General features: G+C 46.6%; 1 long non-coding RNA gene across 1 annotated transcript; it reads left to right on the top strand.

Annotated features, from left to right (window-relative positions):
• Positions 1 to 52,016: 52,016 nt before the first annotated feature.
• LOC146856260 (uncharacterized) lies at positions 52,017 to 246,988 on the top strand. Its single transcript, XR_014980918.1, has 4 exons — positions 52,017 to 52,145; positions 98,382 to 98,457; positions 221,291 to 221,396; positions 245,340 to 246,988. It is a non-coding gene; the product is annotated as an uncharacterized LOC146856260 (long non-coding RNA).
• The last annotated feature ends 679 nt before the right edge of the window (positions 246,989 to 247,667 follow it).

Genomic DNA, 247,667 nt, shown 5'->3' with positions numbered 1-247,667 from the left:
TGCACTCACGACACGAGCATAGGTGTATCCGCCGACGCTGACTACAGGGACCACAGTTCTTTGGGGTAACACACAGGTAGGTCAGCAGTGTGCGACCATTTGGATTTATTAATTTAGTGGCTCCTTGAGCCGGGAGAGCCGACGGGCTCTAGGTTACGCACCTGCGTTGCTACGAGAGGTACATACCTGATAATGATTTTAGCAGCCTACACAGCAACCCTGCACTCTTTCCTACTCCCTGCTGACGAGAGGCAACAACCTCGAAACACGTGTCCAGGGATGGCTAACGCTATTCACACTCTCACTCACGACACGAGCATAGGTGTATCCGCCGACGCGGACTACAGGGACCACAGTTCTTTGGGGTAACACGCAGGTAGGTCAGCAGTGTGCGACCATTTGGATTTATTAAGATAATCAAAGGTGCCAACTCTATCTAGGGGGGTTCCACCAAGTAAAGGGCTGCCTCTGTGGGACTTTGTGGGGGTTAGAGGCCATAACATTTGTTTTTGCAGTGTTAATTACCAGCCCCCTGGTTTCGCAGAAGACTTGGAACCTGTTCAAAAGCCGGTGCAACCCCATTGGGGTCTTAGACACCAACAGGGTATCATCTGCAAACAAGAGGGTCGGTATCTTTACGCCCCTCCAAGCTTGGTGCGTCTGCTGGATCTTCTTGCAGGAAACTAACCACTCCATTCATATAAGGAGAGAATAGAGTGGGAGCAAGAACACAACCCTGATGGACTCCCCTACTGACCGGAATGCGTTCGGTCAGCTGTCCTTGCGACCCCCACCTTATCTGTGCAAACGTCCCTTCGTGCAGCCCAACTACAAGGTTAAGAATAAACAAAGGGATGCCCATGTCTTTAAGTGTCAGCCATAATTTACTTCTAGGGACTAAATCAAAGGTACTCTGTAAATCAATAAATGCTAAGTATATGCTGCCTCTGCCGATCAACCCCTCTTTCCAGTAAATGAGCTGAAGCCAAAATGCCTGAACGATAGTGCCTGTCCTGGCCCTAAAACCAGCCTGAAACTGTGATAGAATGGCATTTTCATCTGCCCACAGCTGGATCCTCTGCAGCAATACTCTGCTGAAGACCTTCTGCAGGGTATCGATCAGGCTTATAGGCCTGTAATTTGAGGGGTCATCTTTGGCTCCCTTTTTGTAAGTTGGGACTACTTCTGCTCCTTTCCAGGACCCAGGGACTGGGGCACCATTAGCTATTGCGTTTGACAGGAGGAGAATATAGCGGGCCCAATTAGGGATATCAGAAAGAAATAGATCACCCGGTATGCCGTCTGGTCCTGCAGCCTTAGACGGCACTATTCTGCTTATTGCAGCCTCTATTTCACCCAAGGAAAAAAGCTCATCTTCCAGGGGGTGCCTGACAAACTCGTCTATCTCCATCGTAGGCGTGTCCTCTGAGGATGAGTAGAGCTTCCAGAAATGTTCATACCATTCCTGACCAGTAATGTAATTAGGAGGCAGGGTGCTCCTGACTTGTTGTCCAGGATGACTAAAGACTAGAATTAAGTGGTGTCTTTTGCTACGCTTGCTTCTTTGAGCTCCTGCCAGCGAGATTCGTCCCATGCTAATTTTGCCGAATGTGGGGTGGCCTTGTAGCACTTCCTTGCAGTTCTAATCAGAGGGAATTCTTATCCCTGATTGCTAAAGCCAGGAGTGTTCGCTCAAGTCTACAATCCTTAGTGTACCATGAATGAGCTCCTCTTTGCGACCTGTTGGGCTTACGGTGCGATCTAAGAACTAAAAAATGTAGATTAATTTGATCAAAGGTACGGGAGTGCACCATGGTTGCATCTGCCAAACTACTTTCGCTGGTAATCACGGCCTGGAGCTCTAACGTACCCTCTGCCAGGTCTTTCTGTATATCTAGGATCTTGTTTTCTTGCAAAGCCACCTTCGACCACTTTAGTGATCTGTTATTATTTGAGGAAGGAATTTCCCTGGTAAGTATCAGAGATTGATTACTCTTGGGATAATATGGGGCTGCCCACAGAGGCTTCATGCTTAAACAAAGGGGATTGTGGTCGCTATCTATAGTTGTACCCACATTCATATCAACTAGATCTCTTCAAACCCTCAAATCGAGAAGAATATAATCGATGCAAGATGGGTAACTCGTTTTGTTGTATGTATTAGCGCCCTGTTTGTCCGAGGTTGTTCTACCATTTACTGCCCTTAAACCAAACTCGACATTAAGGCGTTAAAGTGGAGTGCTGTCTGTGTCAATTTTTTGACTAGGGGGGAAATTTAAGGAGGGGACAGACCATTTGATGTCATCATCCTCGGTGCCTAAGAAGTCTTCATTGTCAAGTGGTTCGGAGGTACTGTTAAAATTACCCGCTACTATCACTCTGGAACAAGCTAAGCATCTAGATAAGCTTTCTTCCAACAGAGTGATAGTGGGTGATGATCTACCCCCTCTAGTCCCTCTCACATAGACATTGAACAAATCAATATTGGCTCCCCCCAGGTCCCCTAATTCCTACCCCCAAAATATCTGGTCTTGAACCAGGATGGAGGGTAATCCGACATCCTAGGGCGATGCTTACCCAACTAATCAGGCCCCCTGCTGGGCGCCCTCTCCCTATTGTTGTTGCTGGTGAGCAAAAGCATACAAAACCGGATTTAAATAGGGGAACTAAGCTCTAAATCTCTTGAAAAATGCAGATGTCATAGCTCTCAACTAGGTCTTTCCAAAGGGGAAGTGACATTTTTCTATTTAACCCAGCCACATTCCATTATAACACCCTGAGCTGTAGACGGGGATCTAGACTAAGAGGCGATGCAACATTTGAACTAGAGGGCCAATGGCTAGTCGCAGCCTGGGAAAAAACCTGTAGGCTATGACTAGAGCAATGGTCCACATCCACCGGCCCGCTAGTGTTGGTGAGGGCGTGGCGCAGGATTCTGCTAGAGGTCTTACTTTCCTTGAGCATGGCACCTTCTGGTGATTCTCTGTTTTTAGGCAGCTGTCTGCATAAGTAGACGAGATAGCACAAGGCCCAGGAAAAAAGTGGTCTTCTACCAAGAGTCAATCATTGGCTTCTAAGCTAGCGCCACCAACCATTTGTCCAGATGGTTGAGGTGCAAGTAACTTGCTATGATACAAGGATATAAAACGCTTAAACTGGATTGAAGAAGAGTCAGGGGAACAAGTCCGGTATTTCAGGGCAAGTAGGTTTTCAGTCAAGTCTGCTCCTTTGAAGGTAAGTTCAATACAATCAAATGGCTGAGTAGGCGAATTACATCTCTGCACCCTGATAATGTTGTTGCGAATCACCGAGCGGCAGCTTCTGACGAGGCAAATCCAGTGGATTACTTTATTGGTCAGGGAGTCTTCCCCCTCGTGCCTTTTCCTTTTATTGTGTTTCGGAACATTAACGATATACATTTTCTGAGTGACTGGGGAAAGTGAGATAGTTTATTGAGTCCGGGTGTTACGTGACATTGGGTGACCCAGGGATGTAAATGTATTTCTGGTCCCAAGGCGACTCGGGGACCCATGCACGACCGCCAAGTTAGAGGAATAAGTGGCTCGATTGGCAGTAAGTTTTGATGATGCTTGGGTGTAGGGGACGGAAATCGAGTTGGACTGAAGTAGCCCATGGGACATAGGATCCTTTAGACCGGTGTCTGCCGGCTGGGGTATACATTTGTTACCCGAAGATAGTGTTAAAACCTCTGTCACAGACATCACAGATATGGCATGTAATTGAGGGGATAGGCCATTCTGAGACAACAATAAATTAACAAGCGTTGTGAGGCCCTCAATCATGCATCACATTGTCCCTATTTCTGCTCTAAGCGTATTAATAAGGTGGTGTGTGTTCTGGGATTCAGGGTGTGGTGCTGGAGAGGTCTAATCAGATACGTCTAAGGACTGTCGGGGTTGCTTTCTTCAGGATCAGTGGCCAAGTCCAAGAGGGGGGTAAAACTGTTTACACAAGGAATGATGGTTTCTGGCTGTACCATAATACTGCTATGAGCACCTATAAGATTCGTGAGGGCAGAGTGGACCCTTGCGATGTGGAATGGATCCTCTAGGATACATTGTGGTGTCCCATTTGGAAGTGGCTTTTTGAACATCGCTGGAATGGCAGGGGGGCGGCTAGGACTAATAGTACTTAAGGGGAGTCGGTCAGAGGAGTGCATGAGGAAATAACTGGATCGACTTCTAAAATTCCTTCGCACTCGCTAATCAGAATATCAATTTGATCTGTATGCTCTAGGACACAATTGCTTCCTGGGTTTTTCACAGATTTTCTGATTTTTTTCCTTTCCCCATATGCCCTCCACCCGATCCCTCCATAGTTTTTCTCTTTCTCATCTTTCAACTGCCTCGGTCACACAGGCTGCTATAGCCAGTCGAGCTAAGCCCTATCCCCTTACCAACAATAGATGTCAAGGTGTTGCAGCAAAAAAATAAACTGGGATTCAGTCTCCAAACTGCAGCAAGCAACAAAGGAAAAAAGAAAAAAAGATAAACACTTGCAAACACTTCCCCCTATTGGAATGAGAAAAGGGAGACAGGAACTAACTAGAGAGGACTTTTATTTTCACAAGGAGGACAACAGGCTCCCACAGTTAATAAGGGAAATGAAAAACAAGCAATCAGCATTGGCAGTCTATGACAATGTCCTTTGGCGAGTTAGCAGACAGTCCCGGTCTTGCTTGTGATCAGGGAGGTACAGGACCAAATCTTGGACACCACCAACAAATAGGAAGAGAAGATGAAAAGGGTGGAAGAACACAGTAACTTAGCTATCCAGATTAAACCCACAGGGAGCTGTGAAATCACTAGATGAAAGGGACGTGGCCCTACCCTGCCTCTTCCTGGCAATGACGGGCCTGCCCGTGGCCCGGGCTTTGACCGGACACGGGTCTCGGTGGGTGCTTAAGTGCGCATTTTCAGCCCCTCCCTCAGGAAGCAAGTACTTCTGGGACAGGTAATCCCTGATGTGGCAGCAGACAGCAGGAAAGTGGCAAAAAAAGTATTCCCCAATTCTATGGGAAAGTCGCGGTTGCAATTTTATGGTTTAAGGACCCTTCTAGGAGGACTTGAAGGAAACCCTTTGGAACTTAAGAGGTTGGAGAGCCAACCCACCCGTTGATACCGTGGTACCAGAGTTACCTATCCCAGAGGAGCCGGTGCATAGGTCTGGAGTAGCGTCGGAAACCGCCGTCGGTCTCAATGGAGGGCTTCGAAGAAGTACTGCTGCCGTGAAGGTGAAAAGGGTCCTGTGGAATCCCAGCCGGGATTCTGGAAAAATGGAACCTGATAATAGAGGGGACAGATTCTGGGTCACTTCAGAGTGACCAGGTGCTCGGGAGACGAATGCCTACAGATGTCGGGTGCTTCAGGTGCAAAGAAGGAATGCTTGACTCTGCAGCCACGAGGACCCGGAGACGTCATCGACGACCAGGAGCCAGATGCGAGCTGTCCCACAAAGGATGTCGAGTGCTGAGGGGTCGTATCCGGCTGGAGCACCAACAAGCCTTGGCAAAAGCAACCCACGCAGGAAGGTCAAGCAGGTTACTGTGTGGACCAACAATAACAATTGGACCTGATCACAAAGGGGCACCCAGTTCTTTTATCTTTCTGAGTGGGAGTGGGAATTCATTTTCTACCCAAACAAACAATCCTTCATATTTCTAAGGTATTGTCCCTACTCATACTGGCCCAGTATTTTCATTTATCAAAGCAAACCTTCAAATTAACAGTCACTGTGTTCCAGAAAGATACCCTCCACTCCAACAAGTATATATAAAACACAAATTTGTGAACAGAATTGTGAAAAAATTGTGAGAAAACAAGATAGCACCTCACGTGCGCAACACCACAGGAGCTTACTGGTTAATAATCACCAGTTGTGCCCACGTTTTTCATCATCGGTCGCTATCTCGAAAAACAATATATATACATTAGTGTCCAGAAAACCAGTGAAAAATAAGTGTGTCTAATGACCACACCAACTAGACCCGTGAAGTTAAAATTGAGATAGACATCACAGTCATCTAGCAACCACTTTATTCTCGACTCATGGGCCTATTAACCTCTTCAGTGCCCATGACGAGATAGTCTCGTCATGGAGCACGGTTGCGCTGTGCCCATGACGAGACTATCTCGTCATGAACCCCACCCACTAATGTAACGCCCGGCATAGGAGGGGGAAAGGGCGTGGCACATAAGGGGTTAAAAAATAAAACCAAACTGCATGTTTGCAGACCATTTACTGATGGGCTGACATGTTTCATTGCCTGTGTATCGTAGAGGCAATTTCTTCAGGGCATGGGTCTAAATCCACCTTTCTGGACCCGTGTTCCGTACACACAGTGACAGGTAGTAGCCACAGCTCCTCGTACCAGCTATCCACCTCGTCACCCAGGAACTCAATACTATTGTGAGCCCTGGTTCGTTAGAAGGACACTTATGTTGTCCCAATTCGTGTCTACCGCCGGACGAGCATTTTCTCGTTCCAGTGTGGGAAGGTCAAGCAGGTTACGGTAAGGACCAGCAAGGTCCAGGAGACTCACTAAGCAATGGGGAGCCAGGTCACGTCTGGATCAACCAGGAAAGCCCAACAGAATTCAAGACGGCCCTCGGGAGGACCCACAGGCCGAATAACCAGGAGTCGCGAGGGGACTTCGAGCAAGATCACAAAGTACCAGCACACGGAGCACTCGAAGCGCGGAGGCCGGATTTCTTTGGTGGAAATACTGCTCATGGTAAGGACTACACAGAGTCCAGTGCACAAGCTCGGGAATCGCCAACAAGCATATGCACTTGCAACTAGACACAGTGCACAGGGGTTCGGGTTATGCAGTCCCCACGAGGGATACTGGCCTCAAACTTGCTGCGAAGGCAGATCAACCTCAGGGACCTTCAAAACCCAACTCCTGTGTTGCTGGAGTCTTCAGAGTCCGAAGGAGTTTGGAAGCAGCAGACCAGCCAGCTGCGTTGAGGTGCCTGCGAATGCAGGGGAGTGACTCCACCCCAGGGGAGATTCTCCAGTTGTACTTAGTGCACCACAGGTCCTGCATGGAGCCTGTATGGAGCAAGGGCACAGACAAAGCTTTGGATGGAGAGGGAGACGAGGTCCAGCAAAGTCCTGAGTGTCCATACTGTCGAAGGTCAGTGGTTTCTTCTTGTAGAATCTTGTCCACGTAAAATCTAAAGAGCTACAGTCAGTTAAGCCCTTTTGTACCCATGGGAGAGGGTTGGACAGATTCGGGGGACCCTCCTAGGGGAGGGTCAGCAGGGCTCGAAAAATCAGAAAAATGGTACTAGTCCTGCAGGTCTAGTACCTTGAAAACTCTCCTCGACCTAACAGTAACCTACTTGACCTCCGTCTCTGAAAGCGGAGCAAATGTGACAAGATAACAAGATTTAAAGGCATCTTTATTGCTCATTTGCTTTGTGAGCAATAAAAAGGCCTTTAAATCTTGTTATCTTGTCACATTTGCTTCGTTTTCAAAGACAGTGGACAAAAGTTAGTATGTTTTCCTACTCGCCAGAATGGGCGAGTAGGACCTAAAAATAGCTCAACCTCATTAAATTTACCTCGCAAATGCGAGCGGTCGAGTGGATTTGTCGAGCCCTGGTCAGGACAGAGGGGAGGTTACTCCCATGTCCTTTGTCAAGTTTTGCACCAGAGCAGGAGCCAATGGCTCCCAGAACTGGTTTTAGCTGGACTATGCACAGGGACACCAAATGTGCCCCAGTTGCAGACTTTCAGGCACTCTCAGAGTGCACCCACCCAGCCCCGAAACACTAAATTCTGTCTGGGAGGTGGCCTCACCTCCCTGTGACAGGATGCCTATTGTGCTGCCTTCCTCTGCTCAAGCCTGGCTCAGCAGCAGGAGGGCATAAATGTATCTCTGGTCGGCAGCATTCATTTTGTGCTGACCTGGTTGAGAAGGCTGGTACCGGATAGACCAGCGACCCCACGAAGCTCACTTCAGAAGGGTGGAATCATACCTCCCACACCGGTTACCGATGTGGAGGTATGATTCCAAGGTGTTTGATACTAAACACAATATATTTCTATGCAGCAGTTTGAGATGGCATTTACCGCGAGGTTATAATGCACCTCTACCTATATGTCCGGCTGAGTAACAGACAACCCGGGAGAATGGTCTCCCAAGGCTGCAGAGGGGCTCTGCTCATGCAGGGCCACCCTCTCATGTAAAACCCAGCACCCTGCCTTCAGGAATGTTAAGGCCTGCTATAGGGGTGACTTATAAGTTTTAAGTGTAGTGGCCTATAGATATAGTAAACCTATATCTAACGTAAGTGGTGCAAGCACCAGCTCACACTGGTTGCAGTAGCAGACCTGTAGTTCCATTGTGCATGGCCTCTCATGGGTGGCATAATACATGCTTCAGGCCAGGAGAGGCCTCGGGGGTACCTATGCCCTGGGTACATGTGTACCATATACTAGGGACTGATAAGGGTACCCCAGTATCCAATCTGGAGTGTACCAAAGTACGTGTATGACAGTTTAAAGGATAAAGCAGATAGACTGGGATCCTGATTAGTAGGATCCCAGTCAGACTAGTCAAAAACAGTGTAACATCAAGCAAAAAGTGGGGGTAACCATAAGAAGCAGATCTTCCTTTCCTACACCCCCCCAAACGAAAGCAGATGAGACTAACCTTGACCAGTTGAGCCTTCATTTTCTAAGTGGAAATATCTGGAGAGTTCATCTGCATTGGCATGGTTACTCCCAGGTCTATGTTCCACTGTATGGTCCATCCCCTGTAGGGAAATGGACCACCTCAAAAGTTTGGAGTTTTCACCCTTCATCTGTTTTAGCCATAAGAGGGGCTTATGGTCTGTCTGAACAATGAAGTGAGTACCAAACAAGTATGGCCTCAGCTTCTTCAGAGCCCAAACCACAGTAAAGGCTTCTCTCTCAATGGCTGACCAACGTTTCTCTCTGGGGGTCAGCCTTCTGCTTATAAAAGCTACTGGCTGATCCTGACCCTCTTCATTCAGTTGTGATGACATAGCCCCTACCCCAACTTAGATGCATGAGTTTGAACAATGAATTGTTTGGAATAGTCAGGACTTTGCAGAATGGGAGCAGTGCACATGGCCTGCTCGAGGTGATCAAATGCCTTCTGACAGCTAACTGTCTGCTGAACTTTCCTAGGCATTTTTGTAGAGGTCAGATCATTTAAAGGGGGTCACTATGGATCCATATCCCTTAACAAACCTCCTGTAATACCCAGTTAGACCCAATAAAGCTCTGACCTGAGTTTGGGCAGTTGGAGCAACCATGTCCATGATGGTCTAGATTTTGCTCTGCAATGGTTGAACCTGGCCTCCACCCACAAGGTGGCCTAAGTACACAACCTTACTCTGCCCTATCTGGCACCTAGTGGCTTTGATAGTGGGGCCTGCCTTCCGCAGGGCCTCTAGAACATTTATTAGGTGGACCAGGTGATCCTCCCAGGTGGAACTAAAGACAACAATATCATTAAGATAAGCTGAACTGTAGTTTTCCAGGCCAGTGAGAACTTTATTCACCAACCTGTGAAATGTGGCAGGTGCATTTTTTAAGCCAAAGGGCATCACAATAAATTGATAATGCCCGCTAGGGATTGAAAATGCGGTTTTGGGTTTGGCATCCTCAGCTAATCTGATTTGCCAATATCCAGCAGTGAGGTCAAATGTGCTTAAGAACTTGGCTGAGGGGAGCGCTAGGTGGCGCCGGACCAGCATGGCCGCTCGGCGGTGAGGCTCCAGGCGCCTGACCCCGCAAATCCTTTCCCGATCCGCACCGAGCTGCCCTGGCCGACTCCTTTTGGGCGCATCGGGGCGCGGACCGGTCCCGCGACCGAGGTTCAAATTTGGTGAGATTCTGCCCTCCCCAAGCACAGCCTGACGACTTGGAGGCAGGCCGGAGGGACGAGACAGCGATCCCGGTGCGGAGATCCGGGCGGGCTGCCACTCGAGTCCGCGGCGCCCTCGAGGTGTTCGGGCCCGGGGATGCCTGCGGCCTGGAAGAGGCACTTCAGCTGCCGTCGCACAACCCCCCCCCGCGAGAAGCAGGGTGTTCCCGCTTTGTGACTGCCGGCGGAGCTTGTGGGGGGGGGGGGGGCCTGGAAGTGGTAGGGGGACCCCACCCCTTCGGGCCGGGTGTCGACGGTCGGGGGCTGGCTCCCCCCCCCCCGCCTGCGCTGTTGTTTCTGGATCTGGCTCCTCACGGCCTACTGGGGGCTTTTGAGTGGCGCGGGGCCGCCTTTGATGATCGGGCCGCGGGCCGGCGGTCAATGTGTGCGGCTTCCTTTCCCTCCCCCCCCCTACTTGGCTACGGGACTTACTTTGTCGTAGGTGAAGACATCAAGATCCCTGGGGGAGGGGGATCTGAACTGAACTTGGCGCCCACGGGCCGAGCGCAGGCATTGATGGCGGGGGACCCACCGGGAGGTGTCTGCAACGGGGGCGAACGCGCCCGCCTGTGTCCCGGGGGCCATCTCGAAGTGCGTGGACATCTGTATGGGGTGATCGGGCCCTGAGGCTTCACTGAGGGCAGCGAAGATTTGGCCTTGGCTGTGTTCTACGGCGGGAGGCGGCGCACCGCCCTGGGTACCGGCGGGCTGCTGATCGGTGGCGGACCCTGAGGGCTATTCGGCTGCCATATCGGGCAGCGCGCAGGGATGTGATCTGCGGTGCTTGCGACAACTGGCCTTCCAGACGGGCAGGGTGCCCCGACCGTGCGTCCTCCCTCCTGCCGTCCGCCTCCCCGGCCCTGGTGGGGTCACCGGAGGTTGCCTGCGCAGAGGGAGAGGTGGTTGTCACGCGCTCCATGGGACGGCCGCGCCGGGCGTCTTGGGCTTCGTCTGCCTCTTTGGCTGCGCCTGCAAGTCCCGTTGCTGCTGGACGACATGCTGAGTCCCCCCTATGGGTGGGCTCTGCAGCCCAGCCAGTCGCACAAATGGACCTCTCGGACCTTTCCCGCAGTCCAGTTATTTGATTTCCCGTTACTGTATGTGGTTTTGTCGGGGGGGGGGGGGTTGGGATTTGCTTACCAGGCTGACAAGGCTAGAGACTGGGCTTCAGTGTTCCACTATACTCGCAGCTCTCGGCCAGGGCAGGTGAATTAGTCTTGATCCGATCTACTGAGGGGTCCACTATGTGCTCAAGCCCGAGCGTTTTAGCTTGGTTGTTGTTACACATTGTTAGGGCGACAGATGCTTCTGCTTTTGAAGTATAGGGGGGGGGGGGGGGGGGTCAGGGTTGGTTTGGGGTTGTTTCTTCCTCCTAGGGGGGATTTTGTTGGTGGAGGGTAAACTCCTCACTGTTGTTGTTTTAAGGCATCATGACACTCTTGACCTGATCTCCTGTCCGCTTTCCCGTTGTCTCTCCTTCTGGCGAGACCTTGCGCCTGCACCGCCCTCAGCTCTGGTGTGAGGGCCGTGCCCAACGGGCGGCCCCTTTCTGCGTGCTCCCTCTTGGCGACCGACTCCGGGGTCACCCGCTCCTCACAAGGGATGTGTCTCTTACAATGGCGCCTGCTTCCACTGCGTGCCGGGGTGCCGTCGTATTTTGCTCCCCGCTCCAGGCTCACCCCCCTTAGCTTATGGAGTTCCCTGCGGACTGACGCGGTCCCACCACTCTGGAAGGCGAGAATTCTTGTTCGGCGTGCCCCTGACTAGAACTATGGCTGACACACCCATTCCTAGGGCCGCACACTGTCCTGGAATTTAAATGGTCTTTTGGATCGTTTCAAACGCATGGCAGTCCTCAAATATGCACAGATCGACGTGCTTCTCCTTCAGGAGACCCACCTTCTTGGCAATAAATGTACCTTTCTCGCCCGCTACGGGTACGATAGGGTGTGGCACTCAGGCTTTGCTAGGGGCTCCCGGGGGGTGGCTATCCTGATCAGACGGTCCTTTCCCTTTGCTCTGGCCCAGGTGCATTTCGACTCCCAAGGTATGGCTGTTGCAGTTTGTGGCACTCTTGAGGGGCGACCACTCACCCTCCTGTCCCTGTACGCGGCGCCGTCCCGGTTGCAGGCTGCCCTTTCCTACACCGCAGATTTACTTCCAGCACTTCCGGCGGGCTCACTCGTTTTAGGGGGGACTTTAATGCTGTCTACACGCCCCGTATGGTCTCGACGGGCCCGATCTCCCTCGCCAGAGCCACTCGCGCGAAGCAGCAGTCGAGTTGGGCAGAGGCCCAGGGCCTGTGCGACGTCTGGAGGGTTTGGCACCCACATGCTCGTCAGTATACCCACACCTCGGCGGCGCACCATTCACACGCCCGGATTGACCTAATCTTCGTCCCGTCTACCGAATGTGCGGGTGTTCAGGACGCCTGCATTCTTCCGAGGGGCCTTTTGGACCACTCGCCACTGCTTCTGGCTCTTAGCCCGCCTCCCTTTTCTGCCCGCCCGATGTGGCGCCTGAACGCCTGGTTCCATCAGGACAAAGACTTTCGGAAATCGGTGGGAGAGGAGATTAGTAACTATTACCTCCATAATGTAGGTTCTGTCTCTTCCTCGGCCGTCCTTTGGGAGGCCGGCAAGGCGACTATTAGGGGGGCTGCCAGGGGGCACGTGCAACAACAGCGTCGAAGACAACTCCAGCAGCTCACGGCTTGCGAGGCACAGGCCTTGGAGCTTGAACGGGACCAGGAGGCGTTGAGTGATGCCACGCGGGCGCGGCGGTTGCCCTTTTTGCGGGACGAGATACGCATGCACTCCATGGAGGCGGCAAAGACTCTTTGGCGCTCCTCGGTGGCCCGGATGTACGGATGGGTGGACAAGAACGGTACGCTTCTCCACCGGCTGGCTACTTACCCCCGGGCAAACCGGATTATTCCTGCCATTGTGGACTCCACCGGCGAGACTCACGTAGTCTCCGTAGCAGTGGCACAGTCCTTTGCAGATTATTACTCCTAACTATACCGGGCTCGGGCGCCTGGGATCTCCCTTGCGGAGATGATGGGGACAAGCGGGGCGGACCTGGAGCACTTGGGACGGGAAGCTGGTGAGACCCTTGACTTGCCCATCACGCTGCAAGAAATTGATGAAGCGATCAGTCACCTGGCATCCGGGAAGACCCCGGGACCGGACGGCTTCCCACAGGAATATTATGTCCACTACCGTGAAACCCTTGCCCCGAGGCTTCTGGACCTCTACGCTGAGGTAGTGGAGAAGGGTTCGTTCCCACCGGAAACGGACACGGCCACGGCCACGATAGTCGTCCTTCCCAAGACACAGCCCCCGTCACAGTCCTGCTCGGATTATCGGCCGATATCTCTCATCAATACCGAGCTTAAGATATACGCTACCATCCTTGCGCAACGGCTGCGCCCGCATCTTGTTTCACTGGTCCACCCGGACCAATGTGGATTTATGCCGAACTGAGGGACTAGGCACTGCTTGCGGCGCCTGCATCTTGCCCTGGCCCACCGGGAGCGCCTATCTCCTTATCTGGCCCTTCTGCTGGTCGACTTTGAAAAGGCCTTTGACTCGGTGGGGTGGGTCTATCTCGGAGAGATCCTGGAGCAAATGGGTTTCGGCCCCCAGTTTTGCGCCATGGTCCGTGTCCTGTACGCGGCTCCACGAGCCCGAGTGTTGGTGAATGGAGCTCTATCCCGCACGTTTTCCATTGGGCGGGGGACGCGGCAGGGTTGCCCGCTCTCGCCCCTCCTCTTCGCCCTGGCAATGGAGCCCCTGGCCGCTCTGATCCGATCGGACCCTACTCTCCGTGGGTGGGACTGGCCGGGTATGGTCCCTGATAAGATTGCTCTGTACGGGGATGACATCCTTCTCTATCTCTCAGACCCGGCTGTTTCGGGTCCTCGTGTTCGCCAGATTCTTTGCCGGTTCGGTCAGGCGTCTGGTCTCCACCTAAACCCCAAAAAATCAGTCCTGGTTCCGTTGCACCCGTCTAGGGAATGTTTCGACTGGCAGTCTGATATTCCCCTCCGGAGACTCTCCTTTAAATATTTGGGGATCTGGATCACCCTTCTTCCGGAGCTCTGCTGGGCTCTCAATGTGGCCCCCGTGGTCAATAAGACCAGATCAGACATGGTAAAGTGGTAGTCGCTCCCATGGAACCCATTGGGGAGGATTGCAATCTATAAGATTATGATCCTCCCCAAGTTCCTCTACATGCTACAGAACACGCCCTGCTCCTTCTCCCGCTCCTGGTTCCGGGATATGGACAAGATTGCGACTAAGTTTCTCTGGGGGGGGGGGGGGGGGTGAGCGGTAGACCCCGTCTAGCCCTGGACCGTTGTCGGATTCCTTCATATGACGGAGGCCTGAGCATGACTAACCTTTACTTGTGTTATCTTGCAACTCGGCTTCTGGGGGTTCATGATCGGTTCTCGGGCGGGTGGGACGATCCGACCTATAGGCTAGAGGTGCAGCTCACGGGGGTTCTCTTCCATTCAAAACATGCTCTACGGGGCAGTGGTCCCTCTGTCGCTCCCGGACGTTATGCGGGCCCCCTTCTTGGCATGGCGTGCCGCCTTACGGCATACCCGCTGGTCGAGGACACTGACCCTAGTTACACCGCTTTGGCACGGCACTTGGCTGCGGGAGGTAGCGGGGTTAGAAGGGTTTCGAGCATGGGATCTTCTGGGGATCTCTCGTTTGGGTGACTTGTGGCGGGGGGAGCCGCATGTGTTCCTTCCAGGAGCTCCAGAACCGGTTTTCTTTGCACCCTTCGCAATTCTATAAATACCTCCAGCTGCGCCATGCGATCCAGTCTCACGCCCCTCTAGACTCACGGATTCCCTACCATAACCCACCTGAGGCTCAGGTGATGCTGGGGTCTCTTGGGAGGGGAGGAATCTCCCGTATTTATCGGTCCATGGTCAATAACACCGCGGTGGATTGGGACGGACTGAGGCAGTGGTGGGAGACTTGGGTGGGACCATTGGACGAAGCTGATTAGAGGGACGCCCTTATGGCACCCAGGACGATTACCACATCGGCTAGGTTGCGGCTCATCCAGGTTTATTACCTGCATGCCGCCTACCTGACCCCGGAGCGCCTCTACCGTGTGGGCCTTTCTCCGGATGCTTCATGCGCCCGCTGTGGGGTAGACCTGGCGGACTTCTTCCATATGGTCTGGACTTGCCCGCGCCTGGGGAACTACTGGGGCTAGATTGAACTTGAATTAACTGAGGCCCTGGGGTGGGAGGTCCCCCATGACCCCAAACTGGCTTTGCTGGGGATAACGGATGGTTTGGACGGATCCCGCAACGAAAAATATTTTCTAACTACTGCTCTGGTAGTGGCTAAAAGAGATATCGCAGCCGCCTGGAACAGATCGACCCACCCAAATGTGCTAAATGGAGAAGGGGGGTGGGCTGGTGCGCAGCACAAGAACAGACGTTGTATATGGCTCGGGGTTGCCCCAAAAGGTTTCGCAGAGTATGGGGGAAATGGCTACGGCGCCTGTTCTAGGGGGGGGGGAGTGCGGGTGATGGGAGCGGGAGGTCGGGGGAGGGGGTGGGGGGTTTTGCTACTGATTGTCACTGATTCCGTGATATGTCATTTTGATGCCAGTTCAATCGGACTGTTGTTTGTGCCTTTTGAGTTTGTTCTTTCACAAGAAAATAAAAATTTGCTTATCAAAAAAAAAGAACTTGGCTGAGGCCAAAGTATCAATGCGCTTATCTGCCCTAGGAATAGGGTGAGCATCAGTCCTAGTGACTGCATTGAGCCCCCTGTAGTCCACACAAAACCTGATTTCTCTCTTACCACCCTGGGTATGAGGTTTGGGTACCAGGACCACTGGACTAGCCCAAGGGCTATCTGAGCGTTCAATCACACCCAGTTCCAGCATCATTTGGACCTCAGTCCTGATGCAGTTCCTGATATGGTCAGGTTGCCTGTAAATCTTATTTTTACCAGGCAGACTTTCACCTGTGTCCACTTCATGGGTACACCAAGAGCTCTGACTAGGAGTCAGGGAAAACATATGTCTGTACTGATGGAGGACCTTCCTGCAATCAGTCTGCTGTTGCTCCGTGAGGCTGTCTGTAAAGGTTACACCATCAACTGAGCCATCATCAGGGTTCTGTGAGAGGAGGTCAGGGAATGGGTCACTCTTTTCATCCTGTCCCTCATTCGTAGCCATAAGCAAGCCCATGTCTGCCCTGTCCACATATGGCTTGAGCCTGTTCACATGGAGCACCCTGTGGGGGCTCCTGGGAGTTCCAAGGTCCACCAGGTAGGTGACATCTCCCTTTTGCTCAAGAATTGTATGGGGTGTACTCCACTTGTCCTGGAGAGCTGCTGGGGCTACGGGCTCCAACACCCATACTTTCTGTCCTGGCTGATATACAGTCAGTACAACCTTTTGGTCATGCTAAGCTCTCTGTAATTCTAGGCTAGCCTCAAGGTTTTAACTTGCCTTCTTCATATACTCAGCCATCCTGGAGCGGAGACCAAGTACATAGTCCACAACGTCATGCTTAGGTGTTTTGCGAGGTAACTCCCATCCCTCCTTCACTAAACACCCCTAACTGAATGCCTCAAAAGGGCTGCAGCCAACCCCCTTCTGAGTGACCTCTCTGTAGGCAGAGAGAAGGCAGGGCAACGGGACATCCCATTATCGCCTAAGCATTTCTGGGAGGCCCATGATCATGCCCTTGAGGGTTTTATTGAAAAAATTCCCAGGAGGGCCCTGGCTACCACAGGAGCTGTGGTGGTTCAAAGGGGTATTGCTTCTGGATACCTGGTGGCATGGTCCACCACCACTAGAATATAACTGTGCCCAGATGCAGTTGGAGGGTCATGGGACCGATTATGTCAATCCCAGCCCTCTCATAGGAAACCCCCACCACAGGTAGTGGTATTAGGGGGGCTTTTGTGGTACCACCTGACTTACCACTGGCTTGACAGGTGGTACAGGAGCGACAAAACTCCTTGGTATACTCGGACATGTAAGGCCAGTGAAAGTGAGGGACAAGCCTGTCCCAAATCTTGCTTTGGCCTAGGTGTCCTGCTAAAGGGATATCATGTGCCAGTGTTAGTAGGAAGCCCCTAAACTTCAGTGGTATGACAAACATCCTGGTGGCACCAGGCTTTGGGTCTCTACCCTCTGAGTAAAGGAGTCCTTCATCCCAGTAGATCATGTGGGACCCACTGGCACTCCCAGCAGCCTCAGCAGCAGATTCAAGAGAGGGGCAGGTTTGCTGCTCCCGACTCAGATCTGCCCTGGAAGGGCTCCCTGTCCCTAAGAAGAACTCAACCTGATGAGTTCCAAGTTCATCTGAGACAGTTCCTTCACAGCGACTGGGATCATCCCCCTCAGGAGACTGATCCCCACCCTGAGTCTGGGGGGGAAGACACTCCCTTACCCCTCCTACTTTCGGAAGGCACTTGGTCCATCGTTTCAGGATCTAGGGCCTGTCCAGTGAAAAACAGTTTGGACTGTGACCTAGTCACAGCAAACACATCTGCAGAGATGCCCAACATTGCTGCATGTGTCCTGAGTTCCACTTCAGCCCAGGTTGAAGTTTCCAAATCATTTCCCAACAAGCATTCCACAGGGACGTCTTAGCTAACCACAACCTTCTTAGGGCCAATTACCCCTCCCCAGCTGAAATTAACAACTGCCAAGGAATGGTCTGTCCTGACATTGTTAGCATTGGTCACTTGGTACATCTCACCAACTATGATCTGGTCAGGGTGCACAAGATCTTTTGCCACCATAGTGACACTTGCTCCTGTGTTCCTATATGCCATGGCCTCCTTACCAGTAAACAAAGGCTGCTGTCTGTATTTGCCCAGATTACTGGAGCATGCAAATAAGGATGCAACATCCATGCCTCCATCACAGATAAGTACAGCTTGAGCAGGAGTTCTGACTAGGCCAGAACCCATTTCAGATCCCAAGGTCAACCCTACTATACCCTTGTTCCCTGTACCACCACTGGAAGCTGAACTAGGGGAACAGTGGCCTTAGAGGCAGTGGTGGTAGGACGTGCATCCTTGACCTTTGGAGAAGTGGCATCTCTTGTCCAATGGGGTTTTTCCTTACACAAAAAGCACCAAGGTTTCTTTTTGCCTTTTCCTTTGTTAGACTGTGACTCTCCCACAGATGGTTTAGCATCTTGCTTCTTCTGGTCACCACCTGTGTTCTGGTTTTCCTGCTTCACCCTGGTTCTGACCCACCTATCTGCATTTTTTCCCAATTCTTGGGGAGAAGTCAGATCAGAGTCAACCAGGTATTGATACAACAACTGATTTTGGTAATTATTAAGGATCTGCTCCTTCATAATCAAATTGCACAATCCCTTGAAATCATTCACTTTGCTGCCAAGTAATTAGCCTTCCAGAGCCTTAGTGGCACAATCTACTAAGTCTACCCAGTCCTGAGTCTGTGTCTTCTGGGTGTCTCTGAACTTAATCCTGTACTGTTTAGTGGTTAAGTCAAACCCAGCAATGAGAGCACTCTTCAGGACTGAATAGTTGTCACCATCCTCTTCTTTTACAGTGAGGAGCTTATCTCTTCATTTGTCAGCAAAGCAGTGCCACAAAATAGCTGCCCACTGCTCTTGAGGGACCCTCTGTACTATATAGGCCCTCTCCAAAGCAGTCATCCATTTGTGGATGTCATCCCCACCATGGTAGGGAGGGACTATCTATCTTGCTCAGGTTCCTATTGTCAAAGATGAATGTTCCTTAACTCTAAGGATACTATTGCTGCCACCATGGGACTCTAGTCCCAATCTTTTCCTAGCCTTCTGGACATCTAGGGACTCTTTATCTAAGGCCAATTGCTCTTGCCTGAGTCTAAGCTTAGCTTTCTCAAGCTCCAGAACCTGGCACTGTCTGTCATAAGAGTTGTCCCTCTTATGAGATATGGAGGTCCCTACAGAGTGGACTGAATGGTTAGATTCTGCAGAGGGAGATCTAGATCTCCTAGGTAAACGCTGCACTCTTCCAGGAGGAGTGAAGAGAGGGACATTAGGGCCTTCTCCACCTTTTTCCTGAAGATCTGACTTATCCAAGTGGGAATCATCTTGATCCTCCTGGCCAGGGTTTGAGTCTAGGTCATAAAAGGTTTCACCTCCTGACCTGTCCTCATTCCCTGCCCCACCCACTCTTTCTACCTCATCTGACCCAGGGATCTTTCTAAGGTAAGGTCATCCAAGAGTGACACCTGAAGGAGACATTGGGTGTTGCCATTTTTCCCTGTTGTCAGCTTTCTAGAGACACACATGCCTTTCAATTCCTGAAATGTAAATTCATTGTACCTAGAAGGCAGAGAGCCACTGGCTTCTCCTGTAGAAGACATAACTAAGTGTGGTGTGGTGTATGCACCTACCTAACCTAGTGGGAACTAAATTCTCTTAGGTTGGAGAAAGGGTGTGCTAGACCCTTGACTTACCCAAACCTAAGTTCAGTAGAACTTACTTATTCTAAACTTAAGTAATATATGTGCCTAATGCTTTAGTAGTTTTCAGTTAATCAATCCAAAGAGAAGTATCTGGTAAAACAATGCAGGCGTGAATCCCAACCGCTGCACACCAATACACAAAATCCTGTCTGGGAGGTGGTCACACCTCCCTGTGACAGGATACCTATTGTGCTGCCTTCCTCTGCTCGAGCTTGGCTCAGCAGCAGAAGGGCAGAACTGTGTCTCTGGTCGCCAGCATCCATTTTGTGCTGACCGGGTCGAGAAGGCTGGTACCGGATAGACCAGTGACCCCACGAAGCTCAATTCAGAAGGGTGGAATCATACCTCTCACACCGGTTACCGGCGTGAAGGTTTGATTCCAAGGTGTTTGATACCAACACAATATGTTTCTATGGAGCCGTTTTTAAAAAAGAATTTGCCGCAAGGTTATAATGTACCTCTACCTATATGTCCGGCTGAGTCACAGACAACCCGGGAGAATGGTCTCCGAAGGCAGCAGAGGGGCTCTGCTCATGCAGGGGTACCCTCTCACGTAAAACCCGGCACCCTGCCTTCAGGATTGTTAAGGCCTGCTTTAGGGGTAACTTATACGTTTTAAGTGTAGTGTCCTATAGATATAGTGAATATATATCTAACATAAGTGGTGCAAGCACCAGCTGACACAGGTTACAGTAGCAGACCTGTAGTTCCATTTTGCATGGCCACTCATGGGTGGCATAATACATGCTTCAGCCCAGGGGAGTCCTCTGGGGTACCTATGCCCTGGGTACATGTGTACCATATACTAGGGACTGATAAGGGTACCCCAGTATCCAATCTGGAGTGTACCAAAGTACATGTATGACAGTTTAAAGGAGAAATCAGATAGACTGGTGTGAGAAGTTGACCTGGCATATGCTGGTCACTAGTTATAGTGGCCACCTTGCACCAGTCCGATTCGACTCTTATGGTAGATAGGTTTAAGACAACCTTTTAAAGAAAGCTACCTAGTGGTAGCTGTGGAGAGCAGCCTTCAGGCTAAGTCTCAGAGGAATGTAAAGCAGCTTGTTTTACCTTATAATCTCTTGAATTACCAAATGAAAGGACACCACACAGGTATAGATATCAAATATATATGTATTTATTACTAGACACACTCTACTAATCTCTTTATGAGATTAGAAGCCAGATACACATTCAAATGTCAACGATTCACAATAAATTAAGTACAAATATGGCTGGAGCCCTAGGGGCGTACCAGACCATATACTAAAAAAATGGTATAACAATGTCGACTTGGCATGACAAGGCCTAGGGCCTGGGGAATCGCTGGGGCTTCACTATTGCAGTGTTAGCAGGTAAGTAACAGGCCCACGGGAGACGCGTGCAGTGTGTGAACACAGCCGCGGGTTCCCTATTGATTATAATGGTGCAAGTCGCGGTTTGATTTTTAAAGTTTTAGGGCACTTCGAGGAAGTCTACAAGCAAGCCACTTACAAGGTAGGTACTTCGAGGGCCAACACACACTAGGGCACCGGAGTGCACGAGTTACCTCACCCAGGGAGGCCGGGTGCATAGGTGTCTTTTGGTGTAGGGTCGCGTCGCTGTTTTCTATGGAGACCAAAGAAGACTTGCTGCCTGCGTCGACTGAAGAAGTGTCCGGTGGAATCCCAGGGTGGATTCAAGATGAAGGCGACCTGAAAATTGAGGGGACGGTGTTCAAAGTCACTTGTTAGTGACCGGTGGCCAGGAAGATGGATGACCACCGATGTCGGGTGATTTCAGGTCGTCGATGGTGTTTTGACTCTTCGCTCACGAGGTCCAGGAGAGTTCGACGATGACCAGCAGCTGGATTCGGAGTGTGCCACGACGTCTGCAGCTGATGGCGGTGTCTGCAACCGGATTGGAGCCAACAAGCCATGGCAATTGCAAGTCTCGTGTAGACTGAAGAAAGTCGATGGTGCAGACCAGCAAGGTCTGAGGGACTCACCCCGCGAGGGTAAGTGAGGGCAGGCCTGGAGCAACCAGGGGAGCCCTTTTAGTCGATAAGAAAGTCTTCGGGGGACCCACTAGCCAACGGGCAAGTGATCGCGAAGACGCCTCTTCAGGAAATGCTTCACAGGAGCCCACGGTCACTCGGGACGGGGTAGGCCTCGGATTTTCGCTGCAAAACCTGCTGGAGGCTTGGGACACAAATGGTCCAATGCACAAGTCCGTAGGACGTCGTGAAGGGTTTGCACTCGACAATAGTGCACGGTCCCCGGGTATTGCTGTGCCTCGTCACTCGTGGGGTCCACTCGCCACAGCTTTGCTGGGGACTCACAATGGCCGTCGAGAAGTCAGGAACTCCACTTCCGTGGCAGCAGGGACTTTGAACTTTGGCGGGAGCGGGAAAGTTTGCAACCGTTGATTAAGGTTTTTGGTGCCTGCCAAGCAGGGGAGTCACTCCTTGACTCCAAGGGAGATTCTTCTGTCTTCCAAAGGTAGTGGAACGTCGAAGGGCCGGGATTCTTCTTTGTAGAGCGTCGTCCAGGGTCATCTGATTTGCAATGGCAAAGTTTGCTATCTTATAGTGAGGATAGGGGAGGGACTAGCTCTATGACCACTCCTCTAGGAGGGTCAGGGGAGGGGGTGGTTACACCCACTTCCCTTTGTCCAGTTTTGCGCCAGAGCAGGGACAGGTAGCCCCTGAACCGGTTTGAGCTGGCATATGCACAAAGGAGCCTACTGCTCCCCCAGTGCAGGACTGAAGCACTCTAGGAGTGCACCCACCCAGCCCCAAAACACTAAATCCTGTCTGGAAGGTGGTGACACCTCTCTGTGACAGGATGCCTTTTGTTGGGCTTCCTCCACTGCGAGTTTCAAACAGCAACAGGAGGACAGCCCAGTGTCTGTGCTGGTGGCATCCATTTTGTGATGCCAGGGCCCTATAGGATTTCTATCGTTTTACATGCCGTCCCCTCAAGAAGGGTGGGCTCATGCTCCCACATCATGGACTGATGTGGGGGTATGATTCCAAGTTGTTTGACACCTAACACGACATGTTTTGATGCAGTCATTCCAAATTTAGCATTTTAATGCACTTAAGAGTATATGGTTTAACCGCATCCACAAACAGCCATAGAGAATAGACTCTGGTAGCTGCAGAGGGGCCCTGCTCAGGCAGAGGCACCCCCTCACATTGTAAAGCAAGCACCCTGCCCTCAGGATAGGGCCTGCCATAGGGGTGGCTGATAGGTTTATGTGTGTGTGTATGGTGAGATATATAAACCTATATCTCAGTGAGGAGTGCTAACACTACCTCACACAGGCTGCAGTAGCAGGCCTGTGGTGTCAGATTGTGAATGCTTCCCAGGGGTGGCATAATACATGCTGCAGCCCCTGGTAGGCCTGTGAAGTACCAATGCCCTAGGTACCTAAGGTACCATATACTAGGGGCTCATAAGGTACCACAGTATCCAATCACTAGTACATCTAATATGCACACCAAGTCGTTTAGAGAGAACAGAGAGACTGGGGCCCTGATTAGCAGGGATCCAGCCAGACAATAGCCAGAAACCAGTGTATACATCAGAAAAAAAGTGGGGGCAACATAAGTGCAGATCCTACTCTCCTACACAACCCCCCCAAACGCAGGGACATTAAACTAACCTTGACCAGTTGAGTCTTAATGTTCTAAGTGGAAATACCTTGAGAGTCCATCTGCATTGGCATGTTGGTTCCCAGGTCTATGTTCCACTGTATAGTCCATCCCCTGTAGGGAAATGGACCACATGAGTAATTTAGGATTTTCAACTTTCATCTGTTTGAGCCATAGGAGGGGCTTGTGGTCAGTCTGAACTATGAAGTGAGTGCCAAACAAGTATGGCCTCAGCTTCTTCAGGGCCCACACCACAGCAAAGGCCTCCCTCTCTATAGCTGACCAACGTTTCTCTCTAGGGGTCAGCCTTCTGCTTATGAAAGCTACTGGCTGATCTTGACCTTCATCATTAAGTTGAGACCGTACAGCTCCCACACCCAGCTCTGAAGCATCTGTTTGAACAATGAACTTCTTTTTGTAATCTGGACTCTGCACGATGGGGGCAGTGCACATTGCCTGCTTGAGGTCATCAAATGCCGTTTGACAGCTAGCTGTCCACTGAACCTTCTTTGGCATTTTCTTAGAGGTCAGATCATTTAAGGGGGTCACTATAAATCCATAACCCTTAACAAACCTCCTATAGTACCCAGTCAGGCCTACAAAGGCTCTAACCTGTGTCTGGGTTGTTGGAGCTACCCATTCCATTATGGTTTGGATTTTGCTCTGCAATGATTGAACCTGGCCTCCGCCTACAAGGTGGCCCAGGTACACAACCTGACTCTGCCCTATCTGGCACTTAGTGGCCTTGATAGTGAGGCCTGCTTTTTGCAGGGCCTCCAAAACATTCCTGAGGTGGACCAGGTGATCCTGCCAGGTGGAACTAAAGACAGCAATATCATCAAGATAAGCTGAGCAATACGTTTCCATACCAGTCAGAACTTTATTCACCAACCTCTGAAAAGTGGCAGGTGCATTCTTCAAGCCGAAGGGCATTACCACAAAGTGATAGTGCCCACCAGGGGTTGAAAATGCTGTTTTGGCCTTGGCATCATCAGCTAACTTGATTTGCCAGTAGCCAGCTGTTAGGTCAAATGTGCAAAGATAATTGGCTGAGGCCAATGTGTCTATAAGTTCATCTGCCATGGGAATTGGATAGGCATCAGTCCTGGTGACTGCATTGAGGCCTCTGTAGTCAACACAAAACCTCATTTCTTTCTTACCACCCTGGGTATGAGGTTTAGGTACAAGGACTACTGGGCTAGCCCAAAGCCTATCTGAAGGCTCAATAACACCTAGTTCCAACATTTTCTGGACTTCAGTCCTGATACAATCCTTGACATGGAAAGGTTGCCTGTAGATTTTACTCTTGACAGGCAGACTGTCTCCAGTGTCCACCTCATGGGTGCACCAGGAAGTCTGACTTGGGGTCAGGCTAAACATGTGTCTGAACTGTTGCAGAACTTGTCTGCATTCAGTTTGCTGATGCTCAGTGAGGCTGCTTGCCAAAGCAACACCATCAACTGACCCATCATCAGGGTTTTGTGAGAGCAGGTCAGGGAGAGGGTCACTCTCCTCCTCCTGGTCCTCGTCAGTTGCCATGAGCAAGCCCATGTCAGCCCTGTCCACATATGGCTTTAATCTGTTGACATGGAGCACCCTAAGAGGGCTCCTGGGAGTTCCCAAATCCACCAAGTAGGTGACTTCTCCCTTTTTCTCAACAATTGTATGGGGGCCACTCCATTTGTCCTGGAGAGCTGCTGGGGCCACAGGCTCCAACACCCACACTTTCTGGCCTGGCTGATAAACAGTCAGGACAGCCTTTTGGTCATGCCAAGCTTTTTGTAGTTCTTGGCTAGCCTCAAGGTTTTTAGTTGCCTTCTTCATGTACTCTGCCATCCGGGAGCGGAGACCAAGTACATAGTCCATCACATCCTGTTTTGGAGGTTTGAGAGGTAACTCCCATCCCTCCTTCACCAGACATAAGGGTCCTCTGACAGGGTGCACAAACAGAAGTTCAAAAGGGCTGTAGCCAACCCCCTTTTGTGGAACCTCCCTGTATGCAAACAGAAGGCAGGGAAGTAAAAGGTCCAATTTTCGCCTAAGCTTTTCTGGGAGGCCTTAAATCATTCCCTTTAGGGTTTTGTTGAATCTCTCAACTATCCCATTGCATTGTGGGTCATAGGGAGTAGTGAATTTGTAATTGACACCACACTCCTTCCACATTGCTTTTAGATATCCTGACATAAAGTTTGTACCTCTGTCAGATATGACCTCCTTAGGGAAACCCACTCTGGAGAAAACTCCAATGAGGGCTCTTGCTACCACAGGGACTGTGGTAGTCCTGGGGGGTATAGCATCTGGATACCTGGTGGCATGATCCACTACCATCAGTATAAACCTGTGCCCAGATGCAGTTGGAGGGTCAAGGGGACCAACAATGTCAATCCCTACCCTTTCAAAGGGAACCCCCACCACAGGTAGTGGTATCAGGGGGGCCTTTGTTGTGACACCTGACTTGCCACTGGCTTGTCAAGTGACAAAGGAGCGACAAAACAGCTTGGTGTCCTCAGACATGTGTGGCCAATGAAAATGAGGGACAAGCCTGTCCCAGGTCTTGTTTTGGCCCAAGTGTCCTGCCAATGGGATGTCATGTGCTAGGGTCAAGAGGAACCCCCTAAACTTCTGAGGTATTACCAACCTCCTGGTGGCTCCAGGGGTACGATCTCTAGCCTCAGAATGTAGGAGCCCCTCATCCCAATAAACTTTATGGGACCCACTAGCACTCCCAGCAGCCTCAGCAGCAGCTTGCTGTCTGAGGGGTTCAAGAGAGGGGCAGCACTGTTGCTCCTTACTCAGATCTTCCCTGGAAGGTCCCCCTGCCCCCAAGAACTCAACCTGATCAGGCTCAAGTCCCTCTGGGGCAGTTCCTTCTTCAGGATCTGCTTCTCCTCCCTCAGGAGGGGAATCTGAGATCTGAGACAGAGGGGAAGGCACAGCCTTTACCCTACTGCTCCTCCTCTTGGGTAGTATCTGGTCCATAGCTTCAGGATCCAAAGCTGGTTCAGCTTTATGCATTTTGGCCTGTGACCTGGTCACAGCAAACACCTCTGCAGGTATGCCCAACATCTCAGCATGAGTCCATAATTCTACTTCAGACCAGGCTGAAGTCTCCAGATCATTGCCCAACAAACATTTGACAGGGAGGTCTGCACTGACTACTACCTTTTTGAGGCCAGTTACCCCTCCCCAGGAGAAGTTCACAACTGCCAGGCTATGGTTGGTCCTGACATTGCTTGCATTGGTCACCTGGTACATTTCACCCAGGATGATCTGTGCAGGGTCCACTAGATCCTCTGCCACCATGGTGACACTAGCACCTGTGTCCCTGAATGCCAAAGCCTGTTTGCCATTAATGATAGGCTGCTGTTTGTACTTGCTCAGATTACTGGGGCTCACTAGGAAGGACATATCAAGGTCTCCCTCACAAACTAGCAATTCCTGTGTTGTTACTCTGACTAGGCCAGAGTCCACATCAGAACCAAGGGTCAACCCTACTACACCCTTATTCTGGTTGCCACCTCCACCAATGACTGCATTAGGGGGAACAGCTGCCTTAGGGGCTGGAGTGGTGGTGGTTTGGTCTTTGGACTTGGTACAATCAGAAGTCCAGTGCCCTTTCTGTTTACAGAATTTGCACCAGGGCTTCTTTTGGCCTTTTCCCTTTGTAGACTGTGAATCCCCACCAGATGCAGATTTGTGGGGTCCTTGTGAAGACTTCTGGTCTTTTGCCTAATCCCCACCTTTATCTGAGCCTTTAGGATCCTGCTTTTTAGTGTCACCCCCTTGGTTCTGGGTTTTCTGCCCCACCCTGGTTCTGACCCATTTGTCTGCCTTCTTTCCCAACTCTTGGGGAGAGGTCAGATCAGAGTCCACCAGGTACTGATGCAACAACTGGTTTGGGCAATTATTAAGGATCTGTTATCTCATGATAAGATTATATAATCCCTTAAAATCAGTAACTCTACTACCAACCAGCCAACCTTATAGAGCCTTGGTTGCACAATCAACAAAGTCAGTCCAATCCTGAGTCTCTGCTTCCTGGGTATCACTGAACTTCAACCTGTACTGTTCAGTGGTTAAGCCAAACCCATCTATTAATGCACTCTTCAGGGCTTCATAGTCATTAGCATCCTCTTCTCTAACAGTGAGGAGCTTGTCTCTACCTTTATCAGAAAAGGAGAGCCACAAGATTGCTGCCCACTGTTTCTGGGGGACCTGTTGAACTTTACAGGCCCTCTCCATAGTAGTTATCTATTTGTGGATATCATCCCCACTCTGGTAGGGAGGAACAACCTTGGACAGGTTCCTATGGTATGGAATGGAATCTCTGCCTCTAGGGACACTGTTGCTGCCACCAGGGGTATCTAACCCCTCTTTTCTGGAAGCTCTCTGGAGCTCAAAGGCTTCTCTATCTAAGGCCAATTGCTTGGTTCTGAGGGCAAGCCTAGCTACCTCATACTGGAGCATCTTGTGCCTTCTTTCAGAGGCGGTCTCTCTATGTAAGTATGAGTTCCTCTGATGGACAGAATCCTTGTCAGAGTGATATGAGTGGTTAGATTCCCTTGAAGGGGACCTAGGCCTCTCTTCCACTCTGCCAACTCTCTTAGGGAGAATTGCTCTGTCCTGTTCAGATCCTTGTGGATCTGGCCCTTCAATCACATCTTGATTTTCATCATCAGACCCAGAGACTATGGCTGACCCACCCCCTGATCCAGATCCACCAGCTTCTAGAGCCAGTCTAAGATCATCTGCTACAAGGTGTTGTGTGGAGGGACTCTGTCCTAACCCCAGGTGTCTTGCAACACACATGGCCTTCAAGTCAAAGAAGGTCATGTCCTTATACTGAGGTTGAGTGGACTCACTGGCTCCACCCCTTAAGGACATTCTAGTGTTATGCAGTGTTGCACTAGCTACACTAGCTTGTGGCCTACTGAACCTAGCTTGAGCTGTAGCAAGGGTGTGCTATCCCTTCAAAAACAGCTCTAAGTTCAGTAGAACTTATTGATACTAAGCTTGACTTTATATGTATCTTGAGTACCTTTAGTGGTTTTCAGCTAGTAATTCAAATAGAGATTTTCTGGTAAAACAATAGCAAGCTGGAATCCCACACGCTGCCCACCAATGTGAGAAGTAGGTCTGGCATATGCTGGTCACTAGTTATAGTGGCCACCTTGCACCATTCCAATTCGACTCTTATGGTAGATAGGTTTAAGACAACCTTTTAAAGAAAGCTATCCTAGTGGTAGCTGTGGAGAGCAGCCTTCAGGCTCAATCTCAGAGGAATGTAAAGCAGCTTGTTTTACCTTATAATCTCATGAATTACCAAATGAAAGGACACCACACAGGTATAGATATCAAATATATATGTATTTATTACTAGACACACTCTACTAATCTCTTTATGAGATTAGAAGCCAGATACACATTCAAATGTCAACGTTTCACAATAAATTAAGCACAAATATGGCTGAAGCCCTAGGGGCGTACCAGACCATATACTAAAAAAAATGGTATAACAATGTTGACTTGTAAAATGACAAGGCCTAGTGCCTGGGGAATCGCTGGGGCTTCACTACTGCAGTGTTAGCAGGTAAATAACAGGCCCACGGGAGACGCGTGCAGTGTGTGAACACAGCCGCGGGGTTCCCTATTGATTATAATGGTGCAAGTCGCGGGTTGATTTTTAAAGTTTTAGGGCACTTCGAGGAAGTCTACAAGCAAGCCACTTACAAGGTAAGTACTTCGAGGGCCAACACACACTAGGGCACCGGAGTGCACGAGTTACCTCACTCAGGGAAGCGGGGTGCATAGGTGTCTTTTGGTGTCGGGTCGCGTCGCTGTTTTCTATGGAGACCAAAGAAGACTTGCTGCTTGCATCGACTGAAGAAGTGTCCGTTGGCATCCAAGGGTGGATTCAAGATGGAGGCGACCTGAAAATTGAGGGGACAGTGTTCAAAGTCACTTGCCAGTGACCGGTCGCCAGGAAGATGGATGACCACGGATGTCGGGTGATTTCAGGTCGTCAATGGTGTTTTGACTCTTCGCTCACGAGGTCCAGGAGAGTTCGACGATGACGAGCAGCTGGATTCGGAGTGTCCCACAACGTCTGCAGCTGATGGCGGTGTCTGCAACCGGATTGGAGCCAACAAGCCTTGGCAACTGCAAGTCTCGTGTAGACGGAAGAAAGTCGATGGTGCAGACCAGCAAGGTCTGTGGGACTCACCCAGTGAGGGTGAGTGAGGGCAGGCCTAGAGCAACCAGGGGAGCCCTTTTAGTCGATAAGAAAGTCTTCGGGGGACCCACTGGCCAACGGGCAAGTGATCGCGAAGACGCCTCTTCAGGAAATGCTTCACAGGAGCCAGCGGTCACTCGGGACGGGGTAGGCCTCTGATTTTCGCTGCAAAACCTGCTGGAGGCTTGGGACACAAATGGTCCAATGCACAAGTCCATAGGACGTCGTGAAGGGTTTGCACTCGACAATAGTGCACGGTCTACGGGTATTGCTGTTCCTCGTCACTCGTGGGGTCCACTCGCCACAGCTTTGCTGGGGACTCACAATGGCCGTCGAGAAGTCAGGAAATCGACTTCCGGGGCAGCAGGGACTTCGAACTCCGGCGGGAGCGGGAAAGTTTGCAACCGTTGATTAAGGTTTTTGGTGCCTGCCAGGGAGATTCTTCTGTCTTCCAAAGGTAGTGGAACGTCGAAGGGCTGGGATTCTTCTTTGTAGAGCGTCGTCCAGGGTCATCTGATTTGCAATGGCAAAGTTTGCTATCTTATAATGAGGATAGGGGAGGGACTAGCTCTATGACCACTCCTCTAGGAGGGTCAGGGTCAGGGGTGGTTACACCCACTTCCCTTTGTCCAGTTTTGCGCCAGAGCAGGGACAGGTAGCCCCTGAACCGGTTTGAGCTGGCATATGCACAGAAGAGCCTACTGCTCCCCCAGTGCAGGACTGAAGCACTCTAGGAGTGCACCCACCCAGCCCCAATACACTAAATCCGGTCTGGAAGGTGGTGACACCTCCCTGTGACAGGATGCCTTTTGTTGGGCTTCCTCCACTGCGAGTTTCAGTCAGCAACAGGAGGGCAGCCCAGTGTCTGTGCTGGTGGCATCCAGTTGTGATGCCAGGGCTCTATAGGATTTCTATCGTTTTACATGCCGTCCCCTCTAGAAGGGTGGGCTCATGCTCCCACATCATGGACTGATGTGGGGTATGATTCCAAGTTGTTTGACACCTAACACGACATGTTTTGATGCAGTCATTCCAAAGTTAGAATTTTAATGCACTTAAGAGTATATGGTTTAACCGCATCCACAAACAGCCATAGAGAATAGACTCTGGTAGCTGCAGAGGGGCCCTGCTCAGGCAGAGGCACCCCCTCACATTGTAAACCAAGCACCCTGCCCTCAGGATTGATAGGGCCTGTCATAGGGGTGGCTGATAGGTTTATGTGTGTGTGTATGGTGAGATATAGAAACCTATATCTCAGTGAGGAGTGCTAACACTACCTCACACAGGCTGCAGTAGCAGGCCTGTGGTGTCAGATTGTGAATGCTTCCCAGGGGTGGCATAATACATGCTGCAACCCCTGGTAGGCCTGCGAAGTACCAATGCCCTAGGTACCTAAGGTACCATATACAAGGGGCTCATAAGGTACCACACTATCCAATCACTAGTGCATCTAATATGCACACCAAGAGAGAACAGAGAGACTGGGGCCCTAATTAGCAGGGACCCAGCCAGACTATAGCCAGAAACCAGTGTATACATCAGAAAAAAAGTGGGGGCAACATAAGTGCAGATCCTACTCTCCTACAACTGGGGTCCTGATTAGCAGGATCCCAGTCAGACTAGTCAAAAACAGTGTAACATCAAGCAAAAAGTGGGGGTAACCATGAGAAGCAGATCCTACTTTCCTACAGCCATTAGAAAAAAACAATATTCTTAATTTTTATAACTATGATTGGCTTTTAGTCACTTCTCTCTTTGGGCTTCAAATCTAGCACAATCTTACTAAAAGTAGGAAGAAAGCTAAAAAAATAAACTAGACTGCGTATGTAAGGTTTTAAAATTACTACATGAACAACTGAAAGACACATTTATGGTCACATCATTATGTAAACCAATAAACAAATACATATTAAATGCAATATACTAAAAAAATCAATAAAATCTGATTCCCACTATAGTTAGTGTTCCCAAAGATAGGAATACCTCGGATATTAGCTCCCCAACAACTTTCCACCCGTCTGACGAATCACCACAAAACTTTCCAGACCTATAGCATTTTCTACATTTTGAGATGATTACATTTTTTGTGGTGAATTGTTAAGGTGGTACAATGATAAAAGGGGGTCCTGAAACACTTTTTTCCACCAATACATTTTCCATAGACTATTGTATTTGACTTAGCGCAAAAACAGCAGATTGGATTTACGTGAAATTTGTTAGGATTATCCATTAAGGTGCAGAGATGATGCTTTTTGGGTACTGCAGTTAAGTAGGGTAAGAATTTTTAAGTTATAAGGCATTTAAACTTAGTGATATCTGTCCCTGCTGTAGTTAATTTCACACAATTTTGTTAATTACCGTGGTACATGGGTGTAAACTTATTTAAAAATATAAATACATGTCCTTACCTATTAAAACTTTAGTAATTAGTGGCAATAGGTAGGGACATACTACTTACCTATATCTAAGGCTCTAACACTGAACACAGCCAAAGTGTAGTAAAACAATATGGCTGTCTTTTCATTCTCTAAAAACAGCCATTACCCAATAATATACTGGGTTGTCATCACCATGTACCACGGTATACTGAAAACATATCACGGTATACCATGGCCCAAAATAAAACTGGAATGGCGTGGTGAGCAAATAAATGATGGATTTATGTCCAAATATGTGACTCAGGAGTGAGTGTTTGAGATTGCTCAGCATTCCGTCCATCAACTTTTCGTTTTGCAATTGGCACCCCAAGTGGGACAGGTATGCCCAGACGCAGGTCCTGTGCTCGCCTTGCCACTGGATTCAGGTTATTCTGGCTGATGAGGCGTGATACCCTGAAACTAGTCCTAGCATGCTTATTTCAGGTCCAGGGAGGACCTGGCCTGGCAGATCAGGCAGGACTATTCCCATGGGGAGCAGGATCAAGGCTTTTGCATATGGTTAGGCAGTGGCGGCTGGTGACATCTGAAAGTGGTGAATCTTAAAATTTGCAATGGAATGCACAGCCGCGAGCGAGCGTAGAGAGCGAGACTGAAGATCCTAAGAGGGGCTCATGGGTGAGGTTCTCCCCCAGAGAATTTTTTTTTAAAGAGCAGGCAAATGGTGCACTTTCAAGCAAATATGAGAAAGTAAGAAGGTTAATATAGCAATTCAACTGTTCGTCTGCATTAGGAGCCACAAAGCTGTAAAAGTTTACTTATTTTACAAAAGTATTTATTCTGCTTTTTTCAAAAGCACTAGATAGAATAAAGAGCACATTAACATGAACACATAATTATACACAACAAACTCTAATGTGCTTAAGGACCCGGGGCTCGAGAGGCAGGTGGGAGCATGCTGCACGTGGGGCCTGTGTTACTATCAGTTAACTTGGTTATATGGCACAACCTCTAAGGGGCAGTGACCTCTTTTAAGACATTCTGCAAATCTGTTTTGTAGGATGTTAGAGTCACAGATTCAATGTCAATTAAAATAAAAAGTCAAAGCTTGTTTAGGAGATGTACAAAGTTTGTGCAGGGGTCTTTGTTCAATAAAATGAAACGAGTACAGCCTTCAACAGCCACTTTGCTGTACTTTCTTTTCTTGAATGAATGGCATAGCAATCCTGCCCCGTTCCCAATTCAGTCATCCCCGCACCCCGCTACCTCCGGCTCGGAACAGGCTCTCCATGCATTTCCTCTGGCTATGTTACATTTACAATAGTTCCAAATGTACTGCTACTGATGGCAGCTGCATTCAGTTCCCATGGATGGCAGTTGCATTCAGTTGCCATGGATGGCAGCTGCATTCAGTTGCCATGCTTTCCGCGGATAAAGGCATCTGATCTCTAAGATAATTATGTCTTGACATTTATGGTTACTTTTACATGGTCCTGAGATACTCCTGGGTATCTACTGCCTTGAGGGAGATATTTGCTGACTTTAGTTTCATCGCAAGGGAGCTCGCTCACCTTTTTCGAGATCATTGGCATACACGGAGTCCATTAGATCTATGCAAATGCACCTTTAATCATAACACTACCACATTTCGCAAATCCCACAGCATCCTATCTTTCAGGCATATTATGGCTCTGATGAATATAGAGCAATATAACCCATCCAAGAGTACGTCTGCGCGTTTAGTTATAGCGGCTGCGTCTTAATTTTCCACCACTTCTTGAGAAAATAGCTCATCACGCTGGTCTTTAATACCCACTTACTCCAATACTGGACGGATACAGTTATGGCACAGAGATAAATCGCAAGCACAAATATACACCGAAACTCACAGTCCCACAAATACACTTGTACACAAACAAAATGCTAACCACAGTATCATGAGTGTAATCACACTCATTTGCTGAGTGATACACACACAGGCAACCATAATCAGCAACAAAAAATTATACAAAGACAAGGATTATTCATTTTTTAAGAAAGCCGGAGAATCAGACTTCCAATTAGATAAATGAAGAAAGTAACCTAAAGGTAACCACGATGGGTTACAATACGAGTTGCACCGAGTGCTTTAAAAGGACAAACTTGAGTGTAAACAGTAGAGGAATATCTTTTGATTTTTACCCTGATTCAGTAAACACCAAAGGTGACATTAAGGCGTGACATTAAGGCTATCTGGAGTTCGTGTTCCAATGACTTCTGGAATTTCGGATCACTCAAATACAGCCAAAAATAAAAAAATGGAAGTGTACCTCACGGGGTAAAAGTAAAAAATGGCGGCACTGGGCAGGTGGAGCAAATAATTGCAGACGGTCTACGTTAAGCTCACTCATGGCCTGCCAATCACACTGTCAAGAGTTTTTTTGAGAGTTTGGCCATTTCACATCAAAGAGGAACCCTGGTGACAAAATACGGGAGGCGGCTGACCAGACGGAAAAGCAGGGACTGCTCGAGGGGAGGAGGAGTGTACTTAGTCTGACTAATTCTCTCTGCTTTGTGCATTTATATCTTATTAGGTTCCCAGGGCTTCTTATACGAACAGTACTGGGTGCTGGCAAATACAGCGACTCTTCAAAAGAGTTCATTTCAGACTGTGAACGCTGCTTAGTTAAATAGAAGCCCATCATTATTTAAGAGAAACCTACAGATTTTGGACAAAGAATTTCATCAAGAAAACGGTGGCTTCTGTGCATCAGAAGACGAGCAATACACTCCTTTCCCGTTTCCATGGCCAGATTTATGATGTATATGATCAGGATCACGGAAACGGGGCAGGAGTGCATTCCTCGTCCTCGGGGGCAAAGCACCCCGCCACGTAATCCGTTTCACCAGACAGTACTGAAAGAAATTAAATTTCCTTGGTAAAATCGGGGGGTGGGAGCGGGACGGTAATTATTTTTCAATTTTAGACTTCCCCCGGGTCACGCGCCGCAGCCTCAGCTCCTGCTGCTCCTGGCCAGGTCCCATGTCCGGAAGCAGGCTTCCTCCCTCCCCTCCCCAAGCCACGCACAAAGCTGCAATGGCAGCGTTGTTATTGGTGCGGATGGCGCCCAGCCGGGTGCCTGAGGGGAGGCCATTTTCTCTATGTAGGCTGCATGTAGCCTACATAGAGAATAAAGGAGAGTGCGCATGACTGGTCTGGCCAGACCCAGAGGGCCGACCAAACAGTCATTGCCCACAACAGTAGGCAAGCCACTACCCGCTGTCCTCGAGCAGGACCTCCCACCCCCAACCAGGCATTTCTGCTTTCTCGCAGTGCGAGAAGCAGAAACATAAAATGGTAGTTTTACCATTTTATGTTTCTGCTTCTCCCACTGCGAGAAAGCAGTGCGGACACGCCCCTCCGGCCCAATGGAGGAGCCGCCCATGCAGTTAGGTCCAACTGGAATGGTATGGTGAGCAAAAAAAAACAATGGATTTAGGCCCGGATCTCTGACTAGGGGTGAGTGTTTGACATTGTTCAGCATTCCATCCATTAATTGTTCTTTTCACATTTGTCACTCCGAGAGGGACGCGTATGCCCAGACGTGGGTCTTGTGCTCGCCATGCCTCTGAATTCAGGCTATTTTGGCTGATGAAGGGTGATGCCTTGAAACCAGTCCTAGGATGCTTATTTCCAGTCCAGGATGGAACTGGCCTTGCAAATCGGGAAAAACTGCTCCCATTGGAGAGCAGGGTGAAGACTGATTTGCATATGGCTTTGTCCAAGCGGGAATGGTGTGGTGAGCAAACAAATCAATAGTTTTAGGCCCAGATGTCTGACTGGGGTGAGTGTTTGAAATTGTTCAGCATTCCATCCATCAATTGTTGATTTTGTATTTGTCACCCGAGCCGGAAGGGTATGCCCAAACGTGAGTTCTGTGCTCGCCATGCCACTGGATCCAGGCTATCCTGACTGAGGAGGGGTGATACCCCGAAACAGGTCCAAGAAAGCTTCTTTCCAGTCCAGGAAGGGCCTGGCAGTTCTGCTGGACTGTTCCCATGAGGAGCAGGGTGAAGACTGATTTGCATCTGGCTGTGTCCAAGCTGGAATGGTAGGTGAGCAAAACAATAATGGATTTAGGCCCAGATCTCTGACTGGGGGCGAGTGTTGGACATTGTTCAGCATTCTGTCCATCAATTGTTGTTTTTGCATTTATGACTCCGAGTGGGAAGCGTATGCCCAGATGTGGGTCCCGTGCTTGCTGTGCCCCTGGATTCGGCTATCCTGGCTGATACCCTGGATTCAGTCCTAGGAGGTTTGTTACCGGCCCAGGGATGACCTGTCCTGGCAGTTTGAGCACAACTGTTCCCATGGGGAGCATGGTGAAGCCAGATTTGCATACACCTGTGTCCAAGCCGGAATGGCAAGAGTGAGCAAAAAAACGATAGATTTAGGCCCATTTCTCTGACTGGGGGTGAGTGTTTGATATTGTTCAGCATCCGTCTATCAATTGTTGTTTTTACATTTGTCAACCCGAGTGGGATGGGTATGCCCAAACGGGAGTCCCGTGCTTGCCATGCCACTGGATTCAGGCTATCCTAGCTGATATGGGGGATACCCCGAAACCAGTCCTAGGAAGCTTGTTTCCAGTCCAGGGAAGGCCTGGCAGTTCAGGAACGACTGTTCCCATGGGGAGCAGGGTGAAGACTGTTTTTCAAACAGCTGCATCTAAACTTAAATGATGTGGTAAGCAGAAAAAGTATGGATTTAGGCCCAGATCTCTGACTAGGGGTGAATGTTTGACATTGTTCAGCATTCCGTCCATCAATTGTACTTTTTGAAAAATAAAACTATGGCCGAGCTGTATAATGGGATTTCCGTACCGTTGCGTCAATCATGGTGTCGCATGTGAAATGCAATACTTAAATCAGATTTACAAAGGAATGCAAGGCCGCCATGCATGGCCCTACTTTGGTAAATCTGGGCAAACACAAGGCAACACAATTTGCTGTTTTGTGTTACTTTGTACACCATAATTTACATTGCTGCTAAATTTCACATAATACATATGTGACACCACTTTAGCCACTCCACTATATACTATTTCCCTCTATGCCTCTCCAATGTACAAGAATCCACTCTACACCACTCCACTCTACGCTATTACACTGTATGCAAGGCCACTGTACGGCACTCCAGTGTACGTCACTCCACTAGATGCTACTCCACTATATACTATTCCACTCTATGTCATTTGACTGTACGCCACTTCACTCTACTCTATTCCACTGTATGCCACTCCACTGTATGCTAGTCCACCGTATGCAACTTCACTGTATATTACTTCACTCTACACCACTTCACTGTGTGGCACTCCACTCTATACCTCTTCATTCTAGGCTATTCTATTGGACCCTACTCCATTGTATGCCACTTCACTGTATGCTCTAGCACTCTATCCCACTCCACTGTACACCATCTCAGTCTACACCACTCCTTTATATGCCACTCTACTGTACTGTACTACACTATAGACTATTACACTCTATGCCACTTTACTGTATGCCACTCTGCTATATGCTACTCCATTATATGCTTTTCTACTCTATGCCATTGTACTGAATGCCACTCCAGTCTATGCTCTTCCATTGTATGCCACTCCACACTGCGCCCCTCCAAGGTATGGCACTCCACTCTACGCCACTTCATTTTATGCTATTCGATTGGACCCCACTCCAATGTATGCCACTCCACTTTATGCTGTGATACTCAACCTCAAGCCACTGTACGCTACTCCAGTATACAACACTCCATTATATGCCATTCCACTATACGCCACTCCACTATATACTATTACACTCTATTGTACAACACTCGGCTCTACACCACTCTACGTTATTATACTGTACACAACTTCACTCTACGCCAGTCCACTCTATGCTATTACAACGTATGCAACTCCACTCTATGCTTCTTCAGTGTATACCGCTCCACTGTATACCACCCTGCTATATGCTACTCCAGTATATGATGTTCCACTGTACGCAGTTCTATTTTAAACCACTCCACTCTACTCTATTCCACTGTATGCTACTCCACTCTACGTCACTTCAGCATATGCCACTCCAATCTACCCAACTTCATTCTACACTATTCCATTGGATGCCACTCTACTGTATGCTATTACACTGTACCCCATCTCAGTGCACGCCACTCCAGTCTACACCACTTCACTGTACGCTACTCCACTATACGATATTACACTTCACACAACTCCACTGTATGCTACTACACCATACGCTATTACACTGTATGCCACTCCAGTCTACGCAAATCCACTCTACACTATTCCACTTTATGTCACTTGTCTGTGCGCTCAATGCCACTCGTGTACTCTCCTCCACTCTAAAGCTCTCTACTACACTCAGTGCCACTCTATTAAACTCTACTCCACTCTATCCCCATACACTCCACTGTCCAAATTTGCACTCGGCTCTATGCCCGTACACTCTATTGTACAACACTCAACTCCACTCTACGACAGTTTCTGACACTATAATCACAGAACTCCACTTTACTGTATGGGACACCACTCCAATTTATAAAAGTTTTGCTCAACTCTACACTATACCACTTCTATGTCAATGTATCAACCCACACGACTGCTGAGATCCAGCAGCCGTAATCTGCTCTGTGTACGGAGAATCAGGAAGGCTAGGATGGGTGGTCGGGCATTTTTGTACCTAGCCCTCACTCATTGGAATACCTTGCCGGATGAGATCCGCGCTTGTACCAATTTCCGCCATTTTAAAAAGCTTCTTAAGACCTGGCTATTCTAATAATTCCTCTGCAATAGTGTGCTCCTCTCTCAGGCGCCAAGAGATCCCCCTGGGGATGATTCGCTGCGCCCTACAAATGAGTAAATAAATCAAATGTATGCCACCTCACTCTACGCTAATCCACTATACCCTACTCCATTCTATGCCACCCCACTGTACAACACTCCACTCTAGGCTATTCCCCTCTTCTACACTCCACTGTATAGTATTCCACTATAGGCCACTCAACTATATGCAACTCTACGGTAATCCATTCTACGTCACTACAGTGTATGCCACTCCACTATCTGCTGCTCCATTTTATGACACTCTCCTCCACTCTATATAACTACACTCTATAAACGTATTTCAGACTTCATGGCACTCTACAACATTCTACTCCACTCTAGGCCCGTACACTCCACTGTCCACTGGCCGACTCTATACTCCACTCTATGCCCGTACACTCCAATGAACAACACTTTTCTATACGACACAGCACTCTACTCTGCTATAAATTTGAGTGGGGTCTCGTATAGTAGTTTACTACCTACGTTACGTTAGTACACTTCACGCCACTCTACGACACACCAATACAATACACTCTATTCTATTTTACTCAACACTACGTTACACCACTAAACTCTACTCCACTGTACAACACTTTACCTCACTCTACACTACTATACAACAATCCACTCTACTCTATGCTGCGCCACTGTTTCACACAGTACTGTACTGTATGCAGCTCCACTCTACAACACTCTACTACACGGAATGCCACCCTCTGACACTTTACTCCTGTCTATACCCCTTCATTCCACTGTACAACACTGTGTTATACTGTTTGCACTGCACAGCAGTGTACTCCACTCTACAATACTCTAGTCCATTATACAACACTGTATAAAACTCTTTGTAGGCCACTGCAACCCACTTTACTCCAATCTAATCTGACACAGTAGTCCACTCTAATCCACTACTCCACTCTATGCCACTCAATGCCATTATACTCTATAACACTGTATGCCAATCCACTGTACCACACTTTACAACCCTGTACTGTACACCACTCCATTCTACAAAAATCAACTAGACTGTATGCCACCCCCCACTACTGTAGTCTACATTACTTTCCATATATTTTTTATTTTTATTTTTTAATTAAACCAGTAAACCATTACAAGGAAAAAGACAAGGCAAAAAAAAAAGAAACACACGGTATGTTAAACACGACAGGAAATGAAGACATATAAAAACCAAAAAAAGCAGTGCGGGAGAGATGTACATAAGGCTCTATATAACATCATAAAACAAAATACTACTGGATATCAATCAATCAACCAAGGTACTTGTAAAACGCGCTACACACACGTCTCAAGGCGCTATGGGGGGGGGGGGGGGGGGGGAGAGGGGGTGCCGCTTCTGCTCGAAGAGCCAGGTCTTGAGGAGCCTTCTGAAGGTGAGTAAGTCTTCGGTCTGCCGTAGGTGGGTCGGCATGGTGTTCCAGGTCTTGGCGGCGAGGTAGGAGAAGGATCTGCCGCCGGAGGTCTTTCGTTGGATGCGGGGGACCATGGCGAGGGCGAAGTTCGCGGAGTTGGCGGATGGGGGTGTAGAAGTTGAGTCTGCTGTTCAGGTAGGCTGGTCCGGCGTTGTGGAGTGCTTTGTGTGCGTGGGTGAGGAGCTTGAAGGTGATCCTCTTGTCAACGGGGAGCCAGTGCAGGTCTCTCAGGTGGGGGGTGATGTGGCTGCGGCGGGGCAAGTTGAGGATCAGTCGGGCGGAGGCGTTTTGGATGCGTTGTAGTCGGCACATGTGTTTGGCTGGGATTCCTGCGTAGAGTGCGTTGCCGTAGTCTAGCCTGCTGTGTCACCGTTCTTCTTGTTTCGGTCGGGATCCACTTGTAGACCCTGCGGAGCATGCGGAGTGTGTTGTAGCAGAAGGAGGAGACGGCGTTGGCCTGCTTCGTCATGGAGAGGGAGGAGTCGAGGACGAATATCTATATCTGTCTGTTTGATGTCCCCTCCGGGAGGCCCAACCTCCAGTGCATTATTTACATCCAGATTCCATCTACACATACTAACTATCCGGCACACTTACCATAGGGCTACAAAAACGGCTATTTACGGATTAGAAAAAGAGGATAGGATCTTTCCCGGCCGGACAGGGCTTAACTAAGATCTTATGTTACCGGTGACAGAAATTCCGTTAGAGCCCCCCAGATCTCCCCACCAAGTTTACGTTTACATGGATTTTTAATGGGGTATAAACTAGTCTTGAGTTTACAGATAGCAAACAGCCTGCCTCTCCACATCTCAAATGTAGGGGGCTCTTTCTGGCGCCACAATGAGGCTATACACAGCCTTGCTACTGCGACTGCAATATATATTAAGTATCTGTATATATACATTCCATGTGTGGGTGTTTTATCCTCTATAACCCCCAACAACATAACTAATGGGGTTATCTCAATATGTGCCTCTGTAACTTCAGTTAGAAATGCCTGCATCCTATCTATCAACGATTTCAAATCTGGACATGTAGCAAACATGTGAACTATATCTGCCTGTTCCCCCCCACATCGAGTGCATTTATCCTCATTTACACCACCCCAACGTGCAATTTTAGCCGGTGTATGGTATAAATTGAACATGGTTTTGTATTGTTGCGTTTTCAAATTTGAGGATATTAAAAGTTTTTCGGCTAGGTAGATAGATTCTTGTAAAATATTCCCTTCTGCCAACACTCTCATATTCCATTTATCATTCTGTGCCTCAACATCATCTTTTTGTAAATCGATAAGTGCCTGATATATATTCCCAATTTTGCCCCGAGCCATCACAATTTCTAAAAGATTGTTTTTCTCAGCTAAACATAAGATGTCCCTCCTTCTGCACAAAAAGTCCCGGATCTGCAGGTATCTGAAAAAATCCGATTTGAGAAGATCATATTTAATCATCAATGAAGCATATGTTTTAACACCACTACTGTCTACCAGCAGTCCCAAGGTTGTAATACCTTTGCTTCTCCATCTATTCATGATACCATCTAAAAAATAGGTGGAAGTAATGCTGCTGCATCCGTGGGTGTGTAGTAGTTTATCTTACCAATATTTAGCTGTCTCTTTATTTGGCGCCAGGCCTTATAAGCGGCCTGGAGCCCCTTGAAACGAGTCTTCTTATAATAGCTTGGCTCTAGAATTTTAAAAAAGGTTCTTTCTGTCCTTGCACCTAATATATATGAGGCACATCCCCTAGGCTTTCGCCATTAGTTCCCACCAATAAAATTCCAATGTGCTGCAATAAACAAGCCCAATAATAAAATTGGAAGTTTGGTACTGCCCATCCCCCTCTATCCCATGGCAGGGTCATAAAATTCAGTGCTCGCCGGGGCTTCCCCTGTGCCCATAGAAAACTATTGCAGATAGATTGTAGTCTTTGCATTTGTTTTCTAGTAATTTCAAGTGGTACTGCACTAATAAAATAGAGGACCTTTGGGAGCACATTCATTTTGAGGACATTGCATCTTCCCAGCAGCGACAAGTGTAGATTTTCCATCCTATCCAAATCTCTTTTAATCTTGCTGAGAAGAGGTTCCCAATTGATTTTAACCATCGTATCTAGGCAAGCATTCAAGCGTATTCCCAAATATAAGGCCTCCTTTAGAACTCTCTGGTCCCTAAATTGTGTTTGTTCAGTACAGATTACCTGTGTCTTGGCTAAATTTAATTTATAACCCGCACTCCTCCCAAATGTTGCTGCCAATTGGTCCGTCTGCTCCAGTGTAATTGCAGGGTCCGGTGTAACTATTGCAATATCATCTGCATAAGCAAATATATCAACCCGCTCCAAACTAGGGCCTAATAGTTGTTCGATTAATCTATGCTCTAATAGGTTTAGAACCGGGTTGATACATATCGCAAATAACAGGGGGGAGCAGGGGCATCCTTGGGGGGTGCCTCTTGATATAGTTAACGGATTTGATTCTAACCCTAATGTACATATTCGTGCCTTTGGGGATCTGTACATTGTCCTAATTGCCCGAATAAACCCTGCACCAACACCATGCCACCTAAGTGTAGCCCATAAAAATTCCCATGAGACACGGTCAAACGCCTTTTCCGCATCTAATAATATCACCCCGAATGGCATCTTACGTGTATTTGCAATATCTAGCAATGTTGTTACTCTGCTTATATGGTTGACTGTGTCTCTACCTGGTATAAACCCGTGCTGGTGAACTGAAACCAGGGCCTTGATAACCTGCGATCGACGTGTCGCTAAAATTTTTGCATAGATTTTACAATCGCAGTTTATTAGGGATATTGGTCTAAATGATCCTGGAAGTGTAGGAGATTTTTCTTTTTTTTAAAACACAATAATGCTTGCCTCATCCCAGGATAACGAAGCAGCCCCTTTTTGTGCCTCCCGACACACCGCAAGCATATCTGCCTGAATTTCTGATAGCAATAGCTTATATATTTCTAGTGGAAGTCTATTAGGCCCTGCAGCTTTTCACATAGCCAATGAGCCCACAGCATCTATCAGTTCCTGCACTGATATTGGCTCCTCTAATGCCCTCTTATCTTCTTCATCCAGGATTATCCTGTGAGGGTCCTTATATAGCTCCTCCTGACCATCTATACTATGATCATCCTCGGAATACAACTTCTCGTAAAATGTTCTAAACAAATCTAGGATACCCGCTGATGTTTCTATTGTATTCCCTGTCAAATCCTCAATCGCCACTATAGTGTTCTTAACCTCCTTGCATCTGCTCTTTTTTGCTAGGCATCTGCCTGTTGTTTCCCCAAACTCATAGCAGTCTTTCCTAAAAAGATGATATTTTTTGGCAATATCTTTAGCCCATTCCTCGTTAATCTTAGACTTGCCCCAAGCCACCTCTGTTTGTGCCTGTGCAATGTCTGCCTTATCACATACTGCCTCGATTAGTCTACATTCTGAACGACGTAACTCCTCATATAATTGCATCTGATGTTGTCTGAGTTGTTTCTGTATGCGTAGGCCAAAACCCAGTATCTCCCCCCCTGAGTCCTGCTTTCATTGCATCCCAGCCCGTACCTAATTTAGTAGAGCCGCGATTAATAGCCAAATATTCTGTCATCCATTTGCTAATATGAGCAACAAACTCCTCAGTTAATATTAGTTTTTTTGTCAAAAGAAAATGTACTTCTAGGTCGCGTTAAACCAGACATTGCAAGTTTCAGTATGACTGGATTATGATCCGACATTATACGAGGATAAATCGATATTTGTGCATCTTTTAGGAGCGTTTTAGCTATAAAAAAGTAATCTAATCTGGTGAGCTTTTGGTGGGGGCACGAGTAATGCGTATACCCTGGTTCGGGGTGATTTAGCCTAGGCCATACATCAACTAGACCATGTTCATGGAGAAGCTGTTGTAGAGCTTTATAAACTTTGGGTTTCTTACCCACATATTTATCTCCTCCGGGCCCTTTAATGATATCTTCAAGTTGAATATTAAAATCGCCAGTCAAAATCACTGGAGTTGCCCAATTAGCTAATTCCATATTGAGATATTCAATAACTTGCTCCTCATCATGATTGGAACCGTAGACAGAGCATATAGTGCAATTCTTATTAGCCACAATGCATTCCATCATGGCCCATCGCCCATATTTATCTACAGCTGTTTTAGTAGTTTTTAAAAGACCCTTTTTGGACAGTATAGCGACCCCACGAGTAGTGGTCCCTTGTGTGGTGCACACCTGCATTTCCAAACCAAGCTCTCTCAAATAGTTGTGTTTGTTCCAAGGGACATGTGTCTCTTGGATACAAACTATATCGGGTGACATGTTCCTTATTTCGTAGGCTACTCTTTGCCGCCTCCCCCTATCGTTGAGGCCCCGCACATTAAAGGAACTGAGAGAGCGTATGAGCAGGTGATTTGCCTTTTGGCGATTGTTTGATGCAGCTTTCATTCGGCACAAGTGTTTCATGCAAAGTCAAGGCAGGCTATATTAGTGGAACTATCTTTGCGTGTAATCACAGGGCTGGTAGGGCTGTCCCCCAACCCCTATTTATACGCCTTTGCACAGTGATTTATTGCTATACATGTCAACTTTTTGGTGCAAAAATCTTTGCATAGGAAAGCTAATCAAAGCTGCTATATGCACGCTTTGCGGATGTTACTGTTCTTCGCTTCACTGGAGCGCCAGAGGAAAAGAAAAGAACAGTAAATCTTGACCATTGTGCTGCAACTGATGATCTTAAGTATGTATCACCAAAATAGACTAGCAGATGCTTGACGTTCTTTGCTATTTGGCGCCATCTTACGTTATGCAAGTGCTACATCTACCTCACATTTTCAAAGTGTTTGTCATCTGCAATGCTTAGTGGGCAGAACGGAACTCCACGGTATTTCAAAGATTTTTTATGTAACTCAACGGAATTCTGCGGTGTTCAGGGAGTTCCATCCACCCCTAGTAGTTATAACTTTCATTTGCAATTTATCTACCACCTTCAAATTATTATAAGTAGGGGACCCGCCTGACCCCATGATGGCGCGTGGAGGCTCCAACGGACAACGGTGAGTGCAGAGGGCCAGAATTGGGCGGCAGGCACTCACCCGGGAGGAGCGCAGATCTTCTATGTAGCCAGGACATGCACCAGCACCTATGGGGGCCGCAATTAAGGGAAATAACTAATGTAGACACGCAATGCCTGACCTCATCATGGCGGCCATGGCCAGATGTTAAAGCCTGATCTTAGAACCAAGTCAAGGGCATCTCAATATACCACAATTGGAGAGCGGCCCCATTATCCCTTTGGACTAGGGATGGCTGCACAGGTCACTTCTGAGATCCCACCTTTTTGCTAACTGTGGAAGGGGCAGCGGACTTCCATATGCCGCCAAAGAAACAACAGCAAAACAGAGTCTCTAACTACTTTGGCGCTACAAACGTGGGGAGCAGCAGCCAGACAGCAAAAGGAGAAGACACAATGGCCCTCACAAAGGAGGATCTCTTAACCTCAGTACGCGAATTTAAGAAAGAACTGCGCGAAGAACTCAAAACGTTCATGTTCAAGGCTCTGGAGACTCTTAAAAAGCGTACCAAAACAAAAGACATTGTGGTTTAGCAACAAGACATAGATTCGGTGGGGAGCAGAGTGATAGACTTAAGAGACAAAAACGACGGAACTCGAAGAACACACCGAGCAGCTGAAGGCCACAACACAAGTCCTCCAGACGCAACTCCAGACAGTCATACTCAAGAACGAAGACATGGAAAACAGATCTCGAAGGGAAAACATTTGTGTCCGAGACCTGGAGGAAGACGCGGAAGGCCCGGACCTGGAGGCCTTCATCATGGGACTCTTTAATGAAACACTGGGGCCCAATGTAGGCAACAGCAAAATTGATTGAGTACACAGAATGGGCAAACACCCAGCAGGAGAAAGCCAAAGGCCACACGAAATATTAGCCCAGCTCCATTCTTTCAAAGTAAAAGAGGTCATTCTTCGGGCAGCAAGAAAAATCGACATGGTAGTTTTTCAAGGATACACGTGCACTCTATTCCAAGACATCGCACCAGCAACACTGGCACACGGCCAACAGTTTTGACCCGTCACGGACAAGGTGCGTAAGGACAGTATTAGATATTGTTGGACATACTCCTTTGGGTTAGCATTCGAATACCATAATAGAGTACATCAACTCACAGTGGCAGAGGAAGCCGTGACAATCCCCTGCCTAGGAAGATGAGTAGAGGAGAGGTCAACTGACAGCCCTGAAACAACGAGAGTGAGATCGGGGAGAGTGGGGGCGGTTCGCCAAGGCTCTCCCAGCGTCCTTTGAGACAGGCAAAGGGAACGCCAAAATGTTGACTAATACATTTCCCATCACTGGGCCCAGAAAACTGAAAGGCATGTGAGTGAATTAAAAAGGACTAGATGAACAGCCACAAAGCCAAAGCAATCCCATATAAAAAGAACGTGCAGTAAGCGCAGAGGTGGACACCTATTTGTCGCAGTCACGTTGAAATTGGCCGGTAGGGAGGAAACCTTTGGCAGCGAGGACGAGCAAACATAAAATCTACACCTTGCATCCTCAACAATACCTTAGCCAAGGCAGAAACGAGGGACTGACGTGCCCTAAAGGATCTTAACGAAGAACTATACAAGATCATAGTTGGGACCTGTTGTCCCAAAACGTTTAGTTGTTTTAAAAAAATGTTTTATTTCCAAGTACTCCTCGAACAAAAGGACACGGAGAGTCATGTAGAATAACCCCAGAAAATATGTTGTCAAAGAGATGTAGGAGGGGGGGGAAGGGGAGCAGCGTTGTGGTTCAGAAGGAGTACATCGATCGGATATCAAGTAAGCGTGCTCTGGGGGGCATACTCCGTAAATAGGGATAGTGGTCACAGCCTTAACATGGAATGTGAGAGGGCTTAATGTCCCAGCCAAGCGCCATAAGATATGGAAATACCTATTGGACGACCATTAATACATCATCGCACTGCAGGAAACTCATCTTAAACGATCCGAGGAGCACAGGCATTAAGCATAAACTTTACCCCTTAATATACAAATCGTCCACTCTCACCAAACATAACGGGGTAGCACTGTTGTTCCACGCTGCATTAGAATTCCAACCCGAGAGCTTTAAGACGGATAAGGAAGGGAGGGTGAGCATGGTAAAGGGCTGCATACGAGGGAAATTGTGCACTAAAGTGGCGATTTATGCCCCGAATACAAATCAGACAGCTTTTCTCAGCAAAACACTTGAAACTACTGGGAAACCTCGCAGAGGGTGAGTTCCTTTTCATGGGTGACTTCAACCTCACTTGGCATTCAGGCACAGACAGAACACATCCACAGAGGTCTCACATAGGCAGCTTCTCAAAAGCGGTAAAACAGGAACTACAGGACTTGAGCCTGGTTGATGCATGGAGAGAGGCTCATCCAACAGATAGAGACTACAGCTTCTTTTCGCATATACACAGTTCCTACTCGAGATTAGATTACGTGTTCATGAGCTGTATTCTGATAGGGGAGGTGTGCAAGGTTGAAATTCACCCAATAATTTTTTTTTTTTTAAACTTTATGTTCCAGATTTTTCCCATAATTATCATGATACTTAAATGGTTGCTCATTGTCATATAAAAATACAATATCCACCGTTTACTCAATCATATATTGTAGCATTTTAAAGGCAGCGTTTCCATAGTTATTAAAGTCTCTGCTTCTGTACATTGTTGCTATTGTGGTTCCCATTGCTTCCCCGGCATCCCCCCGATGTACAGCTGATGTTTGCATCCTCGTCTGGTCTTCAGAGAACAAAAATTGACAAGGCCGAACAGAACATAGGACCAATTGCCATATGAGGGAGCATCACAGGTATGCAATATACAATCTAAAGGATAATAGCTATCACCCCACACCTTCCGTCACTATGCCACGTTCTAGTTGTGAATTTGAATTTTGCCGTAGTGCTTCCACATATGTCCGATAGGGGCCCCATATGTCTTTAGGGCGAGACGAGCTTGGCATAATGATGGCATTAACCTCGCTGTTGATATTGCAGTATGCCAAACTTCGGAGTCAGCCCTGTAGGGTTGGAGCTGCCCTGCGGCCCCACAGTAGGGCTATTTCTCTTTTAGCCAGTAGCAGTCCAAGGGCTGTAAATCTTCTAACTTTTTTCAGTAAATTAACAGTATAACCCATCAGCGCCACTTTTGGTGTGGGAATAAGCGACTGGTTTATCATGCCTCCCAGTGTGTTGTGTATTTGCTCCCAGTATGTCTGCAGTTTGGGACAGATCCATGTGAGATGTGCAAAGTCTACGTGTGGGGCAGCACATTTCGGACAATTATGTGGTCTGGACGGGTCTAATCTGTGTGCTTTGGCAGGAGTATGATAAATGCGGTGCAAGAATTTGAAATGGAGGAGTTTGTGCCTACTGTTTAGTGAGACCTCCCTCGTTACCGCATAGCGCTTTGCCCACTGTTCATCCGTAATGTCCCGACCAAGGTCCCTTTCCCATTCATTTCGAACTTTGTCATCGTTTACCGGCCGCATGCTTTGTATAGATTAGCTATGAGGTGGGCACCTATTTCCCCATCAATGATCAATGTTAATAGCGCAAAAGAGTCGGGTTCGACAGGGTAAGTGGGCAGAGCAGAACTAATTCGTCCCAGGATGAAGTTGTCCATAAAAGAGACATCTTGATAGCGGGGGTCCTCCGCCACCGAGAAGATATGCCCTCCTGGGAACAAATCTCCCATTTTGGCAATGTCAAATTTGGCTAAGGTGCGCTGTACCAGCTTTTCCATGAGGGATTAGGGAGGGGCATGGCAGACTGAAAGCAGACTTAAAGAGATGGGCTCCGATGTATCTGTTGTGGCTCAGGAGGATCCACGCAGTTAAGATGGTGGTACTGCCCAGATTCCTCCACCTGTTTCAGAGCCTCAAAAGGACGCTTAACGCATTTATCTGCAAAACTAAAAGGGCCCACCTCCCCTTTAGATTACTCCGAAGGCCCAGAGCAGAGTGAGGGTTAGGGTTTCCAGAGCTTAATCTTCATCATAAAGCCGCTCAACTCAAAGTCATCGTTGAATGGTGCCAGAGGGAGTCAGACAAGCACTGGCTCCACACGGACAAGGGTAATTTGGGACTTATTGTGGAAACCGAAAAAACATCGCCCTCGCTAATGCATATCTTAGCACCCCTACAGGGACTACACTATGAGTATGGGACGAGCTCCTCTGGAAGACCGCTTGGATGACGTTTCCCTCCCCTTTTACCCTGATTCATTATAACCCGGCATTCTGTCCCAGCCACACACCCAGGAGAATTTGACGCATGGAAAGAGGGGCGATGCCTAACACTATCACACCTCTCTCAAAAACACAGACATACTTATCTTTGAGCATTGCAAGAAGGATTTTAATCTTACAGAGGAAGAGCGATTCCGCTATCGACAATTACACAATTAGGCAATACAGCAAGATATGCGGGCAGCAGCTACAAGGGAGCTTACACAGCTGGAGAACTTTGTGAAAAAGACCAAGGGTACTAAGGGTATCATAGCCATTTTATACAATCTTTTCCTCTGCTCAACACACTTACAGCCACCCCACCACACTGCTTTTTGGGAACGAACCCTGGGTCACAAAATCTCAGGAAAGTGGCAGGCGGTATGGAGGGACATCCACAAGCATAACCATTCCTTAGGCCTCTGAGAAGCACATTACAAATCCTATTATCATTGGTATTTCTACTCGACCAAATTGAAGAAATGCTTCCCAAGCACGTCTGTCAGGTGCTGGAGGGGATGCAGCCTCCTCAGCAATTTTTGCCACATGTTGTGGGACTGTCCGACGATTCAACCCTCATGGTCCGAAATTTTGGCACAGATCAATGACATTTTGGGGTATCCAATACCAGACACTCCGACTTTTGCATTACTGGGGCTAAGATCTGACTCACTAAAATACCTAACAAACGCAGACAAAAGTATCCTTTGGCTATACTAGGGGTGGCAAAGACAGCAGTAGCAGCCGCGTGGAAGAAACCCGAATCCCCAACCCTGACCCAATGGCATGCCTGACTCAGGCAAGCAGTAACAATGGAACGGTTAAGTGACATCTTCAGAGATGATTTTTTAAATTGTGGATATACGTGGGGTCCCTTAATTACTTACCTCTCAAAGCGCCTCCCGCTTTTAACCTGGCCTTCATGGATGCGAGCATTACTCCTCTTCCAAGTCTAAACGCCTCCTAGTAGAATATCTGCATAAGTCATGGAGACACAGTAAACCGAAGATTCATGTCAACTCCCGACCTAAGTCTGGAGACTCTACTATAGACAACCCTCTCACCTGAGTACTTCGTTTCACCTTAATTATTTATACAAGTTAACTTTTGGGTTTCGATTAAGGAGGGAGGGAGACAAACTTGTTAAGACAAATGTGTGGGGAAAAGACAGAAAGAGGCTACCTAAACTGCAATAAAAACTGTTTATAAAAATAGCGATGCAAATTATATGATGGTCCTCATGTTACGAATGTATTGCAAGCCATATTGACAAATCTTACAATAAAAAAAGTTTGACAAAAAAACATTATCATACAATGAAAAAACAAAGGTTAAGGTTAATTTAAGGTTAGAAATACCTTATGTATTCTTTCTATACAACCCAACTTAAAATACTCAAAATTTTAAATGGCAAAGTTAAAATTATCATTTCAAATTATAATTTACGCACCACCTTCAAATTACTATAAATTGCGCACCTCGGAACGCAGTCTTGTCACCTCATTTGCCACACTGCATTACTATACCTCGTGCTTTTTCCATACAGTTTATATCCTTGCATACTACATCACTTATCCTCCAGACAATTCAGTAGTATTACCCTAGCTTCAAACCTATATAATCTACCAAAAAATTTCCTTTCTCCAGTTACCTTACTCTCTTAAACGTCTGAGCTCATTGGAGAATCAATAGACTCCTGAGTATGAGTGTCTCCATCTCCCACTGAGGGCACTGTTGGGGAGAAAGATAAGAGATTCATAACTTTTGAGGAAAAAAGGGGAGCCAAATGAACTTTTATAACCAGGTGAATGTTTTAGCATGTCACAGCAAGAACTAGCTTTTTTAATAAATGCAAAACTAAAATCCAAGCCTTATGTAGCAATTCATGTCGTTCCTAAGTGTTGTAAATATCGTGTTAATATCGCCCAATTTAATAGTGCTTGAGATCTTTGAATATTACGATTATATTAAACTGCAGCACCGTTCTAAAGTGGCCGATTGCAATTCACTTTTACCATCGAGTCTCAGTGAGGTATCACACTGCTTGAAAATTAGATTTGACGGCCTAATGTCTTAAAATCTTTACATTTGGAATTTGATGACATTTTCAAAACATGGCATTTACAGTACTTTGCCATACGGGAAGGCTCTCGCATTCTTGGCAGTTAGTTCCTCCTTATGCCAATAAAACAGTAAATTATACAAAAAACATTTTCGTCTCATATCAACAGTGTAACATAACGAATCACGAACCTTAATTTAACTAAAATATACTGCACGTGGATTCGACTATGGGAAGCAATCTTGGGAGGAGAATGCTGGAATCGGAGATAGCGTATGAGTCATAACTGATGTGCATTAAATGACAGGTCTGAAGGGTTTCACTCAGTGGGGTCTATCGGTCGTCGCCTCCTCAAACGAGGGCGGTGCCACGCCTCAGAGCAGTATTTGCTCCCTGCTGCGGGGGAAGCACTGGTTCGTACTGCACGCTTCCCTTCCTTCAAAGGCGCGCGCACTTGTTTCCGCCTTCGCAGATTCTTCTCCAGGTCCAGGTTCTACTCAGGCTCGAGTGGAAGATTGGGCCTGTGCAGATAAGTGCACGTGATGCGCCACGTCACGTGCACCGCCGATTTTATTTACCTTAGTTGTGTCCCCACAAGACAGTGCAAGCTCTGATTGGTTCAGAGTAGAAGCGCAACTATTGGTTAGTGCTAAACATCGTTTCAAAAACGCGCCACTTCAATAATTCACTCAACGATTTTGGGGTTGCGCTCCTGATTCCTAGCTCTGTCCTGTTCAAACCAAGTCGTCTCGTCTGAGGAACCAGATCGTAGATAATTATCCACGATTTGTCTTTTGCTGGGTTTCACTGCTGGGCAGGAAGATTCAGGTAAGTGAGATAAAAGCAGGGGCGCAAATAAACTCGACTTTGGGGTGGGGAGAGGCTGGTCTAATTCTCCAGTCACTGGGGTGGGACAAGCATTTCAATTAGTGTAGTCCACAATATCTTTATAGCCGATATGAGGAAAAGAAGTGCCAAACTGCAATTTAAACAATTAGACAAACACTTTCCTTTTATGATTCACAGACTGGGGTCTGGCTTTATCCTTAGATTCCTCCTCACTTAATTTTAGGCAAGCCTATTTGCAGAGGCCATTTAGTTGATGGGCGGTGTTTGATCCATTAACTGCATATGGAAATTTCAATTTGTGACGTGTTTATTTTGCTGTAGTATGATATGCTCCATTATTTGACTCTGAAATATTGTCCGATTGAGTATGAGTCAAAGTTAGATGAGTTTTCATACATGAGTATGATTTATTTTCTGTTTAATCGTAACACTTGAAATTGAAGGAGCAGATTGGGTGCAATATAGAGGTACGGTAAATGTTAAAGAGGGAGTAAAGATGTTTGGTACATTAGTTGTGAATTAATGGAGCTGACATGAAGGGAGCAGTGAGATGATAATCTGTTTTGCTTTAAAATAATCACATGTGAAAATCAGTGCTGCTTCTGTCCACAGCCATACTAGAATCTGTTTTGTAAATCTGAACACCGATTATTTTCTTTGAATGTCAGTATATGTTTTGAGGCAGATTTTCCCATTGTTCTGTCTTTTTGACTATAAACAGTCTGAAATTGGCCAGTGGTTAGAAGGATCTCTTGGCTCAAAGGCTATTTTATTTAGGGAGAATTTTATGTAAGGCATTTAGATTTCCTTTGGGAAAATACCTATATTCAATGAGTTCAATGTTCTGAATGCGTTGGCTGCAGAGCTAGTCATGACTTGGGTATGTAGGCAATTCTGCTGGCCCACAGGCATGTGCAACATTGATGAAGGATTAATGAAGCCTTGATGAGATTAAAGGTAATTAACTGTAGATGTTTTTCTGTTTTGTTATGTGGTAAACTGTATTGAGCTTCTGGAATTGTGGTTCAGCAGGGAAAGGGATGTTAGAGAGTGAAATTGGTGGGTGAGACATAATGCAGCTTTGTTCTCCAAATAGCAAGGGGCAGTGGTGAGAAGGAATCTGGATGTTCTAAGGAACTCCCACTTCAGGTATTATGGCTGGCAAACAAACCCCTTTTCCTCCGAAATCTTCTAGCAAAGCTTTTGTTTGTGATCTTGAGGCCCCTCATTGCGTCTGAAGGCCCCTCAACAGCTCTCTATATTCAAATCTTCTGCCCCATGTTGAGGGCTCGTGGCTACTCCCAGTTCTGCAGGCTGTAGGTAAGCTCTCCAGGACAAGAAGGAATATCCACATTACTGCCTCCAGTCAACTTTCCTTGCTACCAACTCATGTTTTTGTGAAGAAAAGAAAACATCCAAGCTACTCACCATTTAGAGGGCGAGGAGTGACTGTTCCTGCATATGTGCACGGTGTAAAGATGGACAATGATCATCAATAACATCTATGATTATACATTGAGACAACAATATGCACTTGTTTGGTATCCACAAAATAGCATATTTTATAGGAGTGAAGTAAACATATCTGTAGTGAAAGAACCATAAGATAAGTCATATTAATTTAGGACATACTTAATATTGTCTGTTGGACTGAGAATGGTCCCTGTAGGGTGTGCAGTCATGTTGTCATGTTCTGAGTAAATGACTGTGACTCACTTATATCTCAGTTTTTGATTTTGGCTCTAGAGTATTGCTGTCATTCCTGAAAATGGAGGGAGGCGACAAGGCTCCTATACAATTCACATCTGCTGAGTGGAGCTACTGATTAGTTTTCTTGTATTACTGTCATTTGGTAGGTGTTTGGGGTGGGACTCTAATCCTAGTTGTTCATGGTGAGAGAGATCTTTTAGATGAAGCCAGCCTTTTGTCTTCATCCGGATCACTGTTCAGTGTGGCTAATGAAAAGCCAGTTGCAGAAACTTCACTCCTCTTTGGGCCTCTGTTGTGAGAACTTCAGGTTGGAGACTACCTTGCTGTGAAAAGCTTCACTCTATTAAACAAAGGCTCTGTCTGGAATATAGCCTAGAGTGGTGTTCCCTCATCTAACAGGGCTATCCCATTAAAACGCTAATGTAGCAATGTGCAAGAAGACCCTCCGGAATGATGTGATAGTATTGGCTACAAATATTTCTCTGTGAGCAAGCAGCAATATAACTGGTAGAAGTATTGGTGAATAGAGCTTATCAACAAGGTATATCCACCCATCCAAAATGGCTGTTGTGTCCAGTGTGATGACGCAGCGGTGTCTGAGCCTGTTTGCTTTTCCTCCCCATTTGCAGTAGTGACATTTAAAACAAAAAAAGTTTGTTTTGAATGACCCTCTTTGAACTCCAGACGTTCTGCTCACTGCAGCATTAGCCTGTGGTCCTGCGTTGCCACAGCCTCATCCCAGTCACTCGTCTTACACCAACGTACAACCTCACTTCACTCTCCTCAACTTCACTTGCTCCTCTACAGACTGCTACCATCTGTAGCCTCGGCATGCTCTTCCCTTAGATACCAACTCCTGAAGAGCGCTATTGCTATGCAGGCAACCAGGGCCCAGATGTTGGTCTACATCATGGCTTCAGAAGCAGCAAAAACAGCATGTCTGGCAACAGGTGAAGCCCTATTATTTACAGTGGCTGTTATGAAGGCCAATGGGGCTGGGTGCAGGGTCAGTAAGTAAGTACCTCTTGAGCGGTACATCCTTCCCTCACCTGCACCACACACTTAGCCTGCAATACCAGTCAACTCCGACACCAGATCAAAGCCACAGTTGCAGTGCGGCTTCTCCCCGTCCTGCTGCCTTTGCCTGCTTTCACCACTCTATCTTGGCTGATCCCCACAGCCCCAGCTGAATCTCCTTGCCCATACCATCACACGATCTTAGTACACTCTTCTCCACTTGCATTGCACCTGTAGTTACAGATGGAACTGAATAATCATCTAATATTGTGTGAAGGACAGATATTCTGTGACTGCATTTGTAGACGTGTGCCTGTTCACAAATGTTTGTTAGTTTAATGTGTGCTGTGTTAGAGGTGTGGACTGGAAGTACTGAGTGACGGTGAGTGGTGTGAGTGCCGGGTAAGTAGTGCGAAAGGAATGCATGTGTAAGGTAAGTGCAGGGTGAAAGGTGTGAGGGCAGGGTGAGTAGTGTGCCCATGTGAGAACTCAGTGACCGGTGTGCTCTTGTGAGTGGATGGGGAAAGTAAAAAGTGAGCAGAGGATGACTAGCAAATATATTTGTGTGTACTGTGAGCTGTGTGAATGCAGGATGATGTATCCCTACACACTCTTAAGTAATTCACCTTATCCTTGGCAGTTGGCAAGTGGGGCTTCAGGTGTAATTTGAACTATGTTTATCAAAGCTAATCCTGTAACAAAAAGTAGGTATTTCGAACATGCCAAAAGCTTTTCTTCTAGATGTGGAAGAGTCCTTGAAGGCCTGAGTCAGATGCTGAACCCTAGCTCAGGAAAATGTCCTTATGGAACTCTGAGATACGACGTCTTGTGGATTCTGCCAACCACGCCCTTATATCAGTCACCAAGCCCCTTCCCCTTCATCTAGTGGCTAATTTGTGCACCAGAAAACCAGGAAATCTGGTTTTAAACACGGTTTACCTGCTAGGCAAAATCTGTTTTACCAAGGCAATTACCTTATTTCACTGCATCTCCATGTCTTCTATTGCTCATTTGAAAAGTACCAGAAAAAAACATCAATTTGGAAAGTGTCTTCTGCAAAAACTTAAATTTTATGTTTTAATAAACTTTGATGTTCGCATGGAAGGCAACGTATTCCTTGGTTCACTACTAGCCAGGGACAGTGGAATTACGTGGCAGAGGAGCACCATATTGTGCAGCCGTGTTTACTAAATGATGCGCCAGGAAAAGGCAAATTATGCAGCTTAATGCAGCACATTTTGTGATAGTAGTACCTCATTCTTTGTCATTTTTAGGTCTCGCCTTGCTATCGCGTAAGCGATCGCAAAGCGAGACTATAGGGGCTTTTAAAAGTGCTCCCAAAAAGCGGATTGCATTGCTAGCACGCGCACAATCACGCGCTTGGTGCCGCCATGCACTCCGCCTTTTGGGAGCACTTCAAAGGGTCCGCTCCCCCGCCCCCAAGCGCACGCGCCACGCTCCGCCGGGCTTGTTTCTGAAATGGCTTCCGGGCTTGTTTCTGAAATGCACTGTCTTTCTTTCACCGTCTTTTACTTTGCAGGGCACTGGTCCCCAGCTAGTGTATGCCTTCCTTTGTGTACTGCAAAACGTACATGCTTTAAGAGTGGTTTAACGACAATAATCCAATCAAAATGTCATAAATACACTTGAGGGGATTAACACGGAACAGCTGTGCCCAACACAGGAAGGGAGCACTTCAAAGGATCCGCTCCCCCGCCCCCAAGCGCGCGCGCGCCACGCTCCGCCGGGCTTGTTTCTGAAATGCACTGTCTTCCGGGCTTGTTTTTTTATTCCCATTATGGCGGTAAGCTCTCCCTGTTTGCAGTCGACCGTTTGCAAGTGTGACCTTTGCGTGTGTTGGGAAGCGCCACGCAGGGGGTGAGAAGACGGGGTCTGCTTGTTTTTTTATTCCCATTATGGCGGTATGCTCTCCCCGTTTGCAGTCGACCGTTTGCAAGTGTGACCTTTGCGTGTGTTGGGAAGCGCCACGCAGGGAGTGAGAAGACGGGGTCTGCTTCCAGCGGGCAGTGCTTGTTTGCTGAAAGGTGCAGGCAGGTTGGCTCATCCGCTACCGCTCTTGCCTGCGACAGTATAATAAAAATTATCTTCTCATTGCCTGTGCCGCTCCGTGCTTGAGGCCGTCCCCTGTGGCGCCACGATGCTCCCGTTAGGTTTCTGCATAGCAGGCTGGGTTAGTTGCTCGACACTGCCGTGTCTAATGAATGAAGTCTAATGTGTCTTACATAGTGTTTTTACAAATATGCAATGCAAAGTTTCCCATCATAACTGACAAATATATGCCAAACACTGCCCCCCCCCCCCCCCCCCCCGTCGCTGCTAGCCCACCCCCTCCATCTCTTCCGCCTCGCTGCTGGGCCACCCCCATCTCTCCTGCGTCGCTGCTGGGACCTACCGCCCATCCCACCCGCGTCGCTGCTGGGACCATCACCCCAATCCCTCTGTGTCGCTGCTGGGACTACCCCCCCATCCGTCCCGCGTCGCTGTTGGGACCACTCCTCACCCCCCCCCCCCCCCCATCTCTCCCGCGTCGAAGTCTAATGTGTCTTACATAGTGTTTTTAGTACATGCAATGCAAAGTTTCCCATCATATCGGTGAAACACAAATATATGCTAAACACTGCCCCCCTCCCCCGTCGCTGCTTGCCCACCCCCTCCATCTCTCCCCCGTCGCTGCTGGCCCACCCCCTCCATCCCTCCCACGTCGCTGCTGGGCCACTCCCATCCCTCCTGCGTCGCTGATGGGACCACCACCCCCCTTCCCTCTGTGTCACTGCTGGGACCACAACCCCCCCCCCCCCCATCTCTACTGGGACCACCACCCCCATCCCTCCTGGTTCGCTGCTGGGACACCCCCCCCCCCATCCCCCATCCCTCCCGCGTCTTTGCTGAGACCACCACCCGACCTCTAGAAATCCCTTCGTCTCAATTTGTGATCCCAATCGATCAACAATTTCTTCTGGAAACTAATCTTTTCAGGCCCATTTTCACATTAACCATTTTGCCATTTCCAGCAGTGTTTCGCAAATACAAATTTTTCAATGTGCAGTTTCAGAATGTTGCAATTTAGCCTTATTACAGCTCAATTTAAAGTGTCTCAAGGCCTGTGAGGTGCAGTTGTGCTACAGAAAAATGTAGAAAACAAATCTGAGGTTTCTGAATAGGAAAATGGCTACATACGATAGGATGGTAAATCTATCAGGAGGACGGGGGCTGACAGGTCGGTGTTTTCAAATTGGAATGACTTCTTATTTTTATAACACTCAGGATAGGAGTCAGATTTGCCTTTTTTCCAAACATTTTGGGAAATAGTACAAAGGCTAGCTAGGGGCAAAGAGTGTGAGCAATGTTACTAACCATGCACTGACCCTTTTACCCCTCTAATATTGGAGGACGAGGCCCCTAACCGGAGTAGTGTTTCTAGGAGCTGTAATGTGCCCCTTCACCTAACTAAGGTGGGCATTGCCTTAGCGGGCTGGAGCTTCTTGAAAGGGCTGCGTGAATGCTTTTAGATGTGTAGCCTGTATGCAGAGTGTAACCTACTATTTTACTGTTGTAGTGTGTGCAGAGGGGCCGTGACTCACGAAAGGCAAGCCTCGAGTGAACCATGATGCCCCTCCTCTCCTCAACATGGGGAATACAAATGCATACTCTGCGCATCTGCATAAATGCTTTGCCGTAGTGTTCCTTCATGTGTAATCATTTCAACAGTAGGTATTTAACTGAAACCACAATGCAAGGTAGTAACATTGTGCACTACAGTAAAATCACTTTGAAGAAAACTTGGGGTTTAAGGGAAGTTGTTTCCCTGTGTCACGTACTTGTTACATGCACTCTTTGAGGAAATAATGTTTTGTAAGTGCCAATGTTGCTGTATTGTGGGAATAGGCTCCAGTTTAACTCCGACACTTTAATAAGTATCGGACTGTGCGTTTTGGTAAAGTTGTTCTGGGTAAAATCTATTTTTTTCAGTGTGTGTGTATCATTATCCTGTATGTTTATTGTGCTTCCTCCCCACTTGCCTCCGTGATGTGCTCACCCATGTGTACTCCTCCACACTTCCCTCCGTGATGTGCTCACCCATGTGTACTCCTCCCCACTTCCCTCCATGATGTGCTCACACATGTGTACTCCTCCCCACTTCCCTCCATGATGTGCTCACACATGTGTACTCCTCCCCACTTCCCTCCATGATGTGCTCACCCTTCTGTGCTTCCTCCCCACTTTCCTCCACACTTCCCTCCGTGATGTGCTCACCCATGTGTACTCCTCCCCACTTCCCTCCATGATGTGCTCACACGTGTACTCCTCCCCACTTCCCTCCATGATGTGCTCACACATGTGTACTCCTCCCCACTTCCCTCCATGATGTGCTCACCCTTCTGTGCTTCCTCCCCACTTTCCTCCGTGATGTGCTCACCCTGTGTGCTTCCACCCCACTTCCCTCCGTGATGTGCTCACCCATGTGTACTCCTCCCCAATTCCCTCCGTGATGTGCTCACACATGTGTACTCCTCCCCACTTCCCTCCTTGATGTGCTCACCCTTGTTTGCTTCCTCCCCACTTCCCTCCCTGATGTGCTCACCCTGTGTGTTTCCTTCCCACTTTCCTCCGTGATGTGCTCACCCTGTGTGCTTCCTCCCCACTTCTCTCCGTGATGTGCTCACCCTTGTGCTTCCTCCCCACTTCTCTCCGTGATGTGCTCACCCTTGTGCTTCCTCCCCACTTCCCTCCGTGATGTGCTCACCCTTGTTTGCTTCCTCCCCACTTCCCTCCATGATGTGCTCACCCTTGTTTGCTTCCTCCCCACTTCCCTCCATGATGTGCTCACCCTTGTTTGCTTCCTCCCCACTTCCCTCCCTGTGTGCTTCCTCCCTACTTCCCTCCATGATGTGCTCACCCTTGTTTGCTTCCTCCCCACTACCCTCCCTGATGTGCTCACCCATGTGTGCTTCCTCCCCACTTCCCTCCGTGATGTGCTCACCCATGTGTGCTTCCTCCCCACTTCCCTCCGTAAACTGCTCACCCTTGTGTGCTTCCTCCCCACTTCCCTCCGTGATGTGCTCACCCTTGTTTGCTTCCTCCCCACTTCCCTCCATGATGTGCTCACCCTTGTTTGCTTCCTCCCCACTTCCCTCCATGATGTGCTCACCCTTGTTTGCTTCCTCCCCACTTCCCTCCCTGTGTGCTTCCTCCCTACTTCCCTCCATGATGTGCTCACCCTTGTTTGCTTCCTCCCCACTACCCTCCCTGATGTGCTCACCCATGTGTGCTTCCTCCCCACTTCCCTCCGTGATGTGCTCACCCATGTGTGCTTCCTCCCCACTTCCCTCCGTAAACTGCTCACCCTTGTGTGCTTCCTCACCAATTCCCTCCGTGAAGTGCTCACCCTGTGTGCTTCCTCCCACTTTCCTCCATGATGTGCTCACCCATGTGTGCTTTCTCCCCACTTCCCTCCGTCATGTGCTCACCCTGTGTGCTTCCTCCCTACTTCCTTCCGTGGTGTGCTCACCCTTGTTTGCTTCCTACCCACTTACCTCCGTGATGTGCTCACCCTGTGTGCTTCCTCCCACTTTCCTCTGTCATGTGCTCACCCATGTGTGCTTCCTCCCCACTTTCCTCTGTCATGTGCTCACACTGTGTGTTTCCTCCCCACTTCCCTCCGTGATGGCTCACCCTTGTTTGCTTCCTCCCCACTGTCCCTCCTCGCCCTTCATCCTGCACCTCCAAGTCCAACCCCCCTCTCTAGCATCTCCTCTCCTGTACCAGGGCACAGTTTTACACCTCACATCCTCTCCTCCCAATAGCTTCATTTACCACAAAAATGGATTTGCTTCAAGTAAATAAAAGGCATTGTCATTTACAATGCCAATACCTCAAACTCTAGTAAATGCGAGACCTATTGCATTGCAAATGCTTGTTACACATGGTAACTGTCTCTGAAAGATTTCACTTCATTAATACCAATTTAACATCCACATACAGCGTTTAACAAATGACAAATGACCAATCAACCTCTACCTGGGGTCTTCAGGAGCGCAGGACCACTTATTGCCATGTTTTTAGTAAATTTTGAACCATTTGAGCTAGACAAGAATTGTATGGCAAGTACAGAAAATCCTATATTATTTGAAAAATGCTCGAATCGCATAATTCCAGTGACCTTACTTATAGCATCCTCATCGAAGGCATGAATGTTACAAAGTTTACCTTTAGAAACTGATTTCTGATAAATGTCAGTCAATGCAGACATTCATTTTAGTGTACCTAAGTGAAATGCTTCATTGGCACATTTTAAAAGAATCAATTATATACCATGTAGAGGGCTGCCTGTGCACCCCACAGCCGGCCTTCGACAGATGATGGGGGGGCTCAGCCTAATGGGTGTTGATTGCCTGGATAAAAGTAAGCATTAAAGCATAAAAAGGAAAATAAAGATATCAAAAGATAGTAGAATATGTGTGTAAAAGGAATATGGTACATATAAACTTGAGGGAAAGAGAATAACGGTAAAGGAAAATGATAGAGGTAGTTTAAGAACAAATTGGTACAAACTAGGAATACAAAGAGAATGGGACATAAAGAATAAACGGAGTGATAATAAGAGAAGATGGAAGGTAAACAAGAAGCAAGACATGAATTTAGGGAGAACTAGAGGTGCAGAAAACCTAATCTAATTATGAGATATAAAGAAGGTGGCGGTGGCAAGAAGAAACAGAAAGTGAGAAAGTGTGCATCGGCAAAGTCTATCATCTTGGCTTACCCATAGTGAAAATGTTTACTGAACTGTTTATTTTGTGTTCAAATAATTTTATTGAGATCTTAGAAATTAGAAAAAACACAAATTATAATGGTATGATGCGTTACAAAACATTTCTTTATTGTATGCATGATCCTCATACTAAGACAAGTAACGTACATCATCCACCCACTAGAGTTTTAACAGCTATTGACAAAAAAATAAAACAATATATTATCTTTTAGACTAAGAAATAACAAATTTGATAAAATCCTATAGTAATTCTGTGAGGGGAAGATAACATGAAACAGCAAGAAATATGTTTATTCAGTCGCCGTAGACTTCCAGAATGAAAACAAAGCGAGTTACATGGAACTGAAGGAACTGGCGATAAAGAATTAAGCAAATATGTATAGGTGATTAGTAATAATACCTTTTACTTTAGGTCAGGCCTGTCTGACTGCATGAGGAGCCGCCATCCCTTATCGAGATATAAAAGATGAGAATGATTCTCAAGGAGGTTTTATATTCTACCGATAGCGATCTCTTTGATGATGTCTGAGTGTCTCGAAGCAATGTTGTCTGCATTTTATGTAAAACTGCCAGGCCCACCATGTGTCATTAGATATTTTACAGTATGGTTTTCAGATAGTGAAAATTGTTTTAACTCTGTGTAAGAAACAAATCAATACATTTGAGGTGCGAAAGACTTAAATGTTGTATGACTTTCTGCTTATGCCTAGACACACTCTCACCGGATTTAATTTTAACTTGACTCTAAGAATATCTTCACTGTCCATATTGATGTGCTGCTACATAAGGTTTAAATTCAAACATCAAGTTGGCCAAAATAGTCGATCATGCTTCCTTTAATTGCAGCATTCATTTTCAAGCCTCTAGCCATAATATGCTGCGTCTTATTGACCAGAGCTTTAAAGTGGGCGGGGTCCCTCCATGTCTCAGACCTGGCAGTAATTAAAAATTAACATTGAAACAATGGGTCCCTATTGGCCCCTATATTCATGTCCTTAAATTGACTGGCAAAAACACAGCTTTATTTCTGAACAGTGAATTAGAACATTGTTAAGGAAATGCATGTCTGCGCTTTAGTTCTTGTTTATATTTTACACGTGTTAATTAATTCCCTAGAGTGTTAGGTATTTCTAGGATGTTGTGTTTCTGTATTTTGTTGTGTAACATATACACTTGTGTAATGTGTACAATGCAGACTTTGAATTGATTCACCTCCAGATGTTTTAATGTGCCATGATTGAGACCTCTGAAGTTGAGACTGAAGGTGCCTCGAGTTTCTCACAGAGCCTCTGCAGAGTACACAGAGCAGTGGTCATGTAAGCCAGTTGCAATTGTGATTCCATGCAAATGTGTGTGAAGAAGGTACACAGCTGTCAAAATCTTGACAAGGTGAAGTTAAATAAAATGCATTGCGTACAAGTGAGTTGTGTGTTTGGGGGCTAGTGAAGTGAACGAGATGCGAGGAATTGCTTTCAGGAGAGTGAAAAATGGGTGCTTAAGAGGAAAAGAGATGAGATGTAAGATATGCAGATGTACGAGATGTGGAGAGAATAAGGGCGTACATGTCTAACAGAGTGAACTTAACGGGACAGATTAGGACACTCTAAAGTCCACTAACCTGTCCCCAGGCCTAAGTACTGATTAATGTGGTCTCCCAATTTTAGGATTGAAACATTTTTAATATTAATTATTTACAACAACATAATTGTTACTCATTTCTCCTAAAAAGTCAGAAACCATTGATAAATTCAATAGACCTGGCTGATTTTTGGTGTATGTCAGTTGTTGTGTTATATATCTGGATGCTATAACAGAAAGCTCAGAGAGGAACTAAAATATGGGTTGGGTGTCACACTATGGAAATCACAGAAATTAGTTGATATATTTAAGCCACATCTTTAGTCACGTAGACCCCCCCCCCCTTTCAGACACCTTCCCATTTTTTTCATCCCACTTAATGCCATGGTACTTGTGTTATGCATCCGATTTCATTAGGACTAAAGGCAAACAGAACACAAGTCTTTCCTCAAATGCCAATTAATCAATCCCCAAATCTAACAATGTAGAGATATACACAAGAATATGTTTTGTTTATAAATGTGAATTTCGAATCATTGTTTTTTTTTTTTTTTGAAAAACCTTTATTGACGTTTCAATCACTTACACGTATGGGCCTACAACCCCCCGGGGCCGGCCGCTAAGCAATCAGAACAATAAAAGCACATGTAAACACAGGCGGCACCTCGGAGAGCAAAGTCTACAATACAGTATAGTCCGGCCAATGAGCCGCTCAGGTAGGACACCAGGAGAGAAAGGGTTTTTCATTTTATAATAAAACAAAACAGTAGGATCAGGTGCCAAACAGTTTCCCAACAGCGATAAGGGGCAAGGATAAGAGACGCAAGCAGCAAGCAGCAATACATTGAATCAATGGCGCAGACACGGGAAAGTACGGATGGGGAGAAATATCAAAGATAGTTGCGCCTACAGGTCCCCGTACCTAAAGCCCAGCGAACCCCCCGGAAACTGTGGCACACATTAAGAGCAAGCGATTCACAATAAGAGAGGTGTACCGCGCTGATCCCAGAAAAACAAGCAAAAAGAAACGGAGAAGAAAAAGGAGGCCATGGAAAAAGAGATAAAGACTAAAGAGTCCCCTCCCCCATCCCCCCACCCTGCACCTCTGCGAATGAGTATGGCCCCACCCCCCAGCAGTGTGCCTGTCGCCCTGGAACTAGACCCGAAATATAGAAGAGACAGGGAAAAAGGAGTAAGAAAGAGCCCCCCCAGACGGGGGGGCGGAGGGAATGTAATAAACTGGAGGAGGGCCTTCAAAACATACCCCCGGCTTCTCCCTCCCGCACGGTGAAGTCTCCCCACAGCAAACAATTAGCAGCACCAGGTTGATCATATCAAAAAAGGAGGGGGGGAGTGGGGAGCATTATGCACCAACTATGCGAATAACCATGAGAGCACGCAACCATGAGTCCGCCTGTCTACTAGGTGACCACTCCCGAAGGATCAGCCTCAGCCTTGACCGCTCTTTGCGATTCTGCCCATGCCTGCCCCTCGACCCAGCACCATGTCCGATGTCCCAAGGTACAGGAGTGTCCAAAAACAGTCGGGAAGCGACGCACACAGGTGGGGTGGAAGTCTCTGAGCATCAGCACGGACCGCTTCATGGGGGGGCGTCTTTTCCAGTGCCGCCCCAGGATCTGCACTGCACACAAGGACCAGACAGGCTGAAGCAGTCAAATGAGACACACGTTGCTGGAATCGTCCCTGGGCCGCCGGAGATTGCGCACGGGACAAGGCCACCATCTTCCGCTCAGGTCCAATACCTCCGGAGCAGATCAAGCCCACAGTTAGCCGACCACACGGTAGTATACTGTCCGGAGTGTCCGGCTGTACACTAATCGCGGGGGGGGGGCCGCAACATCTTCCTCCTGTGTGCAGTGTGGAAAGCCACTGTGTACTTGTGGACCAGCATGCCGCCACTGTCCCAACGCTGATACCACACCATCTAGCTTCATCCCCAGGACCCCGGCGCCATGAGCCAAGGAGTAATGAAGGGCACCAAGGGCCTCCAGGAGGTCGCCGTACCCCAGAGCAGCTCTCTCCGATCGCTCTGCCACACTCCCGACCGTCACACACCCCCAGTCCCGCTGCGTCCCAGCGGACAGGATGGTAGGCTGCATAGTGACAAAATGGCCGCTGGGAAGGCCCGACTCGTATTGGGGCCAGGACCCCGGGACCAACGCCTCAAGGTCCACGTCGCTGAAGACAGGGATCCTGGGGGAGGAACAGATTCAACCGTTGCGCGGTCACGGGCAATAGTCGTCTCCGCCACGGACCAGCTCCCGCAAAAAGCCGGGAGCAGCCCGCAAGGATCAGGCCGAACCAGGGACGGCGTCCGGGCAGCTCACCGTCAAAGGCAGGGGCAAACACCACAAAATCCGAGAATTGCACACCCGGGCATGTCCTCGGTCCGCAGCGCTCAGCAGGGGGGGAGCGACCACAGCAAAATGCAGGCCGAAGGGAGCACCACTCCGGCGGACCGACTCCACCCAGTCACCACAGGCCGCTGTTGTTAAACTGCCGCCCGGCCAAGGCGTCCACCCGAGGTCCCGGCTTCGGGACCGCACGGGCCGCAAAGTTCAATCGCTGATTTCTCCGGCGGTACTGCAGTCAGAAACCTCAGGGTCACACGATCGGTTGCCACTTTAGTTTACGAACACGATCTCGTAGCGCAGAATAAGGATCTCGTGCAGGATATCCGTGCGGGATACGGAGGTTCACGGAGCCGGGAATCTACGCTGCCGTCCCGGTCGCCATCTTGGCTCCTCTTCGAATCATTGTTATGTGGGAACCCAAATATACTAGGGGAAATCAATTGTTACCCTAATGTATCATCATAAGAATATATTAAATAATACAAATATTGGATTGATCACATTTATTATTTGTGAAGATTTCTGGATGACAGTTTTATGATATGGACAGTGATGAAACCGAACTGATCACTTTTAAAAAATATCTTAAGTGATTATAATAAGGCTTTTATATTTCAGAATTGTTGTGAACATATTGTTTTTTTGGATGAAGAACTGTATATTAAGGATAATAAGAATCACAGCAGACTGTCTAGAAAAAAAACATTGTTTATTACATGCAACCAGCTGGCATCTGAAATGTCAAATAAATTCAGCACCGTATGGTGAAATGGTCAGAGCTAGGAGACATTGTTGCGAGGATAGTGAATTTATGAAATCCTTATAGAATATGGAGCAAAGATTTGTAATGAGAGGTTATGATGAAAACATAATTAGTTCAGCTAGCACTAAGGTTAAGCGACTGGATCACAACTTAATTTTAAGTACTACTAATATTAAGACTAAACATAAAGCTGATAAAGTAAGAATACTTTCAAGTTCTAACTCTGATGCTAATAAAATGTGGACAAATTTACAGCAACATTGTCATTTGCTTATCTCTGATAAAATACTAAAACAGTTTATATTGTCACAACCAAGCACTACACATCGGAAAGAGATAACTCCTAAGTATTATTAGTCCTAGTAACCCTAGTTCAACTGGACAGAGCTCATAGTTGACCTCCCTATCGAGGATTTTACAGATGCGGACAATGTAGCATGTGTAGATGGGCCGAGGACACCAGTAATATTTGATCAACACAAGCATAAATTGCGGTATGAAATTTGTGGGTTATGTACTTGTATGTAAGTGCAATACAGATTTCTATAGAGAGTACTATAAGACCGGTATGGGAGAGAATTGGTGAACATTTTAGGGCTCTGAAACAGGGTGATGTGAAATATCCAATGCTAGTACATGCAATGGAATGCAGAGCTCAGGATCAACATTTGAGTTTTTTATTAATTGCTATTGATCATGTTACAAATGAACCTTGGGGGTCAGCTGTGAATTGAAACTTAGACGTCGTGAGGCAATGTTGATTATGAACCTAAATGCAGAGGAAACCGGTCTAAATATGGATCATGAATAGCAATATGTTTAGGGTGACAAATGTATTATGGGCTGGGGCATATTTCGCAATTGCTTCACTGTTTTGGTAATGTTAAGAACAATTGTTGATGTTCATTGATACTTTCGGGCTCCCCATTTTACCAATTGCTAGATTCGTTTTACAGAGCAGGTTTTTGAATCAATGTTTACTTTGTGATTTTTATGCAACGTATTACACTATCTGATAGAGACTTCTAGCTGCAGATTCCTTACCTTTGAATTTCCCAGGTGTCAGGCTGGATCCTGAAATTTTTGCTGCGCAATACCCCTTGCACGTGGCATCGGGTGGCTCCATTTGGCTCCGCGTGTCGTTGTCTGCAGAATTGGTTATGACATCGATGTACCTATATAGTCGCCAACCAGGTGCGGGGACATCAGTTCTTTTCTTTCTACGCCAGTTAAGCCGATCTAGGAAGAGTACCCCTCTGGCACTTTTTGACAGGCTTTTTCTTGACTTTCGTCGAAATGTTTGGAATCCGACTTCGTATGCGAGGGATGTCTTTGAGATGGACAGGTTTCAAACCATGCAGGACTTATTCCTGCATGATGTCGGTTACCGATCCCCACCGCGTATGTCTTTGGTGTGTCAAGTGCGACCGCAATACGAAGTGGTGTTCGGACTATCAGGCGATGGCTCCGAAGACCTTGAGGGAGTGAGCGATGAAGTCCTTGCGGCCTGGTAGTCGACACAGTCAATCGAGTCTCTGAGGAGGTCACTGTCCCATTTGAAGAAGAGGTCACGGGTCCACTCCTGGAGCCCTAAGTCCTCTTCCTCTGATTTGAGGTCCTCGGGACGCTCAAGGAAGAGGAACAAGGAGAAGAAGAAATCCAAACAGACGTCATCCTCACCTCAACTGGCGTCTGTCGTTGAGAGAGGTAAGGAGCACCGATGATATAGGCACGGTTCTGCGGAGACAGAGTCAACTTCACGCCTCCCCCCCCCCCATCTTTCCGGGAGCCGGAGCTACTCCTGCTCAAATAAAAGAGTTTTACGAGGCCATGTGCCATGTTTTTTAGCAGAAAGACCCTGCTGGCGAGCCTTCGAACCCCGCGGGGTTAGAAGAGGCCCCATTAGATTTGACGCGGTAGTCTCCGGCCATGATGCCGGCGGGGCCTCAGGGATACGGTCCCAGATCCGGTTCGACACCGGTCGTGCCAACGCGACCTTCTGCAGCGCGAAACCCAAAGTCGGTATTTGGAACGTGGCTGATACCTGTCAGTGGCGCAAGCCCCATCCTTATCCGTGAGGGCACAGAGCCAGAACGGCGTCGATCAACAAATTGCTCACTGAAACAAAAAATACCTTTTTTGGGGAACAGATTAGAGGTGCTGGCTCTTCTTCGAAAGAGCTATTTAAAACCGTCTATTTACTAACCTCCGCAACTAAGCCACAGATGGAAAGTAATATAGAATTATGCGAATCTCTGGCTGCCTTCTTTTTGCAAAAGGTCGAAAATATTTTTTCTTCTTTTACATTTATGTCTATGGCAATCAATGAGGCAGTGTTAACCGAGGGCCTAGAGTCCACTGGCCCCTCTTTTTTATTAGATCATTTTATACCTTTAGAGCAGCCTAGAGTCACCATGCTTCTCTCTGAGATTCGCTCTGGCTCCCCGTTAGGCCGTGTCCAGCCTCAGTATTGAAATTGGTCCCAGATATCATTGGGGAAGCCCTCACCCCATTGTTCCGCTCCATCTTTAAGTCTGGCCATTTTCCAGTTCTTTGGAAATCTGCCTCTATCCTTCCACTGCTTAAAAAACCTAATCTTGACCCTAAACTTCCGAGCAATTACAGGCCTATCTCTCGTCTCCCTTTTCCGGGTAAGATGTTAGAAAGAGCCATGACTGGTCAACTTAGTCTATTCCTGCAGTCTAATTCCTCCTTAGACACCACGCAGTTTGGATTTTGTGCTGAACACAGCACCGAAATGGCACTGATAAAATCTACAGACAAGATCAGGGGGGCTTTAGATCAAGGTGGCTCCGCCATACTGATTATGCTGGATCTCTCGACCGCATTTGATACGGTCCATCACAAAGTATTGAAGGACCGTCTATCAGCGGTCGGGGTCAGAGATAAGGCTTGGGATCTCCTGAAGTCGTTCCTAGCCAACAGAACACAAACAGTGGCTCACGGTAGAGATAGCTCCAAACCCTTTTCTCTTCCGTGTGGAGTTCCTCAGGGGTCCTCGCTTAGCCCGACTCTGTTTAATATTTATGTTACTGCGTTGTCGACCTTGATCAAATCCTTCGGATTTCAGCTGTCCTCCTATGCTGATGACCCGCAAATTGTGTTGTCAATCAGTTGCTGCCTGGATGGCTTCAAACTGCCTTAAACTCAATGCAGATAAAACAGAGGTTATTCTCTTTGGGAACACAACCAATCTTTGGACACCAGATTGGTGGCCGACCACAATGGGAGAACCCCCTGCCCCAGTGGCAAATGCAAAAAACCTTGGAGTGATTATAGATTCAAAATTGTCTTTTAACGCTCAGGTCAGCAGGGTTGTTCCGTCCTGTTTTTTTATGCTTAAAACACTCCGTAAAGTCAAATTTCTGCTCCCAGAAGACTGCCTGAAAACTGCAGTTACTGCACTCATTCTGTCGAGGCTAGACTACTGCAATAGTCTTTATATTAACATTCAGAAAAAACATCTGTCCAGACTCCAGACTGTGCAGAATGCGGCAGCCAGAATGCTCACTGGCACTCCCAGGTTCTCCTCCGTTAGGGCGGGACTCAGATCACTTCATTGGCTACCTGTGGTATCTCTGATTCAGTTTAAAGCCATGTGCATTGTTTTTAAAGCCCTCAATAGCATGGTCCCTGATTTCCTGAGACAATCCATTCAGTGGTATGTGCCGGGGAGGGCGTTGCGCTCCCTGCATTCCAGACTTGCCTTCCTTCCCCGCTTTAAGAAAGCCAGCTGGGGTGGGGGAAGTTTTCGTCATTGCGCCATTAAGGCATGGAATAATCTTCCTTTTTATCTCAGGAGTTCTACAGAACTTCTCCCTTTTAGGAAGGTACTAAAAACCTGGTTATTTGCCTAGACTACTTACCCAGCCCACTCGTTTTCAGCTTCTTCTTAGGTAGATAGCGTATAGTGCCAGGACAAACCCGATGGTAGCAGAGCGCTCTAGAAATCTTAATAACATAACATAACAGATCGACGCCGATTCAAACGCCAAATGAACCTAGAGGTTCTATGTTATTAACTGGGCACTTTGAAGACGTGCTAGGCTCATGAGAGGAATGGGAAGGGTCTGGGGATCCTCTTGAGAACCAGGATGTCTCTGAGTAGAATATGGACTGGTATGGGGAACTTGGGGAGGCCAGTGGTCTGGATACTTCCCCAGATACTGGCACGCTTCACCACCTACGGTGGCTATGGAAAAAGGGGGTATCCTATGCCATGGAGCGTTTGTTGAAAATGTATAGCTCGGGCTTTTTAAAGATAGGACTAGTGAATATTGATTATTTGTATGTTGATGTTTCAGAATGTATCATTTTCTGTTTGTTTGTCTTGTTTAAAAATAAGGTTTCCTTTTACACTGAGCACAAGGTTTTTCACTTCTCAGTCTTTGCACATTTGAAGAATTGATTGGGTTTTTTCTTTCTTTCATTGTATAAATTCTTAAAGTTAGTAATGTGTTTAACCCAAATGTACAAAAAGAAATCTGAGGTCATGCTTATTCAGTAAAATGTTCCTCATACAAAAGTAAAGATGTGTATGAATCACACAACCATCTAATGTTGTATTGTTTTCACAGTGTTCTGTGGCCCAAGGTGGTTGTAGGTAAGGGCCACACTCCCCCTATTGAGATATATAGAGAGCAAGTCCCATACTCATAAGAGTTGTTAGCCACATGTAAAGTCAGTGGCATATAGAATTTGTGTACATTCAATGTTTGAGGTCCCTTGCCCCTGTCTGGACCGCAATACAAGATGTCAGAGAGAGATACCCTTTCATTCTCTGAGGATCGCATCCAAAAAATGTTTGTAGTAGTAGTAGTTTATTAGCATAGTTAATTAAAACCATTGCAATTCATCCTTAAAAAGAAATAATAATAAAAAAACACTAATGTGTACACAATACATTATTCATCACTTAATAAAATTACATTCACGTAGTAACTGTATTTTTAATTCCTTTTAAAAAGTTCATAAGATTTTATATGTTGATAGAGTTAAAATAGTAAACGTATTGTTCTAAATGTCCTCTGTGTTTTATGGCAAGGGGACAAATTCCAGTATTTACTCTTCTTCCACCTTCTATAGTTGATACAATGTAAATAGGGATCTGCTTATTTTAAGAGCCTCTAAGAATATGACGGTCGGTCAATTTTCTGCATCTTTGTTTCTACCACCTTCAAAAACTTCACAAGGCTACAATTCAACTGCGGGTCACTAGGTGTAAAACAGGCAAGAACTGCCTGCCTTTGTGAGCGTATTCCACGGTGGTTGAAGTGGTGTTTCAGTAACCGTTTCCTTTCCTCCAACAGCTTCTCGCAGGAGCACAACAAATGTTCCATGTCTTCAGATGCCTTGCCACATAGGCGACAGAGGGAACCCCCATTAACCCTCAGCCACTGCGGAAAGTGGCGTGTGCATGGTAACACGCCTAGTCTGTATTTGAGGAACTTCAGTTTTATATGACGTGAGTAGCCGAGGTCAAGGTAACTCTGGTGGCCTTGTTTGGAGTAGGAGTTTAGGATGATCCACCCATGTGACCTCTTTGCAACACACGCTTTATCTTCAATCCATGAAAGATGTTTTATTGTTCTCTTTACTATTCTTTTGATCGTGGTGTGATTGGTAGGAGTATTCCACAGCTCCTGTAACCCTAGATTCACTAGGCTGCTTTTCAAGTATTTGGCAGCTGGCGATGCCGGATACCGTTCTAATTCTGACCATAAGTAGCTGTTTAGGGTTCCTTCATTTGCCTTACGGACTTTATCCCAAGTCATTATATATGCACCTTGTCTTGCCAAAGACTGCTTCTGTCCTCCAAATTCCAGCCTGAGTTGGGCCGGAGAGGTTTGTTTTGGCAAGCTGAATATGGTTCTGTATGCTGATGCCACAGTTCTGTCTAGGGTCGCCGCATCCCTACCTCTCTGTACTTCGCTCCCATAAGTAATTGTGGGCAGCAGTTTAGCTCCTATAACTTGTGCCAGGGGCAAGAGGGAGGGACTGGTGAGCTTACCATTTAATTTTTTTAACGAAATAGATATCGCAAGCCTTTTCCTCTAATGCTTGCTTTCTGAGCGGTAAATTGGCCACCATTATCAATTTTGACTCCCAGGTATTTGTACACTGTTGTGTCTTCAATACGGTTGTTGTTCCAGAACCAGCCATAGCTGAATTTCCTTTTTTTATTAATTGACATAGTTTGTGTCTTCTGTAGATTTATTGTCAGTTGGTTATCATCAGAATACAACCGAGTGGCATCTAGGAGGTTTTGTAGCCCTATTTTTGTTTGACTAACTAACACTATGTCGTCCGCATATAGTAATGATGGTAATGTTTGGCCTCCTAGATTCGGTGCATGGGAATTGCAGGTATTTAAAATCGGGGTTAAATCACTTAAGAATAGATTAAAAAGGGTTGGAGCCAAGACACATCCCTGTTTTAAACCCTTATTAGTTGGGATGCGTCTGGACAGATGAGATCCATCACCCAACTTAACCTGTATCCAGGTGTCACTGTGCAGGTTGATAAGTAGATTTAGCAAGGGCCTCGGGATCCCCCACTTGTTCAGTTTAGACCACAGGAGATTTCGATTGATGTAATCAAACGCTGCCTTATAATCAATAAAGCACAGATGGATTGGCCTTTTGATAGTTTTCGCTTTATCGATTAACATGCCCATCGTCAAGATGTTCGTTGTTGTCCCAACATTTTTAGCAAAACCTGTTTGATTTACAGGGATTAAGGAGTTTTCTGTAGCCCAGAGCTGTAATTCTTCCAAGAGGATCCCAGCAAAGTACTTGGCCTCATTATCCATAAGGGCAATCAGTCTGTAGTTGCTTGGTTGTGATTTATTACCTGATTTGAGTATAGGAGAGATAATTGAGCCCTTCCAGGAGGCAGGTAATATATTGAACTGTATTATTTCATTAAATAATGGCTCTAGTGCTCCAGCCCATTCCCTATCGCTCCGTTTGTAAAGGATGGGAGGTATACCATTCGGGCCGGGTGCCCCTTCCCTTCTTCCCTTTTTAATTTGTCGCATGATTGTCTTTTGTAAGTTTATTTCTCTTGTATTCATGATTGTATTGCCACAAGCTTGTTTATGGGAAGTTTCACACAGTGTTGTTAGTTTATTGCCCTCATTTCCTATCTCAAAGTCAGAGGCCTTTTGTTGTGAAAAATGATCTTTAAGATACTTTGACCATGCAGCTTCGCTAATATTAGAGGATACTCCATCATGCACAGGATTTAAAAAGGAATTAATTGATTTCCAGAATTTCGCCCCATCGTTTTGTTTTATGTCAGCCTGTAGTTTTACCCATAAGCTGTCCTCCATTTCTTTATTTGCTATCCACTTTGTTTGTTTTAAAGAAGCCTTCAGTTTCTGTAAGCGGTCTTGTTTCACCGTGTCGCATGAAGAGTACCTAAGTTGACGCATTGTTCGGTAGATACATTTCTTTATACATTTTATCTTCACTTGATGTTCCTTTGTGAGCGAGGTCATATTGTTATCTGTCCGTCTTGATTCAAGCTTCGGTGTTGTGGAGTAGCCTGCCATTATTTTGCTAAAATACTCCCATTTCTCAACCTCGCTTGTTCCAATTCTTCCCTCAAAATGCAGTATCGCCATGTCAAGCAAGCTTCCCTCATTTATTGCAGAATATTTAATCCTTTTATAGTTGACAGTATAAACTGAGTTAATAGGGACCAAAGACTGCTCAAATTTGGGCTTGCAGATATTCAGTGTGATTTCCTGGGGGCAATGATCACTATCAGTTTTTTGCCCTATTTTGAAGGAGATTACATGGTAAAAGAGAGATAGTGACATAAACGTGTAGTCCAAGGTTTTGCTAACCCTTGATGAATGAAACGTGCATGCTGGTGGAGTATCTTCAATGAATCTTCCATTTAGTACTCTAATGTTAAAGGACTCAAGGTTCTCTAATGCCTGTTTATCAAATTTAGTACATATTGATGTTTTTGAGAGCGCTTGGTGTGGTATATTCCAGGCTCTGTCTTGAAGGTGATTTTCATCGTCTGATGTGTTCCCCATCAGGTTTAGATTAAAGTCACCAGTAAGCACGACATCCATATTCGATGTTTTAATTGTAGTTTCCTCTAGGTAACTACATAGTTCATTTATTACCTTAGTTTTCCTTTTTGGGTGAACGTAGGCGTTAATTAGAGTTAGATTAGTGCCCCTCTTGCCATGTTTATTGTATCCATTCAATATAGGGAGATCCATAGTTTGTCATTTTGCTCGATTATTAATTGTTCTGGAAATCCATCTCAGGTCAAAGAGACCTGTTGATGTACCATCTGAGGTGTGTCCTGTGGATTCCTGGTCCTCCCTGATTCTTCCTCCAGAGTACCCTATTGCACCTCGGAGTACTGATGTTCCAGATCTAATACCGCAATTCGGTGCTCCATCTCTTCCTGTGGGGATTAATAGATCAGGATATTTTGGTTTTATATAAGGGGCAATTAAAATACCCCAGTTTTTGAAGGTTTGGCTCTCAGCCAATATGTTCTGTGCAACTAAAGAAGTAGTCCATGTTGCCTTTGTTATTTCCACCTTCGAGCCTGCTACTGCAGTGAATTCAATGGAGGCTAGATCCAAGGTAGTCACACTAGCCAGAGATGGAATGTGAGATAAGAATCGTAAGATGTTCCCTCTGTTCAGTATGTCATGGCTTCCTTTCGAAATGTACTCCGGGGTGAGCCATACAATATTTGCTGTTGTATTTCTAATGTCTTCCGGCTTCCTATTATTTGTAGTTTCGGCAAATCCTTCATGTCCTGGTCCGGTTGCTTGCATTTCTTTAGGTAGAGCTTGGTATAAGGAAGATTCCACTCCGATACTCCCTTCATCGTGTGTTATCTGTTGTCCTCCTGTGGTTGTTATTTGGTTCCACTCCCTTTGTCTGATTACTGGTAGTTCAGCTCCACCACCACTTGGACGTTCATTCATGTCTATTTTTGGAATCATTCTTGGCATCCAAAATTTAATTTCAGCACCCTCCAGTTTTTATTCAATTACATTAAGCACGACGGCCAAACAACAAAACGAAGTGGAAAATCTGACAAAACTCAAAAAGAAACATATCCGAAATTGAACTTCATGCGCATGAGGTGCAGATATTACACAAACTAACAAACTCAGGTGTCGTGAATTTATCGCCCAAAACTCTCACTTTGGACCAAGAAAAAGTCCTAGAATTAGGCTTGTCTTTTGTGCCCAGGAAGCCCATGGATTTTGCAAAACTCAGGACCTAGGCCCTGGAATTTTTTTGAAATCTTAGATTAAAGGCTTTTTTTCTCAATAAGGATGACCATACACATGAGGAACCCTCTGATCTAAAGTTAAAATCCACATTCTGCCCTCCACTGCATTTAATTTCCAAAGAATTCATCACCTTTGAACAAACAGTGATGCCATCCATTGTTCAATTAGAGAATAAAAAAGTATTTTATATAAGTAACATTACTAAAGAGCAGAGAACAGCAATAGAAGATTTGAAAAACGATACGTTTGTAGTAATAGAGCAAGCAGACAAAGGGGGTGCAGTTGTGGTTTGATCCAAAGACCAATATATTGCAGAAGCCAATAAAGACTTGGGAAACAGAAATTGGTATCGGACATACCGTATGACTCCACGAAAGAGATCAAGGAGGAGATCCAACAGGTTTTGCAAGAAGGCTTTGATAATGACATCCTAGGGCCCAATGAATTGGCTTATTTGACCAAAATGAATCTCAGGATCCTGGTGTTATATTTTTTTACCAAAATTACATAAAGATGCAGAAAACCCTCTGGGACGCCCGATTGTATCGGGATGCGATTCAGTTCTCGAGCCGATTGCACAATACGTTGATGTTTTCCTTAAACTGCTCCTCAAGGGTGTTCCATCTTACCTGAGAGACACAGTGGAGTTTATAAATAAAAGAAATGGCCGGCGCAACCAGGCCCATTTCGATGGAGGCTGGGGACAGCTGGGCGGGCGACTGCCCGGTGGAACACGTGGACACTTTTGGAGAGGTGTCGTCTCCCTGCTGCCTGTCCAGCTAAGCGCCGAACCGGATAACCATATAGAGGGCCCCACTCCCCTCTGTAACCAAGGTCAGAAGAGTGGAGGGTGGACACCTCGGAGCCATACATCGCCCGAGGTCTCTCCCAACAACGGGCAGTGGGCTGCAGAGGGAGACGCGACGGCCATGGCCTCCGGTCGGGGCAAAAAAGACAGGCCCTCAAAGACATGCTGACCAAGCCCCCTGTGGAAATATGGATTTTTATGATCAGTTATGTCCCCTATCTTGGACCCCAACGGTTTCATGTATAAGTCACAAGTACATGTATGTTCCCTCCAGTTCCAGTTATGAAGACGCAAACACATGTGCGTCCACCGTCAACATGTCCTCTTTCAGATCCGCCATGAATGGGCCGGATATTCTATTCCTAAATATGAAAGGCCACCGGCTTTATATGGTTCATTTATCCCATTTTACAGTCCAGGCGAGTAGGCCCTGATTCTGCCATTAAGCCTTTTCCTGCCTTCTGCCTCTGAAAGCTCCAGTCTGAGCTCGCATCTGTATCCATGAACTTTGTCCTACTCCCTGCGCGGCTAACGGTGCCTGACTTGGCCTGTCTGCCTGCCAAAAACTGTATTTCACCTTCGAGATTATCTGCTCCGCTCCCCATCCAATGCATTCCTGTCTAGCAGTTTAGGTAAACATTCCTCCAGCTACCGTGCAAAGGGGCCAGGCCTCGCTGTCCTCATGCAAGTAATTCATAGCCCTGTTACCATGGAATATTCCTACCCCCTCGCATCTAGTGTAGACACTTAGACGCTTGTACACGCACTCACAGTCAGTATAGAATAGATTTTGTTCGAGAGACCTTTCCTTTTGGATAACATAGTTCTTTAAACATAGAATGTTAGATATGATTTGGGATTAGGTTGACTTGACCCCCCAGACTTTTGTCTCCACATGTAGAGCTAAATGTCAAATCCCATTCTCCCCCTAGTTGCACGTCAAATCACACGTCATGCTGCTGCGCGCGCATCTCTGCCAAGTATTTTTGCTGACATTGCGAAATTCTTTCATGGAACCACCCATTTGTGACATCATACCTAATGACGTTCTTTAGTTACGCCTAGTTACACCCATTTTAGTTACGCATGTATGTCTTTATCTCTGTTATCAATTGTTACGCCTCCTGCATCTGTTTCACTGTAATGCCTCTTCTATAAAAATGATTACCTGTCAATAATGTATTGTCCTTCACTTCCTGAACCTCCGTGGTGATGGAATATGAAGCCCACAATTCGAATTGTTATTGGAATAAAGCCCGTTCCGAATCTCTAATACCACGGATTCTGCCTCTTATTTTACTGAGCTATTCTTATTAATTTTCCGCATCAAATTAAGTACCGGTAATTAAATTATTTACCACATATATGGCGCCCGAACAGGGACACTTTCTCATCTCACTCGCCGGAGGTGCGTTGCAGGCCCGGTCTCCTGCCACAGCTGGACGGACAACAACGCGTACCCACAGGATTTCCTGTATCTCCCTCCTGCCGAGCGGGGGTAACTGAGGCTGCGATCAACACCCAGACGAGGCGGTGAGAAGTGCGAAGTATCCCGACCAGAGCCTAGCTGAGAGAGCAAGATCCGAGGTATACAGAGGCCCACCAGGTTCCGAAGTTTCGAGTCGAGTCCAGTCCGGTCCAAGTCCAGTTCAGTTCAGTTCCGAGGCCTTCCGTTCCGAGCTACCCGGTGAGTACCATTGCCGGGGAGGCGTTCTGACGTGCACATAGGTTGTGCCGGTCAAGACGGGTTTGGGTACACAAATCCGGTCTGCACTGTTTCAGCAGTGTATCTGTACTGTTTAGCAGTATATCTAGTATGTCTAGTATATAATTCAGAATTACCTAGTTAGTGCCGAGTATTATGCTTAGTGACTAGTTCCCTAAATGGCCATCATTGTTGTTCATTAAATGTTAAATGTTAAATGTTTTAAATACGTTCTGCATATTGTGGTGTGAATGACTGTTCATTATTGTGTTTTGTTGTATTAAACGTGTTCAAAATTAGGTATCAGATCAGTTCTCAATATGCCGCTCTTTTCGAAATTAAGACAGGTCAAAACTAGAAAAGGGGTACTCGAAGAAGCTGTTCCCATTCCTCCTAGGGACACTCCAGGGTACTTCATGTATCATAAACATGGCCTAGACGCCATATTATTTCTTGATTTATGGGTAGACTACACCAAGGAATTACCAGAAAGTCAGAGGTGGCCCGCAGCTGGGACCTGGGATGCAGATTGCATCATGAAAGTAGAGGAAGAATTATGGAAAAAGAAAGCTAGACAATCACAGAAAGATGCCATTGAATTATGGCGTAAAGAATCATATAGACGTACAGAAAAAGCACTCAGACAGGAAGAGAAAAGTAAGGAGAATTCAAATAAAGTCCGAGAAAATCTATTAATTGAAGAAGGTACCCGAGTAAAATCAGAACAAGTAGACAGACAAAGAAATGCCCTTATGAATGGTATGTATCCTCTTCTGGCCGAAGGGTTACCTAAGGCTACTCCGGAGATACCAAAAGACTTGCCACCTCCATTGTTTCCGATAAAAGCACATCCCAAAGGGCATCCCAGAACCGCAGAAGATGTTTTCCTTTCCTCTTATTTAGACGACGCAGCTCCCGAGTATGCTAATACTGCACCACATAGACCGCCTGCCGAGGGGGTTCAACGCCAAGACCCTCCGTCTGTACCTCCGCAACAACAAACTCCGACACAAGTTCCGGCAAGCACATCTGTTTCTACAGCTGTACCCACACCTATGGTTGCTATATCACGTTCAACGAATCCTTTCACATCCAGCACCCCAGGCGGTGCTACAGGAGGTACAACAAACATTTTTTCCACGCCACCCAGAGTAAATAAACTTTCCTTTCAAGAATTAGCCCACCAACGTACGCCCAAACTAGTAACTCCCGACATGCTTAAGGAACTTCTAGTAGATTGTAGATATGACCCTGTGCCCGGCAAAGAGGACGAAATGCTGCTGGCATCATTACGTATTCGACGAGCTGCAATATATTTAGGGAGGCTACCAGGAATGACTACACATTTAGAAAAAATATATCACTTTGTCCAGTCAGGGCGAGATTCTGAGAGTATTAATAGAGCCATGGAGTACCAGAAAGTGGAGATACAGGGGGAACTGTTACGTTTCCTCATAAATTGTGTGATCAGAAATCAAGACCGACCAGGGGTAAATCCGGAAGAAATGCGAATTCTTACCACATGGAGTCGGAATATATCAGAGGGGAGACATGATAAACTATTAAGTATAGTAGCTATGTGCCGCAAGATCCGCAAAGAAGTAGAACGAATACACGAAGAAAGATTAGCGGTAGACCAGCCTGAACAAAACAAGGAGGAGGAAGAATTAGAACTGCCCACAGGACAGTTAGAAACCATGGCCTATGTAGGTAGAGGAAGATCTTGTAATAATACTAGATGCTTTACTGATCCGATACGTCCGATACGTCCAGATAATAACAGAAATTTCCAAACCCCTATAATAAATATAAGGTCCCCCGAACATTCGTTCCAAGCCGCTGACAAATTACTCCGAGAACAAAGGGGTTATCATATACTCGATTCTATGGACGAACAAGAATTAGCCAGGTCAGCCGTTCACTGGGTTGACAGTCCCGGAAAATATAGTGATGATACACTAGCGCACACGTTTTTGAACCTCACCCCAGATGAACAGCGTTTAGCTGGTATCTACATGATTCAACAACTCCTTATATTATATAAAAGCCAACACTCCGATCCTGGTCCCTTACCTGATATATTGACTGAATTACTCACGAATAAATGGAGAGGTTCAGGTACTGAGTTAATTAGAGAAATACTAGAATCCAGAAAGCAGTACATTCTTTTTGTATGCCCCGAACATGTCTCACTGCCCATCAAGGAAAGAACGACGTATTATATGGATAGACAGAATCCCTTACGCGAAGTGCACCCGATAAAAGGTGATGACAATCAGTTTAAACGTGTGTTTGTATACACACGCATATCTAAAATGGAACTATTAGAAATGAAGAAAGTGGTACCCAGTCATGACAAAGACCCAGCGGGTTTCCACCGTGAAATTAAAGACATGTTGCTCATGGGAGAGTATACCTATCCCGACATTATGAAAATATTAAAGGTATTAATGCCTGCGGGCATTTACGAAAAACTCAAAGAAAAGGATTGGGAGGTGGGAGACCAAAAGATAGATTGGACAGCATTAGAAAACAAAGAAACAGCTCGAGGTCCAGGTTTAGGGCTTGGGGAAAAGACCAAAATACTACCAGGTTTATTAGTACAGGTACTGCCACGTTTATTAACTACGAAAAAGGAAGACTGGGGTGCAATCTCAGCCTGTAAACAAAAGCAAGATGAAGACACTAGTGATTTCTATGCCCGATTCGAAAAATGTTTTGGTATAAATAGTGGAATAAAAGCAAGTAGCGAATCGTATCCACATCTGTTTGTGACAAAATTAGTTGAAAATTCCTTGCCCCAAGTTAAGAATAGAGTATTGAAATTCGAGAGTACCTGGCAAGGTAACACTCCGTCACAAATGTTACAAATGTTACAGTACCATCACAATAGAATTAGAGAGGAACAAGAACATGAACAAAGACGCATGAAAGACACGAAAATGAAAATGCTAGTTTCCCAGACAGTTCCAGCTGACGGTCATAAAAAGGGTATGACACAGTCCAGTGTTTCAGCAGGTTCTGTAAAAGGGACATGCAACTATTGTAAACAGCCAGGTCATTATATACACGATTGTCCAGTTTTAAAACATAATATCGCCATAGGTAATACAAAAGAAAGACCACGGCCACTTAGACAGGATCAGAACCAACAAGGAGCCCCGCAGCATGCACAGTCCATGCCAGCACCGCAACAGTCTATGCCAGCTCCATCACCGCAGCCTATTGCTGCCACACAAACAACGACACGACAGATGTACCAGACCGCACAGTATGACTATCCTGATTATCAACGATACTCATGAAACAGCCTAGAGAGGGAAGTTGGCTTACCCCTTATCGAGGTCCCTGTAGATCAAGAAGGACCTTATGTACACAGTGAACTATTAGGCCAAGATAGAAAATTTTTACTTGATACAGGGGCAAGCCGAACAACCATAAAACGTAGTGAAGTTCCAGGGGCACCCCTCTCAGGCTCACAGAATATTTCCCTTGGTTTTTCAGGAAAACCTATCATTAACGAAGTATCACAGCCTCTTCCACTTACGATTGGTCCCTTGACACGAACTACAGATTTATTGCTTACTAAATCATGTCCAGAAAACCTGTTAGGTATAAAAACATTGAAAGCTCTAGGAGCTATAATATGTTGTTCTCCGGAAGGAGTAAGATTGTTTTTACGTGATTTCAAAGGGCACTATGTGTCCCGAGACATGGATCACCGACTGCAGACTTTACCCACACATTTATGGGCACAAGGCCCTACAGATGTTGGTTGCATGAACATTACACCATATCGAGTCACACTAAAGACAGGAGTGGTACTACCACGAATGCGACAATACAAGTTACCCCCAGATGCTGTAGTGGCTTTACTGCAAATCATTGACGAGCTTATTACCCAAGGAGTGGTTGTGGAAACCGACTCCAATGTGTGTAATTCCCCGATAATTCCGATTCTTAAACGAACTGATCCAAAAGCCCCGCCAGTATATTGATTGGTTATTGATCTGCGCGAATTAAATAAATGCATTGTACCACAATACCCCGTAGTCCCAGATATTTCTTCATTACTGACAGCCATTGATTCCGAAGCAACATTCTTTACTGTAATTGATCTCAAGAATGCCTTTTTCAGCGTCCCAATAGATCCGGAAAGCCAAAACTTGTTCGGATTTAGTTTAAATGGACGAAGCTTTAAATTCACACGCGCACCTCAAGGATTCACAGAAAGCCCCAGCATCTATAGCCAAGCACTGAAACGAGAACTTGACAGTATCCACATGCCAGTCAACACTGCCCTGCTTCAATATGTCGATGATCTGCTGATCACCGCTAGAAGCGAACCTGAATGTGAAAAAGCATCACTGACGGTTTTAAAAATTTTGGCCGAAAAGGGGCACAAGGTGTCCCCTTCTAAGCTGCAATTCTGTGTCCAGCGAGTTGTTTACCTTGGGCACTCGCTGTCCAAGGAGGGAAGGCAGCTTACACCCGATCGCATCCAGTTAATTGCTAACATGCCAATACCCAAGACACAAAAGGAGGTACGGGCTTTTATAGGCCTCACTTCATATTGTAGGCAGTGGATCCCTCAGTATGCATTTCTAGCAAAACCACTCATTCAGTTGACAACACAGGAGGCAGCCACATCGACTGTCCTCCCTTGGACTCAGGAACATACACAAGCTTTTGAAAGCCTAAAGAAAGCTTTATGTCAAGCACCTGTCCTAGCAACACCATGTTACAGTAAACAGTTTACACTCTTTGTTACAGAACGCGAAGGTACTGCTTTGTCAGTACTCACTCAGGAACAAGCAGGATCACACAAACCATGTGCTTATTTCTCTAGTACATTAGATCCAGTAGCTCAGGCTCTTCCTGCGTGCCTGAAATCGGTGGCAGCAACAGCTTTAGCAATCCGACAAAGCGATGCCATAGTGTTAGGACATCAATTGACAGTACAAGTACCACATGCAGTAGAGGTTCTCTTGAACCGCACACAAACACAACACTTGACTATAGCAAGACTCACCGGTTACGAATTAACATTGTTTCAGCCACACATAGAAATCAGACGTTGTAATACGTTAAATCCTGCCACACTGTTACCAGTAGGCGGAACAGATCCACTAGCACATGATTGTATTGAAGTCATTACTGTCACGACGAAACCCAGACAAGACTTGACAGACGTCCCATTGTCAGATCCAGACCTGACATTGTATGTAGATGGTTCATGTATGAGAATAAGTACAGGAGAGCTAGTGGCCGCGTATGCAGTCACAACAGACACTGAAGTCATTGAAACATATTGCATAAATACCTTGTCAGCTCAAGCAGCAGAGCTCATCGCTCTGACACAAGCCTGTATTCAAGCCACAAATAAGAAAGTCAACATATACACTGATTCACGTTATGCATTCGGAGTTGTACATGACTTCGGCGTGCTGTGGCGAGAGAGAGGTTATTTAACTTCTCACGGTGCCCACATTCAGCACGGACCCCTCATTCATGCCTTATTAGATGCAATACATCTACCCACTGCAATATCAATTATGAAATGTAAAGCTCATACGAAAGTTACTGATATCATTTCCCAAGGCAATGATCTAGCTGACAGAACAGCTAAACAGACTGCTCAAACTCACACATCTGACATGACAAAGACAATAGTTCCGACACCAACACATTGCATGACGGTTAAGGATCCCGCTTTTGACGTAATTGACATACAGACACATGCTACACCAGATGAAATAAAGAAATGGACTGAGTTAGGAGGGATCCAAACGGATCAAGGATGGATGACGAAGGAAAAATCTGTATGGTTCCTTCCTGACTCTATGGTTCAAGTTATCATTAATACAATACATAGTCCAGCGCACCTAGGAGAAAAAGCTATGCTAGACAGCATTCAACACATTTGGTTCAACAAACATTTACGAGCAGCAGCTAAACAAAAAGTTCGTACCTGTATGATCTGTTGTCAGTTTAACCCAGGTAAAAGCATTCCCGTAGAACAGGGTGGATTTCAGCCTCCTGATCACCCTTTTGAAGTCCTCCAGATGGATTATATCCAGATGGAACGATGTCGAGGATTCAAATATGTTCTTGTAGTTGTCTGTGCTCTTTCCCGTTGGACAGAAGCATACCCGGTTTCAGATTACACTGCCCCGACTACTGCCAAACAGTTGGTTCGAGAATTCTTCCCACGGTACGGTTTACCACGTGTTGTCTACTCAGATAACGGCCAGCCGTTCTCATCCGAACTAATGAAACACGTTTCACTTTTGTTAGGCTATCAATGGAAATTTCACTGTGTCCGACACCCCGAGGCAGCAGGTCTCGTGGAACGACATAATCAAACTCTGAAAATTAGATTGTCCAAAATATGTAGAGAGAAAGGTGTCGATTGGGTAGTAGCCTTACCAGTTGCACTCTTTTACATGAGAATGGTAGCGCACTCTCGAACAGGGCTATTCCCTTATGAGGTGGTCTTTGGCAGACCACCAAATATGTGGGGGACGCCTATACCACGCAAAATAACTGATGTTGACTGTAATATGCTGACAGATTACCTGGCTTCCTTGATGTCTGCACTACAATCTTGTCGTTCACAGGTAGCTGCAGCCTTTCCCGACAACACCGAGGTGAAACCCCATGACGTAGTTCCCGGGGACCTGGTGTTAGTGCGGAATTTTGACCGGAAGACTCAGCTGGATCCTAGGTGGAAATCGCCTCAACTTGTACTACTCACCACGAGGACAGCCGTGAAGATCGAAGGTCGCAAAGGATGGTTACATTCAAGTCATATCAAGAAATTTCATGGACTACCGTCTGATGTAAACGTTACACCTCGCGTGTCTTCACCGATTGACTCAAAGCTTCCTTTGGTTGAACAAAGCGATAAGGAACTATACAAACTAAAATTACGGTCTAATAAGGCAGACAATTTGATTGTTTAAGTCCTCTCCAAGGTGAATCGGTCGAATTTGTCTCTGACATGTATCCCCTAGACCTGAATAGAGAAAGAAACCGAAAGATGCAGTTGAAAAAGCATGCGTACTGTAAATCACTGCGTAGTCATTGCACAGTGACGTTATTAATTTTGTTTTTCTCAAGTCTTTTAATAATCGCTGCAAGTATATTGTTGCACATATATTATCCTATTTCTAAACATGTTTACAATGTTACTGCTGAACATTCTTTTAGTGAATTACCCCCGCATGAGTTGTCCTATAGATTTGCGCTGCGCAATAACACTTTTATTAGTATGTTACATCATTCCCATCAGACTAGCAATGCTACAAATTGTTGGATATGTGGCCGACTCCCTCCCTATCAGAACTATAAGGGAATTCTGCCTCTCTTTCCATATCCGTTCACACACAATGGCTCCTGTGGAGCATGGTTTAGTTTAATTAATTCCTTAGATTCAAACTCAGTAGCTTATCAAGACAACTGGGTATGGGGAAACCTGAACTTAGTTTTACTCAAAGTCTGCTACCCTGACAAGGAGGGACTTCCCAAAAGAACAGGAACTGATCTAGAAAATGAAGTATACGGATTAGGGAATTTCACGCTTAATCTCATGATCCTGAATGTTGAATCCGAAGCTGCACCAATTTTGCCCGCTATGTCAGTATTTCCAGTTAAAGGTGAATTGTGTGTAAGAAAGAATGGCTCCATACACATGGGCCATAGTAAATGCACCACTGTGATAAAATTCAGTGATCAAGGCAAGTCTACATTTAGAGCTTCTCGTCATTCCTACTTTATATGTGGCCAGACCGCATATATACGCCTACCTCTAGATTGGGATGGTACCTGTTACATAGCATTCCTCCTACCACCTGTTTTCCTAGCTCCTCCTGATTATCATAGAAATACTCATTTAGTACACAATAGACAGCAGAGAGATCTCCCAATCGTCGATTACACTGAAACAGCATGGGAAAAATACACAGATTTCAATAAAGGTTTCTTCCCCTATATAGGTACAGTCACTAATAGTAAGTTGATACGTAGATTAACCAGAACCCTTGAAGCAGTAGTGAACGAAACTATTTCCGCCTTAGGCAATTTAACAGAAGAGCAGTCTGCTATGCGGATTGTTGTGCTTCAAAATCGTCTTGTCCTTGACGTCATCCTGGCCGATAGGGGCGGAGCTTGTAGGGTCATCGGATCAAGTTGTTGCATTTTCATACCAGAAAATTCGCCATCTGTATATAAAGCCATAACTCGCCTTCATAAGATTGTAAGCCAGATACACCAGAATCCAGGCACCTGGACCTGGTCCGGTTGGTTTTGGAGTGTATTGTCAGCCTGGGGATGGAGGGTCCTATCCTTCCTAGGTATTGGCCTTCTCATCCTATTCAGTTGCTGCTTATGCCTACAATGTGGACCAGCGATTTGTGGTCTGTGTGCCACATCGTGTATTCCACCACCAAGATTTCATTCATCCCGGAAGAAGAAAGAAGAACAAATGATGCTATATGAACAGATCGACGGATTGATGAAGATTGATATCTCCTAAGGGCCAGTAGGGGACAAGGAGGGAATGTGGAAATATGGATTTTTATGATCAGTTATGTCCCCTATCTTGGACCCCAACGGTTTCATGTATAAGTCACAAGTACATGTATGTTCCCTCCAGTTCCAGTTATGAAGACGCAAACACATGTGCGTCCACCGTCAACATGTCCTCTTTCAGATCCGCCATGAATGGGCCGGATATTCTATTCCTAAATATGAAAGGCCACCGGCTTTATATGGTTCATTTATCCCATTTTACAGGTCAGGCGAGTAGGCCCTGATTCTGCGATTAAGCCTTTTCCTGCCTTCTGCCTCTGAAAGCTCCAGTCTGAGCTCGCATCTGTATCCATGAACTTTGTCCTACTCCCTGCGCGGCTAACGGTGCCTGACTTGGCCTGTCTGCCTGCCAAAAACTGTATTTCACCTTCGAGATTATCTGCTCCGCTCCCCATCCAATGCATTCCTGTCTAGCAGTTTAGGTAAACATTCCTCCAGCTACCGTGCAAAGGGGCCAGGCCTCGCTGTCCTCATGCAAGTAATTCATAGCCCTGTTACCATGGAATATTCCTACCCCCTCGCATCTAGTGTAGACACTTAGACGCTTGTACACGCACTCACAGTCAGTATAGAATAGATTTTGTTCGAGAGACCTTTCCTTTTGGATAACATAGTTCTTTAAACATAGGATGTTAGATATGATTTGGGATTAGGTTGACTTGACCCCCCAGACTTTTGTCTCCACATGTAGAGCTAAATGTCAAATCCCATTCTCCCCCTAGTTGCACGTCAAATCACACGTCATGCTGCTGCGCGCGCATCTCTGCCAAGTATTTTTGCTGACATTGCGAAATTCTTTCATGGAACCACCCATTTGTGACATCATACCTAATGACGTTCTTTAGTTACGCCTAGTTACACCCATTTTAGTTACGCATGTATGTCTTTATCTCTGTTATCAATTGTTACGCCTCCTGCATCTGTTTCACTGTAATGCCTCTTCTATAAAAATGATTACCTGTCAATAATGTATTGTCCTTCACTTCCTGAACCTCCGTGGGGATGGAATATGAAGCCCACAATTCGAATTGTTATTGGAATAAAGCCCGTTCCGAATCTCTAATACCACGGATTCTGCCTCTTATTTTACTGAGCTATTCTTATTAATTTTCCGCATCAAATTAAGTACCGGTAATTAAATTATTTACCACACCCCGCCGCCTGGCAGTGGGGAAGGGAGAATTTCTCCGGTAGCACACACAGGGCCAGACCCAGATCCCCAGGACGCCCCAGCCACCCGCGCCTTTCTGGAGACGCAGGGAGGAGGAAGTGGAACAATTGCAGCAGGAGGTCCTCCAGCTCACGGCGCAACACATTGATCTCCAGGGGCACACAGAGAACCTGGAGAATCGCTCACGCCAGAATAACATCTGTGTTAAGGGGGTGCCGTCGCAGGCAGAGGGGTATGACATTACACAATACCTGCAAGGCCTCTTTAGGAGTTTGTTAGAGGTACCCCAGGACTTTGAAATTAGAATCGACAGGGCACATCGAGTGGGGCTCCCGCGACGAGCGCCGGTGCCCCCGCCGGATATCCTGGCGTATCTTCCGGACTTCCGACCTAAAGAACGCATACTACGTGCAGCCAGGCATAAACAATCCATTAAATACCAGGATCATCCCGTTGCCCTTACTTCAGGGCCTGGCCCCCATCACTCTCCAGAAACGGAAGGAGTTTCGGGTGGCCACTACAAATCTCCGGAGTCAGGGGGTGCCGTACTTATGGGGACACCCTTTTCGGCTCATCTTCAAGTGGCAGAGCTGGCTACAACAGCTTTGTTTGCTGCGGGACACTTGCCGGGTACTGGGCATCGAACACCCACAGCAGGAGGAAGGGGAGGTCAGACAGGGCAATCCCTCCAGGGAGCGATGGCAGTAGATCACTGGGCGGTGGAGCACCGAATGAGCGCTGAAACCGGACCCCTCGGCTATGGCACAAGAACGACAATCAGTGTGGCATGTGAAAGGCTGGGTGGGGGTTGAATCCACCTGTTGGGACCGTCGAGCCCGGGAGACCTGGCCACACAATGCTCTCAGTCTTTCGAACTACCAAGGACTCGCAAATTGGGTCAGCGAGCCCTGGACATTATGGGGTTCAGTGGGGTTCACAGTTGGGGTTAGGATGGGGAAGGGGGAACACTAGTGTGTGGGGTATGAACGCTTCTGAGATACATAGCTGGCAGTGGAGACTGGGTTGGGGTGGGACACGGGGAGGAGGACGGCGCCCACGAGAAAGGAATCGGGTCAAAAGCGGTGTACTTATTACAGAGAGTAATGTCCCGGCACACAATGAAAATTCTCACCCTCAATGTGAGAGGCCTAAACAACCCCATTAAACGGAGGTCTATTCTTTCATATCTGGAAAACTCGGTGGCGGATGTGTGTTTCCTCCAGGAGACTCCTCTCCTCTTGAGGGACTGGCATAGACTGCGCTCCCGAGTCTTTCCGCAAAAGTTTTTCTCCTCAGGCCCGGACAAAAAGGCGGGTGTGCCTATCCTGGTGGCTAAGAGGTTCAGGGGGACAGTGGGTGAGAGGGTAGCAGAGATTAAAGGTGGATTGCTTGCCCATATGTTCAGGATTGGGGGCCACACCTTACAGATAGGCTCCCTCTGCGCACCTAACGTAGGGCAAGATAATTTTTTTTAGATCAGCCCTTACTGAGATCATGCAAAACCAAGAACTTAGAACGATCATAGGGGGAGATTTGAACATAGTGATGGACGTGGCATTAGATAGGTCTGGCAATCGGTACTCTCAGACGGGGGAGATCTCCCGGGACGTCAGAGAGTGGCTTCAGTCCATAAGGGGTGGTGGACCTGTGAAGGGAGGCACACCCCCACACTTCGCAATTCTCATACTATTCTCATGCACATAAAACATATGCATGCCTGGATCACATGCTAGGGACAACGGAGGTCAGTAAAATGGTGGGGGATGTGGACATTTGCCCAGCGGCACTGTCCGACGATGATGCAGTGATGATCTCCCTACAGATACCACTGCAATGGATATCCCAGGGTAATTGGCGACTGAGGGACAATATGCTCCACAAAGAAGCAGTGAAAACACAGCTCAATGAGTGCATCAAAGGGTACCTTGAGGTGAACAACTCCCTGGAAATCCCCATGGCTTCGCTTTGGGGGAAAGAGGGCGGAACTGTCAGCACAGGTACTGGAACTAGAATGGGTGCATAGTCGCACAGGGGCGCCTAGGGTCTGACGGCAATTGAAGGCGGCGAGGGTGCAGCTGGCATGGTTGTACCTTGACAGGGCCGAGTATGTGGCATTCCGACAAACACTCCTACTATAGCGGGGGGGACAGAACGCATGCTAGCAAGTAAACTTAAAGCAAGACATCAACAGACGAGAGTGCAGTCCCTAGTGACGATTACGGAGGAGGTTCTCACAGAGGACGAAGACATAGCACATGCTTTCAGGGGGTACTACTCAGACTTACACGCCTGGGACAAAAGGGAGGAGAGACTGATGAAGTTCTGCTTGCAAGGGATAAGTACGTCAGCATTAACTCCGGACCAGGCGGACTCACTGGACACCCCGATTAGGATTGAGGCGGTGATAAGGGCGATCTCACGCCTCAAACCTCTCAAGTCGCCGGGGCCAGATGGTTTCTTGGGAGCTTTTATAAGTTCGGTTGCCCCCGATCTTGACCCGGTTGTTCAACTCCTTTGGATGGTCGGGCTCGGGCCCTACTGATATGTTGGCAGTGGCAATTGCATTCCTAGCTATGCCGGGGAAGGATAAGAAAAGGTGCAGCTCTTACCGCCTGGTGTCTGTTTTGAATGTGGATATTAAATTATTCACAGGCATTCTGGCGGCGAGGCTGGGCCCGATTATGCCGGGATTAATTGAACCGGACCAAGCGGGGTTTATCCAAAATCGCAAGGGGGGGCGACAACACGAAACGGATCCTTCATTTAATAGACAAGGCCCACCGCACAAATATGGACTCATTGCTGCTGACAGTTGATGCAGAGTAGGCTTTTGACCGGGTGGACTGGGACTTCTTAGACTGTACGTTAACTCACTTCGGGCTAGGGGAACGCTTCCGAGCTTGGATAGCGAGCTGCTATGACTCTCCTATCGCCTCCATTAGGGTTAACGGATCTCATCCTGTTCCTTCCCCATCCAGCGGGGCACCAGGCAGGGGTGTCCATTATCGCCCCTCCTGTTCGCACTATACATCAAACCGATGGCGCAATGGGTGCGGGACAACCCTGACATCAGGCGTATACCATTTGGCGGGGAACGACATGCCATAAGCCTATATGTTGAGGACATCTTGGCCTCCCTGGGAGCCTCGGAGAGGTCGGTTCCGGAGTTCCTGAAAGACCTGGAGGATTTCGGCAGCGTCTCCGGTTTTAAAATCAACATGGGGAAATCACAGATTTTAAAGCTAGCGGGGGCACAGCTAAGCTCATTGATGGGGAAGGATTGGTTCCTGGGGATCTCTGTAACAAAGTCGATACCGTACTTAGGGCTCGAACTGGCGCCGTCGGTCCAGCAACCGGTCACAGTGAATTACGACAGACTCACTAAACAGATTATCAATGACTTGTGGGGGAGCCACCGGTTGTCCTTAATGGGCCGGGTGACCGCAATTAAGATGTCGCCCTAACCGAAGGCGCTGTATTTGTTTCAGACACTTCTGGCCAAACCACCGCGAGGGACTCTCAAGGCACTACAGATAGGGATGTTTCAATTCATATGGGCAGGTGTGAGACTACGGATGCGACAGGAGTTGGGATACTTGAGGACGGAAGAGGGAGGATTGGGGATACCGAACCTGGAGGACTACTATAGGGCAACCCAACTGCGATACTTAGTGGAGTCGAGCCGGAAGGAATCAGAGAAACAGTGGTTGTTGCAGGACCGGGCATTGGCTCAGATCTCGTTGTGGAAGGTCCCCTTCTTGAAAAAGGTGGATAAGCTGCAGGGCCTACATGGGTTTCCCATCCAGGGCGGTATTGGACGTGTGGGAGGAAGTGGCCACAAAGAGGGGGCTTACATCGTTTTCCTCTTTGATGACGCCCTTACTCGAGAATGGGGAATTCTCCCTAGGAATGGACGCCATGGCATTCCGAGCTTGGCAGGCTACGCCTTGTAAGCGGCAGGCCACATGTTTGAGGCAGACGGGATTATCCCCTTCACATATCTGAGGCAGAATTATGCTTTTCCAGAGACAGAGAGGTATCGCTACACACAGGTGCGACCCTGCATCTTACACCCTGACGTATGCCCCAAAGTACATAGGAAGCTGACGACATATGAAAGATGGCTGATCGTGAAGACGTTGGACAAACGGTTGATTTCCGAGTTGTTCTGTATGCTTCGGCAGCCAATACCCACAGAACCTACACCAAGTCAGAGGCGTTCGATGAGGGAGCTAGGCAGGGATCTCTCGAGGAAGGAATGGGGCAAGTTTATTACAGGGCCAAATACACAGCAAGGAATACAAATGGCAAGGAAGCTGCCTTCAAAATAGTTACATATTGGTACCTGACCCTAGTGCGTCTGCATCAAGGGGACCTGGACCGCAGTCCTACTTGCTGGAGGGGGTGCGAGAAAGAGGGGACTTTGCTTCATTTGCTGTGAGACCACCCAGTTCTTTCAAATTACTGGCCACCGGTCTTGGACGCCATTGATGAGCAATTCGAGACACAGATCCCAAGATTCCTGGCCTACGTGGTACTAGGGCTACCCAACCCGCTCACATTTCCACTGAAGTCCCGCAAAGGGAAACAGATGGGCTTGGCACTAGGGGCGGCCCTTCAAAATATCCTAACGCATTGGGGCACATACACGGTACCTACTCACACAGGCTGGCTCCACAGACTTTGGTACATCTTGGGGGTGGAGCATATTCAGGCCTTTCTCACAGGTTCGGGGGCTAGCTTTAGGGAAGTGTGGAAACCTCTTTTGGCTATGTTGTCCACCGAATTTACAGAAATTACATGTCCAAAGTACCTTCGCCTCCTGCGGTTCAAGAAAGCGGATGACACTTCTGAGAGACAGTTAATACACAGAAACCAATCTCCTTTAGATGGTAACACAGGGGATGGAGGGTATGCACACCAGTGGGGAAGGGGGGGAGGGACGGGGTTTCATTGTTCAGGGATTTGGGGGTTCGTTCTTACTCCCCTAATGTTATGCCTATTCATACTTTAGTATTCAGACTACCTAGCATGCACAGAGCAGAAATATTGATAGCAGGAGACAAGACAGACCCGTAGGATCTAAAGATATTTCAATGCTGGTTTGTTTTCTGTGCCTTAATAACAGAGTGTCATTTGTGTGTAGAATGAAACTGGTAATAAACAAAAAAGAGTTAAACCTAAAATAGATGGCCAACAATGTGACATGGAAGACCATTAGCTGGTGTCATTTGATGTATCTCTTTACACCCAAATTCCCCAAGACAATGGGTTAGAAGCGATTGAGATCTATCTAGAACCTCACAGGGATCCCACCCCATTTATACTGAGATTGGCACAACTGGCATTAAAAAGAAACTACTTCATGTTTGAAAATGAGTTTTACATCCAGGTGAAAGGGACTGCCGTGGGTTGTCCCTTTGCGACAGAAAGGGCGGTGCTTTATATGGCACAGTTTGAAGAAAAGTTCATCGGTGATAATAATCATTATTCTGATCAAATAGTTCAATGGTTCAGATACATTGACGACGTGTGGTGCTTGTGGAAGGGAAACGAACAACAATTTAAGGTTTCACGACTGGCTCAACAACAGATGCCCTGACATTCAATTTAGTATGTCTAAAAGCAAGTCCACCTTAACTTTTCTGGATGTTGAAGTGCGGTCAACCAGTGATATTCGTTATACAACTTTATTTCGTAAACCAACTGACAAAAACAAATCATTGCATTACAAAAGCTTCCATCCAAGGAACTTGCGTGATTGATAATTTGCCATATGGGCTATTTCTACGGGTACGCAAGAACTGCGAAAGAAAAGGTTACTTTCTACATGCAAAAGTACTGCAAGAAAAACTAAAAGAAAGAGGGTACCCGCGAAAACTTGTAAAAAACTCAATGAAGAAAGCATGGTTTACTCCACGTGAGAGTCTTCTTGTCAAAAAGCAAAAAGAACCTAGTACTAAATTAGTCTGTGTATCAACATTCTTCCCCCATAATACACAATTCAAGAAAATCATACGCATCAACTGGCATTTTATCAAAAATTCAGATGGTGTTTATTGCAAAGTCATGGAATGCACCGGCAGCGCCCTCATTGACTGCATGGAAGAATGGCCTGGACTTTTGCATGGGCTTGGAGATCCCTGTGAGAAGTTGGCCTGGTATATGCTGTCCACTAATTAAAGTGGGCACCTTGTACCAGTCCAAACAACCCTTATTGATGATTAGGTTAAAGACAACCTTTATAGAAAGCTATCCTAGTGGTAGCTGTGGAGAGCAGCCTTCTAAGTCTCGAAGGAATGTAAAGCAGCTTGTTTTACAAGATCAAAACCTCCTGAATGACCAAATGAAAAGAGAACCACACAGGTGTTATATAAAATATATGTGTTTATTACTAAACAATCTCTACTAACCTCTATGAGATTAGAGCACAAGGCACACAATACTGAATCAATAGAACAACAGTAAATAGCGCAGTACACAGCGTGCTGCAGGGGGAGACCGAGCCATATACATAAAAAATGGTATACCAACAACAACTTCACTAGACACAGTGCCTAGAGCACTGAGAATCGCTGGGACCTCAAGGAACCACCCAAAGGAGTGACACAGGGAACCCACGGAGGACGGGTGCAGTGTGAGAACACAGACCCGAGCTCTGTAAAACTCTATGGAAAAGTCTTGGTTGGTAAATTACAGTTTAAGGACACTTCGGAGAGGACTTCAAGCAAACCATTTGGAACATAGAAGGTTCTAAGGCCAGCACCCTTGTGAGTACCGAGGTACCCTTGTTACCTAACCCAGAGGAGCCGGGTGCATAGGGGTCAAGTGGTGTCGGAAACCCTCGTCGTTTTCAGTGGCGTAATGCGAAGAAGTGCTGCTCCCGGGAAGATGAAAAGTGTCCGGTGGAATCCAAGCCTGGGTCCGGGTTGAGAAGAACCTGAAAGCAGAGGGGACAGAGTCTCGGTCACTTCAGGGTGACCAGGGGCTCGGTAGACAAATGCCCACTGATGTCGGGTGCTTCAGGTGAGAAGATAGGATGCTTGACTCTTCAGCCACGGGGACCAGGAGACGTAGATGACCAAAGTCCAGAGGTGAGCTGTCCCACAAAGGATATCGAGTGCTGGGGGGGTCAGTGTCCGGAATGAACACCAACAAGCCTTGGCAACGGCAACCCTTGCGGGCAGAGGAAACAAGTTATGGTGAGGACCAGCAAGGTCCTGGGGACTCTCCAAGCAATGGAGAGTCAGGGCACGTCTGGAGCAACCAGGGAAACCCACGGGAAATCAAAGTTACCTTCACAGGGACCCACAGGCCAACAGACCAGGGATCGCGAAGTGACCTCGAGCTGAATCACGAAATACCAGCCCACGGAACACTCGTGGAGTGTAGGCCGCAAATCTTCAGTGGAAATACTGCTTGGGGTCAGGACTACACGTAGCCCAAAGCACAGCCTCCGGGATCGCCAACAAGCATATGCTGCTGTAAAAGTACACGGTGCACAGGGGTTTAGGTTGCACGATCCCCACGAGGGATACTGGTCTCAGAATTACTGAGAGGTCAGATCAACCTCAGGGACGCTCGGGAACCCACCTCCACTCCTGTGTTGCAGAAATCTTCGGAGTCCTCAGGAGCTCGGGAGATGCAAACCGATCAGATGCGTTAAGGTGCCTGCTGCTACAGGGGTGTAACTCCTTTACTCCAAGGGAGATTCTTCTGTCGTCCAGCGAAGTGTAGACCGGCAAAGTATGTGGTTTCTGCTGCAGAATTTAGTCCAGGTAAAATATAAAGTCCTGTAGTCAGGGTTCCTACTTTATACCCAAGAAACCGGTTGGTTAAACTCTCTGGACCACCTATGGGAGGGCCAGGACAGAGGGGTGGCTACACCCATGTCCTTTGTCCAGTTTCGCACCAGAGCAGGAGCAAATGGCTCCTGCAACCGGTTTGAGCTGGACTATGCACAGGGACACCAAATGTGCCCCCAGTGCAGACTTTCTGGCACTCTCAGAGTGCACCCACCCAGACCCAATACACTAAGGCCTGTCTGGGGGGTGGTCACACCTCCCTGTGACAGGAAACCTATTGTCAGGCCTTCCTCTGCTCGAGCTTGGCTCAGCAGCAGGAGGGCAGACTTGTGTCTGTGGCTGGCAGCATCCATTTTGAGATGCCCAGGTCGAGAAAGCTGGTACCGGGTGTACCAGTGTTTCACATAAGTCCTTCTAGAAGGGTGGAATCATACCGCCCCCGCCAGGTACTGGCAGGGAGGTATGATTTCAAGGTGTTTGACACCAAACACGACCTGTTACTAAGCAGCCGTTTTAAAGTTATCATTTACCGCAAGGTTATAATGGACTTAAATATATATTGCTGGCTGCATCACAGACAACCCCGGAAAATAGGTTCCGAAGGCTGCAGAGGGTCTCTGCTCATGCAGGGGCACCCTCTCACATAAAACCCAGCACCCTGCCTTCAGGATTGATAAGGCCTGCCATAGGGGTGACTGATAGTTTTATATGTGCAGTGATTTAGAATAGATATAGGTAACCTATATCTGAGTAAGGGGTGCATGCACCACCTTACACAGGCTGCAGTAGCAGACCTGTGGTGCCATTTTGAATGGTCTCTCAGGGGTGGCACAATACATGCTGTAGCCCCTGGGAGGCCTCTGGGGTACCTATGCCCTGGGTACATAGCGTACCATATACTAGGGACTGTGTGCCTGGAAAAACATTTTCAAATTTGGAAGCGATGGGCGGGCTATCGAGGCCTGCAGTTGGAACCCGTCTCTACGGCAGGGCTTCTTGACTCATCTTAATTTCTTTTTTGTTGATGCGAGACGTAGTTTTATGTGTAATAGTGTGCTGCAGTTATTAATGTGGGTGCCTTTCATAATGATGTGCTGCCCTAGGGAACACTTTAGTGCGACAGGAGGGGTTTGTTATGTTATGGTTTCTTTGTTGATTTTTTCATCTGTATTGCTTTCCGTTTTTTCCTTGATTATGTTTTTGTAAAAGTCATGATGATGTAAATGTATTATGCAGAATTCTCTGGGGTACAGAGCCCTGCTTCATATGTGCTATTTGACAAATAAAATCTGTTTTTAAAAAAAAAAAATCAATTCAGATTGTGGATTTGAACTTCCCATGTCCGCAAAGAAAAAATGTCCAAGTTTGGGATTACAATAGTCCATGCCGTCCTGACCAAGTCCAAGAAGCGCAGTGATCTGCTTTCAGCATGGAACTTGAAGCCACTTCAAGGTCATCACAAATGTGGCCAATGCAGTGTTTGCAACCAGACTATAGAAGGATGCACCGTCACTGATGGTAAAATTACCTAGACTCTCAAAGAATTTTCAGATTGCAAAACCTAAAAATGTAGTCTGTTGTTGTCTGCCTGTGTAAAACTATTTACATTGGTAAGACCAATCAAGAAGTGAGACAACAAATTGTTCAACATAAATCCCGAATTAAGACGAACACTGAAGCAGCACCAATGGTTAATCATTTTAATCAAATGGGTCACACAGAAAAGGAGTACCTCTGGACAGTGCCAAGTGTCATCCAGCAGAACCCAGAGGTGGAGACATTGAATATAGACTCCTGCGTAAAGAAGCGTACATGATTCTGAAATTCAATACTGTGCTAAGGTCTAAATGAAATGTCTGAGACAAATAGACTGTAGTACAAACAAGTTTCTAGGTCTTGGTTACTCCGCTGCTCAATGTGTCAATAAAGTCTTTTAACCCCTTGTGTGCCCCGCCCTTTCTCCGCCCTGTGCCGGGCGTTGAATTAGCGGGCGGGGTTCATGACGAGATAGTCTCGTCATGGGCACAGCGCAACCGCGGCCCATGACGAGACCATCACGTCATGGGCACTCAAGGGGTTAATATACAAAACTACAATTCCTAGAATCACATGAGGCACTTGTCCTTGATTGAACTCGCCTACTTGTAAACCACAGGAGGAGACTGCCATTTTTTTATCTCAAGGAGGACTGGATGTTGCAGAGAGAGCCCATGCTGACTAAAAAGTAAGTGTAATAACGTCTGGTTTACCATTACAAGAAAGTACACTTCATTTGTACAGTCTCCTCATAATGAGCGTGCTATTCCTGTCAGGTTCGTTGCTTATCCAGTGCGTGATAAATGTGCTCTTCCACAAGGATACAAGAAGTTTTTCAAAAGCTCATCATTGAGAGAGAGCGGCACGTTTAGACGATTGTTTTTTACAAGCTCATACGTTACAATGTAACAAGATTAGATCCAATGAATCAGATTATGACTAAAAGCTGTTTGTTTTACTTTACTGCAATTGCTGTCATTTCTAAAGCACAACCCGCTTCCACGTTTCCTTTTTGGAGCATCAATTGCCTAAATTGGTCAGCATTGTTTGTATTCTTTCAGTATGAAGCATGGTGACTGAAAGGAGAAATTTGGGCCTTGGAAGCTTCCGCCAAAAAGACATAAGGGAATTAAAAAGGTAACGACCTCTGATGCAATGTGACTAGCATGCTACATGATGAACAAACACCTCATTAATGCATTAAGTTTTAGTTTAACAAAGTACTGAGCACGTAAAAATGTTTAAGCATGAACACGGACATAAGAAAATAAAACAAACACTAGAAGTGCTCCATATGAACTAACAACCTGGTTGTTCACACTTGCACTGGATTCTGAGGACAAATAATGAAGTCCGCTCCCTCTTCTTTTCCAGACTTGATTCGAAAGCCCCATGGCCAACCGCCCTATCCTCCTCACTTACCACAAGAGGTTTATCCCAAAAAGAACCAAGCACCAATACCGAAAATCCGGTGCCCTTGTTGAGGCCAAGGTCAATCCAACATATTCAGCTTTTACAACCCCTGATAAAGACGACCAACGTTTCAAGCAATGCCCATCCTTTGTTCATGCCCGTAAGGTAAATAGGTTCATCAATGCAATCTTGTAATGCCTAACAAGGTGGAGAGTGCTGCCCATCTCACCTAAAATATTCCCTCTTCCCCTTTCAGAATTCACTAAACCCTTGTCCTAAGGAGAACCCACAAAGATATCTTGGGTTTGAAACGCATAGACCATTTCCTACGGGGGATCTGAGTAAAATGATTATCAATATGGGGGACTAAAATTGATTTTTAGTGACAAACAATTGTTCAAGCCCATATTAGATAGGTCTGGACCCCCTTATTGTCCATTTACCAAGAAGGTTTGTTGACAATGTATAACTCTGGCTTTTTAATGATAGGACTGGTGAGTATTGATTATTTGTATATTGATATTTCAGAATGTATCATTTTCTGTTTGTCATGTTTAAAAATAAGGTTTCCTTTTACGCTGAGCTCAATCACAACTCAGTCTTTGCACATTTTAAGAATTGATTGGATTTTTTCTTTCTTCCATTGTATAAATTCTTAAAGTTAGTAATGTGTTTAACCCAAATGTACCAAAAGAAATCTGAGGTCATGCTTATTCAGTAAAATGTTCCTCATACAAAAGTAAAGATGTGCATGATCACGCAACCATCTAATGTCGTATTGTTTTCACAGTGTACTGTGGCCCAAGGTGGTTGTAGGTAAGGGCCAAACCCCCCTATTGAGCTATGGTGGTAAAGATGGCAGCTGAGGTCCTCGGACTGGAGCTGCCCCCGGTCCAGGTCAGGACTAATCTCCTGATGGAGGTGCTTCAACCTGGGGCTTCCACTTCCGACCTGCAATTGCCCTTTAATGAGGCACTTATGGACATCCTTCTAGGAACGTGGTCCAAACCTAGCACAGGGGCTCCTGTGAATAAGACGATTGCACTCCGCCATCGCCCAGCTCCGGGCGACTCAAAGTTCCTCAGCCAACACCCCACCCAGAGAGTTTGGTGGTGCAGGCCTCTACGTCCCAAGGCGCATATCCCTTCCGCCCCTCCGGATAGGGAATCAAAGTGGTTGGATTCACATTGGAAGATCTTTTCTTCCTCCAGCCTGGCATTACGGTCTGTGAATATCCCATGCTTATTGGGCTATTTCTTTCATTCCCTTTTAGAGATGGTTGCACAAATCCCGGAGGAGGCCCGGGCTGTGCTCTTCCAAGCTGTCAAGGACGGGAGGGAAGCAGCAAAATTTGCCATACAGTGTGGGTTAGATGCAACTGATTCGCTGGGCAGATCGATTTTAACTACAGTGGCCCTGAGACGCCATGCCTGGCTTTGTGTACAGCTGGCTTCTCGGGGAATGTCCAAGCCAATTTGATGGACATGCCTTTTGATGGAACCTGCCTTTTTGGGGGTAAAGGCAGACTCGGCCCTGGTCAGGTTCAAGGACTCTTGTGCTATGGCCAGATCCTTGGGCCTTTCCTCCTCTCCGGGTGGCCAGTCTTCCTTTCGCCCCATTTGTGGCAATGGAAGAGGTTTCCAGCTGCATCATCGCTATCCCAGCCACCGTCAGCACAGACTTCCCAAGTTGTGCGTGGACATGGACGCGGTGCATTCTAATCTCGGAATGAAGGCCAGCAGTTGTCTTCCACATTGACCCCAGCAGCCGCAGCCTCAGCCTCTCCTAGGCTGATTCCACAGGACCACACTACTCCATTTGGTGGAAGAAACAGGAGGCCAAAAGCGACCAATTTGCGCATAGCCTTCTTAAGAGGTTTAGTGTAGCCTAAAAGTGCCATCAGGGGATCCGGTGTCAGGGGGGAACCCAATATGTCACTAAGTTTTTGAAAAATCGCATCCCAATATTGTGCAACTGGGGGACATAGCCACGCCAAGTAGAAAAAAACAGCTTGGGAAGCTCGGCAGCGCTCACAGTCATCAGTGTCACGTAATCCAACATTCGTGCAATTACTTAAAATATGTTCCTTCATAAACATTTTGTAGATTCCAGTAAAGTCATGCACATTGTGTCCAGTTAACCAACCATCTAGTGTCTTTACTGAGTAGTCTACGAAATCAATCCAGGACTGGTTTTGTAAGCCCCCCCTGAATCTAATTCTGTACTCCTCAGTTGTAAGTCCAAATCCCTGAATCAGAGTTCTCTTCATGAGGTCACCTATGCCTGCCCAACCTGCAACTGCCGCAGTATGTCCACAGTCTCTTCACTGAGGGCAACAGGGGTGACAGGGGCAGGGGGTGCCATGCCTGGGCCGAAGGACACATGTTGGGCCTCTGCACGGACAGAAGGGACAGAAGCAACTGGGAGGGCGGAGATGGTAACGGAGGAGGCGGGGACAGATGTGGGTTTGCTGCCAGGTGGTGTTGCAGCCTCCACCTCCTCCAGGAGGTCAGCGTCGGACCCGTCGGCGTCGTAGCTGGTATCGTGTCCAGACTGGTCCTCTGACTGACTCCCCTCGCCCTCCGTGCCACTGGCTCCTCCTGACTCTACAGCACTGGTGGCACTGTCGCTGGTTCCCTCCTCCAGGTCCGTGCAGGTGTCTCCCTCCGTTGCAGATGATGATGCTGTGGGCAAGGAGAAGAAACCGAAATGCATCAGTCACCTGTATACATCTGACACATGAGCACAAAAACAATTGGTCACAGTGCCTATCAGGCAATGCATCATGAGTAACAGCTAGAGTACTCCGCACATATGTAAGCCCTGTACTGCCCAGTTGGTAGACCCACTATGCCACTTGGACACAAGAAAAAAGAACACACCAGGCCACTACTTGAATGAGAAATACACTGAGAAGCTAGTGTCTGTGAACCGGTGAGCACAGCAATACAATGAAGTCATGCCATCTCTTGTTTACCCTGAAAGAAACAGTAGTGGTGCACCCAACGTAAACTGACACACCTCAATACTCAAGGTGTCACCACACTCAGAGACCTGTAAGTACTTTGGAACACAAAACGAAAAATGTTTGGTACCTTGGGACTCACAATACTTTACACAATCGACATGTTTTGAATGTGCCAATTCGCCATTTCGTGAAAAGAACACTCATGTGCCTGCATGAAATATGTCTCACAAGGCAGTGCACACAAAACTACATTTACACTGTCATTGAAGAAGCTGGCACCTTTTCTAAGAAGCCACTGTTAGAAATTAATGGTGTTGCAGAAAGTACATATACATGGGCCCACGGAGGTCTTGATGTCTTGAGACTTGTTAGTTTGTATCACCAACAACAAAGGAGTCTCACAAAATCAAGACCACTGTGGGAACATGTATATGGAGAATCTGCAACACCATTTAATTCTAACAGTGGCTTCTTTGCAAAGGTGCCAGCGTGTTCCATGAACGTGGAAATGTCGTTTGGTGTGCACTTCCCTGGGAGACCTCTTTCAGACAGGCACATCAGTGTTCTCAACACAAATCATCAAATTACCACATTAAAACATGAAGAACTGTTGACAAGTGCTGTGAGTGCCAAGGTACAAATTTTTTAAGAGTAACAACTTGAATTATGTCAGTTGTCACATGGCCATCCGTCACCTGATAACACAGTTGGCTACACATGTGACCTACTGCCTGTCATCTGGAGTGGCACCAATGTCCACACCCAGGACAATGCATAAGCTACTGGGCCTGCAATTGGGTTGTTAAAAAGCATAGCTGTACTGTGGAGACACCCTCATGGTAAGCCAGAATGTCCACACAGATGTCAGCACACAAAGTCCAAACTGCGTTGCATCGGAAACACACACAGGTGCCAAAAATGTATGAGCAGGAATCATGTTTTTGAAAAAATTACACAGGCTGCAAAGCACGAACATTAAGCACTGGCCAGCATCACAGGGGCACTGCACGGTGATTCTGTGTACAGCCAATTCTCACACACAGGTCAGACCTGGCAAGGAAAAATCAGGGGTGCCCATGTAGGCCTCTCCCGCACAACCACCCATACCTGAGTCAATGTGATTGATACAGATCAAGAAGTTGGGGCTGGCAACACATATTTGTGACAAACAACCAGCAACAGATTTTTGTGAATAGCCACACAGGCACTGCCCAGTGTGAGTATGCACAAGCAAAAGGGTGTATCCCTGTCTAGTGGACACATGTAGCACACATTAGAAAAATACAAACTAGGCCAGGGACCAATGCCACAGAGGCAGACCTATGCTGAACCCACAGAAAATGTGCACAGTGTTGGCTTAAACACATGATTAGGAGGCCAGGGTGTCTCAGGGGACTGTAGTGGTCACACTGCTCCGTGTTCCTGGAATGAGCTGACTGTACCCTGAGTAACCGTCCTGGCACTATGCATATCTCGCACTCATGCACATCATGTCTAAGGCCACAACAGTGGTCATGCATACTGCAAGGGTGTTCAGTTGAAACCTCACACTCCTATGTTGAGAATCCTCATCAGTGCCAACAAATATGGACCCCCAACATAGTGAACAGGTCATGGCAGAGGCAAGGTACCAACACAAGTCACAGACCACCCTCCCACATGATGCAGAAAGCAATGTGCACTTAGATTTACTGGAACCTTAGATGACCATGTGCAAATGTGATTACACACAGACCAGGGGACACATGTCAAGGAGGGGAAGGGATGAAAAAGAGCACCAGGTGACATTGGGGAACAGAAAATGCACTGCACATATAAACTCTGGGATTGTATCCAGGCTACAGAGCACTTCCAAAAGCTGGTGACACATAACACAACAAACAGCCATGTACCTACCCCCTTGTTGCTGCAGTCTCTCCTGTAACTGCCTATCGAGGTCAGGGAATACCACCGCCAGGACACGGCTCATGTGGGGGTCAGGCGTCGGCGCCCACCGTGGGGGCGAGGAGTGTCGATCCCCAGCTGGACCCGGGTCAACCGCCGGGTCCAGCACCGGATGTCCTGCCACCATTTGCGGACCTGTGGCAGGCTCCGACTACGCTCCCCCGCAGATCTCACGGCCCTGACAATGTCCCTCCAGATCTCCCCCTTCTCGTAGGCAGTTACCTGTCAGGATGACAAAGTGACACAACATCAATACACCTGCTCCATGTTCCAGAGACACACATTTGAACATCTGTTAAATGTTGAACAGGGCATAGGATGCTGGCAGGAATTGCATCATTCACAATAAGAAATTGGCCTCTGCGGCGTACCACAAGGATCATCGCTCAGCCCGACCCTCTTCAACGTCTACATGAGCCCTCTCGCTGCCATCGCACACCAACACAACCTCAACATCATCTCCTACGCCGACGACACCCAGCTGATCCTCTCCCTCACCAACGACCCCGCCACCGCCAGAGCCAGCCTACACGAAGGGATGAAAGACGTCGCTGAGTGGATGAAGAACAGCTGCCTGAAACTGAACTCAGACAAGACGGAAGTCCTCATCCTAGGATCGGCCCCCTCCGCCTGGGACGACTCCTGGTGGCCCCCTGCCCTGGGCATCACTCCCAAGCCAACGGACCATGCACGCAACCTGGGCTTCATCCTGGACTCCTCCCTCTCGATGACCAGACAAGTCAGCGCCATCTCCTCATCATGCGTCAACACCCTGCGCATGCTCCGTAAGATCTTCCGCTGGATCCCCACCGACACCAGGAAAACGGTCACCCAGGCACTCGTCACCAGCCGCCTGGACTACGGAAACACCCTCTACGCCGGAACCACAGCCAAACTACAGAAAAGACTCCAGCGAATACGGAACGCCTCCGCACGACTCATCCTGGACATCCCCCGACACAACCACATCTCCGGCCACCTGCGAGACCTACACTGGCTCCCCGTCAGCAAGAGGATCACGTTCAGACTCCTCACCCACGCACACAAGTCCCTCCACGACTTTGGCCCCAAGTACCTCAACAACCGCCTGACTTTCTACACACCCACCCGCCAGCTTCGTTCGTCCAGCCTCGCCCTCGCCGCCGTACCACGCATTCACAGAGCCACCGCCGGAGGAAGATCCTTCTCCTACCTGGCCGCCAAGACGTGGAAATCCCTCCCCATCCACCTTCGAACGACCCAGGACCATCTCTCCTTCAGAAAGCAACTCAAGACCTGGCTATTCGAGCAGTAGCGGACTCCTTCCCCCCAGCGCCTTGAGACCCTTCCGGGTGAGTAGCGCACTTTACAAATGCATTGATTGATTGATTGTGTGCAAGCCCCAATGCACTACATGGCATTGAAAGTCAACAGGTGACATGAGGGGTGCGACACACTCACTGATCATGGCACACACTGTGCAGCACATGCAACAGCAGGCTGATGGCCAGCACGTGTCAAGCAGTCACATGTCCCACTCCACTGACGCACCCTCAGCAGACTAGACAGACACACCCAGGCACAGATCACTCGCCTGTCATTGACAACAGCGGATACAACCCTCACTCTACATATGTGCCACTTGCCAGTGGGGTGTCACAGGTGTCATGCTAGCTCTGCAAGTCAGACACACAGCACGGCTTACTTGTCACATCAGATGGGTAGATCTGTTGCCTCCTCCATGCAGCTGTGGTGCAACACTTCACATAGACACTCACTCACATGACAAGGAACATTCACACACATCAATGTCCATGAGGTCGTACACATCATTTGGACACTCTCGCCACAGGTCCACTCAACTCGTACACATCTGTGGGTACAGTCACCTGTCACACCGGGTGGACCACTGAACCACCTCAGGACAATAGGAAAAAAAGCAACCAAGGATTTGCCAGGCTGAATGTGTCATGCACTATGCAGTGAAAGTCACAGTAAGCACAATGCAAGTGAGGAGTGCACACAGGAACTACATCATGCTCTGCATGAGAGACATCAGCATGTCCCCTCCCTGGGACCCACTCTAAACAACATTGCATATCTGTCCCACCTGGACACAATATTGACAGTCACACAACAGGTGCATAGGCAAAGGTAGTGGAGTCAGCACTCACCTGCTCCCCTGGTCTCCCATACAGCTTGGTGTACTGTGGGAGGAGGCAGGCCAGCAACACCTCATTCTCCTCCAGGGTGAATGGCTGGGCCCTCTCCACAGTACGTGACATGGTCCAGAGGAAGCAGAGACAGCAGCAGTGTGGTCGACTGGAAAGTTGTGCAAGCAAGTGCCCTCTCATGGGTTCTGGCTTCCTTAGATCTGTCTTGCTGAGGGGCATTCATTTTTAGGAGTACATACACATTTGCATTGTATGTTTACTCCAATCCCTTTAAACATATACCTATGACACGCATTCGCATCGTTCAAATTTTGAGCATCATGTCAAGTCAACAACCACTTTGCAACATTGTACTTTGTGGCCAACTGACTGTTCCAGGACACCTGATGGACACATTTCAACTGAAAACTCAGTATCCATGACAACCAGCATGAATTTAGGGCCTAATATTTGTCCCTTATGTGTCCTCTATGTAATTTTGAAATCCACACACAGGTACGGTGCGTTTCACACGTACCCCTACGGCACAAGTGCAATAGTGCAACGAAGCGTACACACGTGATGGTTGCGGGTGTACGGTACGTTTCACACGTACCCCTACGGCACAAGTACAGTGGTGAAACAAAGCGTACACACACGATGATTGCGGGTATACTGTGCGTTTCATACGTACCCCTACGGCACAAGTACAATAGTGAAACAAAGCGTACACACGCGATGATTGCGGGTGTACTGTGCGTTTCATACGTACCCCTACGGCACAAGTACAATAGTGAAACGAAGCGTACACACGCGATGATTGCGGGTGTACGGTGCGTTTCACACGTACCCCTACGGAGCATACACACGAGATGATTGCGGGTGTACTGTGCGTTTCACACATACCCCTACGGCACAAATACAATGGTGAAACGAAGCGTACACACGCGATGATTGCGGGTGTACGGTGCGTTTCACACGTACCCCTACAGCACAAGTACAATGGTGAAACGAAGCGTACACATGCGATGATTGCAGGTGTACGATGCGTTTCACACGCTTACAATGGTTATACAGGCGTACATATGCCAGGAATGGAGGGCTACGAGTCGCACAAGGATGTCCATCAAGTACTTGTCATTACATACTTTCATGTGCAGGCCCTAGGTGTGTCAGCCAGTGATATTGCACATGTCATCTCATCTAGTTGCACAATTGATGTGTGATGACCTGTGTACACATGTCATGTGTGATGGGGCACATCACACATCACCTTGATACTTGCCACATGTGTGTCTGTAGTCCAACTGTGTCATGCACAGCAGCATTGGTATGGCACAGTCATCACCAACCGCACCTGTCTCCTGGGGACAGGGACACTCTGAACTGACATGTCACGATCAGCGTGCCCCTATGTGACTATGTCAGGTGTGTGTCATGTGTTCCCATGAGCTTGCTGTTGGTGTTCCGTCAACTGCATCTGCTGTTGGTGCATCCAACACGGGTCTGTGTGGAAATGGGCATGGCACACATCTACGCACACCATGCCACATGCGGATTCCCATGGCTGTAGGGTCTGTGTGCATCTGACATCATATTTTCCGAGGCATACATGTCTGCGTCGTCTGAATGGCTGTGTTTAATAGTTGTCACGTGTACCCCTTCATTGCAATGTGTGTCATATGTACATGTGACATGCCATGTGACCTGTGCGTGTTCCTTGCAGTCAACTGTCTGGATGAGATGACATCCTTCCAATGCAGCTATGTGGATGTGTGTCACTCCGGTGATATCTCTGGCTGTTCACTCAGACTTGCCCCCAGCTCATTTCAGGGCATGTCATGTAGACTTGACAATCAACAGGTGTATCTGGCTTTTCGTAGGAGTGCCAGCAAGCTGGCATATGTGTCCTGTTTTTTTTTTTTTTAAATATTTTTATTAAGTTTTACAGCAGCAAATAAATAATTGATCGAGCATTACAGATCATACAAATGATTGAAATAGATAATTAAACCGGACTAGACATCATTTCAACAGCAATTAAATAAGTAAACAGATTCGATTTTTAAGATTGAATCCAATTACGAATAGGGGCCCAAATTTTTAAACCGAAAGCTTTCTTTTTCCTCCCCTTTAGACAATACACCGCTTGCTCTAATTGATAAATATTTAACAATTTGGATTGTCACTGAAAAAATGAAGGAGAATCAGCATCAAGCCAATGAGAGGTTATACAATATCTAAAAATGGACATAGATATAAATAGAAAAGCATCTTCAGCAATTGTCCGCAGCCTATCGGGATTTGATTGAACGCCAAGTATTACAAGTTCAGCAGAGAGTGTTACTGGTGAATTCATGATATTATTTAGAAACTTTTGAACTTCAGAAAAAAATTGGGTTAAATTAGGACGGAAATAAAACATATGAATAGAATTTGCACCAGAAAATCTACATCAGCTACATTTATCGCCTCTATTAGCTTTCCACTTCAATAGTTTAGCAGGCGTATAATATAAATCAAATATACTCATAAAGAATTGACTTTTTAAAGATCCATTAAATAAAACTAGATCGGACAAAGCCAATGCGTCAGTTACATTAATACTCTCTATACCCAAATCCCTTTGCCATTTTATATTAAATGATTCAAGATTATCTCCTAATCGGTTTATCATTGTCTGGTAAATTACCCCAATTCTATTTTGTTTCCAGCAGCATTCCAATACATCAATTTTCTTGATTTTATTAGTGTTTAATAAGTTTTTTGTGATTAGAAAACTGCGTATTTGCAAATATTTGAAAAAATCGACTTTGGGTAAATTATACTGTTGTTGTAAATACGAAAATTATGCAAATTGTTCTTCTTGATAGAGATCACCTAACCGAAATATATTAAAACTTTGCCAGCGCTGCATAATATGATCTGTGAATATAGTTGGCAACATCAGATTGTCAAATAATGGTGTATAGTGACTAAAATTGCTGTTCAGACAGAATCTTTTCTTAAATTGCTTCCATATTTGATAAGCTGTTAGTATAACTTTAAATCTTGTTTTTTTATAATAGCTTGGTTCAGAGAAGCGTACTAGACATTGTCGTGCCTGAGCACCAAGAATCATTACATAAATTGATGGGTGTATAGAATCATCCATTATTGTTTCTTGAAAAATTAGAACACTCATAAGCCTAAGCGATACTGCCAAATAATATAAACGGAAATTCGGCAGTCCCCAACCTCCTCTAAGTATAGGCAAGGTACACCATTTAAAAGACCTAGCTCTTTTATACCCCCATAAAAATCTTGAAATTATTCTATCTATTTTAATGAATAGGCTAGAGGGGAACAATAAAGGTATAGTCAGAAAAAAATAAAGAAATTTGGGGGAAAAAAACATTTTAACGGCATTAGTGCGACCATAAAGAGAAAGATGAAGATTATTTAACCTTTCAAGAGATCTATTAGTAGAAGCAAGTAATGGGTCAAGATTAAGCCCTACGATATCTTCCACCTTAGCGGATAGTTTCACACTTAAATAAAAGGCTGTAGTTGAAAGTGTCAGATCGGTTGGTGAGCCAACAACAGAGTGAATTATCTGCGTTTTTGCTATCTTTAATTTATAACCAGAATATAAGCCAAATTCCCGGGCTGTCTCTATGATCTTAGGGAATGCTAAATTGATATCCGACGTGACTATCGCAACATCGTCCGCATAAGCGAAGATCTTATATTCTATTTTATGAATTGTAACCGGGGGAATGCTTTCCTGATTTATAAGTTTTTGCAAATATGGTTCTATATAAAGCGCGAATAAAAGGGGTAGCAGGCATATGTGTCCTGGATGTATTGCACACACCAGTCACCATAGTTACCTGATGTGTAGTAGCAGTTTAGCATGTGCTATGTTCATTGACATTGATGTTGGCAGACTCTCAATCTTCATTTTTTTTTGTCAAACCATTTTTATTGCAGGTCCCAATATACTGTATAACACTCAGCTCAGGATAAATGCCATTAACGCAGATTCCTCGCCCCCCTTAGTCATACATCCGTACGGTACACACAGCCGTACTGCCCACATCCCGGATGCCGGGCGGCGCCACTTAGCCATATGTTACATCTTTACATTTCTTACAAGTACGGTCGTCTAGTGGGGGCAGACTCTCAATCTTCATGATTCCTAACAATGTCTTGCAGGTCACCGCCTGTCCCAAGAACAATGCCAGACTTGGCTGCCATGAGGGAACGTGCCTGCATCCGACGTTACAGATTCACTCAACAGTTGATTGAGGACTTGACCGACAGGCTGGCATCACACCTCCAACCGCGACACAGGTATCCTACTGCGCTGACCCCCAAGATGAAGGTGATGGCAGCCCTACATTTTTTTGCCACAGGTACGTTTCAATTGACCATAGCTGATGTTGGTGGGATGTCACAGACAATGTTCAGCCGTGTCCTGCGTGATGTTTTGGCAGCCATGTTGGAGCACCTTGATGAATTCATCAAATTTCCTACTCCCGAGGAGTTAACAGATGTGAAGGGTGATTTCTATGCCCTGGGAGGGATGCCCCATGTTATTGGGTCCATTGATGGGACACATGTGGCTTTGGTACCACCCCAGGCACAGGAGCAAGCCTATCGCAACCGTAAACATTACCACTCAATAAATGCCCTTGTGGTGTGTCTTGCTAACATGCTGATTTCCCATGTCTGTGCACGTTTTCCAGGATCAGCCTGCATCAGGAGGCGTAGCAGGGTGCCACAAATGATGCTGCGGCTGCACAACGAACGAGCATGTCTTGTTGGTGGGTATACTCTGTTGGTCCTGTGTGTTGCGGTATCTTTGTCCTTACGGCATCTCCTGACCCACTTATTTACATGATGTTTCCATGTAGGGGACTCTGGATATCCCAACATGCCATGGCTAATGACACCTCTCCGCAACCCAAGAACAGCTGCAGATCACAGGTACAACAATGCACACGGGCAGACCAGGCAAGTGATTGAGAGGACGTTTGGCCTCCTGAAGAGCTAATTCAGGTGCCTTGACAAGACAGGCGGGTCCCTCCCATATGCACCGGAGAAGGTGTGCAAAATCTTCATTGTGTGCTGCATGCTGCACAACATAGCCGTTGAGAAGGCAGTGCCACTCCTCCTTGATCCTGATGAGCAGCAACACCCACCCGTGGAGGATCCAGGGCTTGCAAAAACAACAATTGATGGACAGAATGCAGAACAATGTCATACATTCACCCCAGTACAGAGATCTGGGCCTAAATCCATCGTTTTTTTGCTCACCATGCCATTCCAGTTTGAACCCAGCCATATGCAAATCAGTCTTGACCCTGTGCCCCATGGGAACAGTCCAGCCCGAACTGCCAAGCCAGGTCCTCCCTGGACTGGAAACAAGCATCCTAGGACCGGTTTCGGGCTTTCAGCCCTCGTCAGCCAGTATACCTTGATTCCAGTGGCATGGAGAGCACGGGACTAACGTCTGAGCATACCCTTCCCACTCGGGGTGACAAATGCAAAAACAACAATTGATGGACAGAATGCAGAACAATGTCATACATTCACCCCAGTACAGAGATCTGGGCCTAAATCCATCGTTTTTTTGCTCACCATGCCATTCCAGTTTGAACCCAGCCATATGCAAATCAGTCTTGACCCTGTGCCCCATGGGAACAGTCCAGCCCGAACTGCCAAGCCAGGTCCTCCCTGGACTGGAAACAAGCATCCTAGGACCGGTTTCGGGCTTTCAGCCCTCGTCAGCCAGGATAGCTTGATTCCAGTGGCATGGAGAGCACGGGACTCACGTCTGAGCATACCCTTCCCACTCGGGGTGACAAATGCAAAAACAACAATTGATGGACAGAATGCAGAACAATGTCATACATTCACCCCAGTACAGAGATCTGGGCCTAAATCCATCGTTTTTTTGCTCACCATGCCATTCCAGTTTGAACCCAGCCATATGCAAATCAGTCTTGACCCTGTGCCCCATGGGAACAGTCCAGCCCGAACTGCCAAGCCAGGTCCTCCCTGGACTGGAAACAAGCATCCTAGGACCGGTTTCGGGCTTTCAGCCCTCGTCAGCCAGGATAGCTTGATTCCAGTGGCATGGAGAGCACGTGACTCACGTCTGAGCATACCCTTCCCACTCGGGGTGACAAATGCAAAAACAACAATTGATGGACAGAATGCAGAACAATGTCATACATTCACCCCAGTACAGAGATCTGGGCCTAAATCCATCGTTTTTTTGCAGGGCTTGGTCATGAGGCAAGTGATGAGGAGGAGGAGGAGGATGATATCCGGGGTCAGCTCATACACAACTTCTTCTCATAATGGTGAGTCACTGGGTATGAGTGTGCAAGCTTGTGGCATTGAGTGGCATGTGTTGCAATGTGTGTGTCCAGCTGACTGAATGCAAAGTGACTTTGATGTGTGTACTGATGTGTCACTCGAGTGATGATGTCATGCCACACAGTTTTGCGGAGAGACTTTCTTTGAAATTTGCATGTGTCCAACATTGTTCATGTTTCGTAACTGACCATGTGTGCGGCGAGATTTGTTTTAGGTGACTTCTTGTGTGTCTGTCATTCCCAGGTTTTTGCACCTATTGTCTGCTCTTGTTATCTTTGTCCTCCTGCTATTCCTCATGAGGATTGCAACGTGTGCTGAATCAGCGTTCCATGCACGGACATGTGGAACTGTCAGTTTGGGTAAGGATTGCAGCAAGGCTTTTTGGTGGTGGTACGGGTTGGGAATGTGTGGGGACTGCTTCTGTGCATGTTGTGGTACCAAGCATACATGTCTTCTCACCATGGAGCATATAACATGTAGCATCACTCCCATGACATGATAGTCACCCTTCTTGACAGTCATCTGTAGTGGAGTGTGGAGTCTGATGAAGGCATCAATGTGTGTAAACCTTGCCTCTGAAACATTGCTGATGCTACGGGTGGACATAGTGTGGGACATCACAACAACTGGCTCTATGTTTATTTGCAGCATCTCCGTGTGCAGCAGGATGTGTTTGGCTCATCCACTTGACTTGTGTGCCAGTTCATTGGGATTTACAACATCCGTGTTGTGAAGCGGGGGGTCCAGCGTATGTCCCACATGTTCTGTCAAGTGACCTGTGAGTCTGTTCGTATGGATGCATTTCCCTTTGTGTGAGTTTGTGCAATAAAGCTGTTCTGCACAATCCAAGCCTACATCCACAACACCGCAAAGCCATCAACATGTACATCTGCACGCACGCCCTCACCTCCACAGGCTACATGTGGCTGGGGGCCAGTACCTTCTTGCTGGGGGAGAACCACACCGCCATCCAACATTGGTCCATCAACATTTGCATCCACGTCTCTGACAAGTAACACACTCTCCCACACCCCGCTACAGATCCCCCAAAGATGCTTGATGTAAGTCACCACAGACAAGCTGTGTGGGACACTCGAACCAACACCACCGCCACACCCTGCAACCTCACACACTGGATCAGCTACTGATCCAACAATCTTGCCACATTGAAGTACTTTCCTGTGAAGCACAACAACAGTTAAGCCACCTGGGACAAGGCAGACCTACTGGACTCATACAGATCTAGCCGGACTCTTGTGCAAACCTTGCAACACAAAGTACCTTCATTGACCTTACAGCCCTGGAAAACGCCACACACAGCCATCACCATATCATCAGCAAGGACAAGTGGAGATCCTTCAGATAGGGCAGAGGCACCAAAACACACGACATCAAGGAGCTCATCAGCATTGTGGGTGAACTGACCGCAGATCTCCATCCAAAAGACACCCCACCCTTGCAAGGCAGATCACATCCCTTGCAACTTTCTTCCATTGCAAGCTCATGGCCATACACGACAGCCTTGGCACACAGAGGCAGACAGCACTATTATCCGCAGGACAAACCCCCCTCAGGTTCTGGACTCCCGTCAGCAACAAATACACCACCTGGCTCATGTGCACCATCCACTCTGGCTCTCCATTAGGCCCCTTCCCACACAACGTCTCAACCACATCATTCCCCATCCTTGAAGCCCGCGTCCTGAATGTCTCATTTGAGTTTGCCACATTCCATGGGAGCTGGAGGCATGCAGAGACCCAGGCCCTTCTTCAACAACGGACGGCAGTACCGCAGGATCTCCTGGAACATCACCCTGCTTCCCTACCCAGCAAATGTCATCAGGAAGACACTCAACGAGCAACTGACAAACTTCCTCCGCGCAAACCGCTCCAGGCAACCGGCACCAGAAAATCTTCCACAGTAATGACACCACTGCAACCGTCATCATTGCCACCACCAACGACAACTTAGCCCTGCTCAACAATGGTGAGACCACCCCCCTTGACCGCTCAACGGCAGTCTACACCATGTGCTACCACACTGTCAGCTCACACATCTCCAAAACTGGTATCCAGAGGAGGGCCCAGGATTAAATCAACAAGTAGCTCACCAGCAAGGCCCAGGGAGTCGTTCTCCACCCTGCAGCATGTAGTACACTGGGGTCATGTGGCCCATGCCCCAGGGCTAATCTCTCAGCGTGACGATCTCCAATGTCTCCATGACCCCCCTCTCCACCATCACATGCGCACACGACCTCCATCTCGTATGCCATTGACACCCAGCTGCTCCTCCACCTCACCAAAGACCCAGCCATTGCCAGATCCAACCTTCAAGAAGGCGTGAGATCCGTTGACGAATGGCTGACCATCAGCCACCTGAGGCTGGACTTGGACAGGACTGAGGTCATCATCTGAGGATTGTCCCCTTACGGCTGGGTCAACTCCTGGTGTCCCACCGGCATGGGCACCGCACCAGCACCCAGTGGCCACGCACACAAACTGGTGTTCATCATGGACTCATCGCTCACAATTACCATGCAACTCAACACCATCTGTACCTCATGCTGCAACACCCTCCGCATGCTGCAAATGATCCACAGATAGATCCACTCCAAGGCAAGACAGACCGTCCCCCAGGTCCACGACACCAGCCGGGTCAACTACAGCAACGCCCTCTACGGAGGAACAACAGCAAAACTGCAGGAGAAGTTTTCCACATCCAGGGTGCATCCGCACACCTCATCTTCAACATCTCCCGCCCCAGCCACATCACCGTCCACCTGAGATAGCTACAATGGCTCACTTTCTGCTGCAGGGTCACCTTCAGACTCCTCAACCACACTCTGGAGGCAGTCCACAACCCCAGACCCAAAACCGACCTTGGACGTCTGTCATCCAACACCCCGTTGGCCCAACTCCGTGCAGCCAACCTTGCCCTGGCCACCATTCATCACATCCACAGAACAACTGCATGCAGGAGATAGTTCTCCCACCTCGCCAAACAGACATGGGGACTCCCTCCCCGGGCACCTCAACATGACCCATGACCTCTACACCTTCATGATACTCTGCAAAATTGGTCTGTCTGAACAGTATTGCAAGCCCCCCCCCCCCTCAGCAGCTTGAGGCCATCACGGGTGAGGATTGGGCTCCATGTCTGTATTTGGTGATACATTGTGACCCATGTGTGTCCTCGACCGGATTCAGATCCAAGTGTATGGATGGCTGGAGTTAGTTCCACACTCAGGCATACTTTGACATATCCCCACACTTATGTTGTGGACTCATGCTAAATGACTGCAACATAAAATTACAATTATCATTTTTTTAAATTATAGTTCTGGGGCGGGATTTGTGCACAGAAAAAGGTGCAATACAGGGACCATAGAATCCAAAGTTCACAGGGGGAGATGGGATCCTTGGCATTTGAAGTCATCAGAGTCCAGATCACAGTGTTTGGCATCATTGGTCAGACTGTGACCAGCAAGTCCATGTGGCAGATGATGTCAGTCAATGAGGTGATGCTTTCGCACATGGAGGCCAGGTGCCACGCCAGGTGACCTGGGAGATGTGGATGGTCCGCTGCCTCTCACGGTCTTTTCCGTGGACAACCCACCTTCCTCCGGGGACCCTCAGATGCAGGCCTTGATGATGCTTGGGACGCTCCGTCGGACGAATCCTCCTCCTCCTCACTCCCTGTGGCTGGTGTTGGTCTTCGCCTGGTGGCACAGGGAGGGTTGCCCATGTTGTCGGCGATCCGACGGAGTGAATGGCTTATGTCCCTTTGCACCGCCAGGAGCTCAGCCAGTCTTGCCTTCATCCGTCCTTGGTGTTCTTGTTGACTGGCGTGTTGCTCGGCCTGCTGGTTCTTCATCTCTGTGAGGGTCACCACTACCTGGCTGAACTCCCTGGTTTCACGCTGGTATGTGTCCATGATGTTGTCTATGTGTGACATACCGATCCCTTCAGCTGGCTGGTCAGGTTCTCGCCTCCGCCTGCCTCCAGTCCCACCACCCCTGCCCACACGAGCCTGGGCTGCCGTTGTGGGCACATCGGGTCTACGGGACCCCTGAGGGATGGCAGTGTTGTCTGCCTCTTCCTGGGTGCCCGGCACACCTTGTCCCTCCTGGTCAGACTGGCTCAGGTGTTCACTGCGGGCAGGGCTCCTTTGTTTCTCCTGGGATGTGGCAGGAATGGGGGTGGTATTTGGCACAGATGTTCCTGAACCATGTGCTGCATGGGCTTGGACACCAGAGGGTCCAGGTCGGTCGGGGTCATCCGCGGAGTGTTGAGAGGCGTCGCTGCCAGTGGGATCAGGTTCCTCCCGAGCCTGGGACTGTGATTCTTCACCCCCATTGTTGGGGGGAGAATCATCACGTTACCCTGTGTGTGAGAGACAGACCATGTTAATGCTGTTTCATGCAACATCCATGTTTCATACACATTCAAGTTGGCACTGTTCCTCCAGGTAGTTGTATGTGCCTAGCATTCTCCTCAGTGTTCACTTGGGGATGGGTATGTTGCGGGGGACAGATTGATATGTTCTCCTGAGTCTTTGACATGCAGATTTTTGGCTTGGATGCTTCTTCGGCTGTGTATTGGTGTTGTTGTGTTACATGTCCATTGTGCCAGTGGGTAAATCCATTGCCTGTCCCAGGGGTGTCTGCTTGTGTAAGGGGTGTGTGTGACAGGGCCTGCTGGTGGGTGTAGTGTGATTTGGCACTGGGGCTCTGTACTGCTCGATTTTTCCGGTCTTATTGTGTTGAAGGGTGATTTAGGTGACTTCAGTCTCTTTCCATTCAAGTCTAAGGGTTAGGGTAGTGAATGGAGCCTATTTACTAGGCACTTCGACATGATTCTGTGCTCTTCCCCATAGATCAGGGCTTGCACATATAGCCTAGGGGATAGATTCGTTAGTATTAGGGATAACCTGTCCTGTAGTGAGGGTATTTCATGGAGCCGTGCTGAATGCAGGCCTGGTAGGCCTTAAACGGGAGAGACTCCATCTTTCCTCCTGCTCTGGCAGCTTGGATGTTTCTAGGTCATAGGCAGTGTTTTAGTTAGGAGGTGTTATTCGCTTGGAGAGAACCGGTTCAGGCCGGCCCTTATCGAAGGATTGTATTTTTCTTCATGCCGAAGACACTACATCAGTCCGGCCGGCTGGGAACGTGTCCTTGGCACGGGGAGGTACAAGAATTTGGTGGGCGGCAGGTTACGGGCTGGAATTTTCCATGAGGAAATGCACGTCTATATTAGTAAAAGTTTGAGGCAGATACTGGCACTTGCTTCTAGTCCATAGGCGGCACCTGGCCGCTAGTAGTAAAGCTGCTACTTATTCCAGGGAAGACAGATGACAAACTTGGAGGTGGAGAAAAACCGAGAAATAGATATTCCAAAGAGAAGAGAGTAGCCGATGAGGAAGAGGTCCCAGTGACTCGGAGAGGGAGACGGGAGTAAACCCGTGATTGCGGAGGTGTGACTTCCAGGCGAAGCCGAGGCGCAGACGAGAAGGGAACCTAGATGACCATTGAGTGCAGGCTACATACGACCAAGGTGATGTCAACCCCTTACTATTAGAGTGTACAACTTAATCTTTCACTTTTCTTTGCAGGTTATGTGATATGTATTATGTTCCGTGAGTGTGCATGTAATAACTAAATAAAGTATTCAGTTTGTAGTAAAGCAATATGTGCTACGTGTTCTTGTGTAAGAGGGTAACCTATTCTTCTAGTCAGCTGTGACTTGACATGAACAGATGTTAATCCTGATCAGGTAAGTGGTAACTGAATAAGGGGGAAAGGAGCCCTTCGAACTCGGGAACAAGTTGTGCTCAACTAGCTGTCTTTGTGTGATCTGATATATAGTAACGCTGATTCCCTTGTTGATGTCGTGGTAATTATAGGATGAACTCGTGCTAAGGCTGCCGTCTGGGCAGGAAATCCTGGGTCCGTTTGGGACCGCGAGGCTGTGGCTGCCGTCTGGGCAGGAAGTCCTGGGTCCGTTTGGGACCGCGAGGCTGTGGCTGCCGTCTGGGCAGGAAGTCCTGGGTCCGTTTGGGACCGCGAGGCTGTGGCTGCCGTCTGGGCAGGAAGTCCTGGGTCCGTTTGGGACCGCGAGGCTGTGGCTGCCGTCCGGGCAGGAAGTCCTGGGTCCGTTTGGGACCGCGAGGCTGTGACTGCCGTCTGGGCAGGAAGTCTGTGGCTGCCGTCTGGGCAGGAAGTCCTGGGTCCGTTTGGGACCGCGAGGCTGTGACTGCCGTCTGGGCAGGAAGTCTGTGGCTGCCGTCTGGGCAGGAAGTCCTGGGTCCGTTTAGGACCGCGAGGCTGTGACTGCCGTCTGGGCAGGAAGTCTGTGGCTGCCGTCTGGGCAGGAAGTCCTGGGTCCGTTTGGGACCGCGAGGCTGTGACTTGTAGGTCTTGGTATATATAGTAGGAATTCCCTGTCCTTAGGTGGTACATATATGTGGTTATTTAGGTGTAAAAAGGCCCTAGGGAGGGGGTAACGTTCTGGTTTGGGTTAGAGAGGCTCTGTTGAGCGGGTTCTATCTGATCCGAAGACCCAAGCAGAACAGGCTCCCAGGTGATGTAGCTGTCCCCCCCATGGAGCATGCTGCCATGACAGTGAGTGTGAGTTCCTGTCCTAGCTATCTGACCTTGTTGTCTTGGTGTTTGTGTTTGCACTGGTCACAGGAGGGCCTTGTGCTGCCTACACCCGGGCCAAGTGTCAGCTATCCTGTCAGTACTTTCCCAATCCCTGTGCATTGCGCATGGTGCATGGGTATGCACCTGGGCCCTATGGGATGAGGGCAATTGTGTCTGATTTGGAGTTCAACAATGCGTTTAGTGACACCCACCCTCCCAGCATCCGTACATCCATTCTTGGGTTGGTGCTTCGTGTAGCATGGGACATAGCATGGCCTTGCTTTCTCAATGGGGCATACACATGTTATTGGCATTAGAGTCGTTTTTGACTGTGGTTCTGGCCGGTGAGGGCTTGGGGGTAGTTGCGTGCATTTTGATTAGTTGGGGTGTGGATGCCATTACCCCCATGTTACGTAAGTTGTTTGTGTACTCACCAGGCTCTGGAAGTCCTTGTAGTCCATGTACTCCCACCAGCGGAAGCGGGGCCATCACCTTCTCCTCCCAGGGATGGAATTGTACTGGTCTGCGGGGCCCACCCCCTCCAGTGATGTTGCTCTGGGCGTAGTCGTCATTCATTTATCGCTTGACCGCCCTCCGCAGATCGTACCACCTGGCTTGGCATTCAGTCCTGGTCCTTCTGATGGGTGCAACAGCATTCACCCTATCGACGATCCTCTGCCACAGGCGTGATTTTTCGGCTATGCTGGTCTGTCTGACCAATGTTCCAAACAGCTGTGGCTCGACTTTGATGACTTCATTGACAAGGATCTCCAGCTCCTCCCTTGTGAACTTTGGATTCTTGTCTGTGGGCATGATGTGGGGTGAGGGTGTGGATGGTTGTGGGTGTGTGGGTCTGAATGTGAAGAGGGGGTATGTGTGAAGGAGGTTGTGTGAAGGTGTATATGTTAAGGTGGATGGGTGCAGCTGTTGGTGTGTGCTCTCTAGCTGCAGTGAGTCTGTTGCAAAGGCTCATGGTTTGTGTGTGTGGGTCCTTTTTATTGGTCCATTTGTGGGTGGGCCTCAGTTTGAATTTTTGGTGGGTGCGTTATAAGGGGTGGTTGTGAGTTTGCCCCTCTGTTTGCCTGTTTGGATGTGGCCAGGTCAGTCATTTCCATGTTTTGTGCACTGTAGAGGTGTTTTGTGGTGTTGTGCGAGTCGAATAGAACCTCCTTGTGCTGTTTTACATTGCCTATGTACGGTGCGTACATACGCAATGTTGTTGTGAGGTGCGTACATACGCGATGTTGGGGTACGCACCGTACATATGCGATGATGTTGTTCGGTGTGTACATACGCGATGATGTTGTTGTGAGGTGCGTACATACGCGATGTTGGGGTACGCACCGTACATACGCGATGTTGTGAGGTGCGTACATACGTGATGATGTTGTGGGGTGCGTACATACGCGATGTTGGGGTACGCACCATACATACGCGATGAAGTTGTGAGGTGCGTACATACGTGATGATATTGTGGGGTGCGTACATACGCGATGTTGGGGTACGCATCGTACATACGCGATGTTGTGAGGTGCGTACATACGTGATGATGTTGTTGTGGGGTGCATACATACGCGATGTTGGGGTACGCACCGTACATACGCGATGATATTGTTGTGGGGTGCGTACATACGCGATGTTGGGGTACGCACCGTACATACGGGATAATGTTGTGAGGTGCATACAAACGCAATCGATGTTGGGGTACCAGGGAAGGCCCCTAAGGCCCTGGGTACCTGTGATACCATTTACTAGGGGCCTACCTGTGGCCAGGGATTCCAATTGGGTTTTAGGCTTCAGTGCAATTTTAGGGAAGGAACATAGGCCCTGGGTACCTGATTAGCAGGAGCCCAGGGTACTCTCAGTCAAAGAACATTAGCAATTCAGCAAAGAGTGGGGGCATACCATGCAGAAAGAGGGCACTTTCTCACAGTTTTGACCCCATTCCATCTGGGTCAGTCCATCACTTTGCCCACCTTCTTTGCTCCCCAACAACCCTCTAAGGAGGAGGACGTCTCCACCGTCTGGACCCAAAAAGAGCGTTGCCGTTCTACCTTGACCGCACACAAGAGTTCTGGGTGGATGACCAACTCTTTGTGGGCTATGTGGGATCAAGAAGGGAAGGGCAGTGCAGAAAAAGACCATCTCTCGATGGGTCGTTCTCTGCATCAAAATCTGTTATGCCTTGGTGAAGAAGCAGCCCCCTGAGGGATTAAGGGCCCATTCCACTAGGGGAATGGTTGCAACTACGGCCTTGGCTCGGGGTGTCCCAGTCCAAGACATCTGTAAGGCGGTGAATAGTCATAATATCGACTTTTTAATATCGACTTGCAATAATATCGACTTTTTTATATTGATATTACCATTATATCGATGTAATTAATATCGATGTAAAAATATCGGGTTTTTAAAAAAAAAAATATCTAAGTTTAAAATATCGAGTCAAAAATATCGTTCGTAGAGAACATCGTTTTTTAGTGTTGTAAAAAATATCGAAAAAAATAATATAGAATGTGTAAAATATCGAAAAAAAGAATATAGAATATGTAAAATATCAATTTTTGAAAATGTCAAAATAAAATTTATTAATATTAAAATATTATTTGTTTTATTGTATTAATATTTGTATTAAATTGCATTAAAATAATAATTGTAAGATATATTTCAGGAGCGGGATGTTGGGTTATTAGGGGATAAGGGTGGGTAGTGTTTTAAAAATATTATTTGAAAATTCAAAAATTAAATTAAATTTAAAATTCAACATTTCCAATTTTGTTTTAGGAGCTTGTATTAGGGGATAAGGGTGGGGAGTGTTTTAAAAATATTAGTCTAAATTTAGAAAATTAAATTTAAATTTGAATATTAAAATTTTGTTTTAGGAGCGGGATGTTGGGTTATTAGGGGATAAGGGTGGGGAGTGTTTTGAAAATATTAGTTTAAAATTTAAAATTAAATTAAAAATTAAAAATGTTGTTTTAGGAGTGGGATGTTGGGTTGTTAGGGGATAAGGGTGGAGAGTGTTTTTTAATTTTAAAATTTATAATTGCATTCTGAAAATTTGTTTTAGTAGTGGGATGTTGTGTTTTTAGGGGAAAAAGGTGTTTTAAAAAAAATATTTAACATTTTAGAAATGGTTTTATATTTAGAATATATTTTTGATATTTAGTTTTAGGAGTTTTGATGTAGAGTCATTAGGGGATAAGGGTGGTGAGTAATTTAAAAATCTAAAGAAAATTTATTAAATAATTGAAAGTTGTAATTATAATTTAGAAATTTTGTAAGTGTGAATTTTTGCTTCATTAACAGTGAAGTGTGTGGTACTACTTTTCTAAAAATGACACAATCAGCTATTCCATTTAAGAAATATTAAATTAATTTAATTATAGCTTTTATGGCTTGGGATGTAGGGCTTTTGGTACCAATTGGTTGTGAAGTGTTTGAAGTAAACAAAATATTATTATAGAATTTAACATTTTTAAAAATAAGTAAAATATTGTTTTTGTAAATAATGTTGTTTGTGTTTATTATTGATACATTAAATAATTATTACATGTATTACTGATTAATTGAATTAAATGTAATATTTTAGAAAATCAAATATAAGAAATATAATTAAAGTATTAATTAATATTTATATTGAAGATTAGTATTTTTCTAAGCTGATCAGCTGATAAATGTTAGAATATTGTAGACTAATTTTCTTTTAAATACTGTCTTTATGGTTTATAATTTTTGGGAAGTTTGTAAACAATAATATTATGTAAAAGTGTTAATTTAAAAATTATTTAGATAATATTAATTTTAAAGTCAAACATGTTTTATGAAATGGTAATAATTGTAGAGGTAATATTGAATAACATCTTTTTAGTGTTTGCTTTATGTAATATAAAAGAAAGGATAGGGTCTATAGTTATTTATGTAAGTATTATAAAGTATTTTTAAAGAATTAATAGTGAATGGAGTGGAAATAGTAAATTATATAGATTTAATATCCAGCACCTTCCCTGACTTAGGGTCCTATTAGGATGGCGGTTGGAAAACCACCCCGACCGCCATGGAAGTGGAAAACCACCGCCCGCCTGTACCGTGGAAAAACCGGTGCCCAAATTAGGATCAACCGCCAAAAAACACCGACCGCAGCGGAGCATGCCCAAGAAAAACCGCCCGTAGCGGGCGGAGATGGCCAAAATCCTTCCGTGGCGGTCGGATTCGCAGCGGATAAACACCAACCTGCCGCAAGTATAGCGGAGACACCGCATGGGAAATTAGGATATCCCCGATGGTCCCGCGGTACGTTCCGCTGTTCCCGACCGCCGCGGTCGCACACAGGGATGAATGGGAGAGCCAGCGGAAGAGTTGCAGCATAGCCACCGCTGCGAACGATCCGTGAAAAATATGACGGACAAATGAAAAAACCCACAATAAGGCCAAAAACTGCACACAGCCAACTAGCCATGCCCCCCAAAAACACAGAACACACCCCAATGACACAACCACATGGCAAAAAGAAAAATACAATTCCCAGGACTACACACACAACACACCTGACAGCAATACCCCAATTGGACACACCCACATAGCTGAGTATAAAACCAGCCCCTTCCCTGCCCACAATCCTTTGCAACACTCCAGAAGAGAAGGGTATTCACCAGATTAGAGAGGAGAGGCAAAAGAATACAGCACACACACATCACCACCACCATCACTACCACACCTGCACCACTAACCCCCTGCACATCACACACCACACACATCACAACCACACCCACCACTCACACCCCTGCACCCACAAACACTTTTCACACCACACACCATGTCAACACACAAAATGCCCAAATTCACAGAGAGTGAGTTGACAGTCATGGTAAATGAGATAGTCAGAGTGGAACCACAACTGTTTGGTAGCCTGGTCCAGCAGACACCATTAGCCACAAGGACACAAATGTGGGCAAGGATAGTCGAAAGGGTCAATGCAGTAGGGACCACCCCACGATCCAAAAAGGAGATCATGAAGCGGTGGTATGATCTGAAGAGTGTTTTCAAAGAGAGGGGAAGTAAGAACCGTGAGCTGGCTGAGAGGACCGGCGGTGGCCCTCCCATTCCACCAAAACCATTCACCCCATGGGAGGAGAAGGTGCTTGCCATACTGCATCCAGAGAGTCTCACAGGAGTACCCGGGGGAATGGAGGCTGGTAAGTACAAACAAATGACTACCACCACACTTCTTTGTATTGTCTTGCACAACTACAAAGCTACACCACCTAGGACAAATTCCATACATCTGCACCACACACTCACAAAAACGTGTCTCACAGATCCAACATTCATTCACTCCCATTCACCCCAAACGTAGCTAGAAACATTACCATGGGGACATGTGTACAGGCAGCCAGCACTACAACTCCCATCAGGCCCCCTTGTCCCACAGCATCAGCAAGATGGAGCCCTCCCCCCACCCCACCCAGAAGCATGTGTCCGCCATTACATTACCCTCATCAAACTAACCTTTAGGTAGCCATCTTCCCTGGGAGGGTGTTTGTGGGTGGGAAGCCTGTACCACTACTTCCACCATGCCCCCTGGCCCACACCTGAGCTGGATGGAACACTCACACCCAGAAGCATGTGGCATCCATTGCATTGTTCACCTTTACCTAACAGGTGGGTATTCATCTTCCCTGGGAGGGTGTTTGTGGGTGGGAGGCCTGCACTACTACTTCTACCATGCCCCTGTCCCACAGCCTAGCAAGATGGAGCCCTCCCCCACCCAGAAGCAGTTGGACGCCATTGCAGTACACCAAACAAACTTACAGGTAGGTAGCCATCTTCCCTGGGAGGGTGTCTGGGGGTGGGAGGTCTTTACCATTACTCCCACCATGCGCCCTGGCCGACACCTGAGTTTGATGGAGCACTCACTCCCACCCAGAAGCAGTTGGAAGCCATTGCAGTACACCAAACAAACTTACAGGTAGGTAGCCATCTTACCTGAGAGGGTGTTTGTGGGTGGGAGGCCTGTACCACTACTTCCTCATGCCCCCTGGCCCACACCTGAGCTGGATGGAACACTCACTCACACCCAGAAGCAGTTGGTAGCCATTGCAGTACACCAAACAAACTTACAGGTAGGTAGCCATCTTCCCTGGGAGAGTGTTTTGGGGCGGGAGGCCTGTACCACTACTCCCACCATGCCCCCTGGCCCACACCGGAGCTGGATGGAGCACTCACTCCCACCCAGAAGCAATTGGAAGCCATTGCAGTACACCAAACAAACTTACAGGTAGGCAGCCATCTTCCCTGGGAGGTTGTTTGGGGGTGGGAGGCCAGCACCACAACTCCCACCATGCCCCCTGTCCCACAGTCTAGCAAGATGGAGCCCTCCCCCCACCCCACCCAGAAGCATGTGTCCGCCATTACATTACCCTCATCAAACTAACAGGTAGGTAGCCATCTTTCCTGGGAGGGTGTTGGTGGGTGGGAGGCCTGTATCACTACTCCCACCATGCCCCCTGGCCCACACCTGAGCTGGATGGAGCACCCACTCACACCCAGAAGCATGTGGCATCCATTGCATTGTTCACCTCCACCCAACAGGTAGGTAGCCATCTTCCCTGGGAGGGTGTCTGGGGGTGGGAGGCCTGTACCACTATAGTCTCCCACCATGCACCCTTGTCCCCCAGTACAGCAAGATGGAGCTCTCATACCACCCAGTTGCACGTGGCACCTAATGGCCCACCTCAAACAAACTAACAGGTAGGTAGACATATTATTCTGTCTTGTGACCCCACGGAGCAGGAAATAAGCCTCCACCATGCACACACAGATGTGTCGCATACCAAAGCCAAATGTGAGCACATAACAGGTAAGTAGCCAGTACGTGCACCCACCCATTCGTCAAAAAGAAATGGTGTCATAATCACAACACCAGCCCTCTCATTATAAATGTAAATGTCCAGTATTTATAAAGTGCGAACAATTACCCGAAGGTTTCAAGGCACTAGGGGCCCTCGGGAAGATTAAGCAAGCTATTGCCCAGAGTCACATGGTGCTGGGCTGATCTGCCGCCGGCACCGGGGATCGAACCGTGAGCCCCCGGGTTCCGGAGTCAGTTGCCCTGGCCGCTGCGCTACACCTCTTCCACATTGCACAAATATGCACACCTACCCATTGCCACGCACGGTGTGCACACAGGAAAGCAAAGGAAACTGTCACAGCTACCAAAGTGTGACACACCAATGCACATGTAGAAGAAAGTCTGGGTACAATCATGCACATGTGGTACAAATCAAGATATGCACATGACAGGACAAAGGTATGCAGGAGATGACAATGGCCAGTCCTTGGCTAGATGTGACGTCTGCCAGGTCAGATAAATCAACAAAGAGTCCTCAATGAAATAGCATGTTGTGCCATTCCCTAGATGTCAACAGGCCCCTGTAATCATAAATTGTGCACGTGGCGCATGGTATGTATTGACACCTCACACCATGGACAAGTAATGCATGTACCACTGCATCATGTCAGGAGGCACAGAAGTGCTCATAGAAAACAATGTGATGATCAGTCAATTGTGTAGTTGTTGGAACTGGGAATCTCTAGTTGGCACAGGTATGCACTTGTGACAAGCAGGGACTCTCAATTCTAAGTCAGAGTAAGGGGATCACCCTTTCAAATAACCCCTGCTCACCCTTCAGGTAGTGTGGCGCAAGCAGTCAAGACTATTCTCAGGGCGTGATAGGTTAAGCATTTGTGAACACATACAGTAATACAATGACACACCACAAATGGACACCAGTCAAGGTTATATCAAAAATAGTTCTCTTTATATAAGGCTTAGCATAAGACCAGAATAACAAATAAAATGACCGCAGTATTATTTTAAAGTTCAATGTTCTTGTAAAAAGGCTTAAAATGCAAAAATAGGCTTCTTTTACTCAATTCTTTTCAGGCTTTGTACGGTTCGTTCCTGGGTGTGCGACTCATCCGCATAAAAAACAAGGAAAGTACGAGTCAAACAATCGGTGCGGACTCCGGGGTCCGTGACGCGCACGATGCGGTGCGAACAGAACAAAGTACCTTAAGTTTGTGGGGTCCGCGACGGACAGTGCGGGACAAGTTGATGGGTCCGGGTCGTAGTTCGGCAGCGTATTCAGATGCTGGTTGGGTCGCGGCGTCAGTACGCGGCGTTGGTACGGGACCTTCAGGGATACGTGCGGATGGCCCGGATCAGCTTGCAGAGTCCGTGGCGTTCGAGACGTACCTTCGGTGCGGATAGGCGGCGACACTTCTCGGCGCCGTACAGCGTACGGGGAGGTTCAGTGTACTGCGGCTTCTCGGCTGTGAGCACGGCACAGTGCAGTACGTTAGCAGCGTACGGACCGTACCTGCGGGACGATGGAGCTTGGGTCCGGCGTACAGGGTTCGGTAGCCAGTGTTGTATGTCTCGAATCGGCGGGGAAGGTTAGGTGCAATGCGGGAGGGATACGGCGCGTACTAACGCTTTTGGAATCAGCGTAGACGCACGGTGCCGGGCGGCAAAGACACGGCTTCGCGGCGGATGGGGTACGAGGCGTACTGGGGCCAAATCCAGCGGGAAACAAGCACAAATCGTCCAGGCAACTCAATTTTGGAAGGCAGATGTGTCCAATGGTACTGGTACTCAGTTCAGGGGGCAAGCTCTTCTTCCAAGCCCTTGGAGATAGTTGAAAAACAAAGTGCAAAGTCTCTTTCAGTCTTTTCCTCTCCTTTCTCAGCAAGGCACCAACTGCAGGCCAATCCCCCAGGTCAGGGAAAGTTACTCCTCCTTCAGCTTCTTCCAGGTCCTTCTAGTTAGGCAGAGTTTCTTCGTGGTTCAATCAGGATCTGATTTCTTAGGAGCAGGGCTCCTACATTTATACCAAGTTTCTTTTGTCTTTACAGGCCAGGGGGGCCTTTGCATAATCCCAGTCCAGTTCTTTTCAGTGAGGAGCACTTTGTTGTTGGGACTCTGGCTTCTTCTTTCAGCAGGCAGGGCAGAGACATCAGACGCTTCCCAGGGGGTGGATCCAGCATTGTGGTGGCAGAGCACTGCCCTATTCAGAGTCAAGGTGCACTCCTCCCACCCATCCTGGTGTAATCTCTCTATTCACCACCTGGCAGCCCCAGCCTGTCTCCTGGAACTTCCCAGCCCTGTCACTCAAGCTACACACAAAGAAGATAGCCCTCCCCTCCAGAGGCGGACTGAGATGGTTAGGCACGCAAAGGCTAACTTTCTAAAAGTAGCATTTGCAAACCCAGGATATTAAAATAACCTTCGCTAAAAGATGTATTTTATTATTCTGAGTTCAGGCATACTAAACATGAATTTCTACCATGCTTCCTGAGCCAGCTAGGATTATAGAGTGTTATAATCTAGCAGCCCATTCTGGCCTATGGAGAGCAGGTAGCCTTACAATAGTGAAAAACGAAAATGGCTGTAATTCACTATTAGGACATGCCACACGCCTCAGGGCATGTCCTACCTTATCCTTACAATGCACCCTGCCCTAGGGCCTACCATAGGGGTGACTAATATGAAGGTAAGGGAAGGTTTAGGGACTGGCAAGTGGGGACACTTGCCCAGTCAGCATGACAGTACCAGACTGCATGCAGGTTCTGCAATGGCAGACCTTAGACACATTTTACCAGGCTGCTTCTGTGGGTGGCACAACCAGTGCTGCAAGCCCATTAGCAGCATTTGGATATACAAGCCCTTGGCACCCCTGGTGCACTCTACTAGGGACTGATAGTAAACCAGAGTCCTTAGGGCATATGAACTGGCCCAGAAACGAACGGGCCAGTCGCACAAACTGTTACGCGAGCTCATCCTGCTGATGAGGTCCATTGATAACCGCATGGGACAAATTGTGGACCTCTTGGGCCAGCAAGTGGCGGTACTGAGTTACAGGCCTGCGGCACAACCAACACCTCCACCTCCCTCTGGTGGGCCGCAGGATGACAGTTCACCATCCTCCCCTGCACCCACAGAGAGGGGTGAGTCCTCAGACCCCGATGGCCGTGCATGCAGGGCCCCCCCTTCCAAGCGACGAAGGGGCCGTCCTAAGAAAACCCTGGGAATATCTGGAGCAAAGCACCCGCCAAACGTCAGTCACGGAGCCAGCCCTGATGGCAAGCCTCTTCACCACATCATTGACTTTTTGGACTGTCCTTCCCCACACTGCCTTCTGAATGGCATCTGTCTGTTGGACTGGGTAACCACATGGTGACTCGATTATCTCATTTACCATAACTGGCAAGTCACTGCTCCACCACCACTTCAATGTAAATGTACACCCCCCTCACATGTCACCATTGTAAATAAAAAATCCTTACACGCATGTTATTGTGTGCTCCATCTTTATTGCAGGATGTACAGTCTGCAACATGATCACAATGTACCAGGAGTATAGACTTTATGTAGGCAAGGAGAAGTTGAAGGCACCTAGGAAAACCACAGAACAACATTCACTGGTCTGGGTGTGGCATCACAGACATCACACAACATCCACCATCAAGATAATCCAACATGCACATGTCACAATGGGCAACAAGTGTCATCATACACATCCTGTAGATGTTCCTAAATGACCTGTCCCAGAAACATTGCCAACCACCACTGCGTCTACAACTGGCTGCTGTTACAATTCTCACATACCCCTTCATGACAACAGGAACATCATCAGACAATGGGTACGTTGTACATTGTCACCCACCTTCAAGTGAAGTAGCGGGTGATGAGCTGTTGACGCATGTCAACACCTTCCTCCTCTCCACTGTCCTCATCACTGGACACAGGTTGGTTTGCAGGCGGGGGCATTGGGTCCTCCTCATCATCAGGGGAACCTCCTTGCGAATGGCTAGTTTGTGGAGCATGCAGCATGCCACTACAATCTGACACTCCTTCCCGGGCGAGTACGCCAGTGCACCTCCGGTCTGGTCCAGGCAGCGGAAACGTGACTTAAGCAGACCAAAAGTAATTTCCACCACACGACGTGTCCTCCCATGGGCATCATTGTAGCGGACTTCAGCCGGGGTCCTGGAATTCCGCAGGTAGCTCACCAACCAGGGACGGTTGGGATATGCAGAGTCACCTAGGTATGACAAACACAAATAGACATTGCAATGTCGCTGAGGCAGAGGGCAGAAGGTCACTCACCCAGCACGCCATACGACTAGACATACTCACCCACAATCCATGCACGCTTGGAAGCAGATTAGCCATCAGCTGGGGCACAATGCTGTTCCGCAGGATGTGGGAGTCATGGGCTGAGCCTGGGAATTTGGCACACACGTGGGAGATGATCATATCTGACAGGCACACCACTTGCACATTTATGGAGTGGTAATGTTTATGATTCCTGTAAATGTGCTCATGTGCCTGTGGTGGCACAAGCCCAACATGGGTGCAATCAATGGCACCAACAACCTGGGGAATTTGTCCAAGGGGATAGAAGTCTCCCTTCACAGCAGCCAATTCAGGACCCCTGGGGAAATGGATATATCTGTCCTTGTATATCATCATGGCGAACAGAACATCACGCAGCACCATGCTAAATATCGGTTGTGACATCACACCTGCGCTGGCCACCGTGTGCTGGAACGATCCTGTGGCAAAAAAATGCAGGGCCGCCATCACCTTATAAGTTGGGGTGAAAGCTGTTGGATATGTCCTGCGAGGCTGCAGGTGGGGCTCCAACATATCACAAAGGGTTTTTAGGGTGGCTCTATCCAGACGGCATTTCCGGATGATCGCCACATCCTCCATGTCCTCCAGTACTGTCAAGTGACGAAGCAGATTTGGTCTCCTCCTAGTTGAGGTGAAAGTGTACCCATGTCAATGCAATACATCATGAAATGGGCACAGCATCTCACATTCTGGATGACACAACGCCAACAATGACTGTCATCAAAATTGAGTTACAGACCAGCTTACTTATAGGGATACCTTCAGCTACACAAATGGCACACCTGTCAACTTACACAAAACAAGTACCTCAAACACCACCTCGGTCAATGTGAATGCACATAGGTATATGGCCACATTTACCATGGGCACACCTGGGAGTATGGCATCCAGTATATGTGTAACACATCACCCCCACTGTCTCATACCTAGCTGCTGTACCTGACACACCTTCATGCGTCATTTGAACCTGACACACATCCACAACACAATGACCACAGTTGGAGCAGAAATGACGATTATGTGCATGATCAGACATAAGAGGACATGCAAAAAATATCATCATTCATTGAGACGAACATTGCTGTGATTGTCACTGCACCTCAACACATTGACGTGTACACATTGTAGAGTCCAGAACAACACTGTCCTGCGTACACGACCATCAATATCATAAGTGACATGTGAGGGAGTACAGGCCAATCAACGAAATCACATACACAAACATGGCATGTGTAGTCACCAGTGGAGTAAATGAAACATTGGCATCTTATGCACAAGGATGTGCCATTGACCATGTGGGCACTGTGCACTGTTGATGTTTGCCAGATGGCCATTGCCATTGTAGGGCACCCAAATGGCGGTAGCTACCGCCTGTCTCCAGCGGCGTGTCACCAGCAATACACAAGTGCGGTAGTGATACATATCCATGTATTGCCAAGTGGCGGTTGGCATGCCCCACCGCCCAAATCGTGGTAGCTACCGCCTGTCCCCAGCGGTGTGTCACCAGCACTCCCCATTTACACAGGTGCGGTAGTGATCGGCATGGAGACCTGCCCAAATGGTGGTTGGCATGCTCCGCTGCCCAAATTGCGGTGCCTCATGTGAATGTATGGCACCCAAATCGCGGTAGCTACCGCCTGGCCCCAACGGTGTGTCACCGCCATGGAGCATGCCATTACAGCCAATGGAAACCTTGATTGCGGTGGCATGATGCAATTTTGAAAATCGCGGTAGGCGTGCCCTGCCACCGCGGAGGCGGTCATTGGATGCATTTGAAAGAGGCAGACCTGGACCACCAATTGCTGCAGCTTGGCACCTTTGAAACGACCCCAGGGGGCTATATATGTGTGGGAGGGAGCCTCACATTTCCACTGCTCCCAGAGCCTGCTGCCAGAGACGACTCACCTGCTGCTGCCTCCAGGGACTGCTGCCAGAGACCCCGCACCTGCTGCTGCCTCCAGGGACTGCTGCCAGAGACCCCTCACCTGCTGCTGCCTCCAGGGACTGCTGCCAGTGACCACCCACCTGCTGCTGCCTCCAGGGACTGCTGCCAGAGACCCCTCACCTGCTGCTGCCTCCAGGGACTGCTGCCAGTGACCATCCACCTGCTGCTGCCTCCAGGGACTGCTGCCAGTGACCACCCACCTGCTGCTGCCTCCAGGGACTGCTGCCAGAGACTCCTCACCTGCTGCTGCCTCCAGGGACTGCTGTCAGTGACCACCCACCTGCTGCTGTCTCCAGGGACTGCTGCCAGAGACCCCTCACCACCCAATTCCGCCGCTGTTGTCTCATGTCCACAGTGATGGCAAGGACAGAGAAGATCTGTGCCAGTCCCTTTACGAACGAGGAGCTGGAGGTCCTGGTGTACGAGGTGCTCACACAGTACCCAAGGCTATATGGTGCCCCAAATATCGTGGTAAGTCCTCAACAGTTGGGGGTGGGCAGGGGGGCATACATGTAGTTGGACTGATGCAGTATGTGTCTGAGAGTATGGGGTTGTGTCATGCACTGCATAACATGCTGTCTCCAGGGGGAAGGTGTATGTACCCAATGCCACAGGTTTCCCTGGCTGCAGATGTATGTATGAGTGACCTGTGTTGTGTTGTCAACCATACAGTGACGCAGAAAGTTGTTTATGCAGGAGTGAGGACAGTGATTGCTTGGCTGAATGGCTGTGTGTGCTCCTGTTGTCCATCTCAGTGTGAACCCAGCTGGCCTGCACAGTCCCCGCCCACAAAGACAAGGACACATCACTTCACTTACAGAGTATTGCATCAGTCTTTTCTCATTGCACTCCAGCTATGAGCCATCTCAGCACTGTAGATTGCACATGGCCAGCCTTGTGATCCGTTTTTTGATTTATGAGATCATGTCCCTCAATGTGACATCCATGACACTGTTATCTATGCACAGGGCAAAGGAAATTGAGGGCTGCGTAGTCTTGGACACAGCGAGTCTATCCCCAAACACACGTTGATATCTGATGTATGTGTTGCTCAACCTAAAAATGGACAAAAGATGTGGGCAGGCTACATAGGGGTTTCAGTGCTGGCATCCTGCATGTGTGTGAGATGTGCAGGGACTGTGTTCCCCCTCACTCCTGCATGCATTTACATCAGCTTTGCCCATGCAGATGGACCTTGTGAGATGTATTCTTGTCTCTTTTAGACATATCTTTGGATTTGTGATGAGTTTGTATCTTGCTGCTGTACTTAGAGATGTAGGTACATTACACTGTGTCAGTGATCATTTCCCCCTCTTGTCTCCCATGCCTGCAGCTCAAGGTACACCAGCGTAAGGCCGTGAGGAGGGCCATTGCGAGCTCTGGGTGTCTCAAACCGACAGCGCACCCACTGCCACAAGAGGTGGGACAACATCAGCCGGCTGGCAAAGAACGTGACGGAGATGACCTTGGAGCTGCTTCCTCGCACTAGGTGTTTGGCACGGCGCAGCATGACACCACTAATGGGCCACATCTTGGCGGTGATACAGCCTGAACTGGATGCACGTTTGAAGGAGCATCAGCAGCCAGCCAGGGGTGAGCATTCAGGGAGGGTGACTTTGACTGGGAGTGGCTGCATGTGTACAGAGCCTGTGCCAGCGCTGGCCTATGTGATGTTGGTAGTGTGATGCAGTGGCATGTAAGTGGCTGCTGGGCTGGGTGCCAGTGTTACGCATTTGCCCTACCTGTACTTGCAAAGGTGATTGGAATGCTGTGCATTCCCATTGCATTCTGAGTCGTGGTCTTCGGGTACCGTCTGCATTGGGGTAGTCTTGGGAATCCCATGGGAGGGAACGGCAGTGTGCCCGAACTTTGTGTGCCTTCATCAATGCGTAAATTGCATGCAATCAGATTTGGGAGGCCTAGACATCTGACAACAATGTGCACCAGTCTTTCGGCCCGAAGTACAAAATTGTGGGTGGCATGGGCTCATGGCCATTGTGGACTGTCATGTTGTAGTCTGTGTCTGTGTTGTCCACTCCTGTTCCATCCAGATCTGTCAGTGGCAACAAGTAGTGTGCCCCCATCATGTCCCTAGGTGTGCTCAGAGCTAGTTGTGTGTCTGGTTGAACGGAGCCACTAGCAGGGTGATGTGCTGTGTGGTCATCACATGGCTCACTTATGACTGAATTTCCAGTTTCCACGCACTGTTTGGGTCAATGTAGTGAGTTTGCACAATGTGATTGCACAGGGTGGTGTGCAACATGTAGATTTGGTCATCTTTTGTTATGCATTGCGTGCATATGTTTGTTCTGTTGCTGCCACTGACCTGACCCTACATCTCTCTCTCTCATGCAGCATCTCCTGTGGTCACGGAGGTACAGGAGACGGACACCAGTGGAGGTGAAACAAGCACAACAGCTGCACAGGAGCCCAGTGACATAGATGTCTCCAGCGCCTCAGAGGGGGACAGGAGTCTGCTGGAGGAATCCCAGCCTGAGACGCAAAGTACCACATCATCTGATGCCAGTAGGGATACATCCATGTTTTTTTATTTTTTATAGATTTTCCCAAATTAAAAGAATACACTTAGGATTACAATCATCAACGGCAGTTGTTCATATGTAAAAAGGAAAATAAAGCGACCATAGAGAATATACACATCATATAGAACAGGGGATGCATCCATGTTGGCGGGCACAGGGAACGGGGACTCTGCATCATCTTCCACCACACAGCGGCCAGTGCCCACCTTCCCAGCCACTTCCTCTGGTGCTGCCCGTGTTCGCCTCAGTAAGAGGGGAAGAGTGTCCTTCACCCCGGGCACCACTGCCCCTGCTACTGTCCCCCCCTGCTGCCATCAGTGCTGAGTCTGTGGACCTTTTGCGCCAGCTGTGTGTAGGCCAGACCGCTCTCCTCAATGCCTTCATTGGCCACGACAATAAATTAGCACAGGTGGTTGCTTTCATGGAGGGCAGGGCTGCACCGGACTGTGTCCAGGCTTTGTCCTCCACAGTGACGTCTGCACTACAACAGGCGCATACAGTCCAGCTCCGGTCCCTTTGTCCACCCCCCTGGCATTGGCCTACGTCTGACGATAGTGACCACGGTCCACATACATCAAAGACACGATACAGCACACGAAGCACACAGCAGCAGCAACCCAAGTGGTCCCAGGCGCAGACACCATCCCCACAGAAAAACAAAGCCACCCAAATCGCAGGGAGAAAAGCCCATCAGGCGACACCAGGGGCCAAAATGCAAAGAAGCAGACCTCAGGCACACATGCCTCAGAGGCATCCCCATCCAAGGACTCTCCTGTCCCTAAAGCATCTCGCAAAGAGAAGCATATAGTTTCTGTGCCCACCGAGAAGGTGGTGCATGCCAAGGGTACACCTAGGAAGGGCTCCAAGGCAGATTCACCCGCCACCTCGACTCCCATTACAAGCCCAGTGAAGCAGGGGAAGGAGGGCACTAAAGGGGTAACACCTAGTAAACAGGGGAAGGAGGGGCAAAGGCAAAGCCAGGCAAAGCGTTCCGCTGGATCCAGCACATCACCAGAGGGAGTGCCAGCGTCTGCACCTGATGCAGCTTTGGTGGTGAGTGTGCCTGTTGTGTCCACACCATTTCCCATTGATCCAAAGTCAGTCAAGCCAGTTAGGATCCCCAAGAAGTGGAAAGGCACCCCTCCACAATCTCCCAGCCACACCGTGTCTCCCGTCTGCATGACTCCGCCTCCTCGTGCCACTACACCACCTGGTCCAAGCAGCCCTCCGGCCTGCAAAGCCACTGATAGCTCTACCTCAGCTGGTCCGCTCTCTCCCCGGTCAAGTGCCCCGACAGTCCCCGAGACACATCCAGCTCCCAGTCAGCCTGACAGCCAAGTCTGAGTGGTAGTCACCCTCACACACTTGTCTCTCACACAGGTGGGCCTGTACTGCACATTGTTACCCCCTGACTGTGTTGCTGACCATGGAAAGGTACAGTCGCACACATTCCCTGTGCAGCCTCTCCTGGACATACTCTGCCCTGGCCACTGGCGTTGTTGTTCACTGCTGTTTTGCCCTTGCCTGTGCAGCTTCTTCTCATGGACATACTCGGCACCCTGGACTGGCCACTGGCCTTGCTGTTTTGCCCTTGCCTGTGCAGCTTCTCATGGGCATACTCTGCACTTCGTTTTTGCCACTGGCCTTGTTGCTCTTTGTTGTGTTGAAGTATTCTCTGTGCAGCTTCTCATGGACATACTCTGCACCCTGGACTGGCCACTGGCCTTGCTGTTTTGCCCTTGCCTGTGCAGCTTCTCATGGTCATACTCTGAACCCTGAACTGGCCACTGGCTTTGGTGGCTTGCCCTTGCCTGTGCAGCTTCTCATGGACATACTCTGCACTTTGCCCTGCCCACTGGCCTTGTCGTTCACTGCTGTTTTGCCCTTGCCTGTGCAACTTCTCATAGACATACTCTACACCCTGGACTGGCTACTGGCCTTGCTGTTTTGCCATTGCCAGTGCAGCTTCTCATTGACATACTCTGCACTTTGCCCTAGCCACTGGCCTTGTTATTCACTGCTGTTTTGCCCTTGCCTGTGCAGCTTCTCATGGACATGCTCTGCATTTTGTGCCTTGCTCTTTTCTTCTCATGGTGCCTATCTTTGCAATATGTGAATTAAGAAAGTTGCTCTTGTTGTCTGTTTTGTCAGTGTCCTTGCTGAATACAGTTCTTTTGCTGTGTATATATGGGTTACTGTGCCACATGATCTGTGTGCCACTTCAACATAGCCAATGTCTTGGCTCACTTGCTCTATTTTTTACAGGGGTGACAGGGACTTCAGTTCTTCCTGTCCCAGATACTTGTAGGGGCAATGATGTCAATTTTAAATGGAAATGGTGTTGTGTGTGTTGATGTTATGTCACTTATGTATGTTATGTCACTTATGTCTGTGTGTGGCTGGTATGCTTGGTGTGCACACACTGCTTGTTGTGCATATAGTGTTGTGTGTGTATGTTGCCTTGTCATTGCCTGGTGTGCATCCCCTGATGTCCTGCTGTGTTTGCTATGTGATTTATTTGCCTGTGCATCTGTTGTTTGTTTGATGTGGCTGTGTTGTTCTGTGATGGTACACTTCTTGTCTGTGTTGTGGTATGTTGTCTGTGCATTGTTCCTGAGTGATGAGGTTGTGCACTCCTGTTGTGTCTGTGCTCCCATTGACTTTCCACAGTTTAGCTGCACAGGGCATGTCTGTTCTTGTTGTGGTTCTGTGTGTGTTTCTGTTGGGTTATGTGTTCGTCTGTTGTTTTTGTGCAGACATTTGTTCTGGCATCCCTGTGTGTGTGTGATGTTTGTGGCTACCCCCAGGGTGTGTGATTGTTTGTCTGTGTATTGACTGGCAAGTATTGCCAGCCTTCAGTGTGTTTGACACTGGTGCTGCTGGTGTGAGGGTGTGTAGATTCCTACTGGTGTTTGGCAGTCATGGTGTGTGTCAATGGGCCCTGTGTGTTGTGCTGCTGGTGTACTCCTGTGAAGTAGTTGTATACATGTGTGGCTGTTCACAGTTTGACTTCAGGGCCTTCCTTTCATCCTTGTGCCTATACATGGTTTGCTTTGCTATCTCCCTGTGTTGTTGCACTGAGCTGTCTGTGGGTTGACTTCACTAACTGTATCAGCCATGTGTGCTTTGATGGTCTGAGGGTGTTGTTCTCTGTTCCTTGTCTTGATGTGATGTACACATGGTTGTTGTTTGTCTCCATGGCCTTCCATGTGTGTGCACCCCACTTTGGCTTTCCTATTTGTTGTGTTCCATTGCTGTTGGCATGTGGTGTGTGAATGTGTCTGTGTTTCAGTATGGGGTATGTCTGTGTGACTTGGCAAGCTGTGTGTCCAGTAGGATGTTTGTTCCATGTATGTGTTTGTGTTCAATTGGTGCTAGTACTCATTTTTCTTGCCCTGAGTGTGGTGTTGTTGTGGTGTGTGTGTTTCCCTGGCCCTGTGCTACTGTGCTGTGTGTTCCTTTGCAGCCACTCCTGCAGTGGCTGTCTCCCTGGTTGTGTGTTGTGTGGTGCAGGGTGTGGATTCACCTGGCTTGTTGTGCATGGGGGTGTACAGGAGGGGCACATGGCATGTGCCTTCAGGGGGTGTGCTAGTGTGTGGTGGGTGGAGGTGTGGCCCTGTGCTCTTTGTGCCCTGCCCATGCCTGGCGCGGCACTGCCTACTGCATTGTGTGGATGTATTCCCTTGTGTTCACCGCTGCGATGACGTGACCGTGGCATTGCTGCATGGTCGCGGAAAATGTGTGTCCAGGATGCGGAGGGGTGACTTGGTGGCAGGTGGGTCATGTGCGGGTGCACTTGTGGATGTGTTCCTGTCCCCACCAGGGTGTCTGATGTGGATTTGGACCCTGTGTCAGCCCATGTGTTGTGTTTGTGTTATTGCGTACCTGCGGCGGCGTCCATGAGTTGCTGGTGATGTAGCAGGTACAGCACTGGAAAAACGTGTAGAGCTGGATCCATGGCGGTCAGCACCGGGTGGAAGGGATCGTGACTCTGGTTTCGCGCTCCGCTGTCGAGCTTCCGCCGTCTCGGCTTGGGCGGTTTCTCCGCTGCGGTGCGTCTGCTTGTTTGGGGCATCCTAATTTGTAGAGCGGGCAGACGTCATTCCGCACGGTGGTGAGTCTCCATTGGCTCCCACGCCGCGGTGGCGGGCGCACTTTGATGGCGGTGCACATTGTGCATTGTCATGCACAAGGTGACAGGCACTGCGCGGTGCCTGCCACCTTGTCCATGACAATGTAGGGGGGTTACCATGTGCACCCCCCAATACCCTGGGGGCCCGCAACGAGTCCCTGCATGCAAAATCCGCATGGCTTTCCATGGTGGGGTATCCCCGACCGCAGTGGTAGCGGGAAAAGACCACCCGCAAGGACCGCGGCATAACCACCGGTCCAATTAGTATGCTCCGCAGTCGAAATCCGACTGCCGCAGTCGGATTCTGGCGGTTAACATAGCGGCGGTTGCTGCTGCCAGCAGCACCGCCACGGTGTGCAAAAGAGCATGTCATGCATGTCACTGCACTGCGTGGCAGTCACTGCACAGGGACATGTAGGTACCCCCCAGTGCACTCACACACCCCCCCAACACATTGGGGGCCCGCAATGGGCCCCCGGAGACATTCTCCGCATGCCTTTCTATGGCGGTTCCACTGCAGCGGAAAGGCTTGCTATCACCGGCATCATAATCGTGCCCGCGGTGCTTGGCCCTGATCCGCAACAATTGTAGCGGTCCAGCTCCGCCCGCCAGGCAAGCGGGCGAACTGCAACCCGGCGGCAAAGTGGCAGGCGGTAAAGCACACCGCGGCGGTCACGACTGCGATGCTAATCAGACCGGCGGTTTTCTGAGTTTCGATGGCGGGAAGATGGCCGTTGCCAGCGGCGGCCATCCGTCCGCCATCCTAATAGACCCCATAATTTTTACAACATGTTTTTACAGTTTTCTTTTTGTATTTGTAACATTTACAATATATTGATAGATGCTTTTGTATGTTTATTACATAATATTACACATATTTTTAAAAAAAACCCAAACAAAAACACATTTTGAAAATGTAATACCATATTATATATATTTTTAATTAATTAAAATTAATTAGTACATTTTAGCATTCAACATATTTTAACATTTTTGGATATACATTGTAAATGATACAAATTAATAAGTAATTATAATAATATTAGTATTTTTTATATTAATTATTACTACAATATTACAATACATATTATTTTAAAAAAATAAGTACATTGATGTTATATTTTTAGAAAAACAAAACATATTTTATTTATGTATGTTTCCTTTGTTTTAGAATTATTTAGTATGTTTTTAAATCTTTAAGCAGCCATTTTTGTTTAACAGGGACTATTTTTTAACCGCTTACTGTTGTTTTGGGTCATTTCAAAGGGGAGAAGCTCGCAGTTAGATGCTGCGTCGCGTTGATGAAGGTAAGTTTAATTTTCTACCTTTATATTACATTTTTACTTGTAAGTGCATGTTGTTAAGTGGTAGTTAGTATCTCTAGTGGTAGGTTGTTGTGTTTTTGGTGCGTTTTGGTATGCAGTTCTACTTTAGCGAGATATCAAGATTTTGTGTTTGTGGGCTAGTGCTATGTTTCTAAGTTAATGTTTAATGTATATGAAGTGTGTATATATGTTGTTTAATATACTGTATGTTTGTGTGGGTGGGTATGTTTTTTTTCTCTTTTTGTAGGTTTGGTTTTCGGAATCGCGTTTTGGAGAGGATAGCGTATTTTTTTTATTAAGAAGTGTGTATTAGTATTTAATACTAATATTTATTTAACACTTTCTCAATTTTTCGGGTTTTCCTGGAGTGTTTCTTTTTTTAAACACTATTTTCGGGTTTTTTATGGTTTAAAGTCTGGATTTATCAAAGCTGGATTATTTTTGGGGAACAGTTGTATTTTTACATTTTTGGGGGGTGAATTATTATTTGGATTGAGAGATACCTGGATGGATTCCCCACTTTTGGATTACGTTTTCTTCAGCTACAGAAACCGTGTTTTTTTAAATAAATGTGGAAGGGTATTTTTATTATGTTATTTGATACATGTGTAATGCTAGGTAAAATGTAAAAAAAAGTGTCAGTATATCTTTTTATAACTGCATTTAACATATGTGACATATATTTTACAAAATTAAGCAAAATTATATAGACCGTTATTAAATGTGTTTTGTAGGAAAGTCTTTTTCTATTGCTTTAAGGAAGTTTTTTAAATAATTATTTTTGCTATTAGTGACAGGTATTCTAGGCCTCTAGTAGTTGGGTATAGTGTTACTTGACTTTATAGTACGTTGTACATTCTTTTGTTTTGTTTTGTGAGTTTAGGGCATATTTGAGTTACAGATTTGTTCCAGCTTAAGTTCCTGGTAACTTTGTTTTTTTTGTAGGGCTTGGAGTAATTTATGTAGGGTAAGTATCCCTCTTCCTGTTGTTGATTGGAAGGCATTATGCCATCCTTCAACTGCATTGTTGGTTTTGGCTTATCTATTTAAGGTGCTTAAGTAGACATTCCACCATGGAATGTGGAATTTGGGTAGTCTTCTGTGCCCTGATCTGTGGAGTCTTCCCACCCAGGTACCCTCAAAGTAGTTCAATAGTGGGCTTAGTTTTTCTTCATGTCTTTTGTAGTAGGGACTTTCAATTAGCATATTGTAGTGCACTGCTACCTCGGTTACTGGGACATAGGCCAGTGCAATTAATTTCTTAACTTGATATGCAAAGGTACTGTCCGTTGCATACTCAACACTTAGGGGTCGATTCTGATTTCGGCCGGAAAACGTTCTACCCGACACGGACCCGTCAATTTTTCCGACCGAACCGTTCAAACGTCTTACAAATAGCTAAGTGCGATGCTTGAAGTACGCGCAAGATTCGAGATAGCCAAGTGTCAACCCGACGCAACAGAAACGTACGCGAGCGACTCCATGTAGCTAAGCATTAACACAACACGACAGACTCGGACTCAAACGATGCCACATAGCCAAGCATAAACACAACCCGATAGACTCTGACGCGAACGATGCCAAATAGCCAAGCATTAACACGACCCGACAGACTCGGATCCAAACAATCCACATAGCCAAGCATTAACATAGCCAAGCATTAACACAACACGACAGACTCGGACGCGAACGATGCCACATAGCCTAGTATGAATGGAACAGACTTAGCCAAAACAAATTACACAAGAACAAGCATCAGGTGCGGTCAAAACAACTTACATAATATGAAAAAAAAAATACAATGGAAACAGAAAAAAAGACTACCAAAAAAGGAAGTGTCATCTCCCAAAAAAAAAAACAATTTCAATTAATAAGACACACCCACAACCCATCCTATATAAAGGGAGCCAAAACTTCCCAACACCATTTGCTACTTCGACAGACATGAAAGCAGCCACACTACTACACAGACAACTCATCTACCCACTACAAACACACATAACTCATCCACCACACAACCTCCACACAACTAGCACCACTGAAACACACCTCCACTCACACTTACTCACCCTCACCTTCACACACACATACAACTCCACCACCACCCATCACCATGACCCCAAAGAAGAATCCACAGTTCTTAGCTGCTGAGTTGGAAGTGATGATGGATGAAATCATCCCAGTTGAGCCACAGTTATTTGGCACCTTGGCCCAACAGACCTCCCAGTCCCAGAGAACCAAAATTTGGGAGAGGATTGTCAACAAGGTGAATGCCCATTCACCTACCTTGCGCACAAAGGAGGATATCCTGAACCGGTATTATGACGTTTGCAGGAGGGTAAAGAGGCTCATTGCCAGAGAACATGCCCTGAGCGCCAAGACTTGGCGGTGGATGTCATAAACCGGTGCATTTCACCACCTGGGAGGTGAAGGTGCGGGACCTCTTCCCACAGGAGGCCATAACTGGATTAGCTGGAATCCCAGAACCTGGTGAGTACATGTACAAATAGTCTAAAATTACCTCAAATACACAGCCACAGACATCACTCTTGAATGTAACTTTGTACTGGGTGGGAGGAGGAGTGGAAGCAATGACTACTGCCACCAGCACACACTAGTCACACACACACACACCCCAGTCCCACCTGTCACCATGCTGTCCCTGAGAGTGTATGCAAATGCCCTGTCAAGATGGCTGACACTGGCATTCGGTGTGGGGAACACAAGGCCATGTTGGCTGTCGTGTACAGCATGACTGCAGGCACCACTGTCTTAGACCTAACTCCTGAGGCGGAAAGCCGGGAGCAACGCTACTTTCTATTTTATTTCACTGGCACTTCATTTTAAACTCTTGGGCACTCTCCCCCCCTCATTTCTCACTCCCCATTTCCGCTCCTACCTGCACGGCTGTTCTGGTGCCGTAGCGGGCCACGGGGAGGATCGCCGCCATCGCGGGGGAAGCCCTGGGTGACGTTGTTCACGCTAGCCCACGCCCACTCTCGCTCTGATTTAATCGCGTCCTTGCTGCGCACGCTTTCAGACTTAGACCAAACTGCTGAGGCGGAAAGCTGGGAGCAACGCTACTTTCTATTTTATATTTCACTGGCACTTCATTTTAAACTCTTGGGCACTCTCCCCCCTCATTTCTCACTCCCCCTTTCCGCTCCTACCTGCACGGCTGTTCTGGTGCTGTAGCGGGCCACAGGGAGGCGCGCCAAAGGCAAGCCCGTCTGCGCCCGTCCGTGACGGGCCAGGACCTGGGGCCCCTCACTATGCCAAACTTCTTATATATTCTACTGCACAATTGTTTGCTCTCCGCGCTGATTGGCCTATTAGCAATCCTCTGGCGGCTCACCTTAATTGCCTTGGGATTTTTCAGCCAGACTATATTAACTTGCCGACCTATTTGCTTAGACCGCAAATAGCAGCACCGTCTCCTGTACATTTGCATCTATTGCCTCAACCCCGTGTAATTCCCCCCCTCGCAGCCACTGCTTATCTCCTCAATACCCGTTCTGCGGTCAAACACCAAGTGGAGCTTTTCGATCTCCTAGACACTACCAAGCCCGATAGTTTGTTTTTGACTGAAACTTGGTTTACCCCCGACTCTCTACCGGACGTGCTGGCAGCCCTTCCTATCCCGTACTATGCACTTCGCGCTGACCGTCCGGTGGGGAAGTCCGGTGATGGAGTGGCGATGATAGTCCGCTCCAACCTCCAGTTTCAACTTCTCCCCCACCCCCCCATTGCTGCAGATGATTGTTTAGTCGTCCGTTCTATCAACCTAGCGACCCCTCTTACTTGTGTGCTTCTTTATTGGCCCCCCCAAGTAATGCCTCACTTTATTCCTGCTATACAGGATTTATTGGCCACCCTTGTTGTCAACAACTCCGCAGTTCTTCTACTAGGAGATTTCAACTTCTGGCCGGGTGATCCTCGTGAGGACTCCATATCCAAAGATTTTAAGAACACCCTTCACAGTATGAATTTCTTATCTCCTATTTATACCCCTACCCATACACACGGTCACATCCTGGACCAAGTCTGGTCCGTTAATCAGCCAATTTCCACCCCCTCGGTGCTCCCTTGTGTGTGGTCAGATCACTCCTTGGTCTCTTTCCTCCTCGACCTGCGGGTGGCCACAAATCCTTCCCTCCCCAAAAATATTTGTGCCCGAAACTGGAACCACGTGGATCTGCCCGCCCTTTACCACTCTTTAGCGTCCTCTTCCCCTATTTTAGTTGACACTTCACCTAACTCTCAGGTGACCACCCTTCATCGTTGGCTACTCGCTACTTGTGATCAAGCTGCTCCTCTTAAACGAGTCAGAACTTGTCGCCCCCACAAGGCCAACAGATGGTTCAGCAAAGATCTCAAAACTCAGAAACTTGCGCTTAGGCAGGCCGAGCGCCGCTGGAGACACAAGTATTGCCCGGATTTGAAGACCCATTATTCGGCTCTTCTCCGGGATTATAAAAGAGCTATTCTTTTGGCCAAGTCAGACTATTTCTCCCAAAAAATCCACCAAGCGGCCAACAAATCCAAAGAGATCTTTACGATCGTGCACAAGCTTGCAGCCTCTGATAGTTACTTCCAAGCCGATCCCCTCTCAGTCCCTCTGCAATGACCTCAATGATTATTTCATTGAAAAGATCGCTAAGATTAAGCACCATATTCCGCAGCCTCCCCCCTCCTCTGTGCCTCTATTATTGCCTACCCTCCTCACTTTTGATCACTTCCCACTGATTTCCAAGGAGATCTTTCTCACTCTGCTGCGGAGAGTCAAGTCAGGCTCCCCCTCCGACCTCTGCCCAGTCCATATCTTGAGGGAGATTTTTTCCAGCTGCCCGGATCCCCCCCTTACTCTGCTTAATGCTTCTATTTCTCAGGGAATTGTTCCTGATTTTTTTAAAGCGCTACAGTCATCCCCATCCTCAAAAAGGTGGGCGCTGACCCTACTCTTCTCTCAAACTTCAGACCCATCTCCCTACTTCCTTTCCTGAGTAAGATTCTGGAGAGTTACCTTACTTCCTGTCTCTCTACTTTTGTTGAAAATAACCATCTTCTTGCCGCCAATCAGGCTGGTTTTCGCCCTGCTCATTCCACGGAGTCCGTTGTTCTCTCCGTGGTGGATGAGCTTAGGAGGAGCGCTGACATCAACTCTCCTCAGGCCCTGGTCCTTCTCGACCTGTCAGCCACCTTCGACAAGGTTGATCATTCTACTCTTTTACACCGTGTCGAGGGCGCCGGCGTCTGGGGCTCAGCTTTGGCCTGGCTCACCTCCTTCCTAACGGACCGCACTCAGGCCGTTAGATTGGAGGGCTTCTCTGCCCCCTTCTGTCCAGTTTTGTGTGGGGTGCCTCAAGGCTCATCCCTCTCCCCTCTTCTTTTCAATCTTTACATATATCTTTTGATTATTGCTCTGCAGGAAATGGAGGTCACGGTGTTTAATTATGCCGATGACCTTCAGCTCATTTTCAACCTCTCCTCTACTCCCGACTCCATTCTTAAGTTCAGCTCCACTATGACATTCATCTACAATTGGATGAACTTAAACCAACTTAAATTAAATCCAGACAAGACGGAGTTGGTGCTTATCGGTGGTCAATCCAACTCTTGAACCCCCGCTTTTTGGCCCACTATCCTCGGTTCCCCTCCTCTTCCTTCTGTATCTGTGAAAACTCTGGGTATTAAAATCTGCCAAGACCTTTCCATGCACGCTCAGATCAGTTCAGTGGTCTCATCCTGCTTCCTGTCCCTCAGAATCATTCGCAAAATCTCCAGTTTCTTCTCAGTAGAAGCCCTCAAACTTATTGTCCTGGCTATGATTTTATCCCGCCTGGACTATGGCAAGGCCATGTACGTTGGTATCCCCACGTACGAACGCCGTCGCATGCAGCTTATCCAAAACCAGGCAGCCCGTCTTATTTACGGGTTCCGGAAATCTCAGCACACTACCCCCCCTCCTTAAGACCCTTCATTGGCTTCCCATCTTGGAACGTTCCTTATTCAAGATGGGATGCCTGATCTTTATGTCACTGGCCGGTACAGCCCCTGACTTTATTAGATCAAAGATCAGTGTTTATGTCCCGGGCAGAAACCTTCGCTCTTCTACCCAGCTCCTCCTTAGCGTCCCTCGCAACCACAGGAAAATACTTGGTGGCTCGAGATTCTCTATTCTCGCCCCCCTGTTTTGGAACGCACTTCCCTTTGCCATTAGATCCATTTCCATCTATATGGACTTTCGCAAAGCTCTCAAAACCCATCTATTCTCCATGGCTTACCCACTGTAGTTGTTTCTCGGCTCTGCCTGAGATAGTCTTTGTTTTAGCGCCAAGAAACCGCTTGGTAGTAGAGCGCTTTATAAAACTCTTCAACTTCAACTTCACTGTCCGACATCTTGAATGTAACTTTATACACACTGTCATGGAACCCTGGAACATACTGGCCCATTTGTTCTGGGTGGGAGGAGGAGTGGAAGCAATGACTACTGCCACCAGCACACACTAGTCACACACACACACCCTCCCCTAGTCCCACAAGAACACACCTGTCGCTATGTTGTCCCTGAGAGTGAATGCACATGCCCTGTCGAGATGGCTACACAGGGCCATCCTGTACGAAATTCGGAAAAATTAACTGCCAGTCCTTGGCCTACTCACACAACTACAGACCATAACCTTAACTGTACATTCCACACACTGACAGGTAAAGATAAGACACATGTGCCCTCAGTGTGCATGCTACAAATGTGTGTGGAGGACAGGACACTCTCTCATTAGCAGTCACACCACATAAGTCAAAACACACACAGATAAACACACATCAGGGACAATGCCCACGGACAGTAGATGTGAGGTGTAATGCAAGATGGCTGACACTCTTGCGTTGTGTCATGTGCACAAAGCATTGTTGTCTTTTACATTGTAATTCAGCGGTGTCAGCCTCCTTGAAAACTACCACCCTCACTGTCATTGATCCTCTGACAATGATGAGTAAGCTGATCTGTTTGCCATTGGAAAGTGGGGTAGAAGTCAAAACAGCCTAACTCGAGCACCGAACACACTGTACCTCACAGTTCTGACCATGAAAAGGCAAATGACCATCCCTGGGAAACTTCTCTGTCCATGGAGAACAAGTAGAATGTACATGAAGTGATCATGTGCAAAAGTATGCAGCAACAAAATATACTACAGCAAGATATTCACATGTGTGCAAAGTGATGAGAAATAACAACACAAATATGTCTTCTCACATTGCATACGTTTACAAACAATGCTAAAACAACTCGGGCATAACAACAACCATGTTGTGACATAGCAGAACATCACAATGCAAAACATCACACAAACTTGCTGTAGGCTCTGCGCAGGAGTACAAATTTATACTATTTACCATTACAAGTCCAGTGTGGGCAACATTAGGGAATGTCAGATCATACTCTTATCACATAATACAACAACTCCTGTTACTGACTCCCCTACTGCATGTCAATGTAATGACCTGTGTTTCATTGGACTGCCATGTAACAATGCATTTGTCAGAAGAAACGCGTTGCTATTGTATTCGAGGTTACACATGTGATGTCATTGATTATTCACATCAACACCTACATCCAAGCAAAATCATCAAATGCTGACACATATTCAGGAGAGTGAGTTTGCATGTCACCTCAGCAATGTAACAGTGACACACATTCAAAAAGGCAAGCACAGATGCACAATTCCTGCTAAACATCAGATTTGTTACTGTATGTATGTCATAGTGAAAACACTGATGTGTGAAATAACACACCTGGCTCATGCACAGTGTAACACTTGCCAAACAATTACTACGAACAGTCCAGGATAACAATACATGCACAGAGCTGGACATGCTCAGTGAAGCACATGTTTCCAAAATCACAATGTTCGATTAAGAAATATATCAGTGTCTGTGACGATTGATGAGTAGAAAAAATAAGGTAATGCTACATTATCCACAACATCTTCACATTTGTCTGTGCATGACACCATAACATCTGAAAATACACAACTAAAATTGTGTCTCTCTACTACCCACAGCCACTCCAGAGCAGAGGGCATCATCTGGAGAAGATTCAGAGTCCACCAGCAGGTCCAGCACAACGTCGGACACTGAGACCTCCAGTGGGGATGACTCTCACACCTCCTCAGGCGATGGGAACCAACCTGGCACCTCCGGTGTGGGTCAGCATGCGGCACCAGTACGATCAGCAGCCCCAGCGACCACTCCTGCAACAACCATTAACATCCAGACGGCCCAGATCCCCACGGACACACCCAGACAACAAAACCCTGGAAGCACAGCAAGACAGCCCAATCTGGATTTGGCAGGAAATACAATCCCTGTCAACAATGAAGGAGGACAGGAGCTGTCAGTGCATGCAACGCCAATAAATGTCCATGCGGGTAGGGTAAGGACTAGTGTGAGGGTGCGTGGTGGGAGGACTCGTCCCACAGCTGGTGTCGGAGATCAAGCTGACCCGAGTTGAAACGCATTTTCGAAGTATACCGCGAATGCACCGGAGACTTTGGCCAGGTTGTCGGGATCCTCATGGACATAAAAAATCAGCAGGCTGCACATTGTGACCCGATGGACAACCATATGGACCGTGTGGACCAACACATGGACTGTATGGAGTCCAACTGGTCGAAAATAGACAATCTCACTGCGGTGCATAGGGACATACTTACATGCCTATGCCAGATAACCACCAACATTACCCCACCTCCCCATGTGCACTCCACACCTGTTGCCTCAACATTGGCAACTGCCACAGCGAGGGATGAGGAGTCTGGCGTAGAGTCCCCTCCACCGCAGCAGCCTGATACTAAGGGTCCCCCCCCCCCAAAGAAGAGGAGGGGCCGTCCAGGAAGGATGGCAAGTGAGAGACTGATGGACATGCATCCCCCCAGGAACTAAAGCAATGCTCTGGATATCCTCCATTGTGTGCAAATCATTCACTTTGTTGACAGTCCCTGGACACTCCCACATGGGATGGAGCGTTTAAGTTGGACTAAATGCCAAAATGACTGTGGACTTTGCTCGGAAGATTTTTTATCTGACAACACTTTCAACTCCTCTATGAACTGTGGATTTTTAATTTGGGAATGCAATCACCTTTAACTGTTAGATTTTTTGACATGCACATTAATAAATTCATATTCACACAATCCCTGTGTCATCTGTGAATTATACACTGTACCCACTTTTTAAATCATGATCAGTATCACCTGGCACTGTCTCCCAATGAGGTGCATGAGTACTGTGGTAGGGATTCTTCTCATACAGAAGTATGCACAACAAAATACGCCATTGTTGAAGGATGGTTGGATATCAGTTGCACATCAGAACACACAATCCAAAGACCCACTACCTCTAGTGTCGCACTAGCGCAACAAAACATACAGAAGATACACAATGATTCTACCACAGAGTACTATCAACATCGCAGAGTCAAGGTAGCAATGCACACATTCACGCTCACTCACCCATGCTTGTCCACAAAATTATGAATCCGAGTGTGTGTAAAATTCAAGAATTTACGTTTGAGAAAGAACAATCTATGTCTGTTGTCCTACAATGCAGTATATGAGCTCGCACCAGCAGCAGAATACATGATTCTCAAACAATATACATTTTCATAATTAAATAGAATACTAAAGGTGAAATGTGTTTACATCATCAGTGTGGAAATCACCACCCTCCCTGTAATGGTGACCTATTCATAAAACTATTGAAGAACTCTGTGGCAATACGGGTTAACCGCTCACCTCAGAAAGTATGAGTACTGGTTACAGCATATGCACAGCAAAGCACTGGTGCGGAGATGGAAATCTTCCATCTGTGTCGATGATTCCCCTCTACGTCAATGTAATGCACGTATTCGACTTATGTGTTCAAAAGTGTAGCATTCCATGGCTAAACTACACATGCTGACTAGATCCTCCATTACAAAGGGTCTTGTTTTTCAACCTTGTGGCGCAGCGCTTCAACAGCACCAAAATGATCTCATGTGGACTAAAAGGCATCTTGCACAACAAGCATAGAAAGAATGTGTGCTAAAATGTAAGACACAAAGCTAAGATGTAAGCTTGGCTCTCGTTAAATAAGCATAATCCAGCATTATCCTAAGGACCAGCTAACAATTCATCCACCGTCTTGTGAAGATATGTCACATTACACATACCAGGGATAGATATGCAAGGTCACCACAACACACATAGCACATGCAACTATTAAACATTGCACACACTCTTGTGAAATCAAACCATTGAACCGCACAGACAATGACCATTGTCTAATGAAATGAACACCATGGCATAAATACGGTATCCAAACGATTGTTGCATGTGTGGAAACAGACAATGCAAACATCAATGTGTGGAACTGGTGTATTACACAGGCACAAGCTCTGCTCAATACAAAACAAAAATGATGACAGTTCCAAGTATTCAAATGAACAAACAAAATTGAAACACTGACCAAAATTATTGTCTGTCATGGAGTACTGTTTCAAATGGCAATTCCGTCATGGAACAGCATTGTGTGTACCCACACAACAGGCAAAGGAGTCTGTGAAGGAGAGACATAGTACAGATTGAAATACAACTTGTTATGATGACATATCCAAATATTGACTCACTATTGTCCATTGTAACTTCAGAACACAAGCTAGGAGTAATTTCAACAATGTAGTGGTGACCATCATAACTAAACATACACTGTACAGCAACAATGACCATGTAAATTGGCATACACACACACGTATCACAACATATTGTCCTACATACACTCATAACGCCTAGGAAAGGCATTATCAAACATCTTTGCATACTTACACTCATGTAAAAAAGTTGTCAATGAGATGTCTCCTGACATCCACCTCCTCCTCGTCACTGGCAAGGTGCCCCAGGCCTGGGACCTCCCATGATGGAGGCCGTTGGTCCCTGTCATCCAGGATGAGCGGTACCTAATTCCTCACAGCCTTGTTGTGAAGCATGCAACACACTATCATGATCTTGCACACCTTATCTGGGGAATATTGAAGGGCACCTCCTGTCTGGTCCAGGCAGCGAAATCTGGTCTTCAGCAGCCCAAATGTGCGCTCAATCCCACGCCTGGTCCTGGTAACCGACATCAGCACGTGTGACCGGGTTCCTGAGTGGTGTCAGCAACCAGGGCATGTTGGGGTATCTAGAGTCTCCTACAGTTTTACAATTATAAATGATCATCAGAGCAAACACAGGGTACAACATGACAGACAATGAACAAACAACTGAAAATGACAACATGACTCACCGACAAGCCATCAGCTGGGGTATCTGACTCATCCTCATTATGTATGTGTCGTGTACAGATCCCGGGAAACGCACACATACATGGGAGATGATCTGGTCCACCAGACATACCACAAGGGCATTGATTGAATGAAAGTGTTTTCGATTTCTGTAAACTTGTTCATGGGCTTGTGGTGCGACCAAACCCACATGTGTCCCATCAATTGATCCAATCACATGTGGCAAGTGTCACAGAGCATAAAAATAGTCTTTAATGGCACGGAACTGTGGCAGTATAGGAAACTGTATGTACAGGTTGAGGAACCTCAACATGGCCTCACACACATCCCGGATCACTCGACTAAACATCGTCTGGGACATGCCACCAGCATCAGCCACAGTAAACTGGAACGATCCAGTGGCAAAGAAATGTAGTGCCGCCATCACCTTTACCTTGGGGGTCAGGGCAAAGGGATATGTGCGTCCAGGTTGCAATTGTGGTGACAACTGGTTTGTCAATTCAGAAATTAATCCCCTTGTGAACCTGTATTTCCTCATGCACTCACGCTCCACCATGGTTGCAAGATCAGTGAAGGGTCTGTGGACATTTGGTCCCCTGCGGAACACATGACAAAGTATGTACACATATTACTCTCCAAATTAAACATCAAGTAATTCTGATTTAACATATTGTGTTACACTTACAATGATGACACAGTGAAGTCAGATGTCTGAGGTTGAGCTGATCCAAAAATTACAGCTATGAGCGCATGAACATACACTCAATTATGTCATGTATTTTCAATGAATACAGTGTTGTACTGTGATTACTCACTGTTGTCTGTCACTCCCCATGTGATCAATCGTAACATACACAACACACATACAATTAAGTATCAGCCATAGATTTATAGGCCTACTAGCACATGTACTTAAGGTACACAGACATCGACAAGGTATTACAACCTAGCGACAACACTACATACAGACAGCTTATCACCATGCACAACACTGTCATGGTGTGGACATTGTCATGATGTGATGTATGACCTACATGTCCTATCACAGACACAGAACATTGATGATCTGTAGCACATATGTATTTGACATGCATACATTCTATTCAGTGACACATAGACACTACAGCAACTCATATGACAAATACAAGATGAGATAATTCTACATTACTGTGACAACTTTCAGCAGTAAGTTCTTGCGTTGTTTAAGTCTCACATACTGTGGACACAGTCAAATGGAAGTAACACATTGTACTTTAATCATAATCAGATGATGCTGTGATTACGTGTGGATCTATCCTGTGTAAACACAATGATCCCTGGGACAGTGGCCAAGCATTGGAGAATGGTCTGTGAAGGGATCACTCACACTAGTCATGTTCCTCACAAACACTGCTATAGTTGCACTGTAAGCTAGGATCATAATGTGAATAGTCTTGTCTTTTGTCTCTGTCCCATTTGACATGTACTTAACTCCATCCACACAGGGCATACAGCGTGCCATCATTCTTACATACATTGTTTGACATGATGAGTGGGCATTTCATGTACGCGTGAGCCAACTCCTGACCGAGCTGGACTGACAGATTGCATGCCCAATAGTGTTGTACGATGCGTGTGACTATTGCATGGACGCGTGAGCCAACTCCTGACCGAACCGGACTGACAGATTGCATGCCCAATACAGTGTTGTACGACGCTCGTGACTATTGCATGGACGCGTGAGCCAACTCCTGACCGAGCCGGACTGACAGATTGCATGCCCAATACAGTGTTGTACGACGCGGTTGACTATTGCATGGACGCATGAGCCAACTCCTGACCGAGCCGGACTGACAGATTGCATGCCCAATACAGTGTTGTACAACGCGGGTGACTATTGCTTGGACGCGTGAGCCAACTCCTGACCGAGCCGGACTGACAGATTGCATGCCCAATACAGTGTTGTACGACGAGGTTGAGTTTTTGAAATACGTCTCTGCAACATCCTGACCGATCCGGACGCACTAATTGGATGTTGTTCGTCGTGGTGACAGATGCGCATTTTGCATCGTGCACGATTCACGTGCGGTACGAGTCGTTTCTGTTTGGACACAAATGTATCAAAAACATAACTGTCATGATGCAGTTATTTTGAATGTTGCGGTAGGCGTGTCCGATTCGTGAAATCTCATGGATTGGGCTAATTCATAGGATACGAACGACTCTGACCTATCGGTTTTGACACATGGGACAGAATAGGCCCCTGCAGCACAGATATAAGACTGTCTCTTCCTCTGAGAGCTCACTTGCCTGCACTACATGCTCCAGCTTGACCTCTCTGCTACCACTGCTGCTGTCTATCTATATCCTCTGGCTCCAATTATGGCACGTACTGTGGAGAGGGCCCCATCCTTCACAGAGGAGGAGAACTAGGCCCTGCTGGACAGCCTCCTTCCGCAGTACAGCAAGCTGTATGGGAAACCAGGGGAGCAGGTGAGTGTGCGGTCCACATCCTTTCTCATTGTGCATGTTGTCTGACTAGCACTAAAGGCATTGTGTGCACCAGTGGATAGCATGCTCACTGAGTAGTTGTTACCCACAAAGTGTGTAGGTACCTGTAGTGAAAAGGTACTGTGCTTGAAAAGTGTTCTTTAAAAAGGTGAACATACACAGGCACTAGGTCCATGTTGTTTATGCATGACAAGTGTCCATCACCATAGTTGTACAACCTGTGTAAATCAGATGCCCTTGTGAAAAACTACATGTATATACAACTGTGTGATGCACAGACAGGTTGCATGTGTAGTTAAGGTCTTTTCACTTTGTCATCCTCACAGGTTGATGCCCATCAGAAGCAGGAAATCTAGCTGACCATTATCCGGGCAGTTAGATCTGTGGGGGTCCACAGGCGGCACATCCGCAACTGCCAGAGGAGGTTGCAGGACCTATGTGGCGGGACCAGACGCATTGCTAGAGTCCAGCTGATGCTGTCGCTTCCTTGCAGTAGGGGCGGACACCGGACCCTGACCCACCACATGCGCAGGATTCTGGCAGTGGTCTTCCCTGACCTGGATGGGCTGTTCAAGGCCAGACAGCAGCAAGGAGGGGGTAAGTGCATGCCTTGTCTGTGAACTGTGTCTAACATGATCTTTGCATTCCTTCAACTTGGTTACGCTACCACAGTTTGTCTGTCTGCTTTAACTAGAATCATGTGCATTAATTCTGTAATGGCCCTTCCTCATCTGATACACAGGTGTGTCCCTTTCAGTCAGTGACATGTCTCACTTGGGGGGGGGGGGGCTGCTGTTGTCCAAGGTTGATGTGGGGAACAGCATCTGCTACAGGTAGAATGTATTTGCCTTCATGAGTTAGGGAATTTATTGACATGTGTCTGCACATTGACAGATTTATGACATGCACTCTGTAGGAGCCATAATTACGTGTCCTAGTTGATGCTCTTGGTAAGTGGCCTAGTACTAAAAAGATTACTAGGACTGCAATCTGCACTGCTGATAGATTCTTTCTAACATTTAATACAATTTCAAAGCAAAATCTATATGACTTGATAAACAAATTCTAGTAAGGGTTCTGGGCTGACTGCATCACATAAAATACAATAGTATTATGAAGCTCCCAATGCATTTCAGGACATTTTGTCCCTTCGTCAGGGGTATGTCAGGGGTATGCTGTGGAAAAAGGAGAGAATTTCAGAATCTGCACTTTTTTGGGATCAATCAATCACAGTCAAGCTCAGAATATATGCTGCCTCACAATGCGGTCGACTTGTTTCAGCCCAGTTAACTAATTGTTATGGGCTTTCTTCAGGACCTTGATGTATTTCTGTTGCTACTGCATTATCACTAAAGTGAAATAGTGATAAATTAAATTTTTTATACAGCCTTACGACTTGCGTTCCTCTGTACAAACAGGATACAGTTGAAACCTATAATACAAAAACAAAATGTACAAAACATAGCACTCAAAATGAAACAGTGGATCATGTTCTCAAACAACATTACGTGATTATATTGGCCTTGGGCTCTTGAATATAAACACTAACACGCAAACTTGTGTGTTTATAAAAAATCTTTCGCTCTGTTTTGTACGAGGATACGGCCTCACCTCGCCCGGCAACAGCTCAGGTCTAAGAGGCCCGCTCTGGGCAAAAAAGAAGGAAGAGTACAACTATCAAGCTGTCCTTCTTATTAGATCTAAAAAGATTCCAATTTGTTATATTGATATCAAAAAGAAAAGGAAAGAAAAATGAAAAGAAGAAAGCATATTTTTTTTCTTATGTTGGATGACCAGATGTCAACATATGTTATCTTTTCCAACATAAAGATAATTACCAATGATAGTGTCCCTTTATCTTTAGGATATCAAAAACCTTGTCTTGCCGTAAGCCCATTGTAATTAATACTGGACTTCCTCAGCATTCATGTATAGCAAAAAAAGGAGGTTTGATCTAAAAAAAGGGAGAAAGTTGTTCTAAAAAGAGGCTCAAAAGGCATTCTTAGCCATTGCACGCAATGTCTCCATCTTTATATCTCTTTTAAAAGAAGAAAGAAAAGAAATGGGAACATCTCTAAATTGTTCTTTTATGTACAACAGTCTAAGGAATAACACTAATATGAGCGAGTCACCATAGACTGTGCACATATTGCTCAAAGGAACCTGTAGTTCCAACAGTGTTCAATACTGCTCGTGAATGCGCGGTTTACCGCAAATGACACTCATGCGGTTTAAAGGACCCTTACTGCTACGAGCAGCTTACACAGCTGGAAAACCAAGAGAAAAAGTAGAAAATACGAGGGAAAAAGACATTGGGCCTTACCTATCTGTCGGTTCCTCAAGCTCGGACTGAGCTGGATAGTGGAGGTGACGGCCAGGTGGCCGGGCCCTCTTTTATGTCGTATAGATACCCCAGCTGAGATTAATTGATCCATTACGACGCACGCAGATGACGTCTATGGAAACCACAACTTGACATTGGGAGATCTGGGAATAGTAGTTCCATTAATCTCCGTAATTCTATTGCCCTGTATGCCGTAATAGGGAAATGTTTTTATTCATCATGCTCTGCTCTGAACCTTTACGTATTTATGATTTATAACAGTAGATGATTAAAAATTATTAAAAAGTACAAGTAAATCAACACCTCTTCGATAGTGCGGTTTTTATGTACGGACTAGTCGCATATATAGCTAAAGACTACAGAGTGACGTATTAGAATCAGGAAGTAGTAGTTTCATGGATGCTAATATTCCTAATAATGAAGATAAGTTCAAAAGTGGCACACAACAGCCTAAATCAAATCTCATATACCGATGTCTCGGTCCTATTACATGAAGATATTTTTTCGAGAAAAGCCAAAATGACTCACAGCCTATATTAGACCTAGGTGCTTATCCTATAGATTTTAATAGTCGACTTACGAAGGCTATATCACAGCAGAGACCCATAGGTGTATAACGGTATATGTATATGGTACAAGGACCGTTTAGAAGAGACTGGGATAGTGACTAGTGACCCTTACTGGCCCATCATTTCGATTCTTTGTCCTTTTTCTTAAATAGACTAAGTCTCAAATCTCTCCGCCCCTCCTATAAGTATAGTTACAGTGATCTACTGCGACTAATTCAAAAGGGCTTCATATATCTCATATTTTACAGTGCTGTCCACGGTATAGCGTCATTTAAGCCTAATGTGTCGCTGTGAAGCTTATATACCCACTTCAGTTCTTTTATAAAAAGTTATTTGGCTATGTCACTGACATGAGATGGTATGTGGGGTTTCTCTAAAACAGTCCATGTGAAATCATCCGCCTGATGGTTTGCGTCTACAAAATGGTTTTTCTACATTTAAATGTACTTTTGTGTTCTAGCATCTTGAGTTTTATCTTCCGTGTCGTCATGCCTACATATTGGATGTTACAAGGACAGTGTATTAGGTAAATAAGATTCTCACTATTACAGTTGGTGAAGGTCTTTAGTACCCATGGTCTAGTGGTACCAATATCAATGGTCTTCAATTGTTTAGTCTGTGGGCATACAGCACACGCACCACAAGGAAAATGTCCTTGTACCGTGGGTAAATCCCACAATGTGCCAACCCTTCTAGGAGAATTCTCTTTGGGTCGTGTATGTACCAATTTGTCACGTAAATTGGTCCCTCTTTTGAGTGTTAACAATGGGAGAGGGATTTTGTCTTTACAGCTGTTCAGGATTCGCCAGCGTTTGCGAATACATTTCTGTATCCCATTTGTCAAAGTGCTGAATGTGCTCACACAAGTCAGTCCTCCAAATGGTGGTTTCTCAATTGGCGGCTCTATTAATGCATCACGATTATTGTTTGTTGCGCGTTTGAATGAGCGCTTTGTGGATATTTCTTTCATGCTCGTTGTGACAAATTTTGTGCATGTGCCTTGTATTGTGTTTGTGTGGAATAGTTCCTTCGTTTCCGCAAGAATTGGCCATACAGCAAGTTGTCTCGTAGGGCTTTAGGATGATGGCTATCGTACCTTAATAGAGAATTACGGGCCATAGGTTTGCGGTACAGTTTGCTCTCCAAGCCTGTAGGAGTTACAAAAATGGACAGGTCTAGGAAAGCTATCCTATTCTTGTCAGCTTCCATTGTAAACTTCACAAATTAATTCTGGCTATTGAGCCACTGTTGGAACTGTAGAATTGAGTCAAAGTCCCCACGCCATATTACCAACACGTCGTCGATATATCTCTTCCACAATCGTATCGACTCGTGGAAGGGATTATCGGGAGTCCACACGTGATCTTGCTCAAAAGTATGCACGTATAAATTCACCAAACTAGGCGCAAAAACGCTGCCTATACTTGCACTGGAGACTTGAAGATAAATTGTCTCTACAAACTTAAAATAGTTTTCTTTCATTGCCAGCTGGGCGAGACTCATAATAAAGTGGACTGGAGTAATCGAATCTAGATCAGTGTCATTCAATATTGATGCAATAGTATCCAATGTTTCATCCTGAGGTATGTAAGTATATAGTGATTCAATATTGAAAGAGACTAAATAGTCTCTCTCAATATCGAATTCCACATTCAGCAAAAGACGCAAAACGTCCTTTGTGTCCTGGAAGTATGTGGGCATTTTTTTGACAATGGGTCTAAGAAAATAATCTACAAAAGTGGACAGAGGCTTCAAAATCGAACCTAGACCTGAAATTATTGGTCTTCCCGGTGGTGGCCGTTGGGTCTTGTGCACTTTAGGTAAAGTGTAGAAATAGGGCATCCCAGGATGACTTGTCTGTAAAAAAACTTGTATTAATTTCTGTAATGACTCTCCTGAGTCTCTCTGTAGGATCTTCCTTGAGGGGCCGATAAGACCTCCTATCTTCCAGTTGTCTCAAACACTCAACTCAATATGATTCTGTATCTATAATGACGATAGCTCTGCCTTTATCTGCAGGCTTAATGGTTAGTTTGAAATCTTGTGTGAGACTCTGCAAGGCTAGTTGTTCCTTCTTGGGTAAGTTACTGTTATCACTCTGTTTGTTAGTGATAAGGTCATTAATGTTCTCTTGGACAGCTCTTTCAAACGTCAATACTAGTGGTGGGACATTTTGTGCCGAAGTGTTAAAAGTAGATCGTTGGGTTAAGAATAGGGATTTCCGGAAGATGGCCGCCTAGAAACCGAGCTCCGCCGGGACCGTTGTTGTTCCCTAATATCCGGCACCAAATCCTGGCTGGTACGCATTCACGCGGCAGCACCAGCCTCCCTACCTGTTGCGCTCCTGCTCCGCGAGTCGAGCGGGGGCTGGGTACCCGACGGGGTCAGATCGCAGCGCTCTCCGGCACGACGGCCGACCTGAGACTGCGGCCTGAGGGCCGGGAACGGGACTACGGGAGGCCCCGGCTGCAGCCTACACTTCGCGCCGACAGGGACGGGGCCTATCATCGCTGCTGGGCCTGAGGTGAAGGACGGGTTGCGTTTCTGCCCTCCGCCCCTCGGGCTTTGGCGATCGCATCGGAGAGGGACCTCGCGGCCTGCGGGGGAGCAGCGTGTGCCTCTGCCTGCGTGGCGGCCGGCCTGCTGTTGGGGGTTCCACGACACCCCGCGCGAAGGTGAGAGGCCCCGGTGACCAGCTGTGCAGGCCCAATCGAGGTGGGTGGCGAGGAGGAGCGCGGCGCGGCCCGAGGTGCCACTGATTAGAATAGCAAGGGGCCGAGTGTACGCCTACCTGAAGGAACTGCGACATAGCACGTCGATAAGTATGGGACTGGGTCCTCCGTTCGGGTGCGGGGCTCGCTGTCCCCCCGCTGTGATCCGGCTCTGCCAGGCGGGCTGAGCCTGTCCCTGCTGTGTGGGGAGCCCCGAACGGCTGGTGGTGGCCGGGAGTGGTGGGCCGCACCGTCCGGTGCGGTGGCGGTGCCGGCCTTCGGTCCGGCTCTACTGCGCGGCCCGGAGCTGAGGTGGGGCTGAGGATCCACCAACGACTTTTGGCGCTCGGACGAGGCGCAAACCCTGGTGTGCAGAGGCGGAGAACCACCATGCGGCCTTAGGTGGGAACAAAAACGCAGACTAATAACCTGGACAAATACGCAGTGCCTAAGGGTCCGTCGCAGCATGAAGCGGCGGTGGCCTCGGCCGCGAACCAGAAGGAGCCTTCCCTCACATCCATAATGGCCGCGATACAGATACTGGGCACCAACCTAGAGACAAAAATGGACAAGATATCCATCGAGGTTAATCTGCTTCGCGCTGACCTTGGCAGGACCACGGAGAGATCGAAAACCAACGAGGCGGACATCAAGGTGCTTCAGGCCTCCGAAAAACGGCTTGAGGGAAGAGTGAACGAGCTTGTCTTCCAACACCGCCAGATGACTCTTCGGCTCGAGGACCAGGAAGGGAGGGCCCGGAGGAGTAACATCCACGTCGTGGGGGTGCCGGAGGGAATGGAGGGACAGAGTGTGGAGCTATTTCTCGAAGATTTAATTCTCAGGCACCTAAAGCCAAAGCGATTGTCCAAGCTTTTTACCATTGAGCGTGCCCACAGAGCCTTGCTCCCCAGACCCAAACCGGGGGCCCCGCCGAGAACAATCATTGCAAAAATTTTGAACTTTCGAGACCGAGACGCCATCCTCCAGGTGGCCAGACAACATGGGGACCTACATTGCGAAGGAGCCCTTATCCGGTTTTTTCCCGACTTCACGTTGAAAGTCCAGCAAGAGCGACGCTCCTTCCTGGGGGTCAAGGCGGCACTCAGGGAGCGGGACATCAAGTACATGATGTTCTTCCCAGCCAAACTGAAGATAATCGCGGGAGGCGGATCCCACTTCTTCACCTCGCCGGCGGCAGTTCAGGAATGGCTCGACACAACGACAGCGGACGAGCAGCTGGAGCGTGCCAGCAATCACGGGGGAGAGGAAGGAGCCGCATCCCCGGGTTCGACGGAGGGGAGACCAGTGGACGACGAGCGGAGCCAAAGGACCTGGCGTTCAAGATCAAACAGTCCCCGCTAGGACTCACCCCAGGGCACGGCGGCCTGATGAGGCTCGGACTGCGGACCTACGTCTCGCCGAACAGTAAAGTATGAGGTATGCACAGGGTTCGGGGTAGTGTCAGAGGTGTGGGAGGTGGACCCCTCTGCCTCTCGCCTCAGTGGGGCAATGACTGATCCTCGAATGCTCCATAAATTAAGGGACTTATAGTTTGGGACAACACGGATACGGCGGTCGGAGTTGGGGCCGGCTCACGTTCCCCCATCAGGGATGTTTCTCCAGGGATGGGGTGGCTACCTCTCTCTGGGGAGGGGTCGGGCGACAGGCGCTCTGCTAATTGGGGCGGTGGGTAGTTTGAAACCTACAGAGCAGGGAGCAGGGTGGGGGGGTTGAGTTCAGGGGGGGGACTGGACTTTTTGCTAAGGCCTGTTTGAAAGTCGGGACCAGATTCGGGTTATTGGGTCTTGTGTATGTTCTGTTTGGTTGTATAATGGTGGGGGGGCGGGCGGGAGGGAGGGGAGTTGGGAAGGTTTTATGGTCACACATTGGCACTCTTTACAGGGTCAGCAGCTACACAGGTGCGCAGGGGCTGGCTAGTTTCTACAGTAATGGATATGGCTAGCACATGGGAGAAAAGTCTTAAGGTCCTCGGGTGGAACGTGAACGGGCTGGGGGACGGGCTCAAACGTACAATTGTTCTGCAGTTTATTAAACTACACCTTCCTGATGTAGTGTTACTACAAGAAACACACCTGATGGGGAATGCATGTCAGGCCCTCAACAGATGGGGATACACTTTGGCAGTACACTCCGGCTTCACCTCTGGCTCCAGGGAAGTGGGGATCCTTCTGCGTCGCTCCCTGCCCCTTCATATTGACCGCACAGAGACAGACCCGCTGGGCCGCTTTGCGGCAATGTCGGGGAGGTGGGAGGGCCGTAGATTAAATCTTGTATCTGCATATGTCCCCCCAGGTCTACAAACGCAATCTTACACGGATCTGGGTAGGCTCCTGCTTTCCCTACCGGAGGGTCAATTGATCATAGGAGGAGACTTCAATGCGGTAGTCTCGGGAACTCAGGACCGACATCCCCCTAGGGAAACGCCCACAGGGCAGAGGTGGTTGACCGACTTCCTCGATGCCTTCGGGCTCACAGACTTATGGCGACTACTGCATCCCACCGGCAGGCAATTTACATTCCACTCCTGGCCACATCACTCTTTCTCCCGCCTGGATTATGTACTGGCTCCATTACAACATGACATGGTGATACGGGAGGCCTCGCACCTGGCACGCGGGATCTCCGACCATTCGCCAGTCTTTATACACATCACGCTGGGTCGGGGACGGGAGGGATGTGTGCTGCCAATTAATGCCTGGTACCTTAAAAATGAGGATCTCAGGGAAAAACTGACCCGTTCCACAACGCAATATTTCGAACAAAATGTCGGGTCGGTATGCTCCTCAGTTACTTTGTGGGAGGCCTTTAAAACAGTGCTTAGGGGAGAGGCCTTATCAGCCATCTCAGGCAGCCGTAAGGAGAGGGTGGCACAACTAAACTCCGTAGAGACTGACCTACGGGCGCTGGAGGAGGCGGCGTGCGCGGATCGTGAACCTGATGCGCCACATCGGTTGTGACTCAAAACTGCGGAATATAGGGAGCTGGTCACGCAGACGGCCCAAGTGGTGGCCCACCACAAGGCGGGTAGGATCTCTGATCAAGGAGACAAAGCGGGTAAGCTTATAGCCTGGCTCGAGAAAAAACAAAGGGCCACCAAAGTGGTACCAGAAATTGAAACGGCGGCGGGGACCCTTGTTACGGAACCCCGGGAGATCACCGCGGAGTTTGCGAGGCATTTCCGACAGGTATACAGTAGAGTGACGGATCGCTCCGAGGAGGACTCTATGGCCCTTCTGCAGGATATCCGTATGCCTTGCCTGTCGGAGGTCGACAGGGAGACACTTGAGGCTCCACGCGCCGCAGCCGAATTAGAGTGTGCGATAGTCGACCTTCGCCCGGGCAAAGCCCTTGGATCTAACGGCCTTCCGATCGAGCTGTACAAGCTAAAACCTGACGCCCTTAGTTTGCACCTCCAACGAATGTTCGAAGAGAGCAAAGCTACGGGATTACAGCGCATAGCAACGATTGTGGCTATCCCGAAAGAAGGGAAGCCGAGGGAGCTATGCTCCTCATATAGACCGATCTCGCTACTAAATGCGGAACCGAAAATATTGGCGAAAACTCTTGCCAATAGGCTACACGCTGTTCTACCCGCGTTGGTCCACCCGGACCAGTCTGGCTTCATGCCCCATCGTAATACGGCCCTCAACATCCGACGCCTGAATGGTGTACTGGGGAGGTGCCACACCATACGAGAGGACGCGGTGGTGGTGTCACTTGACGCCACCATGGCATTCGACACCCTCCAGTGGCCCTACATGATAGCGGTGCTCCGTATTCTGGGCTTCGGCCCCCTCTTTATAGCGTGGGTGCGTCTTCTTTACTCTGAACCTTTGGCGCAGGTTGTGGTTAACAATAAGGTCTCGGAGGTCTTCGCTCTAGAAAGAGGGACCAGGCAGGGCTGCCCGCTCTCGCCCCTCCTGTTTGCGCTCGCCCTTGAGCCTCTCGCAGCGTGGATCAGGCAGGACATCTCCCTCACGGGGATGCGATGGGCAGACGGCTGGGAGGACAAAATCTCTCTTTACGCGGATGATATCCTCCTCTATTTAACCCCACTGCGGAAGTCTATTGTGGTAGCCATGGACATATTTACGAGCTTCGGGAAAAGTTCGGGATTCCGCATCAATTGGGGTAAGTCCCAAATTTATGTCCTTCATGGCAGCCCTCCCAGGCTTCCCAATGACTGCCCATTTACCTTTGCAGAGTGCGGGTTCAGGTACCTTGGAGTCTTTGTCTCACTTGACAAAACGCTCACGTATGAGAGGAATTACTACCACCCCTGCGACGGCTTCAACGGGACTCGAATACGTGGCAGAAACTCCCATTGTCCCTGCTGGACCGCGCGGCCCTCTTCAAAATGTTTGCGCCCCCGAGGTTTATTTATGCCCTCCAAAACTACCCAGATCTCGTGCCGAACTCATATTTCATGGCTATAGAGGCGGCGCAGCGGTCCCTCCTCTGGGCAGGTACACCGAGGATTGAGCTGCACAAGCTCACACTGGGATGGTACGACGGGGGAATTGCCCTCCCGGACATCCGCAAATACTATTGGGCAGCCCACTTGTCGGCGATAAACCAAGGGACGTATAGGGACGGCAACGACCCCGATTACGGGATGGACAGATGGTTGCTCCCAGGTGGGAATTATGAAGTCGCCCTCTATTCCAAACCCTGTAAATGTATGCTTATGGGACCGACAAAACACTCGGTGTAGATATGGCACGCGGCGCACCGCAAGCTCGGCTGGGCTAACACTCTGACAATGGCAACTCCACTCTGGGCCTCTGAAAGACTGGGTAGCCTGGGACATACAAAGGGGTTCCGGGGATGGGACCTTATTGGTATCTCGCAGATCAAGGACTTGTGGGGGCCCGAGGGGGTTAGATCCTTTGCATACCTCCAAGACACGTACGAGTTGGCGCACACCGAATATTTTAGATATTTGCAGATTAGGCATTCCCTTCAGGCCAACATACCAACAGGGACCAAGCCCCCACAGGCATCCCCACTCGAGGATAGATTGCTCGCTGGCTACATGCCGGAACACGCCATTTTCCTCACATATAAGAAACTTATCAATAATCCCCCGGACCCCCTCGAGTTCCTCAGGGAGAAATGGATAGCGGATGGTCTGGAAATAGATAATGAGGAGTGGGTGGAGGCGCTAGCGTCCCCGAGGGAGATGGCGATATCGGCAAGATTTCGCCTCATACAACTTAAAATACTGCATAGAGTGTATATATCTTGCACAAGACTGCAGGCAATGGGACGGGGGGAGGGGCTCTGCAGGCGGGGCTGCGGGGAGATTGGCTCTTTCTTCCATATACTGTGGGAATGTCCGGGTGTGCGGAGGTACTGGAGGCGTGTGGTGTCTTGTATGCAGGAGGTGTGGGAGGTGGAAATACGCCCAGAGGCCAAGCGATGCCTTTTGAACATCTGGGACCCCATGGACTTACCTGCAAGGGGAAAACTCTGGGTCGCGCTTGGGCAAATGGTGGCAAAGAGAAACATCGCACGCCTATGGGGGGCATCTGCTCCACCTAACTTGGCCGATTGGCAAAGAGACATGGACTGGTGCATGCTGCAAGAGAAGACTGTCTATACAGTACGGGGGTGCCCTCGAAAATGGGGGGCAAGTGTGGACAAACTGGAACACATTCAGAGGAGACATCTGTGAGCCTCCGCAGGCTCGCCGGCCCAGCATGGGAACCGCGGACTAACTGGAATCTGCTTTGAAGTGCTAAACAAGTCATACTGGCATGAACCTGTCGACACCTGTAATCGTAGATTTACGAAAATTGATGTATATGAAATGACCATTTTGTTTCTTTGTTTCTGCAAAATAAAAAGATTTAAAAAAAAAAAAAACGTAGATCGTTTCTTGAGTCCTGTATGGCAATGGCTAAGGATGCCTTTTGAGCCTCTTTTTAGAACAACTTTCTCCCTTTTTTTTTAACAAACCTCCTTTTTTTGCTATACATGAATGTTGAGGGAGTCCAGTATTAATTACAATGGGCATACGGCAAAACAAGGTTTTTGATATCATATGTTGACATCTGGTCATCCAACATAAGAAAAAAACAATGCTTTCTTCTTTCTTTTTTCTTTTTTCTTTCCTTTTCTTTTTGATATCAATATAACAAATAGTCATGACACATCAGAGGCTATTTTTTGACTTCAGAAAATGTAAGGGCTATAGTCATACAATATTGGAATCTTTTTAGATCTAATAAGAAGGACAGCTTGATAGTTGTACTCTTCCTTCTTTTTTGCCCAGAGCGGGGCCTCTTAGACCTGAGCTGTTGCCGGGCGAGGTGAGGCCGTATCCTTGTACAAAACGGGTGAGCAAAAGATTTTTTATACACACACAAGTTTGGGTGTTAGTATTTATATTCAAGAGCCCTAGGCCAATATAATCACGTAATGTTGTTTGAGAACATGATCCACTGTTTCATTTTGAGTGCTATGTTTTGTACATTTTGTTTTTGTATTATAGGTTTCAACTGTATCCTGTTTGTACAGAGGAACGCAAGTCGTAAGGCTGTATACAAAATTTAATTCATCACTATTTAGCAATAGAAATACATCAAGGTCCTGAAAGAAAGCCCATAACAATTAGTTAACTGGACTGAAACATGTCGACCGCATTGTGAGGCAGCATATATTCTGTAGCTGTTTCTGCACTATTTTTTAATAAGAATTACAAGAGATAATTTTAATAAAAAGTGTATTTTCTCTTTTAATTCCTTTTGTAACGTCACACTCGTGCACTGCACCCTAGTTTACCATTGTATGGTTTAGATAATTTGAGAGCTGGTCTCTCTGGTTTTTTTCTTCTGACCTGATCAAAACCGGTATCCGCATGGTTCTCCTCTATGATTAGGAGGGACGAGTGGATGGCGGAAGGATATCAAAATGATGACACTGACCATCTTGGTAATTGATGAAAATCCTACCTTTTCAGGAGGGTCTGATCAATTTTTTGTATACATTTTGTTGTATAATTTGGTTGTTCAGCACTCTTTTTGTTACAGGTTCGGACTAGTCCTTAGCATTACTTTAATAGACTAGCAGATTTATTGTTTTATATAAAAAAAAAATAGCACTAACAACTTCTTAATTAGCGTTTTCCATTTATGGAAAGTAAGTACAAGAACCTAAAAAAAATATAAGGAACAACGAATAGAAACCTCGAACTAATAAAATAGACCAATGAAGCAAACCCATCATTAAACAAACACTATATAAACAATACATTTTTACATATAATGCAGACTACAACCCTACAGAAAAAAGAAGAGGAAACTCTGCCGGATTACTCCCAGAAAGCAGATTTACTACTCTGAAAGAAATTTACAACAGCACCAAGTAAGTAAAACACTATTTAAACTAGAACACTACTTGGACTTTTCACTTAAAAATATTTCAAAGGGTCATATACTAATATATCTATCTTGCACTTATTTCTCCTCCACAGATACCTTTTAAAAGGCATCCCAAAACTACTTCTACTACATCAATAAAAACATCATTTAAAAAGTAAGTATATTTCTTTTTTATATTCCACAATTCCCTAAAGTACCCACTAAAAAACCCACTTATCCCCAAGTTCCCCATCACCTATAAATTAATAGAACAAACATTAAAACATTATATTTCTTCTTACCAACAGAAACATTTTCGAAAAAAAGAAAACAGAAGTTTGAAAATAACCAACACCATCTTCTGTGACCTCAACAGCAACATAGTAAGAATATGCAATGAAATGTATGTTTTTTCCTTTAATATGTACTGTATTATATCAATTAATATTTATAAATATTTCCCTTAGAACTAAACAGACCAGCATGACTGAAGGAGCCCAATGTATTACGTCACCAAAAGGCAAAATGTTACTATGTCATATGGGTTATGTATATAGCCAAGAAAAACAGAGTGGTGTATAGGTTTTTTGGAAATGCAGTAAATATTATTCTAATAAATGCTATGGTAGGGCTATTAAAGAGTAAACATCTGTTAAAGAACATAACCATCCACCAAATGTAACAGAGATAGAAATTAGAGGTGCCCTTGAAAATATAAACAAAGCTAGCACTAGCACAGATAGACCTACCACTGAGATACTAAAGGAGCAATTACTAACAGTGCCCCAACATGCATCTAGTCAATTACCATCTATTGACTCCTTTCAAGAGGTAGTGATTCCCCCTGAGCTAAGTGTCACACACAGCAATGAACCATTCATATTTTTTTACAATAGATGCAAGGACAAACAAATTATGTTTGCTACTGTAAACAATTTAGTTAAGTTGCAACAATGTAATACTTGGATGATGGATGGGACATTCAAAATTTGTCTCAAACCATTCTATCAGTTATACACAATACGTGGCTTTTTCCAAAACACCAATATTCCATTTCTCTATACCCTACTCCCCTATAAACAACAATCTAAATACCTTGACATTTTAAACCAAATAAAAGATAAAACCAATAATTATTTTCCTCAGAAGATAATTATTGATTTTGAGCATGCCATGATCAATAGTATAATAAAATGCTACCCCCATACAGCAATTCAGGGTTGCTATTACCACTTTAACCCCTTGGATGCTCATGACGGAGCGGTTCCGTCATGAGCATCAGTTGGGCTGTGCTCATGACTGGACCGCTCCGTCATGAGGACAGCCCCTGGGGGAAGCGCTGGCGCTCCCCCCCTGGGGCATCGATCGTGCCCCCACAGACGGGGATGGCAGCGGAAGAGTTTCCGCTGCCACCCCCGAGCCCCCCCACGCTTCCTGGTGACGTCAGCGCGCACAGCATCAGGAAGTGCTCGGACGCCTGGAAGCCATTTGCTTCCAGGCGTCCACAGAGGCAAGGTGAGTCTTGTTTGCTCCGGTGGGGCGGCGGGGGCCTTTTAGAGTGTATTGAGGCATCGGGGGAGAGGAAAGAGTATTTCCTCTCCCCTGATGTCTCAATACAGGGCATTCCTGCTCCACGATCGCGCACAGCGTCGCGATCGTGGAGCAGGGATGCCCCACTAGACACCAGGGATGTGTGTTTTTTTTTATTTTGGAAGCGACCCCTTGGGTAAGGGTCGCTTCCTGGGGCCATATATCATTTGAAGACTTTTCTGCCCCCTCTGGGGGCAGATCGGTGTCATTTGTTTTGCCGTTTCTGCTCCCAGGGGGGGCAGAAAAGCCCACTAGACACCAGGGATCTTATTATTATTGTAGGAAGCGACCCCTTGGGCAAGGGTCGCTTCCTTGGGCCCACAAATTTTTGGCAGACTTTTCAGCCCTCTCTGGGGGCAGATCGGTGTCATTTTTTTGCCGTTTCTGCTCCCAGGGGGGGGGCAGAAAAGCCCACTAGACACCAGGGATCTTATTATTATTGTAGGAAGCGACCCCTTGGGCAAGGGTCGCTTCCTTGGGCCCACAAATTTTTGGCAGACTTTTCAGCCCTCTCTGGGGGCAGATCGGTGTCATTTTTTTGCCGTTTCTGCTCCCAGGGGGGGGGCAGAAAAGCCCACTAGACACCAGGGATCTAATTATTATTGTAGGAAGCGACCCCTTGGGCAAGGGTAGCTTCCTTTGGCCCACAAATTATTTGAAGACTTTTCTGCCCCCTCTGGGGGCAGATCGGTGTTATTTTTTCGCCATTTCTGCTCCTGGGGGGGGGGGGGCAGAAAAGCCCACTAGACACCAGGGATATAAATATTATTGTAGGAAGCGACCCCTTGGGCAAGGGTCGCTTCCTTGGGCCCCTAAATTTTTTGAAGACTTTTCTGCCCCCTCTGGGGGCAGATCGGTGTTATTTTTTTGCCGTTTCTGCTCCCAGGGGGGGCAGAAAAGCCCACTAGACACCAGGGAACAAATTTTTGTTGTAGGAAGCGACCCCTTGGGCAAGGGTCGCTTCCTTGGGCCCCTAATTTTTTTGTAGACTTTTCTGCCCCCTCTGGGGGCAGATCGGTTTTATTTTTTCGCCGTTTATGCTCCCAAGGGGGGCAGAAAAGCCCACTAGATACCAGGGAATTAGTTCAAATAAAAACAGAAGTGACCCCTCGCTTCCAGGGTGCAATTTGTTTTCTGCCCCACCTGGCACACAACCCGATTGACCATTTGGGTAGTGACATAGCATGTTATAATGTTTATTGTTATATTTTTTGTGAATTCCAATTGTAATGTTTTTTTTTTGTTTACTTTTTTGTTCTAGGTGAAGGCTTTTCTTCTTTTCACGTTGCCGTTTTGTGACTGGTGGTTCTGCTGTTTGTGTAGTTTGGTAAGAGACTTATTTTTGTACAATGTAAATGTGTTTGATTTCTCTGCCTGTTTTTTTTTTTTTTTGCAAATGGTGTAATAATAGCAGTATGTTTGGTTTTTGAGTGTCAAAAACTTTTTGCATTGGTGCTCGATGTGTATTTTGTTGTCTTGTGAGTAATTTGTTTTTTTTTCTTCTTTCTAGTTTGATATCGTTGGTTTTTGCTGTGTCACTGCAGAGTTTGTTTCTGGTGAGTGCAGATGTCTCTTGTAATTGGATTGTATAGTTTTTGAGTACATTGATCTTTGTGATAAAGGTACACATTTCTTTACTTACTTGGTTTGCACATTGTTGGTTGTTGTTGACTTGTTTGTGCAGTCTTCTATCTTAGTAAGTATAATGGCTAGCCGCAGGATTACTGCTCAGCAGGTTGTTGGTTTGCTGTTTGAGTCTTCCTCTGACCATGGTTCAGAGACTGACTCTGCATCTGAGGGAGAGGAGGCAGGGGAAGATTCTGGCAGTGAGTTTTCTCTCCGTATGGGGTCATCGGATGATGAAGATACTCTTAGTGCGGAAGAAGTGCCTGTGTTAGAGGAGGAGACTGATGTGCCGATAGTGCGGCAAGAGGCATCTGGGCTGCAGCCTGCGGCTGCAAGGCTTCCCGTTGGTGTAGTGCGGCAAGAGGCTTCTGGGCTGCAGCCTGCGGCTGCAAGGCTTCCCGTTGGTGTAGTACGGCAAGAGGCTTCTGGGCTGCAGCCTGCGGCTGCAAGGCTTCCCGTTGGTGTAGTGCGGCAAGAGGCATCTGGGCTGCAGGCTGGGGCTGCAAGGCTTCCCGTTGAAAGTGATGACCTCTGGGTTGCCCCTGGCATCGTGCAGCCGGCATTGCCAGAGTTTACTGGTGTTCCAGGGTCTAGAGTGAATACTGAAAACTTTTTGCCGGTAAATTTTTTTCAGTTGTTTATGGACGATGTGTTTTTGGCAGAGATTGTTGAGCAGACTAATTTGTATGCCGAACAGTTTTTGAGGGACAACAGTGCCAGTCTTAAGCCACACTCTAGAGCTACCCGGTGGACTCCCACAAATGTTGAAGAGATGAAGAAGTTCTTGGGTTTAACTTTTTTGATGGGCTTGCTAAGGAAGCCCTCAATGTCTTCATATTGGTCTAGCAGTCCCTTGATGGCAACGTCTATTTTTCCGGCAGTCATGAGTCGTGACAGGTATTTGCTTCTGCTTCGGATGATGCACTTTGTTGATACTGGTTTAACGTTGCCACGAGATCACCCTGATTGTGACCGTCTTTTTAAGATTAGGCCTGTCCTTGATCACTTTGTTGATCGATTTTCTGAGATTTATGCCCCTGGTAGAGAAATTGCAGTGGATGAGTCTTTGGTGTTGTTCAAGGGCCGCTTGGTTTTTAGGCAATACATTCCTAGTAAGAGGGCACGCTATGGAATAAAGCTGTATATGCTGTGTGACAGTAGGACTGAATATGTCTCTAATTTCAGGGTGTACACCGGTAAAGAATCTAGGTTTAACCTCCCTGGTTGTCCGTCCACTTTTGGAGTGACTGAGAAAATTGTTTGGGAACTTGGTAGAGGATTTTTTAACAAAGGCCACCATTTATATGTAGATAACTTCTACACTGGTGTGCGGTTGTTCAGGGAATTGGCCAAAGTGGACACTGTTGCTTGTGGCACAATCCGCTCTAACCGTAAAGGTTTCCCGAAAGAACTTGTTTGTCAAAAGCTTGTGCGGGGACAGTGCAGTGCGTTGCGTTGCCAGGAGCTTCTTGCTGTGAAGTTTACAGACAGGAGAGATGTCTACATGCTGACTTCCATCCATGATGAAAGCACTGCACCTGTGACTGTTTGGGGTCAGGTCGCTGAAGCGCGCAAACCTGTGTGCATTTTAGACTATAATAGGCACATGGGTGGTGTTGACAGAGTAGATCAGAGGTTGGAACCTTACACTGCTCTTCGTAAGGCTTACATTTGGTACAAGAAGTTGGCTATCCATCTTTTCCACTTGGCAATGTTTAATGCTTTTGTTGTGTTCCAGGATTCTTGCCCTGAGTCAAAGATGACTTTTGCTAAGTTTCAGGAGTCTGTAATAGGCAGCCTTGTTGTAGTGGATCAGGCAAGTGTTCCTAGAGTTGGAGTGGTGGAGGATGTTGCTAGATTGAAAGAACGCCACTTTCCAGATCACATTCCTCCCACACCCGCAAAAGATTTTCCCAGTAGGAGATGTAGAGTCTGTTGGCGAAGAGGTTTGCGGAAGGAGAGTCGTATGTACTGCCCCGATTGTCCCTTTCATCCTGCACTGTGTCTCCCTGCTTGTTTCAGAGCGTATCACACGCGAAAATTTTTTGGGGAACATTCATGAGTGGTAAAGTGAACTGCCTGGTCTGTATTCTTTGGAAAATATGATTCTGTTTCAAGGTTGGTGTTAGTGCAATGTATTTAGTTGCTGATTTTCTGTTACAAGATTTGTATCTATTTGCAATTTGTTTGTGTTTTTATTTTTTTCTAAAAAAATCCTAAATGTGATGGCGGTGTGTGTAGGCTTGCGCTTGGCTGTTGGCGTGTGTGGTCTGGCACTTGGTTGGTGGTGTGCGTGGAATGGTGCTTGGCTGGCGGTGTGCGTGGACTGGCGGTGTGCATGGACTGGTGGTGTGCGTGGCTGGTGGTGTGCGTGGAATGGTGCGTGGCTGGCGGTGTGCGTGGAATGGTGCTTGGCTGGCGGTGTGCGTGGAATGGTGCTTGGCTGGCGGTGTGCGTGGACTGGTACTTGGCTGGCGGTGTGCGTGGACTGGTGGTGTGTGCGGACTGGTGTTTGGCTGGTGGTGTCCGTGGACTGGAGCTTGGCTGGTGGTGTGCGTGGACTGGAGCTTGGCTGGCGGTGTGCGTGGAATGGTGCTTGGCTGGCGGTGTGCGTGGACTGGTACTTGGCTGGCGGTGTGCGTGGACTGGGGGTGTGTGCGGACTGGTGCTGTGTGCGGACTGGTGCTTGGCTGGTGGTGTCCGTGGACTGGAGCTTGGCTGGCGGTGTAGGTGGATTGGCGATTGGCTGCCGGTGTGCCTGAACTGGCGATTGGCTGGCGGTGTGCCTGGACTGGCGCTTGGCTAGCGGTGTGCGTGGACTGGCGTTTGGCTAGCGGTGTGTGTGGACTGGTGCTCGGCTGGCTGTGTGTGAGTAGTGACTTTCTGCTGGTCACTACACACACTGCTAGCTGAGTGCCACTCCACGCAATCCATCAGCCTGTGTAGTTGCTGTGTCTGGATTGTGGGCGTGTGAAAGTGATGGGCCCTTGAATGGCGCTGTGTGCTGGTGTGAGTTTTGTTATGTGATGGGCCCGCGGCTGGCGGTGTGAATGGTTTTGTATGTCTCACACGTATGAAAGGTGTATGAATGGCCTGTAAAGAGGTTGGTGCCTTGTCGTGGCTTTACAGCTCACGAGCTGTGAGTCAATGGTTCAGTTTCTCGCCCTTTCAATTATTACCAGTGCATTTCATGTTTTGTGAAATCACTTGCTAATACAATTTTATCTACTGAACCATCACTCACCCTCGTGCCAAATCCAACCAGTATGTGTGTGTGCTTGCGGATTAGATGGCTGTGCAGTAATATTTGTCTTTCTGAAGCAGGGTGTACCTTGTCCCTTTTTGGTGATTTTTGTACTGTTGCTTTTGTACCTGGTGGTGCGAATGGTCTTGTTTGTATCACGTATGAAAGGTGTGTGAATGGCCTGTAAAGTGGTTGGTGCCTTGACGTGGCTTTACAGCTCACGAGCTGCGAGTCATTGGTTTGGTTTTTTGTGAATTTAATTATTGACCGTGCATTTCATTTTTGTGAAATCTCTTGTTAATAAAATTTAATACACTGAACCATGACTCGCCCTCGTGCCAAATCCAACCAGTATGTGTGTGTGTTTGAGGAATAGATGGTTGTGCAGGAATCTTTGTCTTTAGTTTCTCTGCCAAGGTACACTTTCCATGCAAGAATAACCCACCAACTGTAGATATTGTCGAAAACCCTTGGGAGTTCATGGTGATGTCTCTCTAGTGAATTGAAAAATATTTTTTATCCCCATTGTCCTGTAAACCTCAAACTGTCTGCCACATTTTCTTTGCAGTATTATTCCAAAATTCTCACGCTGTAGTAACAATAGTTAATCTGGTTTTGCAAGGGGGGTTACTTTGGTTTTTTGCCCGGTGCTCGGCGGCCATCTAGGGAAACCTACCAAACCCACGCATTTCTGAAAACTAGACACCCGGCGGCTTCCAGGGAGGTATGGCTTGCGTGGATCCCCCAACGTTTCCTTACCCAGAATCCCCTGCAAACCTCAATTTTTGCTCAAAAAATCACTTTTTTCACACATTTTGGGGTGGGAAAGTAGTGACATCACCGGGCTCACACAAATTTACCACCACCCAGCGTTCCCCCAGGTCTCCCGGTAAAAATGGTGCCTCACTTGTGTGGGAGGCCCAAGTACCCGCGGCAGGCAAGGGCCCAAAACGTAGTGAGGCGACATCAAAATGGCCTATCGCAAAACCACCTGGTTTTGCAAGGGGGGTCACTTTGGTTTTTGGCCCGGTGCTCGGCGGCCATCTAGGGAAACCTACCAAACCCACGCATTTCTGAAAACTAGACACCCGGCGGCTTCCAGGGAGGTATGGCTTGCGTGGATCCCCCAACGTTTCCTTACCCAGAAACCCCTGCAAACCTCAGTTTTTGCTCAAAAAATCACTTTTTTCACACATTTTGGGGTGGGAAAGTAGTGGCATCACCGGCTCACACAAATTTACCACCACCCAGCGTTCCCCCAGGTCTCCCGGTAAAAATGGTGCCTCACTTGTGTGGGAGGCCCAAGTACCCGCGGCAGGCAAGGGCCCAAAACGTAGTGAGGCGACATCAACATTGCCTATCCCAAATGTCGCCTCACTACGTTTTGGGCCCTTGCCTGCCGCTGGTACTTGGGCCTCCCACACAAGTGAGGCACCATTTTTACCGGGAGACCTGGGGGAACGCTGGGTGGTGGTAAATTTGTGTGAGCCCGGTGATGCCACTACTTTCCCACCCCAAAATGTGTGAAAAAAGTGATTTTTTGAGCAAAAACTGAGGTTTGCAGGGGATTCTGGGTAAGGAAACGTTGGGGGATCCACGCAAGCCATACCTCCCTGGAAGCCGCCGGGTATCTAGTTTTCAGAAATGCGTGGGTTTGGTAGGTTTCCCTAGATGGCCGCCGAGCACCGGGCCAAAAACCAAAGTGACCCCCCTTGCAAAACCAGGTGGTTTTGCGATAGGCCATTTTGATGTCGCCTCACTACGTTTTGGGCCCTTGCCTGCCGCGGGTACTTGGGCCTCCCACACAAGTGAGGCACCATTTTTACCGGGAGACCTGGGGGAACGTTGGGTGGTGGTAAATTTGTGTGAGCCCGGTGATGCCACTACTTTCCCACCCCAAAATGTGTGAAAAAAGTGATTTTTTGAGCAAAAACTGAGGTTTGCAGGGGATTCTGGGTAAGGAAACGTTGGGGGATCCACGCAAGCCATACCTCCCTGGAAGCCGCCGGGTGTCTAGTTTTCAGAAATGCGTGGGTTTGGTAGGTTTCCCTAGATGGCCGCCGAGCACCGGGCCAAAAACCAAAGTGACCCCCCTTGCAAAACCAGGTGGTTTTGCGATAGGCCATTTTGATGTCGCCTCACTACGTTTTGGGCCCTTGCCTGCCGCGGGTACTTGGGCCTCCCACACAAGTGAGGCACCATTTTTACCGGGAGACCTGGGGGAACGCTGGGTGGTGGTAAATTTGTGTGAGCCCGGTGATGCCACTACTTTCCCACCCCAAAATGTGTGAAAAAAGAGATTTTTTGAGCAAAAACTGAGGTTTGCAGGGGATTCTGGGTAAGGAAACGTTGGGGGATCCACGCAAGCCATACCTCCCTGGAAGCCGCCGGGTGTCTAGTTTTCAGAAATGCGTGGGTTTGGTAGGTTTCCCTAGATGGCCGCCGAGCACCGGGCCAAAAACCAAAGTGACCCCCCTTGCAAAACCAGGTGGTTTTGCGATAGGCCATTTTGATGTCGCCTCACTACGTTTTGGGCCCTTGCCTGCCGCGGGTACTTGGGTCTCCCACACAAGTGAGGCACCATTTTTACCGGGAGACCTGGGGGAACGCTGGGTGGTGGTAAATTTGTGTGAGCCCGGAGATGCCACTACTTTCCCACCCCAAAATGTGTGAAAAAAGTGATTTTTTGAGCAAAAACTGAGGTTTGCCGGGGATTCTGGGTAAGGAAACGTTGGGGGATCCACGCAAGCCATACCTCCCTGGAAGCCGCCGGGTGTCTAGTTTTCAGAAATGCGTGGGTTTGGTAGGTTTCCCTAGATGGCCGCCGAGCACCGGGCCAAAAACCAAAGTGACCCCCCTTGCAAAACCAGGTGGTTTTGCGATAGGCCATTTTGATGTCGCCTCACTACGTTTTGGGCCCTTGCCTGCCGCGGGTACTTGGGCCTCCCACACAAGTGAGGCACCATTTTTACCGGGAGACCTGGGGGAACGCTGGGTGGTGGTAAATTTGTGTGAGCCCGGTGATGCCACTACTTTCCCACCCCAAAATGTGTGAAAAAAGTGATTTTTTGTGCAAAAATTGAGGTTTGCAGGGGATTCTGGGTAAGGAAGCGTTGGGGGATCCACGCAAGCCATACCCCCCTGGAAGCCGCCGGGTGTCTAGTTTTCAGAAATGCGTGGATTTGGTAGGTTTCCCTAGATGGCCGCCGAGCACCGGGCCAAAAACCAAAGTGACCCCCCTTGCAAAACCAGGTCGTTTTGCGATAGGCCATTTTGATGTCGCCTCACTACGTTTTGGGCCCTTGCCTGCCGCGGGTACTTGGGCCTCCCACACAAGTGAGGCACCATTTTTACCGGGAGACCTGGGGGAACGCTGGGTGGTGGTAAATTTGTGTGAGCCCGGTGATGCCACTACTTTCCCACCCCAAAATGTGTGAAAAAAGTGATTTTTTTGAGCAAAAAATGAGGTTTGCAGGGGATTCTGGGTAAGGAAACGTTGGGGGATCCACGCAAGCCATACCTCCCTGGAAGCCGCCGGGTGTCTAGTTTTCAGAAATGCGTGGGTTTGGTAGGTTTCCCTAGGTGCCGGCAGGGCTAGGGTTCAAAATCTACAGCTAGTCACTTTGCCAAAAAAAAGGGTCATTGTTCACTGCAAAACCACGTTGCGTTTTGCGCCGTTTCCTGTCGCGGGCACTAGGCCGACCCGCACAAGTGAGGTACCATTTTTCTCGTAGGACTTTGGGGAACGCGGGGTGGGTGGAAATTTGTGGATCCACGCAGATTCCAGAACTTTCCATCACAGAAATGTGGGGAAAATGTGGTTTTTTTGTCAATTTTTTACGTTTGCAAGGGATTCTGGGTAACAGATCATGGTGGGAGGCAGTCAAGTCACCCCATCCTGGATTCCCCTGGGTGTCTAGTTTTCAAAAATGTATAGGTTTGCTAGGTTTCCCTAGGTGCCGGCAGGGCTAGGGTTCAAAATCTACAGCTAGTCACTTTGCCAAAAAAAGGGTCATTTTTCACTGCAAAACCACGTTGCGTTTTGCACCGTTTCCTGTCGCGGGCACTAGGCCGACCCGCACAAGTGAGGTACCATTTTTCTCGTAGGACTTTGGGGAACGTGGGGTGGGTGGAAATTTGTGGATCCACGCAGATTCCAGAACTTTCCATCACAGACATGTAGGGAAAATGTGTTTTTTTTGTCAATTTTTTACGTTTGCAAGGGATTCTGGGTAACAGACCATGGTGGGAGGCAGTCAAGTGACCCCATCCTGGATTGCCCTGGGTGTCTAGTTTTCAAAAATGTATAGGTTTGCTAGGTTTCCCTAGGTGCCGGCAGGGCTAGGGTTCAAAATCTACAGCTAGTCACTTTGCCAAAAAAAGAGTCATTTTTCACTGCAAAACCACGTTGCGTTTCGCGCCGTTTCCTGTCGCGGGCACTAGGCCGACCCGCACAAGTGAGGTACCATTTTTCTCGTAGGACTTTGGGGAACGCGGGGTGGGTGGAAATTTGTGGATCCACGCAGATTCCAGAACTTTCCATCACAGAAATGTGGGGAAAATGTGTTTTTTTTGTCAATTTTTTACGTTTGCAAGGGATTCTGGGTAACAGACCATGGTGGGAGGCAGTCAAGTCACCCCATCCTGGATTCCCCTGGGTGTCTAGTTTTCAAAAATGTATAGGTTTGCTAGGTTTCCCTAGGTGCCGGCAGGGCTAGAGTTAAAAATCTACAGCTAGTCACTTTGCCAAAAAAAGGGTAATTTTTCACTGCAAAACCACGTTGCGTTTTGCGCCGTTTCCTGTCGCGGGCACTAGGCCGACCCGCACAAGTGAGGTACCATTTTTCTCGTCGGACTTTGGGGAACGCGGGGTTGGTGGAAATTTGTGGATCCACGCAGATTCCAAAACTTTCCATCACAGAAATGTGGGGAAAATGTGTTTTTTTTGTCAATTTTTTACGTTTGCAAGGGATTCTGGGTTCAGACCATGGTGGGAGGCAGTCAAGTCACCCCATCCTGGATTCAACTGGGTGTCTAGTTTTCAAAAATGTATAGGTTTGCTAGGTTTCCCTAGGTGCCGGCAGGGCTAGGGTTCAAAATCTACAGCTAGTCACTTTGCCAAAAAAAAGGGTCATTTTTCACTGCAAAACCACGTTGCGTTTTGCGCCGTTTCCTGTCGCGGGCTCTAGGCTGACCCGCACAAGTGAGGTACCATTTTTCTCGTAGGACTTTGGGGAACGCGGGGTGGGTGGAAATTTGTGGATCCACCCAGATTCCAGAACTTTCCATCACAGAAATGTGGGGAAAATGTGTTTTTTTTTGTCAATTTTTTACGTTTGCAAGGGATTCTGGGTAACAGACCATGGTGGGAGGCAGTCAAGTCACCCCATCCTGGATTCCCCTGGGTGTCTAGTTTTCAAAAATGTATAGGTTTGCTAGGTTTCCCTAGGTGCCGGCAGGGCTAGGGTTCAAAATCTACAGCTAGTCACTTTGCCCAAAAAAGGGTCATTTTTCACTGCAAAACAACGTTGCGTTTTGCGCCGTTTCCTGTCGCGGGCACTAGGCCGACCCGCACAAGTGAGGTACCATTTTTCTCGTAGGACTTTGGGGAACGCGGGGTGGGTGGAAATTTGTGGATCCACGCAGATTCCAGAACTTTCCATCACAGAAATGTGGGGAAAATGTGGTTTGTTTGTCAATTTTTTACGTTTGCAAGGAATTCTGGGTAACAGACCATGGTGGGAGGCAGTCAAGTCACCCCATCCTGGATTCCCCTGGGTGTCTAGTTTTAAAAAATGTATAGGTTTGCTAGGTTTCCCTAGGTGCCGGCAGGGCTAGGGTTCAAAATCTACAGCTAGTCACTTTGCCAAAGAAAGGGTCATTTTTCACTGCAAAACCACGTTGCGTTTTGCACCGTTTCCTGTCGCGGGCACTATGCCGACCCGCACAAGTGAGGTACCATTTTTCTCGTAGGACTTTGGGGAACGCGGGGTGGGTGGAAATTTGTGGATCCACGCAGATTCCAGAACTTTCCATCACAGAAATGTGGGGAAAATGTGTTTTTTTTGTCAATTTTTTACGTTTGCAAGGGATTCTGGGTAACAGACCATGGTGGGAGGCCGTCAAGTCACCCCATCCTGGATTCCCCTGGGTGTCTAGTTTTCACAAATGTATAGGTTTGCTAGGTTTCCCTAGGTGCCGGCAGGGCTAGGGTTCAAAATCTACAGCAAGTCACTTTGCTAAAAAAAAGGGTCATTTTTCACTGCAAAACCACGTTGCGTTTTGCGCCGTTTCCTGTCGCGGGCACTAGGCCGACCCGCACAAGTGAGGTACCATTTTTCTCGTAGGACTTTGGGGAACGCGGGGTGGGTGGAAATTTGTGGATCCACGCAGATTCCAGAACTTTCCATCACAGAAATGTGGGGAAAATGTGTTTTTTTTTGTCAATTTTTTACGTTTGCAAGGGATTCTGGGTAACAGACCATGGTGGGAGGCAGTCAAGTCACCCCATCCTGGATTCCCCTGGGTGTCTAGTTTTCAAAAATGTATAGGTTTGCTAGGTTTCCCTAGGTGCCGGCAGGGCTAGGGTTCAAAATCTACAGCTAGTCACTTTGCCAAAAAAAGGGTCATTTTTCACTGCAAAACCACGTTGCGTTTTGCGCCGTTTCCTGTCGCGGGCACTAGGCCGACCCGCACAAGTGAGGTACCATTTTTCTCGTAGGACTTTGGGGAACGCGGGGTGGGTGGAAATTTGTGGATCCACGCAGATTCCAGAACTTTCCATCACAGAAATGTGGGGAAAATGTGTTTTTTTTTGTCAATTTTTTACGTTTGCAAGGGATTCTGGGTAACAGACCATGGTGGGAGGCAGTCAAGTCACCCCATCCTGGATTCCCCTGGGTGTCTAGTTTTCAAAAATGTATAGGTTTGCTAGGTTTCCCTAGGTGCCGGCAGGGCTAGGGTTCAAAATCTACAGCTAGTCACTTTGCCAAAAAAAGGGTCATTTTTCACTGCAAAACCACGTTGCGTTTTGCGCCGTTTCCTGTCGCGGGCACTAGGCCGACCCGCACAAGTGAGGTACCATTTTTCTCGTAGGACTTTGGGGAACGCGGGGTGGGTGGAAATTTGTGGATCCACGCAGATTCCAGAACTTTCCATCACAGAAATGTGGGGAAAATGTGTTTTTTTTGTCAATTTTTTACGTTTGCAAGGGATTCTGGGTAACAGACCATGTTGGGAGGCAGTCAAGTCACCCCATCCTGGATTCCCCTGGGTGTCTAGTTTTCAAAAATGTATAGGTTTGCTAGGTTTCCCTAGGTGCCGGCAGGACTAGGGTTCAAAAACTACAGCTAGACTCTTCGCAAATAAAGTGTAAATTTTCAGTGTGAAAATGTGGTGCGTTCACCTTAGGTTTTGAGCCACTTCCTGTCGTGGACACTATGCCTACCCACACAAGTGAGGTACCATTTTTATCGGGAGACTTAGGGTAGTTCAGATTTGTAAAGCAACTGTTATTACCTATTGATTTTTGATGCATTTCTCCCTTCCAAATGAAAGACATTGTGTAAAAAAAAAGTCATTTTGAAAAATGACCAATAATTGTCATGCAAATATGAGTATTCCCAATTTCGAAAATGTGCAAATATGCACTGTTTCTAAACTCTGTAATTTGTTCCCATTTCAGAAATACATAGGTGACTTTCATACCGATTTTTCCATGTATACATTTTCCCACAATAATTGCTATATACCCGGAACAAAAAAAAAAAAACATTACAAAATGCTGCTCAGTTTTCTACTCTGGGTTCGTTGGGCTCTTGGTGAACCTATAAGTCCTATATGTCCCCACAACCAGGAAGGTCCACCGGATGTAACGGTACATTGCTTTCAAAGAGATGTCATAATTCGAAGAAGTTACAGGTGAAAACGTTGACTCAAAATGCTGCTTTTTTCAACAAATTTTGAATTTTTCCTATATTTACCTGTAAGTTTCTATAAAGAAACCTTGATGGATCTACACAAATGACCCCTTGCTGAATTCAGAATTTTGTCTACTTTTCAAAAATGTATAGCTTTCCAGGATCCATTATTGTTTTTGTACCCATTTCTACCGTTAACTGGAAGGAGGTTGAAAGCACAAAAAATAGCAAAAATAGGGTATGTCCCAGAAAAATGCCAAAACAGTGTAAAAAATGTTGGTTTTCTAACAAAATTCTGTCATTCCCTAAAAGCTGGAGAAATGGTGATTTCAGCCCCACAAACCCTTTTTTGATACCATTTGCAGAGAAAAACCCAAAAGCTTTCATTTGCAGCCCGTTTTTCCAATTTTTCACGAAAAAAACAAAATTTTGCTGTATTTTGACTAATTTCTGGGAACCCTGTAGGAGAATCCACAAACCCTGGGTACCTTTAGAATCCCCAAGATGTTGGAAGAAAAGGACGCAAATTTGGCATGGATACCTAATGTGGTCAAAAAGTTACAGGGGCCTAAGCGCGCACTACCCCTAATAGCCCAAAAAAGGCTTAGCACAGGAGGGGAAAATGCCTAGCAGCGAAGGGGTTAATCAATGTCTCTGGAGACATCTACAAAAGTCAACCCTAAGGGGTCGATTCCGATGTCGCTAAAAGTGCCTTCCCAATGCTATTCGTAGGCTTACCTTGCGTCCGACTCATATCCGGAGCTTTTTTTCTACAAATGAGCAAGTACGATGCGTATGACAGGCAAATTTCCAACCGAATCGTCCCCTCCGATTCGTGCACTATGTCAGTAGCGAACAGGCTCAGGAAACACGGAAATCAAGTCGTACGGAGGCTCAACCTAACCAATTTCCGGATACGCAAGTACAATGCGCTTACAATACGCATTGTACATGGCGCCGCCTCCAGCACGTCACAGCATTCGGACGAGGCGTATGAAAGATCCGAGTCGCGGCAGAACACGATCAATGGGGATGAGACGGAGCAGCCACGTATCCAATCGCGCATGTCTTCCCTATACTGTATGCCCTTCGTTACCGACGTGCACGACGCAGAAGGTAAGTCAGACACCTACCACACACAAAAATGTCACAAGTACACGAAAGGAAACACCACCATAGGGGGGTGGATGCCTATCACAAATAGCATATCCCAACTATAGGGGGTGGATGCCTATTACTCCCAGTATTGACCATCCCATGGGGGGTGGCTGCCTATCACTCCCAGTATTGTCCACCCTATAGGGGGTGGATACCTATCACTCACAGCATATCCCACCCATAAGGGGGTGGATGCCTATCACCCCCAGTATTGTCCACCCCATAGGGGGGTGGATGACTATCACTCACAGCATATCCCACCCAAAGGGGGGTAGATGTCTATCACTCCCAGTATTGTCCACCCCCATAGGGGGGTGGATGCCTATCACTAACAGCATATCCCACCCATAGGGGGGTGGATGCCTATCACTCCCAGTATTGTCCACCGCATAGGGGGGTAGATGCCCATCACTCACAGCATATCCCACCCATAGGGGGGTGGATGCCTATCACTCACAGTATTGTCCACCCCATAGGGGGTGTGGATGCATATCACTCACAGCATATCCCACCCATAGGGCGGTGGATGCCTACCACTCACAGTATTGTCCACCCCATGGAGGGGGGGGTGGATGCCTATCACTCACAGCATATCCCACCCATAGGGGTGGATGCCTATCACTCACAGTATTGTCCACCCCATAGGGGGGTGGATGCCTATCACCCCCAGCATTGTCCACCCCATAGGGGGGTGGATGCCTATCACTCACAGCATATCCCACCCATAGGGGGGTGGATGCCTATCACTCACAGTATTGTCCACCCCATAAGGGGGTGGATGCCTATCAATATGACCATCCCCACTCATAGGGGGAAGGATGCCCATTAACACCAGGATGCATACACATAGGATGACTAAGCTAACCACCCCCTCTACCATCTTTGCAACATTGCATGTTTGTATGTGAAAAATGCTCACAACACAGATTGTGGCAGTGAACATACGATGTGACTCACAACACATGTGCCCGAAATGTAAATGTGTGTCACTAGTATCCTGCATCGACTGATCATTGTGGTAATGGGGTCTAAATCCCCATCACTACATTGAGCAAAAGGTGATTGTGGGGTTCACAAATTCAGCATCTTATGATCATTGTGGTAATGGGACATAAACCCCCCATCACCACAGTGACCAAAAGGTCATTGTGTACATGAAAATAGCAGCATCTTCAAAACAGCATGCATTATTCCGTGTCCAAATTGCACAAGCAATGTTGTGGCAATGTAGTGGTTGTGTCACATACAAACATTGAGTTTGTGAGGCAAATATTGCCGTGTATCACAAGAACACCCTCTGCCATGTGCAGGCAAGCAATGGCCATGATCCCTGACAATGACTCCAGTGAACAGTTAGACAATGCGCAAAGTGAGCACCATGATGAATACACACATATCTACACCAACAGACACACATACTAAGGAATCCTGTGGAGACTGTAGATGTTAGGTGACAAAGTTCCATACCATGTCAGCAATGGGAGATACCAAACCTGATGAATGTGCAGGCTGATGAGCCAGGAGACGCAGGAACACTAGGGTAAAACCTCCATTCAACATACTGCCAATGGCCCGGAAACGACATAACAGTGCAGTGGTGCAGGTGCACAAATACAGACACCATTACAACAGCAAGTTCATGATACACATCATCAACATCATGTACATTAGATGCAACACCACTGGATAACAAAAAATGGCTTTATTCAGCTATAAAATATATATAAATGTTCATGCCACGATGCGAAAAGGCCAATGGCCAGTCCTTCAAAGAGTCCTACCAGGGTGACATGTGACAACTTGTCACCCATTGATTGCCTGCACTGCTATCGACTAGGGACATCTCACCCCTTGGAGGGGCATACATAGTGGCAGGCCAGGCACCGCAGGGACAGGATCAGGGGACAGGAGAATGGGGCAGGGGAGGTGTGGTGGGTGCAGGAGTGATGCCAGCAACTGTAGTGGTTGCCATCACCACTGCTGGGCACAAGTCAGATGTGGTGTTTTCCTGCACCACTGCAGTGTGCAGGAAAGATGTGGTGGACGGGCTCTCAACTGCAGTGCCCAAGTCAGACGGGGGTATGTGCTTCCTACTGCAGTGCCAACATCAAGAGGAGTGAAATTGGGTTCAGATGAGGTGGGCAGGATAGAGGGGGGAGACACGGTCTCCACACCAGTAGCAGGAACAGGCTGAGCATGTGAGGTGGGGGTGGAAGTGCATGTGGAAGGGGGGAAGGGCCTAAGCATCTTGGGGATGCGGTATGGGTGTGTGGGTGAACCTGGTGCAGGGAATGGCTTTAGGACCTGTGTATTGGCGGCCTGGGGGCTGCAGGATGGAGAGTGTGAGGTGGAAGTCTGTGTTTTAGGTGGAACTCCCTTATGTTTGTGGTGACTTCCTCTTCCCCTTGTAATTTGGAGCAGAGGCCATGGTCACAGAGGAAGATCTGCCTAGAAGTGGGGGTAGTAGGTGAGGCAAGGGAAGGTGTTTTGGAGGGAGAGGCATCTGAGGAATGCGGAGTGCTTGTGGATGCCTGTATGTGTGTCTGTGACCCATCTCCTGTGTGTGTGCCATCAGTCCCTGGAGTGTGCGTGTTTGAGGATCTAGATTTTGGCTTGCGTGTCTGTGTGCTGCTTTTTGGTGATATGGTGCGTGCATGTGCGTGTGTCTTTTGGACAGGCAGGGGAGTGGTGACTGTGGATGTGGCAGAGGTAGTAGGGGTGAGGGCCTGTTGGAGGAGGGACACTGCTGCCATCTGTGTGGAGGCCATGGACTGAATGGTCCGATGTAGGGCAGACATGTTAGCTGAGATGCCATCCATGTAGGACACCAGTTGGGTCAACAGACTGGTGTGAGAATGGAGGACACTCAGCATTGATGTCTGCCTTACATGGATCTGTGTAAGTAACTCCACAGACTCCACACTCAAGGCAGCAGTGGAGACAGTGGCAGGGGGTGCGGTGCCTGGCATGAAGGAGACCTGCTCCCTTACACGGGAGCCTCCACGGACATCTGGGTTGGGAGCAGATGGGAGGGTGGAGATGGTGGTGGGGCCAGACTTGCTAGTTGTTGTCTTGGGCCTGCTGACACCCGCATCCACAAGGGAGTCAACACTGAAGCAACTGTGTTCCTCATCCAAGGTGGTTGAGCTGCCGTCTCATCAGTGTGGCTCCCCTCACCCTCCGTGCCACTGGGTCCCTACAAACCATCTGCAGCGGACCCTGTCTGGCTCTGCTGATCCTCATGGCCCATGGAGCTGTTTCCTCCAGTGGCCGTAGATGTAACTGCAAATTAACAGGGTAAACAGTTAAACATCAGTCACATGTATTGACATCGCACATCACAGTCAGTACAGCACATTACAGCGCACGTTTGTGCATCATTTGCAGTATATTATCTAAAGTGCTGACACATATCTATAAAACACACTTCAGTCTGCCAGTAAACCATGCCCCTCATATCCTACCTGTCCATGGAGACATCAGTATGGTGCATGTAGCCAGACACTACTCATATGTGCACACATGCACCACATAGACAGTTGTTTGGACTGCAGGATTTGTGATGGAAATGTGTCATTACACACATATACCATCTCCTGCCACTGACTTTGTACATGTGTCGGGATAAGGGAGGCCTAAGTCATTGTCAGTAATATGGATATGCTACCGTCACCAGACACCATGATGTGCTCATGTATTGCTGGACAATGCCACAATTGAGTGCATGCAGGACAACTTCCATCACTGCAGGATACACTATTGCAAATGAAATACCATGCTACAGGGCAGTCTGGGTAATCAGTCATTGCTGCCTTCTGTCACAGGGGCAGTGAATCACAAAACCAACAGTCTGCACTGTATCTCAATCATGTATTTGTGGGGAATATAAGCCATGCATCTATCAAGTGCACATGTTGCCCTACTGCTACCCACATCTTAAGGCTACTGATGATCCCACGTCATACAAATGCCACAGCAGAGTGACAGCAAGCACAAGTCTGTCAACATGATCACATAACAGTCTGATGACAATGAAGTATAGCTGCCTGCACTTATAATTCGAATACACCGTTAGGCACAGTCAAGTGATTACACACCTATGTTTGACCCCATCGTGAAGATCCAACAGCCACATGTCAGCTGGCTGCCCACCCAAAAATATTTGACTCCCCAGGAGTCTAAAAAAGCTAGCCCACTCCACAATGAGACAGAAGCTGAAACCTGATTTCACATTGCACAATGAATTAAATTTACTTTGACACACATGATTAGGAGAACTGAGTGTACTCCATGTCCGGAGTAGGCATACCTGACCTGGTCCATGTGCAACATGAGATTAGCCTGAACAGTAGGCATGTGTCCATGCATGTGTGACACACATGATGTACATACTTCAGAGCCCACAACATTGTCCCACCTGCTGCATGTGTGTTTGGGAAACACCCCAGACACATATGGCATGGCAGAGAATCAACTAGGAAGTGGGCGGTGAACGCACTCAGATTTCTGTGAGTATAAGACTGAATTTTTCTTGATATGCGTGCAGCATTGCAATGTGCTTGCGGGGCATGTGAAATGACTTGGTAAGTGGCCTAGTACTAAAAAGATTACTAGGACTGCAATCTGCACTGCTGATAGATTCTTTCTAACATTTAATACAATTTCAAAGCAAAATCTTACAAATGGTGTACATTCTGTACAATATATTCTTTCATCTTTGTACGTTTTTTAATACATTATGAATAAGTTGGCTGAGTTGAGTTAAAATGTATCTTTCTACAATATACATATGTAAAAGTGGATTCAACCCCCACCCAGCCTCTCACATGCCACACTGATTGTCGTTCTTGTGCCATAGCCGAGGGGTCCGGTGCCGCTGAGGGTGCACCTTTGGTGCTACTGGTTTCCCCATTTGCAAACTTCAGATCATGGATGACACTCTCAGCATTTTGGACAAAAACACCTCTTGCCTCCTCATATTCAACATTATTAATTTTGTCTGGTGATTCCCATCATATTTTTTCTTTCTTATCTTTTGCTGTCTTAATTCTCTTTGTCTAGAGGGTTGCCTTGTTAATGTTAATGTCTATTCACTTTGTCAAGGCTGGGGCTAATTCTGAATCTGACCTCCTTCCCTTTAGAAGTTCAAAGTGGGTTTTCTTTGTTGTTTGATTTGGTGTCACTTGGGAGACTTTCACCCTTCCAGGACTCGACAAATCTACTCGCCTACTCACCATGGCAAATCAGATTTTATCAGGGCAAGCTATTTTTAGGGCTTCCTTGCCTTCTTCTGGTGAGTTGATAAACAACAGGTGTTCTGTTCACTCACAAAGTGAAGGAGCATTAAAGATGCCTTTCAATCTTATTTTTATCTTGTCACAATTATTCTGTGCTCCGAGACAGAGGTCAAAAGTCAATTTGCATCTGCAATTAACTTTTCTTTCACTGACTGCAGAGTTTGAGGATTTTGTAACTTGAACTGTCTGACAAACGTATTGTACAAAAAGTGTGAAATGAAAGACTTTAGGATTTCATGTCTTATCCTAATACATTTAAATAGCTAAAAAGTGAACTGCACGACCATTTCAAAATACATTTTAATAGCTATGAAAGCCCTTCTTATGTAATTTTGTGTGATTAAAAAAAATATTTTAATAGGATGAAAACAAATCAGAACACTTTACTTGGTGATGTGCAAATGATAAATATACTTAATGAAAATCAATTTCAACAGTTCATTTCTTATACACTATATAGTTTTATAAGTAAAACTACATGTTAGTGGGAATGTTTTTGCCCATTTCAATGGAAAGTGTACTGTCTGTAAATGACAGTGCACTACCACATCAAGCTTTAGTAATATATTTATTAAAAATGAGTTTTTAATGAGGAACTGAGAAACATTCCTGCCCCTGCTTTGATTGCAATGCTGTTAGTGAACTAAGAAAAAAGTCAGTTGTTATTTATTTCCTATATGGGGGCTAGGTTCTTATTATGCATGGAGAAAATGTTTAGGCCAGTAAATCAAACCAAATACTTTTTTTGTACTCCAGGAATGCTGAACTCACATATTGGAAGTTGCTCTCCTGTGATAATGAAGAAAATGATGGCTCTCCAAAATAAAATATTTACCTAGGATGACAAAATGAGACCGGGTTATAATGGTCAAGTACATTACAGTTAGGTCCAGTAGATTATTCAAGTTACTAGATCTGCAGGTCTAGCAACATTTTAATGATTTTTCGAAGCCTGCCTTCTAAATATTTCATTCTCCCAACTTATTTTGTTTGCTTCTGCAAGTTGTATCCCTTCTTTTAGGCTTTTATTAAATATTTCTACCATGCAGTTGGTTTCGGGATGGTAGAGCGCACACAGGCAATGGTTGACACCAATTTGTTTTAAATACTCACTCATTTCATTTGAACAAAATTGCATCTTGTTATCAGAGAGAATAGAGGCGGGTAACCCTTCCTTCGCAAATGTCTCTTCCAGAAACTTTGTTATGTGTTTTGAGCTAATGTCAGATATTACTTTCACTTCTGGCCATTAGGAATATAAATGTATCAGAGCAACTAAATATGGTGTATTAACTTTCCCTGACAGTAGGCCTATGATGTCTATAGCTAGGTCATTCTAAAACTTATCTGGGAGTTTGCGGGAATGCATGGAGGTTTTCTTTTGAATAGAATTTTGCCACTGTTGTTGCAAAGGGAACATTCTCTGATTAACCTCTAAATTTTGATGTCCATACGTGGCCACCACAAGTCTAGTCTTACGGTCCGATTACGATATGTGACAGACTGAGTCCGTCTGACATCGTTTAGGAACTGGAACCGAATGACGTCCTGATGTCGGTTCCTGCCAAGCAAGTAGGATGCGACCGAACCCTGTTCAGTCGCAATCCTATACTGTACAATGGGAGCATGCATTCAGAACGGAATGCATGCTCTCATTGTAAAGAGAAGAGGTGCAGTTCATCCCTGCCATTCGGAAATCCGATTTGGATTCCCTTCCGACTGACCCCATCAAAATGGGTCGGTTGGAAAGGAATCCTACTAGCCGATTACGATGCGGGCTGAAGGGCTCTGACCGACGGTCAGAGCAGTTTCAGCCTTCATTGTAATAGAGTCCTTGGTCTGTTCTTCATTTTGAAAACATCAAAGTGTCCCTTGTGTGCTTTGTCAATAAGAAAATTAGTTACTTACCTGTAACTACAGTTCTCCAGTATAGGTATCTTTCATAGATTCACATGCTTGTATCATGCCCGTCGTCGTAGTGGGAGTCCCACTGTGTATATATAGATATATATATATATACATATGCAGTACCAGATTACCACAGGCTACCATGTAATGATAGCCTGCCATAGCCTATCCACCTCCTTTTGCACAAAACCAATCGACAGCCAATCAGACGACAGCACCCTCTAGAACAATCCCAAGAGTGGCTAGGTTCCTCAGATTTCCTTGCACAAGTGTGCAAGTATAAACCTTAGAGAATAAAGTAACGCTCTCCGGCGAGCAGGGTGGGTCGCATGTGAATCTATGAAAGATACCAGTACTGGAGAACCGTAGTTACAGGTAAGTAACTAATTTTCTTCTCCAGTATTGGATCTTTCATAGATTCACATGCTTGCATCAGAGTAGCTAGCAGTTTCCTAAACATGTATGTTTATATCATTGTACATCACCTTTTATACCATAGAGGATAGTGGGCCATAAGAAACATGCGAAATAGGAACATTCGTAATGAAAGAATATTAAAAATATATAGATTGAGAAGAATAAAAAATGCTGTATAACATTATACATATATATATATATTACCTATCTATCTATATATATATATATATATATATATATATATATATATATATATATATATATATATTCACTGAAAAAACCATAGGTTTCAGGGGCGTTATAGTTAGCTGGACATTTCCCTCATACAAAACCCAAGAAATTCCCCCGTTATAGTTAGTTCAGCTAACTATAACTCGCGCCCCCGCAATGCACTCCTGATGACGTCACATATTACATCACTCATGACCTGGTGAGTGACATCACTCATGACATCACTGATGACATCTCAAATGACATCACTCATGACATCATCCAGTGAATGTGTGTTTTTCTGAAAATTAAATATGTTTTATATATGTATATCTCAAGGTCGATGGAAGAATAAAGGGTATATAAGTGTCTAAATCGATGATTTGTTTTTGGAAAATTGATTGTATAACTGACTGATTAAGTGTATCTTGAATGAATGAATGAATGAATATATATTTATAGAGCGCATGGCTACCAGAGGCCTCCCAGCGCTAGAGACAAAAAGTAAGACGAAAAATAATCATTTAAGGGAACAGCAGGGTCTTCAGAGCTTTCCGAAAGGAAGAGTGACTAGTCTCAAGCCGAATCTTATCAGGGAGTTGATTCCACTTTTTTGCCGCGATGGTGGAAAACATCCGACCCCCACTCCGGGCTCTATGCACTCTAGGAGTTATCGCTAAGCGTTTAGTTTCCGAGCGTAGAGTTCTCTTAGGGAAGTAGGGGGAAATGATGGATCTGAGGATAGGAGGCGCCCTCAAGGACATTACTTTGTGCGCAATACAAAGAGCCTTGAACTGAATTCTTTCCGCTACTGGCAACCAGTGCAGAGAGGCAATCAGAGGGTTAGTAGAAGTCATATAAGGAGCCTGCAACAAGGAACGGGCTGCACAGTTCTGAACCCATTGAAGCTTTTTTATAGCGGAACTGGGAGCTCCAAGGTAGAGCACATTTGCATAATCAATTCTGGAGAGTATCAAGGCCTGGACCATTAATTTCCCAGCCCCAAAAGGCAATACTGGAAGAATTTTCCTTATCATTTTAAGGATTCCAAAACACGTGGCAGCCACTTTACGTGCTTGTTCGTTGAAGTCAAGTTTATGGTCAAACCACACTCCAAGACTTTTTATACAGTCTTTTGGCATGGGCATAACCCCAAGGCATTTCGGCCAAAGAACATCGGGGTTGATGTTGGTGGGTTTCCCTAGGAACATCAGCTCTGTTTTTGCTCCGTTTAGTTTTAAGGAGTTATCCATCCATGTGGCAATTCGCTCCAGGCAATTAGCCAAACAGAACTGCTTCTTATCCAGATGATTTAGGGACACAATCAGTTGTGTGTCGTCAGCATATGAGACGATCTTAACCCCGAATGGCCTGACCAAATCACCCAGAGGACGCATATATACATTAAAAAGCGTGGGGCTAAGGGAAGATCCCTGAGGAACCCCACAGTGCAACTGCATTTTCTCCGAGACAGAGTCATTCTCAAAAACTTGAAACGACCTATCTCTTAGGAAGGATTCCAGCCATTTAAGCAGAACTCCTGAAACTCCGTTCTCTCTTAGTCTTTCCATCAAAATCAGATGGTTGACAGTATCAAAAGCCGCGCTGAGGTCAAGTAGCACAATAGCTACAGACCCGCCCACGTCTAAGATTTTCCTTGATTCTTCAACCACAGTTAGCAAGGCAGTTTCAGTGCCCTGCTGCGGTCGGAAACCAGTTTGAGAGAAGTGAAGGCGGTCATTTCCTTCCAGAAATGTAGAAAGAATAGTATTGACATACTTTTCACATATTTTTGCGACCCCAGGCAACAGCGAAATGGGTCGAAAATTTGCAAGGATCTTATTGAATACATGGCTTAGTGAGTACTGTTTCAATATGTAAATATCTGTATCAGTCTCTCACTTTGTGTATAAGTGGCTGCATGGGTTGGTGAGTAGCTACATGAGTGTCTATATAGGTTATTAGTTGGTTTTTTGAGTATCAGTATGAGTATCTGAGTGTCTGTATGGTTCGGTGGGGGTATTACGTAGTGCATAGGTGCATGAATTAGTGACTCACTGTTTGTATGTGTTGAAGACAGCATGTGTGCAGGACTGTATGGGTGGATGAGTGTGTGTATGGGTGTGTTAGTGAGTGAATCACTGTCTCAATAGTGTCTTTATGAGTAACTACATATGTTTTAAACTAGTATATGTGACTTGGTGTATATAAGTGAGTATATGTGAGAGTGAGAGATTGGAAGAGTTCCTGTATGAATAAGCATGTGTTTCTATAAGTGATTGTTTAAAAGACTAAGTATGTGTAAGTTTCTGTAGAAGTTAGTGTGGTGGTGTGTATATAACTGTATATGCAAGTAAATGGATGTTTGATTCTTTATTAGCATGAGTAACTATGTGTGTGAGTAACTCTATGGATGAGTGGCGTTGTGTAACAGGATGTATAGGTGTATGAGTACATATGATGAGTGAGTACATTAATAAGTGACTGTATAGGACTGTTGGTGAATGAGTGGATGTGTATGTGGATCTTAGAATTACTGAATAGGTTGTTGTAACTGGTATTGGTATGTCCATTGTTTTGAAAATGTTAGTTTCAATTTTTGAATGTGTGTATCAAAGGTTATATTAGGGTGAGAGGAGGTCTGCCACTCTATCACAAGGATGATGTCATCAGTGATGTCATTTGAGATGTCATCAGTGATGTCATGAGTGATGTCACTGACCATGTCATGAGTGATGTAATATGTGACGTCATCAGCAGTGCATTGCGGGGGCGCGAGTTATAGTTAGCTGAACTAACTATAACGGGGTAATTTCTAGGGTTTTGTACGAGGGAAATGTCCAGCTAACTATAACGCCCCTGAAACCTATGTTTTTTTGTTGTGAATTTCTAAGGTTTTTTAAATGCTAATTCCTATCTATAACGTATCTCTAAAGCTATGATGTTTAATGATTTTCATAGGATTTCTAAATCTTTATATTTCAGTGTGTCAATTTCTTTAATTGTTTTTTTTATATTGTTTTTTCACCATTTCTTAAACTTTTTTTCCAATTAATTCTTTTAAAAATAAAAAATATTTGTTTTTTATGATTTTTTTTTAATGTTTATTTTTAAAACTATTTTTTATATATTTGTTATATGTTTCAAACTATATTTTTAATACTTTGTTGGTTTTTTTTTTTGCAATTTTTTTGGGATTTGCACACCCTATGCGCACCTTTCTCGATCCCTGCGCGGAACACAGTCGCCATTTTACGATTGTAGTGTAGGATCCGCGTACGGTATGTGTTGGGTATGTATTTTCGTGCGCGATTGCTATGCGACCGGTACGCGACTCCAAGCTCATAGGCCACACGTACGAAGCACATTACGCGACGCTCGCGCCTTCCGCGAAACGTCATGTGCGTGTTTTTTTTCCCTTGGAGTCGCGCACCCAATGCGCTAGGAACCCCGCACCCAACGCGGGAGAAACCGTGCATCCAACGCGTTAGGATGCGCGACTCCTAATTTTACCGGAGAAAAAAAAATAGCCCCTATCACTAATTTTTATTATCCCCGGGGACTCCATCCCCCGGGGTTTATTAAAAAATGTTGGGGACCGTGGGGGAGCCCCAACGCCTCCCCGCGTCCTTCGGGAGCCGGCACTACTTTTCCACATGGCGAGCTGCTAACATACAGCTGCCCATGTGGAAAAGCAATATCGTTTGGATTTTGAAAGAGAGAGGAGGTTTCCCTGCTCTCTCTTTCAAAATCCAAACAAACTTTGCTATGGAACGGCGGGAGACTCCCGCCCTCTCATAGCAAAAAACACTGTCCTGGGGGTGGGCACCCCAGGACACTGTAGGAGCCGGCCCTGGGGGGGTGGCGGTCCCCAGGGCCCTCAAGGGCTCCAGGAGGGGGAACACGCAGCCCCCTCCCCCATTCATTTGTAAAGATTTTGCCCCCAGGATTTGGCCAATTATTAACGAAGCGCGGAAGCCCGCGCTCCGGGTTGTTTTTTTTTTCGGCCGGATCCGTGCACCCGCGCGCATTTCGGCAATTTCTTTTTTTTTTTTAAAAGGGGGCCCCAGGGGTTCCCCCTGAGCAACACTAGAGGGTCAGAGTATTTATACCCTTCCCCCTTTACATCTTTCACAGACTTATTTCCCTTACTTAATCAGCCTCGCTTCTACCAACGCACAAAATGGCTGCCAACTGTTCCTGGTTTCGAATGTAGACAGACACATGACTGCCAATTAGCATTCAGTGGTGATCGGGAGGGTGCGCGCTCGGTTCGCAGAGGGTGCGCGCTCGGTTCGCAGAGGGTGCGCATAGGTTACGCCTATCCTCCGAGGCCATAGATATATCTATCTTTTTTTACTCTAATTTTCTCAGGAACTACTGAACGGATTTACACCATTTATGCAAAAGGCACGAGTCTGAACTGAGGACTACCTCTTTGCCAAATTTGGTGTAATTCTGTTCAGCAGTTAGGGCTGTAGCTGCGTCAACAGGTCCTATGGGAAATTGCTTGGGGAAAATGCGTTTTGGGACCCCCCTTTTTTCTTGGCCCCCGCTTGATGAATCGCCACGAAACTTTCAGGATAGGAGCGGACCGGAGCTGGACAAAAGTTTGGAAAATTTCGCGATGATTCGTCAACCGGCGCCAGACTTATTGGGAATAGAATGTTGCGGATTTCCTGTGGAAAATAGGTCCTAACTATAACTACCTACTGGCGACCGCCAGTAGGTTATATATATATATATTACCTAATATAGGTAATATATATATATTACCTATATATATATATAACCTACTGGCGGTCGCCAGTAGGTAGTTCTAGTTAGGACCTATTATCAATAGGAAATCCGCAACATTCTATTTAGGATAACTTTGGCGCCGGTTGACAAATCTTCGCGAAATTTTCACAACTCGTGGCCTGCTCCGGTCCGCTCCTATCCTGAAAGTCTCGGGGTGATTCATCAAGCGGGGGCCGAGAAAAAAGGGGGGTCCCAAAACGTGTTTTCCCCATGCAATTTTCCATAGGGACCTTTAGTCGCAGCTACAGCCCGAACTGCTGAACGGAATTAAACCAAATTTGGCAGAAAGGTAGACCTTGATTCAGAGTCGTGCCTTTTGCTTAAATGGTGTAAATCCGTTCAGTAGTTCCTGAGAAGATCAAAAGTAAAATCACATATATATCTGGGCGGAGCCTAACCACACATCTCAGCGTGAGATCTAATTGGCTGTCAACACTTCATCCATGAAGTGTTGGCAGCCATCTTGGGACCAATATACATGATAGCACCTCATTAAAAAGCATTGCAATTAATAGAAGGTTTTAAGACTTTAGTTACATTATAAATCATTTGTTGATTGTACCATACTCATTTTAGGAATTGTGGTATGTTCTAAGGTGATTTTACCATGTGAAAAAGCCTTCTGCTGGGATATCATGAATCATGTTTGAGAGAAAACTATTTTCTCATACTTTTCCCACAGAGGTTTGGAAGGTGATCTATAAGCTAAACTGAGAGCATATTTTCTGTAAATTCACATTATCTTTCTCAGTCATGTGAGAAGGAAGTCTGACATTCTCAGTAAAACATGTACATCCAACAAGGGCAGAGACTGTCAGTTGATTCCTTTGTGTTCTACTGCAGCTTCCCAGAGTGTTCCAAAGAACAACTAGAGCGCTAACAGTCCTACTTATGACAAACGTATGGCACACCTGAAGCCATCTTGATTGGAATAAAGTGGTAACTCTTAAAACATTTAATTTTGCCATAGAAAGTATGATTAGTGCTGCAGAAACAAAAATTAGGGCACATTTTGAGCGACTTCTCAAATCCTCTTCTATTTCATTAAAAAATTCGGACATGCAGACTGAAACATGTACTTTCAATACCAGCAGCAGACTTCCCTGGTGAGCAGTAGCTTTACTACAGTGATCTAATGAGCAACTAGAGTGCTAACATTCTGAATTTATGGCAAATGTGTGACACATCTGAATACCTTCTTGATGGAATCAAAGTAAAAAACTGAAAGTATTCCTACTGAGGAGACTGTAGTAAATGAGGAAATTAGGAAACTTCATAACAAATAAGTCTCACAAGATGGACACCAGAGACAAGGAGCCCAAATGTAGCACAAATATCACACAGATGTAGCCCAAGTATAGCCCAATGACAGAATGTCCCAGAGTGTTATAAAGAACAACTAGAGCGCTAACAGTCTTACTTATGACAAAAGTATGGCACACCTGAAGCCATCTTGATTGGAATAAAGTGGTAACACTTAAAACATTTAATTTTCAAAGGAACAAAATGAGGGGGTTCATTGTGCCATAGAAATTATGATTAGTGCTGCAGAAAGAAGAATTCGGGCACATTTTGACTTCTCAAATCCTCTTTTATTTCATTAAAAAATTTCGACATGCAGACTGAAACATGCACTTTGAATACCAGCAGCAGACGTCCCTGGTGAGCAGTAGCTTTACTACAGTGATTTAATGAGCAACTAGAGTGCTACCATTCAGAATTGATGGCAAATGTGTGACACATCCGAGTGCCTTCTTGATGGAACCAAAGTAAACAAGCATTGAAAATGCAATAGGTCTCGCCCTCGTTTAAGTTAAAGCAATTCTGTTTGTAATTAGGTGGCTTTTTAGCTTTGCTTTTATTAGTGTTTTTCAAACTTTCATGTACATAACATGCATATGCATGCATATATGTATATGTATGCTTGCATTTATATTTGTATAGATATGCAGATTATATATATGTTTATATATGTCATCAAACAAAGTTGCCTGCGATGGATGGAGCCCACAACAGGTGAGTAAATCTGGAAGAATCTTTATCGAAGGTTACCGCATGGATGACAACTGGAAGCAACACAGAGTGCGAAGAATCCTGCCCGACGCATTTCGTGCTCCTAGAGCACTTCTTCATGGGCTGTGGCTTCTGTGCTGCAAAAGGGCATATGCAATTTTTCACGCACTGCTATTTGAATTGAAATCCCCCGCCCTGGTGGCTGTCTGGGACCTGTAGTGCCGTGTTAGTACCCCAGTGGGTTGTCATGCCTGTTTGCAGTCTTGTAAAGTTAATGAAACCAAGTGGGTTGCAGTGCCCCGGTCGAACATCACACCGGCATCTTACTCCCTCAATAATCCACTCCTGTTCCTTAAGCTTCCCTGCCGGTTGACAGAGAGGCAGAAGTGTAGAAACAGCGGGGCTCAATACGCGGCTCAGGCGGTGCCGCTAACATCCCATCAAACAAAGTTGCCTGCGATGGATGGAGCCCCCAACAGGTGAGTAAATCTGTAAGAATCTTTATTGAAGGTTACCGCATGGATGACAACTGGAAGCAACACAGAGTGCGAAGAATCCTGCCCGACGCGTTTCGTGCTCCTAGAGCACTTCTTCATGGGCTGTGGCTTCTGTGCTGCAAAAAGGCATATGCAATTTTTCACGCACTGCTATTTGAATTGAAATCCCCCGCCCTGGCGGGCGTCGCCACTGCTGTGGCCTTCTGGGACCTGTAGTGCCGTGTTATTACCCCAGTGGGTTGCCATGCCTGTTTGCAGTCTCGTAAAGTTAATGAAACCAAGTGGGTTGCGGTGCCCCGGTCGAACATCACACCGGCATCTTACTCCCTCAATAATCCACTCCTGTTCCTTAAGCTTCCCTGCCGGTTGACAGAGAGGCAGAACTGTAGAAACAGCGGGGCTCAATCCGCGGCTCAGGCGGTGCCGCTAACATCCCATCAAACAAAGTTGCCTGCGATGGATGGAGCCCACAACCGGTGAGTAAATCTGGAAGAATCTTTATTGAAGGTTACCGCATGGATGACAACTGGAAGCAACACAGAGTGCGAAGAATCCTGCCCGACGCGTTTCGTGCTCCTAGAGCACTTCTTCATGGGCTGTGGCTTCTGTGCTGCAAAAGGGCATATGCAATGTTTCACACACTATTTGAATTGAAATCCCCCGCCCTGGTGTTTATATATGTATGTATATATATATACATATATATAAATGCATATATATATGTGCATATGTGTGCGTGTAGAGAGAGGTAGAGGTGTAGAGGTAGAGAGGTAGAGAGTAGTAGAGAGAGAGGTAGAGAGTAGAGGATGAGTAATAGAGAGTGAGTAGTAGAGAGTGAGTTGTTAGTAGAGAGTGAGTTGTAGAGTGAGTAGCAAAGCGAGTAGTAGAGAATAGTAGAGAGAGAGTAGTAAAGAGTGAGTAGTAGAGAGAGAGTAGTAAAGAGTGAATAGTAGAGAGTGAGGAGTAGAGAGTGAGTAGTAGAGAGTGGGTAGTAGTGAGTAGTAGGGAGTGAGTAGTAGAGAGTAGTAGAGAGTGAGTAGTAGAGAGTAGTAGAGAGTAGTAGAATAGTAGAGTGAGTAGTAGAGAGTGAGTAGTAGAGAGAGTAATAGAGAGTAGTAGAGAGCGAGTAGTGTAGAGGGAGTAGTAGAGAGTGAGTGGTACAGAGTAGTAGAGTGAGTAGTAGAGAGTGAGTAGTGTAGAGGGAGTAGTAGAGAGTGAGTGGTACAGAGTAGTAGAGTGGGTAGTAGAGAGTGAGTAACAGAGAGCAGTAGAGAGTAGTAACGAGTGAGTAGTAGAGAGTAGTAGCGAGTGAGTAGTAGAGAGTGAGTAGGTTAATTTAAAAGGAACACAATGAGGGGGTTCATTTTGCCATAGAAATTATGATTAGTTTTGAAAAAAGAAAAATTAGGGCACATTTTGAGTGACTTCTCAAATCCTCTTGTATTTCATTAAAAAATTCTGACATGCAGACTGAAACATGCACTTTCAATACCAGCAGCAGACTTTCCTGGTGAGCAGTAGCTTTACTACAGTGATCTAATAAGCAACTAGAGTGCTAACATTCCGAATTTATGGCAAATGTGTGACACATCTGAATGGCGTCTTGATGGAATCAAAGTAAAAAACCTGAAAGTATTTCCTTACTGAGGAGACTATAGTAAATGAGGAAATTAGGAAACTTCATAACAAATAAGTCTCCCAAGATGGCCAACAGAGACAAAAGAGCACAAATGTAGCACAAATATCACCTAGATGTAGCCCAAGTATAGCCCAATGACAGAATGTCCCAGAGTGTTCTAAAGAACAACTAGAGCGCTAACCGTCTTACTTATGACAAAAGTATGGCACACCTGAAGCCATCTTGATTGGAATAAAGTGGTAACACTTAAAACATTTAATTTGCAAAGGAACAAAATGAGGAGGTTCATTTTGCCATAGAAATTATGATTAGTGCTGCAGAAAGAAAAACTAGGGCACATTTTGACTTCTCAAATCCTCTTCTATTTCATTAAATAATTCTGACATGCAGACTGAAACAATCACTTTGAATACCAGCAAAAGACTTCCCTGGTGAGCAGTAGCTGTACTACAGTGATCCAATGAGCAACTAGAGTGCTACCATTCAGAATTTATGGCAAATGTGTGACACATCTGAATGCCTTCTTGATGGAACCAAAGTAAACAAGCATTTAAAATGCAATAGGTCTTGCCCTCGTTTAAGTTAAAGCAATTCTGTTTGTAATTAGGTGGCTTTTTAGCTTTGCTTGTATTAGTGTTTTTCAAACTTTCATGTACATAACATGCATATGTATGCATGCATTTATATTTGTATTTATTCACAGAAAAAAACATAGGTTTCAGGGATGTTATAGTTAGCTGGCCATTTCACTCGTACAAAACCATAGAAATTCCTCCGTTATAGTTAGTTCTGCTAACTATAACTCGCGCGCCCGCAATGCACTGCTGATGATGTCACATATTGCATCATTCATGACATGGTCCGTGACATCACTGATGTCATCTCAAATGACAGCACTGATGACATCATCCAGTGAATGTGGTTTAGTTTGAAATTTAAATATGCATTATATATTTACCAATCTGTATTGAAGATTGAGTGGATATATAACTGTCTGGATGGAGGATTTAGTAGCTGTCGGACTGTCTGTTTAAGTGAGTAAATAAAAGTGTCTCACTTAATACATGGATTAGTAACGAAACTATGTGAATGTGTGCAGCACTGTCTCTGTTGTTGTATAACATGCTGCATCAGTTGGTCACTAACTACATGAGTGTGTATATTAGTTATTGATTAGTTGGGTGAGTATTTGTATGGGACACTGAGTATGTGTGTGTAACTCTATGCATAGATGTGTGAATGGTTGATTGACTAGGTGTAATGGTTTAAGAGTGCATGTGGAAACAGTTGTTTGGGTGACTGAGTGTGTTTATTTGTGTGCTGGTGAGCGAATATATGTTTTAATTGTACATCTTCAACAAAGTGAAAAAATAAAAGGCATTGTATGTGAGAGTTGGTGTATATAAATAAGTATGTGTAAGAGTCAGTGATTCTGAGAGTAACTATATGAATGAGTGTAAAATTGTAATGGTGATTTTTTACTATGTGTTTGAATAAATGAGGTGTTGTTGGATAATTGTGTAAGTGAGTAAATGTAAGTGTGATTAATTTTTTTCATGAGTGAGTAGGATGACTGCATAACCGACTAAGATGACTGCTGATGTCTCAATGTCTATATATGTGTATAAGTGCATTTGATAGTGTTCTATTAATTAGTGACTGCATGTATAAATGATTCTGTTGTTGAATGGGTAGTTGTGTGTGTAGACTTAGGAATCAGTGAGTGGGTATGTAGTAACTGGTATTGGTGTGTCAATGGTTTCAAATATGGTACTCTGTATTTTACAGTGAGTGATGAAAGGGTATACTAGTGTATGATGAGGTGTATCAGATTGTCACGTGGATGATGTCATCAGTGATGTCATTTGAGATGTCATCAGTGATGTCACTGACCATGTCATGAATGATGCAATATTTGACATCATCAGCAGTGCATTGCGGGTGCACGAGTTATAGTTAGCAGAACTAACTATAACGGAGGAATTGCTATGGTTTTGTACGAGTGAAATGGCCAGCTAACTATAACATCCCCGAAACCTATTGTTTTTTCTGTGAATTTCTAAGGTTTTTTAAATGCTAATTTCTAACTATAACGTCTCTGAAACCTATGGTTTTTTCAGTGAATATATATATACATACAATAGATAACAAAAAAAAGAAATACCTCTACATATAGAGGCCAACCTTATTGAAACAGATGGCGTAGGACTGCCTGCCCAGGCAGTAATGCCGCGTGAAGGTATGAGCATTCTTCCAGGTAGAGGCACGGCAAATCTTGTCAAGAGGGACACCAGCAAAAAGAGCAGCAGAAGAAGATACTGCTCTTGTGGAATGCGCCTTGGTCTTGGTGTTAAGGGGTTTACCCGCTTTCATATGACATAGTTGGATAGTAGAAGCAATCCAACGTGCGACAGTCCTTTTTGTAACAGCAGATCCTAACGTAACAGGTTCATAGGATACTAGGAGTTGTTCTGTTCTGCGTAGATTTTTAGTTCTTTGCAAATAGAATTTGAGGCACCGCTTTACATCTAGAGAGTGAAGCGACTTCTCCGCTGGAGATGAAGGATGCGGGAAAAAGGTGCTTAGAATTACTGACTCATTGAGGTGAAACTGGGATGGCACCTTTGGAATAAATTTAGGATTTGTTTGCAACATTACAAAATCCTCTGAAACAAAAGAAAGGTTCCTTGATGATGAAGGCTTGGATTTCACTCACTCTTCTAGCTGATGTGAGCTCGAGAAGCAAAGCTACTTTCCATGAGAGATATTTGAGCTCTGATTTGTGGATCGGCTCAAAAGGCGGCTTCATTAATTGTGACAAGACTATATTCAGGCGCCATTCAGGTGGAAGAGGCCTGATAGGAGGAAAAGTTCTGAAAAGGCCTTTCATAAACTGTTTGATGATGCGAGCAGAGCAAAGAGAAGAGGTATCTGATGTTCGTCTGTATTGAGAGATTGCCGCAAGATGTACTCTTATTGAAGCATAAGCAAGACCTGACCTTGGCAGGGATAAAAGGTAAGGCAGGATTTTTTCTGGGGTAGAGTCAAAAGGGTGAATACTATTGCGATGGCTCCAAGAGCAGAAACTTTTCCATTTCAGTCTATAAATTTTTTTATGTCGATTCAGCTCTTGCCTTTGTCAAAATAAATTTACAATCTTGAGGAATGTCTAAATCTTTGTACTCATTGTGCTCAGGTTCCAGGCATGCAATTGCAGTGAAGCTGGATGAGGATGCAGGATCTGTCCCTTGTTCATCGTCAACAATGTAAGAGTTGGAGGAAGACGATAAGGACTGGACTGCGATAGCAGGAGAAGTTCTGTGAACCAGTGCTGATGAGGCCAACATGGGGCAATGAGGATGAGTTGGCACGGTTCCCGCTTCATTTTCTTTTTTTTTTTTTTGAAAATTTTATTGAACAATAAATCAATTACAAGCATGGGCCTACAACCACCAGGGCCGGCCGCTAGATTCAGAAAGGATCATACAGTTGTTAAGGCAGTAGTCGACTCCCGGGGCCCAGCCCCGTACATGGCTCCGGATAGTCCTAGGGAAGCAGGATACATAGGTTTAACATAAATAACAAATAAAAACAAAAGGCGAGGCATAAGGGCAAAAAATGTGGGTCAGGCTACATCCGGGGGACTCTACTTCAGACCTTCAAATAGCTATCAAGAGGAAGGAGTACTGATAGGTCGGGGGGGGGTCACGGGAGAGAAACGTCTATGTTCGGTTATTCCAAAAGTCGCAAGGAACCATCAAGGGTCAGGGGGACAAAGCAATATCGGTGTCCACTAGGGGGGGAGTACAGATACCCCCACGATACGCGTTCCATTGCCCCCAGATTCTACCCGATGCCCCCGGTTTACCACGAGCCACATACACAGTCTTCTCCCTGAACATGCACCAGTCCATGTTCTCCTTCCATACGGACACGGTGGGAGGCCGCTGGGAACCCCAAAGCTGCGCTATATCTCTCTTGGCAATCATGTTCCCCAGGGCCGCCCACCGAGTCTGAGCCGCGTTATAATCATTGGGCTCCCACACATTCAGGACACAGCGACGCACCTCCGGCAGCAGCGCAACCCCGGTGACTTGTCCCATGACCACATGAACCCGGCGCCAGTATTCCGCCACCTCGCGACACTCCCAAAGGATATGGAGAAAGGTGGCACTGAGTCCACATCCCCGCTTACAGAGCCCGTCTTCAGAAAATCCCATCGAGACCAAACGGGGACCCGTCACATACACCCGGTGGAGAATCTTAAGCGGGACCAGGCGGAGACGGGCTGGAATGGCCACTTCCTTGGGGGACGACAGTGCGGACTGCCAGTCCTCGTCGTCCAGTTCCACCCCATCCCCCGTCCACGCCTCCCGGAGGCGCACCAAGAGGTCAGCCCGATTATTGATAAGTTTTTTATAAATTAAAGAGATAGTACTGTCGGGGACATGACCATCGAGTATGCGGTCCTCGAGGGGCGAAGAAGCCGGGATCTTGGTCCCCTCCCCAAAAACAGAGAGCAGGGCATGCCGAATCTGGGCGTAGCGGAAGAACTCCCTTTCCGTAAGTTCGTATTCGCTCTGGAGCGCCGCGAATGTTTTAACCGCACCCTTAATCCATAAGTCTCCCACTCTACTAATACCAATCGTGTCCCAACGTTCAAACCCCTTCGTTGTCCAGAGGCTTCCCAGGCGGTCAGAGGCAAACAGAGGAGTAGCACATGTTAATCGCTCACTCCAGCCCATGGCTACATTGGCCGCCTTCCAGATCCGTACCGCAATCTTAGTAGGGCCCGTAAGGGTCCGTCCAGCCGAGCTGGAGTAAAGTGCCCTGTTATAGTTTCCGCCGGGAAGCAGGAATTTATCCATCTCATACGCCGGATTCAAGCCAGGCGCATACGTGGCATGGTTAATGGCCGATAGCTGTGAGGCCCAATAATACCTGCGAATGTCGGGAAGCGCGATGCCCCCGTCGTACCAGGGGAGAGTAAGCTTTGCCAGAGCGATACGCGCCCGTCCGTCCCACACCAGTCTCCTCTGCAGGCTCTCCACCTCCTGAAAGTAGGACACAGGAATGACATCGAAGGAGTTCTGAAGTGCATAGAGGAATCTGGGAAGGGACATCATTTTAAACAGTGCTGCCCGACCCAGCGGGGACAAGGGCAGCTTACACCACCGAGCCGTGTCCTCCCTCAAACGCCGAAGTGGAAGCAGGAGATTCTGCTCATAGCGAGCCACCGGGTCCATCGAGACGTATATTCCCAAGTATTTAAAGCCGGACAGAGATAATTGGATCGGAAGCCGAGGCGGCAAGAGAGGAGGGTCACCGGAGATAGGATAGACACAGGATTTAGACCAGTTGATCGTTAGACCCGAATTTCTCCCAAAGGAAGTCAGAACATCAAAGAGAACATTAAGCGACTGCCGCGGCGAGGTGAGATACAGGAGAATATCGTCCGCATACAACGAGACCCGATCCTCGAAGCCTGGGGCCCACCGGATCCCTCTGATCGAGGGCTCCCAGCGGAGCCAAGCAGCGAGCGGCTCCAAGGCAAGAGCAAAGAGCAGAGGGGACAACGGGCACCCCTGCCTCGTACCCCTACCGAGAGCGAAGGGCCGAGAGACCCGCCCATTAACCACCACCTGAGCCATGGGTCCCGTGTAAAGAAGCTTCACCCAGCCAAGAAATCCCTCCCCAAAGCCGAATTTGGTCAAGACAGCCCAGAGGAATGGCCACTCGATGGTGTCAAAGGCCATCGTGGCGTCTAAAGAAACCAGCACGGCTGGTTCGGAGAGGTACTCCGCCCTGGCGAGGGCGCCGTGAAGACGCCGCAAGTTAAGAGCGGTGTTACGGTGAGGGATGAAGCCGCATTGATCAGGATGAATCAGATCGCAGATGACGCTCAACAAACGATTGGCAAGGACTTTAGCCAGGATTTTAGGCTCTGCGTTTAGCAGTGAAATAGGCCTGTAGGAGGCACAGCGGTCTCGTGGCTTACCGTCCTTGGGGATCACGACTATCGTAGCCAGACGCTGGTCGTCAGGAAGGGAGCCTGCCTCAAGGGACTCCTGAAACATACGACGGAGGAAGGGCGCGAGTTTATCCGGGCGCAACTTATATAATTCAATAGGCAGCCCGTTGGGACCCATCGCCTTGCCCGAACGAAGGGACCGAATCGCAGTTGCAATTTCATCTACAGACAAGGGGGCGTCCAGCTGCTCACGGTCTTCGACGGACAGGCCGGGCAAAGCAATATCCCTCAGCAGAAGGCAAGAGTCTTCTTCATCCCTATCAGTCACCGGGGAGTACACGGCCCGGAGGTGGTCAGCGAAACATTCCACAATCTCACCAGGCTCAGTCACACACACTCCATCCGAGACACGCAGCTCCGGGACCACACGATTCACTCTCTCCTTCTTATCCAGCCACGCAATCAACTTTCCCGCCTTGTCCCCGGCATCATACAATCGACCCTGCTGCTCCCTATACATCGTTTTGGCAGCGTCAGTGACAAGAGACCTGTATTCAAACTGTTTCAGGCTGAGGGCATGGAGCCCGTCCGGAGTGACACCCGTCTCCAAGGCCGACTCCAGCCCCGAGATGTCAGTCTCCAGCTTCACCACTGCCTCACTCTTGAGCTTCTTAGCCACCACTATCTGGGAGAGGGCGTGTCCGCGGATTACGGTTTTAAAGGCTTCCCACAGGGACATTGCGGACGACACCGACCCCTCGTTTTCAAGGAAGTATTGGTCCATAGCCTTAACCAGGCTGTCGCGAGTCGTAGGGTCTCGCAGGTACCACGGGTTAATGGGAGCGATCCGCCCTGCAGACCGCGACTCGGTGTCAAAGAGCAGCCACAGCGGGGAAAGATCGGAGATACCCCGCGCCAGGTGCCTAACCTCTCGAATCCGACCAGTCTGTGCCGCGGGCATAAGGAAATAGTCTAACCTAGAAAGACTCCCATGCGCCCCAGAGTGAAAGGTGTACTGACATTGGGTCGGATGCATTAATCTCCAACTATCTACCAGGCCGAAGGTCTCCAGCAGTCCACCAAGCCATGCCTGGGCAGCGGGGAGGGCCCTGGGTGGGTGACGATCCAGGACACCCGAAACCACCGAATTAAAGTCCCCGCCCATAAGCAAAAGACTATCCGGGAGTTCAAGCAGCATTCGACCCAAGTCGGCGAAGGTGGAGTTCTGGAGGCCCGGGGGGACGTAAACTGAGACCAGGGAAAGGGGCTGCCCCTCCCACCTCCCAGTCAGACACACATAGCGCCCTCTGTCATCCGAGATTACCCTAGTGATATCCAACGGAAGTGAGGATCGCAGGAGAATGCCCGCCCCCCTGGAACCAGTTGTGAAACCAGAATGGGCCACGAGGCGGTATCCCCCCCTGTTCATTGCATGACAAACATTGCCAACCAGATGCGTCTCCTGGATAAACACCACATCAGGAGTCAGACGACGCAAATACTGCAGTACTACACCCCGTTTGATACGGTCCCCCAACCCATTGACGTTCCATGACATCAGTCTCAACCCGTCCCCCCCCATCCCCTCCAATAGATCAAAGGGCCCACAGTCAGTAGCACAGTTCCCGAATCTGGACAAAAATCAATACCTCGCCCTGCGAACAAAAAACACACAGCAAAACAACCCCTCCCTCCCCCCAACCCCCCCCCAAATCCAACTCCCCCCACCCTGCACCCCTGCGGGCCAGAAAACCCCCCCCAACTTGCAGTGTGCCTGTCGCCCTACTAACCCCATTCTACGAAAAGACCCCGGAGGAGGAAAGGGACCCGTCCCCGCCCGCCCCCCACACAGGTCCTAGTGAGACAAAATGAACAAAAGAAGTAAAACCCAGCTGAACAATGCAAAATGGCAAAATCAAGGACCAAAAGTCACTCCAAAGGGGACCCGTCACCTTCGGCGCCTGCAGAGGGCCCGGGACGGCCACCTCTGTCCGGCAGCGAGTCCAGCCAGTCACTCACGGCCACAGGAGAGTCAAAAAAGGCAGTCCGATCCTCATGTTCCACTCGGAGTTTTGCAGGGTAGAGCATAGAGTACTTTAGGCCCAGTTCACGGAGACGACGCTTCACCCCCTGGAATCCCATCCGCTGTTTCTGGACAAGTTGGGTAAAGTCCGGATAAAAGTTAATGGATGAGTTCTCATGACGAACCGGGCCGTGGACCCGTGAGGCCTGCAGAATCGCATCTCGGTCTCTATAGTGGAACAGTTTGGCCACGATAGGCCTCGGGGGGGGCCCCCGGCCGTGGCCGACCGCCCGGAACTCGATGGGCCCGCTCCACGGCAAAGAACTTACTTAGGCCTGCAGGGGTCAACTGTTGGAGGATGAGTTCCTCGACCAGGAGGTCAACCGGGCGGTTGTCGGAGGACTCCGGTACGCCTATGACACGGATGTTGTTGCGTCGGGCCCGTCCCTCGAAGTCCTCCAGCCGCCGGGCCATCTGATCGTTGACCGCCTTAATGTCACCAAGCGCGGCCTGCAGGTCCGACACATCCGCACCAAGGGTGGAGGTCCGCACATCGAGAGCCTGAACCCTCTCGTTAGTTTTGGAGAGATCTGCCCGAATTAAAGTGACATCGATTGCCACCGTGTCGATTTTACGGGCCAGGGCCTCGTATTGCGTGGCGATGGTTTCCCTGATGCCATCGATGGCGCCCATGATGTCCTGCAGGGAAAGCTCCGGAGAGACGGTCGTGCCACCACCGGCGGCATCCGGGGGGGGGGCCGGTCGCTCCAGGGGACCCTCTGCCCTGAGTGTAGCGGTCCATGTTGTTGGCCTGGACCGGTCCCCCGCGGAGGGAGGCCTTAGTTTTACGCCTCTCGGGGCCCCCCTTGCCCCCCATGTGGTCACGGACACCGAAGGGGACCGCCGATCAAGAGTCGTAGGGGCACCGGCACCGCAGACCAGCGCCTCACCAGGGACCACAATATAGCGGTGCGGGGGGACCCAAGGCGATGGGCACACTAGTGGCAGGTGGAGACAAGGCCTCGCGCAGAGGCCAAGGAAACACCCCACCACATCAAGTGCGTTCGCAGGCCAGCCCCCTGAAGTCCGAAAGTGAAACCGAAAGTGGTAGAGCGGCCACTGGCACCGCACTGCAGCCGCTGTTGTTCAATTACGACACGGCTCCACGGTTCACCTTCGCCCCGGGCACCTCCGTCGGGTGGGTCCCAAAAGTTCGAACAACGACAACTCAGGATTCCCAGGTCCGATTCGAGTTCTGAAAAGAGATACGTGCTCAGCCGGTCTTCATCTGCCAGATTCCATAAACCACATCAGGATATTCTCAGGATAAATTCCGAGGAGCAGCAAGGGTCCGGGGAGCCCTGTGCTCACGCGACCATCTTGGATGCGCGCTAGGCTCCCCCCCCCCCGCTTCATTTTCATCAACACTCTGGAGATTAGAGGATATGAGGGGAAAGCGTACGCAAAGATCCCTGACCATCTTATCGAAAACGCATACCCCCATGACCCTGGCTGATGATTCCTGCTGGAATAGAACCAGCATTTCTGGTTCTCCTGAGATGCAAACAGATCCAGTTTGGGTGTTTCCCAATTTCGAAATATGCGATTGAGAATCGTTTGGTTCAGTTCCCATTCGTGGTTCGATACAGTTAACCTGCTCAGTGTGTCTGCTAGGTTGTTCTTTATTCCTGGGAGATGCTCCACTTTGATGGTTATCTGGTGCTGTAATGCCCATTCTCATATCTTCTGAGCTTCCTAAGATAGATTCGGGGATCTAGTCCCTCCCAGCTTGTTTAGTTAATGCATGCAGGTAGGGTTGTCCATGCGTATGAGGACTGAGGATGCTTTTATCCTTGGGAGGAATGATTGAAGGGCTAGAGAAATTGCCCACAGTTACAGAAAATTGATATGCATTTTGGAGAGAGAGAGACTCCATTTGCCACTTATTTGCAGGTCTTGCAGATGCGCTCTCCAGCCTTCCAAAGATGTATCTGTTGTCAGAACAAATTCTGGAAGAGGAGAAAAGAATGACTGTCCCAGAGAGAGATTGAGAGAAGATTGCCACCAAAGAAGTGCTTCTTTCATGATCGGAGTTATCCGAGCTTTGTCGTCGAATGATCCTGATATCTGTAGCCACTGGGCATCCAATTGTTCTTGAAGTGGTCTCGTTCTCAGCCGAGCATGAGGAACCATGAGAATGTCGGAAGACAACATCCCGAGAAAGGATTTGAGGAGACGAACAGAAGCGCACTTTCTTCTGTGAAGGTTGTGAGCCAGAGACAAAATGGCGTTCATTCTTTCCGTTGACAAGCATACCTTGTTTTGTAGAGTGTCTATCAGTGCTCCTAGGAACGTTATCCTTTGAGAAGGAGCTAGAATGGATTTTTGGAGATTGACTGCCAGACCCAGAGAACGGAACAGTTGTTGGCAGAAAGAGATGTCTTCTGAAGCCTGACGAAGAGAGGAAGCTTTTACCAACCAATAGTCGAGGTATGGGAAGACTTGTAAGCCTTTCAGTCTCAGGAAGGCTGCCACGGGGTCAAGGCACTTGGTAAAAACCCGTGGAGCTGAGCGAAGACCAAATGGAAGGACCATGAACTTATAATGCGCGCCTGCCACTGTGACCGTAGAAATTTGCGATGTTTGGGGTGGATCGGGATATGGAAGTAAGCATCCTCCAGATCCAGGCTCGTTAAAAAATTCAAATGATTCAAAAGCTTTAAAATCTCTTGAAGAGTGACCATGCAAAAGGATTTCTTCAACAGGTATTTGTTGAGTTTTCTGAGGTCTAAAATGGGACGCCAATCCCCCGTTCTCTTCTTCTTTATGAGGAAAAGCAAGAGTAAAATCCCTTCCCTCTCTGAAAACATGGAACAAGCTCTATTGCTCCTTTTTGCAGCATTATCAAAGCCTCCTTCTTTAATAAGTGGAGATGATGAGTTGTCGAATTTTGGGGAGGGTGATGAGGTGGTGTTGTGGTAAATTCTATGGTATGGCCATACCTTATTATATCCAGGACCCATTTGTCTGAATTTATACTTTCCCATTGGTCCAAGAAGAAGTAGAAAGGGACTTTTTGAAAGTCAGAGGAGTGGCGGGCGGCAAAGCATTGTCACTGCTTACGGCCTGTGTCTCTAGATTGAACCTGTTGTTTTCTCCTGGGCTGTCTGGAATAAGCAGCCTGTGGTGGTGCTCGAAATTGTTGTTGCTGCTGATAAGTTGGTCTGTAAGAGGTGTATGATTCAGGTTAGTACCTTTGATAAACTCCTCGAAAGGAATAATTTCCTCTGCCCCGCGCTCCACGAAATGGGGTTTTCCTGTATTTTAGCGCTCCCAGGGCCCTAGCAGTGTCTGTATCTGTTTTTCTGGATTGTAAAGCATCATCAACATGCTTGCCGAATAGTGACTCGCCATCAAAAGGCATATCCAAAATTTTTCCTTGTACTTCAGGGCGGAACATGGTTGCCTTTAGCCAACGTGGCGTCTCAAAACAGCCGCTCCAGCCAGCTGGCGGAAACCCAAAGACGCAATATCCATGAATGTGTCTATGATCTCAGAGGCCGACCTTTCTCCTTCAAGGAGGATTTTCCTTGCATCCATCCTTTTGTCCTCCGGAATTAGTTCTAAAAATTGGGCAATATCTAACCACATCTGCCGATCGTAACTGGCTAGAATCGCAATAGCGTTTGCAGCTCGAATAGTTGCCCCTGATGTGGTCGTAAATCTGTTTCCAATATTATCTAAACGCCTCCCTTCCTTGTCAGAAGGAGCAGTGACTGGGTTAAAGGATTCCTCGATCTCCGCTGCGCGGCCTGTGAGATGACAGAATCAGGCTTAAGGTGACTTACAAGGCACTCTGGCGCATCGTCCGGAGCCTTGTATTTTTTGTCAATTCTAGGCAAAACCGGAATAACAGTGGCTGGTGTTTTCAGCACTTTCACTCCTTCCTCCCATATGTGATCAACGATGAGGATAGATCTAATCGACTTCCTAGCTGTGTCTTTAAAATGATAAAGAAAGGAATCTGTTTGCTTTACTGAAAGAGATAGTTGGAGGCGTGGTGCTGCTCTCTCAATTAAAGCATGAAAACCACTGATGTCCTCTGGCGGAGATTCTACCATTTGAGGAGAAGGAGAAGCTGGTGTAGATATGAAATAATCATCCCACTCGTCTCCTGTTTGAGCGTCCTTCTGATCAGGCGCATCTTCAATCTCACCTTCATCAGAGGTATCTGGATGCAGTGGTGGTACACTAGTATCTCCTCTCGGGACGGTACAGATACCGGCACAGAAGTTTGAGGTGGAGTATTGACTGGTAGTGGAGGTTGAGAAGCAGCAGTCAATGGTGGCTGCGGAGGTGGAGGAACAGGAGCCAAAGGAAAACGTGTACGATAGTCTCGTAACAAATCCTGCAGATCTTGAACCATTGCAACAGGCATGGGAACCATAGGTTTGAAGACTGGCTCCATGTATTGCATCCTTGCCTGTGAAGGAGGATATTCTAGTTGATAGTATTCACTATAATCATCATCATCATCTTCCTGATACTTCACATGTAATTGTGATGGACATTCCTTCAACCTCATCAGATTCCTCCAGGAATGTTGAAGGAGGTAAAGGAGAAATTATTGCCGGGTTCTGTAAAATTTGCTTCGTCGACGGTGTCATCGACGTGAATGTCGACGGTGGATATAATGGTGTAAGCTGAAGAGAAGATGGTCGCTTGCTACCAGGCGTAGTGTACAACTACTTCGTCAACGGTAAAGGTGTCTGCATTGTCGACGAGGACATGATTGGACCAGATACAGCCGTTGTCGGTACCGTCGACGAGATCGTCGTCGTCATGGCCGTAGACGTAGCCGTCAACGAAACCACCATCGTCAACGATATGACCATCGTCGACGAGACCCCCGGCGTCGACGAGGACGCCGACGAAAAAGTTGCAGTTGTCGTTGATGATGAAATTGTCTGCGGTACAGCACTCATCGTCACCTGAAGCGTCGTCGACGGGATCGCCGTCGAAACTGTTGTCGACGATGGAGATTTCTTCTTCGACGATGAAGGAGAAACTTTTTTGGGAGATGATTTTCTCGACGATGAAGCCTTAGAAACTAACGCCGTCGGCGGTAAAAGTTTCTTAGAGATATCTTCATGGGCTGATAAGAAGAATATTTGTCCTTGTCTTTTTTAAGGCTTTTCTCCTCAGAAGGAAATGTTGACTTTCCTTTTTGTGAGGTACTTTCTTCCTCATGGCGAAACTTCTTTGATGCCTTCATTTTTTAAACCTGAAAAGAATCAAGAGATCTTTCTCTCCTCTTAGGTGTTTCTCTAGATGTCAATGAGGTAGAGCTCTCCTCGTCCTCAGAGAGAACATCGGATTTTGCCTTAATTTTTTTAAGCCAAATCAGTAGTCTACCTTCTCTATCTTTGAGGGTCTTAGTAGAAAAGGTTCTGCATATTTTACAATCTTTTACCTTGTGTTGAGGGTAAAGGCAGTAGATGCAGTCCTTATGTGGGTCTTCTGAATGCAGCTTCTTTTTTCCACACGACCTGAAGAGGCTTTTCTTAGAAGATTCAGACATGCTTGAAGAAATATTGACAGAAATTTGAAGAAAACAGAGGAAAAACTGAGCAGAGCTCAGGGAGACTCCCTTTCACACGACGTGCGGTAGAAAATCTGAGGAACCTAGCCTCTCTTGGGATTGTTCTAGAGTGCTGTCGCCTGATTGGCTGTTGATTGGTTTTGGTTCTTTTTACAAAAGAAGATGGATAGGCTATGGCACTGACTGTTCATTGCATGGTAGCCCATGGTAATTTGGTACTGCTTATGTATATATATATATATGTGTATATATATATATATTTGGTACTGCTTATGTGTATATATATATATATATATATGTGTATGTATATATATATATATATATATATATATATATATATATATATATTATCTACTGGCGGTCGCCAGTAGATAGTTATAGTTAGGATTGTGTTTCCATAGGAAATCCGCAACATTCTATTTTGAATAACTTTGGCGCCGACTGACGAATCCTCGCGAAATTTTCAAAATAGGTGGGGCGCTCCGCTCCTTCCCTGAAAGTCTCGGGGGGATTCGTCAAGCGGGGGCTGAGAAAAAGGGGGGGTCCCAAAACGCCTTTTCCCCATGCATTTTTCCATAGGACCTTTAGTCCAAGCTACAGCCCGAACGGCTGAACAGAATTACTTGAAATGTGGCAGAGAGGTAGTCCTCAGGTCAGGGATGTGCCTTTTGCAGGTCTGGTGTAAATCTGTTCAGTATTTCCTGAGAAAATAGCATTTAAATCAATATATATATCTATAGGCGCGCTCCGAGCGCGTACGGTAAGCTTACCGTACGCGATTGGTGATTACATGACTGTAAACATTCGAATTGGTCGAAATCGGGAAGTGTCGGCCGCCATTTTGTGTGTCTCACAATGATAAAGGTGGAGAACGTGAAAAGGGGGCAACGAAGAGAGTTGCAGACCCCCTAGCGTTTGTCAGGGGTCCAAGAAGGACCCAAAAGTATGAAAAATACATTTTATATATTTTTTTTTTTAAATCGCGGGTTGCGCGTACGGTAAGCTTACCGTACGCGCACGGCAGAAAAAAAATCTTTAAAAAAAATAGAATTAAAAATCAAATTTAAGTGTTCAGATATTAGGGGGCTCTAAAAAGAGCCGTTGTGTTTATGAAGTGTTTTTTTTTGTGGTACCTACAAGTATATATATATATATATATATATATATATATATATATATATATATATATATATATATATATATATTATCTACTGGCGGTCGCCAGTAGATAGTTATAGTTACAACCTAGTTTCCATAGGAAATCTCAAAATTCTATTTTGAATAACTTTGGCGCCGGTTGACGAATCCTCGCGAAATTTTCAAAACAAATGAGGCGCTCCGTTCAGCTCCTACCCTGAAAGTCTCGGGGTGATTCGTCAAGCGGGGGCCGAGGAAAAAGGGGGGGTCCCAAAACGCGTTTTCCCCATGCATTTTTCCATAGGACCTTTAGTCGCAGCTACAGCCCGAATGGCTGAACAGAATTACGTGAAATTTGGCAGAGAGGTAGCCATAAGGTCAAGGAAGTGCCTTTTGCAGGTCTGGTGTAAATCTGTTCAGTATTTCCTGAGAAAATAGCATTTAAAAGCATATCAATATCTATACGCGCGCACCGTGCGCGCACCCTGCCATGCGCGAGCGCAATTCTGATTGGTTGTTAGATGTCGGTAAACATTCGAATCGGTCGAAACCAGGAAATGTCGGCCGCCATTTTGTCTCTCGTAGTCTGAGGGGGTGAAAATAAAAGGTGGAGAACGTGAAAAGGGGGCAGAGTGTACAGTTCCTGACCCCCTAGCCTTGGTCAGGGGGGTCACAGAAGGACCCCCAAGGGAAAAAAAAAACTTTTTTTTTTTTTTAATCGCGAGGTGCGCCACCGCGTGCGCATGGCACGCACCGCGCGCGCACGGCACGCACTGCGAATCGTGGGTGCTCGGTGCGCGAAGCGCACCGAGCGCCCACAGCGCGCTCACGGTGCGCGAAGCGCACGGTGCGCGCACGGTGAAAAACCTAAAAAAAAATAATTTATAAATACATAACTTAGCATTTAAAAAACCGTACAAATTCACTGAAAAAACTATAGGTTTCACACACGTTATAGTTACGAATTAGCATTTAAAAAACCTTGCAAATTCACTTAAAAAACCATAGGTTTCACACATGTTATAGTTAGCTGGACATTTCACTCGTAAAAAACCAATGAAATTCCCCCGTTATAGTTAGTGCAGGCAACTATAACTCACGCGACCGCAATCCTCTGCTGATGACGTCAGATATTACATCACTGATGACATATGTGTCTTTATGAAAAATAAATATTTGTAATATATGTATATCTAAAGATTAATGGAAGAAGACATGGGTAAATAAGTGTCTAAATACAGTGATGTAATATCTGACGTCATCAGCAGAGGATTGCGGTCGCGTGAGTTATAGTTGCCTGCACTAACTATAACGGGGGAATTTCATTGGTTTTTTACGAGTGAAATGTCAAGCTAACTATAACATGTGTGAAACCTATGGTTTTTTAAGTGAATTTGCAAGGTTTTTTAAATGCTAATTCGTAACTATAACGTGTGTGAAACCTATGGTTTTTTCAGTGAATATATATATATATATATATATACTGTGGAACTCCCACTACGACAAGGGGGATGAATCTATGAAAGATCCAATACTGGAGAAGGGGCCGATTACGATGCCGTAGGAAACGTCTCTGACCCTCAGTCGGAGCCGTTCCTACGGCATCGTAATCTGCAGTTTGGATTAATTTCTGACAGACCCATTTAGATGGAGTCGGTCAGAAATTAATCCAAACTGGATTTCCGAATGGCTTCTGATGGGCTCAAAGAGCCTGTCTGCCACTCGGAAAGCCTCCTGTAATCCCAAGGGCGGCTCTTTCCGCCCGAGGGATTACAATGTTGGATACCGACAGCCTTTCTGTGCCGGCCTTTCCGGCACAGAAAGGCTGTCGGAAGTCGACCTTGGGGGTCCCCTTGGGCGCAAGGCCTCCGGATGGTGTCCGAGGGGGGCACCCTGTTGATCCCTACACCATGTGGCAGGCACCTTGAGGTGTCTGCCATAGGGTTCAGGGATGAGCTGCCCCTTCTCTTTACACTGTGAGCATGCATTCCGGCCGAACAGTGTTCGGTCACATCCTAATAGGTGTGTTGGAACCGCCGACAGGAGGTTGGTCGGTCCCAGTACCCAAACGATGTCAGACGGACTCAGGTCTGTCCGACTTCGTAATCGGGCCCTAAGTTTCTCTCGTATTTTCTCTGGGGGGGGTTCACTTAGTACCTTGAAATAAGTACCCTTTCATCTCTTCTAATTAATTTCTGATCATCCAATTTGATCTAATTTTGTTCCACACCTTACTCTGACGTGTCCACCCATTCACAGTCATCAATCTCACATCAGCTACAACTTTATCTTTCCTCTGTTTCTCCTTCCAGTCCATTTCTGTTACAGCTCTGTGTGTTACCACACACACTAATTCAGTGGGTGACCCTTCCTCATCTATGGACTCAATTTCACTGTCTTCACATGATGCTTCACTTATCAACCTAGTTAGACAGTCTGCTGCTCTTTACTCCTGGCAAATATTCTGCCTCAAATGTAAATTCTTGAAGATTAATTATCCACCTCCTGATGCAAATAGAGATGGAATCTTGCCTATTTTTCACCAAATATCTCTTTGAACGGTTTGTGGTCTGTTAATATTATAAATGTGCTTCTCCATAGGAAATTTCTTTCCAGCCAAAAAAACAGCTTATGCCGTCTTCTCTATTACGGAATAATGGAATTCTGCATAACTTAATGATCTAAAGACGAAAGCTATAGATGTTTGTCGAGTTGAGGACTCTTGTGATAACACAGGTCCCAACCCTTTGGAGCTGGCATCGGTGATGATCAAATATTTTTCTACCAGGAATAGACTTTTCTAATTTGGTGCTTCTCTCATGCTATCTCTAACATCTTGAAACTCTTCTTTGCATGTTTTATCTCACATAAATGTCACTCTGCTTTTAATGAGGGAACTCAACTTGAAAGTTCTGCTTGCTAGATTCTTGCTAAATTTACTATAAAATTAAATCATGCCTAGAATCGACTTCAGTTTTATTTTTTGATGCTCCCGTCTTCATAATTTACCAGATCATCTTTAGGTTCAATTCCATCTACACTAATCTAATGTCCTTAATATGTCATCTCCTCACATACATTTGTCAGCTTTTACAGTCAGACCATACTCTCTAAATCTTTCCAGGACTGCTCTAATTCTTTCATCATGTTGTAATCTTGCATCACTACATACCAGGACATCATCCTGTTAGTAGGAAACACCAGGTATGGAACTCAGCATGGATGTCATGGCCTTTTGGAAGACCTATGCCGCCGACACCAACCCAAATGTTTTAATGTGTATGCTCCTATGGGTGTGAGAAAGGCACTGAGATCTTGTGAGTCTAGGTGAAGGTTTTCCTGATAATATACAAACACTAAGTCCAAAGTTGAAAAGAATTTTGCCCTGGCAAGTGCGGTGCACATCACAGAGATCATGGGTGATAGAAACCTTTCTTCAAGAACTTCTCTGTTTAGAGCCTTTAGGTCAACGCAAAGGTGAATCTTGTCATTCCATGGCTTCAACTGGTTTTATGATATCTTGTCTACAAAATGATCTAACTGTTGTTTGACTGCAGATGATACATTTGTGGGTGGGTTCCTGGATTTTGCAGTTACTGGGACAACTCCTTCCTTCACTTTTATTTTGTGTATGTCGTTTTTCAGGCGCCTAAACGTTTTGCCGAAAACTTCTGGGTATTCATTAACAAAGTTCATATAATCTTCTACGGCTTACACCTGAATTTGGGGACACACATTTGGATCTAAATATACACTCCAGTCCTTTTTCAGTAGGCCGGCCTAGGATATTGCCCCCTTTTTTTGACACCTACACCTTTGAGTGAGTCTCTCTATCTCGATACCAACTTTTATCTTAGTAATATCATTTCATACTTTTGGGTTGGCCTCTGTAACCTCCTGGCTGTATATCCATATTATGCAAAACTTCCTTGCCTTCAAAGCCATCACTGTAAACCTTTTCTGATATAATCGTCAGCCTTGACCACATGTCAAACATAGCTTCTATTACCAGTTCATTCACGCTTATCAAATTCATAGGATTATCTGCACTTGAGCGTCCCATTTTGTAGCACAATTTCATCACAAATCTCCACTACTTTTTGCCTGTTAGTTTTTCTAGTTTTTTTTTTACTTTTGCAACATACCATATAATGACCCTTTTTCCCACACTTAATGCATATTGCTTTCTATGCAGGGCACTCTTTTAAATTAGCCATGTGCTGTCATGCCACACCTATAGCACTGCCCCCTGATTATGTATTCATTTGTTTTAGAGTGATCTTTCCTTTTCTCTCTGGCCACATTCACTTCTCCCTGTTTATCATTTGTTTAATGTAGTTTATTTCCTTATCTCTTTCACACACAATATCATATGTTCTACCTGTTTAGCTACTATCAAAACTTAATTCAAAGGGGGATTGTCTTGTAGCCACAATTCTTCTCTTATTCTGTCTATCTTATATGTAAATAAGAACTCGGCATGTATGCTTTTAACAGTTATCGCCCCAAATTTACATGTGGCAGCAAGTTTTCTTAGTGCTGAGACCAATTCTTCTACCATCACACCTTCCTTTTGTATTCTTTTACCAAAATGATATCTTTCTAGATTATACTTATATGTGGTAGACAATGATGGTTTAATTTTCTTTATGGATAGTTCAAATATATTTAACCCTCTGAAGTCATCTCCACCTAACTCAGGTAAGCGTTCCGAAATTTCCTGCCCCCAAGCAGTGCTGCAAAAGTGTTACTTTTCTTTCTACAACTAAATTTGACTCCCATACAGCTAAAGAGTCGCTGAAAACCTTTTTCCATTTATTCCATCCTATTGATGAGACACCTGGGTTTGTCATATAAAAACAGGGGAGGAGTAATATTTTGCATGGTTGTGGTTACCTTTTGGCAAAAGATGATAAATGTAAGTTAAATTAACGCAATTGTGGTAATTGCCTTTGCTTTACTCTGTGGTAGCCAGCTGCACTCATAGGGAACACACTACCTTTAGGACTCTAGAATGTAAAGAGTGCTTGGTGTGGTTGCCAAGTGCTGAGAGTCAGTTGCTGCTGGATGCCCTGTGGCTAGGACGTTGCTGTACCTTTGACATAAAATAAAGAAGATCTGTTTGCTGTTATCCTGCCTGTCTGTACTTCTTCACACTGGCGACGAGCGAATAAGATTGGACTCAGCAAGATCATCATTATTTTTATGACAAGAAACAGGAGGTTTGAATCCTGCGAGTTAATCTCTTCAGATGATAAAAAATGAGCTCCTGTAAGGCCTGTCTTTCTTCAGCATACGTCCTAACACAACTGAGTCACTTTCAAAGTAATAAGGCACTGTGTGCGCTGTTTTTTTATTGACTAAAAAGCTATATTAATCTTTCTAGGATTTCCCTTGACTTATTTGCTGCGTTAAGCCAGCCCCCACTGCGCCCCACGCACCCTCTTTGCAGCGCATTTATTATTTGACAATTGGATATTGTGCTTTGCAAAGGAGACATTTCCAGAGACCTTCGGCAGCGTTTCACAAGCATTATTTGAATAACTGCTCGTGCCGAACGTCTCGCTGTCTTCTTGGAATCCTTTCTTTCCTCCACGAAGACTGACGGTGACGTCTTAATCAGCGTGACGCATCATGCTCCACTACGCTCCTCAGCGTCATCGTTGCCCAGCAACCAACTTGCCTTAGTGTGACACTTCTCGTCTTCCGACACTGCACTGTTTCATTGTTGCCTGACAACCACCTTTACTCACGGAGCCTCTTGTCTCCCTGATAACGTGCTGACGCGCACAGCCATTCCAACGCAGCCTTTCTCAGCACTTCTTTGCGCTGACTCACACAGCAATCTCGAACTCATTTCACGGAGTTTGGTGGCGTTTCTTGCAACGTGTTGCCTATGCTTTGAAGTTCAACTTGTTAAATGTAGCTCTGATGCGCACAGCTTATCTTGTACTTTCTACACCCACTTACCAGCAACTACAACTTCACACTAAAAAAACACACAGCATTACAAAGTGGAATTCGTGTGTCAGCTGCAGAATATACTGCTTCTGATTTGTGTCCCTCTGCGCTGATACACACAGCCTACCTTTCATTTCTTGGAATATTCACTACTTCTTTATTACGCTGGTAAACACAAACAAATTAGTTACTTACTGAACATTCAAGCTCTTATTTCATTGAACTTGAATTATCAATTGTTAAAAGAAAGGGGCAAAACACCTAGGTACTTACTTGCTTGTATACTTTACCTTTGTTATTCTTGTGTAAACACTTTGCTCCTTAATTACAATTTTACAATTATTTTTCATACAATATGCAACATGTAACGCCTCCTCCGTTCTTCCTATCTAACCCTGGAGATCCAATTCTACGTTGGTCAAAATGGAAAAAGGTTTTCCTAAATTATGCAAGGGTTTGCGGGGTATCTCTGAGTGCTGAAAGAAAATCAGCATTACTATTACACTGTCTAGGTTCTGAAGGACAAGAGGTGTTTGAACATCTTCCGAATCTGACTGATGATGAGTAAGATAGTCTCAATGAGTTTGAAATCTGTCTTAAGAAACTCGATAAGCACTATCTCCCAAAGGTTAGCACCATCCTCGAACGCCACCATTTTGGAAAGCGAGTACAAAAATCTGATGAGTTTGTTGAAGCATACATTACCGCTCTTCGTAAATTTGGTGCCACCTGTAAATTCGATAGTTCTCTTGAGGAAGGTATACGTGACCAGTTTATGCTGGGCTGCACTGTTGAGAAAATTAAAGACGAGCTTTGGCAAAAGAATGACCCAAAACTTGATGAGGTTGTTGTAATAGCAAAGAGAATCGAACACTCTCTTGCTTGTGTAGAGGTTATTATAAAAGATAATGGTGTTTTGGAGGAAAAGGTTCACAGTGTTGCAAAAAAAACCTCAAAGCCGGTTTGGAAACAACCTGAACCTACCCACTCTTCTAACTCCCAATTTAAGGGTAACACAAAGAGAAAATGCTACTGTTGTGACATGTTAGGTCATCTTGCCAATGACAAGTCAGATCCTGCTCTCACTTCTAAGTGTCATAACTGTGGAAAAGTTGGGCATCTATCCAAAGCTTGTAGAGCTAAAAAGAATAAGTCAAGCAGGCGTGTCAAGGAGGTTTTAGTTGAGAGTGGAAGTGACTCTGACAATGAACTACACTGTGGGGAGGTTATTACACCAATTGGTAAAAACAAGAGTAAGGGCCCTGTTGATGTGGTCCTAGTGAATGATTGCAACAATAAAATGCTTCACAACAATCCTGTGGAGAGAAAAGTAAACTAATTAGAATGTTCCTCAATAAGTGATTTGTTCATTAGATCCCTTGAAAGTGTTCCTCATTTTGTTGTCTTTCTTAGTACATCTTGACGTGCGAAAGTGTGGATGTACAAAAAGAAACTGTTAAATAATCCACTGTAAATGTGTGGATCACTAAATTTGATAATTGACTTGACTTGCACTTCTCCAATTTTTCAGAAGGTGGCATGCTTTATTCTTCCTTGAGATAACTCTATGGCCATAGAGTTCATCCAGTCGAGTGATCACTGACCAATTGGATGATATTGGCAGCTTAAAGTATCAGGTAGGATACGAAATACGTGTTTCACAAAAGATTCTCCAATTACCCCATATTATCTCTCAGATAGCCTTGGTTTAACACAATTAGCGTGTGTACTCTCTCAATCTGTTATGTGCGCATGAGGGAAATGTGTGTGAGAATTTGCAGCATGTCCTCGTGCTTTTGTTGGATGGTCAGCACTCTCCAGTGTATCATGGGAGAGATGAGATCAGAACGTACGTTTTGAGGTCGCGCGTTTTCCCTCAACAGCAATATCCTTCAGGATACAACTTCAGCTGCATCGTGCCCAAGAACGTAAATTGACAGATTTTTGTTTCACCCTAACAGTCTTCCTCCAGAAATTCTGCATAAATAATGATGCCACTATGCCTAATACTAAAGCCCGCTCAGATTATGAAGGCGGTACACAATTTATTTTTACAAAAGTCACACTGTGTATATTTACAGCAGATCGGGCATCCAATCCACTGAATGGTCTACCCTGCGCAGTGCATCAATCTGTGAGAATGTTTACGTAGTACCTCAAATCCAACACATTCCAATGCTGTAGTGCCTGCTTCAAAGCGTGTGGGGTGTCGATGTCACATCTCACATCCCATCCTCTTCACCAGTGTGGAATGTGAGGACAAACAACAGGAAAAAGAAGAGATGGTCAGAGGTGTGGAATTCCTATAGCCCGACTCCCAGGGCATATTCTTTGAAGTCGAGGACAAGAAGGTTTCGTTTTTAACTTGTCCTTGGGACAAGTAGGCCCAACCCTCTGCAGCACAAACCCTGTGGCTGTCAGATTACAGTACCCCATTACGAATCAGGGAAGGGCATTGCCTGCAGTTAAGGTAATATTTGTGTCCATATGTTAACCCCTTCGCTGCCAGGCCTTTTCCCCCTCCTGTGCCAAGCCTTTTTTTGGCTATTTGGGGTAGTGCGCGCTTAGGCCCCTATAACTTTTTGACCACATAAGGTATCCACGCCAAATTTGCGTCCTTTTCTTCCAACATCATGGGGATTCTAAAGGTACTCAGGGTTTGTGAATTCTCCTAGAGGGGTCACAGAAATGAGCCAAAATACAGCAAAAAATTTTTTGGGGGGGAAAAATGGGCTGCAAATGAAAGCATCTGGGATTTTCCCTGTAAATGTTATCAAAAAAGGGTTTGTTGGGTTGAAATCATCATTTTCCCAGCTTTTCGGGGATACCAGACTTTTGTCAGAAACCCAACATTTTTTACACAGTTTTGGCATTTTTTGGGGACATAGCCGATTTTTGCTATTTTTTGTGCTTTTGACCTTTTTCCAGTTAATGGCAGAAATGGGTACAAAAGCAATAATGGAGCCTGGAAAACTATACATTTCCGAGAAGAAGACAAAATTCTGAATTCAGCAAGGGGTCATTTGTGTAGATCCATCAAGGTTTTTTTATAGAAACAAACAGTTAAATATAGGATAAATTGAAAATTAGTTGAAAAAAACAGCCTTTTGTGTCAACGTTTTCACCTGTAACTTCTTCTAATTATGACAGCTCTTTGAAAGCAATATACCGTTGCATCCGCTGGACATTACTGGTTGTGGGGATATATAGGACTTGTAGGTTCACCAAGAACCCGACGAACCCAGAGCCAAAAACTGAGCAGCAACTTGCAATGGTTTTTTATTTTGTACCGGGTATATAGTAATAATTCTGTAAAAAAGTGTACATGGAAAAATTGGTATGAAAGACACACCTATGTATTTCTGAAAAGGGAACAAAATATAGAGTTTAGAAACAGTAGATATTTGCACATTTCTGAAATTGGGAATACTCATACTAGCATGCGAATTATCAGTCATTTTTTAGAATGACTTCTTTTTTACACATTATCTTTCATTTGGAAGGCAGAAATGCATCGAAAGTCAATAGATAATAACAGTTCCTTTACAAAACTGAATTACCCTAAGTCTCCCGATAAAAATGGTACCTCACTTGTGTGATTAGGCATAGTGCCCACGACAGGAAACGGCGCAAGACGCAAGGTGCTCACAACTCAATATCGCAGTGAAAATTTACCCTTTTTTTGCAAAGTGCCTAGCTCTAGTTTTTGAACCCTAGCTCTGCGGGCACCTTGGGAAACCTATCAAAACTATACATTTTTTAAAACTAGACAACCAGGGGAATCCAGGATGGGGTGACTTGACTGCCTCCCACCAGGGTCTGTTACCCAGAATCCCTTGCAAACCTAAAAAATTGTCCAAAAAAACAAATTTTCCCCACATTTCTGTCGTGGAAAGTTCCGGAATCTGCGTGGATCCACAAATTTCCACCCACCCCGCGTTCCCCAAAGTCTTACGAGAAAAACGGTACCTCGCTTGTGTGGGTCGGCCTAGTGGTGACATCAAAATTGCCTATCTCAAAACCACCTGGTTTTGCAAGGGGGGTCACCTGGGTTTTTGGCCCGGTGCTCGGCGGCCATCTAGGGAAACCTACCAAACCCACACATTTCTGAAAACTAGACACCCGGGGGCTTCCAGGGAGGTATGGCTTGCGTGGATCCCCCAACGTTTCCTTACCCAGAATCCCCTGCAAACCTCAATTTTAGCTGAAACAATCACTTTTTTCACACTTTTTTGTGTGGGAAAGTTGTGGCATCACCGTGCTCACTCAAATTTCCCACCTCCCAGCGTTCCCCTGGGTCTCCCGGTAAAAATGGTGCCTCAGTTGTGTGGGAGGCCCAAGTACCCGCGACAGGCAAGGGCCCAAAACGTAGTGTGGTGACATCAAAATTGCCTATCTCAAAACCACCTGGCTTTGCAAGGGGGGTCACCTGGGTTTTTGGCCCGGTGCTCGGCGGCCATCTAGGGAAACCTACCAAACCCATACATTTCTGAATACTAGACACCCGGGGGCTTCCAGGGAGGTATGGCTTGCGTGGATCCCCCAACATTTCCTTACCCAGAATCCCCTGTAAACCTCAATTTTAGTTGAAAAAATCACTTTTTTCACACATTTTTGTGTGGGAAAGTTGTGGCATCACCGGGCTCACTCAAATTTCCCACCTCCCGGCGTTCCCCTGGGTCTCCCGGTAAAAATGGTGCCTCACTTGTGTGGGAGGCCCAAGTACCCGTTGATGTCACCACACTACGTTTTGCAGGGGATTCTGGGTAAGGAAACGTTGGGGGATCCACGCAAGCCATACCTCCCTGGAAGCCCCCGGGTGTCTAGTATTCAGAAATGTATGGGTTTGGTAGGTTTCCCTAGATGGCCGCCGAGCACCGGGCCAAAAACCCAGGTGACCCCCCTTGCAAAGCCAGGTGGTTTTGAGATAGGCAATTTTGATGTCACCACACTACGTTTTGGGCCCTTGCCTGTCGCGGGTACTTGGGCCTCCCACACAAGTGAGGCACCATTTTTACCGGGAGCCCCAGGGGAACGCTGGGAGGTGAGAAATTTGAGTGAGCCCGGTGATGCCACAACTTTCCCACACAAAAATGTGTGAAAAAAGTGATTTTTTCAGCTAAAATTGAGGTTTGCAGGGGATTCTGGGTAAGGAAACGTTGGGGGATCCACGCAAGCCATACCTCACTGGAAGCCCCCGGGTGTCTAGTTGTCAGAAATGTATGGGTTTGGTAGGTTTCCCTAGATGGCCGCCGAGCACCGGGCCAAAAACCCAGGTGACCCCCCCCCCCTTGCAAAATCAGGTGGTTTTGAGATAGGCAATGTTGATGTCACCACACTACGTTTTGGGCCCTTGCCTGTCGCGCGTACTTGGGCCTCCCACACAAGTGAGGCACCATTTTTACCGGGAGACCCAGGGGAACGCTGGGAGGTGAGAAATTTGAGTGAGCCCTGTGATGCCACAACTTTCCCACACAAAAATGTGTAAAAAAAAGTGATTTTTTTCTGCTAAAATTGAGGTTTGCAGGGGATTCTGGGTAAGGAAACGTTGGGGGATCCACACAAGCCATACCTCCCTGGAAGCCCCCGGGTGTCTAGTTTTCAGAAATGTATGGGTTTGGTAGGTTTCCCTAGATGGCCGCCGAGCATCGGGCCAAAAACCTAGGTGACCCCCCTTGCAAAACCAGGTGGTTTTGAGATAGGCAATGTTGATGTCCCCACACTATGTTTTGGGCCCTTGCCTGTCGCGGGTACTTGGGCCTCCCACACAAGTGAGGCACAATTTTTACCGGGAGACCCAGGGGAACGCTGGGAGGTGAGAAATTTGAGTGAGCCCGGTGATGCCACAACTTTCCCACACAAAAATGTGTGAAAAAAGTGATTTTTTTCAGCTAAAATTGAGGTTTGCAGGGGATTCTGGGTAAGGAAACGTTGGGGGATCCACGCAAGCCATACCTCACTGGAAGCCCCCGGGTGTCTAGTTTTCAGAAATGTATGGGTTTGGTAGGTTTCCCTAGATGGCCGCCGAGCACCGGGCCAAAAACCCAGGTGACCCCCCCTTGCAAAATCAGGTGGTTTTGAGATAGGCAATGTTGATGTCACCACACTAAGTTTTGGGCCCTTGCCTGTCGCTGGTACTTGGGCCTCCCACACAAGTGAGGCACCATTTTTACCGGGAGACCCAGGGGAACGCTGGGAGATGGGAAATTTGAGTGAGCCCGGTGATGCCACAACTTTCCCACACAAAAAAGTGTGAAAAAAGTGATTGTTTCAGCTAAAATTGAGGTTTGCAGGGGATTCTGGGTAAGGAAACGTTGGGGGATCCACGCAAGCCATACCTCCCTGGAAGCCCCCGGGTGTCTAGTTTTCAGAAATGTATGGGTTTGGTAGGTTTCCCTAGATGGCCGCCGAGCATCGGGCCAAAAACCTAGGTGACCCCCCTTGCAAAACCAGGTGGTTTTGAGATAGGCAATGTTGATGTCCCCACACTATGTTTTGGGCCCTTGCCTGTCGCGGGTACTTGGGCCTCCCACACAAGTGAGGCACAATTTTTACCGGGAGACCCAGGGGAACGCTGGGAGGTGAGAAATTTGAGTGAGCCCGGTGATGCCACAACTTTCCCACACAAAAATGTGTGAAAAAAGTGATTTTTTTCAGCTAAAATTGAGGTTTGCAGGGGATTCTGGGTAAGGAAACGTTGGGGGATCCACGCAAGCCATACCTCACTGGAAGCCCCCGGGTGTCTAGTTTTCAGAAATGTATGGGTTTGGTAGGTTTCCCTAGATGGCCGCCGAGCACCGGGCCAAAAACCCAGGTGACCCCCCCTTGCAAAATCAGGTGGTTTTGAGATAGGCAATGTTGATGTCACCACACTAAGTTTTGGGCCCTTGCCTGTCGCTGGTACTTGGGCCTCCCACACAAGTGAGGCACCATTTTTACCGGGAGACCCAGGGGAACGCTGGGAGATGGGAAATTTGAGTGAGCCCGGTGATGCCACAACTTTCCCACACAAAAAAGTGTGAAAAAAGTGATTGTTTCAGCTAAAATTGAGGTTTGCAGGGGATTCTGGGTAAGGAAACGTTGGGGGATCCACGCAAGCCATACCTCCCTGGAAGCCCCCGGGTGTCTAGTTTTCAGAAATGTATGGGTTTGGTAGGTTTCCCTAGATGGCCGCCGAGCACCGGGCCAAAAACCTAGGTGACCCCCCTTGAAAAACCAGGTGGTTTTGAGATAGGCAATGTTGATGTCACCACACTAAGTTTTGGGCCCTTGCCTGTCGCGGGTACTTGGGCCTCCCACACAAGTGAGGCACCATTTTTACCGGGAGACCCAGGGGAACGCTGGGAGGTGAGAAATTTGAGTGAGCCCTGTGATGCCACAACTTTCCCACACAAAAATGTGTAAAAAAAGTGATTTTTTTCTGCTAAAATTGAGGTTTGCAGGGGATTCTGGGTAAGGAAACGTTGGGGGATCCACACAAGCCATACCTCCCTGGAAGCCCCCGGGTGTCTAGTTTTCAGAAATGTATGGGTTTGGTAGGTTTCCCTAGATGGCCGCCGAGCATCGGGCCAAAAACCTAGGTGACCCCCCTTGCAAAACCAGGTGGTTTTGAGATAGGCAATGTTGATGTCACCACACTATGTTTTGGGCCCTTGCCTGTCGCGGGTACTTGGGCCTCCCACACAAGTGAGGCACAATTTTTACCGGGAGACCCAGGGGAACGCTGGGAGGTGGGAAATTTGAGTGAGCCCGGTGATGCCACAACTTTCCCACACAAAAATGTGTGAAAAAAGTGATTTTTTCAGCTAAAATTTAGGTTTGCAGGGGATTCTGGGTAAGGAAACGTTGGGGGATCCACGCAAGCCATAACTCCCTGGAAGCCCCCGGGTGTCTAGTTTTCAGAAATGTATGGGCTTGGTAGGTTTCCCTAGATGGCCGCCGAGCACCGGGCCAAAAACCCAGGTGACCCCCTTGCAAAACCAGATCGTTTTGACATTGTTTGTTTCTACAGCGTGAGAATTTCGGAACAATATTGCATGGAAAATGTGACAGACATTTTGAGGTTTGCAGGACATTGTGGATAAAATAACTTTTTAGGAATTCACAAGAGGCATCACCATGAACTCCTGTGGGTTTACAACAATATCTACAGTTGGTGGGTTATTCTTACATGGAACATAAACCTTGGCAGAGAAACTAAAAAGACAAAGATTCCTGCACAGCCATCTATTCCTCAAACGCACACACATACTGGTTGGATTTGGCACGAGGGCGAGTGATGGTTCAGTATATTAAATTTTATTAACAAGTGATTTCACAAAAATGAAATGCACTGTCAATAATTAAATGGAGAAAAAACTGAACCAATGACTCGCAGCTCGTGAGCTGTAAAGCCACGGCAAGGCACCAACCACTTTACAGGCCATTCACACACCTTTCATACGTGATACAGGCACAAAAACAACACATTACAAAATTCACAAAAGGGACAAGGTACACCCTGCTTCAGAAAGGCAAATATTACTGCACAGCCATCTAATCCTCAAGCACACACACATACTGGTTGGATTTGGCACGAGGGTGAGTGATGGTTCAGTATATACAATTGTATTCGCAAGTGATTTCACAAAAATGAAATGCACTGATAATAATTGAAAGGGCGAGAAACTGAACCATTGACTCACAGCTCGTGAGCTGTAAAGCCACGACAAGGCACCAACCTCTTTACAGGCCATTCATACACCTTTCATACATGTGAGACATACAAAACCATTCACACCGCCAGCCGCGGGCCCATCACATAACAAAACTCACACCAACACACAGCGCCATTCAAGGGCCCATCACTTTCACACGCCCACATTCCTGACACAGCAACTACACAAGCTGATGGATTGCGTGGAGTGGCACTCAGCTAGCAGTGTGTGTAGTGACCAGCAGCAAGTCACTACTCACACACAGCCAGCCAAGCGCCAGTCCACGCACACCGCTAGCCTAGCGCCAGTCCAGGCACACCGCTAGCTAAACACCAGTCCACGCACACCGCTAGCCAAGCCCCTGTCCAGGCACACGGCCAGCCAAGTACCAGTCCACGCACACCGCCAACCAAGTGCCAGTCCACACACACCGCCAACACATTTAGGATTTTTTTTAGACAAAAATAAAAACACAAACAAATCGCAAATAGATGCAAATCTACAAACACAAAATCAGAAACTAAACACATTGCACTAACGCCAACCTTGAAACAGAATCACATTTTTTAAAGAATACAGACCAGGCAGTTCACTTTACCACTAATGAATGCTCCCAAAAATTCTTTTGCGTGTGGTACGCTCTAAAATAAGCAGGGACACACAGCCCAGGTTTAGATGGACAGTCGGGGCAGTACATACAAATCTCCTTCCGCGTACCTCTTCGCCAACAGACTCTGCATCTCCTAGTGGGAAAATCTTTTGCCGGTGTGGGAGGGATGACATCAGGAAAGTGGCGATCTTTCAATCAAACCACATCCTCCACCACTCCAAATCTAGGAACACTTGCCTGTTCCACAACAACAAGGCTAGATATCACAGAGTGCTGAAACTGAAGAAATGTCAACTTTGACGCAGGAGAACACTCCTTGAACACAATAAAAGCATTGAACATTGCTAATTCGAAGAAATGGATGGCCAACTTCTTATACCAAACATAAGCCTTCCGAATAGCAGAGTAAGGTTCCAACCTCTGATCTACTCTGTCAACACCACCCATGTGCTTATTGTAGTCTAGAATGCCCACAGGTTTGCGCACTTCAGCAACCTGACCCCAAACAGCCACAGGTGAGGTACTCTCATCATGGATGGTAGTCAGCATGTACACATCCCTCCTGTCCACAAATTTTACAGCTAGTAGTTCATCACTACGCAAGGAACTGCACTGCCCCCTCTGAAGTTTTTTGCAAACAAGCTCTTTCGGATAACCATTACGGTTAGAGCGGATTGTGCCACATGCAAAAGTGTCCACTTTATGCAATTCCTTAAACAATTGCACAGCAGTATAGAAGTTATCAAGGTACAAATGGTGGCCTCTGTTAAACAGTCTTCTAGCAAGATCCCACACAATTTTCTCTGAAACTCCAAAAGTGGACGGACAACCTGGGGGGTCAATAGTAGAATCTCTACCAGTGTACACACGAAAATTAAAAACATATCCTGTCCTACTCTCAGACAACATATACAGCTTAATTCCATAGCGTGCCCTCTTGCTAGGGATGTACTGCCTAAAAACCAAACGGCCCTTGAACAAGACCAAAGACTCATCAATAGATATTTCTTTCCCTGGAGTATAGATCTCAGAAAATCGATCTACAAAGTGATCAAGAACGGGCCGAATCTTAAAAAGACGGTCACAGTCAGGGTGATCTCGTGGCAACGCCGTAGAATTATCAACAAAATGCAGCATATGTAGCAAAAGTAAATACCGATTACGAGTCATAACTGCAGGAAATATGGCAGTTGCCAACAAGGGGCTAGTAGACCAATATGAAGCCAAGGTTGGCTTCCTTACCACACCCATCAATAAAGTCAAACCCAAAAACTTCTTAATCTCTTCCAGATATGTGGGAGTCCACCGGGTAGCTCTAGACTGGGGCCTAAGTTTGTCGCTGTTGTCCCTCAAAAACTGTTCAGCATACAAATTCGTCTGCTCAACAATCTCACCCAAAAATACATCATCCATAAACAACTGAAAAAACTGTATAGGCAAAAAGTTTTCACAAAGCACTGTACACCCTGCATCACCGCTAAAGGCAGGCAACACCGGCTGCACCATGTTTGGATCAACCCAAAGTCCAGCACTTCCAGTAGGAAGCCTAGCAGCCTCAGACTGCAATCCAGATGCCTCTTGCACCATCGGCACAGCAGCTTCCTCCTCTAAGACAGGCACTTCATCTGCACTCAGAGTTGCTTCATCCACACCAAGAGTACCTTCATCTGCACTGAGAGTACCTTCATCATCCGATGATTCCATGTTGAGTGAAAACTCACTGCCAGAATCTTCCCCTCCCTCCTCTCCCTCAGACAAACTGTCAGTCTCATAATCATGCTCAGAGGAAGATTCAAGAAGCATACCGACCACCTGTTGAGCAGTCATTCTACGGCTAGCCATATTGCTTACTAATAAAGGAAACTTGTCAAACAAGTCAACAAAAACAAACACTTTATAAAATAAGTAATAAACAAAAAGCACCTTTATCAAAAACTCATATATACTCCAAAACAATACCACTCACTTGCCAGAGGCAGCTAAACTACTCACCACCACCTGCTCTGTACAGACACAGTATGGATCAACAATATCCCACTAAAAAAGAAAGAGAAAAGCAATTACACATAAGACTATGCAAAACACATTGCAAAGAATTTCATGCTCAAGCCACTAACTAAATATGCCGCCATTATGACATCACGTACAAAAAAAATCATTCAGACATTATAATATTACTCATTTGGAGTAAATACAACAAAAAAAAAAATCTTACCAAAACAATGCAACTACACAGAACTACAGAACAACCACTGTCGAAAAGCTTTAGACTAGAATAAAAAGGAGAAAAAAACTTTATTGTCACATATGCACATAATGCTCTAGACCATCATGTACTCCGCAAAATGTATTACTAGAACCTCCCACTTTCAAGAAGGAAAGATCGATGGCCCAATCCTTTACAAGCAACGCGGCGAGAATCTGGAACTGAGCCTCAGCTCCGGACCACCCCCTCCCTCTTCCCAGTCCTTCAAAACTGACCTCAAAGTTCTCCTCCTGCAAAGACACTTCCAAACTTAATTCACACCCTCTCTATTGTCTGAAGGAAGTCTTTACATTATAGGAAATTCTGTTTTCCATGCCCGTAGAAGTGCCTTCCCAGTGTGTTCCTGTGTTTTGCGTGTCTGCCATTTATTGCACTTTTATACCTCTACTTGTACTTTGTACTCTTTTGTAAGTTGCACACATGTCACTTTTCCTCTTGTAACGTATTGTTTGCTACCTCTTGTATTTTGTTTGCTTTTGATACATGCACAATTACCACCATTGCATCATGTAACATAACGTTTGCTCTTCTTTTCAGAGTGTCTGCCATTTATTGCAGTATTTTACCTCATGTGACATCCATCAGAGAGCTGCGTGACTAATTACCTGGTAATCCCCTCAGCACAATGCAAACACCCACCCGAAATAGGTACCCAGTGAGGTCACACCGTTCGCATCGCCCTAACCTGCTCAAGGTTCATGTGACCTCAGTGACAGTCGCAGCAACTGGATCACTGTTGCTCTAGGGTGTGCTGCTTCGTAGGCCTGTCAGCAACACTGGAGATGAACTTCAGTATGGATTGTGGTGGACAGGCCTTCAAGGATAACCCACAATTGACACCACTACAGTACACCTGCTTGTGCTAAGACATCAAGCCTTCTAAGGTCTAGTGGGGCCTTCTACGGTCTAGCATGAGAATGTGCTCCCTCAGTACAGTGGTGTGGTGGACTGGTCATGAATGCTGAACCCGGTTCCCCAGTTCCAAATTCGACAGCTCTGGCCATAGTGCCACATCCCCACTGAACGCCATACTTGCCCACTGACAGAAACTCGCACTGCCTTCAGCTATAACCTAATTGTGCCCGCTATAAACACTTGGATGTGGCTCAATTCAAATTATGCACTTGATAAGAGTAATACGCTGCCTTAAAAAAAAAAAAAAAAAAAGCAACCACTCATAGGGAATGCAAAGCATGTGAAATGTAAGCAGAAACAACATGGTTACCTAAACGATCTCTCACTAACTATTCAGAAATCAGCGAGTGGTTTCACCTGAAAAGTTATGGACATGAGGGAAGCGTTTCACTGCCCATTGCTTACATCCTTACAAAACATAAGCAGTATGGTAGACCACATCCATAAACACAGAGCCATGGTGCACATTGTGTTTTCCAATTCACCCATCAACCAGGTATTGCAGTACCTCCAGGAATGGTACACTCTCCCACCCTGGAAACAACAATCTGGCCACTTTGCAACCCCTCTGTCTTACTTTATTCCGCCCCCCCTGGGAACAACAATGCTGTTCAAAGAAAGAAGAGAAAACGAAAGTGGCGCTTCACTGGCAAACTCTGTGATGCTGGTGTATTTGGATGTAAATAAAATCAATCTGGTCACTTTGCAACCCCTCTGTCTTACTTTATTTCGCCCCCCATGGGAACAACAATGCTGTTCAAAGGAAGACGAGAAAACGAAAGTAGCACTTCACTGGCAAACTCTGTGATGCTGGTGTATTTGGATGAAAAAAAAACCAATCTGGCCACTTTGCAACCCCTCTGTCTTACTTTATTTCAACTCCCCTGGGAACAACAATGCTGTTCAAAGAAAGAAGAGAAAACGAAAGTAGCGCTTCACTGGCAAACTCTGTGATGCTGGTGTATTTGGATGTAAATGAAATCAATCTGGCCACATTGCAACCCCTCTGTCTAACTTTATTTTGCCCCCCGGGAACAACAATGCTGTTCAAAGGAAGGCGAGAAAACGAAAGTAGCACTTCACTGGCAAACTATGTGATGCTGGTGTATTTGGATGCAAATAAAATCAATCTGGCCACTTTGCAACCCCTATGGTGCCCCCACCCTACCTAACCCACCGATCGCAATAATCCCCCCTCCCCTGTCAGGATCACCTCCGTGGCACCGAGGCGCCTTCCTAGCCGTCAGCGGACTACAACTCCCAGAAGGCCGGAGTTCCGATGACAGGATTTAAGCGCCAATGGCGCCCGAGACGGCGCGCGTAATTGACGTCACCCGGATCTCTCGCAGTGGCGAGAACGAAGAAACTGATTCCTAAGCGTCCAGGAGTCGAACGATACGTTGACGGCTCCTAGGCGAACGTCCAGAATACAGGGGGTCGAGGCGGAGTATTCAACCGCTCGTCCCGCATTTCAGGAGCAGACGGTGAGTCTGCGAGTGCGTTCGGTGGCAGCATCCCGGGAAGTGCCGGACCTCTTGATCCCGAGGGGCAGCCCTGCCACCCTTCGCTCCGCGTCAACAGCAGGTCGGAAGAAGGATATTCCGAGCGCTGCACGATACGAATGGGGGCCCTCCGTCTTCACCAAACAGGTATCGAACCGTGACTGTGTAGGCGGCAGAATACCGAGGCGGTCCCAACCGCGTATTCAGAACGCCCGTTCATTTTGCTTTACTCTGTTCTCCTGCATCCCAAGCCCGGTGCGAGGGGTGCCGAACTATAGAAGTCTCCTGCCTTCTAGGTAACCACATATCTCTGGAACTATGCCAGGATTGCCGGCGAATTGTTTTTTCCATTGGCTCTGAATAGGGTGGAGTTAACCTTATGGGGGAAAGAGCCTAAAGATTTCCGTGACTATCAATCCTTTCCTACCGCTGCTCAGAGAAGGATGTATGTTTGCTGGGAGGGCATGTTTCTACCCCAGGACCTCAGCTATTCATTTGCAGGTAGAGGCATTGCAGCACTAGTGAGAGGGGTGTAGAGTAGCCAGCAGTTCCCATATTTAACACTGTTGCCTTTGTCGTTTCAGGTTTCCCTTTCCCCGCTGTCCCTTCCCTTTCCTTTCCCTCGCCTGATAATTCGAATGCCCTGTTTTGTTGACTCTTCAGGGACTTGGTAATATCAGGAGGTGGACGCTCTTTCTACACGACTGACCCCTGCGGAGCCTGGCCTGACATCCCCAGCCCCAAAACTCACCTTTACTCTCCGACGCGCAGGAAGCAAATGGCTTCATGCGACTCGTAGAGCAAAGGGGAAACCTCCGATGATGCGCTGACGTCATTGATGACGCGGGGAGGGGGGCGGGGGGAGGCAGGGGAAGGTCTTCCCCTGCCTTCCCAGTAAAAAAGAAAAAAGATCGACCACTCACGGGGGGAGCGCCAGCGCTTCCCCCGTGGGTGGGTGCCATGACGAGCTGGACTCGCCATGGGCACAGCGCGACTGTGCTCCATGACGAGTCCAGCTCGTCATGGGCACAGAAAGGGTTAATGCTGTTCGAACTTGTATTTATGGTTCATTAATAGAAAGCCTTCATTATTAGGGTGAGCACTCTAGGGAAATGTAAGTTCAGACTGCACTACTGACAGTGGTTCCTGTAAAAAAATGTGTACACACGTTTGCAAAGTTTAACAATATGAGGCTACATATAATGCTTCCAGGATGCTCTCTGACTAGATGCAAATACATGCAAAAGCTTGAAAGCAAGATTGATGATCCTTTTCTTTCGAAATACAATGTTCCTTAAAAAAAATGCAACTAGAAAACAAACATTTTGCTAAACCTTGACATTTTAGGTACCATTTCTTTGAAACATCATTTATTACAATGTGTTGATGCATGCTAGTATTTTCAAACAATTTTCATAATGGAAAATCAGTTCCAACAAAATTATAGGAAACCTGAAAATAAAAAAGCATTGGCAAAGCCAATAGGTATGACATTGATGGTCAGCCTTTTGGTTTTGTATAGGCTTGGCTTGTTTTGACATGGTTTTTGTAAAACTTTGTTTTGGGAGCTGCCGGGCCCTCCTCATTATAACAAACATTGGCAAAAGCAAAAATATTTTTGGTCTCAAAAACCACACATTGCCACAGTAGTTCCTGACACGGAACAAAACTACTTTGTGTGCCTATATGCTCCTTGTGAAAGAGCAGAATGCGGCCACTCATAGTGAAACTAGCCAGTAGATAGAGAGAGGGATAGAATTTTAATAAAAACACAAGGTCTTGGTTAACACCAGACCTAATTAGGTGCCCAATTCGTCAAGTCACAAAAGTTCACCAATGGTACATGTCATTTCAATAATGCAGATTTCCAGGCTTTTTTTGTGAATCCACAAGAATTTACAGAAGTAGGTCAGGAAATCGTACTCCTAGAAAATATTTGTGAACTGCATTTTAGCATGAGCAAATATGTATGTGTAGATTTGCTCATGCAAAAAACTGTTGACCTCTAAGGAACGGTAACAAGTTCATTTTCACACCAACCACTTTTTCCCCCCAATCCTGGAAGAAGTTCTACTTCTGACCTTGTCAGGAGTAAATGTTCAACCTTTCTCTGTATGGGAAAATGTTAGAGTCGAGCTGATAAAAACCCATAAAACATGCAAGTTAGTAGTTTTGCACAGAATCAAAAGGGTATTCATACCATGGGAAACTATTGCTTACTTCTATCTCCTGCCCCAGTATGTAGATCTGCAGAAAGGTGCCAAAATAAGAGAACTGCTAGTATTCAAACCCTACTATGGCATGAGCTCTGGCATAATCAGTGAGGCTATTATTAGAGCTCTTATGTAATGAGATTACCTCTGAAATTTGTCACAGCGATACATGGAACCAAGGACAAGTGGATGTTGTTACAGGACAAGTAGATTCATGAGACAACCTGTCCCATGGACAAGTAGATATTTTATTAAATTCCACACCCCTGGATGGTTGTCCTTAGGCTCTATTCAAGACACCACAGCCACAGTCTTGTTAAGGTTTTCTCACAGTTTCTCCCTCCACATTGTGATCTCAACATTCTATATCCAGCCCTGGACAATTCCATGCCGTCAAGGGGGGAGTGAAAGATACCGCACATGGCTTGGTATGTAACTAGAGCTACTCCACTGGCATGTAGATTATATGAGGAAAGCTCACTCTGGTAGACCTTTCTTCCCTATCCAGCATTAGACCCAGGCCTCAAAAAATCTACTCGACCACTTGCTATGGTGGTTAGATTCAGGGCAAGCTTTGTTTAGAGGTCTACTGGCCTGATCAGGCGTGTTGATTAGGAACAGGTGTTCTGTTCGCTCAAAATGTGAATGAGCAATAAAGTTGCCTTTACATCTTGTTTTTATCTTGTCACATTTGCTGTGGTTTAAAGACAGAGGTCACATGTCTGCTTATGTCGTGTACAGCTTACTGTTTATTGTATCCTGGAGGTTGGTATTTACTTTTGTTTCTCTTACTGCAGAGTTTGAGAATTTTGTAAAGTGAACTGTCTGACAATCGTACTGTACGTGTGTGAAATGAAATGATGCACAGTGTCAGGTTTTATTTCTAACCCACAACCTTTACTTAGTTTGTAAATAAACTGTACACATATTTCTGTACTTATGGAAACAAGTTTTTTGTAATTCTGTGTGGTGGAAACAAAGTTTTTAATAGGATCAAAACAAATCATGACACTTTACTTAGTGATGTGCATATGATGAATATTGTTGCTGGAACTGTCCACACATTATTGGGTTTTTTTTATTGTCAGACTTTCTTTATTGGTTTTTAAAGGTACAAAGAAATTACATGACACTGTCAATGTTACTTCTAGCCATCAGCAATCGGACACTAGTAGCTGTTCCAGGTTATTAAAGGTGATTGGCTAGTACAATGTGAAGTATACATGCATAGCAAAAGCAGTGCAACAACTATCAAGTATTGCTTCCTTGGATAGCAAAAGTACCCTTTTCCTTTAAGTAAAAGACATCCAAACTTGGAAAACATATTGAAGAAAAATGAAGAATACAAAGATATCAAACAACAGAACATGCATGGAGGAATCAGTGGATGCAAGAAGACCGAAGAGTGGTTTCTTTCTTAGGGGTGGGGATATTATCGTATGCTAGTTTATCAGTTGCCATATTGACGATCCGAGTGGGTGTTATTATGTCTGGAAAAGGTGAAGTTCCCTTATGTGGATGTGGCAGGAAAAGTGCGAAAGTCCATGTGAGAGGAACCGTACCTGAGGTCCGCATATATAATCAAAGCCCTTTCGATTATCAGCTAGAATGTTGGTTATTTGCTCCATTGTAAGGACCTGCCAGTGTTGGGCATGCCATTAGAACATGGAGAGTGCTTCTGCTTTCTTCCATACTGCGGGTGGCCATCTTGGCTGCTCCTAAACAAAGCCACAGAATAGAGCGATCATCTGGAGTTTGGCACTTGGGAGAAGGGCCACAGAGGCCCAAGAGTACAAACTCTGGTTTGCTGGGAATCGGGTAGCCCAATATCTATTTTACCTGTGCTAGTATTTTGTTCCAGTATGGCCATATAGTTGGGGAATCCCACCAGATATGTTGAAAGTCTCCCAGTATCCCACCCAGCCTCCAGCAACTATCCAACGTAGTTGGGAACATTTTCCAGAGTTTCTCCAAGTCTAGGTACCAGTTGTAGAGGAATTTGCAGTGTGCTTTTTGTAGACCCATGGAGCTGTTAAATATAGAAATGTCATGGTAAAGTATGCACCATTGCTTGGCCTCTATGTTGATCCCTGGTGTTTGTTCCCAGAAAAACACGTGTCATGGAGTAGGGGTGGACATCAGGAGCGCATATAAAAAGGACATACATCCCCGGGTTGACCCTGCATTCCATGGAAAACGTTCTATGGGGAGTAGTTCTTTAGTAGCAGCGAGTCGTACATGTGGCTGTAGTACCCAGTGTTTTAGTTGAGTATAGTGAAAGATTTCCGATGCAGGCAGGTTTAAATTGCCGTGGCAATTCTCGAATTGTCAGGATATCCCACCCATGAAAGAAATCTAAAACTGTTAGACATCATCCTTCACGCCAACTATCAAATGGGCCCGGAAGAAGTGCTGGTTGAAAGGCCTCATTCTATCAGATAGGCATATACAGAGAGGGAAAGGTTGTCAGCTCATGTGATTTAATTATAGTGTCCCACACTTTTAGCGTGGTGGCGGTTGGAGTGCTTAGATAAGTGCTGCATGGATGGTCCGGTCTAGGCCTCTATAGGACATCCGAAATTGTCCTGCCCAGTATCACCCTGTCCATGTGTAGCAAGTGTTTGTCCGATGCTTTGAGAGACCATTCAGCTATAACTTGGAGTTGGGCTGCCCTGAGATTGGATAGTAAGTCTGGCAATGCCATACTCCTGACCTCCTTCGGAAGTGTCAAACGTTTGTGGGAGAGTCTGGCCCTATGTCCCTGTGTCCCTGCCATATGAAGCTTCACATGATTGTTTTTACGTGATATAGTTTTATCAGTATAACTGCATGTTAGAGGGTAAGTTTGTGGCCATTTCAGTGGAACATGTGTTTGTTTTGTATAACAGCAAGAACAACAATTGCAGTGCTTATAGACATTCCCACCTCCCATTCACAACATTTAGTCCATCACATTGCTCTCCATAGCCATATTACACACACTCCCTACCTATGTGTCCAAATCCACCCCCTCTTACCAACATCTCACGCAGGTCGATCAGACCCAGGGGACCCTTCACCGTGAGGGGTACGTGCCCCCGGTTGGTGTCTAGGTCCACCAACGTGTCTTTCATCATCCAGGATGGAATATCCTCGGGGGCCCAATCTGGACCATTGCAAGTAGTATCTCCCCATCTACCCACCACTCCTAAGCATCCCCAAACACTTTGTTATTATTTAAAAATCGCTCACGTTTTGTTTAAATATTCCCCTTTGTCCAGCTACTTCCTCATCCCTCCCACATTTATTACTAAAACATAGGCATACAGGTGCAAAGATCTCTGCAGTCGGGGTGGACTTCTCCACACTCAAAGGATAGAAAAGACCTCTGCATGTACATTAGTGAATAGCATTTTGTAGTACATGAGTAGTTCTATTGTAGTACTACTTAACGTACTACAAAATGCAGTTTGTGAATAGGCCCCAAGCCTCCTAAGGTAGGCTAGGACATTCCTCACTTTCCTGGAATTTTTCAGACATCTACATACATTTACTTCAAGGTAAGTTGGGGAGAGGATGTGGTCTTACGGCTAGAGCGGCCTCCTCGAATCTAGGGAACCAGGTTCAAGTCTCGACAGGGATGCTCAACATCCTGCGATTCTGGGCAAATCACTTAATCTCCCAATGCCCAACAAAAATGAATGTGTCTGTCTGTAACGCAACTGGTGCTCACGTAAAGCACCTTCGAGTCAAGTTTGCTCTATATAAAACTCCAGAAAAGAAAAAAAAGTAGATGTGGAGTTACATGTAAGGGGATGTGGAGTTCAGAATAATAAATCTATTGTTATCTGTAATCACTTACCATCTCAATATTTTTGTCTGTAATATGTGTGTTGCATTATTTTGGTAGTACAATGTTTCTGTAGTAGATATTTCGACATACCACCCCTCTGATTTACATTTTGAGCATGCTTTTCCCATAGAATGGATACATCACGACCATTTTTCATGAATAGATACAAACAAATCAGGACCAGTGAATTCTCGAGATCATTAGGTAGGGTTTACTCTAGCCCTTCCTTCCTTTTTTGTATTTCAGAGTTGAGAAGGCATCTCCAGACCTGATAATTTAAATACCTTTTGGGGCCATCAAACCACTTCTAAAGAATAAAAAAGGCCAAGGGTTTTACTAAAGTTCCAGATCAATGTCGGGCCGACTCAGGTCCGTCCGACGTCGAAATCGGCCCCTTAGTGTAAGTACAGATCTCCTATTCACTACTCAAAAAACATTCACCTTGTCTGAAAAGCTATTTTCTATTTTTTCCATCAATCAAAAAGGTCTTGTCTGATCCATTCTAGGTGACTTTGGGTTGGGTTTAAATGGTTTTATTAATATTATTCTTTACTATACATGGCTGCACAATCTCACATCAACTATAGGAAGGCAACTCACAAGTAGTGAGAAGAAGAAGACCGTGATAAAACATAACCAATACCATTACTTTTCTAGTGCTGATTCTCAACTAGGAACACAAAATAAAAGGGTAAGGCAAGAGAATATGAAGGGTTAGAAAAATATATATAATCCAGCTTCAGTACTCTTCTGGCATACCCTCTGCTTAAGAAATGGCTACATGTTATAATACAAGGAGTATGGATAATGGCGCATCAGGTTCAGACATCATTTGTCCCAGTATGAATAGCAAACTGTGCCAAATAATATAGACCCACATTCTTTTGTCGACCCTAATCTTTTTTGATGGCCTCCAAAAAGAACTGTACTGGTTCCCCCTTGATAAAAATGTATGTTTTTCTCTTCACATGTCACCTTAAGGCGAGGTGGCTACTTTAGCTTGCTCTCCAAAATGTTGCATCTCCTTTCAGATCACCAGTAGTATGTGTTGTTGTGTTACATTCTTGGAACGAGATCAAGGAAAAAATAAACTTTATTTCCAGTGTACACTAAAGTACTCTATTGTGACACCAACCTGAGCATTCTGTCTTGCTAGAATATCTTAAACTAGCATTACAGTGTCAAACCTCCTTCTCTTTTTCAGGGAATACTTTGGTAGGACTCTAAAGACTTGGTCAAGGAAGGAAACTATAGAGTCGTCTTGCTTTGTCACCATATAAGTTAGTACAACAATAAACATTTCCTGGAACCCCACCCCATCCTGTTTAGGGGGGAGCCTCACTACTAAAATCTGGGACGTTATACATGCATTCTTAAGAGCTTCCAATTAAGTCTCCATGTGTATCATATTACAAACAGCATAGTCCCAAAATTCAGTCATGCATTTTTCCATGTCAGCATGGGCAATGTCCAAAGCATCAGCTCACGGTCCTTCGTTCTGCAGGTTCTGTTCCTTGAAAGAACTCCATTTTCCCTGCCACTGCCTGGATTGGCCCATCTATGCTACTAATTTTATCAGGCAAGCCAGTGTTTGGTGATTGCAAAGATCACAACAATATCCGCTTCACTTGCTCAGTTCTTTTTCTCCCACTGACTCTTTTGAATTCTTATCCCTCATGGAGTCTGTTCAGATGGAGTGACGTGAATTGAAAAACAAACCCACCTAACACTGTTAAGGTGTTTTTTGGGAGACTTTGCATGTTATTCCCAGTTTTCTAAGCTCTTAAGATCCCAAGTGTTACCTCCACAGAAATGCGGGTCTCTGCATGCCACTGAGAATGGGCTAACATCCATAGAGCAGTAATTATTTTGCTTTAGAAGCAGCATTATCATTTTGCAAGGCCCCCTGGATTCCATGGGCCAGGCCATAATCCTTTGGCTTATGGCCCCAGTCCCGCCTCACTTTGCTCCTGCTGCATTGTAACTCTGTCTTTTAGGCCAAAAAGAGTCAACCACCGCCCTGGCCTGTCCAAGAACGTTATCTTCTGCCCCAGCAGTCCCAAATCCTCCAGTGACTTGACTTCATGTGAGAAGATTATTTCTTTATATCAGGCAATGGTGTTTGTCTCCATTCGACCAATGCCTTTGTTATGGAGGTTTTAGATACTTTTGAGTCTTAAGGCCTCTCCCGTTAAAGAGGGGCCCCTTTTATCAGCTTTGGATGTGTTTTCTGCAGCATTATCTCAAAGTGAATTTGACTTAGCAAATAGGGGTGTAATCTAAGAGGATTTCAATTTACAGCCAAGTATTGAATTCTCCTCCTTGTTATATCTAATCGGTTAAATAAGGCCCTTTCATGACACTTCTCCCGTTTGTTGCCCATCCGTCAGTATTGATGGAGAGATAACTGGAATATTTGGACAAAAATGTTGCACTGATATTTCCTATATTCAGGGGAAGAGGAATGTGGAGGTGAACTTCTTCAGCATCTGAAACGTGCTCTATTCAATTATGTGAACCATCAGGATCTTAGTAAATATCCCCAAGTCCAGAGGCTTTGTTATGAATAGACCAATTTGCCACAGAAAACAACCTTGAATACCTAGACTTTGTGGTGTGTCAGGCTTTTTGGGAATATCTATGGAAAATTAACTTCTTTGTGCTTTTTCCCCCTTTTCCCCACTTTTCTTTCTGAAGGTCAAGAAGTAGTGCAAGTTTAGTGTAGTTCCAATATCCCCATTTTGGCATTGCAAGATTGGTTTACATGAACAACTTCTCCATTCAAACAGCAACTTTCTGTTGCTTTCCTTGATCCAAGCACCTCTGATTCAGCAGGTTGAGCTAATTTTTCCTATTTCCTATTGAGTGCTGAACTTGAAAGACTGCTATCTGACAAAAAACAAATTACCTTCATGGTAATTCGAATGCTCTTAGTCATTGCTCTCCCACCTTCACTGCTGTTTGGAAAGAAAAATGAGAAAGTCACTTTAAAAGAATTTTGGACCTCTCCACATATTAGCTTTGCTAAGCATGCTGGAGGTCTGCCCCTAAATACGTGCATCACCACCTACCAAACTGAGTAAAAAAAAATTCACCGTGCAAAAAGATTGTAGTATAGCATATGATGTTTGGGAATGGGAAGCAGGGATTAAGTACTACATTACTACAATGGTAATTTCTGCTTACTCTGTTGTTCCGTGATCCTCTTTGCCTTTGCCAAATGGTTGTAAAAAACTGATTACACAACTTAAACACAATAAGGATGGAGATTTTGGAAATACAGTTTATGCTTAATCAGACTTAAAGCATATATGTTATGAAAACACCCTGGCTGAAAGCTGCATCTTTCTTTGAAAAATGTATCCTTGTGTTTAATGTTTCCAAAAGGCATGTAAAGTATCCTACCATTATACCTACAAGTTTCAGTGAAAGGGATTTGCCTTTCAATGAGCTTTGAGACTACCTTTAATCTGGAGAAATGAGCATAAAATATATACTGGCATCTAGAATACTCCCCAATTTAAAATAGATGCTTCAGCTATTTTATAGCATGGAATAAAACCTCCATATTTGACAAACAGATGCTCTAAAAGTCTGAAAGGTTTTATACTTCCATGGTAAAGTGTTCTTAAGACATCTACATTTCGTAGAGCCTTTTCAGCAAAGAGACATGAGGTTTAGACTGAAAGACCAGGAGAACAAAATATTGACTCAATTCGAATCTTCTAAAAACCTTTGGAAAAAAAGAGGGTAATCGTCAAAGAACAACCTTGCCCTTATGGAAGACAACTAAAGGCTACTAAGAAGAGTGAGCCTGACCCTTTCCAATCCTTCCAATTTTATAAGTTGTTGCTAAAAAGTTGTGTTCCAAGTCAGTAAGTACAGGTCACCAAGACCATTCGATCAGAAAAAGATTTACTCCTGAGCAATGCTAAAACCATATTCAAGTGTTATTAGGGATCAGAATAGATGGATATAGACTGAGAAGATCATGTGACTCTTCATCATTTTGGCAAGTTAAAGCTCCCAGGAAGTGTATTCATGTAGCCTGTGGTGGGAGATAAGTAATATGTACAGAAATCTACTTTGCCCCTAAAGTAATAAAAAAAAGGCTTGAAAGATTTAACCATTGTCCAAAGAAGTCTTGGGCTGATTCACATTCCTTTTTAAGACCAGCAGCAAAGTGCACCTGCATTGTTTCCAAATAGATTCCCATCTAACGACACACAAGATAGCTCCGCTGGTGATTTTAGTCCTCATTCAGCAGGCGATGGAGCCCCTGCCCCTCCCCCCCCCCCCCCCCCCCCCCCACGGCCGGGCCGCCGTGCGCAAGATGATTCTACAAATGCCCTCAGCATTGAAGAGGCACTCGACAGTGCTCTGCCCTCCGGCTCTGACTTTCAAGCATGCCTTCCCGCTCCATCCTTCAATTACATGCCCTGGGCTGCACACAAAACACTTACAGGCACATGCATCAAGCAAAATACCGGTCGCAAACTGGCAGATTCTCAGAATCTGACCCTTTGCTCCCGGTATTTTTGCATTTGGGATGCATCATCCCAAATGCAAAAATCGCTATTTAAGGAATCTCAAAATTGGGATTCCTTAAATAGCGATTGCATTTAAGGAATCCCTAATTGAGATTCCTTAAATGCAATGCATTACAGTTTAAAAAATAGCGATTTCGCTATTAGCGTGAGCAAATTACCATGAGGCTGGACCTCATGGTAATTTGCGAAAACTTAGAAAAATGCACTTATTTGCATTTTTCTGAGTTTCATGTTGCCCACACACATGCCCTTAGAGCATGTGTGTATGCAACATTTGTGCAGAGTGAACATACATGGGTGCAATAGGGTGTCATTTTGACACCCTTGCACCATCGAAATTGCGGGAGCAATTTGCGAGTACCTACTGGTACTCGCAAATTGCTCCCGCAATCTCTAATTCATTCCTATGGGCCTGGAGGCCCATAGGAATGAATGGGAAGACATTCCTTAATTGCGACTCGCAATTTGCTAGTCGCAATTAAGGAATTTGTGGGAATCGCTATTTCTTTAGCGATTCCTACATGCATAGGGTTTTGCTATTCCTTAATTGCGATTCCTTAATAATCGCTATTAAGGAATCGCAAAACACTATGATGATGCATGTGCCTGTTAATGATCGCATTATTGTTTCTGGGACTTGAGGTCCGTAATTCGACAAAAATTGCTTCCTTATAGTAAGTTCAAGTGTTGAGTGTCCATAATGCTTATTTTATTTGTAGTTTAAATTTCTTTGTGTATGTAGGAGGGTGTTTATGTGCTACAGGTGCTGTATTTCATAAGAGCCAATGACTTGTTGTTTACCGATTAGAATTGTGCACCTTTTGGTCTGTTGTATGCAGACAGGTTTTCATTGTTCGTTTAGATATGGTTACATCTCAAAATTCCCAATAGTTTCTCACTCCTGCTCTTATGTATAGGTTGTTTATTTGTCGTCAAATAAATGTTTGTGCCTCAGCTTGGTCTTCTTTGAACCTTGTCCACTCTTCCATCCCTCAGTGATTCGTGTGGACCACATGCTTACCATCCGATTAGTCGTCAGCTGTATCCTCTTCCAGATCGTGGCGACTGGTTCCTTCCCTGCAAAGAAAAAGATGCAAATACTGTTGATTTTATATACTATTTGATTTTACTTTACACATCTTTAGTTCGTTACTTTTCTGTCTTTGGGGCTCATTTGGGTATTGTTAGGTGGCCCGCCACTTTAGTGGGAACCTCCAACCCACTGGCAGAGGGCCACCTGCCTGCCTCGCGGGCTTCTCTACATCAGGTGTTTGAGAGAATCCCTTTTTAATGAAAGGGTTACACCATACCATTAGACAAACTATCGGAAATGGGCATTTTGTCAATTATTATTAATAGGTATCAGTGGAGTCACTAAATCATCGAAAGAAAATATACATTATTTTATTACATTCCTAAACTATAAACATTAAAAACATTAAAAAGTTAGTAGTACAGTGATTCGGATCCGGAGGCATAATGTGGGGCGAATGGGTTGGCAAGGGCGCCTGACTCAGGCGACCCCCCTGTGGCACAGAACACATTTGCGACAGGTGGTGACTTTGGTGGGATTCCACAAATGGGACCTGATAGGTATTTCCAACTTGGGCGATGTGATGAAGGGCACCACACTGAAATCATTCCAACAGTTACAGACTGAGTTTCACCTACATAAAACACAATTTTACGAGTACTTACAGTTACGCCATGCTCTCACTCCTGTCATTCGCACTTTAGATGCCCTACCAGAATTTCACCCTCTGGAGGGCCGCCTCCTCATGCGGGACTTAGAAACCCATAAAATCAGACAGATCTATCGGACCCTGACGACACATGCTAACACGACCCTACATAAAACCAGGGCAGCTTGGGAGGCGCATATCCCGGACTTGACTGCCGACGATTGGACTGAGGCCCTGGCCAGCCCTCGGGGTGCGGCGTGTCCTCTCGATACCGCCTCATTCAATTTAAATACGTACACCACGTATATTACACACAACTCCGTTTCTGGAAGATGGGGGTCATTCAATCCCCCCAGTGTCTGCGGTGTGGCAGGGACGAACTGTATGGTACTACAGCATTTCTGGCACAGGGTCTCGTCTTGCCTGGGTGAAGTGCTGTCCTGGGATTTGCCATATGACCCTAAACTATTTTTACTACTTAGAACAGAGGGAATTGGGGGAATTCGATATAAACAACACTTATTATTTCTGGCTCTCACGATAGCTAAGCGTGATATTGCATCATTGTGGAAGGGGACCTCCCCTCCCCCACCCCCCCGACATAGGGTAAATGGCGTACTGAAATTGATAAATGTATGGGAGCAGAGATCGCGGTCTTCCAGGTGAGAGGATGTCCCCTGAAATACAAAAAAATATGGTCCCGATGGGTAGCATACCGGGGTATCGATCTCCCGACCTACCCTCCCCACCCAGTCCCCCTGATTGGTGCGTTTTCCAATGTGTCCTGGCCCATGGTACAACCCACTCGAAGCCATATTTTAGGCGATGCAAGAACTGTATTTTATTTGCTATTTTGCAGGGGTAACGGGATAGTCTGTGCAAATTGTGTATTATTATATTTTCTGTTAAATTTTGTGTACAATGCTAGTACTTTTGAAATATCCATTGTTTCACTGTGATTATACCAGGAGGCTTCCTGTATGGTACCATGTAAACACAATAAAATATGTTTACAAAACCATTAAAAAGTGCATCATTATTAACCAAAATGCAATCATTATTAATACAAATTTTGGTTATCTTTAAGCTACATAAAACTATTGTTTGTATCATTATATTGTTAAAGGCATTCCATTAGTTAACAATTATCAATACCCCTTTAAATACATTTGTTATTTTCAGTCTCCTTCATCAGGACAGGAATTCTTTGTATGCCATTTCAAGTGAGGAACATGCACCCACAATTGTTTCTCCCAAAACGTTCTCATATACCTGTGTCATTTGGAGTAGATGAGCTTATATAGAATTACTGTAAAGTTTGAAATGCCACGGACGTCACCTGTATGACTCAGGACAGTTTTGGTTTCTCATGACATGTGCTTGACGTCTTTGAGGCAGTTAAGAGAATGTAATCCCGCATGCAGTGCATTTAAAGAAAGGTAAATATGTAGCGCTTCCTAGTATATTGGAGACACAAATGATCAGGAGAAGACAAATTACATGGTTATAAGTGTAGGATCTGTCATCTAGGCCCACAAGTATAACCGCATAATCATATATAGAACATGTTTACCAAATGCAGGTTTGTGGACAAGAACAGAATGGAATGGACAGACATGCAGAAATAAGACAGATCGATTGG

Source organism: Triturus cristatus, chromosome 4_1 (genome assembly GCF_964204655.1).
Source record: "Triturus cristatus chromosome 4_1, aTriCri1.1, whole genome shotgun sequence".
In the NCBI taxonomy this organism is placed as follows: Eukaryota; Metazoa; Chordata; class Amphibia; order Caudata; family Salamandridae; genus Triturus; species Triturus cristatus.
The sequence above is the reverse complement of the archived record's forward strand: the minus strand, read 5'-3'. Positions and strand labels throughout refer to the sequence as shown.